This window comes from Eumetopias jubatus, unplaced genomic scaffold (assembly GCF_037043125.1).
Source record: "Eumetopias jubatus isolate StellerSeaLion01/CBP00866 unplaced genomic scaffold, mEumJub1_p1.0 scaffold_12, whole genome shotgun sequence".
NCBI lineage: Eukaryota > Metazoa > Chordata > Mammalia > Carnivora > Otariidae > Eumetopias > Eumetopias jubatus.
In genome coordinates, this window is record NW_028274818.1 from 81,371,361 (window position 1) to 81,621,049 (window position 249,689).

Consider the following 249,689-nt stretch of genomic DNA (forward strand, 5'->3'; position numbering starts at 1 on the left):
AATGGAGCACATGGTGGGTACCAGGGAACACAGATGAACCAGACAGAGAGGGTCCTGCCTTCCTGCAACTTACCTTCTAGTGAGGGAGATGGACATCCAACAGGAGCGAGGTGCGGGGGAGGAGGGGAGGGAGGCCTCCTCAACGGCAGTAAACCCGAACAAAACCCACTGACCAGCAGGATTAGCAAAAAGGAAAGCAATCTAGGTGATGAAGGGCTTCGGCTTGGAGTCAGCCTGCCTGGGTGAAAATCCCAGCTGAAGCTCTCCCTGGGTGATCCTGGGGGATCTCTGCCCCTCTGTGCACCTCAGTGTCCAGACCTGTAAGACGGAGAGAACACTGGGGCATTAACGAGACATCAGCTGTGCGGGATGGGCTTAGAACAATGCACGTGGTAGATAACGCACTGAGAAGAGTGGGTTATTATTGGCCACAGCTGAAGGGAAGAAGCTGCGAGATCAGAAGGCTGCTCAAGCCTTGCTATGGTTCTGGAAGGCCTGGGGCAGAGAGGGTGAGTGACACCCGCTGGGTCCTGCCTTCATGAAGCCGACAGTGAGCAGACACGTGAACAGGCTGCTGTGACAAAAGTTACTGTAACCTGAATGTCAGTTGGAGCCCCATTGCACATGCTTCCCCAAGGTGTCCGCACCTTCCCGGGGGCTTACGCCCCCCCACCCTGGTCACACATGAGCTGGACTGTGCCCCCACTAGCTCTGCACACCCCTCACATCCCTTCCCACAGCTGTCCCCTCCCTCCTCCCACCAAGTCCGACGTGGAACTCACCTCCTTTCCTCACTCACCACAGAAACCAAGCTGCCCGAAGCCTCGGGACAGGAAGCCAACCTTCCCGAATGTGTATGGAGGTGGATGTGGGTTCACATCACAGCCACACACACCAGTGAAGACTGACTGCTCCTATTCCCACCCGCTTTGCTACCAGCCACCAAAGGGCTCACCTCTGTCCCGGGGCCTCCTTGTGAGCAATTACCCTCCCACTTTATTGGAACAATGCAGCTCCCTCCGGCCTTCATGCTAGCCTGACTCCGGGCCCCAGGGCCCACTCTCCCCACCAAGGTTTATTTCTCTATTGATAAGGTGGCTCACTGCCCCTCCGCCCACAGGAGGGGCAGCTGCGGTGGGTTTGGGTTTTGATGAACAGTTGTGGACTTTCTGTCCCATTGGAATGGTGGTAAGCACAGAGGCCACGGGAGCGTGGGAGGGGGCAGCTACTGGACGCTGGGGTTCAGGGATGTCCCTAAAGAAGGACGCACTTCTGCAGCAAGATGCAGCACGGAGAGGAGTTGGAGGAGGTGAGGCTGGGGTGGGGACAGGAGACCACGGGAGGCTGTCAGGAACTCTCAGTGGCCCCTGCTGTCCCCCTACTCCCCCTACCCCCCATGTGGAGCTGGAGCTCTGCAGTGGGATGCTCTGGTCATAAGTAACCAAAACTGAAGCCAAAGAGGCCAAAACATCAGAGCATCTCCTGGCTCCTGGGCCGAGGTGTGGGGTACCCTTGAGTCCAGGGGTTCAAGCACTGTCACCTGGACTCCGTGGTTGTCTGCCTCTCCGCCCGCCTCCCTCCAGGGCTTTATCCTGGGCAGAGTCTCCCGGTGAGGCTCACAGCAACAGCTCCAGGCACTCGTCCTCCTCGGGGTCTCCCGGACCCCAGCACAGGGTCTGCCAGGCCTGGCCTGCGTCATGGTAAAAGATAAAGATAAACTGAGGCATATTAAAAATGTTAAGTTTAGGGGCGCCTGGGTGGCTCAGACGGTTAAGCGTCTGCCTTCAGCTTGGGTCATGATCCCCAGGTCCTGGGATCGAGACCCGCATTGGGCTCCCTGCTTGACAGGAAGCCTGTTTCTCCCTATGCCTCTGCGTGCTGCTCCCCTTGCTTGCACGCTCTCGCTCTCTAATAAATAAAATCTTTTTTAAAAATATTAAGTTTACTTGAGCAAAAATCAATTCGAATCAGGCAGTACCAGTGGAATGGAGAGGAAGGCTCTCTCACACGCAGGAGGGAGCAGGAACCGGAAGTTATACTAGGCACAGAAGCAGGTTGGCTATCACAAGGCCACCTTCCTTTAGGGGAGGACAGGGGTCTGATAGGCCCATTACCTGGCTAGTGCTGATCAGACTATTCCTGATTGATTGGTTTAGGATTCCATTTCTGGGAGCGCTGAAATTGTAGTCACGTCTTGGTGTGCTGACATGGAGCTTAGCATCAGAAATTCAATTTTGGGCCTGTTATCCTGTTTTTTAATGGTCACATGGCCAGCCCAGAATTACTGGCTGGGTCAGAGGGGGTGGTTCTCTGCTCAGCCTCCGTGGCCTCCCATTCCCATCTGGAAACCTCGGCGCTAGGACGTGGAAGATGGGTGGACCGCAAGTGGGTCTATCAGGGGCTCTTGCCGCTTTGAAACTTGACCGCTGACCCTCAGCGGGTTTAGCCCGGGACTCCTTTCCTTCCTCCCCAGTCATTCCCTCCAGGATCGTGTGGGAGCCTGTGGCTGGCTTCCACCTGATGGACATTGGCAAGGACCATGGGAAGCCGCTCCCTTGGTTCGGTTACATTCTGTGGGGCTCGCTCTCAACGGACTGGAGATTCTCCTCATGGGTTTGATGAGCTAAGCTGCCATTTTGAGGGAGGCCCATGTGGCAGGGACCTGTGGATGGCCTCCAGGATTTACAGGTGGCTTCCAGATGACGGCCAACAAAACCTGGGGCCCTCACTCAGAACAGAGGGGAGATGCGGGAGGTTGGCAGGGGTCAGGACTCAGAGTCCATGTGTAAAACCCTATTATCCTCCTCACGTAGGGCAGCGAAACAGGGATTCTACTCGAGAACGGAGAGGTCTTTCCTGATTGCGCACCCGGGCCCCACACCAGATTCAGAGGCTGCTAACACGGAGGGCGGGGGCCCTGCAGGCCCGTGGGCAGGCTTGTCTGCATTCACTGTGAGCGACATCAGAAACTCTGAGGGAGAAGGCGGGGGAAGGTGGGAGTGGGGGTTCTCCCGTGCCAGGCCCTGCAGTCTAGCCGGGAGGGCTTCCGGGCAGAGGTGGAAGCAGAGGCCTTCCCATGAGCTGCCTGCAGCGGTCGGAGATGGCGCCACTCTGCCCTTGACTGCTGCAGCAGCTCCTGGCTTCTTCACACTGTGGCAGTGGCTACTGAGCTTCCACTCACCTTCTCTGTGCTTGGAGTCCCCCATTTCCAAGTGCTTCCTTCCCAGAAAATGTGAATTCTTCTCCTCGTCTCGCTGAGGAAGGTCTTGGTCCTCTATTTCAGAGCTGAGATCTTCTAGGCTCCTGGCCCGGGGCACCTGAGAAGTGAGGGCTTCTCTCTTTGTTGCCATTTCCATAATTTGCTGACCCTGTCCCAAAGGCAAGCAGCTGCTTCCTCCTATTTCCCAGGGCTGCCTTCCTCCCAGGGAGAGACTAGAACTTTCCTGGGAAAGTATCAATGCAAACAAGCAAATGGGCTCAGTCTGTCCCCAAAGAGTGGCATGCGGTGACACCGATGCTGTTAACACAGCAGCAGCCCGGAGACTGGCCGGCTACCGCGGGAGTGTGCCGTCAGGTGGTGCAGGTCTCGCAAGGCAGTGGTGGGACCACGCCGACCGCCGGTTTATGGGGCAGTGAGTCAGGGTGCCTGCTCCTCTCGCAGTCCCAGAGCCAACATGTGACCTGTCCCAATCCACGGAGCAAGCCCATTGGTGGGGGAGGCAGCGGGGATGCTTCTGAGCCATGACTGGGTCTCTGCCCATGTGAAGCTGCTAGAAAGCAGAGGACAGACATCCCAGAGCACCATGCTCCTCATGGTGGAGGGAACAGCTAGGGTGAAGCATCAGGAGCCAGGTTCTAGATGTCGGCACCCGTCTCCTCTGCATGGACAGGTGCGCCTTCATTCAGCTGGCCATCTTCAAAGCTACCACCTCCAGACCACAAGAGAAACAGAGAGAGAAATGCGGATGCCCTGCTGCAAATCCCAGTCCAGACCTACAGAACATCCCCGTGTCGCTCAATAGGGGCTCAAGGTTTTCTGCAAAGATCTGCTAGCATGAGAGATGTTTGGAAAGGACTGCCAAAGGTTTTTAAGAGCTGTTTAGTGGTGGAATTTTAAAAATGGCACTTCATGAAGAAGCAATTCACCCCAACATTCAAGTGTCTTCTAGGTCCTTTTAGATTCTTGCAAGGGGGTGGGGGGCGGGTGTCACGGTGGTCTTAGGGGAAGGGTTTCACCGTGGAATCTGTGAAAGAAGTCTTTTCCAAATGCACTTACTGGAAAAGCATGCCAGGCAGTGACCAAAAACAAGGTAGACTGCAAAATGGATTTCTCTCATGGGGAGAGAGATCTGAGGGATTATCTCAGGTTTCTAACCAGAGGGGTTTGTGGTTACTGTATTTGCCCCACATGTGATTATACACTGGAACTCGGCTGGAAACCTCGGAGGGCCCTAACCATGAGGGGGGCAGGCAGTACAGAGAGACACCCGCTGGGGCTGCAGGCTAAGTGAGAAGGGCCCCCGAGAATGTCAGATTACTTCACTCTCCCCAACAACTGGATTTTCAGAAGGGGTGAGAAGTTGGGGGAACCCAACGTGAAAAGAGGAGAGGACTGGACTGGCTTCTCACCCCTCCCCTCAGACAAATAACACAGCACTTGGAAGACTCAAATTAGATGCTTGCTTTGTAAAGTTTATTGACAACTGTTTGGTCCCAACACACAAAACAGCACTTGAACCACAAAAAAAGTGTTCAAACAAAGTAGACAGTTAAGAAAAACATCTCTTCCCCCAAGCCCGATCCGAAACAGTGCAAGATGGGAAAGGGGGTTGTGGTGAACTTTTTTTCTTTTTCTTTAAACAGATATATCTAATCTGGTAAATCTTACCACCCAGAAATAATTTCTTTGTCTTAATTCTCATACATCATTTCATTAAGCCTCTGGATAAAAAAATAGATAGCAATCAGACTGGCCGTTGTGGAGTACATCAGGGACACAACAAGCTCACGCTGTATTTATTCTCTCATCTTCCAACAGCGACGGTTAGAGTCACACACGCATCCCACACTGGCTGGCGACTCCAGCGAACGGTTGGGTTTGACCATACTCCCACGACAGTGCACACCTGCAGGCTCTTCTTTGATGGTTGCCCAAAGAAACTGCTCTGAGACTGTTCCTCGTGACTTGTAATGGTACCTCTGACGTTTTTAAAGTCAATCCTGCCCTAGGTGAGCAAAACTAAAGTCCAAGAGTGCAAACTCAGCCTTAAGTCTCAGAATAAGGCAACTGAGGTTCTCGACACCAACTTTCTCACACTGGTTAAAAGATTCTTAAAAAAAAAAAAAAATTGGACATCTGCATTTGACTTCCTGCCGTACTATGTCTGTAGGAGAAATGCCTTCATTTGGAGAGGCTTCGCAGAGGGCCATACTGCTTGCAAGCTTTTCCAGGGTTGTTCCATCTCGACTGGGGCCATGTGTGGAGAATTGGGAACCAATGGCTTCATTTTAAAGATTTTGGGGAACAAAAACCCGACTTGTAAAAATCTCTCTGGAGCCCTTGTTTTGTGGCATTTTATCAAAATGCTGGCTATGAAATCAGAGCCCATTTTCTGGCTTTCTAGAAATTACAAAATATAAACATTTCCCCCAAAAGAAACCATCTCAGTAGTGGAAGACCTTATGCCAACAGGTTCTTTCTGCTCTATGAACGAATCCGCCTTTTTGCCCAACAAATACAACCCATTGTAAATGTCAGGTTTCTCCAAGAGGGGTGAGAGACCACCCGTCACTGGATGCCTCCGCCACCTCGAGGCGAAGGTCATTCCACAGGGCAGTGCTCCCTCAAAGGCTGGCTTTTCCCAAATGCCAACATCAGACACCACAAAAAAACCAAACATGCTTCCAACAGCGAGAAATAACAGTAAAAGCAGACACTATTAAAAGACACTGAGCCCCCCCCCCGCCACACACACACTCACACATAAAGCTTCCCAGCTACCCAAACCAGGTTTTAAAATTACAAATACAAGGTTAAGATGATCAACCTTGGCCTTCACACGTAGAGATTGAATTTCTGTCTCTTCCTAGTGGAAAGAGTATCGGTATTGCTCCTGTTAAAGCACCTCGCCCCTCAGCTCTGATTTGTAATTTATGCATTTCATGCATATTTTAGAAAATCAGACTCTCTTCCCAACATTGCCGTTCGACACACAATACTGTGTGCTGGAATTCAAATGCTGACTTTAAATTCATGACACCAAGACCATCTCCTTTTCCTTAACCTAATCCATATCACACTGGAACGTAACATAAAAGGGAAGCTTAAAACATCCTCAACTTTCTAGAAAGCTCCTACATGGCACCCCGAAGCGGAAACAGTGTTAAAAAAATTTGTGATGAAGCCACATCTGTCAACTACAGACATAGTTCAATAGAACAAACAAGGCACGCTTACAAGTCACATGGAAGCCAGGAAGCTTCATATCCAACCGGAAAATACATTCTCCCCACCTCGCCCGCCCTTCCGCTTCCATGTGGGAACGCGCAGGGACGCGGAGCCGGCTCTGCGGTATCACACACCATGCACTTGATTTGTACTGTCTGGAGACATCAGTAAGCAAAGGCTGAGAGGCTATCTTATGCTACATGTAAGATTCTACCACGGATGTGGCTTTAATGGCAGTAAAACCACTCCCTTCTAGCTGAGGTCTCACTGCTTTCTCCTTACAGAACACCATTACACTTTAGAATAATTAAGAAAAATTTGGTAAGATATATTAAGGATTCCTTAACAAATGCCAGGAAGTTTTTGGGTTTTTGTTGTTGTTGTTGTTTTGGTTTGTTTTTTCCAAATAATTAGGGGAGGAGCAAAAGAAAGAAACACTTCAGCTCTAAAGCTGTGTTCAATGTAAAAGAAACCAAACATTATGGGATACATCTGAAGATGAACTGGCTTCTAGGGGGTTTGCATTCAAACAGAAAAGGCTGTGTTTTTCGAACCCACTTTTGTGTGCAGAATCAGACAGTGTTTCCCCATCCTAATTCTATGTTCAAAACGCGAGTCAAAGCTTGGTTATAGGTGCAAAGGAAAAATTGGCTGCCAATTTTACTCTATTTTTGGGTTGCTTTTTGGCTGGGCTTTCCACGGGGTCCTTGCTGGGCAGTGACTCTGAGGTTTCTGAGGAGGGGCAGGGAGGCACTGGGACAGCTGCTGAGATGCCAGAGAAGCTGGAGTCCGAGGCTGGGCTGTTGTTCTTTACTGGTACTGGAATTTCAATGTTCTCTTCTTGGTTTAAAATCATAATTTCTGTAAACACCAAAAAGCAAACACATTCAGTTCTAGGACCTGTAAGACGTGTGGGGTTTCTCCCTTGTTATCATCTCAAAAAATATTTTTAAAAATCACCCACCAAACATCACGCCCATGCTGCAATTTACATATCAGCTATGTGGCCAACACGTCACGTGAGTCAGATATTTATAAATAAATGGCGCCTCAGCTCTCTCTCCCTGGGATTACAAAGTTTTAGAAAGCTTCACTTTGGGTTATAACTCAATGGGCAACGGTGCAGAAGCATTTTTTCCCCAGTTTGATTCTCTGCCCATTCACTGTGTCAGGTCGTTAAAGACCCATGAGCCTCATGGGATCTAAAGACTTTCCCACGAGGAGGGGCCTCAGTGTCCGGAAGCCCCGGCACGTTCCGCTCACGGAGGGCTGTGCCCTGCGTGGATCTAAGGCGGGCAGAGACAGGGAGAGAAGTGCACAGAGGCAGTGAAACACAGCCATTTTTCCTTCAGTGTTTACAGGCTGCTCTTTCTCTGGCCGAGCCCCGAGTACTGGGCCTGCTGCAGACGAAATGCACCAAAGCTGCAACCCTACGGGCGCACTGCTATCCGGCTCCCGCCGGCTCCCGCCGTGCCTCCCAGAGGGGTACACTCCTGCTTCTGTCACACGTTACATCTTCCAGTGGCAGAAGGTTTCCCTACCTCCTACTCTCCCGATAAACAGCCTCAGTTCTTTCACTGGGCAACACGAGGCTGTCCCTGGCTTCCCCCTGGAAACAGTAAGCAGAGTGGAGAAAAACCCTTGTGGCAGACGAAGGCGACAGGGAAGGTGCCTCGACAGAGCAGATGGGCCACCTCTCCGGAAGTCAGGTGATACAGCAAGACAAGGGGCCTGGGGTTCAAATCTCAGCTCGGCCACTTCCAGTCCGGCAGCCTGGGGCCAGCGTGGTCTCTGGTGGCAGGCCAAGCCGCGCCCTCCGTCGCCCGCCCTGCAGGGCTGCGGTGGGGATGAGGTGTGAGCGTGTCTGGGAGCCCAAGTTCGGGGCCAGCACCAGATCGGTGCTCGCCGCAGCTAGCTTCCAGTCCCTCCTCAGCTCCCTGTGCAGGGCCCAGAGCTCAAGTCACAGACGGCCCTCCCTCCCCCGCTCATATCCCTCACGAGGCCCCGACCTAGAGCCATCATTCACCTCTAGGCCGGACCAGAGCTGCCGTGCACGCACGCGGGGCACCGGGTATGCCCGCGAGCTGCTGCACCTTTACGCAGGCAGGCAACACAAGCCCGGGAAGCCCTCCACACATGCGTCCGTGGGCTTCACGGCCCAGCTGAGTCATCCTTCCAGACCCACTGTTGTTCCCGGGCTGGAGGCTCCCCAAGCCACCCCGGGCTGTGAACCCAGCTTTGCAGGAAAACTGACTGAAGAGAGGGTCGTGAATAATCGGCGCAGGTATACTTGTGCCTGAAAATATAGCTTCTCCCCACCTCCGTCAAACTTTTCCCTTACTGGCATTGTGCTTTAATTTTTTAACCCAGAGAAAATCCCCGCAACCACACAGTGCATCCTACCAGAAGGCTCTTGAGGGTGTTCCTCAAACTGAATGAGATCAGCAGATTGGAGGATGACAGGATCTGGTCTCAGCTGAGGGGACGGCAGGCACGAAGGGACGGGTGCACACAGAAGGTCCACAGGGGAGTCGTTGGTCAGGCGCAGAAGCTCCTGCTCTGTCTGGTGGGGCCCTGGACAGAGAAGGCAGGCCGGGGCTTGACTCAGGACAGCAGTCTATCACAAGTCTGTGCCTGAGGCTTTCTGTCTCAGCCTTCAAGATGAAAAAGGCCAGGAAGTACTCAAGAACTCAAGGTTAACAACAACAACAAAGCCATTAACAGAAAGGTCTGGATCACTCTTTGGTAAATGAAATGCCACAAGCCAGGATCTCCTGATTTGTGTTCTCAGGAACAGCAATGCCCCAAGGGGCAGAAGCCAAAAAAAAAAAAAAAAAAAAAAAAAGGTTCCACAATCAGCATCCAAAGAGAGGAAATAAGTCCTTAGAAGGGGTATAAAGTAGTTAAAATGAGTAAAAGCTCTGAATCCTAAGACATGGGCCCCAGTTCTATCACTCCCTCACTAAATGATCCTGGTTAAGCTCTTTAACCTCCTGGAACTTGGGTCCCTCATTCGGAGATGGGAGGTAACTTCCCTGCAGGCTGTGCTGACAGCTGAGGGCGGGGAGCTCCATTCCCATGCTTTATAAAATGTGAAATGTGCCCTCCACATACAGGCCACAGTAACACTTCCAATTAGTGACTTACAGAGTCTACAAAGATAAAAGTCTCATATGCAACAATGGATTCAAAAGTCTTTCAATAAAGTTACAATTGCTACAGAGCTCAAGTCAGTCGATTTCTATCTAAAAAGGAGGCTCCACATAAAATCTGAGTGGATCAATGTTGTTTTGTGTATTATTTATGCATTATTACCAAGTCTTTCCCAGGCAGGCCCTGTGACAAAGACTCTCTCGATCCAGCTTGAACCTGGCCCTTTTGTGTCCTCTTCTCCACTAGGCCTTGACCTTGGCCTTCCATGTCTGTCTGGTCCTTACCAAGCCCAGTCTTAGGCATCTTGGGAAGTCAGTTCTTCCAGAACTCCCCACCCCTGCTCTCTGACCAAGGCCCTCATTCCTCCACCTCTGATGTCTTCCCCTGGGTGATGTGCCCCCCCACCTCTCCCCTCGCTCTGCTCCTTGATGAAAACATCCCCGTTCATCCTTGTACTCAGTTGACTTCCATCTCCCTCCCCGGGTGCGGCAGAGTTGACCCTATTGCAATAGTCTTAAAATACTGCTTAACAAATGTCAGAAAAACTTTTTCCTCTGAAGTCTGAACTGGGCTGACATATTGTCATTACAGGGGTGTCAACATCCTTCAAGAACCTGAACCAGGAACCATAAAATGCTCTGAAATGCAGGCTCATTTTTCTGTTACCAACCGAACACCAGACTGCTTTGGAGAATACATGAAGGCGGCCCACTGTGGTCCTTGCCCCCACCCACTCCCAGCCCACACCCCCGCCAGTTCTTCGAGAATTTCGCAAGTTTGGCTGTCTTGTGCCTCGCTTACCATCGCTGCCTGCTCCAAGTTCGGGTTCCATGGCTGTGCGAGACTTGGGCACCTCCGGGAAGCACTCTGTGGCCGAGGGCTGGTTTTCAGGATGGGTGGGGGCGAGCCCGAGTGAACTCAAACGACCTGGAGGACCAAGAGCAGCCGTCAGAAGGAAAAGTCAGTGAGAGAACCGGGATTTCTGAAGCAGGGAGGGGACGGGTGCTTACTTACTTTTCATGTCATTTTTTAACACTACAATTCTCTTATGACCATGTCCTTTTATCCAGACCACCTGCACACAAGACATACTACTGGTTAAGCAGTGGAAAAGCAGGGGAATTAAACCCTAAATCCAGGAAGAATGGGACCTGTTGCACTGACCTAAATATATTAGAAGTTAGAAATTAATGCCAAGGAAAATTTTTCTATACTTTCTTTAGCTTTTAAAGTAATAGAAGCTGGCAGAGACACGCCCCTTACAAGAAGACGTGTAGTCTAAAAATGGTGAGACTCAGCTTTAAAAATATTCTTTAGGGCTCTCAGAAACACCATCTCCCTAACATCAGTTCTGGTCTGTTGAAGGAGACAGTTCTCACACAAGAGTCCTTCCCATTTTCTCCAGAAACTAAATATACCCTAAGAGAACTAATGGGGACCTTCCAGACCCCTCAAACTAAGCTCCTGGTCCTAATCCTGAAACAGAGTCCTCTCTTCAACTCCTCAGCCAAGCAGAGTGGGAGCGGAGGCCCCTGGCTCCCAGAACTCCGCCACATGCATTTGCACTGAGTCCCAATCTCAGCCTCCCTGGGTCCTTCACTGCCTCTTGCATTACTTTCAAGAGGGTTCGGTCCCGTTACCACTCTCACCTGGGCTCCAGCCATGGCAAGGGTCCTCGCCAAGCTCCCTCCTCCCCCCCTGCTACTCTGGACACAGCAGTGACCCGGTGCTTTTCACACACAAACCTGAGGCTCCCCACTTCTCTCCTCCAGGTCCTTCTGCTCACCCGGAGGAGCAAGGCCCTCTGTAAGTGAGCTCTCATTGCACTGGTAGGCCCGGCCTGGTTTTTAATGCCCTCAATGTTCCACGCTACTTGTCACTGCTTTGCATCTGCTTATGCAATCTCCTCTGCCCAGACTGTCCCCTCTTCATCACATGGTTCACGTCTATAAATCCCTGACATCTCGGCTCTGGAACAAACCCCGAGCCTGGGCATGGGCCCTGCCCGTGACCCTCCTCAGGGTACCCATGGAGGGCTGCGCGGACCACACTGCCTTGTCACCTGCCAGGTGCCCTGTCCATCACCTGACACCTTTCTGAGGAAGGGGCTGCAACTTACTCACCTGGCATATACGGATTTAATAAAGACTTGCACAATCAACGCTAGAATCATTCCTTTAATGCCAACAGTACGTTTTTCAAAGTGCCTGCCATTTCATTAGCCTGGCAGCATTTCATGACTGTGTTCAGGAGAGTGAGCCTGGGGCTCTCCAGGAAGACACTCTCCAAGAAGCTCCGAGAATACCCACCTGAGGGATTGCTCCCAAGAGCTCTTCCACGCTACTGTAGCCATAGGTCTTGGGTTGCAGTGTTTCTCCGACATACTTGGTATAGGCCATGGAAAACTCATGGAGAAAAAGCTGCTGGTAGTGGTAAGTATGAAGTAAAGACCGCACGTTCTTGGCAAACAAATACAGGTTCGTGAGCCTCACACATTCCTCTGTTTTATCATTAGTGAAAACCTGGTTCAAGAGAAAAACGCAGCATTAGAGACTTCCAGAGCGGGACGCCCGGGCGACTCGGTTGGTTAGGTGTCTGCCTTTGGCTTGGGTCATGATCCCAGGGTCCTGGGATCAAGCTCCATGTCTGGCTCGCTGCTCAGCGGGGAGCCTGCTTCTCCCTGTGCCTCTGCCCCTCCCCCTGCTTGTGCACACGCGCTAACAAATAAAATCTTAAAAAAGAAAAAAAGAAACTTCCAGAGTGACTGGCCTTGCCCCGCCCCCCTCCAGGGAGTCTGGGCCTTCAGCTGAGAGTGAAAAGGCACCAAGTCAAGTTGAAAATGGGCACTAAGCTTGGGAGGAGGGGGCTGTAATTCAAGGATCTCCTCACAGAAAGTGCTACCTTAGAGCAAACTTCAATTCTATCTGTGCATCTAAGATGGCAGAGGTCTGGGGAAATAGCATTGTCAGAAAGGAAGGAAACTGGCAGATATGGGGTCTCAAACAAAAGGAGGCAGTGAGGAGGGGAGACAAATTCCCAGTGAGAGGACTGCATCAGACAGCGGGGACTGAGGCCAACGAACCCCCTCGCCCAAAGTGGGGATCCAAGGAACTCTGTGCTGCAGGATGACATTAATCTTCTTTAAGGGAAGAAACCCCAAAGTTCTTCTGTCGTCAAGTAAACAAATTTCTTTACCATAAACCTTTCCAGAGTCTTTAATGTGCACTGACAATCTCCAAGGGAAGGGATATTTCCCACTCTGAGCTGGCCACGGAAAGCCTTTTGTCTGGGATCCGTTTACGCTACCTAGAACCACTGTTCACATAAAAGATAATTAACAGAGCTCTGAAAATGTTGGATGTGATATTGTGAGGACAAACCAGAGCTGGACAGTAGTTGGAGTGGGAAAAATCGTTTTTATTCAAGAACTACCGCAATAAAAGGAAAGAACCTCAGTGCAGAATTGGGCTCCATTCTGAATACAACGAAGAAAAGTGAAGATTTATAGCTAAGGAGGGAGGGGGTATTGGTGGATGGAAAATTACCAAGACATCCAAGGTTGCAGTCTAGTGTAAAAGGCGGCTCCCAAGAGCCTGGCCCGAGTTTGGCCAAGGAGAGAGCTTCTGTCCATATCTCTGATTTATTTAATTATCAATCACATGGTTATGTGGTAACAATGGGATAGCACTCTTTTTCCACCTTGCTGGACTTTACTGGTTAATACCCTATTTACAATCACTGTCTCTTGGGGGACTGTATTAGTTAGGTTTTTGGTGTTAAAGTTGCTTTGGCTTCATAAAATCAAGTGGTGAGGTTTTTTGTTTTTGTTGTCTTTTTGTTTTGTTTTTAATACGGCCTAGAATGGTTTTTAGGAAGTTGGGAGTAATTCTTTAAAGTTAGTTAAAAATCCAACTGTTAACAACCTATCTGGTCCTGGTATCTTTTTCACTGGTTAAAATTTCAATGATCTTACAGCCTCTCTTGTGGTAACTGGTCTAATTTTTTTAAAAAAGATTTTATTTATTTATTTGACAGAGAGAGACCACAAGCAGTTGGAACGGCAGGTAGAGGGGGAGAGAGAAGCAGGCTCCCCACTGAGCAAGGAGCTCGATGCAGGACTTGATCCCAGGACCCTGAGATCATGACCTAAGCCAAAGGCAGATGCTTAACTGACTGAGCCACCCAGGCACCCCAACTGGTCTAATTTTTAACTTCTTGGGTCAATTTTGATAACTTGGCCGGGGGAGGGGGGCTTATTTACATCCGTAATATTCTCCTATGATTCTTTTTAAGTGCTATTCTTAAAAGACTACTCAGGTGACCAGCCTTCCTTTCTGATCAGTGTCTGACTGATGACAGCCCCCCTCCCTGCCCCCACACCATCCATCTTGTCAGAAAGCGCTAACAGTAGTCAACTGCAGCCTGGCGTAGCACAAAAACACCCCAGCTCAGGACTCAGGAGGCCGCGGCTTCCCTCTTAGCTGGGCACTCATTTGGGCAAGGTGCCTGTAACCCTGCTCTGACTTGGTTTGTTCAAGTACAAAATGACCGACTGGTCCTTTCCCGCTCTACATCCTCTAACCCAGACCATCAGGTGCCCAGGAACAGTTCAGCAGATCTCAGTAAGATGGCTCTACAGAACCGTTAGCACTCGTACCTCCACTAAGTAGGGCAGACTCTTCAGAAGTTCAGTCAAGGTCATGAATCCATATTCACAGGGGTTGAGGGGAGCACTGTGGGTAGTTTCATAATGTCTCTTGAGCTCATCGACAGAAAGGTGGGAGGCTCCTTCCCAAGACATCAGCAACACCAGTAGCTGGGCAGTGAGGGCGCGCAGGGACTTGCGGTTGATCAGCTGAATCTGTTTGCCCGACTCCATGTCAGCAATCTGGGGGAACAAGAGTCCCAGAGTTTCCCAGCTCGAGAGCGGCACACTGGGCACGGCCACCTGGCTCAGCTACTATCCTTCGGGCTAGGGAGACCAATAGAGGGAAAACCTCTATTTCCTTCTCGTACCCATAAGTGAGTGCGTGAGTTTGTTTCCGGCTGCTGTGGGACACCAGAGTGGGAACTGTACCCTCCCTTTCTGCTGGTCCACAAGCAGACAGCCATCGATACCAGCCCTCTCTTAGGGCACTCATTCCACTCCCCTATGGAAGGAGGGAAGACTGGCGAGCCGACATCCAGGGGCCCAAGACCCCGAACTGAAGGTTTCTGTGCTCAAGGGGGTAGTGTGGACTGCAGGTGACAGTCTACAGGGTGCTCTGCAGACTGACTCACCCCACCTTTGTGTCCCAGACTAGACTGAAGGCCCACTCTTACTAAAGGCACCCGCACTCCTCTAGTCCATCATCACTAGCCAGCAAGTGGGTATTTTCCTATTTGACTACATTTTTCTCCCTTGCTTCTCGAGGAGATACAGGGTTGGAGTGATGAAGTGCACTGGAAGGGGGACCTTCTGGAAAAGACACAGGTTAGCAATGGGAGACCAAAGAGCATGTGAAGAAACAGGCATGTGCTAACCAAGAGCTGCAGGCCTTGGGCAGAGGAACAAGTCCGTGAACTGAGCCGTCACTGGACTTAAAACAGGCAGAGCTTCAGTATGCGCGTGCTTAGGTGCTGGTACGCGAACCAAGTTTACTGATACAGAACTGCCCCCTGTCTGGTTTCCCAGCCAAGACCGCAGGTCTCAGTGCCTCAGTAAGGGCTGGGTAATCACAGGCTGGTACTCCCTGGGGCTCTGGGTTCTCAGAGGCAGAGAGAGGTGAATAGCACTTGAGAAACCATCACAATCCCAGTGTGTCCCTGGTTTGGACGCTCACCCAGAGCCAAGGCAGGAGGTTAGTGCGTAGGCCCCCCACCCCACTTATCATGGTTACAGATTTGTGGAGATTTCAAGGACAGGTTTCCTCTGCAGACGCAGGGTTTAATCAATCAACAGATTCAAGCCTTGGGGAATCCGAGCCATATTCTCAGATGCCCAGACCACTGCTACAACTCCAGCCTTTCAAGGAGAAAAAAACAAAAACCTGCTCTTTTGATGCTTAGAGAAAGCTCCTGATTCTGAACCCATGCTACACAACTGAACCAACTGGGGAGCTTACAAAAAATGCCAACGCTCAGAGCGCACTGGGACTGATTACACCAGAACCTCGGAGGCAGGAGTGAAGTCCGGGCATCAGCATTTCCCAGAGGCTCCCGGGAGAGGCTGTAGAAGGCAGGGCAGCACACCAGAGCCCCCCTGATCCCTCCCCATGCTGACTGCTGATGCCCCAACTCCCCACTCACTCACCCTCGCTCATCAAAATCTCTGGTCACGGCTTAGACCTGCAATCCACTGGAGTCCACCACTGCCTTCGCACGCTGGGTGACCGAGCATCCAGGGGGCCTATCCCACCCCGTGGCCTTTCTGTTCCTCATCCACCCCATCTCCAGGCACATCCTCTCCTACTCAATTCCACTGCAGACTCCCATTCCCAGGTCACACTTGCGATTACTGGCTACCGCCCACTTCCCACGTAGCTCACGCAAACCTCCCACGCAGGCCGCACGAGAAAGGAAGCCTGGGGTAAGACGCTGGGGTGGGAAACCGGAAAGAGATTCCAACAATCAGCTCTTCTTAACCCCTTCTCCAGCTTCACCTGCACGGACTCCCATGTCATCCCAATTCAAGTCCTCTCCCTTCATTACACGTTCCTCTTTCATCCACCTTGGCGCTGATGGGCCATTAATTCATTGCCTTTCTGGTCATATTCTGGAAGCTCCCTTGTCCCTATGTCTTTTCTTTGCACCATCTGGCAAACTCCCACCTTCAGCCCACTGTCTGCTTCCCCTGCGCCTGCACCAAAGCAGCCCCGCACCACTGAGCGTCCCCACAGTAGCGCCACGGGCCCCGCCATCTCCCTGCGGAGCTCCCCCGACTCCCAGCACCCCTGCCTGAGGTCCCCAGCAGGTCCCACGCACCACGGTGGCCACTTCAATCGTGAATCCTGTCTCTTTCAGGTACCTCCCTCCTCTTCCCAGGGAGGAACATCAAACTTACTGCCTCCACCCTACACTCCCTCCCTTTGGTCACAGTACTAATATCAGGGCTGTGCCTCCTTCCGCTGAACACCGATTCCCAGGACTGCCTCCTCAGGATCCCCACCCTGCCACCCTGTCTCGCCTTTGGGTATTTATCTTCTCTTCCTCAAGCAGATCCTTCCCTGTGGCTCTCACATATGCTCAAGTCTCTCCACTGGGAGCAAAGCAGCTGCCAAAAAGCGCACTGGCCCACTCCGTCCTGCAGTCTCCTCTCACCACGCTCTCTCCTCCCTCACAAGCACACAAGCCGAAAAGCTGTCTGCATGACCGGTCACCACTGTCGTGTCCCACTCCTCCTGCCTCAACCCACTCCATGTGCCTTTCTTTGGTCCCCACACACTGGTGCTGACGCCGTCTTGGCTAGCAACCCTCAGCCCCCCCCCCCCCCCACACTTAGCTAGGCCTGCAGGTCACGCTAGTCCCTGCCTTCACCCGTCCTCCCAGGAGGCGGCACCGGGAGTGTGCCACACTCCTAGTGTCCTTCCTGCTCTCCGGCAGCTCCTTCTCAGTCTTCTGTGGAGGTTCATGTCCCTTTAACCGGACAGTACATAACTGGATTCCTTCCAGATCTGTAACTGGGGCTGCCCCCACTTCGTACATTTTCCCTTTCACTTCTCCCTCCTTATAGTGAGTTTTCTTGGTCCCGTGCAGGAGGCAGCTTGAAACGGTCCAGCTGCTCTACCTGGGACAGGGAGGGTCAGCTCAGCCCAGGGCGGGAAGAGGAAGTTAGCCTCCCCGACCTCCTATTAACAGCAACGAAGACAGCTGTGAGCCTAGCAAGCTCCTAAATCTACTCAAATCTGTCAGAATCTGGGAGGGGCAAGAGGTCTGTGATTACAGTCTCCCCACAACTTCAGAGACCACAGTCCGCTTAGACGGATACTCCTGAGAAGAAACACCCTCGGATAAAACAGAAACCTCATCGGCTCAAAGGGACGTGACTGTGGCAAGGCCTCTAAGAAACACAGAAGAGCAAGTGCAGAACTCTTACCTGCCAAACCAGAGTCATCTCCTGCTACCTAGTAACGTATTAATGGCGTACGAAGCACGTGCTGTGAAGCGGTGACTAGTGCCAGGGGTGAACGAGGAAATGCTAAGCTTAGGTAAACACCCCGGGGAAGATGCTGCCGCCATGTTTTCATCCATGAAAATAAAAATCTGCTCACCTTTACCACATGGCAGAGTTTCTGTGTTAAAGCCGAAATTGAACTGACATCGTAGTCTTGGAGACGAAATGTGTAACCAAAAGTTTTAGCATATTCTGTAAGCAGATCTGTCATCATAAGGCAGTTATCTTTTTGGGACCTAAGGAGTTTGACAAACTGGGCAGCCAAAGCTTTGAATCGTTCCACCTCCGTCAAAGTGAGGATCTTTTCTTCCCCACATTCCAATACCTTGGAAAACACACAGGAGGAGGAAGGCGAGAGTGAACAAGTTGGGATTGGTCATGGAATTCAACGGCATATAAACGTATACACTTAGTAACTAAGAAGCACTCTGGTGTTCTTTCATAGATACAGAGCTTCAGTTTTGCAAGATTTTAATACTACTGAAATGCACACTTAAAAAAGGGTTAAGTAGGTGATGTGTATTTTATCACGTACAAGAAAAATTTTAAAAGCACTTTAGGGGTCAAAAATAGTAATGCTAATAAAATTAACAACAGAAATCTGGTTCAACTTCACAGTGGCTTAACAGCTAAGCATTCGCATCACCTCATATACTCATCCCCACAGCCAACCTAAGAGATTTGAAAAGTATGGTGCTAATGGAAGAATATTCCATTTAAGAAATTGAACTATTTAATCTCTTTTTTCAATAATTACCCTGAAACAAATTTAAAGGATGATTTCTTTCTTTATTGAAGGAAAAAAACCCCACATTTACCTAAAAATACTAACTAGCTAGCCAACAACCTAGCTTCTCTGATCAAAACGTTTAAGGTTTTCCTCCTATTTCCTAAATCACTACTTCCCAGGAAAAATAGACCTGGAAAAGAACAACTCCCCCCAATATTGTTCAGAAAAATATAACTGGAATCTCTTCACTCACTTGTAAAATATCAGGTATGGCTTCAAAAAGTTCAAGTAGTTTGGTGAACCCGTAGTATGCGAGTTTGCACTGCCGGCCAAAGTGGTGGTGGTAGGAAGGGATAAATTTGTTAAAGGGCATCCGGAAGTGCGGCTGGTGCCGTAGCAAATCAACAACATCCTTGGAGAACTGTTTTGTCCTTTCTATTTCATCCTGGGTACGCTCTTACAGAAGAAAAAATAAAAAAATAAATCAGTCTTCTTCCATTCATTTGTGTTAAACCTGATTGCCGGATTAGTCCTATGCACAGATGACAAGAAATGCCATCTTTGCGTTCCAAACACCCACAACCTAAAACAAACAGGTTCATGTTCTCTCTGTGCGGAGTGGTTTTCAAACTCTCTCGAGGACACACCACCAGGAAGCTAGGAGACTATTATGGTATACTATGAAAGACACATACACACGCATGTCATCTGGCCTTGCAAGCTGGACGTTATTTTCTCTAGCTCCCCGTCGCCCACCCCGTCCCACATATATGAGCATGACACACATCCAGCTCTCCGTACTTGAAAAAGTAATCTAGACATTATTTCTATAAAACTGCATTTCTGAATAGCCACATGCTTTTTGGGTCTTCTCCTGATCTTCAGTTAAAATTGCTAGCAGAAGAGAGTACAGGCAACAAAAGTTTAACAAAAATACAGGGGAGAAAAAGATTCAACTTTAATTTTTGTTTCTATTAATTTGTAAATGAGAATCAGAAAACTGACACTACTCCAGAAGCTTTGGGGTGTTATGATTTCATGAACGTCAGCGTTCTGCAGGAACAGAGGTTAAGCAGCACTGATTAATGATACCGGGAGAACAGGACAGTAGGTAGATGTAATTTTACCTATCTCAGCTCCCAGACCTCAACCAGAATGACCGAAATGTGAAAGATAAAACATCTGCTTGTATCTTCTTCCTTCTCAAGAATGCACAGTCAAGTAGCTCAGTTAGAGAGAAGAGACAAGCACCAGCCATGGTAACTGACTCTCAGCTGGATAATTATGGTGGCAACAGCCACAGACAGGCTGAAGAAAGCATTTCAAGAAAGTGCCGCTTATGCCCTTCTTTTCCCTACAGTGAATTCTAAAAAATCAGCTTGCTTTTCTTGTTGGCAAGTTGCTGCACCTGCTCTGAAGAACCTCAGATCCACTGCACAGCGAGAGTTCTCACAATGCACTTTCCATGGAATCTTCAGGAACCATGGAGGTGGCGGAAAGGATACAGGAGTCTATGTTAAGGTAAACACTGAGATACGCAACTGTCTTCCAGCACATTTAAGTCAACATACCTCTCTTGGGGATACAAATCACCATTTCATTATCTTGTTGGGACAAGCAGATGGTTGTGTCTGGTATCTCTGATACGATGTCGATCAACTCACAAACACCGTATTCGGTGACATCCCAGTCTTTTGAGAAACACCTAGAATTTAACGAGGAAAATGGGTGAAGAATGAGAAATATCACTTGCTAAATTAACTTTTAAGTCTTCCTCAAAAATGCTAAGTAGAAAACGTTAGATGATTATTTTAAATTGGTGGGAAAAAAAGTGTTTTGAAATATTTGCTTTCCTTTTCTTCCCCCTTCTCATCAACTCACCAATGATAAGCCTGTGAGAACTCCCTTACGATGACCTGTTTGCTGGCTTGGGATTTGAGAAGTTTTAGTAAATCCTGAGTAAAGCGCTTCACCTGGGCCCTGTGGGTAAGGGTCAACAAACGTTTGGAGCCCATTCCGAGAATCTGCAAATCAAACACTTTGATTATTTATACTTGTCAGACCTTGGCACATACTGACTCTCCGGCTGATGGCATTCTCTCTCTCCGTTACTGCTCTCAGAGAACAAGTCCTTTTATACGTGGTATCTGCATTTTCAAACGCTTGAAGATCAACAGAACGTAGATGGTCAAAATGAACAACTGTTCAAGTGCCTGGGACCCCCACCCCCTTTTTGTTTGCCCTATATAGCCCTTCTCAAATAGTCATGAGTATAGAAATAAAAAGCATATTATTAATCTGGGCAACTAATTTTGTCTACAAAAGACAACCAAGGTGTTCCAGGACATTTTATAAGTGGGAAGCTGTTTTATAGGCAAGAAGCTATAGAACACTCTAAATTAATAAGGCAAAGACTCCTTAGGAACCAATGCTAGGCTCCAGCCCAGGAGCTGGTCTTTAACTCATTGATGAGAGCCAAGCCCGTGTTCAGGGCCCCTCCTCTGTAAGAGTGAACAATCCTGGAGAGGCCTGGGCTAGGAAGAGGAAAGTGGGTCTACAGAGATGAGAAGGAAAATACTCCTCAGGGCTCTAAGGGGTTCCTTCTTTATGTTTAAACTCATAGTTTTCTGGAAAAACTGAGAAGCCACCTTGAATGAGGTTACCAGCTACCCTGTTTCTTGGAAGGAGCCAAAGCCACAGAGGAACGTTCCCGTCATTAAGCAAGTAATCTTTAAGCTTTCCTTACCTGCAATACATGAGGCACGGCTTCCAATAATTCTATCAGCTTGGAATATCCATAGTCTGATACCCGACACTGCTTTGCAAAATGGTGGTGGTAGGACGGGATGAAATTACTAATGGGGATGACACAGGATGGTTGGCTCCTCAGCAGGTCAATCACTTCCCTGCTGAACTGGATCAGCTGGGGGTTGCCCACAGGACTTTTAGACCGCAGAAGCCAAGGGTCTAGACAGGGGGAGAAAAATGGAACATGCCTAAGACAGGATTTTCACCCCTGAAAGAAAGTTAACTAACGTCACCCTCCCTCACCTGAGCTCAACTATGACCAAAGAGATGAGACCGAAGGGCTGCTTTACTTCTCAGCATCTATACTCAGGTCCCATATAATCTATGGGCTAGCCCAACCTCTTTATGGGCTGGCAGATGCTTTACTACTACTTTTCAAAGTACTGTAGTCAAAGTAAAGCATAGTTCAGCAGTGTTAAAGCAGAAGTGATATTACACAGGATGTTTGCAGCTTATAAACTAGTTGTATTTCAAAGATTCATTTGTAACTTGGTCCCATGGAACATACTTTCCCACAGAAACAAAGTTATGGATGGGCAGCAAGCAGGTAGCCCAGAAAAGCCTAACAAACCTACAAGGAAGCTGAAAACATTGCTCAGGAAACCATGGAAAGCGGTTAACATAAAACTAGCTGATATAAAACTAAGAAAGAGGTTCTTGCATTTATCTTGAATATCCATGTAATTAAGAAAGTTTTAATTACAAAAGTATAATCGGATGGAAACCTTTCTACGAGACTGGCAGGCTAACGAGAAAGGAGAAAGAGCACAAGTATATGGGAGCCTGTGTGGTCTAGGACTGAGGGGAAAGGCAGGAGAAAGTGGTAAGCAGCTCTGATACAAACATTTTTCCTTCCCTGGTAATCCTTACCTTTCTTCCCATAGGGGGGAGGAGCAAAGGAGGAAGTGTTTGGGGTCAAAGAGAAGGACATATCCACAGGAAGGCAACAATTTTCAGGGCTGTTCACAGGTGGCGGGGTTAGACACCTGCAGCTCAGGGGAGGCCCAACTCAGAAACTCACCCAAAGCTAGGTTTACATTTCCTGGTCCTTTACACTGGGAGATAAATCTGTTTTCATATTTACCAAAGTCAGAAACATTGACCAAAATGAATTTCAAAGGTAAAACTGCATTTAGAGGTATTTCTTTCAAATACCTGAAACGATTTTTAAAAGGCCAGTCAACTGACAAGCCAAAAAGCTTCACAAAATTAGGTAGGGCTAAAGAGATTTGTAACTGTGAAATGTGGGTTTTTAAATTTTTTTTTACAGAATTGATGCTGGTCCTTGCAAAAAGTCTGGTTCTGCCAGACCTTCAGCACTTTAGAGAGTAGTTTCAGCTTTTAAAAGATCAAAGGAGACATTCACGGTGCTTTGCGCTTGGCAAACAGTGCTGCCGTACCAGATAAAAGCCAGCAAGCTCCTCTCACGGTAGCCAGTGGCTCAGAAAAACCGAAAGCCTGACTCCTACCCGTGTTGGGAGGCGGGGGCTTGTTGTGAATCCATTTGACCACTTTGACGCCATTCTGTGCAGTGGCGATGTTGACACCCGGAACACAGGTGATGAGGTGTTCCAAGGGAACACCCCCTTGAGTCTCCTGCACTACTTCCAGTTCACCAAACTCGGCAGCGTAACAATCTGGAAAGCTGAAGTGGGGGAAAAGAAGGCTGATTAAAATAATGGAAAAGCAAAGCACCTGCTAAAGAGAAATCTTTAACATATCCATTCATAAATCATTTCTCCTTAAATCCTCAGGATCTGGGTTTGAATGTGAAAATTCAGGTCCCAGGGAGGGGGAGGCCATCACTGCAGCATTGACCTCTTTGATGCATTGAGGATACCACAAATACCTAGACAATGTTCCAGCAGAGGGTGTGAGAAACAAGGCAACTGGGTTCCAAGCCAGTTATTTACCTGCTTTAAGGTCTCAATGGCTTTAGGGCAAACTTTGTCCCGTGCTGGCCCCTATTATTAAGTGTACTGTGTGGCCCACGGGATGATTACATGGCCTTCTGAAGAACACCTCTCTCTCAAGCTTTACGATCTACTGCTTGAGGTTGTGTAAACGCTGGCAGCGTGCATGCATACATCTAATACAGCGTTTACACTAATCTCATCTCTGTGGGGAAGAAATGTTCCTATTCGTTGCTTACGTTTCTAAAAATCAGCACACACACAAATTTTTTTGTGGAAGTACCGAGCATATGGATCCCATTTCAGATATACTTTGACTGCAAGGTGCTAAAAATGTTAGGATGAAGCATTCTACAATACTCGCTTGGGAAGAGGTGTGGGCAGAGGGCAGACTTTCTAGAAAGAGGAGAACCAAGGCATCATATCTCAATGGCTTTGACATGTTCACCTTAATAAAGGCACGGTGCCCTCGTGTGTCTGCAGAAGACTATGAACCTGGGGCGCAAATGTCTTCAAAGAGAGAATCACAAAAGGAATCTTATAGGAGTCTGGATCAAATTCATGTTCACTACAGAAAAGAGAACACAATAGTTAGCTGACGTTTCTCTGTGGTCTAAAACATTTGTAAGGTGACTGTAACAGATATTCCATCACCTTATGCAAAAGGATGATTTCTAAAGGGAGATGAGTGTTATACCTGAAGTCCTTATTGGAACAATGCTGTCTGCAGACAGGCTCATGATATTCTAACTCTTCAAATATAATTGGGCTGCAATTCGTCGAGGAGCCATCATGTGACTGGGAAGACCCCAAGGGGCTCTGCCGGGCCTGACTGCTGGGTAGGAGACACACCAGTCTGCCATTCCCTTGTTCACGGATTGCGACCGTGTCTGTTAACTTATATAAATCCGACACATTCAACTTGTGTCCAAACCTAAAAGCGAGGAAAAGGAGAGAGATGCTGATTTAGAATGTTTTTCTTTGATTATACAGCAATGCCTGTGTATCTGATGAAATAAAGGGCTAGCGCCAAGAATGGTTCCTCTGTCTCTTCAAAAGTAAAACTGGAATAATCCTACTATAAATTCATTCACTACCAAACCAGTAATGCTTGGCACTTCTTCGAGTCACCTCTGGCTCACTGCCCATTAGTCACTATGTCATTTGGTACTTATTCCTCGAACCCTGCAGTTTCTGTAAATGACCTCACCTAATTTTCTGAGATGGAAAGCTATCTGATATGACCTCTTTCAACCTGGCTCCCCCAAGCTGTAAAACCCTCTGTATTACCTACCCCTCTCACCATGTCTGCTCAACTCCTTCAGAAGAGGTGTACTTCTTCCTAGTTACTCCCTACCTCATCTATGCCTCAACCTCATGACCCACACTCCCCGAGGCTCAACTCCTCAATCATCCCCCCCGACGCAGGTCTTTCACACTTGGAGCTTAAAACCACAAAGGGTGCCTCAAAATACTAGCCAATAGGATCCAACAGTACATTAAAAGGATTATTCACCATGACCAAGTGGGATTTATCCCTGGGCTGCAAGGTTGGTTCAACATCCGCAAATCAATCAACGCAATACAATACATTAACAAAAGAAAGAACAAGAATCATATGATCCTCTCAATAGATGCAGAAAAAGCATTTGACTAAGTACAGCATCTTTTCTTGATCAAAACTCTTCAGAGTATAGGGATAGAAGGTACATACCTCAGTATCATAAAAGCCATCTATGAAAAACCTACAGCGAATATCATTCTCAATGGGGAAAAGCTCAGCTTTTCCCCTAAGGTCAGGAACGCGGCAGGGATGTCCACTATCGCCACTGCTATTCAACATAGTATTAGAAGTCCTAGCCACAGCAATCAGACAACAAAAAGAAATCAGGGCGCCTGGGTGGCTCAGTTGGTTAAGCGACTGCCTTCGGCTCAGGTCATGATCCTGGAGTCCCTGGATCGAGTCCCACATCGGGCTCCCTGCTCAGCAGGGAGTCTGCTTCTCCCTCTGACCCTTCCCCCCCTCATGTGCTTTCTCTCTCTCTCATTCTCTCTCTCTCAAATAAATAAATAAAATCTTAAAAAAAAACAAAACAAAAAGAAATCAAAGGCATCCAAATCGGCAAAGAGGAAGTCAAACTCTCACTCTTTGCAGATGATATGATACTGTATGTGGAAAACCCAAAAGACTCCACCCCAAAACTGCTAGAACTCATACAGGAATTCAGTAAAGTAGCAGGATATAAAATCAATGCCCAGAAATCAGTGGCATTCCTATACACCAACAACAAGACAGAAGAGAGACAAATCAAGGAGTCGATCCCATTTACAATTGCACCCAAAACCATAAGATACCTAGGAATAAATTTAACAAAAGAGGCAAAGGATCTGTACTCAGAAAACTATAAAATACTCATGAAAGAAACTGAAGAAGACACAAAGAAATGGAAAAACGTTCCATGCTCATGGATTGGAAGAACAAACATTGTGAAGATGTCAATGCTACCTAGAGCAATCTACACATTCAATGCAATCCCCATCAAAATACCATCCACCTTTTTCAAAGAAATGGAATAAATAATCCTAAAATTTGTATGGAACCAGAAGAAACCCCGAATAGCCAGAGGAATATTGAAGAAGAAAAGCAAAGCTGGCGGCATCACAATTCCAGACTTCCAGCTCTATTACAAAGCTGTCATCATCAAGACAGTATGGTACTGGCACAAAAACAGACACAAAGATCAATGGAACAGGACAGAGAGCCCAGAAATGGACCCTCAACTCTATGGTCAACTCATCTTTGACAAAGCAGGAAAGAATGTCCAATGGAAAAGAGACAGTCTCTTCAACAAATGGTGTTGGGAAAATTGGACAGCCACATGCAGAAGAATGAACCTGGACCATTTCCTTACACCACACACAAAAATAGACTCCAAATGGTTGAAAGACCTAAACGTGAGACAGGAGTCCATCAACATCCTAAAGGAGAACACAGGCAGCAACCTCTTCGACCTCAGCCGCAGCAACTTCTTCCTAGAAACATCGCCAAAGGCAAGGGAAGCAAGGGCAAAAATGAACTATTGGGATTTCATCAAGATAAAAAGCTTTTGCACAGCAAAAGAAACAGTCCACAAAACCAAAAGACAGCCGACAGAATGGGAAAAGATATTTGCAAATGACATACCAGATAAAGGGATGGTATCCAAAATCTATAAAGAACTTCTCAAACTCAACACCCAAAGAACAAATAATCTAATCAAGAAATGGGCAGAAGACATGAACAGACATTTTTTCAAAGAAGACATCCAAATGGCCAACAGACACATGAAAAAGTGCTCAACATCGCTCGGCATCAGGGAAATCCAAATCAAAACCTCAATGAGATACCACCTCACACCAGTCAGAACGGCTAAAATTAACAAGTCAGGAAACGACAGATGTTGGCGGGGATGTGGAGAAAGGGGAACCCTCCTACACTGTTGGTGGGAATGCAAGCTGGTGCAGCCCCTCTGGAAAACAGTATGGAGGTTCCTCAAACAGTTGAAAATAGAGCTACCATACGATCCAGCAATTGCACTACTGGGTATTTACCCCAAAGATACAAATGTAGGGATCCGAAGGGGTACGTGCAGCCCAATGTTTATAGCAGTAATGTCCACAATAGCCAAACTGTGGAAAGAGCCAAGATGTCCATCGACAGATGAATGGCTAAAGAAGAGGTGGTATATATACACAATGGAATATTATGCAGCCATCAAAAGGAATGAGATCTTGCCATTTGCAACAACGTGGATGGAACTGGAGGGTGTTATGCTGAGTGAAATGTCAATCAGAGAAAGACATGTATCATATGACCTCACTGATATGAGGAATTCTTTAATCTCAGGAAACAAACTGAGTGTTGCTGGAGTGGTGGGGGGTGGGAGGGATGGGCTGGCTGGGTGATAGGCATCGGGGAGGGTATGTGCTATGGTGAGCACTGTGAATTGTGCAAGACTGCTAAATCACAGATCTGTACCTCTGAAACAAAAAATGCAACATATGTTAAGAAAAAAGAAAAAGAAGAAGATAGCAGGAGGGGAAGAATGAAGGGGAGTAAGTCAGAGGGGGAGACGAACCATGAGAGACGATGGACTCTGAAAAACAAACTGAGAGTTCTGGGGGGGGTGGGGGGATGGGTTAGCCTGGTGATGGGTATTAAAGAGGGCACATTCTGCGTGGAGCACTGGGTGTTATGCACAAACAATGAATCATGGAACCCTACATCAAAAACTAATGATGTAATGTATGGTGATTAACATAACAATAAAAAATTAAAAAAAAATCACAGAGGGGAGGGAGGTGGGGGGATGGGTTAGCCGGTGATGGGTATTAAAGAGAGCACGTACTGAATGGAGCACTGGGTATTCTACACAAACAATGAATCATGGAACACTACATCGAAGACTAACGATGTAATGTATGGTGATTAACATCACATAATAAAAAAATTATTAAAAAAAAACAAACCACAAGGGGTGCCTGGGTGGCTCAGTCAGTTGAGTGTCTGCCTTCAGCTCAGGTCATGATCCTGGGCTCCCTGCTTAGTGGGGAACCTGGTTCTCCCTCTCCCTCTGCCTGCTGCTCCCCCTGCTCGTGCTCTTTCTCTCTCTCAAAAAAAAAAAAAAAAGACACAGGGTCAGAAGGCAGACATGTTTGAGTTCACATCCTGACTCAACCTGTGTGGCCTTAGTCACCTTCTAGAACCAATCCAGGCCTCAGCTTTCCCAAATGCAAAATGGGAAGATAATACCGACCTCACAGGGTTGATACGAGGATTCCATGTTATGTCTGGGAAGAGCTTGGCACACATTAAGCACACATTCAACATCAGCCGCTCCAGTGGTTTCTTCCCAGGGCCCTACACTGATGCTCACATGTCCCCCCGACCAAATGCGGTCTCACGCCCTCACCCTCACTCACGCTGTCTGCCCCTGCACACATACCCCGCTGGTGCATCACTCAGTCCTGTAACCTCGTCGTGCCTCTAATGGAAACAGCTGCTCTCTCTGGAGCTGCTCTGCCATTGCACCACCCAGTCTGTCAGCCTGTTCCCCCAGGATTTTATCCACAGGACTCTGTAGGGATGGCTCTCAAGTCACCAGCAGCCTCCTCCTCCCTGCCAAACCTCGCACCATCCCCACACGTCCCATGTCACCCTCACCTCTGGGTTCTCTCCCACTTCTTGTCCCTGGTGCCATCTCATCCAGTTCCGCCTTTCTCTGGGTTCCCTCGCCCTCCCTATCCGCTCCCCTGTCTTTCGTGATCCCCTTTAGGAAAATGACTGCCACCACTCTGTATCTCAAGTGTCCAAAAACCAAGGTCAAAAATTCACTCTACCTCCCAAACATGCTTTATTTCTCCATTTCTGGTTTAACCATACAACCATCCTCCCAGTAATCTGGGGCAAAAAAACTCAGAATCAAAATGACCTCTACTGTTTACCTTGCCTGCTACATAAAACTAGTCACCAAGTCCTATCTCACTGACGACTCAAACTTGGGTGTTCCAACAGCATCTGCCCAGGCCTGGGGGCTGGCGTGGCACTGCCCCTCCATTGTCTCCCTCCCTGCACTGTCCATTCCATGGCAGACGGAACCATCAGCAGGAAAGTCTTCCGGACGCGTGCTTCCGGCCACCACAGCCGCCCTCTCCCTCCTCCACGACTCAGGGCTCCCACGGTTCACAGAGGAATAGTCCCCACCCTTGTTCCTTCTATCCTCGCAGCAGTTTCTCCTCCCTGCTCCTCATTTAGGACAGTTTTCTTGGTTCTATAATCATCTGTGAGTGTTTTCTCTTCCCTTCTAGACGTAAGTCCCTCAGGGACAAGGGCTGTGTCCTTTCAGCTCCGCGTTCTCCACAGAGCCTGACATTTTCGTTCCACTAACACTTGCTGAGCACCTACTAAGCCCTGCGTACTGAAGAGACTGTCCTAAGTCCTTGTCATCCTGGAGCTTATAGTCTAGAAGGTGCTCAAAAATGTTCACTCAATGAAGAACAAAACTCATTGGTCAATTGGAGAAAAAAAATGAAAGTACAGCTTTAGGGACTGAGGTCTAAATTTAATAAAAACGAAAAGTTGTTTTAATGTTAAAATCAAAATCTGGTTCTGAATCTGCATACCATTGCTTTTATGTCTTTACCTCCACCAGGCTGGAAGTTCCTTAAGACTAGCTACCACCGTGTTATGCCAATCACTAATCAATACAGGGATTCTGGAAGCTGCCGACCAGTATTGACTGAATCAATGAGGAAAAAAAATAAACCTAACTTACTTTTTTTCATAGAGATCTGTAAATTTAAAAAGAGGCAGACAGCAGGCAGGAGCATCCTGAAGAATAGACATTGTTTCTGAACTGTAAAACAAAATTGCACTCAATCAGAGAACAGATGTCGCTGGACATCAACAGATGATTTCCAAGTTGTATTTAAAAAACTGAGCTCATAAAATTAACACAAAGTACAGCTGACCCTTGAACAACATATGTTTGAACTTCACGAGTCTGTGTACATGTGGATTTCTTTCGATCGAGGCAGTACAGTTCTGTAAATGTATGTTCTCTTCCTCATGATTTTAGTAACATTTTCTTCTTTCTTACTTTTTTGTAAAAATACGGTATATAACACATATAACATACAAAACAGGGGTTAATCCATTGTTTATGTGAACAGTAAGGCTTCTGGTGAACAGTAATTCAATTAGTAGTTAAGATTTTGGGAGCCAAAAGTTATGTGCAGATTTCTGACTGCATGGGGAGGGGGTCGGCACCTCTAACCCCTATGTTATTCAATGGTCCATGCAGCGTAAATTTACCAGTTTCTGATATGTCAAAATTACACTTGATCTTAGCCAAAAGGCCGAGAAGCAATTGTGATATGTCAAAATTAATTTTCTGGAAAAACTTAAAGAAATTACTTTAGGGACAAGGTGATTAAAGAATATAAAGTCAAGACACCCTGGAATTTTCATCAAACTCAAGCATAGGGCTTCTCACACCTGTGTATCAGAAGAACACTGACTACTCTATGAGACAAACACCTTGTCAACTCAGAGTAAAAAGCAGAACAGCTTGAATGTCTCCTGCCACGTTGTGGTTCTTGTGGTTCATGAATTCCACATGGGTGTGGAATTCCCATAGTTGAGGATGCACAACTGAATACAATATATCATCCCAACTATGGTTTTAAAAAACAAAAAGGCAGCCAAAAACACTCAAGAGGGAAAACAAAAGGCAAACTGTCGAGTGACTGGCTTTGAGCCACAGGATTATGGATTTCTCCCCCTCTTCTTTTATGTTTCTGATCTTTCTGAAGTTTCTTCAATGAGTATTACTTTTATCCTAGGGGATAAAAACCGTAATTTAAAATAATGGTGAAGTACATGTCACAGCAGAAGACCTCTGAGAATTCAGATTTTTAGGAGTGAGTTCTGTTTTACTAGTTTCCCCCAAAACAGGGAGAGCAGAAGAATCACCAAAGCGCATTAAGAATAAAATCATCACCAGATTCCTACAATTGACATAATCATAATGCAGACTTACGGAGTGTCTATTTGATGTTAAGGATCTATCTGCAGGTTGAGAGCTTGGAGCTTTGTAGATCTACCCTTTATAGACAAACCTACCTTCTCCTAAGATTTGGAGGTAGTATTTCAGACTTTCCAGGCTTATAAACTTTTATCGTAGAGGGCTATTTTTAGAACCTGTTCTGGATATGTGGTGTATTATTTTACTCCCAACTGCCTGCCAAGTTTAAGCTGTACTTCCCCTTTGAGGAATGACTTGAACAAAAGTTGAATTATTCTAACTAGCTTATTGCTGACTTCTAACTTATTTGTAAGCTCTACCAATTAAGAGTAAGCACTATTGCAGCATATGTAATCATCTAAGAGGGTTGGGACAGTGATCAAATCTATTTTCTTACTTCCAAAGTTATTTCTGGGCCAAAATGTTATTTCCTGAAATAAATGGTTTGTTTTTACCTCAGTAAAGAGAGTGATTTATTAGCAGCTCCTGTGGCAAGTGAGACCAGGATCTTCTTGCTGCCAATTTTGTATCTGTGGAGGCTATTCACCGCACTGATTGCTTCTTGTAAGTTCTCCATCTGAACAACAGCCTTGAGCTGATAATCTGTATGGGGGCTGAGCTCAACACTCTTCACCTACAGCAGTAAAAAGGAAAATGGAATGCTATGTCTACCCAGAACCCTGTCATCTTAAAACTGAAGGTGAATCATTAGGGAACACGTTTGCGGACTTCCGTGCTTCTGTGAGGGAACTTGTCCGAACTCTACACTTCTGCCAAGCAAAACCTAAGTGAACTAGAACTGGGTGACCTTCAGGAATATGAAACTGGCCCGGCCTGCCTGCATGCTCTGGCACACACAGCACTCCCATGCAGGCTCAGAAGCCAATACATGTGAGGAGTCTTTGGGGTCTTCTCCGGACCCTGCAAATACTTGGGGCATAGCCATTTTAATAATCTGGAAAAGGTGCACTTCTAGCAAACAGCACCTAAAAACTGCATCAATACAGTAAGATGTTAACAAAAACAGCCAACGTTACTTTAGAATCCTATTTCTGTATTTTAGCAGCCAGAGCTAAATAAAATCCATCTGCGTTTTATTTCCCAAAGTGCCACTTAAATCCCTGCCCATGACCACAAGTGCTTCTCCACTAGGTCTCTTGCTCTCTGGGGCTATGTCCTAAAAACTGGATGTATAGTATCACCATGAGCAGACCAAAGGAAAAAGGATGGCGTTCAAACTCATTCAGTAATCCTTATATCCTGGCTGTGGTTATGTGTGTTGAATGACATTCTCTTGAGTTGGAGTGCTAGCAAAGGGTAAAAGAAAGGCAGGAACAAGAGAGAAAAGGTTACCTTGCCGTGCCTAGAAAACGCTTCCTGCATGAGCTGCTGCAGCTCCTTCCGGGATAACCTGTAGTCGATGTTGCTGATCTGGATGTCAGCACCATTTGCAAATGGGTCTGGGCTGTCGGCACCAATGCTTGGATTTGCAATGTTGAAAGCAAGTGGGGACGCTCTGTTTAAAAGGTTTGGAGACATACTCCTGCGTAAGACATATGTATTAAATTATTTTTAAAAACTGTGATTCTATTTATTTAGTTTATATCATTTAGGCTTTGCTCAAAGCTATATATAGAAACAACTTTCCATAATTCGACCAAACTAAATATTTGATTTTCAAATGTATATTTATCTTAAATATACATGGATTTAGATTTATTGTCAAAGTACTACCTGTTGACTCCTTATTAACAACCAGTACGTGATTTAATATCAAATATTCTTTCACTGGATTATTTAGAACTAAAGAAAAAAATTATAGGTGGGCCTAATGAATTAATTTTCCACTTTGGGTATTTATTCTTGGTTAATTAGCCTGTGATACTCATGTAAGTCATTTAACCTCTCCCTGGCTCTGAAAATGCTAGATATTCTTGCTCATGTGTTGTAGTCTTTCTCCAGATCAGAAAAACTTTCATGTGAATTTTAAAATGTAACTTTACAGATCTAAAGTCACTTTCTGGAGTGAGTCTTCACCAACTCAGCAGAAAAATACAATGCTTGAAGGAGTTCACGTGATGCAACGTGGTCTTATGGCTCCTGTCCTCCAGGCCCCCAGAAGTACTCAGTATGAGTTTGGAGAGCTTAGTAAGTGTTACTTAGGTAATTACAGTGGTTCACAGAGACCCTTGCTTTTCAAACAGCTCCTGGTAATTACCCTAGGAATAAGGGTAACCAATGTGTGTCCAGTTTGGGCTTTTTCCACAACATGACAAAGTGAGGAGGACAGGGTAAGGACATGTTAACGTGCCTCCCATCCAGACCCGGGACTCCTAGACAAGTTTCTCTGACCTCTGCCAACCCAGATTCCCACGCGCAGGAGGAAGGAACGGTGAGAAGCACTGCCCCCAAACGCTAGCTAAGATTACCCGAGGAAAAGAGGGGCTGGAGGAGGAGGGATGGAAGACTCATCTTTTACTTTATGTACCCCTGTATTGCTTGCATTCTTTTAAACAGATGTTATTTCATAATCCCTCCTATTGCAGTAACTACCCCCACGACCAAAAAGCTAGACTCACCGAGAAGACCATGACTGTGCGGTGAGCAGAGGACTGACTTGCCTTGATGCGATCAACTTGCTAAAAGCCGATGGGTAACTCACTTGGAACGGGGTCTCCTCTTTATCTTTTTTCTCTACGGGAGAACTGGTGACACTTCGGGCACAGAGGTTCTCTTTTCTAATGGAGAGAAAAATTGACGGGGAAGGGTCACTGGATTTCCTTCACATCAGACAATCATCTGTGAGAAAGAGTAACTGAACCTACCTCGGATTGGTTTTGTAAGCAGACTCTGCTGTCCCCGAGTTTTTAGGCGCGGGCGCTGCAGCACTCAAGCCTCTGTGAGGAGGTGCTGCCAGCCTCGGGTTACCTTGCTGGGAGTCACTGTTTCTAGTCCCAGTCTTCGACTCCATGCGGCACAGCTCCTTCAAAGAGACAAGCGCGGCGGAGGTGAAAATATAAGTACCCAACGTGTCTTAAAGCCTGTCCAGGAAACATGGAACTCTGAGTATGGTCAAAAATGGAAATAAAAAAGGACATGCCAAAAGCAAGCGGGCATATCAAACACAGACACAAAGAAACCAAACCTACCATAAACTTCAGAAAGCAAGAGGTATCAAAGTTACCTGTAAACTTTTAACATTTGTGTTTTTTGTAGTAGATCCAGAATTTGCCTGCGACCCTTTTCCAGGCGTGGCTTTGGCACTGGAAGATTGTTCACTTGTATCTTTGATGAGGCACAATTTTGGATTCTTAAGTTTTTTGGGAGACTTCGCTTTATCGGCAATTGCACTGGAACTCTTTGTCTCACAGAGTTCTCTAGTTTTTGGAGTAAATGACACAATGATCCTATTACCAAAGACATCTTCATTTTCCATTCGCTTCTGAGCCCGTTCCGCACTATCTTGGTTTATGAAGCGGAGAATCGCACTGCAGCCTGTGATACTCAGCACTTTCCCACCACAATTATCAGACAGGCGCCTGAGCCTGTTGCTGATGCTCTTGCCATCTTTATTTGCTGGTAGGTTATAAACATAGAGCAGAGTGTGGCACTGCTGATACAGAGGAGAAGTGTTACAACAGGTTAACTCAGGGGCACACGTTCACTTACACAATTAGAACAGGGAGTGATCTCCAGACTGAAGCTAACAGCCTTAGCCTTGGAGGGGAGGTAACAATGATGTAGAGGGGAGAAGGTAAACTTACTTAGACTGAAAAACACAGAAAAAGAGAAATATACCTTAAATGATCACTCTAGTGGATAAGAATGGCAAGATTTAAAGTTCTGAATAATCAAGTCTTTTTTTCTTTTTTGACCATAAAGAATAAGGATCTCAAAAGTGGACAATCTGTTACCTAAAATACTACAACTGACTTAAAGGCCTTTAACATTAGAAAAGGGAATGCCAATTTCTTCAGGAGTCACATATAATCTCCAAATAGCTTAAAAACAGCTCAACACTGTAGTAAACATGCTTGTCCCAAATCAAGACCTTAAGAAATGCTCACCCTGCTGGAAATACGCTCACGTTCTCCTAGCACGTGGCTTAACGAGCTACAGCTGTAGCAATAACCACTACAAAATGTGCAAGTGCACGTGCATGGTGGGGAATGAAACTGTAGAAAACAGGCCTAGGGGTTTCTGGGGCTTAAGGATTAAATGCCTAAAAAGTGTACAATTAGGGGCGCCTGGGTGGCTCAGTTGATTAAGCCTCTGATTCTTAGGTTTCAGCTCAGGTCACGATCTTGGGACCATGGGATCGAGCCCCATGTCAGGCTCCACACCGAGAACGGCATCTGCTTGAGATTCTCTCTCTCCCTCTGTCCTTCCCCTTGCTCGCTTGAATGTGCACTCTCTTAAATAAATAAATCTTAAAAAAAAAGGTGTATAATTTCTCTGTTTATTTGACTGCAACCACAAGTGTGTGCAAACCATCCTTATATTCTTTACCTATGCCTGGAAGCAAAAGGAGTAATAAATGTTTCCATTACTTCCATCCACTGGACACAGAACACTGCTAGCTTTCAAGACACTGACAAGTGGCTGTTGGTAAGGTTAACCTACACATCAATTCCCTACAATACTGTGCAACAAAATAAAAGCAAAATCCATACATATCAATTCTCTGTATATTTTAAGAGAAGAACTATTTCTAAGCCTTATTTCAAAACTCTGGCCAGCCTCCTACAAAGAGCAGCCTCACTTGGTGGCCCGTTATGGGTGGTCTTCAGCCTCCATAATGTAACATCAGAATACAGCAAAAAAAGAACACAAACCCACTTACTGGCATTTTTAGTGGTAACCTGGGGGGCAGGTCAGAAATGAACTCTTCGAATCTGATCAGCTCATTGGCATGATGCAGCAGTGCTTCTGAGGCCTGGTTTTTATGGACCAAAATTATGTGGAAACCATGCCTGTGTCTCAGGTCACTGAGTTCCAATGCAAAATTGACATCAGCTGAAAGAGAAGGTACACCCCACCCCCATCCCCAAACATTAGAAGGACTGGACAGAGACACACAACTCCACTGACACCCACTGAAAAAAAAAGAAGTGGCTGGACTATAGTACTCAGAGTTGCTCCCCACCTCCTACCCCCTTCTTCTTAGAACAGGAACACATTCCGTATCAGAAGAATTAACACCACAAGACAATTTTACCACATACTTATAATGAATTCCAAGACACACGTTACTTCCCGTAGAAGAGAAGAAATATTAACATTCTGGCGAGCATCAACTTTGGAAATGATTCTTCTTAGATTTTTAAAATTTGCAATACTGGGTCCAGGGTTAAAAAAAAAAAGTTACATTTTAACTGGCCCCACAAGAATCTGTACTCATATTCTAAGGAGAAAATATACAAAACCCACACAGACTGTTTCTTCTCTATACAGCTCTCAGACATAAGCATAAATATGTCCTGTGTATTTCAGCCTCTCTGGGGGCATATTTTATTTAAACATGTTCTGGCTTCTGTAACAATTCCCATACAGTGAGTTTAGTGGAAATTAGCAGACGCTTCTGCACTTACTTGACACAAGAACCACAGTGGCCGGAGCAGTGTGCGTATTCGCGAACCTTCGGAGACTCTGGCGGAGCTTATCGTCAGCCGCATTCTTTGCTGTAGCATTGATGTGGGCAACGGTTACCTGCGTTAATTTAAAGTAAGGACAAATGAGCAAGAGCTGAGGTCAGAAAAACCACTATGCATTCTGCCTGCATCTTAACAAATGGTCCCTGAGGAAAGACACTCTTGTTATTACTGCCACTTAGGAATGGAAAAAAATTGTAAGTGGATCTCAATAATTTCAAATTTGTCTCTCCGTAAAAATGAGCTAGACCCATTATCATCCCTTCTTGCCTCTCTAATCTTCTGCTTTTGTACTTCGTCCATTCGCCTTTGAGAAAACAGGCAGAAAAGGAAGTGAAATTTCAAGTAGGTAAATTAGCTCTCACTAATAGCTTTTGCCAACAGCTGGGGAAGTAGCAGAGATTGGTATATGATGAAGGTTAAGATTCAGCGCTGTATTTGATGTCATTTGTCTCCACTATACATTGTCTGTGGCCCCAGGATCTGGGGTCAGGTGGTGGGAGAGGAGAGGCATCTGTCCCCAACAAAGCTAAAATGTGTTTATTTCTGATAAAGCCCTCAGGCTTACACAGAAGTCTCCAGAGCAAGGAAAGGTTTTGAGAGGTGCTTCAACTACGTGCAATACACAATAGGATTTATTCATTTTTTAAGGAGCACAAATATAGAATTTTAGGCAACAATATGGTGTATCAATAGAATTACTTGTCTAAGAGTCAAAAGAACTGGATTCTAGTTCCAGCTTAACAGACTTTGCAGCCAGACAATCTGGATTTAAATCCTAGCTCATCGGTTTATTGGCCATGTGATCTTTAAAAGTTGCTTAACATCCTGGTGCTTCAGTTAAATTGGTATATTTCAAATAATAAATCCTATGAGCCCTTTCCACAGAGCAGTCACAGAAGTCAAAACAAAGGATATAAATGTAACCATCATACTAGCAGAGCACTAGTCACATACAAGCAGATTATTGGAAGATCAGTTATGATTAAATGACTTCTAGTACTTTAGAAATAATCTTTTGCTAATTTCCTTTATTTGTAAACTCAGGAAAAATGTGTATTAAACTTTGAATCAAAATTCTTAAAAAAAACCAAACAAACCCACATGTGCTTATTCTTCTACCATAATAGATTAAAATTCTTTTTTTTTTTTTTTACCTGGCAGTTATTCAGCTCTTGAATAACTTCTTTGTTTTCTTTACTAATGTCGCACACACAGATGAATTCTGCTTCTCTGTGGCCTTTAAAAAACTTCTCACGGATTCTCTGTACAACAGCAGTAGCTGAACGGCCAGAGGGAACTGAACAGTTTTCAATATCCCAAAAAACTCCAATGGGGGGTAAGTTTTCCAGCACCTGTCCGGCTAGTGCAACTTCTGGTGACCCTTAGGAAATGTTAACACTTTCAATCACACATAGTGGAAAAAAAAAATGACAAACTAAAAATAAAATAATAGGTAGCTACCTATCGTTCTTAGTGGCAGAAAAACGAAATTACTGATTGATGTTAAGCTTAAGGATACCAACCTCACCGGCTGACCTAATAGCACAACCGCAAGTTCCAATAGTATTTCTAAGCGATTATTCTGCTTTTTCAGGAGAGAACAATTCTAAAGGTCAAGTTACTTCAAGCCCACAATAAATCCACTGCAACGCATGAGCCATTCTCATGCTGATCATTATGCTTCTCTGAACACTAACGCGGAGGTAAACGGACACTGCAGCTCTGGGACCTCATTGTCATGCTCTGCCCACGCTTGTCTACCTGCTCAGTATGGAAGACCAATGAAGAGGTGACAACGGGTGAACTTGTTACTGTTCTTGATTAAAAAAAAAAAATTTAACACTGCATTAACATCTGATCTAATATTTAAAAAAATGCTTTCAAAAGATAAAATATCACATTAACTACTTTTGGGGGGAAATGACATTAGGTTTTTTCGATTAGTTTTTCATCAACCATTACAAAATCTTTCTAAATATTAAGTACTTCCACGGAGTGCACAACTAACAGTGTGATTTTGAACCTAAGTTGACAAGGAGTCCCCTCTAGCACTGATTTCTCCTAATATACTCCCTGTTTTTCTATACACAGCTTCTGGTCTCAAACAGCAGCAGCTCAACATAAAAGGCAAATGGCTTGTTGGTCTCTAAGAATAAAAAGATTTTTACCAAGAGGCAGAAATGGAGACTCATTTACCCAGTAGCTTCAGAACCACAAGGAATCTTTTCTTTTCGAGGTGACTAAATGCAGTGTTAGCATCAGATACTGAAAACTACTTAAATATGCACATTTTATACCATACTGTCATTTACCAAATTTCGAAGAAGCTTTGCCTAGACTGGTCGCCAATAACAACGTGGTCTCCTTCCCTGTTCCTTTGGTTCCACAGCCATTACACAGAGGAATAGTAACAGGTGCAGTTTGAGTATTTGGAGGTGGTATATTTGGCCAGACTTTAGCAGCATCAATTATACTATTTCTTGCCGGCTGTTTTAAAAATTTTTTTAAGAAAAGGAGGAGGTTTCAGATACATCATTTTCAGAACCTAGAGTTATAAACAACAACTGAAAACACAGTCTAAGTGTTTCTTCTTTCCACCTGTTAACCTCTGATGGAATGTATTTTCAGTATTTCAGGGCATTCCCAGAACTATTAGCTATCAGGTCATAAACTCACTTCAGGAAGTGACTTGAAATGATCTGGGAAAGTAGTCACATGATCATTCTAGGGCATGTGTATCCTCCAAAGGCGACCCCAAATACACTTTACGTGAAGGTAACTGAGATTTTTAACACCAGTGTGATGGAGGCCAAGTTCCAAGTCCCTCAAATTACTACAAAGGAACAACATGGCGTGACCTACATTACATGAATGGGTCCATGTATAAGGTGTTAGTTATGACAAACTGCAATCGTGCTCTAGCCTTTAAAGACAAAACAGAACACGAAGCTTTGCCAAACTCGGTTTACATGCGGGAAACAGCCTGATTACAACAAGAGCCTCTAAAAGCATAAACTACATAAATAATGACTCAGCACTTTTTTGAATGGCCCTTCCCATTTTACCCTTTGCTTCTCTCAGGACCAAGAGAAGCTATGTTGATGGGGTGAAAGCTACCTCACAGAAGAATCTTCACCCCCGTGCACAATAAAGATTTTTCAAGAAACATCTATCTACTTTAAGAAAGTCATTCCTCAAAGGTCAGCTGCGCCCAACAGAACAATAAAAAGATACACACCTTGTTGAGACAGTCTTCGCAGTAAAGTGAGCCCTTTAAACAAACCGGAGGTACCACATTTAGGTGCAAAGAATTGGTGCACAAGTGAGGCGTTAGCTCCGACTGTGAAATGTGCTCTTCCAAATGCCCTGGAGCCCCGCTTGTGAAATCAGAACAGGGGAAATAGCCAGCAGAGGCGCAGCCCTGGAGAGCCGGGAACTGATGCAGCTTGTGCATGTTACCATGACATGATTGGAAATGAAGCTTCCCACAACAGGGCAGGTGTTTGCAGGAAGATAGATTACTTTCTAGACACATGCTGGGAAAGTCACTTGCAATGCCGGCCAAATTGTTCCTAGCTGAGGCATTCTGGAGTGAAGACGCAGACTGGAAAGCGAACCCTGACCCTACCTGACACGTGATGGTCCTGGTGCTCTGCGAGTCTAACAGTGCGCCGGGGTGAATCAAGCTACCAGTACCTCCGCTACCGCCACCACCGCCACCACCAAAATGCATTGGCGACGTGGAGGGTTCATTAGGGCAATGAGCACAGCAGCTTACTTTGGGGACAGGTGAAAGCTGTATTTTAGGTTGCTGAAGAGAATGGATATCTGGAAGTGGGACTGCTGGAAAAAGTTTAGAGCCAGCATGAAGGGGAGATGGCACATCCTTTAATTCCACAGCAACTTTCTTGTTCTCCATGTAATCTTTCTGGGAAGAGAAGATCAGAACGCCAGTTAATGTCAGGAGGCCAGTGACTTTTGGTTACTCACATCCTACTGCAATCCAAAAATGGAAACAGCATTCAGTCCTGTTTACATCACTCAACCATAACCAAACAATATGGAATGGCAGCTGAAACCAGGGGCATTCTTCAGAGAGGCCTGCAGGAGGTGAACACCAAAACAGACAACTAAAATCAAGACTGTGTCCTTCCTGAATTTTAGGAGACTGGGGGAGGGTTCTGCTTACATGTTCAGCAAAGCAGGTTAACCATCTGTGCCTCAGGGACTTCCCTTTGATAACTTCCCCTTGCCTCACAGGGTCTTCTAAAGACAAAACAGATGGTATGAAAACAACACAATCACAAACAATATTCAATAAAGATGGCTTGCCAGCCAAGTGCTTGGAGGAAAAGACTTAATAGTTCTTGCAGTCAGACCATAAAGGATTTAGGAAGGTCCTCCAGGCGATTCCAAACATTAGGGATGAGATCAGCCATCCACCCCAGGGGCCCAACCATGGAGAGGTCTTAAATGTGTTGTTGACATTATTAGGCAAACTAGGATATCATGACCTAAAGCCATAATGCCAACACTTCGTAGTCAGGGACAAGGCTCAGAGTAATTAGAAAACTATTTAGGAATAAGATTCCAGAGAAATTGTCTGTCATATGCCTCCAACACAGACACAGGTGGCCAGTATATTTACAAAGTCATAGCATGGCACCCGCGTCAGAGACCTGGGTTTGAATGTGATACTCAGGAACTGTTTTAGGACCTTGGGTAAGTTATATAATCTCTCTTTATTTGTTTCTCCTACAGTTGTTAGAAGGATAAAAGAGATAGTGCACATAAAGCACTCAGCAGAGTACCTGGCTACCGAAAGGGGATTTAACTAATCAATAGCCCCTACTGGCTGACTGCAGGAACTATTAAGAGAATGTCCTGATATAATGAGACATGCTCTTCCCTCAGAGCATAGAAAGGGCCATCTGACTGCCATGATTTCACTCCTTTGGCTGTGGTTCTACACTCATCTAGGAGAGTACACTCATTTAGGAGAAATTTGGATTTTTCACTTGGACATTTCCTAAAAGGGAGGAGATAGCAATTGACTGACTGCCAACAAGCAGTGTGTTCTGCCCTCTTGGTAATTACAGTTTAGGCTGGAAATTACTGGCATTCTGATTTATAGAGATCTGGCTCTTAAAAAAAAAAAAAAAGATCTGGCTTTTATGGTCAGGATTATCATGAGTTGGTTTTCCTGAATTTATTTACTCAATCCTGGGTGCCACTGATAAAATCAGGTTTCTGGATCTGTAAAGTTGAGTGCAATCCTGTACTGTGTGACTCCATAAGGGCCAGATCCTCCACCCCAGGAAGCCCTGTCTGAGCTGCCAACCCTGTTGCCAGGTGCCCCTAAAGTCACTGACCTCAATTACTGATGCCATGCAAAAATAGGTAACTATATAATGAAAACCTGGAGAAGATTGGGAATTTAGTTGAGTTTTTAAAAAGTTACTAATACCCTTATGTAAATTCATAGTAAAGACTCATTTAAATCCCAAGTGCAGTAGCAAAAAAAGAAAAAAAAAAGAAAGAAAAAAAGACACAGAATAGAAATGTGGTAATATGGTGCATGGAATGAAATCAGAAAAAGTCAAAATCACTATGAAAAGGCAAAGGAAGTTACAGACGCATTTAAATATTCAAGAGAAATCTGGAACAGAAAAAGACTGGCAATAAGTTCCTATCAATCTTCCCTTGATTTGAAGACTCAAAACTCAGAAGGTTAGAGTGAAATAAAATCTATTTTATACTTTCCTCTGATCTGACTCTACAATCTGGATTTCATCTTTGGAATCTGTGACTTTCATAAGAAACAAATCTTCCCCAAATGTTAACATTAAATATTTAAAGCACCTACAGTTCCTTAGAATAGGAGTGCAGGAGTTAAAAAAAATTTACGCTCTCCTCGAGTCAGGAATTATAATCATGTGCTATGAGGAAGAATAAGCAGGATACAAGGTAAAACTTAGCACAGACTCCAGGGAGAGAGAGACTGCCCCAGACCAAACAGACAGCACATCTATTTGCATAAGGAATTTGCTATGTCCTCCGTCTTGCGCATAGTTACCGTTTGGGGACTAAGTGGCAATGTCTGCTCAGGACGAGAAAAGCAATTAGAGAATTTCCAAAGCCATGGCTTAGCATCATTATTTTGTTGCAGCCATCCAGGTGTTCTACTGCAGGAGTCCTCAGTTCCGCTTCCTTCCATCATACAGCCATACAAAGTGGTTCAACATTCTTTCATCTTTCTTTTCTTTCATTCTTCCACCCTGTTAAGAATGAGATCTCAAAGTTATTTGCCTAAGTACAAATTTCACTATTAAAATGTGAGATTTGGGGCACCTGGGTGGCTCAGATGGTTAAGCGCCTGCCTTCGGCTCAGGTCATGATCTCGGGGTCCCGGGACCGAGCCCCATGTCGGGCTCCAGATCAGCAGGGAGTCTGCTTCTCCCTCTGCCTCTCCCCTTGCTTGTGTGCGTGCGCGCTCTCTCAAATGAATAAATAAAATCTTCAAAAAAAAAAAAAAAGTGAGACTGCAGGGGCGCCTGGGTGGCTCAGTCGGTTAAGTGTCTGCCTTCAGCTCAGGTCACAATCTTCAGGTCCTGGGATCAAGAGCCCCGAGCTGGGCTCCCTGCTCAGTGGGGAACCTGCTTCTCCCTCTCCCCTCCCCGCAGCTTGTGTGTGCACTCCCGCTCTCTCTCAAATAAATTTGTAAAAAAGTGAGACTGCAACTGTACTTATGGCACAACTATATTTATGGTACAATGGCTCCCAACAAGTCAGATCATAAGGAATAAAAGTAGAATTCTAGCCAGGGGCCAACCTCCTCCAGCCCTGAGCAGGCCTTTTCTATAGTTTTTTCTTAATTCTTCTCGACCATCTCTCCCTAAAGACCCTACGGGTAAGGGTGAAAAAGTTAACAAAGAGAACATATAATTTTAGTAAAAGAACAATTACATGTCTTCATAGCCAATTACGTAAGATTCTGAAATTGACTTAATAGCAACCTATCCCACTGTGTCGTTGATGTGACTGAGGAAGGTCCAAATTAAGTGAACTCTGTGGACTCTGTAAATTTGATTCTGCTACAGAACAAATCGAAGCAATTTCTTCATTTACTTATTACAAAAGTGCAATCTGATATACCACCAAAAATCTAACTGAGAAATCTCAAGTCACAGATGTGCTGTATCTACTCCAGTGCAACCACATTCTTACAAGTCTTAAACAGTACAATAAAAGCAGATCAAATCAATAAGAGCCAGTGGGCATTGAGGCAGCCTGCCAATGGTAAGGACAACTGAACCTCATTTCCAAGTCCTTGCCATCAAACCGAAACACCACCTATTCTTACCTATGGTGGCCATTTTAAGGTTATCAATTTATCAGAAATTTCTCCTGGACATAAAGAAAACATTTTCTTTTAGCTCTCTTTCTGATAAGATGCTCTTCTCAAGAGATTGTAACATCTACATAGTATGGTGAAGGGACAGATGAGTACTCAATCTAAAATATAGAACTGATCACAAAAAGCAAGGGCAGGCAAACTACAGCCTGCTAGCCAAAACGAGCCCACTGCCTGTATTTAAATGACCTTCAAACTAAGAAGGTATTTTACACTTTTTAATTCCGGGGAGGATCAAAATAATATTTATGCACTACAGCTACCTAGTCAAGTATTTGCAACAGAAACCGCAGGGCCCACAAAGCCTAAAATATTTACTATTTGGCCCTTATGTGGGAGCTACAAAAACTTCATTAAGTTTCCGTTTCTTCCTTTGCAGAGTGTGGCTAATTTCTCCCCCTCCGCAGCATTGCTGGGGGGGGGGATTAGATAAAGGACCTCACCACCCATTTTTGTCGGCAATGTAGAGCTTGTGCCAAGCACTGGGCTTGCAACATAGTGTAAACTAAGTAATTATTTGTTAAATTAAGGAATGAATATAGCAACTATTCACCTACTACGTACAGTTAGGAGTTAGTGTGGAAGCAGAAATGGAGTTAACTGCCACAATGACAATAAATTATGATTGTTGTTTTTCCTACTAAACACAGGTCTTGTATCCCCCAACAAACTCCTCTCTAGATCACAGAAATCTGGGATATTCATGACAATACACAACTTGAACATGCTCTCTCAAATCTCCTCAAGGCCAATCCTGAAAGGTGCTAACAGGTAGTGTACAAGACCAATTACAAAGCCTTTTTATTTAACATTATTTCCTCATTCAGTAATTAATATCTACCATATAACAGGCCTGTGCTTGGCACAAGACATACAGTGATGAAAACAACCAGACAATAGGATTCATTTATGTCATCTTTTCCCCCACAGTAAATCTGATAGACAAGGGAGTTAATAAGCCACAATTTTACATAGGAGTAAACAGAAGTTTAATTAAGTTTTGTAACTTGCCAAGATCACATAATTAAAGGGGGGCAGAGCCAGGCTTGTCCACCTCTTTCCACCACACCAACGTGCCTTCGGTATGGCTCAACACAATCAACAGAAAGTACAAATGTATTAGCTTATTAGTGGCCTGAACCCAGAAAATTTCCCAAGCATTCCTGGGAATACCACTAAGTAACTTAGGTAGCCAAAGCAAGTTTTCTGTTGATCTGAGTGGGATTCTTTGAACAATTCAGATAGTGCTTGAGAGCACGGACTCTGATGTCCGTCTGTGTATTAATCCCCAATTTTGCTGCTTCCTATATGTGTCGCTATGGAGAGTTCACAACCTCTCTGAACCTCAGATCCTATGTGTAAAATTTGGGCCTGATAACTGTGGCATCCTTATAGGGCTGTTGTTGGGATTTAATGAGACAATCAAAGCATAAAATCTAGAAGTAACCTTCTCTGAACACCCAAGTTAGTCGTGGAAACCCACACCACCCAGTCCTATTACTTTTTTTTCCACAGCTCTTCTATCCAAAATTGTTTATTTGCTTGCTTTTTTATTATATGTCTCCCCTACTTGACTGTAAACTCCACGACAGCAGACATCATGTTTTCTCATTCATTGCTGTATTTCCTGCACCTACCAGTGCCTGGTGCATATCAACAATTGTTGAACGAGTGAAGAGTTCAGTATCTAGGAAGACAGTTTAGGTTTTGATTTCCGTGTATGCAAAACAGCCTGTTTACCGCTCAGAGAAGTGGGGAAGTCCAAAAGATACAAATGTAATTGGAAAGCTCTTGATAATACCAGAAAGGTGCTTGAGAAACGAAAATGTGTATCACGGTGTAGAGTTACAATTAGTAGTGGGAGTGGCTCATGCCCTAAGGCAACTCAACCCTATCTGTCAAGCCAGAGACTACACCCTAGGGAGTGCTAAACTGCCGAGGAGAATGCAAAAACGCTCAGTGGGGTTGAAAAACACCCGCCCCTTTCTTCCTCTCTTAACCTTCCAACTGTGCACACTGCTCCGGAAAGGTTGCTCTCCACGCCTGGAACCCTAACAGGGAGCGGGGGGACAGGTCCGGACGGGGAGCCAAACACCCTGGAAGGGCAGCAGGGGCGCAGCAGTGACAGTCGTGAACGAACCTGAAAGGGAGACAACCCGAACCTATGGTGGGGGCCTGAGTCCCAGTCCTTCCCCTCGGAGTAGCCAACCTCCCCCACCCCCCGCCAGCAAAGGGCAGGGGAAGGGGGGGACGCTGTCCCGCCTCCAGCCGGTGGCCCCAGAGCTGTGAGCCCGTCAGGAACTAGTCCCCAGAGCTGCCAGCCAACTCACCTCAGCCGCCGGCTCCACCTCCGCTCACATTCCGGCCCCGCCGCCTTCCCCCCGCCCCCCCCAGGCCCTTTGTTTTGATTCCCGACTCCGCAGCTCCCGCCGCCGCCGCCAAGCGCACCCTCCACTTCCGCTTCCGCACCGCACCGCCCCTGTCGCAAAACCGACGCCCTTCTCTCCCCCCCTCGCTCCGCCCCTTCCTCCACCCCGCCCCCGCCGCCGCGTCCTCCTCGCGCGGGGCGTGCTGGGAACCCCGGGGGGGGCGGGGCCTCGCGGCCCTGCAGCCTCGTCAGGCTCAGTCCCCTCCCGATAAACCCCTAAATAGGGACCTTTCCTGGGGGAGACCCCGGCTTTTTTGGCGAAAACCCCGAGTTTAAGGAGGCCTTCTCCCTGGCTTATCGTGGTGGAGTGGAAAGGAATCTGAAAGCGAAGAATGAAGGGGCTTGTGAGGTGGAGCCGGGGGAAAAAACCTGCCAACCGGGATTTGATACAATTCAGCTCTTTCAGTCTTTTGAGGGAAGGCGATTTAAACGGGATTTCGATGAAAAACCCGATCGTTTTGCCGCTGTAGCTCGTGCGCGCGCGCGCGCTCCCCTCTGTCCCTCTCATCACGTGTTGGCTCTACTTTATTATTTTTTTAAATTAAATGATGCATAATTTCCACAGCATCCTTAATCTAGTGCAACCTAGTGGCGAGTGGAGAGAAAAATAACCGCCAGCCGGGCTTCCCGCGAGGTCCTTCGGGCCGGCGGGGTTTCTCTCAAGGTGGCGACCCAGCTGGCACAAAACGAAGTGTGAGCTCAGACTCGGCTGGGCACTGTCACCTACTTTTAAGGGATCCTCGTGATTTCAGTTAGCAAACGTCATTTTTTAAAAGCTCTGGTCCAGAGCCCGTTGCAAGCGCATGCAAACTTTCCAGGGACAGGGTGGGGAAAGCTCTATGAAGCCTGTGACGGCTTGTGTGTTAGGAGGATGGATGTGACATGGTTGGGGTTTGGGGGGGGTTGAGGGTTTTTTTTTCCGGGGAGGGGGTTGGTGCTTCACAATCTTTTACCTGAAGTAATTTTTTTTTTTAAAGCTCAGCACGACCGTCGTTTCTGAAAATGCTAACTGCTCGCGATTTCCTGTTGCCAATGAGAAAAATGAAACATACCTAAATCGAGACTTATTTACGATGGGCTCCTGAATACGACCTAAAAGTTCACTTCTGAAGTTTGCCGAGAAACATTAATTTTGCAGACGAATAAGTAGAAATCGCCAAGAGTTTTTTTTGTTTTGTTTTTTCCCCTGCCTGAAGTCTGCAGGGTGAGGCAATTTCATTAGGCAGTTTGCGTTAAAAGAAAAACTCCTCTAAAGAGAATTTCAGGGGAAGATGATACATCCCTGTAGACATCCTTGTAGACTCCTGTTGCGGAGGGCAAGATCAAACACGTAGCTGAAGCGCCCTTTGTGCTTGCTTTTCATTGTCCAGAAGGCAGATGACAAGCACACACATCATCTGCCTGCTTAGGTATTTATTACTGCTCAGTAAATCTTCATTGTGTGTGTGGGGGTGTATTATTTTCCAAGTGGGAATTAGAACAGATGAAAAACAACCCTGTGTCTAGTGTTGTTTTTTTTTCCCAAAGTACCAAATTATTTTTCTCTTTAAAGGAGTTTTTCTTTTTATGCCAGTTGAGTATCTCTGAAGGCACATCGAAGTAACTAAAAAATATAAAAAGGAAACAAAGTAACTGGATTTTTTATTGCCTTTTTAAAAAGGTTTTTTGTCATAAAACAATACAGAACAGACACATTTTGTTTGACTTTGCTTGGTATTCTTTCAAGTCCAGAGCTGTGCCTGATCTCAACAGGTTAAATGCAGTAAATAAAGCCGAATCAATTCTACTAAATGGAAAGTTAATGAAAATTCTGAATTACAAATAATTTTTAATGAAATGAAGTTTTAGTGTTTTCTGTAGAAAACCAGCCTAAGCAGACTACACCAGTCCTTGGAAGTAATTATGAAGTGAAATGCAATTTGATACTTGTGAAAGAGTGCTTTCACATTTTCTTAAGAGATGCTTTCTTAAATATAGTGTCTGCTAATCTTACTCCTATGTCTTTAGTGGGCAAACTTTTATCAGAGAGTAAGAGTAACTTTCAGTTTTTCCCTGTCCAAATTATAATCTTCACATTTATGGAACTAGGATGAAGTTTTATTTTTGTGCTATGTAAGTGGCCATTTTTCATTCAATTCACCTTCTAAATTAACCTAGTTGTCACTAAAGGAGTTTCTCCCCCAGCAACTTATCTTCTGCCTATGTTCAGTTTAGTGTTTTGAAATAATAAATTATAACGGAAGGATGTAAGCAAGAGAAACTGAGCTCTCTGCTAATTCATATCTAAAAGCTACAAGGAAAACACTGAATAAAGGGAGGAAAAGGTTTTAACATGCTCCAAAATCTTCTTTTCGTTCTAGGGTTTTACCCAATAACAAAGCCATTTCCTAAACTATTCCTGAGAACTTTCATGATGATCATTTCAATGTCCTCCCTGTTGTCTTTATGGAAAATGAAGGAAATTGGAAACTAGTTTAAGTGACTTTTAAGTGATCAGTGCCATTTAGGCAGGACTGGCTAACATTGATTTGTGCTTCAGTTTATCTGTAAACTGGGATGATTACTCCCTGCCCAGAAATCTCACAGAGTGGTGGGAGTCAAATAAAATTCTTTTTTTTTTAAAGATTTTATTTATTTATTTGACAGAGACAGCGAGAACAGGAACACAAGCAGGGGGAGTGGGAGAGGAAGAAGCAGGCTTGCCGCTGAGCAGGGAGCCCGATGTGGGACTCGATCCCAGGATCCTGGGATCATGACCAGAGCCGAAGGCAGACGACTGAGCCACCCAGGCGCCCTCAAATAAAATTCTGAAGATGAAAGAAAGCATCAGAGGAAAAGTGTTGAGACGAGGGTGTGAATGATTTATTAGTGTTTGTGAGCAGGATGGAAGCTTCCTGAAAGACATTTTGGTACTTAACTCTGTTGATATAGGCAGTGAGTTTCCCTTTTGCGTCTCTGAGCTTCTTTGGCAACTAGGAAGGAGTCAAAAAAGTCATTCTTATGACTTTCTCTCATGACAGAGAAAGGTCATTCTTAACCAAGGCAGGGAGGCAGGAAGGATTCTAAGAGTATGGCCAGAGGCCTCAAAATAGCTAAAAATCTCTTTGCCTCTAGGGTCGTGCTAAAGAATTCGGGTGTAGGAGTCAAACAGATCCAGGTTTGAAGCCTGGTTTGTTATTACTAATTGGGACTCCTTGGGCAATGCATTTAATTTCCTGCACCTTTGTTTTCTCATCTTTTAAAACGAGGACAATAAAAGTGCTTTTCGGTGATTCTCATCATCTGGATCTGAGCTCCATTGTCACCTCCATCGAGCAGCCTTCCCTGATCATCTGAAGTGACCCCTCCCGACCCTTTTCTCTCAAGGGACCTTGTTTATTCTGAAATCATTACTCACAAGCATCTGAAATCATTTTACTCTTTCTGTTTGCTAGTTTAGTGTCTTGCTTTCTTAGTAGCATAAGCCTTTTGAGGACTGGCAGCTTGTCTGACATTTGTTGTGTTATAAGCCTGAGTGCACAATAAATATTTGTTGGTGAACATTTGGGATTGCTGTGTGAATAAGAAAACCCATGTCAAGAAGTTAGCATTGCCTCTGACACACAACCAATGAACAAATCATGATCACTTAAGAATTGCACAGATTGTATTTAACTTTGTGCTCGGCACGGTCCTAAACGTTTTACAGACTCCAAGTCAACTCAATTTGTCTCCGCATAACCCCAAGGTAGAATCCTATTATGAGCCCCCATCTTATAGATGAGGAAACTAAGTCACAGAGTGTTCAAGTCACTTGCCCAAGATCAACCAGCTTGTAGGAATACAGCTAGAATTCAAAGCCAGGCTCGAAACCAAGCCCTTATACACGAAGTTCGCCGCCTTTGAAGATAATGATGATGACATTTTTATTTTGGGTGTAAAGAACATGGAACATTGCTTAGCCTAAGCGGACCTGGATCTTTGTCCTTCCCTGGATTTGGGGAAAATGCGATCGGTGTCTAGGGGAGGGAGTCGTATTTTCTTGAACAGCGTGGCCCTCACGTCCAAGCCCGTCCCCGGATGTCCAGGGACCCGCCTGCACACTCCGAGGCCTGCCAGGTCCCTGCCGAGCAGCGGGAGCCTCCCAGGCCCCCTCCGGCCCAGTGCCGCCGCGTGGCCACGCCGCGCCCGGGCCCTGGGAAAAAAGTTTCCAAACGGCGCTGCTAGGCGCTGATTGGCCGAGGCCGACGCGGTTCCGTGGCGCCGCAGCCAATGGTCGGCGCCCGCCGCGGGCGCGGGGGTGGGGGCGGTGGTCAGAGGCCCGGGCTGCGCCGTCCGCCGCGGTAGCCGCCCGTCCTCGCGGACAGAGCCGGGGTAAGTGCGGAGCTGCGGTGGCCGGGGCTGGGGGCCGTCCCGGGACCGCCGCCACCACCGGGAAGCTCTCTTGCCCGCCCTGGGGACCGCCAGGAGCCGCCTTGCAGGGACCCTGCCGCGCCCCTCGCTCGCGCGTTCCTTCCCGGCCGCCTGTACTCCGCCGGTCCCGGGCGCTGGGCTCAAAAATCCCGCTCTCTGCAGCCTCCCTTCCTAACTTTGTGCCTTCCCACCCTTGTGTCCTCGCGCCCAGCTCCTCGCCTTTGCCAACTTTCTTTCTCTTCTAGCGCCCTCCGCTTCCTCCATGACTTCCACGGTCCTTCGTGCCCTCCTCGTCTCCAGCCCCCCGCTGCCTGGCTCCTCTGCCCTCCTGGCTCTCTTGGTCTTTTCTCGCTCTTTTTTTCTGCCTCTTCTCAGCCCCCGCCACCCCCTTGCCTCCTGCTGCCCCAGACTTTCCCTCATTCCTCGTATCTCCTTCCCCCCCGCCCTCGTCCACTGCCCCTTGCCACTTCCACCGTCAGTTCAGGCCTCTTTTCCAAAAACCTCCCCCCTGCTTGGCATCTCCGTGCCTTCGGGAACGTGTTTGGAACAGTCTCCTTCCCTCTGCTTTTTTCAGATCTCTGCTGCAGGAAGGTTCAGATTTCCCCTGATAGCACTCTGGGGAAGGATAGGATAAAGGACGAAAACGCTTATTCTACAGTTTGAATGCAGTGCTGGGACTTACCTGCCTCCCCGAGGTCGTGGGAAATCCCGCCATCATCTTGACACGGCTTTTTGGGAAGCTACCTTATCTTCTCCAGTCATCTCAGGTTCTCCGCCTCCTGAGGGCCTGAGCTTCCCGGATTTCTTTGTCCAGGGTTGGTACCAGGTTGTGCCTCTTTCTACTTTCAGCCTCGAGGTCCCTTTTAACTTCCTTTCTAAAGAAACGGCTTTTACAGGGTGCACTGAGCAGAGATTTGTCATTTTCTATGCTAGTTTGGTTTCTGTATTCTTGGGTAGGATGGCATTTTAGGACACACATAGGGTGCTTTGAAGAGCATTTGGATCCCAGTGACTGACTCCCAGAGCCACTTACCTGACCCCACCACCACACTGGTATTTAACCAGGTTTGAAACTTAAATCTTTACTCTCACTGTGTCTTTTGTGTAGGATTAGATGCTTTAAGTCTCAGGGGCGTCCAATTGGCATATTTTATCCTCTCATTTTGGATAATAGTTTCTTAACTTGGCTTATTCTGTTAGGATGTTATTTTTGTTTCCAAAGTGTGTTCTTTTGCCTTAGAACTTGTGAGCCCAGAGAGATTACACTCCCTTTCCTTACCAGATAATTTCCTAACATGAGTGGGCCTGCATACAGAAAGTTTGTGTCAGCAGCTAGGACTGTTTTTGCACCTAGTACTGATGTAGGTGCTTTCTGTCTGCCTCTCCCAGCACTGCTTTAGCCCTTAGAAGGTGTTTGGAAATGTTCGAGAAGGGTTGGAGGAGAGGGAAATCACAGAAGGAAAAAAATCTTTGCCTAGCATCTTTTTTTTTTTAAGATTTTATTTATTTATTTGACACAAAGAGCACAAGCAGGGAGAGTGGCAGACCGAGGCCGAGGGAGAAGCAGGCTCACCGCTGAGCAGGGAGCCTGATACTGGGCTTGATCCCAGGATTCTGGGATCATGACCTGAGCCTGAGGTAGACACTTAACTGACTGAGCCACCCAGGTGCCTGAGAGATACCTTTATAAACAAAATTGGCACCCTTTCTTAACATATCATGAACTTTCTTCTATATTAGTTCATATACTTCTTAACAACTGTGTAATTTTCCAAATCAGTCCTCTGTTGACAGTTAAGTTTCTACAGTTTTCCACATCAGTGAATGATGGCATACACCCTTGAGTATATGTCCTTGCATGCCTGTCTAAGTATTTTTGTAGGAAGATCATTACAGATTTTGAAAGCACAGAGACAGAAGCCAGACTTGCTGACTCTTGACTGGTTTTGCCCCAGTGATGCCACTTCTGCAAAATGCGGAGCCTGCATCATAACCTAGAAGCTGTTGAAGCACGTGCAGACATTTGGCCGTGTCTTTCTTTCCCCTCCCTTTCCCTTCAGCTCTTCCCTTTGTTTTGATTGGGAAGGATTGAGGTTGGCGTGGAGAAGGGTGGTGAGTTAATTCTTGATAGTTTATACGTTTGTACTGCTCCTGACCAGCTATGCTGGTTTCTTCTCTCAGAGGAAAGCCAAAGGAGAGCGCTTTGTTTTCTCTAGGGTTTTGAAATCAAAGGTGGGGTGGGAGATCTAAGTCATGCAAAATAGAGAATACATACTTTTTGAACTTTGTGCTCCCAGCTTGTGCTCCCTTGCCTGCTGTAGCATATACTTTTGAGGTGCCCATTAGGTTTGTCCACAGAGCTCCTGGGGTGCGAGAGCAGAAGCATAGAGGCAGAATGCCTATAACACTTGTAGCACAAATGAAAGGCATGCAGTGCCCATTTTTAAGATCGTGGGTACAGAGTTGTATATACCGAGACCCGTGCCTGTCACAGTGCGTTTGGAAAGACTGGGGGCCAGATGAAATGAGTGAATCTGACCTCTGAACAGTCTCTTTGCAACCCCAAGGAGACCATGAACTTGAATTCAAAGACCCTCCAGTCACTCCCTCCCCGCAACTTGCACTTGGGTCTGATTTGCCTCTGCTGTCCACTTGCACCTCTGGAGATGGCCAAGGCGTGCAGTGTTTCTGCTCCAGCTTCTGCTTCTAAGAACCCAAGTGATGTCTTGCTTACTCTTAATAGCCGAATGGCTTAAAGGGGATAAAACTGAACATAAGTTATTAAACACCCAGCACGCGGTGGTTCAGTTCAATAGGGAGAGGGAGTCTTTCTTTCCGAGTCATCTTACCTGCTTTCTGTGGCAAAGAATAATGCACATTGGAACTGTGAGACGTTTTCAGATGGCAAAGGAAAAAGCGTACATTTTTAAGATTGTTTCAGAACAAAGTGAAGTTCGGCTGTTGCTTCTTCTTAGTCTATAATATATTTTTTCCTCTTCCCTAAGGATTGTTTTTAAAATGCAGGGGGGTTTTGGGTTGAAATGCCAGGCCTGTGGTTTTTGCCCTTTAGTTGGAGGAGCTACAAATGGTGCAGGCTGTGACAGGAGCTCAGGTCTCTGCTTAGCGTCTTTCCACCACCACCATCACCCCTACACCCTGGCCCTGAAGTCCAAAACCAGAACCTTCCCATCAACGCGGTTGTAATTAGAGCCTCTCGCGCAATGGAAGTGCCTCCTAAAACATCTCAAATTCGTTTCTTTCCTGAGGATTTTTAGTCTTCACTGGCCATAAGTGTTTTATTTAGGAAGCTTTTTTTCCCAAAACTCAGCTGTCATAAGAATGAGGGTGAACATTAAACCCCAAGAACAGTATCAGATGCTCCTTATCATGTACACCTGGAGAGGGGTTAGTTTCCAACAAGGTATTCTCTCCTGCCACTTTCCACTAATGAGATGCCACTCAGGTGCTGAGGGAGCGTGGGGTTTTCCCCCATCCTGCCAAGCCTCTTAGGGATGTACAGGTGTCAACCATAAACTAGTCTTCAGAGGTTTATGGCTTCTTGCTTTTCCTTAACCTCACATCCCCTTCCTACTAGTGGTCCATCTCTATCTTTCCCTTTGCTCATTCATTCCACAAGCATATATTTAGTGCCTGTTATATGCCAGGAACTGTTCTAGGCATTGGGATAAAAAAGCAAGATGGAGAAGGCCCCTGTGTTCAACAATTGACATTCCAGTGGGGAAAGATTAAAAACAAAACTCAAAATGATGAAATAAAGCAAAGGTTAATAAATAGTGAAGGGCTAGAGAGGATATTTGGTGGTGTATTCAAATAAGGTCTCTCTGGGGAAGACATTTCAGCTGAGATCTGAATGACAAGGAGGATACCTAGGCAGAGAACAGCAAGTGCAAAGGCCCTGAGGTGGGGAGCAAGTGTGTTGTGCTTAAGGAATGGAAAGAAGGGGGCGCCTGGGTGGCTCAGTCGTTAAGCGTCTGCCTTCGGCTCAGGTCATGATCCCAGGGTCCTCGGATCGGGCCCGCATCGGGCTCCCTGCTCCGCGGGAAGCCTGCTTCTCCCTCTCCCACTCCCCCTGCTTGTGTTCCCTCTCTTGCTGTGTCTCTCTCTGTCGAATAAATAAATAAAATAAAAAAAAAAACGGAAAGAAGGCCGTGTGCCTCGAACATAAGCTAATGCCTGGGGGCGGGTGGGTAGGGTTGGGGAATGTTTAGAGAAGTAGGCAGGAACTAATTACATTGAATATTAGATATATTTTCCCAAACAGCAGGAAAAACCAGTCTACATCCATTGTTCCTAGTTCCTAACTGTTTCGCCCTACTACACAGACTTGTGCCATGCAGTTGAGACTATCCTCAATAAGATAACGGTCACACAGCACTCAGCTGCACGGGCTCTGGACACTATAGGGACTGGTTTGGTGACTTCATATTAGATGAGTTCTGGGCTCATTAGAGCTTAAGACTTGAGCAGGGAGTACCGCATCTAAGTTTACCCTTACCCATTGCCATGTTAATTGATGTTATTTACACTCTAGGTGCTCTAATTCTTTTTACTTTCAGCAAACAACATCTTTCACTACTTACCTTAATTAGGACCCTCTGTGGCAGCCATCCAACCCTAACTGGTATAGTCAAGAAAGGGAGTTGGTTATCTCTCATAACCTTAAATCAGGTATGACTGGATCCAGGTGTTCAAATGAGATCATCAGGACCCAGCGTCTCCACCTCTTGGCTCTGCTTTCCTCTGTTTTGGCTTCATTCTCTGGCAGACGCCTCCCTTGTGATGGGAGGATGATCACTGGCAGCTCCACGCTTACCTCCTACCATCTTACCCTAGTGGGAAGAGTTTTTTTCTTTCTTTTTTCTCCTAGCTTTATGGAGATATAATTGACATAGAACATTGTGTAAGTTTAAGGTATATAACATGATGGTTTGATAAACGAATATATTGTGAAACCATTACCACAATAAGGTTAGTTAACACTTCCAGAGTGTCTTTCTTGATCGCTCTGCAAAAGCCCTTGACACTGATTTGCTCAGCTTGGGTTAGGGCCACCCCTGAACCAGTCATTGGTCTAGTTTGGGTTAGACCCATCCTGTTATTGGCTCAGCTTGGGTTCGGCCCTCCTCTGAGCCAGTTACTGATGCTGGAGGCATCCCTCCCGTGTTGTGCCCCCTAGATGCTGATGTCAAGTACATCTGAATCACATGGAATGAATGTAGGGTTAGTTTCCCCAAGATTGGAGTGGTGTTACAGAAAGCTGGAAGAAGAAATGCTGGACTGGAGAAAGATCAACAAATGAACAGCTTTCTACTTTTTGCAGCTTCTGTGCTTCCATTCAGCTTTCAGAGAAACTGTTCCCCAGAAGGGGATGGGTGGGGCACATCGCATGTTGTCTCTGAATGAGGGAAGGGAGAAAAATTAGGAAAGAGAGAAGATGTGAGTACAGATACTAACAAATCTAGTTATCAATAAGGGCTGTGCTTGAATATAATTGTTTGATTTTTTTTTAACCAGGGATCCAGAAGTTGCTGATTGTGTCCATGTTAACACTAACATATTTAGCTGAATGATTAATATTTGTAGTAAAAAAATATAGCTTGTTATGGTGGCTCAGTCAAGTGTCTGACTCTTGATTTTGGCTCAGGTTGTGATCTCAGGGTCGTGAGATCGAGCCCTGTGCTCTGAACTGGAGCCTGCTTAAGATGCTCTCCCTCTGTTCACCCCCCCTCCTAGCTCGCTCGCTCGCTCTCTCTCTCAAAAAAAAAAACCAAACAAAACAAAACAGTTGTTATGCCTTGCAAAGTGAGGAGTTGTGTTCATTCTTTTGTCCCTGAGGACATCCGATTGTGAGCTCCCTTGAGGGAAGGAAGGGACTTTGGAGACATCTCATTTGGATTCCTGATGAACTTTTGACAAGCTCAGAGCCTTAAATAAGGCTCTGTCAGCCAGAGTCTGTAAATGGCCCGCTGTTCATAGAGATCCCTTCCCCAGCTTCTGCTCTGGATCTCTCCAAGTCCTCAGAGCCAAGGCCCCATTCCCACCCCCTGCCCTGTAGCTACTGTCCTGTTTGTCTGCTTCTCACACCCAGCTCTCCAAAATTTCCTCTACTTCCTCTTCTTTACCTCCTCGTAACTCCTCTGCCCAATTTCCGCCCCCCCCCCCCGCACTGTGTTGAAACTGTTCTTGCTCACATCACCAGTGACCGACATTCCGTGAGGTCTCCTGGGTATTTTCCAGTCCTTCTCTTAGTTTCTCTGTTGTATCGTGGATACTGTGGACCGGTCGTTTTCCCTTGACACCATCTATCTACTGCCAGGACAGCTCACTGTCTGGTTCTCGTCTCTTCATTTGTCCCCTGTCTCCTTAGATTACTGTTTCTTTCTTTGCCTACCAGTCAAACACTGGCATTCCTCAGCGTTCCATAAATAGCACTCACTAGATTCTCCAGCAGTTCCGTCACGAGAAAGAGGGAAGAAGCAGCTACAGGCTCAGGACTCTTAAATTTGTGTCAGGCCAGAGTTCACCCCAGAGTTTCAGATCTGCTGTTGCTTCTGGATGTGTCACTGGCATGTCAAACTAGAAATATCCCAAACTCGGCTCATTATCCTCTCGCCCTAAAGTCTTTCCTTCTGTTCTTCATCTCTGGTGATGGGGATGGTGGTGGCACCTGTTGTTGAAACCAGAACCCCAGAGATGTCCTCCCCTCCTTTTTTTTTTCCTTGCGCCCCCCCCCCCACCCCCATGAAATGAATAAAATCTTGGTAGTTTTATCTATTCATGGAATGTAACGTGGGTGGGCTGTATTTTGTCTGAGTTTGGTTTCAGTTTTTGGCAATGTTTTATCATTTAATCCAACATAAAATTTAGGAGCTTCCTCTCCCCCCCCCACCACATTAAAAATAAGCTCTTTAACCAGACATGGACAGTAATTGTAAAGCTTTCTCTCCTAGACACCATGCCACAAGAAGAGTGACCTCTTGCTCTGTTTTCACCATGGAAGACTCGGGAAAGACTTTCAGCTCTGAGGAAGAAGAAGCTAACTACTGGAAAGATCTGGCTATGACTTACAAGCAGAGGTCAGTCTTCCCGAGTCCACCCTGCTTTTTCTTCCCATCCTGGTGGCAGCTACCATTCAGTGTGGGGCTTCTGAGGCGACAAGCATTACAAAGGACTTGACACACATTCTGTCCGTTACATCTCAAAACTGCCTCATGAGGAAATAGTTATCACCCCATTTTACAAATGAGGAACTGAGCCTCAGGGAAGGCAAATAACTTGCCCACCGAGGTCACACCGGCCAGTAAGCAGCTGGGCTAGAATGTGAGCATCAAAGCCTCCAGTCCTGAGCAAACTGCTGTGCTCTTTCCCATCCTATTTTCTGGAAGGGTTTTATCAGTTGGGGATGCCATATCTGGTCAGTCCCCGTGCCTGACAGTATGGGTTTTTGCAGATTTTAAATGTGGAACCAGCGGTTCAGTGTCCATATCTGGGAGTAGTGTGTGTGTGTGTGTGTGTGTGTGTATGTGTGTGTGCAGCATTGCTTTTTATTTCTCATGGACTCATATTCTCCACCTAATTTTCTTATTCTTAATTTGACTATAAGATAACTCAGGTTTAGTATTAAAAAAAAAAAAGCGTTGCTTACTTTTAAGGATCGAGGACCTGGAACTGGGTGTCTGGGGTTGGCCAGGCGCACACTGTAGTGGTGGAGTGAGCAAACATTTATATTAGATCCAATTCCTGCTTACAAGTAAATCTGCAGAGGGTACACAATCCCAAGGATACTTACTCCACGTTGAGTTCAAAAACCAAATACATTGAATGAATGAGCAGGGAGTGAATTCGTAGAGAAATAGCTTCGGAGTCAGGCAGATGTGGGTTGAGGTCTGAGCTCTACTTCTGACTCACATGACATTGAGACAAGTCACATCTTCTTTCAGCCTTACCTGTAAAATGAGGGTAAGCCTAGTTTCTGCCTCGAAAGGTGGTTGACAAACAAGCTAATCCATGCATCACCCTCCACAGCATGGCTAGGTGCTCAGTAAATGGTTGCCTAATGGCGTCTGGGACTTCTGTAGGGCAGAGAACACGCAAGAGGAGCTCCGAGAATTCCAGGAGGGAAGCCGCGAATATGAAGCTGAGTTGGAGACGCAGCTGCAACAGATTGAAACCAGGAACAGGGACCTCCTGTCGGAAAATAACCGCCTTCGCATGGAGCTGGAAACCATCAAGGTGAGAGGACATGGACAGCACGCCCAGACAGGCTTCTGGCGTGGCATGTGTGTGCCTGGGAAAGCGAGCCCGGCTGTGCAAGGGGGCCCCTGGCCAGCCCTGGGCATGCTCCCTCCTCCCTCAAGATCTGCTGGGTGGAAGTGGTGTTGGAAATCTTTTTTGCCCCCATTAGGAGGAGCTCTGTGAGAAGCAAGTCACACATGTGTCCCCACGGTCATTCCTGGCTGTCTATCACAACCCCACCAGGCATGTGAAAGGTAGACATTTTTGGAGTATGGAGTGTCACCGGATTTGCTGATCATTAGATTATACAAAGTCCAGAGTTATGCTGCCCAGTGAATTGACAGTTAAGTTCATTAAAATAAAATAAAAACGTAATTCCTTCCTTCTGCTAGCTACATTTCACCTGTTCAGCAGCCCCACATCTCTAGTGGGTATCGTTATTGGACAGAGAGGTGGAGAATATTTCCATCATTACAGAAGGTTCTGTTAGATAGTGCCGGTCTAGAGCAGGTTCCTCAACCTGAACACTGTGGACCTTTGAGGTCCGGTAACTTTCTGCAGTGAGGGCTGAGTTTTGCATTGTAGGGTGTTGAACAGCATTGCTGGTCTCCACCCACTGGATGCCAGGGGCACCCTCTCCCCCCAAGATTTATGAGTACCAGAAATACCTGTCGACATTGCCAAGTATCAGGAGCACCACCGGTCCAAAGGGTAAAGACTGCCTTTTGGACATTCTGTAGGGCTTAGCAGATAAGCACTCGCCCATGCCCTGCAGACTGCGTCTCTCAGCCCTCACAGCCAGGCAGGCTTGAACCCACCCTCGCCCTGAGATTCCTGATCTGAGTAAGTCTGGGGGGGGGGGGGTGGACCTAGGCATGTCTGCATGTCTTTTCCTTTTTAAGCTTTACTTACTTATTTTAGAGAGAGTGCGCAGTGGGGAGGGGCAGAGGGAGAGAGAGAGAATCCTGAAGCAGACTCCCTGCTGAGTGCAGAGCCCAAGATCATGACCTGAACTGAAATCAAGAGTCAGCTGCTTAGCTGACTGAGCCACGCAGTTGCCTCTTCATTTTTAAAAATAAAGCTCCCCATGTAAATTTTGATGAGCTGCTGGGGGGAAAGAACCAAGGGCGAGGTATGGTGGATACTGGAAGGGGATGTGCTCCTAGAGCTCTGGAAGCTTTGTGAAGGAAACAAACCTAACCCCAAAAGCACTTAAGGAAAAAGATGCTCAGTTACGGAGTAGTGATCGAGAGATCCTTCTGAGAGAAGGGTCTGCATGAGCTGGAGACGGCTTCCCGGGGGAGCTGGGAGGGATTTGAGCTGATTTTTGAAGGTGAAGGGAGTGTGTATGCACTTATGTGTGTGCATGTGCACACGTAGCCAGCAGGTTGGGGCTTAGGGGTTAATGAATAATTAATCTGGACCTTCCGTAGACACAGACGAGAATGGATGTCGAGCAGACTCGAGAATCCTGGCTTTAGTAGTGCATAGGAAAAAGTGGGACCCACAAATGGATTGGGGGTTGAGGGATGGGGAGGGGCAGAGGAAAGATCCCCAAAGACCTCAGAAGCTGAGCAGTGGAGTGTAAGCTTTCATGTTGTAGACCGCAAAGCCCACACTGGACGTCTACAGATCCGTCTGGCCCACTGATGTTTTTTGCTTAGTCTTCCCTGGTTTTTATTCAACATTTTATCGTGACAGTTTTTAAGCACGCCGCAAGGTTGAAAGAATTTTCCAGTGACCACCTGTATATCCACCATCTAGGCTCTACTGATAACCTTTGCCATACTTGATTTTTTTTTTGCCATACTTTTTTTTGATTACATATCTATCCATCAGTCTAGCTTTCTGATGCATTTCAAAGTGGCTTGCAGACATCTATACACTTCCCTGTAAATACTGCAGTGTGCTGTTATTAACTAGAGTTGAGGGTTTGTTTACAGTTCATTCTTTTGATAGTAAAATTTATTTATTTATTTTAAAGATTTTATTTATTTGAGAGAGAGAGAATGAGAGACAGAGAGCACGAGAGGGAAGAGGGTCAGAGGGAGAAGCAGACTCCCTGCCGAGCGGGGAGCCCAATGCGGGACTCGATCCCAGGACTCCAGGATCATGACCTGAGCCGAAGGCAGTCGCTTAACCAGCTGAGCCACCCAGGCGCCCTGATAGTAAAATTTATATCTTTAGTGTTTTTTTAAAGATTTTATTTATTCAGAGAGAGTTCACGTGTGAGTGGGGAGAGGGAGAGAGAATCTCAAGCCGACTTCACCCCGAGTACAGAACCCCACATGGGGCTCGATCTCATGACCCTGAGATCATGGCCTGAGCCAAAAGCAAGAGTTGGATGCTTAACCAGCCAAGCCACCCAGGCGCCCCTGGCGTTTTAAGTATTTAATATCAGTATTCAAAGTTGTGAGGCTTCGTATACAAGTCTGGGTTTCTGACTTCCTTTGAGAATCGGCATGCCAGGCCTGCGTTCTTCCACGCCAGTGAAACTCTAGGCGGCGGTTACTGAGACCGAGCAAGCGTTCACCAGCCCATCCCAGTCCCCACTACTGTCCCCCACCTCCATCCCTGACACTGAGGGATAAGTGTCCTTTGCTTTATCCCTACACCTGGTCCATGCCACTGATTTTGTGGGCAGCCCGACCCCTGCCCCTGGCGCTGAGGAATCGTGGTGCTTAACTTGAAGGGGACTCGGACGGAACACTGTGGAAGGGCGGCGGGCGGTGTGAGCCGTAGTCCGGAGAGGGACCAGGCCCTCCGTGGAGGCCGACTCCTGTCGAGCAATTATGAAGTAATTAACTGTTTCAAGACCGAGCCTTTGAACTTGCAGAAGACCTCTTCGTGACAACCACCGGACAGATGCCTGAGGTGCAGAGTGTAAAGCAGAAGAAGTAGAAATGCCTGGGTAAACAGAACTGCCACCGGGGCACCCGGCTGGTTCCGTTATTGGAGCATGTGACTCGGGGTCTCAGGGTCATGAGTTCGAGCCCCACGTTGGGGTACAGATTACTTTAAAAAAAAAACTGCCACCAGCAAGTATCTGTCAGTGACCCCAGAGAAATGTTTTCAACTGAGTCAGACTTCTTGACAACTGGCTTATTCACCACAAGTTGAATAAGAAGGCCTGTAGGCCTATAAGGGATCAAACAGAGAGTCTGTTGATGCCTTCATCAGCTGACAGCTTATTATAATTAGCCCCAAATGAAAGCACAATATTTAGCAACGGCTTTTCATGTCCACGAGTTCAAAGGACATCCTTTGCATCTTTATGCTGGTGGAGAAGCCCATTAACGGCATCATCTTAGAAACTGGGTTTGAATTGAGGTTAATGACGTCGGATCCTTTGCGCTCCTGTTTTGTTTGGAGATGCACCTGGATAAAGGGGGTGAGGCTGTCAGAGCCAGCCCTGGGAATTGGCCCTTGCGTGGGGCTTGGTCGGCCCCTCCTTGGCTGAGGGGAGTTGCTTCCTCTGCTCATGGCCAGGAAACAGAGTATCAGAGGGGATGGAGCAGCCTGAGGATGTGCAATGCCCTCCCTGTCCCCACCCCGTAAAGGATCTGCTTGTTCTGTGGAAGCTCTTCTCACGCTGCTCTCACCACACCTCTCTGGCCCAAGTACCATTATGTCATTCTCCTCGTGCATCCCGACTGTTTTCTAGCAACGCCTTTGTTTACTTGACTGAGGAAAGAAGAGTGTGTCTGTTTTTCAAGCTTCCTTTTTCTTTTTTTTTTTTTAAGGTTTTATTTATTTATTTGATAGAGCACAAGTAGGCAGAGCAGCAGGCAGAGGGAGAGGGAGAAGCAGGCTTCCCACTGAGCAGGGAGCCGGACGTGAGGCTCGATCCCAGGACTGGAATCATGACCTGAGCCGAAGGCAGCCGCTTAACCGACTGAGCCCCCACAGGCACCCTGTTTTTTTTGTTTTGTTTTGTTTTTTAAGATTTTATTTTTAAAGTAATCTCCACACCCAATGTGGGCCTTGAACTTACAACCCTGAGACGAAAAGTCGCGTGCTCTACCAACTGAGCCAGCCAGGCACGCCTCAAACTTTCTAATTAGACTTTGGGCCTTTCCTGTGGGACGTGTTTTCGTGTGTAGATGAAGGGAAAGCAGTAAGGGTGTTTGGTGAAGGAAGGTGATTTGAAAGAGCAGTCAAAGCAGAACGTATGTGTGCGTGTGCATGTGTGGTCGATACCTCTGTGGCCTGGAAGGAAACGTTTGAGGGCAGTTAAGCATAGTTGTTTAATGAGCACAAGCCCCAGGGGCTCACATTGGATCTTGGTTCAGTCATTTGCTACCAGTTGACTTTGGGCTAATGAAGTAGCCCCAGTTCATGTCTCTGAAGTAGCATTAAATGAGCCAACGTAAGAACTATCTTGAGCCAAGAAGCTGGCCCAGAGTAAGCATGTGATGAATGTTAGCTGCTGACATTGCGCAGCAACAGATCATGAAGTCATTTGCCTAGTTCTTGCCTTGGAAAGCACTAGTCACATCACACTAAGCTCTTTTGATAATTAATAACAGGTTGTGGGGCTTTCTTTATTTCCTTCCTTCCCTCCCTCCCTCCCTCCCTCCCTCCCTCCCTCCCTCCTTCCCCCCTTCCCCCAAAGGTCCAAAAGTCCTCTCTAACTCCCCCATGCTACAAGGGTGTGTCCTGGATCACAAAGTTAGAACAGTTGTCAGACTAAGTACATGGTTTCCTGCTCTTACGGTGAGGCACAAGCAACCAAAGTTACTGTGATTCCTGATACGCAATCCAGGGATGTCACATGAAGTGGATTGGTGTTGCCCTTGTTTGTGGATGAGGCTTGGAGAGGTTTATATGGCTTTCCATGGCTGTGGACACCTTGAGCAAAATAATTCCTTTTGAAGATTGTTGGGGGTCTTGACCCTTAGGGGCTGCAGGGACCAAGTTCAGGAGGGGGCGGGCTGCAAGATGCTTGTGGGCCAAGAGGTGGGAAGTACTTGGGACATAACAACTTTGAATGGTGGCCCCCATTCTCGCTCTGCCCTCACTTGCTTCAGAGTCCATATCTGTGGAGAGAAGGTTCTACTGGCTGAGGTTAGGCTTGTGGCCTGGCTGTGGTGGGAGGCTACGAGAATGTCTGGAGCCTCCTTAGTGTGATGTGAAGACCGGTCCCATAAAGATCCTATGATATGGGAGAGCTAAGTCCCCTAAAGAAATCAGGGTGCTGCCGAGCTGTGCACACGGGGAGGGTCGGACACTCACAAGCTAAAAGCAGTAGTGTCCACTCCAACAGGAGAGCATATGTTCCAGGAATCCCTCAGTATTTTAAGGAGATGACAGGGAAGGGAGATAAACACAGCTTATCAGAAGGTTAAATCACACACTCAGTGTCAGTTTTGTCCTCCAGGAGAAGTTTGAAACGCAGCACTCAGAAGGCTACCGGCAGATCTCAGCCTTGGAGGATGACCTTGCCCAGACCAAAGCAATTAAGGATCAACTTCAGAAATACATCAGAGAGCTAGAGCAAGCCAATGATGACTTGGAAAGAGCAAAACGGTACGTCGGGAAGGAGAGAACAGGTTTTGGAATGCATTCATTTGGCCATTGGCAGGGAAAGCATTTGGCCAAGGCAGGACTCCCAGTGGAAGCAGCATTTGGGCTAAGACCAGGGGATGCAGAGACATCATCCAGGGAAGGGTATGAGGTGAGAACCCGCCAGGCAGAAGGACGAGCATGTGCTAAATACCGCCCTGAGGTAAGCATGTCCAAAGAACAGGATTTCATTCCTTTTTTTTTTTTTTTTTTAGGATTTTATTTATTTTTTTTGAGAGAGAGTGAGCACGAGCTGGGGAGAGGGACAGAGGCAAAGGGAGAAGCAGACTCCCTGCTGAGCAGGAAGCCCAACATGGGGCTTGATCTCAGGACCGTGGGTTATGACCTGAGCCAAAGGCAGGTGCTTAACCGACTGAGCCACCCAGGCGCCCCAAGAACAGGATTTCTTAAACTGACGTTCTGTTGTTTAGCAGAATACTAACAATCATAACATTTATTGAATAACTACTCTGTACCAGGCTCCCTTTTTTCTTTGATGAAAACACTTTAAAAATTAGATATAAATTGCTTACAGTGGCACGCACAGATTTTAAGCATACAGTTCAATCATTTTGGGCAAATTGCATATACGTTCACGGGACCCATGCTCTTGTTAAGATATGGAACCTTTGTGTTGCCCCCGTAGTCCCCTGCATTATTGTTAATAATATTATTATTACTAGTTTAAGTAGGTTCCACACCTGGCGTGGAGCCCAGTGTAGGACTTGAAATCAAAACCCTGAGATCAAGACCTGAGCTGATATCAAAAGTCAAACGCCCAGTTGACTGACCCACCCAGGTGCCCCATCCCCTGCATTATTTTTTACTGGTTGCTTTAGGATCACAACACTTCATTGTACCACTGCATGTGAAGTGCAACAGCCTTGGAATCTTATAGTTTCACTTTTATCATCCTTGAACTTTATGCTATACTCATAATACTATTATGTCTACAAATGCTGTGGTTTCCACAATACATTGCTATAATTTTTGCTTTAAAAAGCCAAGTATAGGGTGCCTGGGTGGCTCAGTTGGTTAGGTGACTGCCTTTGGCTCAGGTCATGATCCTGGAGTCCCGGGATTCAAGTCCCAGGTTGGGCTCCCTGCTCAGCGCGAAGTCTGCTTCTCCCTCTGACCCTCCTCCGTCTCGTGCTCTCTCTCTCTCTCTCTCATTCTCTCTCTCAAATAAATTAATAAAAATCTTTAAAAATAAATAAATAGGGGCGCCTGGGTGGCTCAGTCATATAAGCACCTGCCTTTAGCTCAGGTCATGATCCCAGGGTCCTGAGATCGAGCCCCGCAGCATCGGGCTCCCTGCTCGGTGGGAAGCCTGCTTCTCCCTCTCCCACTCCCCCTGCTTGTGTTCCCTCTCTCACTGTGTCTCTCTCGTCAAATAAATAAATAAAATCTTTAAAAAAAAAAAAAATAAAAGCCAGGTATATTTTAAAGAAATTAAGAGAGTTAAAAAGATAAGCTTTTATATTTACCCACATATGTACTATTTCTGGTTCATTCCTTCCTGAGGACCAGGGTTTCCCTCTGGTACCCTCTCCCTTCAGCTTGAAGAACTTCCTTTAGGAATTCTTATAGGACAGGTCTGTTCACAGTGAAGTCTCCTTGTTTTAGTTTATCTGAAAGTGTCTTTTGCCTTCATTCTTGAAAGATATGTCCACTGGATGTAGGATTCTGGGTTGACAGTTGTTTTTTTGTTTTGTTTTCTTTCAGGGGATTGTTCCACTGTCTTCTGATTTTCTTGGTTCAGGTCAGAAGTTAGTGGTCATTTGAATGGTTACTTCCCAGTATGTAATATTTTTTTTTCTGGCTGCTCTCAGATTTTCTCTTGACTTTTTGTTTGTAGCAGTCTATGATGTGGCTAGATTTTATATATACCTAACTTTTTTTTTTTAATTGTTGGATTTAACCAGAATTGATTTTTTCATTTCATTAAATAATCTCTATACCCAATGTGGGGCTCGAACTCATGATCCTGAGATCGGGAGTCAGCTGCTCTACTGACTGAGCGAGCCCCTGTATGTATTTATCTTGATAGGGGTTTGCTGGGCTTCTTCAGTCTGTAAATTTCTCTTTTTGCCAAATTTAACTTTGGTCATTATTTCTCAGAGATTTGTGCTGCCCCATTTTCTCTCTCCTGTCCTTCTGGGACACCAACTACACACACATTAAGTCCTTTTGATATTGTCACACAGCCTCTTTTTTTTTTTTTTTTTTTTTTACCCCCAGTCTTTTTTTCTTTTGGTTCTTCAAATTGGTTAATTTCTATTGATCTGATTCAGGTTCACTGACTCCTCTCCAATCGGCTGATAAACGAATTCCAGTAGTGTCTTTAGAGATTGTATTTTCAGTTCTAGAATTTCCTTTAAAAAAAAAAAGATTTGTTTGACAGAGGGGGAGAGAGCACAAGAAGGGGGAGGAACAGAGGAAGAGAGAGAAGCAGGGTCTCTGCTGAGCAGGGAGCCTGATGCGGGGCTCTATCTCAGGATAGAGCCATGACCTGAGCCAAAGGCAGGTGCTTAACCGACTGAGCCACCCAGGCACCCCCCCCCCTTTTTTTTGAATTTCCTTTTTTTTTTTTTAAAGATTTATTTATTAGAGCGCATGAACAGAGAGAGAGAATACCAGGCAGACTCTCCGCTGAGCGCAGAGCCCAACATGGGGCTCGATCTCTCAACCCTGAGATCATGACCTGAGTCGAGATCAAGATTTGGACGCTTAACAGACTGAGCTCCTCTCTTTATATCCTTCAGTAGCTACTTTAAAGTCCTTTTCTTTTCTGCTAATTCTAACATCTAGGTTATCTTAGGGCCATTTCCAGTGATTGCCTTTTCTCCTGAGTTTGGGCACATTTTTTGTGCTCTTCATGTGTCATGTTGCGTAATCTTGAATTCTGGACATTATGAATGATGTGTGGCAGAAACTATGGATTTTGGTTTTGATTTTTTTTTTTTTCCTGGTCTGTTAACTAGGACGAACTAACACTCCAAACTGTTTCCGCTTCATGGGCAGTAGCTGAAATCTGTTTGATTCTTTTAGCCTTAACCAGGTTGCTTCAAGTCTGCTGAGCATTTGCATGGTCTAGAGGTTAGCCAGAGATGTGGGAAGAGTTTAGATGAGAATTTGGCACTAGTGATGGACTTCTGTCATGGAGCTGTAGGCAAAACATTAACAGAGATGCAACATTCACCCACTGCTGTTTCTTTCCTCCAAGTGGTGGCTGCTGTTATTGCCTTCAGACCATTGTTGTTTGACCCAGAGTTTGTAGTTGTAATCTACAACTACATGAGAGCTTTGGTCTGATACAAGCCACCTTATCATTATCAAAAGTGGGATCTCAGAGCTCTTTGTATATTTTTCCATTAATCTTTTATCCTACGTGGAAAATATTTTTCATAGAATAATCTGGTCTTCTGCCTGTATCTTTGGTATCATGTTCCATACAAATAATTTTCATTTTTAGGTCATCCAATTTTTGTCTCCTTTTTTAGCTTCTGTGTTTCCAGACTGCACTAGGGAAATCTCCTTGATCCTTTGATTATGCATGTCTTCTCTTAATTTTTTTTGTAAGACTTTTTTTATTATTTATTTTATACTTATACTTTTAATCTGCCTGAAATTTGTTTACCTAGTACAAGACATGGGTCCAGTTTTATTTTCAGTACATAGATAGCCAATTGTACCAGTACTATTTATTAAATACTCCTTTTTTTTCCACTGAATTTAACCCATCTCTGTCATATGTTAATCTCTAACATATCCTGGGATCTCATTCTGGATTCTTTATTTTGGTCCAGTGTACAATTTGTGAATTACTATACCAATACCATAATGACTCGATTACCATGACTTTGTAGTATGTTTGCAAGCCACTGGCATACCATTGTTTTCACCTGTATTTCATTGATCAAAGCAAGTCATGTGGTCCAGGTCAAGAGGTGGGACAGTACATTCCACTCACACTGAGGCCATAACAAGGATGTGGATGTAGGGAGGGTGAAGAATTAGGCCCAATTATGCAGTCTACCACAAAGAAATAGTACATTGACTGGTTCTAAAATAATATCCAAAGAGTAGAGGTTTTTTATGCAAATTCAAGGAAATAAAAATAGAAATTCACCATATCCCACCCCCCACAAAGGGCATTCTATACACTCTATTGTACATCTTCTTTCACATAACAGTAGATCTTGGAGATCTTTCAGGACACAGAGCATTCTTTGTTTTTTTTTCCCCAAGTGCATAATATTCTATTGTATGGTTAGTGTTGTATAGTACATAATGATTTATTTGTCCGGTCCCCTGTAGATGGATATCTGCTACATTTGCATTCTTGTGCAGTGATAAACATTGCTGTAATGAATCCTAAACATTGCTTGCACAGATATTTATCTGTAGAATAAATTTCCACAAGTGAGATTGCTGGGTCAAGGGATATATGCATATGTGATTTTGATATTATTGCCCATTTGTTCTTTATACGGTTGTATCACTTTACATTCCCGGCAGCTATGTATGTAAATCCGTCTTTCCAAGTAGCTTCACTAACAGTGGTTTTCAGACCTCGGATTTCTGCCAGTTTAGTAAGTGACCGATGGGTACACTTCTCAGTTATGAGTGATGTTGATTCCTTTTCCTAATTTAAGAACTGTTTTATTTCTTTTTCTATGAACTCTCTATCTTTGCCTATCTTTATTTTTTTTTTTTTTTAAAGATTTTATTTATTTATTTGAGAGAGAGCATGAGAGGGGGTTGGGTCAGAGGGAGAAGCAGACTCCCTCCTGAGCAGGGAGCCTGATGCGGGACTTGATCCTGGGACTCCAGGATCATGACCCGAGCCGAAGGCAGTCGCTTAACCAACTGAGCCACCCAGGCACCCTTTGCCTGTCTTTAAATTGGGTTATTGTTTTTCATTTCTAGGAGATTGTTATAGATTTGTGACACAAAAATATTTGGCATTTAGATTTGTCTTCCAGCTTTGTCTGTTGTATATGTTACTGTCAAAAGTTATTTGATTTCCCTATAGTCAGATGTATCAGTCACAGGTGGGAGGGCATTGTGCAGTCTAAGGTTTATTTTTATTTTCTTTTTTAAAGATTTTATTTATTTGAGAGAGAATGAGAGAGAGCACGAGAGGGAAGAGGGTCAGAGGGAGAAGCAGACCCCCCTGCTGACCAGGGACCCCAATGCGGGACTCGATCCCGGGACTCCAGGATCATGACCTGAGCCGAAGGCAGTCGCTTAACCAACTGAGCCATCCAGGTGCCCCAGTCTAAGGTTTATAAAGCAGTTAGTCTATGCTTGCTTTTTCTTCTTTTTCTTACATTGCTTTACATTTTTTAAAATTAAAAGCGCATTGGATTCACATTTTGGCCAAATACTGAATTGTTTGGTCTTAAAATCAGATGAGGTAGAGGGGCGCCTGGGTGGCTCAGTCGTTAAGCGACTGCCTTCGGCTCAGGTCATGATCTCGGGGTCCTGGAATCGAGCTCCGCATCGGGCTCCCTGCTCCGCGGGAGGCCTGCTTCTCCCTCTCCCACTCCCCCTGCTTGTGTTCCCTCTCTCGCTGTATCCTCTCTGTGTCAAATAAATAAATAAAATCTTTAAAAAAAAAAAATCAGATAAGGTAGAGGCGAGGCCCAGATCATCATTACAGAATGCATAAAGTTCTGGAATACTGAAGTTTTATTTTTTAAAAAAATTAAAAAACAATTTTATTGTAAAATTTTAATAGTTATATTTGGAAAATTTGACCCCCTACTTCAAGAAGAGTTAATTTCTCAGCCCTACCAGCTATTTGCTCGTTAAAGTCCTTCCACGGTATCTGTAAAATGAAATGACTTACTTTTAGGAAGGGGATAACCTTGAAAGACTCAGGGCCTCATTGGAAGTAACTAAAAATTAAATGCATTCCTTAAAGGTTATTTTTTGTGAATGCTAAGGTACAGAAAAGTTGTACAAAGATTAAAATTGATTTTATTTCATTTCACTCTTCTATGTAGTAGTGTTACATAGATGTTAAAAAAAACTTCTTGTGATAAAAACACACAACATCAAATTCACCATCTTAACCAATATTTTTTAAAGATTTTATTTATTTATGTGACAGAGAAGGGGGGAGAGAGTACGCACAAGCACAAGCCGAGGGAGAGGGAGAAGTAGGCTCCCCGCTGAGCAGGGAGCCTGATGCGGGGCTCAATCCCACTACCCTTTGCAGGGCTCAATCCCGCAACCCTGGGATCATGACCTGAGCCATAGGCAGACGCTGAACCGACTGAGCCACCCAGGTGCCCCCATCTTAACCATTTTTAAGTGTACATCTGAGTAGCATTAAGTGTGTTCACATTATTGTGCAACAGCTCTCTAGAGCTTTCGCATCCTGCAACATTGAAACTTGCACCCACTAAACACTAAATCCTCCTCCATGCTCCCTCGGACCCTTGGTAATCCCCTTTTTGCTTTCTCTGATTTTCACTACTTTGGATACCCTATAGGAGTGGAATCATACAGTATTTGTCCTCTTGTGCCTGGCTTATTTTCTTAGCATAGTGTCTTTGAGATTCACCCATGTTGTAGCGTGCAACAAGATTTCCTCTTTTTTTTTTTTTTTTTAAGGCTGCATAATATTCAAGTGTATGTACAGTTGACACGGGTTTGAACTGCGTGGGTCCACTCACATGGAATTTTTTTTTTTTCAATAAATGCAGTGTAGTACTATGAACGTATTTTCTCTTACAAATTTCCTTAATAGCATTTTTTTTAGCTTACTTTATTGTACAGTGTGTAATATATATAGCATACAAAATATGTGCTAATTGTTCATGTTGTTGATAAGGCTTTTGGTCAATAGTAGGCTATTCGTAGTTAAATTTTGGGAGTCAAAAGTTACATGCAGATTTTGGACTACGTGAGGGGTCGGCACCTCTAGCCCCCGCATTATTCAAGGGTCAACTGTTTATACCACATTCTCTTTATCCATTTATCTGTTCGTGGACATTTGGGTTGCTTCTGCTTCTTGATTTTTTTTTAAATTTTTTTTAAAGATTTTATTTATTCATTTGAGACAGAGAGAGAGAGAGCATGAGCAGGGAGAGAGGCAGAGGGAGAGGGAAAAGCAGGCTCCTCACTGAACCAGGAGCCCGATGTGGGGCTCGATCCCAGGACCCTGGGATCATGACCTGGGCCCAAGGCAGACACTTAACCATCTGAGCCACCCAGGCACCCCTGCTTCTTGATTGTTGTGAGTGCTGCTGCTATAAACATAAATGTACAAATACCTCTTTGAGCTCCTGCCTTCACTTTTAAATATATGCCCAGCAGTGTGATTGCTGGGTCATATGGTAATTCCATGGTTTGTTTCTTTTTTTTTAAGATTGATTGATTTATTTGCGAGAGAGAGCAGGCAGGAGGGGCAGATGGAGATGGAGGAGAGTCTCAAGCGGACTCCACACTAAGCACAGAGCCCCATGCGGGGCCTGATCATGACTTGAGCCGAAGGCAGTCACTTAACCAACTGAGCCACCCGGGTGCCCTGAATCAACCATCTTTTCATCAGTGATTTGCGTTGTCACTTTTATCATAAATTAAGTTCTCCTTTGTATTTGGATCTAGTTCTGAATCTCTGGTCTCCCTGGTCGGTCCTTATAACTGTTGAAGGCTGCACCACACTGTTGTTCACCATTGAGGCTTTATAATAGTGTGTTCTTTATATCTGGGGGAGCTACTTCTCTCTTTTTCAGAGTTATTCTGGACATTCTTATTTTATTATCACATGATCTTTTATTAAAAAAATTTTTTTTAAAGATTTTATTTATTTGACAGAGACACAGCGAGAGAGGGAACACAAGCGGGGGAGTGGGAGAAGGAGAAGCAGGCTTCCCGCAGAGCAGGGAGCCCGATGCGGGACTCAATCCCAGGACCCTGGGATCATGACCTGAGCCGAAGGCAGATGCTTAACTGACTGAACCACCTAGGCGCCGCCCTTCACATGATCTTTTAAATCAGACCCCTGTGCCACTGTCCCCAACGAGAAGCTATTAATATTTTTACTAGGATGTTGTTAAACTCTGAGGTAACTTATGGAGAATGGATTTCTTTGTGATGTTGGGTCTTCCTCTTCACAAACACCATATGTCTGCATTTCAACAAGCCTTCCGTGCCCTGTGGTCAAATCCTACATTATTTTTTGTTAGATGAATTCCTACGCATTTTATCTTTTTTGTATGTTTGACATGTCAAGCCTTTAGGGTGATCTTAACTGTTTCCAGTATTGTACTCCTGAATGTTATTCCTTTGTTTTTATTTAAGCACTTTTGGTAACTTTATTTTTCTCTGAAGACCCTTTGAGGGAGGGTATGAATATAATTCAGTCTAGACATAGCAGGATATATTGAATTGATGAATTCATGAATTGATCCTCACTTTGCAGGACCAGTGGTTAAGAGAGGTTAAGCAGCCTAGGAACGCTTAGGTAGTCTTATGTTGGAGAGCTAGGTTCTCCTGGGTTCTGCTCCAAACATAAACTTCTAACCACCATGAGATAACAATTAGTAGGACAAACACAGGGTCAGTAATAAAAATTGCTGGCATTTATTGAGCACTCACATGCAAAACATCTGTTGGAGGCTTAGTGTATTATTTGCCCCTTGACACCCCCACCACCATGCGGAGGTACTGTTATTACCCCTGCATTGCTTGTGAGGAAACTGTCTGGGCAAGCTTCCTGTTTTGTGCCTCAGAGTTAGACACATTTCTTTATTACCACACTTCTCAGTGCCTTAATAGCATTCCAGTGAAATGTCTATACTGGTCACAAGAGGAAGTGGTTTTTAGGAGGGCAGCTGGGCATTTTGAATTGTTTAAGGTAACTGAAAAGATGGTCTCTTCTCCCTGATTAAATGTACAATAATAAGTTCTGTATGGATTTTAGTAGGATATTCTGAATACTGATTTGCATTTTGAGTCTCCAAGAGAAGATTTGCTGCTTTTGGCATTTGGCTGGGTCCTCTGGGTCATCCTAATAAGGCGCTGGCTCATTGCTAAGTGCTATATGGACATTTCTCACTTAATCCCCAGGACAGTTTTGTGTACCCCAAGAGCTAAGACGATTCTCATTCTGCAGGTGAAGAGCCTGGGCCCTGGAAGGTTAAGATGCTTGTTCAGGTCCGTGGTGTCTAGGAAGTGCCCATGCTGGGACTCATACCCCCCTTGTGTCTGGCCTTTCTTGTCTCCCGGGTTTGTAGACACCAAATGGATGCTGCTGTTTGCTCTCTTGGACAGCTTTATTTTTCTCTTACCAGGGCCACAATCATGTCTCTGGAAGACTTTGAGCAGCGTTTGAATCAAGCCATTGAAAGAAATGCCTTCCTGGAGAGCGAACTTGATGAGAAGGAGAATCTCCTAGAATCTGTTCAGCGACTGAAGGATGAAGCCAGAGGTCAGGAGGCCTTGGCTTTGTTCTTTGTACCCTCACCAGCGTTTTCTCCTCTGCCTGCCTGAGAACAGCTTGTCCTGCAGTGTCACCCAGTGTTACCTTTGCTGGAAATCCGTGCCCTGCTCGGCACACAGACAGTCTGGTCAGAGGGTATAGAACCACACTGGGCAGGCTTCAGCCTTGGTTCCTACCCCGTGCTAAGAATTGTCAGATGTCCGACCCTGTGAAGACCCCTTGTGGATATTTAAGCCCACTGCGGGCTTTTTTTTTTTTTTTTTTTAAAGATTTTATTCATTTATTCATGAGAGAGAGAGAGAGAGAAGCAGAGGGAGAAGCAGGCTCCCAAGGAGCAGGGAGCCCGATGTGGGACTCGATCCCAGGACCCTGGGATCATGACCTGAGCTGAAGGCAGACGCTTAACCATCTGAGCCACCCAGGCGCCCCACTGCGGGCTTTTTGATCGGTAGGAGTATAAGAGTTTTGTGGAGAGAAAATTCGTGTTGATGCAGTTGCTAGCTAGCCCATTGGTTTTGTGGCTTGCTGGCTGCTAATGCATGTGGCTTAGAGCTCTGAATTCCCATTAGCATTTGCTCCATGGAAGTTCAGTTCCAGAGGTAGATCTGGGTGCAGAAGAGATTTTTTTAAACATCCCAATTAATTGTTCATAACATTAATTTAGTTCCTAACATATAGATAATAGAAGGGAGATTAAAAAGAAAACCTTTTTAAAATATACATTGGGGAGCATGTATCCCTTTATTTTTATCATTTTTTTAAGATTTTATTTTTTTATTAGACCATGAACAGGGGGAGGAGCGGAGGGAGAGGGAGAAGCAGACTCCCTGCTGAGCAGGGAGCTCAATGCGGGACTCGATCCCAGGACCCCAGGATCATGACCTGAACCAAATGCAGACGCTTAGCCAACTGAGCCACCCAGGCACCCCTAAGAAAAAACTCTTTTTTAAGTTTGAAAGGTAGTTCTATAAATGCCCAGGAGTAGTGAAGTGGTTAAATAAATTACATAAACTTATTTTCTGGAATGTTATAGATATAGTTAGAAAGATTAAGACATGCTGTCATAGACAGTAGATATATTTCTATTTATACTTAATAAGAATTATTCCTATCATATGCTTAAGAGAGATACGTAATTCTTTGAAAATACAGAAAAAAAGGATTGACAATATCTCCCCCATATTATAGTGATTATGAGTGAGGAGGGGCATTTGGGGATGGGTTGAGAAAGCATATTTTCACTTAGAATTCTATATACCCTATTGCACTGAAATTGTTTTGGAGCAAGAAAAGCATTAGTGTATCTGTCACTGCCATAGTTTTTAAAAATTTTTAAACCTTTTTGTTTTTACTAAAAAATTATGTAGTTTTACAAGCCTGCTAGGCCAGGTCCTGTGGGTTTCACTTCGTTGAGGGTTTCCACCTATGGTTTTTCGTTCTGGCACTTCTTTTCCCTGACCAGTGTCTACTGCTCACCGTCCCCGCCCCCCCTTCACCCAAAGCAGGGACCTAATCTGAGTCCTTGTCCTGTCTCAGATTTGCGGCAGGAATTGGCTGTGCAGCAGAAGCAGGAGAAGCCCAGGACCCCCATGCCCAGCTCGGTGGAGGCCGAAAGGACAGACACAGCAGTGCAGGCCACCGGCTCTGTGCCGTCCACACCCATAGCTCATCGGGGACCCAGCGCTAGCTTAAACACACCAGGGACGTTCAGACGTGGTAAGGGCATAGCCATTGTGAGGATTTTCTTCGCTTCACAAAACTTTCCCGGGGGTAGGATCCTGGGTGAGAGAGCCACTGGGCCAGGCTGTACTGCAGGGAGCAAACTGGGGTGTTCACGGTGGGGGTAGGGTGGGGAGGGGGAGGGGGAGGCAGCTTTGAGATAAGAAGAGCTTGGTTGTAAGGTAGTAGGGAGCGGTGGAATCTGTGGTGAGCGGGGAGTGGGGCAAGGAAGCTGCCACTCTGCTTCTACCCCAAGAAATGTGGGCCCAGCCTTAGCAGACATTTCCATTCTTCATCAGAAGCTGGAAATCCTTTTTTTTTTTTTAATTTTATTGATTTATTTGACAGAGAGAGACGCAGCGAGAGAGGGAGCACAAGCAGGGGGAGTGGGAGAGGGAGGAGCAGGCTTCCTGCGAGCAGGGAGCCCGATGTGGGGCTCAATCCCAGGACCCCGGGACCATGACCTGAGCCAAAGGCGGACACTTAATGACTGAGCCACCCAGGCGCCCCCAGAAATCCTCTTCTTGAACATGAAATCTCCCAAATTGCAAATTTCAATAACCAGATAAAAAAATTTTTTGAAAAGCATTTTGTGGGCCTAGCAATAAATACGTTCATCCAGAAGTGGAGCCAGTGTAACCTGGGCTGCTGGTAAAAAAAAAAAAAAAAAGAACAATTTGAGTTTTCTCCCCAGCTCCTCTGCTGATTAACTAACTGAGACTGTTACTGGGCCGCTTAATAGCAAGTAACAATGATAGACAATTACCGAGTGCTCGGTGTGTGCTAGTTAGCCACTGTGCTTTGCATGCTTTGCATATATATGACCTCACTGAATTCTCACCACAGGCCCAAGATGCAAGTGCTATCCCCATTTGATGGATGAGGAGACTGAGGCCCTGATAAAGGAGATTGCCTAAAATCATGTGGCTGGTAAATAGCAGAGTTGGGATTCAGACCCAGGCTGGCTGGCTCCAGGGCTCACACTGTTTTATCCCTTAGCCTGTCCCCTGGGATCAAGAAGCTGGTGAGACTTCCAGAATCCCAGTCTAGAGCAGGGTTTTTCCACACTTGAGTATGCCACTGAGATTCAGCAGGTGTGGGCAGGGCCTGAGATCCTGCATCCTAACCAGCATCCCAGTGATGCTGGTGCCGCTGGTCCCCGGGTCTTGCTTGGAGGAGAGAGAGGGGCTCTGGAGAGTTAAGCTTCTTACAGATGTGGTTTGCTCCAATGCTGTTCCTAACTATATGGAATTCCTAGAATTTCAAGAGGACTTATTTCACTTTTGTTTTAAAAGAATAACACATAAAGATAAACGTTTAATATAGTGGTTGTAAGGCTGCAAGAGTTTGGTCATCAAGTAGACTTTTCCTGTGTTAGTTAACTAGTGAGTGCAACAGGGTAGCATCCGGGATCAGAGGGCAGAGTTAGCTTCCCAAGTCCACCCCTGTGGTTCTGCATTTAGGGATGTTAGTGCACGGACTTAGGACTGCAGGTTGGTATTACGTGCGCTTCCTTTTGCACACCCAGGTCTGGATGACTCCACGGGTGGGACCCCCCTCACTCCTGCAGCGCGGATATCGGCTCTCAACATTGTGGGAGACTTGCTTCGGAAAGTAGGGGTAAGACCACCACCTCCCTGGGGTTTGGTGTGGCTCCTTGCCTGTGTTTCAGGTTATTGGAGAGGGGTGACCTTACCAGTTCCTTTCCCATTAGCAGAGACTCCCTGTGTTTTAGGCAAAACTCTGGTTCTGTTAGTGTCCCTGAGCATCGTTTGAGCTTCTGTGAGCATTGTTATTGACGAACATCCAGAGCCCTGACTCTGTCATCTCTTTGCCTGGGCATGTCTTTCCCTGGTCATTTTTCGTTGGAATTTGGGTAATTGGGTTGGTGTCTATGATTTTTTTCCTTAATTTGAAAAAAACTGAGAAACATTTAAAAATTGCCTCCTCTTTTTAAAATTTCTTAGGGAGTTAAAGACAGAAATCTCGAAAGTCTAGGGCAAAAAACTTGACTTTATAGGTTTTATGTTCATTACAGGGAAAGATTCTTTTGTGCTTAAGAAATAACATAGGTGGGGCACCTGGGTGGCTCAGTCGTTAAGCGTCAGCCTTCGGCTCAGGTCATGATCTCAGGGTCCTGGGATCGAGTCCTGCATCGGGCTCCCCGCTCGGCGGGGAGTCTGCTTCTCCCTCTTGCCCCCCCGCTTGTGTTCCCTCTCTAGCTCTCTCTCTCTCTCTCTGTCAAATAAATAAATAAAATCTTTTAAAAAAAATAACATAGGTATTCTTTGTGGTGGTTTCTTTTAGTTTTAAAAATGATGGCCTGGAAGATCACATAATTTAAATCCTGCCAGAATGTATGCAGAACTGCAACCTCATCATGTTTTTCCTTTTACCTTCTGGTTGTCTGGTTTTCTGTTCTGTAAACACATTTCTCTCTGTCTCTCCCTTTTTTCAAAGATTTATTCATTTTAGAGAGAGCACAAGTGGGAGGGGCAGAGGGAGAGGGAGAGAATCTGAATCAGACTCTGCACTGAGTGGAGCCTGACGCGGGGCTTGATCCCATGACCCTGAGATCATAGCCTGAGCTGAAACCAAGAGTTGGATGCTTAACCGACTGCACCACCCAGGCACCCCAACACATTTCTCTGGTAATGTTTTGGACAGTTAGAGTATAGGGAAGTGTATGGTGGTCTCAGTGCCCTCTTGGTTTTCATGGGGTCCCTTTCCAGCAAGGCACAGTGCTTCCACACAAGCCACTCTGAGCATGTTTATTGAGGTAAACAAAAGAGCAAATCATTCCAAAAGTGGATTTCCTATTTCCCATAGGCAGACCTGGATAATAGGTGGGGTTAGTGATTTTCCCGAGAAGCCCCGAAATGTCTTAGGTCAGTGGCTCTAAAAGTTGGACGTACATTGGATTCCTTCAGGGCCCCACTTTGGAATTCCAGCGTCCAACACAATTTGAGAACCCCTGTTTTCGGTTATTGTCTATGCGCAGGCTCTGGGTGAGAGGTGAGTTCTTGTCTTTAACTTGGAGGATGAAAACGTGTTTCTCTGCAGGCACTGGAGTCCAAGCTGGCGTCCTGCCGGAACTTCGTGTATGATCAGTCCCCAAACCGAACGAGTGGCCCAGCCTCGGGGCGGGGGAGCAAGCACAGAGATGGTGGTGAGAGACAGCCGAGCAGCGCCGGCGTGCCTCTGGGTGACAAAGGGTCAGTACCTTTAGCTGTCCGCTCCAGGGGGGAGCCCATAGCCGTTTGGAAAAGTTGCGGGCTTATGTCCGTGAACCTTACCCTCTACCCCCTTGAGACAGAGTTAGGTGGTGTCTTCTGGTTAAGGGCAAATGGCCAGGAAGAGGCTCATTTTCATTATTTGATTCTGGCAGCCCAGCTCCTGGTCATGCTGTGAGCATGTCCTGTATGAAACCCTTGTTTGGGACTTGGGCTTCAAACACTGCTCTGCTTCCCCCAGAGGATTTTTTTCCTGAAGGGAAAAAAAAAAATCTTTAGAAACTCAGGAAACAGGCACTACCTTCCAGCCACACTAGATTCCCAAAGCCAGTCGCCTGATGAGAAAACACAGATCTGACCTCTGACAGCTTTGGGTGTTTTCTTACTTGAGAATCGGGGCAGCTTCTAGATTCATTGATTTTTCTAAGCCGTGCCACCATCTTCCTGGCCCCCAAGCCACGTCACCCTGGTAGACCCATGGCAGACTGATGGCAGGAAATGAAGACTCGTCTTCCATGGCTTGCCCACAACTTCCAACCCTGTTGAAGAGGATGTTTTTAGCTGGTCTTCTGTGACCGGGCTTTTCATGTGGCCTTGGGAACATGCAAGCTAGCCGGCCAGTGTCTTTTTCTTCATTTCACTTCATGATACCCAGGGAGACACTGCTCCTGACTCCTGATAGTCACTCTTAGAACTTTGTGGGCCCCGATGCTAGCCAGTCTGTCACAGATGTCATGTCCGCCTAATTTGGTTTGCTCTATCTGAAGGTTGGGAAAACGCCTGGAATTTGGGAAGCCGCCTTCAAATATTTCCACACCGTCGCTGCCGTCAGCCCAGGGTGTAGTCAAGATGTTGCTTTAGGAAATCCACGGAAGCTGAAGCCCCGGTGTGTCTGTGCAAGGGTCCTACCTTTCTTTCCCTCTTTAAACTAGGTTTTTGTGTTTTTAAGTTAGTTTGAGAAATAGGAGCAGTCACATTAGCCAATGAGGCCATCGCCCGTGGCCCCTGGTAGTTGTTCTGGGGAAATGTCATGGTCCCCATCCTGCTTGCTGGTGTGGACGGGGCAACCGGGACCCTCTGGAAAGGGCTCGAAGGTGTGGACGCCGAGGCTACCCCATCATTGTGAGCTGGCCTGAGTCCTCAGTGGCTTTAAGACTGTGTTTTTTAATGTTGGGAGATGCCTCAAAAGTGGGATGTGAGCCCACCTCAGACTCAGGCCGTCTTCCAGAACAAAATCTCCCAGGGCTCTGTGGCACAGGGAGGGTCTGTGTAATGAAATCATGTCTAGGAGAGAGGAGTAGAATAGGCACATGTCTTTTTAAAAAGAAACTCTGGTGTTGTGTACCGCTGGGACTTTGTAATCTGGCTCTCACTGAGGCACTGAGAGGTGTGCTTGTGTTTCAGAGGAGATCTTGTGTGGACCAGGTCAGTGGAAAGTCTGTGTCCTCTTTAGACCAATCCTGATGGTTAGTCTTCCTCAAACTTCTGCCCTGGCCTGAGGGTGACCTCCCCTTCGGGACCCTGACAGTCTTTAGGGTGTCATGGCCTTGGGAATGCAGCCCCTGAGAGCAGGACATCATTCAAAGCCTTGATAAATAATCGGGGTGACCTCCAAATAAGATTAAACCACAGGATTGTTGTTGGAAGCTTCCTTGTCAAAGAAGAAACAAACACACGATTTCCACACAGATACTATATGTACTCAACCCTGCTTGGTGTGAGCTGCCGTCTCACACTTTTGGAGTTGAGTAAAAAGAACACACGAATTCAGGAGCATGCATGCAGCTTAACAACCTTTTGTTACTAAGTTATTTTTCCAAAAGAATAGCAAAAACGTCCTTGAGTTGAAGATAGAACTTTAGAAGTGCTACTGAAATTCAACAGAGAATTGATCTCTGGTGCCCGGCTCCTTACCCTGGGAACATTCTAACCTGTGTCGGTGAAAGACGTACTTTTATTTTTTTAAAAGAACAATAAAATCAAGAGAAACTAATTTTCACCTAGCTTGTGGTGGTGGTCAGTAAATGCCGCTTCGTTTGTGCTTTTATGTTTGCTCGTATGGTGGTGAAAAACTTGTTTTTTTAACCAAGTAACTAAATACGCAAAAAAAAAAAAAAACCCTACTTTAAAAAAATTCCCTTCAAGTCAGCTTCTTAGAAGTAAGTGTAATTGGGGTATGTTTGTATATTGCTCAGGGTATATTTGCATTTGGTCACTGGCTTGAGTTTTTCAGTTTGCCTTATTTCTTCTCTTCTCAAATCTCTTGGACCCCACGGAGTTGGTGTGTAGAATTGTGTCGAACAGAACTTTTGCAAGGGATCTCTGTCTGGAACACTCAAGCTGAGGAAGGAAAGGACCTACGACCTGGTATTGTGTGGCCCCCGCAGTAGGAATGGTTTTATATTTTTAAAGGGTTATTTAAAAAAAAATTTAGGGGCACCTGGGTGGCTCAGTCGTTAAGCGTCTGCCTTCAGCTAAGGTCATGATCCCAGGGTCCTGGGATCGAGCCTCGCATTGAGCTCCCTGCTCAGTGGGAAGCCTGCTTCTCCTCCCACTCCCCCTGCTTCTGTTCCCTCTCTCGCTGTCTGTCTCTCTGTCAAATAAACTTAAAAAAAAAAAACAAAAAAAAAAAACTTAAAAAAATTTAAAAAGGAAAGATAACCATGTGACAGAGACCATATGTAGCCTGGAATACTGACTCTCTGGCCTTCACAGAAAGTTGGTTGGCCCCTGCTGGATGAAGGTCTTGTGTTTTAACTTTAAAATGCAAGGATGTCTTGTATTCTTCCCAGTAATGTATGTATGGGTTTGAATTGATAAGGACATTCTTTCTGGTCACGTTCCTACTTCCTGGGCCTGGAGCCTCCCACCTCTGGTTTGAGAAGTCCCCTCAACACAGACTCCCGTGACATCTCTGCTTGCCTTTTTTTGTGCCAGCTGTGGGATCTCGGACAATTGATTTCACATCTCTAGGCCTCAGTTTCCCCGTTTATGAAGGAAGAATAAGCTGACTTCACAGGGTCACCATAAGGCTTCAATGAGAATGCCCTTCCCCCATTCTTTCACTCTCGAAAACGACAGAAGCGCTGAGTGCATGCCAGTGATTTATAACCTTTTATTCGTGAGGGTGTCCTTAAGTACAATCGGGGTGCATATAAAACAGTGTAACATTCCTGCTCTTATCCACTGGAGCAGTGTCTCCTTTTTAATTCCTGTGACTACCGAAGGCACTTGGTCTCCGTGAACTGTGTGCGTCTGAGGTGTGGTAACCAGGAGGGGAAAGAACTCAAAACAGGGGCCCACTCGACACATTGGAAGGGTATGGGAATGACTTGGGAGGGGGAGGCGGTGGCACCCACTTTGGTGACTTCCTGCCCCCTGTCATGTAAACTCAGTTGCCAGTGATCAGTTACGGTGGTTATATCTTTCCTAAAACCTCACAATTTCGGCACAATTCACTGATAGGGGCAGCGGGTGGGGTCTGTGTCGCCTGTTGGGTTTTTCTCGTTTGGTACATCACTCAAAAGTTCCACTGATGCCCCAGACTCAGGGCGGTGGTGTTTATAGTCATCGTGAGGGGTGTCTGTGACGTTTGGAATTTGAAGATGGATTTTGACGGTGCTAAGCAGAGTCCACTGGGTTTGGTTTTGTTCGTTTGTAGCAAGTTGTTCATTCACTGGCTTTGGTTCCGTTGAAGTCCGCGTCACGAGCGTCCACTTCTTCGTCAGAGCCGTCCGCATTTTCAATGACCCGACGCCCTCCAGACCTTCTAGCCGGAACAAAAGAGGTCTCGTTTCCTCGCCTGTGGGATTTAAGAGAAATACGTGTTTCTTGAGTACCGAAATCTCCCTCGGGAAGGGAGATTTTTCAAGGGGCAAAAGACAAATGCAGACAAACTCAAATGAGAGGCAAGTATTCAGGTTGAAGTCAAGCCCTGACCAATTTCAAAGTCTGGTAGCATTTCATCAGCTGGCATGGGGGAAAAGTAGATTTTTCAAAGCAAGGCCATCTGCTTAAAAAAAAAAAAAAACTGGCTTGGTCATCCAATGACCCGCAGGATTCTGGTCTGCTGGGGTCTTTCATTTAGAAAAGGGAAAAACAAGTTCCCATGGGTTTATTCCAAACCCAGTGGACTCTGCTTAGCATGTTCCCATGGGTTTATTTATACCCTCTGGGGCCGGTATAAAGGGGAACATGTTCAACATGCTGTACCTCCTTGCCTTCAGAAGGTAAAAAGGGGGAGGGTTTTAGGTTTTCAGTTGTAAGGAGGTGGAAATGAGCATCAAAGGCAGCCTCGAGGGAGAGAGGTCACTGCATGGATGCCAGAAGTGTGCTCTTGGTTCAGGCAACGCAGGGCCCCCTGCTTGTGTGGAGCAGAACTCTTGGCATGAGTTCTCACAGGGCGGAGATCTTGTCTGATTTTTGCTCACCATGCAGGCACCATGCATGGCCTATAATATTCAATGAATATTTGTTAGAAAAGTGAGATAGACCTGTTAATCCAAGGTGTATTTTAGCTCTAGCTGGTAGGACACCCCTTCCTCTCTGTCCTTAACAGCTCCCATCTCTGGAGTGCCAGCTGCCCTGAGTTACTGCCAGAGCCTGCCCAGGTTAACTGAAGTGAGGCTTTGCTTAGAAGGGCAGGCAGGCAGGCAGGCAAAAGGAGAAGACCGATCCACCTGCATTCGACCTCCTCTGCTTGGAAGACATGGTTGCCATCTTTCCTGCGACCACAGCAAAGAATCTGTTGGGCTCTGGCCATCCGGCCCTGTTTGACCTGAATCGGAGGACCTGTCTTAACTCATTTTAGGATGCCTGAGAGGAGTGCAGACTCTCTGTAATGAAAACGGCCCGCTTTGCCACACAAAGGCTGGACAGAAAAGCCACGAGGGAGAGAGCCCATTCCAGTTATCCATGCTTTAGTCAAAAGGGGCAACTCAGAGAGGTAAGACTGGAGGCAAAGCAAGGCCCAGAGTGTCCTGATCGCTGAGAAGGGGAGTCCCAACCTGAGCCTTTTGGGGTCTGAGGGTGGGAGAAACATGGCTGGGAAAACCCGCCTAGTTTCAGAGAATGGTACTTCCGGGGGTGCAGCAATCAGGAACGAATACGTCAGGTTGTAGCCACTCCCAGCTGAAGATTCTGGCCAGCCTCACTCACATCAGAGGGAAGCATGGAGGTGCCTAGCGCCCTTAGAACTAACTCACTTTCCATCACTCTCTCTCTTCTAGAAGTGACCTTAAAAAGTCTTGAGCACTGTGCTTTCCAAGAACCTGGGTCCCAGAGAACGCTCTCTGAGGACAGGATGAAAAAGTAGCGGCTGCTGCTTGCATGGGTCTCCTGCATCTCCCCTCCCGGTTCCAATTTGATGGGACAGCCTGGGGCTGGAAACTCTGTCTTCCCTACCATTCCAGGCTCCAAGCACTCTTTACCTCTTGGGACAGTCTGTGCAAGTGAGAAGAGTTGAAGTGAGAAATGGGCTCCCTTGATCTGAGAGGTAAATCACACCCAGGGTCACCGTAAGTCTCCCCCCTCCCTCCACCTGCTTAGCTGCCAGTCAGTCCTGTGAGTCTGTCTCCCAGTTCAGGTGCCCTTCTTGAACTGGTTTCAAATTTAAGGCAGAGGTTGGCACTGGCTGCATCTGTCACATGAAGTAAGGTAAACCCCACCCCCCCGCCCCCATAAAGATTTACTTAAAGGGTCTGATCCTGGAGCATTTGGCTTCTAGTCATGGACTCTGAGAACTTCTGCAAGGCCCTAGGGGCACACCAGGAATCAGCACAAGACTATGAGCCCTTGCTTTGCAAGGACTCGGTTTCCCATCAACTAGTGGGTCCGACGTTCCAGTCTGAGCTGGCAGGAGCCAGAAGCTCTGTCTTAGAGGCTGAAAGCTCTTCCTAAAGCTCCTGCCAATACCTCAATCAGGTTTAAGTACCTGCAGAGTGGCAGCAAAGCTGAGATTCTCCAAAAGAGCAGAAGGGGGACACCAGCCAGGGCTGGCTTGGCCTCTCGAGGGAGATGAGAGGGAAACCCGGCCCCAGTGCCTAACTTCACATGTGCTAAAGCTGTTAGACTCCTAGACAAGTCGAGGCCTCTTAACTCTTTCTCGGGAAGGGCCCTGTGTTCTTCCTCCAGTCTCGGGTGTCCACTCCCCACTCTGCGTATGTGCCCGCAAGACCTCTGGAAAAGGCTCTGCCAGGACCCCGCTTGGCTCCGAGGTGGCCAACGTGCGCCCTCGTGTGCTGGAAATGCAGCTAGCAGCCCGGCCTTCAGCCCCATGCAGCCTCAGCAACTGTACAACGCGCGGTGAGAGCTCATTTCTTTCGCAGACGTGTTTGTGAAAGCCCAGCTGCGGGGGTATCCGGTTGTTGGGCTCTGGTTACCATGAACCTGTGCCCTGTGAATTCTGATTTGTGAGCCAGACCAGCCAGCTTGAAGCCGTTCTCCGGGAATGGACCCAGACTGTGGAGCTGTCCTGCCCGCTCAGTGTGGGGTCTTAACCAGACGAGGGAGGACAGCACAACCAGGTGTCCTAACAGTGTGGGAGATGCCCTCTTAGGTAAGAACAATCCAGGTGACACACAGCCTCTGAACACCGGTCAGCACGCGGGGACAAGGACACACTCAGTGCCATGTCACATTGCCAAAGCAGAAGTAGGGAAGGAACATGGGTCACGAGGTGAAGTCTTCTTAGGTTGATCTTGGCTGTGATGAAAGAGTTTTGAACTAGGATCTCCACACCTTCCAGATTTTGCAGCAATCTCACAGAAATTGGGGGGGGCCAAAACGGGGGGCCACTGGGGATTGGGCGGGTGGGATGGCAGAAGAGAAGTGTGGAAACTGAGTGCAACACACATGAGCTGCGAAGCTGAAGGCATGATACCTGGTGTGAGTCATTGCGGAGTTTCCTGGGGGAGGGGGCCTCTGAAACAGAGAGAGAGAGTCCCTGGTGGTTATCATCCGCAAACGAGAGGGAGTCCGTTTCAGTGCGTGTTTATTCGTTAAAGGCATTCGCTTCAATTAAATCATTAAAGGCACTTAGAAGGCAACTTGGCAGTGAAGCACCTGCCACCAAGAGCTCTTAAAGAGGCTGGTACACATTAAGTCGTCGTTTCCTTTGATAAGCTCGTGTCTGAGAGGACTGGCGAGGTGGCAAAGGCTGGGCACGCTGGTCAGGCTTTAACAGGGGCTCTTGTTGAGACTTGTCGGGTCGGTAGAACTATGAAACTTGCTTTACAATTCCTGGTCCTCCGAGAGCTGGCTGGGCTTGCCAACCTCATTCAAAGCTCTAGCACCTGACTTTAGGTTTTGCACACGTACGAGACTCGGGTGTGAGACGTACTGCTCGGTCTTCACCCCGCCTTAGCGGATGCTTATGCTAGGACTGCAAGAAACGGAATGTTCAGTACTGGCCTGTTCAGCCTAAGAAGGGCCGTTTGGGGCAGAACCCACAGGGGATGTTCAGCATGTGCCAAAAGAATTGTGGGTCCTGAGAAAAGGGAGCAGTGACAGCTCAGGGTGACAGAGCCAGCGTGGCTGACGACTGCCCCACCACTCAGCCCAGCGCCGAGGAGGGGCAGGGACCAGTCACCAGCAGGGGCAGATTCCGGGGGTCTGTGTGGTGAGAACAGCAGAGATCTTGCTGACATCATCCTGGGGGTTGTTCCTAAGCCCCTGCTGGACCCGAGGGCTGACATCTGGCCTTCATCCCAGCAGTGGGGGTTTCCCTCCAGAAGCCCCTACCCTGTACTAGCCCTTCTCTTCCCCATTCTGAAAGGGGTCTGGCCTTTCCCTTCGTCATGTGCAGTGGTTCTGAGAGTCTGGAGTTGATACGGCAGGTGGTTTCACATGGTTCCTGGGCATGCCATTGGATAACTCAGTTGCACAGTGACAAAGGTATTCCCTTTCTAACTCTTTTTAAATACATCTGATTATGTCAGAGACGGTCCTTTTGGTGCTAATATCTTCTGTCTCTCCCTTGTTAACGGGGAAGTAGGCCTTCTGGTCATAGTCATCAGTTCGTAGCCACGGTGGCTAGAATTCATTATTGTTTTGTTTTCACTATTTTAATTTCGTTGTGACCTGTTAATGCTGGTGATGCTGGTTTAACAATACAGGGGTGGTAGGACTTATTTGCAAATGGATGTGCGTGTGATTAGAACAGCTAATTTCAAAGACCACGTGAAGTCAGCAATGGTACAGGTAGTAAGAGGCTGAGGCAGAAGGGCCAAGGTGATAGGACAGTGAGGTTGGGGAAATAACATCTCTGACTCAGTGACTGAAGGCTTGTGCCCAGCACTATCCCAGACACTGGGGATGAATAAACAGATAAAACCTCTGTGCTCGTGGGGCCCGAGTGAAGGCTGCAAATGACATAAGTAAAATAGGTTACATGGTGATAGGTGGCAAGGAGGAGAACAGCAAGGAATGAGGTTGAAGTTGTAGACAGGGGAACGTGGATGAGTCAGTGCCTGAAGGAAGGGAAGGAGGGATCCTGCTGTGCGGAGAGTTGGGGGAAGAGCATCCAGGCAGAAGGAACCACCAGTGCAAAGGCCCCAAGGCAGCGTGTGTAGAGGTGGAGGGCTCATTTAGGAGGCAGTGGATGGAGATCATTAGGGCCTAGTAGAACCAACCATCGTAAAGACGGTGCTTTCAGTCTGAATGAGCTGAAGCCATTGGATAGTTTCAAGCAAAGGGCGGATTGTGACTCACCTCCATTTCAACAGGCTCCCTCTGGCTACTGTGTTGAAAACAAACTATAAAAGCACAGTATGAACACAGGCCCATGAGGAGGCTGTAAAAGTTATCTAGATGGTAGGAGAGGGTGGCTTGGACCAGGATGACAAGAAATGGTTGGATTCTGGATATACAGTATTTTTAAGGAAAGTTGACCAGATTCTCTGACAGATTGGATGTGAGGTATAAGGGAGAGGGAAAAATAAAATATGACCCCAGGTTTGTGGCCTGGGTTAATGATGGCTTTATCAGTTGCTGGGCTAGAGAAGTCTATGCAGGAAGCTGGTTGGGGGGGTGAAGGGGTTCAGTCAGGGCTCAAGGTGTGAGGGTCTGGGGTTCCAGGAAGAAGTCTGGGCTAGAGATAGAAATGAGGAAGTCACTCACTGTGGGTGGAATTCAAAAGCCACCAGGCTGGTTGAGATCACTCAGGGAGTGAGCAGAGATGGAGATGGAGAGAGACCAAGATGGCAGGGCAGGCCAATGATAAGCCGGCGAGGGCTGTGGGCACGTGTGCCAGGAAGCTCGGGGCCCCAGCCTTCAGGGAACCAATGGGGGTGGGAAGGAGCCCTGAGGAGCAGGGGGCATTGCCTACCCACCTTCAGGCCCAGAGGTGCAGGGGTGTGGGGGAGAACTCATCCCCAGTTAGGGCAGAGGTTCTCAACCACAGGCCTGCACCCTCAGGTGCGTTGGGCGATGTCTGGAGACACTTTGTGTTGGGACAATCCAGTGGGGAGAGGCCGGGGATGCTGCCCAACATCCTACAGTACACAGGCCTGCTTGTGTGATCAAAAATGATCCAGCCCCAAACAGCAATGGTGATGAGACCCGGAGGTAGACCAAGGAGCCGAAGAGAGTCCAGAAAAGAGGTTCGGGAGAGAAGGGACTTGTTCTGATTCAGGGGACAGGGGTTGGCCTCTTCCTCCTCACCTGAGGATGGGATGGGAAGGGAAGCAGCCATTATAGAACGGCAGGGAGGATCCGCGCCCACGGGTTCAGCCTGGTGCACACTGGTGCTTGCACAAGTGCGGGCGAGCAGGAGGAACCCGTGGAAAGGAGCGGGGCGTTGGGCAAAGGGCGCCCTTTGCAGCGGTAAAGAAACGCACTGTGGGCGCTTCAGGCCTGCCTGGAGCCCAGCCCGCGAGCCGTACCTGAGCTTGCTCTTGAGCGCGTTCACCTCGCGGCCCATGGCCTCGTTGCTCTCCGTGGCCTCATCCAGCTCCCGCTGCAGCTTCCTGCGGTTGGCATTGATGCGCTGGGACTCCTCCTCCGCCTCCTCCAGCTGCCGCTTGAGTTGCTTGACCTTTGCGTTCCCTTTCTCTGCCTGTCAGTCAGGGAGAGGCCCAAGGGTTAGGGGAGGCCCCCCCCCCGCTTAGTAGCGTCGGCGGCGGGCCAGGAGGGGCCCGAGGAGCTGGCTTACCTGCTCCTTGTACTGCTCTGCCATCTTGCGCTCATCCTCCACCTGCAGCAGGACCTCCTTCAGCTTCTTGTCCTTCTGCTTCAGCGACTTGGCAGCCGCCTGCTTCTCTCTGCATAGACGGAGGGAGAGGGGATGGCTTCACTTGCCGTTGGCGTACAGACCCGACCCACACCGTGCCCACTGTGAGCGCTTTTCCGGAGCCCCACACCGGGGCTAGAAGAACAGGGTTCGGCCGTAAAAGGGAATGTAGTTCTGACACCTGCTCCAACATGGGTGAATGCTGAAGACACGCTCAGCAGTAGGCGGCCAGTCACAAAAGGGCCCACAGTATGTGATTCCATTTATATGAAATGTCCAGAATAGACCACAGAAACGGAAAGTCCATCAGTGGTTGCTGCGGGCTGATGGAGACTGAGGGCGAAGGGGTACAGGGTGTCTTACTGAGGGGACGAGAACGTTCCCTGGTTGACTGTGGAGAGAGTGCCCCTCTCTGCAAATATACTGCAAGCCACTGAGTTGAACACTTTAAAGTGCTGAAGTCTAGGGTATGAATGTTATCAGTAAAGCCACTACCAAAATAAAAATGGGTCAGAATCCATGTGGTCTGACGGTGACCATGGTGCTATGACCTTTCTTTCTCATTAAAATGAGAAGGGTCCCTTCTCACACTTGCTTGGGCTGCATTGGCTGCTGATTGGGACTTTCTGTGTAGCCCTTAACACAACGTCCTGCAAACACAGGCCAGGAAAAGCTGGCGTGCTACCGGGAAGGCTGGCTGACCTCACGGAGGAGGCCTGCTACGTAATGCTAGTGCTAAGGGCCTTCCCTGGGCCCGGCCCCGCCCCCCCTCCCCGACGTTCACACACCGATCTCCCAGTACAGCTGCAGCCCGGGTACCATGGGGCTTATTTCCCAGCCAGAACTGATGCCCAGAGAGCCTGAGGGCCCCCCCGGCCCCCCACCCCACCCCTCACTGGCACGCGGGCTGTCTTTGCAGCCAGGGCCCCACGTACCTGGCCTCCTGCTCAACCTGCTCCTCCAGCTGTGCGATCTTGGCCTCCAGGGCCGCGATGGTGGACTTGAACTTGGACTTGACTGCCCCCTCCATCTCCTGCAGCTTGCTCCGCAGCTCCTTGTTCTGCCGCTCGAGCTGCTGCCTTGCGCTCTCGTTCTTCTGGGCCGCGCTGCGTTCCGTGGCTAGTTCGTTGTTGAGCTGCTCAGCCTGCGGAGGACGGTGAAGGTCATGAAGTGGAGGGCACGGAAGCCCGGCGTGGTCCGTGGAGATGACGAACGTCTCCTGCTGCCCCCCCCCCCAACTTTGGCTTCAGCGTGGGTCCCTGGAGCCGGAGCCCCCAGGAGCCCTCCCTGGCTCCCCCAGCCACCAGCTCCTTCCTGGGCACAGCTCAAGGGGCAGCGTCCCAGTGCTACCCAGGCTCCCCGTTTCTGGGTCACGTGGTGGGTCCCGAGCACCTGTCCTGGAGGTGGCACTCAGTGCTGGCACTCAGTAATGGCACTGAGTGCTCACGAGGGTAAGGCCAGGGACTGGGGACAGAGCAAGAAGTACCCCGAGGCCCTTCCTCCAGGCACCCGGCATCTGCTGGAGGGAGCCAGACCTACGCTGGCCACCAGCTGAGACGCTGCAGGCTGGCAGGGTGCTGCAGGACTCTGAGAGGTGGGACTGGGTGCAGGGAGCAGGCGTGCTGGCCCCCTCCCCCCCACCCCACCGCACCCCGGCCTGGCCCACAGGAGCCTGCAGTGCATGTCACTGGGCCACGGTGGGCTTATTACAGGTGGAGCCCAGCACTGTTACCGCTCAGGTGCCCTGCCCCACTCCGGCCCCCACCTGCTGCGTGGCCTTCCGCACGCGGTCACTCATGGCCTCCATGTTGCCTTGCTCTTCCTCCAGCTCTTCCTCCAGCTGTGCAATCCGGGCCTCCAGGCGGCGCTTCTCATCCTGAAGTGTGTTCCTAAGGGAAATGCAGCTACATCTGGGGCTCCAGCCTCCCCCTGGCTTATAAGAGTCCCTCTCCTTGGAGGAGTGATGCCCAGGAGGAAACAGGCTCAGAGAGGCTGAGAGACTTGTCCAAAGTCACACAGCTGGGAAGAAGGGGGCCAGGACTATCTAGTAGGTATCAGCAGAGCTGGGGCCTGGCACAAAGATCAGCTCTCCCCTCTCTGGTGTCCCCAACCGCCCCAGCCCCACCATGCTGCTCATTCAGAATGAACAAATCTGGCCACACACTCAAATGGGGTGTGAAGACCCCTGTGACCCCTGTGACAAGCTCAGCGGACACTGTCCTTTTCAGCAGTAAAACGGGGGTCCAGGAGGTTCTCCCATGAGCTGCCTCTCCCTCATCATCTGAGTCTAGGACCCCCTCCTCCCCACGCAGCTCCATACCTTCCTGAGACACTGCTGGCCAGCTCCTCAGCCAGTTCCTCCTTCTCCAAGTCGGCCTGTTTGCGAGCCCTCTCAGCTGCGGCTAGATCCTGGACGGTGGGGGGCCAGGGAGGAAGGAAACCTGTTATCTTCCACGGAAGGGCTGAACCCCAGCAGTTTCTATGGCCACCCTTGAAAGTGGCTATGCCTTCTCTGAGCTCAGGGGAAGCCCTGCATCTATATTGGAGGAGAAAAATCCTGTCTTTCGCTGCCCTTACTCTGGGGGTCTGCCTATGTGGAATGCTGGATGAGCGAAAGAAATCACCGGGGTGCTGAGGGTGCCTACCAAGAGACCCCTGTCTGAGGCTCTCAGAGAGAAGGCGTTACCTCCTGGAGCTGCATGAGATCCGCTTCTAAACTCTTTGCTTTCTTCTCATTCTCTTTGGCGGTGGCAAAGATCTCATCTCTGGAGGCACGGGCGTCTTCTAGCTCCCTTTGGAAGTCCTTCATCTGAGCCTGCATGAGTCAACAGGAAGGACAAGCTAAGATGTCCTTACTCACCCAAGTTCTGCCCAAATTATCGTTGCATGCCAACCCCTAGGATTTTCCACGATTAACCACAGAGATGTCCCCATTGTATGAGCATAACCTACCACCTCACATATGGCTAGATTGCTGTTGAGGGGTACCGTTCTGGATGGGCTCAGCAGACCTAAAAAATGGCCATGCGGTCGGAGGGCCACAGCCAAATGCCTGGTAACCATGCCTTACCCAGGGCAAGAAACAGCCCCCAAATGCTGAACTGTGGTGGGGAAAACAGCAGCTAATAGGCACCAGTGACAGGCATGCGTCCTGCTGCTGACGTCCCCGGCCTCGGGGAAGCCATGGCCTCCCTCCACCTGCACCCTGCATCTGAGCCATCACCCACCTGCAGTTTCCGAAGCTGCTTGATGGCTTCTTCCCTGCCTTTGATGGCTGAGTCGGCCTGCAGCTCCAGGTCTTTGAGGTCCCCTTCCAGCTTCTTCTTGGCTGCGGCTGCCAGGGCACGTTGCTTTCTTTCATCTTCCAGTTCTGTCTCGTATTCATGAAGCTGAGCGAGGAGGGGAGATGTGCGCTGCTGGGCTGACCCGTCCCTTGGAGGCCCTTCTCCGCCCCCACCCCAGCCCACCCCGGCCTCAGCCAGCATTCAGCCAGCTCCCAGATGTGCACAGCCCCCTGCCAGGTGGGTCTGCTCCTCTCCAGGTTGCAGGGAAGAAAACCAAGTCTCCATCGGGCCAGGAGGTGGTGGTGGGAGGAAGGAAACTGGCCACCCCACCTCCCACTCCAGCCCCCCTTCTCCCTGACCTGCCCCAGATTACCTGCCTCTGGAGCTGCCTCCTTTTCTCTTCATTCTGCTCATCGCGGGCCTGGAGGTCCCGCTCAAACTGGCCTTTGAGGGCCTGCATGTTGACCTCGAGCCGCAGCTTGGCATCTTCCGTAGCCTGCAGCTCATCCTCCAGCTCCTCTAGCTGGGTCTTCATCTCCTCCATCTGGGTTTCCAGGGCCCGCTTGGACTTCTCCAGTTCATGGACCTTTCACGTGAGAGTTGACCTCATGTAGATGGGCAGGCAACCCACAATGACAGGAAGTTCATTCAAGTCAGAGAGAGGGCCTTTTGCCCCCCACAGGATGCATGGCCAAGGAGTCAAGACCAGAGCCTTCCTCTGGGAGCCCTGGACTCAGACCCCAACCCCAACTGCTGTTCCCAACCAATGTGTGGGTGACAGAGGGACTGCCTGCAGTCCCGATTATGGTTTCACATCAAAGAGGCACGGAGCCAGCCCCCCCTGCCTCCTGCCCAGCCCACCCCAGGGACTGATAAATAGTGGGGAGGGTGGGCTGGTGACATGTGAGTGAGCTAAGACTTACGTTCTTGCCCACGTCATCCTTAGAGCTAACCAGATCCTCCATCTCGGCCTTGAGCATTTTGTTGGTCCTCTCAAGTTCCTCTTTGGCTTCCAGAGCCTCCTCGAGGGCTCGTGCCAGGGACAAGGCCTTGGTTTCCTTTTCCCTGGCTTCTGCCTCGGCTCTGTCCCTTTCATCCGCGTATTTAGAAGAGATGCTTTTCTCCTCGGCCAACAACTACAACACAACAGAAGCCCCAGAAGTGACCCCTCAGCATACCCGAAGCTCAGCTTCATTTCATTGCAAATAAGGGCGAGAAGCCTTGTGTCCTGCTAAATGTACTCAGGGGCAGGTGTAACCAGTCAAGATATCTATGGCAAGAGTTAATAATAAGCTTGCTTCTGACTTCTAGCTCGACCTTCCGCGCAACCAGCATCTGCTGAGTCTTTGTGCTTTGAAATCACTCATGCCGCCCATGTCGGTTAGAACACACTGCTACTGAGGTCCAAGTGACATTTAATCCTGCCAGGGGCCAATAATTCTTTTTGTGTTTTTCATGGCCACTCGTCTCTTGCTCTCAAAAGTGCCCTAGGAGCCAGAGTTAGGGACATTAATCTCATCTGCAGAGAGAGCCAAACCCAGACTTCTAGAAGTCAGCAAAGGTAAGTAATAGGGGCCCCCAAATAGCACAGTCAACACAAAAACCCTACACCAAACGTGACAGGAAAATAAAAGACGTGACCTCAGGCCTTGAAACCGATAATGGGACAGCAGAGTGGAAACAGGGAAGACTGGTCAACCGCACAGAGACAAAAAAGGGAAGGGCCAGCATGTCATCTAAAAGCCTGGTGCTCTGAGCCCCCACGCCTCTGGCTCTGACCCAGTACAATCCCCAAATTGATTTTTAGGATAACCCCAAGTCACTTGCAAACCAAATGATGTTTGCTAACTCTGAGTAACAAAGTGAAAGTCGGTATTTGGGGGTCTGGGCCACACAGGTGGATGCATTTATCAGAACTCAAGAGAGAAAAAAAACAAAACAAACAAAAAAAACTCAAGAAAGTGTACACTTAAAAATTTGTGCATTTCTATGTAGGTAATTTTGCTTTGCTTATCTCACAAGAAGCAAAATCATATTTGAAATAGGAACTCTAAGTTAATACACAGAGTGTTGAGGTATGGAGGGGGAGGTCTGTAATTTGCTTTGAAATGCATCCAAAAGATAAGATACCACTGACATATACAGTTCATCCTTATCAATAAACATGTAATAAAGCAAGTTTGGTAGAACGTTCACGCTCGAATCCAGGTGGTGGGTATTCAGGTGTTCACGGTTTCATGCTTTAAGCATTGCTGGGTGCTTGAAATTGTGCGTAATGAAATGTTAGGGGAAAGTGGTTATCTAAAGGGTAGAAACATTAAATTACTTGGAATATTCAGGAGGCACTCCATAAATACTTGTTGAGTGAATAAAACAAATCTCGCTCCTTATTGGGGCTAGAAACTAAGGCATCATGAGGTCATAGGTGAGCCTCTTGGTGGGGGTACCTGGAAGTCCCGTCCGGGTGGGGCCGCTCTCCTCACTCTGACCTAGAAAGCCCTCGTGTTTCAGGGTCACCCGAGGCAAGCTAGCCTTCCATCGCGGCCAGCAAAGCAGGGGATGGGATGCAGATACACTGCAGCCCCACCTGCCCCGGCCCGTGTCCGCGCACAGAGCGGACCACCCTCCAGCCCCTACCTGATCGAACTTCTTCTGCTTCTTTTCCAGGTTGGACACGAGTTGCCGCTGGTTGTCCAAATCGACAACCAGGTCGTCCAGCTCCTGCTGAAGCCTGTTCTTGGTCTTTTCCAGTTTGTCATAAGCCGCTGCCTTCTCTTCGTACTGCTGGGTGAGGCCTTCGATTTCCTTCTGGAACTTTTTCTTGCCCTCTTCCAAGGCTTCCACGGTGCTGGCAAAGTCCTGCAACTTCTTCTTCGAATCGGAGAGCTAAAATGGCAGTGTCCGGGGTCCCGTAAGAGGAGGGCCATTGGCTGATTCCCGTCCCTGACCCCACCCTGGGAAGAGACCACTTTCTCCGCATTGCAGAAATTCAACAGCAGGGGGAGCCAGTGAGCCAAGCAAAATGGCTCCAACACACCACCACGGCCCAATCGAGCTCCTGATCTCCCTCCAAGGCTCGGTCCTAGAAAAGCAAGGACGCTTAGCGAGCACCTGGATGTTCAGAGTTGAGATGTGACGCTCCAGGTTCTGCTTGGCTTCCATCTCCTCGTCCAGCTGGTCCTGCAGGCTGTTCCTCTCATCCTCCAGCTGGCGCAACTTGGTGGACACATTGAGCTTCTGCCGGGTTTCTTCTTGAAGCAGCTCCTATGGAAGGACACATGGAAGTCCCAGGGACCCATGCCCGGGAAGTTCATACCCCGGGTCCCTCTGGATGATGTGGCCAAATACCCACCTGGGTGTCCTGGAGCTGGGACCCAAGGGATGCCACGTCCTTGGCCAGTTTTATGGCCTTCCCCTCCGCCTCGTTGAGCATCCCTGTGACACTCTCCACTTCATTCTGAGGATGCCAAGAGACTGTGGTTAGAACCTCCAGAACGGGATCCCTGTTAAGTAAGAGAGGCCCTCTCTACTCACACGATAGGTCATGTGGTATCTGCCGATTGAGAAATACCCACGAGCTATGGGGCCTGATCATGGTAGCTCCATGGCTCCCAAGGGGAGTGAATCGCTTACAGGTTGGGAACCTCTTAGAGCCCCAAACTGTATTGACTGGGTCCTAATCCCACTCAGTGGATCCTGGATCCTGGATCCTTGCCAAGGTTGGCAAATAATGAAACCGGTTTGAGAATCCAGACATCGAGCTGCTCTGGACTCTCCTGCTCCTTAAAGTTGGAGAAGAGGATACAGATGGTGCCTCCACTTCCAAGGGCCCTTTTTCCACCACCCTCTTCCTCACCCCTACTCTTGGCCCTTTCATGCGTCCTTATGGCCAAAACCAGAGATGCAGGAGCAGGTCCTTTTGGGGATATCAGCCCACTGTCCATCTTCTTCCCACTTACAACGAGGATATAAATGATCTTGACTCTGCTCCTCTAGGACATTGCTTATGTTATGAGAGCAGAACCCCTGCTCTCCCCTGCATGTGGGGGGAAAAATCGTATTTAATGCTTCCCCTGCTCCCTTGTCCCAGGCTATAAGCACATTAAATACTTATCAAAGATCTGCCTGTATCCCATGAATGGGAAGTCAGGCCAAACGTCTAGTCAAAGCTAAGTAAGACCAAAGACAAACAGACTTTGTCATCGCTCAGCTTAAAACCTATCGATGGCTTCTTGTCACTCCGAGTAAAGACGAACATACATATAATGGGACCTCGAAGGCCCTGTGTCACTCGGCCACGACCTACCTCTCTAGTCCCACGTTACACCACATTTCCCCTTCCAGCTCAGCATTCTAGCTCAACTTCTGTGATCTCTTCTAATTTCCCACCTACCCCTGGGCCCTTGCACATGCTGCTCCCTCTGTGTCCTAGCCTTCTACTTATCTCAGACTATACCTCCTTCTTAGGGAAGCCTTTCCCAACTCCTCCTCCTACAGGCCAGGCCCCTTGTTACTTACACTTACTGCATCATTTTACATCATTTATGGAATTAGAAATGCCTTTCCCTCCACTGGGTCAGAGTTCTATTGGGGCAAGCGCCGTGTCTTTCTAGCCGCTGTATCTCAGCATTAAACATGGCGCCCGGCCTACAGCAAAGACTCAAATGCTTGCTGAATGAGCAGATGAAGGTTTCTAAAGATCGAACGGAAGAGAGAGCCCATCTCCTCTCCTTGAGAAATGGAACAAGAGGAAACCAGCTTGCTTTGCAGCAAGAGAGACTTCAGTTAGCCGGGAAGAGCTTCATCCCCCTGCAGAGCTGGGACCAAGGGATGCTTGTTGCGCCGCCGCCTCACCTGCAGCTTGTGGACCTTGTCGTTGAGCTCGGCCCGGGCCCGCTCCCCATCGCTACACTTGGACTGCAGTTCCTGCAGCTGCACCTCCAGCTTCTTCTTCTTGTGCTCTACCTCCTGCTTGGCCTGGTTCAGGACCCGCAGCTCACCGGCCAGGTCGGCGTTCTCCTTCTCCAGCGTCTGCTTGTTCTTGTCTAGATTGGCCTTGGCCTGGCCAAGTAAACAGAGGGGAGGGAAGGCATTAGAGCTTGGGCCAGGAACGCATTTTAAGATCAGAACCTCTATCCCTTGGGGCATCTTCCTCTTTCCCTTTCCCTCTGCCAGTCAGGAAGGTTCTAAGGACCTGTGCTTGTTGCCTCAAGGGAGGGACGCGGTGAGGTGGGAGACACGCGGTCACTGTAAGACTTTCTGTATTCTGTTTTTCTAAAGCTCAAAGGTTGCAAACGAGCATTCCATGAGCTACATCCAACTTACTGTTATGTCCTGGTTGACCTAGTCTTAGTTGCCAACATTTTAGTAAAGAAATGTCACATAAATCTGGATTCCAGGGGCGCCTGGGTGGCTCAGTCTGTTCAGCGTCTGCCTTCGGCTCAGGTCATGATCCCAAGGTCCTGGGATGGAGCCCCACATCGGGCTCCCTGCTCAGTGGGCAGCCTGCTTCTCCCTCTGCCTCTGCCTTTCTCTGTCTCTCATGAGTAAATAAATCTTAAAATAACATTTAAAAAAATTTGGATTCCAGCTTCTTTATAAAAAAATTCTAGTGTTCTCTATCATGACAGGTGGTGGTTATACGAATGCATACATCTGTCAAAATTCATCAAACTTTACAGTTACAGGGTTTTACTTCATATACCTCAGGAATTCTGACATTTAAAAAACAAGACAAACATCATACTCAGTGGGGAGAAATGGAGAGCTTTTCCCCTAAGGTCAGGAACAAGATAAGCATGTCCACGCTCATCACTTTTATTCAACATAGTACCGCAAGGGGAAATGTACGTTGTAGTTACGATTAGCAAAATCTTATTTGTCCAACATGCACAAAGAATTGAGACAATGTCAAAAGTTAGTATTCAGATCTCACTTGACAAGAGGACACCAACAAGTGTCCTTTTATTCATCTGGAGGGGGTGGGGGGCTCAGTCTTGCACCGCGCTTTTCAGAGCGGTCCTAAGACCACCTGTATAAGGGCGGAAGATGGGGCCGGGGAGCTGCTCGTTAACAGGGCCACAGAGGAAATGAATTCGTGTTTGTAAAGCAATGGAACAGTATCTGGCTCATAGTCTGTGCGACATAAGGGGCTGGTGCCTTTATTTCCAAGTGCAGGAAAATTTGAGATTCTGATAGAAGCAGCGTGACCCAGCTCATAGGAAGGTGCTCAGTAAACCACCTCCTGAAGAATATTCACCTGGGCTGGTGACAGAAACAAATGCAAACTCCAACAAGTTTTAGGTAATGCTACCCCCACTTAGTCTAGCTTGAGGGAGATATCCAGAAAGTGCCAGGATGCTGGGAAGCCATATGGATATCCAGAAAGTGCCGGGAAGCCATATTCACTGAAGGTGAGGTATAGAATTCAGATCTTGAGGGAAACAATCCGGATGTTGCAAGCTAAAAAGCTCCCCGCTGGGAATGAAACACAGGGAAATTCTCCCAAGGGAGAGGAAGTTCACCACAGAGCATTCAGAGGAGTGCTATTTCACTGCCCCACGTCCCATACATCCCAAATAGCCAACCATGGCGGGGAAAAGAACGTTAGATCCAGTCATTCTCAAACTCTGCCAGAGAGCTGTTTCCCTCCAATCTGCAGAGAAATTATACGATGTTCTCCATCTTAAGTTATCCTCCCAGAAGTTTTGCTAAATAGTGGCTTATCTCTGGGGGGCAGTGGATTATAGACTCTACCTCCTTGGGTTCAAATCCCCAGCTCGGTCACTAGCTGTATGACCTTGGGTGAGTACCTACGTCATAGGTGGTTCTGAGGATCAACTGACATATATACAGTGAGCGCTTAATAAATGCTCTCGTGACCACTGTCATTACAATCTCGTAGGGCTGCCTATGTGTCTCAGCACAGACCCCGATCTGTAGTTATCGGAAGCTGTCGCCATATCGCTCCTTTTGCGTGTGGTCACCAAAAAGATCAGGACGTACCCTCTTGAACTGCTCCAGCTGCTCGGTGAGTTCCTCCACCACCTGTGTGTGCTTCTGCCTCATCTCCTGGACCTGGGCCTCGTGGGAGCGCGTCTCCTCATCCAGGGCCTTCTTCAGCACCGTCACCTCCTGCTCTCTCTTGGCCCTGCGCACGAAGAACGCAGAGGGTGGCCGTTGGGGGGAGACGGGGCTTCACCTCAGACAGTGCTGTGCAAAGGAATGAGAAGCTCTCCCGGGACCCAGAGCTGAGGTCCCCATCAGCGGCCCCGCCCTGGCTGGGTGACCTCAGGGAAGTCACCTAACCTCTCTGGACCTGGCAGTTCCTCGGCTGCAAAATGAGGAGCATGGTTACTTGCCCAGAGACTCTCAAGGCCAGCAAATCAATACACAAGAATACTAAGGAACATGTTGAAAGAACATCTGTGAATTGCAAAATGTTCCTCAAATATTAAGATGAGCTCTTATTTATTGAGCACTTACTATATGCCAGGCTCTGACTTAAGTTCTTTATATACATCATTGTATATACCCTTCAGAGTCACCCTCAAAGGCAGATATACTAATTCTTCCAATTTACAGATGAGAAATCTAAGGCTGAGAGAGGGTAAGCAGTTTGCCTGTGTTGGTACAACCACTGTGTGACAGAGCCAGAATCTGAACCCACATGGCCTGGCTCTGAGCCCATGCGTTCAAATACTGCACTGGGCGTTTCTGGATCATTGGCCAGGTGGGGAGGGAGCAGAATTCTGTGCTGGCTTCTACGTACAGACAAAGGATGTGGCACAGGATGCACGCAAATGCATTTGTGTGTATGTTGAATGAATAAGCGACCTACTTTTGCTAAAGTCAGCATTCTTTACCTAGCAGGTGACCTGTTTTTGTTGTTTTTTTTGTGTGTGTATATGTGTTTGTTTTGGGTTTTTTTTTTTTTTTTTTTTTTGGTGCTGGTATCTGTGATCCTCCAGCGAATCTTAAGGACCCATCCCGCAAAGGTTATTTTAAAACATGTATCACAAAACTTAAACACACACTCTTGGAGACGGGAACCTAGAGAATTATTGACACACATAGACACACACATGAGAAGACAGGAAGGAATACACAAAAACGTTCACTGTGTTGGGGCCGAGGGTGATATTTTTGGTGTCTACGTTTCTATAGCTTTCAAATTGTTCTCGAATTGAGTTAAGTCCTACTACCATGATGCAAAATAAGATGAAAAAGGATCTATTACAGATGGTAGCTGTAGGACCTGAGGAGCCCTGTGATTCAGGATGTGCCTGGGGGCTGCCCCTCTCCCCACCCCCCCCAGCCACCCCATCCGTGCAGCCGGCGACGTGGTGGGAGCCATGGGCTCCGCGGGCTGGCCTCCCACCTGAGCTCCTGCTGGGTGGCCGTGCTGTCCAGCGTGTCCTCCAGCTCTGTCTTCAGCGCTTCCAGCTCCTCTCCCAGGTCCCGCTTCTGCTTCTCGGCCTTGTTTCTCGCGGCCCGTTCTGAGTCCAGGTCCTCCTGAAGGTCTGAGATGTGACCCTCCAGCTCCCGGATCTTCTTCAGAGCATTGTTCTTCTGAGCAATTTCATCGTCGAGCCTGCCGGGGACAGATCACCAGAATGAAGACCCCGGGGGTCTCTGGCCCCTGAGATCTCCCAACATCGCCCAAGATTGTTTCCTGGAACCAGATACTCATGTTCCGTAGACATCAAACCAGGTTCCACCCACGTCCCCGAGACACATTGGACCCCTTCTTGCCAGGTAGGACTGTTTGCTGATTAGGACTTGTCTGATGTAAAAAAACAGATTGTGGTGTGTGAGTGTGTGAGTGTGTGTGTGTGAAAGCAGAGCCTGGTCCCAGACTACCCAGGTGCCTCGTTCACACCAGGAGCTTAATAGATGCTTTGTGAACACGGACAATTATTTCTCCTTAACAACTACTTGTTTTTCTTTCTTCCTTTTGCTCAAACAGTGGCTGAGTGCCTGCTCCATGCAAAGCACTTGGCCAGGTACTGCATGGGGAGATATTAAAACCAGGGCGCCCCCGTGTGGGGGACGTGGCGACCGTGGGCCAAGGTGGGATGTGAGAAGCATTGTCTGAATGGCTTGGAGTGCGTGAGGACTTTCGTGGAAGGCAGCTCCCTCCTGACGCATGGTGGGGCTGGCCTCTTGCTTTGCTGTGGTGGAAGGAAAGCGAACAACATGAAAGAGGGCCCAGAGGCAAGATTCCTCAGGGCAAGGGGAGGTGAGCACCTCGATCGTACTGAGCTTGGGAACGGTGAGCAGCAAGAGAGAAAGCTAAATGTTCGGGTTGGGGTCAGGCTGTGCAGGACAGGAGCCTGGCCTTCCCTGCAAAAACCAGCAAAGTCTTCCGTGAAGGTTCACAACCCAGGTGATGCTTCTGGCCCATCACCCTAGCACCATCCTGCAGCACACACTGGGAGCCAAAGAGCTGGCCAGGGGGACCAGTCAGAAAGTTCTGGGGCTCAGATCCCAGCTCATGGTCCCTCCTCTCGCCCCAAGCCCAGCTTATTGCTCAGTGACATGGAGATCGCAGCAGGGTCCCTGGCCCGGTGTGTGCCTGAAGTTACTGCCTGGGAAGAGCTTGGCACACGGTGAACAGAAAAATCCCCGTTAGTTGTCGCTGCATTCCCGGTGCGAGGCTGTTAGTGTGAACCCAGCCAGGAGCTGGGAGAAGGGCCAACAGGGGACGGGGCACAGACACGTTTCTGAGGACCGGCAGAATCTGAGGGCTGCTGCAGTCTGGGGGTGGGAGGAGAGCAGGGCGGGGTCGAACGGACTCCGTGGGCAACTGCAGACGAGAAGGGCCTGGACATCCGAGAGGCAGATGCGGCGGGAGGAGGGGAGATGTGGAGAGAGGATGAGTTTGGAGGAAAGAGAGGAAAGTGGGTGGCGTGGTTCTGGAGGTGCAAGCAGGACAGGGGAGGCACCCCGGAGCCTGGAGGCCTGCCTGGAGGAGGAAGAAGGACGGGGCCCACTGCGGTGCCCCGCCAGCCATACTACCTGCTCAGGGCCACCTGCAGTTCCTCCTCCTTCTTGGCCAGCTGCATCTTGAGCTCCGCAATCTGTGCCTGCAGGTCAGCTATCTGCTCGTGGAAGTCACTGGCCTCCCCCTCCAGCTTCCGCTTCAGCTTCTCCAGCTCCTGCCGACTCTTCTCCTCCTTCTTCAGCCGCACTACGACAAAGCCGGGGCCCTCAGCAGGTGCGCACTACCAGAAAGGCACCCAGAGGCCAAGTCTTTCTGCTCCCGCAATTCACGAACATGCACGTGAACACGCACGCGCGCACACACACGTTCCCACCGGTAATTGTCACGGCCCAGACCACCAGATAGTGGCAGGAAAGTTAGGGCTGATGAGAAGCACCTTTATTATTAGTGGTGTGTCAGCTGGGGGAGCCTCGAGAGGGTCGTACCTCCCCTGAAGTCATCTGCCATGCTCAGATTTGCTCTCTGATTTTATTTTTCAATTTAATTTAATTTATTTATTTGAGAGAGAGAGAGCGCAGGAGTGGGAGGGAGGAGCAGAGGGAGAGGGACAAGCAGACTCCCCGCCGAGCAGGGAGCCCGATGCAGGGCTCGATCCCAGGACCCTGGGATCATGACCCGAGCCGAACGCAGACGCTTAGCCGACTGAGCCACCCAGGCGCCCCAGGTCTCTGATCTTAAAACATCCATTTGAAACCCTCTTCGAGGGAGCCGGTTTACCTTCCAGTTCTGAAATCATAGATTCATGCTTGTTTTTTAGCTTGGTAAGGTTCTTAGCCTTCTCTTCCTCTTCTGCGAGATTTGTTGTTAAGTCACTAATCCTCTCTTCGAGGAGTTTTCGCTCCTTTTGGGGGAAAGAAAAAGAAATATCGGAAGCTTTTTTTTTTCCTCTTCTCCAGATTCCACGTTTCATTTTTAGTCATTTCCGGATAAACAGTTGGAAGGAAAATCTGCATGAACACCAAAGACAACCCCTAGCTTTAAAATGATAAAGAGAAACTCCTTAACAGTCATTCCCGGAAACCCAGCCACTTCCCATCTCATGCGACCTCTGCCCCGCACACTTTATGGTCCAGGCAATCACACCCTTATCCCCCTTCCTCCCACAGGCCAGCTCTTCCCTGCCACAGGGCCTTTGCACACACAGGACCAGCTGCTGAGCTGCTTCTCCACGCCCCTTCCAACTACTCTTCGTTCTTCAGGTTGCCTCTTAAATGTCACTTCCTCCAGGAAGCCTTCCCTGAATACCTCGCTTCCATCTCCTAATGCTCTATTTTTATACTATGGTGAACACCCTCTTCAGAAGCCTGTGAGGGTCATTAGTGGTTAGGTGTTTCCTGCCTCCCTAGAGCATGAGCCCCACCAGGGCAGGGCTCCCCTTCCCCATGCATGCTCCGCACCCCAAACCATGCATGCTCTGTACCTGCTTAGTGGTCCCTGCCTCGGGTGACCTACTCATCCCGGGTGGCACGGGGACTTTTCCAGTTTGGCCACTGAAAGTCCCACATCGCAGAAGGCCTTCAGTCCCAGGCAAACCAGGACCACGGGTCACCCTATTGCTAACCGGAAGCAGCCTGAGAGAATGCGGGAGAGGCCCCCAGTCTCAGGCACACGCGGCTGCTCTCGCACAACTCGGGGTCTCCACTGGCATGGAATTTCTGAGACCTGCTCCGTGGCAGCCCTGGTCCTGGTGGGACCGCTGGGCACCCCACCCATGGGGTCCACCTGCCTCTAGACGGCAGTCAGGAAGGCCGCCTCCAGCATCTTGTATTTGGCCAGAAAGGGAAAGCATCTGGAGTGCTTAGCCCCGGCGAGCCTGCCAGGTTAATGCAGGAACTGGCGCCACTCACTCACTTTTGACAGCTTATTGTTCTGATCGTCCATGACCAGAATATCGTCCTCCAGTTTCTTGATCTTGGCCTCGGCCGTGACCTTCTCGAGCTGTAGCTTCTGCCTCGCAGCTTCCTCCTCCTCCAGCTGTTCTTCCAGATCCTTTGCGGGTAAGGGAAAGGAATCACAAGCCTCGCTCCCAGCGGGATCCCTCTCTCGGAGCTTGGGGGCTGACCCTCGTGGAGACTGGGCCTCAGGGCTGACCCTTGCGGAGGCTGGGCCTCACGGCCCCCTGTGCTCTGTGGTCTCCTTTTACTGGAAATAAAAGGTTTGGGAAACCACTGGCTTCATGGAGCCTCAGTCTTCCCATCTGTCAAATGGGGATAGTAAATACTGTGTGGTTTTAAAATGTGTCCCCGAGTTCTCCGGTACTCTTCCCTTCACGAGGTAGAGGCTCATTCCTCTCCCCATCAGTGTGGGCTGGATTTAAGGGGAAGCCATGAGGTGTAATGTCCGCGATTAGGCTAGAAGAGGCACTGTGGCCTCCCCCCTCTGTTCCCTCTCTTGATTCGCCCCTCTTGGGGGAAGCCAGCCACCATGTAGTCCTGAGGAGATGCTCCCTCCACCCCCCTACCCCCCAGTGAGGAGCTGAGGCCTCCTGACTATAGCCACAGGAGCAAGCCATGCGGTCGTGGGTCCTCCAGCCCTGGGCTCACATCCCGACTGCAACCTCAGGACAGACTCTCAGCCAGAACCTCCCAGCTGAGCCACTCGCAGACTCCTGACCCGTTATCCCAAGCCGCTAAGTTCTGGGTGGTGTTTCGTCCTGCAACAAGGGCTAACTGACATGATTACCCCTCACACGGGGTTGCGAGGAGGAGAAAAGGGGTTTGCACACAGAGGCCAGGGCAGGAGAACAGAGCGGGCTCTCCAGGAGACCACTCTGGCTGCGTGGCCCTGCCCGGGCAGACAGCTGATCCGCTCCAAGCTTTAGTCCCCAGCAGGGGACATACCTGACCACATGCCCCTCGCAGGCCTGCAGTGAGGGCCAGATGATAAGGCAGCTGCCCCTGTGGGGCCTTACCAGCATCTGCTGGGCCATTTTCTTCTTCTCGGCCTGCAGCTGCTGGCCCCGGTCTTCCTCCTCCTCCAGGCGGGCCTCCATCTCATGCAGGATCTCCTCTAGTTCCTGCTTCTTAGCAGCCAGCCGGACGCGCATCTCCTCGGCCTCGGCGTACAGCTCTGTCTCTGCTTGCAGCTGCTCCTGCAGCAGGTTCTTCTCCTCGGTCAGCTGCAAGTGGCGAGCAGGGAGGTGGCCGTGAGTCCTGTAGGGGCGCGCCTGCCCGCCCCCCGCAGCCCCCGCCGTGCTCCGGGCCGCTACCTGTGAGTGCTTCTGCTCCAGCTCCTTGAGCTCGCTCTCGGCCTTCTGCTGCCGCTCCTTGGTCTTCTGCAGCTCGTCTTCCTTGGCCTGCATCTCCTCCTCCTGCCGTGTCACCTGCAGCAGGGGCTTCACCTGCACGCACACCATCAGCCGTCACTGGCTTCCATGGCGCAAGGAAGGTGGAAGCTCTCCTAATGCCTCAGCTCAGCGGTTCTCAACCAGGGACCGGTTTATACCATCCCACACCCCCGAGGGGACGCTTGGCAATTTCTGGGGACAGTTTGGGCTGTCCCAACTGGGGTGGGGAATCCTACCAACACCTATGGGTACGGGCCAGGGGTGCTGCTGCAGATTCTAGAAAGCACGGGACAGCCCCCACAACACGGGATTACCCATCCCAAAACACCAAGAGTGCCGAGGTTGAGAAATCATAAACTATGGGGCGCCTGGGTGGCTCAGTCTGTTAAGCATCTGCCTTTGGCTCAGGTCATGATCCCAGGGTCCTGGGATCGAGCTCCGTGTCGGGCTCCCTGCTCCGCGGGAAGCCTGCTTCTCCCTCTCCCACTCCCCCTGCTTGTGTTCCCTCTCTCGCTGTCTCTCTCTCTGTCAAATTAAAAAAAAAAAGAAAAAGAAAAGAAAGAAAGAAATCATAAACTAGAGCAACCGAAAAAGGCGCCCAGTGGAAAGGAAAAAGTCTCTCCTCCCATTTAGTCCCTTCCCAGAGAGAGAATTACTGCTGACCAACTGGCATATTTCATTCCAAGGAGAAAAGGGGAAAAGAAATCTCCTACGTTCCACCTCCCCATCAAGGTCACTACATGCACTGTTGGCTTTCCCCACCAGTCTCTTTTCTCCTACGTGTTTAAAAAATACACCCCGCAGATCATGCTGTCTGATTTTCTATGCCGCATCCTATACTTAAAACTACAAGATAATTATGACCCCATGCTGTTCTGTCACTTTTACACCTTTGTTTTTTTGATAGCTGCCATTTTTGTGGAATAGAAGCGGTGACAGAGGACATCGCTGTCTTACTCCTGGCTTCAGGGGAAAAGCTCTCAGTTTTGTCCCCCATTAAGGATGATGCTAGCTGTGGGTTTTTCATAGCAGGCCCTTACTCTGTGGAGGTAAGTTCCCTCTACACCTGCTTTGTTGGGGGTTTTCAGATAGCCATCCCCTTTAAGAGTTGCAAAGTATCCCATCGATGGATGAGTCTGTTAGGGGCTGGGTGCTGACATTCTGCTACTATAAATAAGATCCACGATGAATGCCCCCAATTCCTGATTTCCAGAGAATGGTGGTGCTTTGTGAAAGAGCCATTTGTGTAACATTCTCGAAAGGGCAAAATCACAGGGAGGACAGATGAGCGGTGTGGGGCTATTCGGGGGGAAGTGGGTGTGGCTGGAAACAAGCAACCTGAGGGATCCCTGTGGAAATGCTCTGCATCCGAGTCAGGGTCATGGATAACCCACGTGCCAAAGAAGGGGGAGGGGCGCCTTCTTGGGCTGAACTACGGACAGGCGAGGTTTGACTCTGAGCCCCCGAGTGCACGCGGGGCCCATCAACCAAACGCGACCCCACAGTGGGAGCATCTGGGGCGCAGGGCCCAGGTGGAGGGCCCCAACAGACGAGGGGTCCGCGGCACTCACTTTGGTGAACAGCCTCCACCACTGCCAGTTCCGCAGCTTGAGGTAGGCGGCGCAGTTCCTCTGAATCACCTTCATGGCTGTCAGCTGTTGCTGCCGCTTGGCAAAGGCCCTGGGGAGGGTGGAGGGGGTGCCGTGAGAAGCCCCGGGTGGGGGTTGGTGGGGGTCCAAACCCTGTCTCCCTGGATCGTCTGCAGCATCCTGCCCCGCGGCATCCCAAAAGCAAGATGCACCTGTCTGGCTTGTGATTTTGTGACTCACGTGAGGATGTTCCCCCACCCCCACTCCCCATTCTCTCCAGCTCAGATTCTTCAGGAAGCTCTGAGCATCAGCACATGCATATTATCTGGGCAACGACCACTTCAATCATCTGGAGGCCAGAGCCTTTCTGGGCAGCCGGTGGGCGGCAAGGAAAACCCCCAGCTCACGAAACACCGTGGACTCAGAGCTGTGGTCCAAACGACACCTAGGAAATCAATCTATGCTACACCATTCCTAAGGGGGATCTTACACATCTCCAGCTGCGCCTTGTCTTCCCTAAAGCTGAGTGACTGACAAACCTACTCTTTCTTCGGGTGCATCTTAGAAATCTCAAGTCTGATTCAGAACCAGTGCTCTTTGTGTCTAAGGGCTGATGGGTTTGCAAAACCACTGCCAAGGGAGCTAAATGGATCCTCTTTCCTCTGCTCGGCTGCCATCTTGAAACATGGGTGAACTTGAAGAATGATGCTGCTCCAGTTCGCAGAGGTGGGAGGGTGTATCAGAGAATTTACTTATGAAATTTAACCACTTAGGGCTGTCCCTGGACTATGAGCCCCCCAGTTCTGGCCTTCACCATCTTGGTTGTGGCCTTCACCATCTTGGTTCTGACCTTCACCCTCTTGGTTGTGTCCTTCACCATCTTGGGTCCACTTGGCAATGAATGAGCCTTCTGAATCCCTTTTGAACATGGGGGTATGGACACAGCCAAATCCTCTTTCCTCCAATCCTTACCATTTTCTCACACTTTTGAAATGACAACCTGGCCCTGTTCTTAACCCTCTTCGTGCACTTCAACTCCTCACAAACAACCCCACGGGGCAGGAATGAGTATCCTCATTCTTCAGTGGAGAGATCGGAGCCTCAGAGAGAGAAAGAAACTCGCCCAAGTTCACCAGCAAGTAAGGGGGGAGGCAGGACGAAGGCCTTTAAAACAAGGGCGCATCCCTACAGTGGTAGAGTTTCTGCCTCTATAACAAGTAGCTACCGGTTGATCAGGATGCTTCCTAAAGCAGGTGGCCTCTTAGAAGCAGGGAAGCAGAACATGAGGCCACAGAGCACCCCCGCATCCCCCGAGAAGGGCATGTTTCTGGGCTGTCTGCAGGGAGGCAACAGCACTCGGGTCCTTACTTCCTGGCCAGGTAGCCACGACACATGGCCTGGAAAGCCATGATGACATCGGTGATCTTCAAGTCCCTTTCCTCCTCCAGGTGTGCCAGGACCCCCGTCCGGAAGAAGATTTTGCTTTGCCCGATTCTGTACAAGTTGGGGTCCAGTTCTAGGGCTTTGATCTGCAGAAGGAAGGGGGACAGGTGCTCTCGTTCTCAGCTGTGACAGTGTCCATTAGGCGTGTTTAAGGAAGGGCCTACCCCAATGAGTTCCTGGCAGTGCCCCCAGGGATCCCTGGGGAGGGGCTGGGGCAGGGCTCACCATGAGAATGCAGGCCTGCTTCCCGTCCATGAAGCCTTTGGGAATGGCGTTGGCAGCCAGGATCTCGTAGCTGGAGACACGGGGCAGATGCCACTGATCAGATGCCTCTCCGGCGTCCTTCCATCCCGCCACCTGGCCTGGCTCACCCCCTGCCCCCTGCGGACCCCAACCCCCTATGCCTGGCCCCAGCAGGCTCACCGTTGGCGGAACTCCTGGAAGACGATCCTGTTGGGGAAGCCCTGACGGCAGATGCGAATGCCTTCCAACACCCCGTTGCAGCGTAGCTGCTCCAGCACCAGGAAGGCATCCAGCTTGCCAGACTGCAAGGGCAGAAAGGCCAGTGGACCGGGGGGCTGGGACTCAGGGAGCAGCAAGCCCCGAATCTCAGGCCTGGGTGACCCATCGTCAGGCCACCAAGGTTGACAGAGACACCTCACCAGGTGAGGTCTCAGCTGAGGGTTCAGTGCCACTTGTCTTGTACTTGGTGGCACCAGCATCACCTGGCTAGAAGCTGGGGCTTCCTCCCCATCACCTCTCCTTCCCTCACTTCCTCTCCATCACTGGTTCTACAGAAGCTACCTCCCAGATAACTCCCAATGGGCCCACTGCTGTCCACTGCCACCCACTCACCATCACCACCCCCTCCTACCTGCTTTCTGCTCTTGTCTTGCCTCCCTCTGCAACCTCTCATTCTGTTTCCCTAACATCAGTCTGATCATGACATACCCCTGCTTTTAAAAGCCCCAAAGGCCTCCTCTGGTCAATCCACAAGAGAGTGCCACAACCCAGTTCCTGTCAAGATATTCAGCCCCATCTCTCCCCAATCCCTGCCTCACACCATCACATGCCAACATGAAATGACCTAGTGTTTCACTGCCTAGACCTTTCATTTCTCAGCTCACATCTTTGCTTCTACTGGTCCCATTGCCTAGGATGCCTTCTCCACCCTGCCTTCCACTTCACCAAGTTGATGCCTACTCGTTCCCAAGGCAGCGTTCTCTGAGCCCTTAGGCTAGAGTGGGAGCCCCAGCTGCACGGTGTTCTTGTAATTTACCACATTACATGGTGCATATCAGCTTGTGTGTCTCTCCCCCACCGGGTCTCCCATGACATCAGCACTACTGACATCTTGGGCTGGATTATTCTCTGCTTCTCCCTCTCTGGGGGCTGCCCTGTGTGCCACAGGGCGTTTAGCAGCATCCCCGGCTTCTTCTATACACTGGATATGAACAGCAGCTCCCTCCCAGTTATGACAGCCAACGAAGTCTGCAGACATGGCCAGATGTCCCCTGGGTGAGGGGGGCATGACTGCTCCAGCTGAGCATCCCTGCCCTAGATCACCATAAGAAACCTGCAGGCAAGGACCACAATTTATCCAGCCCTGTATCCTCAACACTGGGCATAGGTGCAGCTCAGTAAATATTGACCGGAATAATGAATGTATGAGTGCTTGGATGCCCTGGACAGAAACTCCAGGGTTGAAAGTCCCTTCCATCCCTTGCCTTCCTTTGCCTCCAGGATGGGGGATGGGTCCCCAATTCAGACAAACTTCTACCCATGTCAGATGGAACCTGTGGGGTACAGAGTCAGGCTTTCCTCCTGCCCCTCTACCATGGTCTGCCTCTCCCTTTCCCAAAGCCCCCTGATGATATCCCCAAGGAGGACATTCTGACCCCTGAGGAGCCAGGCAGGTGGCCTCACCCTCTTCTCGTGGTTGGGGATGATGCACCGCACAAAGTTGGGTGTGGTATTGCGTAGTGTGGTCATCAGCTTCCCCAGCTGCTCTTTGTACAGCTGCCCCACCGTACGGAACATGCCCTTCTTGGTCTTGGAGGCGCTGGGCAGTGAGCTCTCTGTCATCTTGGCCATCTGGTCCAGGCCCACGATGCGGTCCACTGTGGGGCACATTAATGTTGGTGTCAGCCTCTGGCCCATGCCGCAGGGGCCCTCCACCCCCACAATAGGCCAGAGGACCAGGCCCAGAGGGTGGAAGACCCCAAGTCCTCTGCTCCCTTTTGGTGGGCACCGCCCCCCATTCTTTCCTCTGGGGGCCAACACCTTTCCTCTAGCAAGAGGTAAGGGGAGGTGTGCAGAGTATTGCTTTCCATGTATTGTCTATTTGGGAAATCTGAAAGCCCTTGAATGACAGAAAGAACAAATTCTCTCTCATGTTGTCACAGAGACCTGGGAATAAATCTTGATCTTGCCACTGCCTTGGCCTGTTGCCAGTTTGTGCCTCAGTTTCTCCTTCTACAAAATGGTGGTAACAACAGCATCTACTTCTTAGGGCAGGAAGAAGCAAATAAAGGCTGACCCCTCCCACCTGCCTTCAGTCCTTCATCTACCAAGAAATATTTATTGAGAGCCTACTATGTGCCAGGCCCTACAGATACAGCCATGAACAAAGACCATGTGTCTCCACACACACCCTAGGTCATATTCTATGGATATTCTAGTGGAAAGAGACCAACAATGATGACATATGTAAGTATACAATATTCCAAGTGGTGCAGCATGCTTACAAAGATAAAGCAGGGTAAAGGGGGAGAGAAAGAGTAATGGGGGTGATCTCTCTGATAAGTTGAGTGAGCTATTAGGTAGATATTCAGAGAAATAATATTCTGGACACAAAGTATAGCCAACACTCTAAGGTAGGAATCTGGCACATTAATATTCAACAAGGAATAGGTGATGGTGTTATTGGTGGTGTTGATGGTAGCATTACAACCACCAAGGCTCTTTTTCTTTCAGAACAGAATGAAAGACTCCCACCATCCCAGTGGATGCTGCACATGCTGAGCTCAAACCACTGGCATTGCTATGAATTTCCCTCAATGCACAGCTTTGGCTGCACCCTACAAATTTTGGTAAGTTGTGTTTTCCTTTTTTTTTTTTAGTTCAAAATATTTTAAAATTTCACTTGAGAAAATTAAATAACACACCAAGACACTTCTAAATAAGACACGGGGACCATGTGCCATTTAGAAGTTTAACCTCCATGTATTTTGGGATTTTCCAACTAGCTTTCTCTTATTGATTTTAGTTTAATTCCACGGTGGTCCAAGAGCAGATACTGTATGCTTTCTATTCTTTTAGATTCATTAAGGTGTGTCTTATGGCCCAGAATGTGGTCTAGCTTGGTGGAAGTTCCATGTGAGCTTGAGAAGAATGTGCCTTCTGCTGTTGCTGGATGAAGCAGTCTATAGATGACAGTTCTATCCAGTTGGCTGATGGTGGTTCAGTTTAACTTCACTGGCATTAGGATACCCTATTTCTGCTCCTTGTACTCAGTTAGGGTCCATGTAATAAAGTCTTTGCTTGTCTCTGTCTCCTGCAAGACTCTGGGCTCCTTGAGGGAAGGGCCTTGCTGAAATGGTCACAAATCCCAGGGTGAGATGCCATCACCCGATCCCATGGCCCGGAACATGGTGAGCACTCAGTAAATGTTGGCACAACAGAACTCCTCCTCCAGCATTTTCTACCATGCTTAAAACAAGGGTGTCCAGGCCTATAAGCCCAAGGTCCACAGGCTCTGTGCAAAGACACAATCCACTATGGGCACCGAGGTCCTGGAACAAAAGCAGAAAACCCCACCACACCTAACAGTCATCGCAGAAGCAGGCATGTATTGAGCCTTTACTATAGGACTGGCAGGTGCTAAGCACTTCACATGGATTATTTCTTGGCTGGTTCTCAGAGGGAACCCAAGTGTGGTCCCCAGAGCAGTGGCACCACCACCACCACCTAGGAACTTGTTAGAAATGCAAATTCTCAGGCCCCACTTGGACCTGCTGAATCAGAACCTCTGGGGGATGGCCCAGCTATCTGAGTTTTGACAAGTCCCCCAGGAGATTCTGATGCATGCTCAGGCTTGAGCCCCCGGTCTAATTCTACCCTCACAATAATCCTAGGAGAGTCGGGGACTATTCTTATCTTTTTTTTTACTAAGTTTTTACTAAGTTTTTACTACGGTTTTACTAAGGTGGACCCTCAAGCTTAATGACGTCAAGAGACTCGTCCAAGATGACACAGCTAGTGCGTGGCAGAGACAAGATCACAGTCAAGTCTTTCTGACTCCAGATGAGAAGTCACCATGCCTCCTGCACTGTTTTTTCTGTTACCACCCGCACCCTGATTTAGGGACCTTCTCCCTGGGGCCTGGGTGTGGGAATGAGGAGGCAGGGGTCACCACTCCAGAAGTGGCTGAACGTATCACCTGCACACCCTGCCCTCTTCCCACCCCCCACAGGCCCACCCTTCCTGGGAGCAGGGGTGCGAACCAGGGGCAGCTGGAAGGAGGCAGAGCACTCTGTACCCTGTCTCCCAGCTCCCACCAGCAGGCCCTTACCATCCTTCCACAGGTCGGCCACGAACTTGTCCGAGGACGCATTGAGGAGGGAAGTCACGTTGTCATTCAGCGGGTCCATGTTCTTGGTCAGCCAGGCACTGGCATTGTAGTCCACCTGCCAAGGATCACCCCACCAGTCAGGTGCTTCTGCCTCTGTTACAAATGAAGACCAGGGCCCAAGGCCTCCAGTTTCCCTCCCGGATCTTGCCAGGTCAGAGAGGAAATGGTGTTAACAGCCACTGTGATGGGACTCCTCAAACGCCCATGAAGAGGCTGACAGATCAGTACTTTAAAGGGCCTTGTGCACGCTGAAATGGAAGCATCCTGTAAAAGAGCTCTCGGGGGTTACTATGGGCTGTGGGCTGCTACGGTGATCGCCAGGCCCGATCGGAGAGGGGACTGAAAAGAGCCACTTGGAAAGCGGGAAAGAGGAAAGTGTTATTCCGTGTGCTTAAGGGAATGCATACACCCTTGAGTTTGGGTAGGTGCTGGCAAACTTTTTTTTTTTTTTTTTTTTTTTTTTGGTAAAAGGCCCAGAGAGTAAACATTTTCAGCTCTGCAGGGCACAACATCTCTGTCATGCTGGGTCACAGGCAGCCAAAGACTTTATGTAAACATAGGAGCTATGCGCCCATAGAAGTTTATTTACGGAAACAGGCTGTGGATCAGATGTGGCATGTGGGCCGTGGTTTGCCAGCCCCCCTCCCCTCCCCAACCTGGTACAGGGCATTGCCTGTTCGCATGAGGCGGGGGTTGGGGGGGGCCCTGGAGAGAAAATAAAATACTCAGATTCTGCAAGCCAGGCCAACCTGGGTCTTTTCTACATTATGCAGGACCCTCAGGAACCACAGGGGAAGCACCTGTGTATTTACAGCTCTCACATGATGATCCTTATTATCATGAAGAAGGAGGGAGGGAGGGAGGAAGAGGAGGAAGAAGAAGATAAGGAGAAGGAAGAAGACAACCGTTACGTATTTCCCTGGACGGCACAGGCGGACAGTGGTGAGCTCAAGGCTGGGATAAGGGAGAGGTTTGTTGGACCCAAAAATGTGTTTATGGGTCATCCCATCCCAGCTGGCCCTTCCTCTTGGGTTTAAATTGTAGCTGGAAGGATTCAGCGTCTATACAAGAAACAATCGCCTGGTCACCCTGGTTGGAATATGGTATAGAGGGTGGAATAGACACTCAGAACATACATAAGAAGACTTGCTTGGATTTGGCTCACACCAGAGGCCTTTCGGCTCTGCCATACCCAAACCACTCCTGCTTGGAACACCCCAGCTGGTCCCCGGGGACAGGGAGAGCCCTGGGGCCCGCGGCTGATACCTTCCCGGCATAGTGGATGATGGAGAACTCCGTTTTGTCCTTGAGCTGCTTGGGCTTCTGAAACTTGGGGTGGTTGCCCTGCTCCGTGCACAGCTTCTCCACGAACGACTTGTCTGTGGCCTTGGGGAACCAGCACTCCTCATCCAGCAGGGCCAGCACCCCGGGAGGGTTGTTCTATGGGAAACAAGGAAGGCAGGATCACAGCTAGGGTACCCGAAATTGGGGCTTGCTGGAAAGAACTGGCCACTGAAACACACCCTAGGCAGCCCCCTGGCTCTATCACCTCTTCTAAATGGATTTATATCTTCCACTCCCATAGATCGATCCTCAAATTACCCTGTGTCCAGGGGACCCGCACTGGGGAGGGACCCGCAGGCACCAACAGAACATGTTTGTTGCTGCCCCCTAGTGGACAGAGCACACGGACCAGCACGAAGATCTCACCCTTGAATTTGTTGCTTTACGTAGAAATTCACCTCAGGGTTCCTTTGAATAAAGCCCGTCTCTGTGGCCCAGACAGGCTAAGCCAAGGTGCCAGGAACACAGCCAAACTTACACACATGCCATTTACTCTGCTGGAATGGTCTGCACTTTTTAGACTCAGATCAGGGAAGTATTTCTTTTCTTTTCTTTTTTTAAGGTAAGCTCTACACTCCACACAGGGCTTGAACTCAGGACCCCGAGACCAAGAGTCACATTCTCTTCTGGCCGAGCCAGCCAGGCGCCCTGAGAAATATTTCTTCACTGCTCTGTCCAAAGCGGGACTCCCTAAATCATTCTCCACAGAGGCCTTATCAGAGGTTTTAGTTGCTTCATCTGTTTGTCGGGTTTCATTGCCTGCTCCTTCCGGAGGGCAGGGACTAAGCCCATCTGGTCCACGGTTACATCCCCAGCCCCTAAAGAGGGGGCCCGGCACAGACCAGGAGCTCAGTAAACAGTCATTCAACAATTATTGACTGTGCACCTACTATGGGCGTGGTTCTAGGAGTTAGGGATACACCAGGGAACAAAACAAAGAAAGACCCTTGCCTTTGGGGATGAATGACTGAGAGACAGAGGGGAAGAGAAGGTGGGGAGGGGAGGGGAGGGCAGGGAGGGAGAAATAAAAAAAAAAAGAAAATACCTTTGAGAGTAAAGTGTGGGTTAGGGGACAGTGTGATGGAGTTCACAAGGACTCGGTGGCGGGGGGTGGGTGGGGGGAAAGACGTGCACCCGTGGGGCGAGGGCAGGGTCCACGTGCCAGACGAGCGAGGCCACACACACAGGCGAGTGTGATGTGGGCCCTCACCGGCCGCTCGATGAGCTCGATGCAGGGCTGCAGGTCAAGCCCAAAGTCGATGAAGTTCCACTCGATGCCCTCGCGCTGGTACTCCTCCTGCTCCAGGATGAACATGGTGTGGTTGAAGAGCTGCTGCAGCTTCTCGTTGGTGTAGTTGATGCAGAGCTGCTCGAATGAATTCACCTGAGTGCACAACAGCGGGGAGGCCCGGTGAGCATCGTGGTCAGAGGACACGGGGACCAGAGAAGATCTGCCCATGGCTGGCGCCCTGTGCACAAGAGCCCCTCTGCCATTTCAGAGCCCAGAGAGGGCTGAGCCCCAGCAAAGGCTGCCTAGAGTTCATGGGGCTGGCTCTTCTCACATCACGGGGTCCCCACACACGTTGTTTTGAGGGTGCTTATCTCCTTCCCCTGTACAGTGATTTATGGGTAGAACAACTGTGTAGGGTACTTCATCACCCCCACTGTACAGATGTGGACAACGAAACTCAAAAGAGGGAGTGATTCTCTAGGAGATATGTTTTAGACGATCTGTCCATCTCTAGACCTTCCCTTTCGCTGAGAATGCCCCTCCAGTCTATGGGGGTGGGATCCAGTAGCCATGTTCCCATTACATGAAGTACATCAAGACCCTGAAAACAAGGCTTGGCCCAACTCAGGTGAGTAAGAGCCAGTGAGACTCAACTGCAAGATTTTGGTTGGAACTGTGGGGAACACTTGGAATTGGTCTGAACTTCCAGGGTTGCTGAGAGGCTGTCTAGAGCTGTGGCAGCCATCTTGCCACCATGAGGGGAAAACCAGCTTGAGAACAGAACCGACGTAGAGGGAGGGAAAGAGAGAGAGAGAGAGAGAGATGGAAGAGATCGGATCTTGCCTGCTGGACCCCGCTGTAGCTCTGGCCTTCTCGGTTTCACAAACCAATACATTTCCTACACCTTCCAGGATGTAACCTTAGCTAGACAGCCCCCCTCTGCCCATGAAATAATGACTTCTTCAAAGAGAAGTTTCATCCCAGAGAGCCAAGACCACTGCTGTCATGATTTCACCAAGCTGTACCTCAAAGATCTCAAATCCAGCAATGTCCAGGATCCCCAGGAACGAAGCCCCTTGCCGGTGGGTCTTGTCTAGGGCTTTGTTCACCCGGCTGAGTATCCAGCGGAAAAGGCGTTCATAAGTGGCCTTGGCCAGAGCCTCTATGGCAAAGTCTGCCTGTGGGGGCAAGTGAGGGAACATGGTCATCCCCAGTGGGCCACATTTTCATATGAGCCTGGCCAGCAGCTCAGACTTTTATTCCCCTCCTACCCATAATCAGTCCTTAAAAAAAAATAAACAAAAAAAGAAATTACACCATCTCTACACCCAGTCGAAAAGTGGCAATAAGGAATAGGGTGGTCAAACCTAAGGACTGACTGTGTGGCTAATTGAATATTTCCTATCAGAGGGACCTGGATCTGAGTAGGTCTGTTTCCATTACAGGGACCATTTAGAAGTGGTCAGTTCTGCCTCTAGAAAGGGTACACAATCATTTTCAAAAATGTATCTTTTAGGTCTGACCTTGTATGTACAACTAAGAGATCAAGATGAGATCATGAGTGAGGTACTGTGCTGTTCTTGTTCAGTAATGGATCTTTAAAACCTGATATGGGACTTTGAATATTCTAGTAGTGGATGGATGAGGGTTAAGGAAATGGACAGATGGCTAAAAAGATGGGTGTATGTATGGATGCATGGATGACTGGATGGATGGATAAACAGATGGATGGATGGAAGGATGGATGGATGGATGGATGGATGGATGGATGGATGGATGGACGGATGGACGGTTGAACACATGGATGGGTGAATGAGTGGATAAGCAGATGGATGGATAAATGGATGGATGGATGAAAAGAGATGAAAAGAGATGAAAAGAGATGGGTAAATGGATGGGTGAACAGGTGGATAGAAGGATGAATTGATGGATGAACAGATGTACGTGTACACGGAGGGATGGATACGTGGATGGGTAAATGTATAAATGGATGGGTGGACGGATGGATGGATGAGTGGATGGATGGATAAAGAGATGCATGCATGGATGAATGGATGGATGGGAGGATGAACAGATGGATGGATGGATGGATGGAAGGAAGATTCTGCAGAAATAAATAGCAAGTATAGAAATCATTTCACATGCAAAAATAAACAGCAAGTGCATCATTACCTGTTCTTTCGTCTGAGCTTTTTGTACTACATCCCGTCCGACTTTGATACGTGGGGTCAGGATGGACCTGGTGAAATCGGTCACATTAATTCCCATGAGGTGGCAAACTTTCTGAGCAGCTGGATGGAAGAAAAAGCATATTAAGTGTATCACAAAAGAGAAGGCTTAGGAAGGAAGGCACACCACTTGGGATATTCGTGACCTGTGCATACATTGGATATTTTTCGAGAAAAGGAGCATGATGGTAGTGAACATAGCATGAAAGAGTCCTGGAAACCACTGTCATTGGTGACCTCATCCCCAGTGTTTTGCTAAGAGGTGGGATGGAGGTATGCCCCAAGTGGGGGCTTAGGGTCAGACGGTCCTAGATTCAAGTTCTTGACCCTTTCCCACTTCCTAACCAGGTGATTTTGGAAAAGCTATTTAACTTCCTAGGGCCTTGCTTTTCTCAGCTCGTAAAAAGCGTGGGCCATCTGGTACCTTGTGGGGTTGTCAACACGATTAAATGAGGTAAGGCATGTAAAGAGTGTCCCACTGTGCCAAGATCTGTGTTGCACCATTATTTGTGGTGGAAAAATACTGGAAACGACTTAAATGTCCATTAATATGGAAACAAACAAATATATCACGGTGTTTTCACAAGATGTGCACCCAACAGCAGGTAAAGGAACGACTCTCGTTTTCTCTTTCTTTCTAGACCAGTGGTTCTCAACTGGGGATGATTTTGCCCCCACAGGACATTTGGCGATGATCGGAGACATTTTTGGTTGTCACACTAGGGGGCGCTACTGTTCAGAAACCCGGCTCCAGGCAATGGTGAGTATAGAGAAAAGTTGCAGAATGGTGCCTCCAGGGTGACATCGCTCTCGTAAATTAAAGTCACACCCACAAAGCAACACCATATATTGTTTAGATACACGTGTGTGAAAGCATAAAAATGCAATCAGAAAGGGACAGAGTAAAATATAGTTGTGGTTGCCTGGAGGCGTGAGGGGGAGAATGGGACCCCCTGGGGATCCCGCTGGGCGGAGGGGGGGATGTCACTGTCGGCTACTTGGTTTCATTTGAAAGACAAAGCAGTATCAGAACACATTCACAAATGTCAGTTCTGGACGGTGGACTCTTGTTATATTATGCACTTCCTCATTTTAAACCTTTTCTTCAAAAGAAAATAATAATCATCCACCACATGAAGGTTAGTGGTGCCTGATGGTTTGCATGTGTGTGGCAGACGATACTTGGTGTGGTTTTAGGATTTCATCCTGTCTCTTTTGTGCAAGAGGGGCTTTTTTGGTTTGTCTTTCCCTGGAGTTTTCTCCTCGGTGAGAGAAGTCCTTTCACTTGCCATATTTTGGAGTATACCACATGAGAAACAACGGGCAGGTACAACGGAGGGTAAGCTCTAGGGAGCTTTCCAAAAGCAGCACCATATACAGCCTGCACCCCTGGTGTGGAGACAGCAGCTGGACAAGCCAGGGACTTAAATTATCCTTTTGGCTCACCCACCCACAAGCATGGGGGTAACCACGCAATCTTTCCATAACACAAAACACTGCTTATTTGCAGGTAAGCCTGTCAAATTTAGAAAAAAGAAAATACAGGACGCTTAGTTAAACCTGAGTTTCACACGAATAACCAACATTTACAAGGTATAATTATGTCCCAAATATTGCATAGAACATACAATATATTATAAAATGATATATCTTGTAATAAAAACATCTGTTGTTTATCTGAAATTCAGGTTTAACTGGGCATCTTATATTTTATCTGGCAACTCTAATTGCAGAGAAACTTGAGCTCTGTCCCCCCAGCAAGACCGTATGTGCCACGAGGAATGGGGCTGTTCTTATGGGGCTTCTTGATGAACCCCAGCGCCTGGCAGATTGTACATGGTCAAAAATATTTGTCTAATAAAACAAATGATGGGGGCAGGGTTAGAGTCCTTCCTGTCTGATCTAAAACTATTATTTCTCCTCCCCCCCGGCCCACGCTCTGATTCAAGAACTTCCCACCGTAGGATCGTCCGCAGTAAAAAGTCTAAAAAAGACAAAAGTCAGTGAAAATAAGTTAGTTTAGCTCTTGTTAATACCCTCATCCAAAAAATAACAAAGGACTTCATGTGACCCTCCTTCCCATCACAGAAGTTGTCATTTTATTCAGAAAAGGCAAGAAGCACCTGTGTTATCTGGCATGGATGCCTGGTCTGTGTTTCTTTCCTTCTTGAAGACAATATTTCCAAGCTGCAGGACAGACGACACCACCTTCAGTATGGCTGGGGTGAGAAGAGAAGAGTGGGTAAGACACAGACGTCAACACCAAGATGCTCTGGAGGTTTAGAGCCTAAAGTTATTGGGGATCGTACGGCCAACCTACCTCCCTCTCCCAAAAAGACTCAGTTCTGAGCTCCTAAGTCTAGAAAAAAAGGCAAATTAACCTAATTCCCTGCTATCATGGTAGAAAACCTGGCTAGGGATAGCAGAATATGTTCAGATGGTTGCTAAAAATCATGTGTTATAAAGGAATAGTGTGCACCAGGGGTTGGACCAACCCATGGACCAAACTCCAGCCCATTGCCTGCCATTTGTAAATAAAGTTTTATCGGAACTCAGCCACAATCATTCATTTATATGTGGTCAGTAGCTGTCTGATGTTACAAGGGCAGAGTTGAACAGTTGCAACAGAGATCATATGGCCCACAAAATATTTACTATCTGACCCTTTACAGAAAATGTTTATCAACCCCTACCATACAGCAAGGAGAATGAATGATTTACAACCAAACAATAAAACTGTTATCTCACAAATGCTGAACAAAAGACGCCAAATGCAAACAAGAACATAACTACGTAAGTCTACTTACAGAAAGTTCAAGAATAGGGAAAACTATGCTATTAGAAGTCAGGACAATGGTTAACCTTGCTTGGGGGAAACCATTAGAAGGGCTATGGGAAGCTTCAGGGGGCATTAATTAATCAAACTGCATTTATGATATATACAATTTTCTAAATGTAAATTATATGTCAATAAAAGATATTTAAAGAGCAAAAAACAAAACAAAGCAAAACAACAAACCCTGTGCTTCTTAATATTGTCTGGTTGCATGTACAAGGTGCTCGTGCTAGGATCGAGAAGGAGGAATTTTTTTTCCCACTTGTTATCCAAGTGTCTTCAGATAAAACAATGTGTTCCCACACCCATGGAACCCTCTGACTCCCTACTCAGCCATGTTACTGTTAAAATGGCTCCTATGTCTGAAATCCCCACAAGACCATGAGTTGCGGGAGAGTGGGAGATTGTCCTATCATCTCTGTATTCTCAAAGCCTACTTCAGGGTCCAGTCCAGACACACATGGGGAGGGAGGGAAGATGGATGGAGGATGCAGGATGGATGGATGGATGGATGGAAGATGGATCATGGATACATGGATGGAAGGAAGAGAGGAAGATGGACGAATCAACGGATGGATCAATAGATAGATGGGTTGATCAGTGGATTGATGTATAGATGGACTAACTGATGGGTTGACAGATGGATGGATGGAGGATGGAAAGACAGATGACTAATTAATGCAAATGCTTGCCTTTAGTTTAACACAGATGTGCAAATCCCCCAGGGTTCTGGCTTCCAAGAAGAAATCACTGTGTTCTGGGAACAAAGCCTGAGATCCCAGCTTCCTCTGGTTCCTCAGGCCAGACTTGGGGTGACAGCCCTTCACAACAGCTGCCCTCACATCTCAGGGGCTCTGGCCCAGCCCAGCAGGAGGAAGGCCCCGTTACTGACCACCAGCCCATCTGCTCCCACTCACTATTGCAGAAACCCTTCCTCCCCAAATGAGTAAAGCTTCTTTTGATGGGAAACAACTAAGTCACCTTCTTTTTAACGATACCAGAGGGGCTGTGTAAACTGTTAAGTGCTATACTAATAGTTTTTAAACTCCAAGTTTAAACTAAGGATTGCTGAAATGTTTACAGAGCCCAGGGAAGCAGTCTAACTCAGGGGGGTCTCAACGGGTCAGATAAATCTTTGCGGGGGCAGGGGGTGCTGCCCCATGCATGTCTGTAGGATGCTCAGCAGCATCCCTGGTTTCTAACCACTAGGTGTCAGGAGTGTTCCCTTTCCTGAGTTGTGAGAACCAAAAATGTCCCCTGCGGGGCCACCTCCCTCCTCCACACCCACCGCCCCCCCCCACCATCTGTGTCCCTTGGGGCATCTGTCATTGCATACACTCATCTTAACGTTCACTTAGCATTCCATCCACGCTGCTATTCATTTAACATTTTTCTATACTTTCACTCATTTCTCTTTCCTGAAGCTGACTTTACTAGGAAACTGTATGGTAAGTGAAAGATCAGCTTCCCTTGCCATATAAATAGATGGCGACTATAAAAATAAATACAGGGAGAAGGAACAATATTATCAAATTCTAGCAAGATGCTGGGCTCGGGGATCTGCTCTCTATGGTGAAAGGGGGGGATAAGCAAGGACCAGAGAGGGGCTGAGGACCTAGTGGGTGCCAAGCTGCTATTTACTGTCTTCTTGAAAGTCATCAGGAGAATTGAAAAGGAGCAGAGAAAAGGACCAATATCCCGCAGTGGGATTCCATGGCACTGATAACGACACCAGTCCACGTTTTAGAATACCCTGGGCTCCTTCTAGCCTCGATTTCCATACCTTGGTTCTGACACAGACTTTGGAAAGGGTTTAAAGGACAAACACCACCTTTCTACAGACAAAAACAGAGCACAGTGAATCACACAATGGGCCTTGGGAGTCTCTGAGACCCGAGAAGGAGTCCCAGCTCCACCAGCAACATGCTGTGTCCTTGGGCAAGTTCCTTCACTTCTCTGTGCCTCAATTTTCTCAGCTGCAAATTGGGGATAACAATGGCCACATTGCTGGGTTCTTTTGATATTAAATAATGTGTATAAAGCACTTAGCATATTGCTTTGTCCCCCGATGTCTTCGCTTTAAATATATTAAAAGCATTTCCACAAGTCCATGTTGTTCTAAAACAATTTAGAAAGCCATCATTTTCTTTCTTAAGGCCAAATAATAATTGAATAAATCCTCATTGATCAACATGTTAGTTTGTTCTGGTTTTTTATTATTTAAAACTGGACACCTTGGTACCTTTTTTTTTTTTTTTAAGAGGCATTAGCAAATGCCTGGCATACAGCAAGTACTTAATCATTGTGTGAGTGTGAGTGTGTGTGTGTGTGTGTGTGTGTGTGTGTGTGTTGAAAGCAAAGATTAGAAGCAAAAATGACTCGTGTCCCAAATAAAATAAATCATTCTGGGAGAGCCCATGCCATTCAGGAAGGAATGCTGTTAACATTGGATTCTGCTGTGGGGCTCTGGCCAAAATCCACAAACACCACCCATTTGTCCACTGACCCACGGAGCCTGCTTTTTCTGGGCCCGCAGTTATCTCGAGGGAAGCTGCCCCTCCCTCTGTGCTGCATTTCAGCAACCTTAGCACTATTCTGGGGCTCCAAAGGGGTGTGGGCGTGGGAAGGAAGAAAAATTTTCCACAACCGTGTCCTGGTGTTCCCAAAAGAGATTAACCTTGAACACTGGGGCACGTCTAACCCAGAAGGACAAGTATTTCTTGAAGCACAGTGTGGAAACCCAGATTATCTCTTTGAGCTTTCTTGGTCTCAGAATCAAATGTGTTCTTGGTCATTGGTTGGTGATATTGATCAACATGGGTCTATCACCAGAAGGCAGTTTCCAGGAAGAGCCCAAGTAAACCCACTGTCTCAGTTACTCCCCCGACCCCACCCATCCTGTGCCCCTGTGTTCTTGAGGAGGCAAATGTCCTCTCTCTCCAGCTCCAAAATGGAACGGAGACCATAACATTAGCCACTCAGAGCTTTCCAAAACCCTGGATCATTGTGAATAACTCAGAAATATGCACATCAATCTAAGCCAACCAGTAAGAGTCAATGAGACTTCATTCAGGGACTCAGGCAGGGAATCCAATCTGTTTTGCTGGACATAAACCCAAAGGATGCAAGGGCTGGAGCCTCAGCAGCCATTCTGCTGCCAAGAAATGGCTGTCCACCTAAAGACGATATTGCTCAGAGACCAGGTTCTAGAGGTAACCTTTGAGACCACAGAACCCATTGTATCTGAAACCCATATCCCTGAACTTTCCAGCTCTGTGAGTGGATCATTTTCCTTTTTGCTTAAGCCAATGTCGGTTGCTTGTAACTGAAACAGCCTAACAGAATGAAGCCACTTTTCTAAAACACCAATAAGCCACCTAAGGCAATATTCATTTTCCTTCTCCTTCTTTTTTTTTTTTTTTTTTGAGGGAATGGAGGGAATCCAGCAAGCAGAAATCTGTCCTAACCCAAGAAGAGCCTCTAACTAATTCTGGTGGTCCTGAAGGCATGACTCTAGGTCCCCTCACCAGCACCCAGCCTCAAGGCATGAAGACTTACACAGCTGCTCTTCCTCATTGAAGCCCATGATCGCCATGGCCTCCAAGGTTTCTTGGAACATCTCATCATCCTGGGCGGCCGGGATGGGCACAAAGCCATTGGAGAGGAATGTGTAGTTGTTGAAGCCCTCCAAAAGCAAGTCATCTAGAAGGAGAGGAAGATGGGATGGTGGTCAGGAAGATGGAGTTTGAACATGAGAGGCATGAACCTGGTGAAGGACCTGGGCCATCCTAAGTTCGTTCCCTTTCCCGAGACTTGTACAGTTTAAAACCTTCCTTCTGCTCTAACACACAGAAGGCATCACCAGCCATCACTGGCCTCATACAGTGGTGCAGGTTGTGCACTGCCCCAAGTTACCTGGCAGCTAAAACCTAGCCTTGGCTCCACCTGCTAAGCCACGTCGCCTGACACAGGGTTGCACCTAGCTGGAGGAAGGGATGCCTTTATCTCAGTTGTCCAAAAACACCCTGCCTTTAGGAACAAAGCTGCCTGCATAGTTAGATCAGTATTTATCCATCCACTTATGAAACTTTATCACATCATTAATACACATGAATTTTAAAAATCAATTACTACCAAAAGGTTTATAATAAAAACACCATTCCCTGTTCACCCTTTTTCCAATTCCTACCTTACCCTATAGTACTGCTTTTATCTCTTTTAGCTCTTCCTCTTGTACTTAACCACTATCTCTCTATTTAACAGCTTAATAGAAATTATATATAACATAGGCTTGTATATACTATATGTCATATATTATATAGGCTTATATAAATTCTAATGTGTTTATATATCATCTATAATAAGCTGCTTCTGGATATTTCGAAATGAGATATTATCTATGGATCCCCTGCAATGGTGGATAAAGATTTAGCTCTTCTGTCAATTCTAGTCTGCTGGTTGTTTTTATAAATAAAGTTTTATTGGAACACAGCCACTCCCATTTCCTTGTCTCTTTTCTGTGGCAGCTTTCGTGCTACAGGGGCAGGCAGATTTGAGTAGCTGCCACAGAAACCATATGGTCCCCAAAGCCTAAAATATTTACTATCTGGCCCTTTATTAAAAACATTTGCCAACTCCTTGTTTATAACAGGAAACATGGTTCTCTGTAAAGCAGTATTCTCCGGTTACATTTTGCTGCTGTTCTTGTTCAGCAGCCCCCCCCCCCAACTTATAATTGCTTCTCTTTTTCTTGTACTATTTGCCTTTAGCACACCCTCCAATACATCAAGTGTCCTCTTCCAGATCAATCTTTAATTGAGGCTGGATTTCATTATGGTTTTGGAGAAAAGTCAACGAGATACTTTTCTTTTTGAACAAAGGTCTTTTATGGGTCAAGTCACTTGGAAGGTGCCTGAGGGCGGACTGACACAAGACACCTGTTAACTCCAGCCTTCGGATTAGCTGCAATGCCTGATTAAAGTCACAAGGATTTGGGTCTTGGCCAAGACTTCATTATCCAGACTCTGGGTAAATTTACAAATGTTGATCCTCTCTAGAAGCCAGATCTATCATCAAGAATAAAAATGGCCCCTAGGAATTTCAGGAGTTAGCCTTATCCTTGCCCAATTTCTGGAAGACTAGAGACAGAGCGCAAAACCGGAACCTAGATCACCAAACAAGCAAACTCTTGACTTTGGTGCCAAAGAGGGGGAGAGATATACACATTTCTCCCTGGGCCACCTCATAATGTCCCACACTGTAACTGATAACTTACCTAATTTCCAGTGTACAACATCTGTTCAGCATCTCCCCCCTGTTTTTCCAAAATCGCTTCACCTCTGACCCTATTATACGCTCCAGACCGCCAAGCATCAGGACTAAACAATGAATGAGGTCTCCCCCCTAGTGGCGGAACATTGAAATACACCTCATCACGGCAAAGGTCCCCACACACACATCCCTTTGATAAGTTTCTTAAGCAAAATAACTAACCCTGGGCCCCAAAAGTGATAGGAAGCAAAGCTTGTATTGCTCTCGTAAAATTTTAGTCTTAAAATTATTACTAGAATTTAGACTACACTATGTATATATTCCTTTTTTCAGCTATGTGATTTGTATATTCTTTAAAGAGTTACTGTATGTTCAGAACATAGAATTTCCTATTGGAATCTGGTATATACTATACTGCATTTATAGAAAAAAAAGTATTTGCCTTACCGGTGACAGATGTGAACTACACTAATGGCAGTGATCACTTTGAAATATGTACAAATACAGAATCATTATGTTGTATACCTAAAACTACTATGTTATATGTTAGTTATACCTCAATAAATTTTTTTTTCCCCCCAGGGAGCCTGGGGTGGCTCAGTCGGTTAAGCATCTGACTGTTGATTTCAGCTCAGGTTGTGACCTCAGGGCCATGCCGCGGCCGAGCTCTGCACTCAGTGGGGAGACTGCTTGAGCTTCTCTTCCTCCCTCTCCCTTTGCCCCTCCTCCCACTCGCGCATGGTCTCTCTAAATAAATAAAATCTTTTAAAAAAATATTTTTCCCTGCAACAGAGGTGAGCAAACTATAGCATACCGCCTACTTTGTAAATAAAGTTTTATTGTAACATAGCTATGCGCTGTATGATTTATATACCGCCCATGGCCGCTTTGCATTACAACGGCAGAGCTGAGTACTTGTGACAAAACCCCGTCACCTGCAAAACGCCTAAAACATTTATTATCTAGACCTGTACGGATCGCTTGTTGACCCTTGCCCTACAAAGGCCACGTAAGGTGGCTTTCAAAACAGGTATAATGAAAAGTGCTTAGCTCCCCTTCTCCTCCAAATTCCTTATGAAACTGCCTCTTATACACTTCCAAGTTTTATAAACTGGTAAATACTACAGTTGTCTTTCTCCCTTCCTGGAAGGCAGCCTGGGTCCAATTGGACTTGATTAGTTAGTATCTAACACCTAATTAGACTTACTGTCGGCCGTGTCACATAGCAGGTGCTCAGTAAATGTGACCCGAACGGAAACCACACTCACTGAACAGAGATGAGGAATCACACACCTGCCGCCCAAAGATAGTTATACCCCTGGGCAGCACCTGAGGCTCTGCTTTAATAGCCTATCTATTAACCCTGGATCATGACGAAGGTGATGGCTGAACCCCATCCCCCCGCCCCCCAGTGATGTGTCCTTGCAGGTCACTTACTTTTCATCTTGTCCTTGGCTCCAGCAATCAAGTAATAAAAGATGTGGAATGTCCTCTCGTCTCTGGCTTGGCGAATTGCCCGTGACTTCTCCAGCAGATCTGATTTGAGGTGGGAGTTAAGAATTCTGGGGGTACCACGGTGTTTCCTTTGCCAGAATCTACCCTTCCTCCCCCATCCCTGTCTCACCAACCGCAGGAGGGGAGATCTCATTTAAGCCTTACAACCTATCCGAGGAAGTAAATGCAAATTTTATTTGCATTTTCAGCATAGGGAAACAGAGGCTCGGGGAAGGAAGTCATTTTCCAAGAGCACACAGCTAGCAAGTGGCAAAGCCGCGTCTGTGGTGGCCAAAAGCACCCTGGCCGAGGGGGTGGGGTTCAACTAGCCTCGGGAAAGAGAATGTGAACACACCCCTAATTCATCTAAGGGGAAAGCCCATTCTGCTGTGGTGCGGCATGGAGACCACGGGGGTCCCGGATTGTGGGGTGGAGGGCACACGGGTGGCTGGGCTGTTGTACCAGGTGGATTTCCTCACCCCTAAGTGCGATGTTGCAGGACGTTAGGGCAGGCCCACCTGTGCCCCACAAGGTAGCAGTGCTGGCCTTCCCGGAGCTCTAAAACTGCCTAGAAGCTGCCTCACTGTTCCAGCGCACTTCCAACTGTGCGTCCTTAGAAGGCTTGTTAAAATCCAGGGGGCCGGCCCAACCCTGGAGCCCTGTGTCCACAGGGGCAGGGCCCACAGCCTGCATTTCTAACAAGCTCACAGGTGAGGCAGGTGCTGCTGCCGGGCTATGCACTTTGCCGGCCACGGATCTGAAGGGCAGAAGCTGAGGCCAGAGGGAGGGGTCTCTCCCCGAGACTTGCCGTGAACATAGGAGATGAACAGCTGAGAAGCGTGTGCAGGGCTCCAAGAACAGGCTGTAAGACAGATTTCTCCCTGGGTGGGCTGGCCATGCAGACCCAAGATCGTGGGGGGCTCAGCCCATGGCGGGCACCTGGTCTCAGAGTGGTGGGTTGACAGCCTGGGGCCTGCTTCCTCCAAAACAAACAGGAAGCTGTTCCTTTACATCTAAAGAGTCAGAATCCCGCTGGCCCACCGGTGCCCACGGCCTACTCATCGGCATCCCAGCAGAAGGTCAGGGCCCGGCTGGGTCCTCTGCAGAGACAGCATCTCTACCTCTCAGAGTTGGGCCAGAATTAAATGAGATACTATGTGCCAAGGGCCCAGGCTGGTGCCCAACGCACAGCAACCCCTGCATAAGGTTAATGATCATCAAAATGCCAGAAGTTCTACAATCTCTTTTCTCAGCCCTGGGGCCAGAAGAGGTTCAGGATTTGCTAGATTTTGGACCACTGTGGATATACGATATGAGTAACCTAGGACACTCCCAATGGCGCCGAGGGAGCCCATTAATACTCCCGCAGCAAAAGACATCACTGTTCTCCTGAGGGGAAAAGGGAGACTACAAATAGCCTCTTGTGGGCTCAGCAGGTTTTGCCATCAGCTGAGTTTCGGTTTTCAGAAGTTTCTGGATTTTAGAATTTGTGGACCTGTATCATCAGTGGCCTTGAGGGGAAAACCACCCTGTGTGGCCAGACATAGTCTAATCTGGGGGGGCACCTGGGGGGCATAGGGAGGAAATGCTCGCCCCTCTGTGCCTCAGCAGTTAGGGTTTTGCCCATTTTCCAGTCACATAAACCCGATTCTGACGTGCCAGTTTAAGGAGCTAACACTTGCTGTGGATGCTTCTCTAGATGAATGCAGACATTTCATACTGGATGGATGCTGATTTTCTCGGGAACAACGTCTGGGTGGATTAAAATAGAAAATGACAAAAGTTGGGGGCACCTGGGTGGCTCAGTCAGTTAAGCGCCTGACTCTTGATTTCAGCTCAGATCGTCATCTCAGGGTCGTGAGATCGAGCCCCACATCGGGCTCCGTGCTCGGTGGGGAGTCGGCTGGAGAGGCTCTCGCTCTCTCCCTCTCCCTCTGCCCCTCCCTGCCTACCCACATGTGTGCTCTCTCTCTCTCTCTTAAAAAAAAAAAAAATGACAAAAGTTGATGACGGCACAAGAACCACAGATGCTTGCGGTGGGCCGAGCCCTGGGCCAAGGGCCGTACCGGTCCTTCCACGGAACCACAGTTGAACTACAGCTCCACACATAGGCTGTTATCACTCCCATTTCACAGGGGCAAAAGCGAAGCTCAGAGAGGTTAAGCGACTTGCCCCAAGCCCCACAGCTGACATGGCAGAGCGGAGAATGGACAAGACTTGAGCCGCTCTGAAGTCCTCCCTCACCCAGGGCACCAAAATCCAACTACAACACTCCCCAGGGTCCCACAAGTGCCAAGCAAATGCTGTACGAGCAGCTAGAAAAATACAACGTCCTTGAGCCTCAGAGGCACCTGTCATGCTTCTGGGTTGATCAATCACTGAGCCGTAGACTTGGTCCCCGAGTCCAGAAATTTCCAAGTGGCTCACTTTGCCATCCAGAGTCTCAACAATGATGCTCTCTGGGTCCTTCACAGCCACTGCTATTCCCCTGGGCAAGCTCTGTCTTCACCAATTTCCTATCTCTGGGCTGGAAACTGGTTACAGACCAGGTCCCTAGGCAGGACAAGGGGTCCACGGGCTCAAAAAGGAGCAAGTGACGATCACACCAGAGCCAATACTCAACCAGCCTCATTCTGCCCCTGGCGTGGTTCTAATTGCTTTATGTGAGTTAATTCACTTTATTCTCACAACAGCTCTGCGAAGCATCACCCCCCCATTGCACTGATGAGGCACAGAGAGGTTGAGTAACTGGTCTGAGGTCACTCAGCTAAGGAGAGGTCAACCCAGAATCAAAGGCAGGCTGTTTGGGTTTTACGTTTGCCTGCTATCAAGAGACAACAACCCCAGGGCAGATCTGTTCTGGAAGGAACCCAAGAACGGGGTGTGGGGGGGGGGAGCGAGGGGCAGCTCGTCCACCTTTCTGGGGCCTCTCAGGCTGGGGGCAGGAGGTGGGTTGCGGGACAGGTCCCGTGTGACCCAGGCTCAGCAAAGGATACAGGTCTCAATGTTGGCTCCCACGATGTAACCAGTGACATCGAAGTTGATGCGGATGAATTTGCCCTGCCAACAGGAAAACACAGTTCACGGGGGGGAGCTCCCCAGCCTCAGGTCCTCACCCCCGCCCTGCAGGTAAGTGGAGAGAGAGACGTCAGGGAGCATTTGAGGGCTGGGGAGGGGACAGAGAGTTTCTTGCAAACCCTCAGAACCTCACGGGTCAGCATGTCGGAAGGAACCACCATCTGCTGAGCTGGGACGATTTCGGGCCTCGTAGCAACAGCGGAACTTATAAAACACATTCACAGATCAATTTCATTTGGCTCTTGCAACGCCCCTCAGCTGGGCCTGGTTATCCTCGTTTTAAAGGTGGGGAAACTGAGGCTGAGAGAGGTAGTATGACCTGCCCAATGGGCCAGTGCTCCTAAGAGGTAGAGCCACAACTACGGACAAGGCAAATTTTGTGGCTGGAGGGCTCCCTCCTTGCCCCCTGCCCAGAAGCAGGAGGGCCCCGCCATAATCCACCAGGCTCAAGTTCATCCAGCTGGGAATCAGTCCTCCTTGGGACAGGCGAACCAGGTCTTCGAGTCATTAACCACCCACTTTCAGGGTTCTCCTGCCCCTGTGAGGCTCAAGTGAGAAAGGGAGCCCCTTGGAGTCTGGGGAAGTGTACGTGAGAAGGTGGCACCTCCAGCCTCGTTGGCCGTCAGCTCCCCAACTAGGCCACAAGCCTCACAAAGGAACCGCTTCTGAACTATTTGCCACAATCCTGTGAGCTGGTTCAGCATCTGGTCTACAGCAGGTGCTTAATAAAAACTGAGCAAAGGAAAAAGCAAGAGGATGGTGCATATAACAGTGTACAAATGATTATACACAGTAGGTGCCTAATAAATACTTGCTGAAGGATGTACGTGCCTAGTACATAGTGGGTGCTCAATTCGTGTTTTGCTGAATAAATGGATGAGTATTAAATGTCTAGCACCTACAGGAGCTCGGTAACTAGTTACTGAATAAATGTCAAATGCCTAACAGGTGCCTCGTATACAAACAAAATGAATATCTGTTGAGTGAATGAATGAATGAATGAATGAATGAATGAAGGGATGTGTGGCAGGAGCCCTTGCAGCCTTGAAAGGTCACAACAGGACTGAAGGTACGAGCAAAATGCTGTTGTGAGGTACTCCTCCACCCGTTCTGTCTCAGGCTCCCTGCGCACACAGACTCTGCGTTCTCAGGCAGGTGGGGACACCACAGGAGTTTTGCTACTTACAAATCGTGAAGAGTTGTCGTTCTTGACCGTTTTGGCATTGCCAAAAGCCTCCAGAATCGGGTTTGCTTGCAGAAGCTGCTTTTCCAGCTCACCCTAAAATTTATTCACATCTAGTTAGTGGAGAAAGTAACCCAGGCATTGACAGTTCTGCCCTAGATGGTGGTTGCCCCAAAACTCTGCCCTTAACCTACAGGTTCTCTCCTATCCTATCTCCTATCCTGTTTGAGACTCCAATGCTAATGTCCAGATTTACTCCAGGGTTTCAGAAGAGAAGCAACCGGCCAGGCTTTCTGATAGCTAAGACATCTGTTCCCCAGGAAGGCCACTTTCTGAACCACTGCACAATGCTGAAGACGTCATTTACATTGTAATGAACTGTGCTCCGTGGAGTTGTGCAGGGCACAACCTGCGCTGCTGTCCATGGCAGTTCTGCTGCTGCGCACATTTAACAAGCAGCTGTCTTCAAGTTAACCACTACAATCCTCCTCCTGATGGTTTTAGTGTGATTTTTTTTTTTTTTTAAGTTGCAAGTTTTCTTTTCTCAGGACGAGTTTTCTGAAGTATTTTGTGGAAGGCAAATAAGGAATGCACAAAACCCACCGGGAATACTCTTAACCGACTGCAGAACAAAGCTTCAAAGCAGGTTGCCTGAGCTCCATTCATCAGGTTAAATGCAGCTGAGACTGTACACAGCCCATCGGCCCCCTCTGAGGGGACTCCTGTGCACAAACGCGGTCACGTGATTAATCATGGCAGGAAAGGGCCAACAAGTTAAGTCATGCCAGGAAAGCGATGAGTTGCTTTTGCCTAGCCCCAGAACATGGCGGTTGCAGACTGGCCCAGTGGCCTCCCCATCCAAGCTCTTCCTCTGGGCCTCCCCTGGGAAGTGCTGGGACCTGCGGGTTTCCTCCTTGCTCCCTCTGTGAATTCCCGGTCCCTTTCCTCAGGGCACCAGGGCGGGGCTAAAAAGAAGCTGGGAACGGTTCTAGAAGGAAGTGGGAGTGCACAGTTCTCTCCCTGTGCCTCTGTCCACCAGGAGGGCATCATGGGTAGCTGTCCCTAAAGGGGACAGGAAGCGGCTACTTTTTTCTGTGTTTATTCAAAGGTTCCCTTTCTAGAATGGGAATTCCAGCTGATGGGACCAAAAGATCCTTCTCAGGAGAGCTTTAAACATGGACATCTGGTCCCAACCGCTCATTGTATGGATGATGAGACTGTGGCTCAGAGAAGTTAAGTGACTTGGCCAGGGTCACACAGGATTAGATCCCAAATAAGAATCCTGATTCTCCTTCTGATCCATCCATGACACGGCCTCCCAGGATCTCACTAAGATGGACTGAGTGTGATCCTAGCACAAGCTAGGACCTCTGAGGATCTCTTCCAGAAGGGGACCCATACGCCAGCCCCCCAAGCTCTGCGTTAGAGATGAGTTTACATCTGCAGAGGTCCAGGTAGGACCCCGTTGGGTGTCGCATAGCTGGGGCCTTACCGTGCCACCAAAGCTAGTGCATCGCAAACTCCAAGTCTCCTGTTTCTGGAGCCCTGGGTCAAGCAACCAGCATGCAAAGACAGACACGCACTGCACACACATGCACGGGGACACATCGGTGCGCAGGGGACGGGGCTCAGGGGAGAAACGTAGGGATGATGGCAGGCAGGAGGGAGGGAGGGAGGGAGGCATGCCACAGCAGTGCCATTAACTGACTGTCAATCAAGCCAGGGAAGCTTCAGGGCCAGAGTGTCCTAAAATGCTCAACCAGAGGGGACAGATGTTTCTAGGGCGGTCCAATCAGGGGTACCGGCGGTAGATGCGTTGGTGGGAAGGGTGGGGGGCGGGATTCATTCTGAACTGGAGAATTCCATTCCAGGCTGGAGGAAAACCTGGAGAATTCCAAGGGGAGTCCCGCGGGTGGCGCCCGGGGCCCCCCACCCCACTCGTTGGCATCGGACCCCCCACTGGAGGGCACTTGGGTGAGCTGGTTGGTTTGGGCTGTGAAAACTCGGGGGTCCCCTCCCCTTCTACCATCAGCTACAGGACTTCAGTGGGTGCAACAGGAGCATGCAGGTCTAAATACACTCCGTGCCTCCCGTACACACCAGGAAAACACTCTTAGTTACTCACGTAGGCAAGAGCTGGGCCCTGCTGTAGTTGAACAATACAGTATAAAACAAATGTCAGAGTCATTCCAATCACGTGCACGTCCGGGGCTGGAGAATTAGGACTGCAATCCCGCCCTCTTCCCAGACAGCCTGGAGCCCCCGAGGTAATTGGGGGGGCAGCAACTTTTCTTTGATCCTGGTTCCTTTCTGTTTCACTCGTTCCTTGTAAGAATTTCTCAGAGACTCAGACATTTCAAAAGTTTTTGTCATTGCGGGGGCCAAGGTGGGCTCTTGAAATGTGATCAATGAGATACTGACTGAGATGGGTTTGCAGAGGCAGAGAAAAAAGTGTCTGGCATATCGTAGGCCCTTGGTAGAGATCAGTCATTTTTAAGTATTGTTATGTCTTACGTTGACTATTATAGGGAAAGAAGAGGCAGCAGGAAGCAATGTTTCATGGCCGTGTAAACTTAACCGTTAGGGTTACGTGTTCCTATACACTGTGCCAGAGATAGTTTGGAAATGCGGGATTTCCTGCATTTGTTGGAGGGAGGGGGGGGCGGTTTGAGCCACAAGCGGTGCCCGCCCCAGACAAGCTGTCTCTGTGATGGATCCAGAGCCGTCTGTGAGGTCTAGAAAGCAAGACCCCCAAGCTGTCTTCAGGCCTCCACGCTGCCATCTCCCCAGCCCCAAACCTCCAGACAGAGGCGCCGGCAAGTCCCTCAAGCAGCCCCACTGCGTGTCCCCTCCTCGGGGACAGATGAGGCAGGGGCTAAGATGGGGGAGGAAGAAGAGACGGATGGACCCCAGGAGGGATGATTCTAGAAACTTGCTCTTCTTTTCCTCAAATTGCGCCATTGTGGGTTTACCTGTAGGATTATCTGACAGCGATCCCTCTTTCCCACCCGTCTAGAAGCCCGGTGAATTGAATGACAGCATCGCTGGGACTCATGGCCGGACCCCAGCCCACGATGCCCAGCACTCAGGGGACGCGCGGTCACGGCCCTGGACCAAAGCCCATAGCTGAGTGACACTGCTACTCCCATCCCCTGGGGTCCTAGTCAGAGGGGCACGTGGAGGAGTGACAGGGGCGTCCAGTCCTAGGGAGTTTACAGAGATTCGTTTACAGGGCGGTTCTCAATCTGGGTGCCCCAGAGGACACCTGGCGATGCCAGGGGCCGTTTTCGGCCGGCACGGCTCGGTAGAGATGTTGCTACCAGCATCTTGTGGGGGAGAGGTCGGGATGCTGCTAAAAGCCCTACAGCGCCCAAGTCATGAAACAGGACCCCTCAGGATGATGATCGGGGCTGAGGCGAGGAATCGGCCAGAGCCAAAGGGCCCACCCAGCTGGAAAAAGACTCCTCCTGTGAGTTGCCGGGCAAGGGGCCCATTAAACATGGATCCAGGGCCTCTCAACGGAGCCCAGAGACCCATGTGCTGGGCCTTAGCCACTGAACAGGAGTTGTACTCACCGTGATGCTCGTATCCTTCTTGCCCTTGTGGGAGGAGGCCACCACGGCCAGGTACTGGATGACTTTCTTGGTGTTTTCCGTTTTCCCGGCTCCGGACTCCCCTCTGAAAGACATGGGAACAGTGAGCCACTGGAAATAAGCCTATTCTCGTTCTAGAGCTCTGGGCCATTTGCCAGGTAGGGCAAGGGAGGCTCCCAGAGGGGAAGCGACTTGCCCAAGGTCATGGCACCGGCACAGAGCTGGGCTGGGCCTCAAATGCTAGCCGCCACCTCAATGAACGACTCCCGAGAGGGCCCAGGAAAGGATTCGGATGCAAAGAGGAAGAAAGAAAAACTGAGTTTTCCTACCAAGGTCCAAACTTAGGTTTATCTGGAATCATCTACTTTTTGTTTAAAATATTTTATTTTTTTAGAGCATTTTCTAGGTTCGCAACAAGGTCGAGCAGAAAGTACACTGAGTTCCTCTATCCCCCTGTCCCTCGATGTGCACAGCCTCCCCCCGTGACTAACACCCCCCCGTCAGAGCGGTGCATTTGTTATAATCAATGAACTTACACTGACATATCATCACCCAAAGTCCGGAGTTTACATCAGGGTTCATGCTTTGGTGCTGGACGTTCTGTGGGTTTGGACACACGTAACGTGACATGAATCCATCATTATAGTACCACACAGAAGAGTTTCTCTGCAAATCACCTACTTTTAAGGCATCATGAGCTTCGTTGACAGATAGAAAGATCAGGCAAAGGGCAGCCTTCTGGGAAGGAAACAGGTACCTCTTAGAGTGCCAGACCCTACGGTAAAACTTTTAGAAGCTTCCCTTACAGGTTATCCCACCAATCACTGGGCAGATTTAAGTCCCTTCCTCCTCAGGAGAAGCCCACTCTGATTGTAAGATGGCTAGCTAATGATCTGAGTCAAGTATCTGAGGATAAACCTGGTTGAAATAATTCACACTAAAGTATAAATGACTGATATGTTTAGATCAGCAGAGCACTGTTTGTCTTTTCAAAAGAGCACTCCTAGAATATGGCAGATTTTTTTTCAATCAAAGGGCCTTCTTGAACCACCTGCCTCTCTTGGCCACCAAAGATCATCATGGTGGGATTGCTTCACTCTAGGTTCCTAGGTACTGACTCTAATTCCCATCCTTCCTGGTGAATTGGAAGGACAGGGCCTCAACCAAAACTTTCTTCCCTTCTCGTCCTCCCCTCCCATTTTCTTGTTTTTCCTTTAGTTGCCTAGACTCTCTCATTTTCTGAGCTCACTGAATATTCTGATATGCAAGAGATAATTTTTTTTTAAGTCTGGAAAAGAATGTGTCTACCGCGAGGTCAGCTCAAGGTTCTCCACCCTGAACCAGTACCACAGCACTAATGCAGTCCCTGCTCTTTTTCCTAATTAGGAAAGAAAGATATTAATCTGCCCTGCCAAGCACCCATTAACAACTTTGCTCATAGCTAGAAAAAGAAAGAAACACGTGCCCTGAATTTCTGGATCTAGTGCTGTGGGCCCCAATGTCCGGATATCAAGTGTCTGATCTCCGGGAACGCCGGCCTTAGACTTGCCCTCTCCCTCTTCCTAATGGTTATCCCAGTGGTCACATCATTTCATGTAGCCTCAGAGGTACTTTGTGAACCATGGAGTCAATTATCCCTATTTCTTGAGGGGAAAATAGAGTCTAAAAAAAAAAAATTTTTTTTTTTTTTAATTTTAAGGAGAGAGTTGCTTTTTTAGGGGGCGGAGAGGTCCCATGCTAATTGTTTCACATGCATTATCTCCTTTAGCCTCCCTCCCCCAATCCTGAAGATAGGATAGACCACTTCCCAGTTATTACAGAAGAGGAACTCTGGCCCAGAGTGGGTAAGCAACTTGCCCTAGGTCACACAGTGAGGCAAGGGCATGGTCAGAACTGAAAGTCAGGTCTCTGATTCCAGTGCAGTCAGGACTCGTTCTACTACATTTGCCTAGTCATTCCACGACACAGGCCCACCCCTCTCGGAACTTGCTTTCTAAGGCCAGAGGAACCAATGAACCAAGCCATTCAGTCATTTACACCACAGTATGAATTACTTCAATCAGGCTAACATCAGAATGCTTGACAGACATCACCCCAGACTGAAGGGGCAGGTTCTGGTTGGAGCAAGAGGAAGGAGAGAAGATCTGAGTGTGGGAAGCCATCTCCATAGGTGATCCTGAGCCTATACAGCTCTAAGACAGTATACGCAATGTCCAGATCCCCAGATCCTCCCCTTTCCCACAATAATCTCGTTTTCCACCTTTATTTTCAGCCTCTCCCACCTCTTCTCTTTTACAACAAAGATATTGGCATGACCATGACTGTGGCCCTGGCCTTTGACCTTACGAGGGAGGGGAAGCAAGACATATACTCTGGGAATCTGCTTCTCCCCATGTGGGCTGCTTGGCTCAACAGTTTCTAAGTTTAATTGATAAAAATAAATTGTCCTGGGAAACTGTGCCAAAGAAAACTCCAAAGCTCCAGGCCCACGGATGTCTGAAGATTGATGTGCTCAGGGCTGCTTTAGAAACATTAATATCTTTGCTTTTCTGACCCCTGAACTCCGGGGGTAAAGATGTCTTCCTGAACGACGCACCCGAAACCTCTGTCCTATTTCGTAGGGAACTTGGTGCCCAGTTCCCTCCTCATGACCGTATCAGGCCTCCTGGCTTTGTAATCCTCCCACTGCCAAGTCCTGCCCCAAAGGCAACGGGCGCTTTAACCCCAGCTGGGCTGGCTTCATGGGAGGGCCCTGTGCTTGACTTTGCGTTCTGATGTTGCCATCTTGAAATTCTTAATACTTTTTGAGTAAAGGGCTCTGCGTTTTCATTTTGCGTAATTTTACACATCATGTGGCTGGTCCCGGGTCCTAGGGTTGAACACCATTTACAAGTCCATTTCAGCCTGTGGTCAGCCCTTGGCAGCAAAGCCAAATTAGCTCTGGGTTTCAGAGCTGTTCAGTCCCTGGTCCTCATGGGACTCCTGCCCCTGTAGCCGGGGAGGTCCTCTAGCAATTGTGCTGTTCAACTCCTACACACCCTGCAAAGCCCAGATAAGCATTGCCTCTGTTCTGAATGCTGTCTCTAGACAGGAGCAATGCCTCCTTCCCCTACAGCATCAATCAGCAGAACAGCTCAAGCGGCCCCAAGGTGAGACTGTCTGAGTTCAAATCCCTGCTGGGCCAGTTACCTGTGTGACCTTGGGCAGGTCATTTAACTACTCCCTTGCCTTGGTTTCCTTACCTACAAAATAGGTATAATTAAAGCACTTACATGATTGTTGTAAGGATTTATTTTTTTTTAATTTTTTAATTTTTTTAAAGATTTTATTTATTTATTTGAGAGAGAGAGAATGAGAGATAGAGAGCACGAGAGGGAAGAGGGTCAGAGGGAGAAGCAGACTCCCTGCCGAGCAGGGAGCCCGATGCGGGACTCGATCCCGGGACTCCAGGATCGTGACCTGAGCCGAAGGCAGTCGCTTAACCAACTGAGCCACCCAGGCGCCCCTGTTGTAAGGATTTAAATAAGTGAATGTATAAAAGTGTTTAGAACAGTGCCAGATATACAAAAAGGCAAGCCATGATTACTTATAACCATTTCTTCCCTAATGCTTATATAAATACTTATATATTAATGCTTATATAATGTTTATATTCTGTTTATATCATTATCTTCAACATTCATACTATTATTAAAACATAAATCCTATTCTATTTTTCCACTGTATAAGCCAGGAGTCCGCAAACCAATTCCTGTAAAGAGCCAGATAGTAAATACTACTGTAGGCTTTGTGGGTCATGCATTCTCTGTCCCAACTACTCAGCTCTGCCGTGGTCAATAAAACTTCATTTACAAACAACAGTGAAGGGCCGCATTTGGCCCACCAGTCAGAGTTTGCCAACCCCTGGCAGTGGTCTCCCAACGCTTTCCTGTCCATTTTAGATTAAAGTTCAAAATCTTCCCCAGGGCCCAGAAGACCCCCGCCCCCAGCTCCCTCTGACCTCCTGCCCCACTACCCACTTCTCTCTTAATCCAGCCCCTTGTCACATACAGGTTACTCCCTGCACACATAGCTCTCTCTCAACCCAGGGCCTCTCCATACTCACCTAGGCCCCTGTTTGTTCACACTCTATGAACTACATGCTAGACCACAGGACTCAGCTCTAAACATTACATTTGCTCACTTTCCAGTTTCTTGATGGCATAATCGCCTATAGTAAATTGTGAGCCCCGACTGGGCTTATCTGGACCCCTAATTATTTTTTTTAATTTTTTAAAAAGATTTATTTATTTATTTGACAGAGAGAGACACAGCGAGAGAGGGAACACAAGCAGGGGGAGTGGGAGAGGGAGAGGCAGGCCTCCCGCTGAGCAGGGAGCCCGATGCGGGGTTCGATCCCAGGAACCCAGGGATCATGACCTGAGCCGAAGGCAGCCAACTTAACGACCGAGCCACCCAGGCGCCCCTGGACACCTAATTATTTTGAAAAAGCTCATATCCTGCCATCAACATGTTGGTCCTCAAGTCACTTTGGCTGATTGTGACAATAGCCCAAATGAAATTTAATAAGGAGAGTTAAGCGGATGATGGTTTGGGGGCAACTGGACACATGTGCAAATAAAAGTTGAATGGCTACAGCCAATGCCCACTCACTGGGCGCTGGCCATGTTCAGGGGCAGTATGCTAGGGGACAAGGACACTGTCCCACCCTCATTGAGCTTACGTTCCAGGAGAGGGAGACAGAAATTAGCCAAGGAAATGAGTAAGTCATTTAAATCAGGGTCATCTGAGGGTCTGTTATGGCTCTATCAGGGCGGCACGATGGGGGGCTGGGGCCAGGGGGTCTGTTGGTGGGTAGCCAGAGGGGGAGCAGAGCTCTGCAAGATGCAGGTGGTAGCCTGATGCGTGGGGTGTGTTACTAACAGTGAAATCACTAACGAAAAGCCACAAAAATGCACTGTGGTACTAAATCTAGCACGCAAAGGACACAGTCAGGGAGCTGAAACACAAAGGCAGAGCTCCCTCTGCTGGGAACGTGTGCGTCATCGGGCTCTGTGCATCTTGGTTGGGGGTTACAAATAAATTTTAGCAAGTAGGTGAATTTGCAAATATGGAATCAAGAAATAATAAGGACCGACTGTATATATATATTTATATATACTTATGTATATTTTTTAAGTCTGGAAACAGTCACAGCTACCATCCATAGAGGGGGGGTTAAATAAAACACAGCATTTCTGGGCAGCCTCAAGGAGGGAGGCTGGATTACGCATGATCAGACAGAACGCCCTCCAAGATCCACTGCTGAGTGGAAAAAGCAAGAGCAGATCAGCACATGCAGGAGGCAATCATTGTGTTTTCTAAAATCTAGAGTTCTGGATCCTCCTGGGGAGGGAAAAAAAAAAAAAAAAAAAAAACCCAACCAGCTCTGGGAACAGTTCATCAGCATTCTCCCATGGCATAAGTTTGTCTGGGGAAGGATCACAGCTGCCCCTCGAATGGGTGTGAGCTTTCCAGTTTGCCACAGTCCCCACCACTCCCTAATGTCACCCCTGACCTAATCCACCCCTTTCTGTTCCCTACCAGCCTCTCCGAGGCATTAGCATTTGTAACTTCTGGTCTGAGGACACAATGAATGTCTGTACGTGGCTAGCTATAGATCTACCAGCCAGGCCTAAATGCATTAAGATAATCATGGACATAGCTTATCATGATTATGATTCGCCACTAGTCATCATCTGTCACCCCATACGGTTCTCCTTGCTTTCGCCTGGCATGGCTGAGGGCAAAGCTGCACTTTTAAAAATAACTGACAAGTAACAGTTATGTTCGCTGAGCGTTAAATGACATCATCAGGCACTGGGCGCTGTGCTTTCCGTGAATTAACTCATATATTCCTCACAGCCGCCCTGTGAGGTGGGTGCAGCTGTCTACTTCACAGGCAAGGAAACTGAGGCGCAGACAGGGTAGGTGGCTGTCTGTGAGATTATGGCAGAGCCGAGTCCCAGACTCCCTTCTTCTCTGTCTAGCTCGCTGGCTGCCCCTAAAATGAAAATCTGGCCTGTTCTGGAGCCAAAATGGCCCTATGTTGCCTCGCTTGGGGCAGCCAAGTATAGTCACATCGCTTAGGGGCCAAAGGGACCCCAGCACCCCCTATCACTTTACTTCGCCAGCCAGCAGTGTTGGCTAACAGTCTGAGGACCCCTGTGCCAGGGTGGGCTCACTCCCAGCCTAGCCTGGGCTCCCCATGAGCTGAGACCAGGGCCCTCTCTTCAGCCCCTGCATGCGCCAAGTAACTCCAGACGGGTTTCTCCCACAAGACCCGCACCCAGGGGTCAGCAATCGGGGGGATGAACCAGACATTCTCACTGCAAAATGAGCACCATGATCTCCAGGACCCCCCAGTCCTCCCCCAGCTCATGTTTGCCGCCCCTTCTGAACTCCCCAACGGGCCACAGAGGGGAGGCGTGGGAGCCCCTTTCCTCTGTTGGCAGGGACTCCCCAGAGCCACACCACCCTCTCTCCACCCCAATGCCATTGGTGGGTGTACACAGTTTGGAGTCAGCCATGCTTTCGGCATCCCCCAGAAAGATGCCTGTGCCGGGTGTTGCCATCCCTGTGAGCTCGCTGGCTGGCCCACCTGCCTCAGAGGCGCACGTCACGCTAGATAAAAACCTGGGTGTTCCCAGCTCCACCCCAGGCCACTGAGTCAGGAGTCTCCCGGGTGAACCCAGACCGTCAGGCTCCTGAACCAGTCGCTCAGCAACTGATGTGCAGCCACATCTGGGGACAGAGTCTAGCAGGACCTGCACCCCAGGGGTACCTGAGATGGTTTTAAGCAGTCATAGTCCCCAAAATTACCTGACCAGGGAAACCACAATTGGCACACATGATGACTAAACGCAGCAGGTACAATGCGAACCAGGTGATGAGGCTTAACATCACCAGGGACAGGTCACATTAGTGTCATGTGGATGTCACATGGGTTTGACGTACCCCCTGATATGGTGGGATGAAGAAGGCAGCTCACCTCGGCGTCATTCTCCCCAAAACCCATAACCCCAGTCTAGCGACTGAGAACATCAGACAAACCCAAACTGAGGGATGTTCTGCTAAATCCCTGATCAGTCCTCAAAACTGTCAGGGTCAGGGGCGCCTGGGCGGCTCAGTCGGTTAAGCGTCTGCCTTCAGCTCGGGTCATGATCCCGGGGTCCTGGGATCGAGCCCCGTATCGGGCTCCCTGCTCAGCGGGGAGTCTGCTTCTCCCTCTCCCTCTCCCTCTGCCCCTGCTCATGTTCTGTTTCTCTCTGTCAAATAAATAAATAAAATCTTTAAAACAAACAAACAAACTACCAGGGTCATGAAAAACAAGAAAGTTTGAGAAACTGTCACAGCCAAGGAGAGACGAGGGAGACAGGACGACAAGATGTCATTCCGGATGGAATCGTGGGACAGAAGCACATTAGTAGAAAACCGTGAAACCTAAGGTCTATAGTTTAACAACGACGAACCAACATCGTTGTCTTAGTGTGATAAACGTGGTGACGTCACATGTTACTATCAGGAGAAACTGAGACTTGGCAGGTGGGATATAGGAACTCTCTACACCATCTTGGCAACTTTTTTTGTAAATCTAAAATCATTTCAAAAGTATTCTATTTTTTAAGTGATTCCACTTAAAGAATAATACTAATTTAACCATAAGGTGCACATACAGCCAAAATCCTAACCACGGTGCCAGGAAAATGAGGTCCGGGAAACATGAGTTCTTTTTCAAACCAATCTCCAGAATCAGGAGCCTTACACCACACAGACTTTGCTTTTGTGGCTCCTGCATCTGGGGTCCTACCTCCCCATCCTCAAAGAAAGAAGCTGAGGAATCACAGAGGAAGTTCTGCCCACAAAGTTGGACGTCATCATATATTTGTTTGGGAATAAAAAAATTTTTTAAGATTTTATTTATTTATTTGAGAGAGAGAGAGAGAGCACAAGCAGGGGGAGTGGCCGGCAGACGGAGAGGGAGAAGCAGACTCCCCGCTGAGCAGGGAGCCCGATGCGGGGCTCGATCCCAGGACCCTGGGATCACGACCTGAGCCGAAGGCAGACGCTTAACTGACTGAGCCACCCAGGCACCCCAAGGATAAAATTTAAAATGACCTAAGAGCTTCAAGTGTTTCACTAACTCCATGGAGGGTCAGCGGTCATCCAAAAAGGATATTTGTAAATAACATGGAAATGTGACATCAGTGGGATGTCAAGTGAAAAAAAGCAAGAGAAAAAGATGTATGCACACAATTGAGTTCGTGTTTATGTTCAAAACTGCCTAGGAAAAACAACAACAACAACAAGAAGGGGCTACACCAAGGCTTACTGGGGCCAAACTTGGCAGTGGACTGTGGGTAAAGTTTTCCTATTGTTCACTGCTGGGTATTTATCCGCTTTACTCTTACAGTTACAAAAAAATTAAATATATGGGCTCGCATGCATTTTACATTTCAATTTAATTTAAATTAAAAATTATTTATTTAGCCTTTAGGGTAGAATGGAAAAAAGAGAAAAAGCAAGTGGAGAGAAGTTTATTGATTTGCCTAAAGCTGGGAGTCAGCAAATTTTTCTATAAAGGGCCAGAGAGTAAATATTTGAGCCCCTGAGGCACACAAATGATTTCTGTTGCACGTACTCAACTCAGCCATAGTAGCGCAAACTCAGCCACGAGCCACACAGAAATGAATGGGTGTGGCCGTGTTCCAATAAAACTTTATTTATAAAAACAAACAGAGGGCCAGATTTGGCCCTTGGGTGACAGTTTGCTGACTCCTGGCATAAAATCACAGAAGTCTAACTCAGGGATCCTCGGATCTGTGAAAGCAGAGATTCACTGGAGCCAGGATTCTGATTCTTAAGCCTGGGCCTCACCCTCAAAAACCATGGTGCCTCCAGCAAGCGAAGGCTCAACAAAACTCTGGCAAAATGCCACCACTACTTCAGACAACAGCCAACAATGGTGCAGGATCTACTACGTGCCAGGACACATGCTCAGTTCTTCCCCGACATTGCCCCTTCAATCCTCCCAACCACCCTAGGATGTGGCCACAACCGACAGCCCCATTCTACAAATGAGGAGACTGAGGTTTGCAGACTTACCCAGCTTGCCCAAGCACAAACTGCTGCCATGCAGCAAGGCAGGAAGGCAGACCTAGCCCTGTGCCTCCAAGGTCCCACCTCTGAACCACAAGGGCTGCCCTCTTGAGATTATCTGTGACCCTCAGTATTGCACTGCGTTATCAAAATCCTGTAGGCTTTTACCAAGAAGCGTTTCTTCTTCAAAAACAGAGCAGAAGGGATGGGGGGAGGTGGGTCAAAGTAGGAGGCCTGCTTGGGAGGGAACTCCGGCCAGGCCATAGGTGAGGCACCCAGTGGAATCCCCTTGGAAACCCTGTCGTTTTACAAGAGTCAATGCGGGCCCCAGGGGAGAGCGGGAGAAGGGAGCTGTCGGCCTGAGTCACCTCCCCTGGGGGAGAGACTGGCCTGAGACCAGAGTCTGAGCACCCCAAGTGGGAAGTGCAAACCCAGGTGACTCATGCCCCAGACTCTGACAGCACCAGTGTGCGTCCCCAAGAAGCCCTTCTGGCCTCCTTGAATGGTCAGAAAGATCTGATCTACCTCTTTTCCATGCCTTCATCCCAGCCTGCAAGACCCTGCCTGGTTGGCTCCCTGACCACACCTTCCTATCCATCCCCTTCCCCACTCTGCCCCAGCCCATCCAACCTTCTCTGTTCCCCAAAAGGCAAATGGTCCCTACCTCAGGACCCCTCCCCTTGCTGTTCCTCACCTGAAACTCTTCTCCCAAATTCTTCTGGGGGCTGGCTCCTTGTCACAAAGGTTTCACATCATGCCTTACAAGTGGTTGAGCCAGCATGGGCAGGCTGAAAATCTTTTTCTCTAAACCAATGCACTAAATACAAAAGCCACCAGTGTGGGTCCTGGATGTCCGGGAATGGCTCTTCCCAGACAGAGGGCTCCTTCTGAGGGACACACTCTGGCCAAACTGACCTCTTAGTTTCTTAATTAGAACATGCTCCATCTGACTCCAGTGCCTTTGCACATGCTGGAACCGCTTCCCCCTTTTCCTTTGCTATTTCTGCCAAAATATCACGTCTTTGGAGAAGCCTTTCTTGTTCTGCCCAATTAGAATACTTCTTATGTGTAGATTCTTCTAGTTCCTTACGTGTTTCAGTCTTTGTAATTTTCACAGTTTGTAATTACACACTTACTTGAGTGATTTAAGAAAATGTGTATGTGGTTTTCTTTTCCAGTTTCTGAAAAGGTAAGTCAAGCAGTAAGTTCAGGTAGTCTAAAAGACAAGTGTGTGATTACCGTCCTAGTGCTGACTTCCCTCTTAAGAAGAGGGGTCCTGTTTATTTTTGGCCCATTCCCGGGTGCCTTATACCCACCAGGAGGCCTGGCCCCATTAAAGCTGCCGAGTAAGGAGCGATGGTGGGAGTGGTGTAGGGGTTAGGATCGAAGGGAAGGGTACAAGTTTCTCGTTGCTGCTATAACAAATGACTAGAAACTCAGCATCTATGATCACGCAGTTCCAGAAGTCAGACGTCTGACATGGATCTCCCTGGGCTAAAACCAAGGCGTCAGCAGGGTTGTATTTCTTTCTTTCTGGGAGCTTCAGGGGAGAGTCCAGTTCCTTGGCTTTTCCAGCTTCTAGAGGCTGTTCTCATCGCAGGCATCGTCCCTCGTCAAAGTCAGCAATCGTGGGTCAAGTTCTCACGTTGCATCTCCCTCTGACCCTCTGCTCGGCCTCCCACTTCCACTTTTAAGAACCTTGTGATGACACTGGGCCATCTGGATAATCCTGATAATCTCCCTGTTTTAAGGTCTGCTGATTAGGAACCTTAATAGCATCGGCGACCTTCATGCCCCCAGGCCACCTGACCTGACATACTCACAGCTTCCAGAAATCAGGATGTAGAGATCACTGCAGGCTCATTATTCTGCCCATGACAGGAGGGATTTTTCCTGAGAACTGAAGATTCTCTGAGTGATTCTAAATTGAGTTAATACATAGTCCTCTGACTATGTATTTGGGTCTTCGAAGACACAGTGACACCAACCACTAAATACAGCACGAATGTGCTCGCTCACTGCGACTTGTTAGGGCAGTAATTTAATACGAGCCAAGATTTCCTCACTAACAGAGACGCCCTCCACCTTCCCAGAGCTGTTATGCAGAGAGATGCAATCCTGTCTGTAAATAGCTCAGGGTCTAGCATGCAGTACGTGCTCACTAAATGCTCATTTTAGAAAGGGGGACATTGCAGAACAAGATGGCACCAGGTATCATTGACGAGTTTGGGTGTGCCTGCCTCAGCGTGAGGGCTTCTGTTCAGCCAAAGTTGAGCGCAGCTCTACTCCGTGCCAGACACGAATGAGGCGCCTGGGAAGGTCAACACAAGCTCTGCCCTCACGGACATTTCTCTTTAGCAGGTTGGATCTCGACTGTAGAAAAACAGGAAAAGGCAGCTCCACTTACGTGCACAGAATGGACTGGTCCTCTCGATCTGAGAACAGAAAGAAAAAAGGTCATGAGTTAGAATTAGCTCTGAGCAGAGGGTCTGGAGATAGCGCCTCCCCCAAGCCCCCCCCCAACCCAATCCTAAGCTCCTGCACACTGGCCCCAACAAAGGTGGTGAGGGGCCACCTGGGCTTATTGCCCAGGGCGCAGGGGACAAGAGCAGAGCCAAGAGGACAGCAAGGCTCCTTTCGGCACTCCTCCCTACCCCCCAAGTCCTGGAGGCAGCCCCAGAAAGATGCTGAAGCCTGATGAGTTCAGAAGGCAGTGGGCATTCTAGCCCCTCCAGTTCTGGGTGTGTGTGTGTGGGGGGGGTCCCAGGAGCCCACTCTGCCAGACAGAGCAGACTGGGGTCTCACTCGGCCACTTCTCAACTCCGTGGCCTTGGACGAGTAGTCTTAACCCCTCCGTGCCTCAGTTCCTGCATCTAGAATATAGGGTAGTAGAAAGTTTGGGTTTGAAAACCTAGCATGTCCTCTTCTGGGAAGAGCATCATCCTGTGTTCCTCTAGGAGATGGGCCTCCGACCCCACCCCTGCCGTCATATACAGTCTTGGTGTGGCTGCACCACTTGGTCCCCCAGCCAAGAGGATGCGGAAGCACAGTGGGTGGACAGAGCCCTGAGCCCTCACTTCCTGCCCCCAGGTCCCGAGAAGCCCATTCCTGCCATTTCTGAGCGTGGCTCTCCGGTCTTCCCACCCCATCTGTGAGCTCCCTGACAATCCTCCCCTCCATACATTCCTCTCCTAGATAAAGTGCTGAGTCGGTCTCTGTTGCTGACCACCCCAGAGAACCCCGGCAGGGAATATAGGGCATCGTGAGATTAAATGTGATTAAGCAGACATTACTGATCACCTTCTACTCTTTATTTTTTTTTTTAAGATTTTATTTATTTGAGAGAAAGAGCAAGAGAGCACAAGCAGGGGGAGGGGCAGAGGGAGAGGGAGAAGCAGGCTCCTCGCTGAGCAGGGAGCCCGATGTGGGGCTCGATCCCAGGACCCTGGGACCATGACCTGAGCTGAAGGCAGACGCTGAACCGACTGAGCCACCCAGGTGCCCAATCACCTTCTACTCTTAAAGTGGCCTCAGAGGGTAGAGCCAGGGTCTGGAACCCACTTCCTGCCCCACGAGGGATACAGGGACGGCTACCGACAATTTCAACCGTTGGCGAATTCGCCGTAACCGAAAAATCAGAGCATCTTATCTGCTGACGGGCAAAGCCAAAGTGGCAAGTGTTTCTGAAATCCATCCCCTGGCTCCATCCTTGCTGTCACGGTGCTCAGGCCCTCTTGATCCACACCGCGCCAGAGATCTCCCCGGGTCTTGTCCCGTCCGTCTCCGAACCCCTTCTCAGAGTGATCTTCCTAACACACCGAGCTGACGATCACTCTGCAACTTAACACTCTCCCACTCTGGAAGTTTCTTAAAAAGTCCAACATAAATCTACCATAGGGCCAGAATTCCAGTCCTGGGAATATACCCAAGAGAACTGAAAGCACGTGTCCCTGCAAGACTAGCTCATGAACATTCACAGCAGTGTTGGCCTAATAGCTAAAAAGTGGAAGCCACCCAAGTGCCCATCACCTGGGGAATGGATAAACAATACGAGGTAGATTCATACCAGGGAATATTATTCAGCCATAAAGGCAACGATGTCCTAGCGACACATGCTATGACGTGGATGACCCCCCAAAGACATTGTGCTAAGTAAAGGAAGTCAGATACAAAAGGCCACATATTATAGGACTGCATTTATACAAAATGTGTAGAGTAGGCAAATCCGTGAAGTCAGAAAGCAGGCGGGTGGTCACCAGGGGCTGGGCGTGGAGTGGCTGCAAATGGGCCTTTGGGGTTCTGAAACTGGATTACAGTGATGCTGACCTAAGTCTATCGATTTACTAAAGATCTTTGAAGTTCACACTTAAAATGGATGAATTTTTGGTACTCAAATTTTATCTCAATAAAGCCATCTTCATTTTTTTTAAGGTTTATTTATTTTAAAGAGAGAGAGAGCGTGAGCAGGAGGGGCAGAGGGAGAGGGAGAGAGGACCTCCAGCAGATTCCACAATGAATGTGGAGCCTGACACGGGGCTTGATCTCAGGACCCCGAGGTCACAACCTGAGCAGAGGCCAAGAGTCAGACGCTCAACTGACTGCACTACCCAGGTGCCCAATAAAGTCGTCTTTAAAAAGCTAGTGTCCAGGGCGCCTGGGTGGCTCAGTCGGTTAAGCATCTGCCTTCGGCTCAGGTCATGATCCCAGAGCCCTGGGATCGAGTCCCGCATCAGGCTCCCTGCTCAGCCGAGAGTTTGCTTCTCCTTCTCCCTCTGTCCTTCCCCCAACTTGTGCTCTCTCTCTCTCTCTCTCTCAAATAAATGGAAATCTTTAATAAAAAATGAATAAAAATAAAAAGTTAGTGCCCTTAGGTAAGGCCCGCAGTCCTGAACATGGCACCCAAGACCTCCCATAACTGGCCCAGCCCACCTCCCCAGCCTTGGCACCCCTGTGTCCTTCACTCTGGTGCCTCAGTGACCCGCCCCCCACCTCCGAGCACACTCCTGCCTTTGTTCAGGCTGCCCTCTTCTTTGTTTCCTGGCCCCTTCCTGGTCCCTCAGCCTCAAAGATGACACCTCCTCCAAGAAGCCCCCGCCACGGTGACGGAGCCGGGGGTGGCTTGGCTGTAAATCCCCTTCAACGCTGTCAAGCTATCACAAATCGCCAACCTTGGTAGAGAGAGTAAGCCCCAAGAAAAGCCCCCAGCCCCCTCCAGAATCCCACTGTTGTCTCCAAGTCCCTCCCAGATAGAAATTCAGGAGCTCTCTCACTGGTTCCTGCCCGACCCCAAGACAGGGGTGACCTTCCACACCCCTGGTCCCATAGGGACCTGTGCTTCCAGAGCGCTCTGTCCCGGGTTTGCTTTTTTCTGTTTTCTTGTGTCTGTGCCCCACAGGACCATGGAGTCCTCAGGCAGAAGCACCCAGTTCTGGACCTCGCTTCCTTCAGTTTCTGGACCCCCAGCTCCCAAGCCCTGAGCTCCGGACACAGAAAGTTTAGCTTGGTGAGCTCTGCAAAAAAAACCACCCCCAAACCTAGAAGAAGTGGGCTTCGTCATGGGGAAGCTCGATATACATGCGAAAAACTGACTCATTTATTCATTCATTCAACAAATATTTTAAGGGTATCTACCAGGTATTGGACATGACGCTGACCCTCAAAATACCACATAACCGTATGTAATACCTAGCACCTCCTCCGTGCCATGCATTGTTTTAAGCATTGACCTGTATTAACCCACATTAGACCCTCACATATCCTACGAGATAGGCTCTTTTTATCCCCGTTGTACAGATGGAGAAACTGAGACACACAGAAACTTTTAAACTTGCCCAGAGTTACACAGCAGTGGGTGAGGCAGGATTTGAACCCCAACCTCCTATTTATTGGGCCAGATAGAGCATCGGGCACTTCTCACGTGTGGCCTTTGATCCTGACCCCTTCAGGGTTGAGGAAACAGAGGTTAGGTAGCCCAAAGTCACATGGCCACTTCGGTGACTGATCAGGGTTCTGAAACACGTGCGTCAGAGTTCGGGTTCTTTCTGCCTCCCCAGGTACGACAGCACACAGGAAATGGGACATGGGTCCTGAGGGGCCACGGCCGCAGGGGACTAGGGAAGGCATTGGGGGACAAGGCAGCTTGGGGAGATCAGCATGGCCCAGCCAAGGGAAGGTGTGAGGCCTATTCCCAGGCCAGGAAGAAGCTGTGCTAAGGTCCAGGTGGGAAGAAGGAACCAGGGCATGGAGTGGCCTCTGGGATAGAAGGATCCACTTCCTAAGAATCAGATCTCAAATCCACACATCGGCCCACCACCCCTGACACACCTAGTCTAAGAACCATCACTTTAGGCCCACACTGTCTGTCTCCCCATATTAGAAAGCAAGCTTTATTGGGGAAGTAGGAAGTTATATGTTTTGTTTAACATTGTATCTCCAGGGCGCCTGGGTGGCTCAGTTGGTTAAGCGACTGCCTTCGGCTCAGGTCATGATCCTGGAGTCCCGGGATCGAGTCCCGCATCGGGCTCCCTGCTCGGCGGGGAGTCTGCTTCTCCCTCTGACCCTCCTCCCTCTCGTGCTCTCTGTCTCTCATTCTCTCTCTCGCAAATAAATAAAATCTAAAAAAAAAAAACATTGTAGCTCCAGTACCTGGCACATAGCAGGTGCTCAATTACATTTGTTAGATGGATGGACGGATGGGAAGATGAATGGCTGGCTGGCTGGATGGGAAGATGGATGGATGGATGGATGGATGGATGGATGGATGGATGGACGGATGGGTGGATGGGTGGATGGATGGACGGATGGGTGGATGGTTGGATATGGAGAAGGCCGTTCCTATGTGTCACTGGGAAACAGCGAGGACATTAATGACCATATCTAGAGGGGGGAGTTCTATCTCATAGAGAAGATCTGGCCCACCGCAGGGCAAGATGAACGAGATGATTGGGCAAGCTCCATGGACCTTGTGCCACCTCCAATCAATTCTCCTTTTCTTCTCTCAGATCACAGATGGACATTCTGGTGACCCGGTTGAGGCAAATCCTCACAATAAAAGGCAGAAGTACCAAAAGACTACTCAATTCCTCTTCCTTGCTCTCAGTTTTTCCACCTTGAGGTGGTAGCATGGACCTCAGCTGCCTACGAGCGCCATGTTCAGGGAGTGTGGAGACACTCCATTCAGGCAAGTCTGACCCCTGAGCTGAGGGCCAGGGGGACCTTGCAGGGAGAAGGGCCCCAGGAACAAGACGGAGAGACACAGCACTCTCCTTCTGCATCAGAACTCCATCCCCACATAGTCCCATCTTCCAGGTCAGCTGCACTGACTCCTACGGATACCCCCATCTTCTGCTACGATTCCTGGCTGCTCCATACCCTTCCAGAAACATCCACATCGGAAACACCCACACGTGTGTCTAACGACAGACGCCTGAGTTGGTCACTGCAACAACATCAGCAGTAGCAAAAGACCAGATGCAAACCATTTAACTGGTCTGTCCACTGAAGATGAGCTAGTCAATTTTTCAGTATTTAAATTCTGGTACGGCCATGTAAGGGCACATTAGGCAGCCAGTAAAAAGGACCAAGCAGGGCACCTGGGTGGCTCAGTTGGTTAAGTGTCCAACAAGGCTGCATGAAGGTGGTGACAGAGACTGGAGGGACAGAGACAAGCCAAGGAACGCCAAGGATGGTCAGCCACCCCCTGAAGCCAGGAGGCAGGTGTGGCCCGGATTCTCCCTCAGAGTTTCCAGAAGGAAGCAACCCTGCCCAGGCCTTGGCTTCAGGCAGAAAAACAGAAGACAAGCCTTAAAGGTCAGCAAGGCTCGGTGGGAAAAGACAGCAGTCAGTATCACCTCTCCTGTGGAGGGGAAATCTGCAGGGGCAGGTGCCCGGCTCTGGCACGACCACCAGCTCCTCGTTCTGGAATCAGGGAATATAGATATCTGTGCCTCCAACTTCCAGCCAAAGGAGAAACCCACTCAGGAACAGAGCCAGATAAGAAACCCATGAAAAACTGAGTCAGGAAGCGGGTGAGGGGCGGAGGAACCACACCCCCTGCAATCAGAGCGAGGCAGAGAGAAACATGCCCCGCAAGGGGCTGGCCCAGACAACCCCGGCTATTTTAAGGGATGATTTTGAGACTGACTGACAGATGGACAGGCTATCTTGATTCATCAGTCCAGGGAGAGGGACAGGCTTTCCCAGCAGCCTTGGGAAGCCTGGCCCAGAGCACAGGGATTTTATAGGGTCCGACAGCCCAGGAGCAGAGGTGTGTGGGGCTGGGGCCGGCATTCCAGCATCACCCAGCCCAGAGACCTGGGGTGCTCCTTACCTCACACACACCCCTAAACATGCCTCTCCCCTCCTCCCCGGACTCGGGTCCGGCCTTGGATGTGCAAGTCTGCGGGTCAGCTTTCCGAGGAGATAAAGGACTCCGGTGGTCCGCCCCCTCGAAGAAAGCCTGAAGACTCTCAGGGGACGCCCAGCTCCCCACAGACCGGCTATTTCGGCCCGATCCCAAACACAATCTCGTGGTTTATGGCTGGGGAGCCAGAGGCCTGCAGGCTGACCATAAAAGGAGAAAACCAGGCTGGGACCGAGAACAGACCCAGGCTCCCTGCTTCTCTTCCTTCCCATGCCAGACTGCTAGGGGGACCCAGTGAGAGGGAGGGGGCCAGACCTATGTCGCTGTAGGGTCACCACTCCCCACCCCAGGCCAGTAAGGAATGGAGGACACGGCCTCTCCTGCGTGGGGAAGAGCAGTTGCCTACCCAATGCCACACGTGAAGGTGAATGTCAGTGCTGGGCCTCCTCAGCTAACGCCTGTGGCACTCGCTGGGAGCAGGCCACGTGTTCCCCACCCTCTGTCCAAATTAACCCTTGCACCAACTGCGGTAGGCCCAGTTCTTTGCCTCGCGGGACAAAAGAGGAAACTGGGCACAAAGAAGTGGGGGCATTGGCAGAACAGGGATTTGAACCCAGCTCCAGGGCCCATGCCCCAACCCACTACACTCTGCAGGTCAGGGCCCTTCTCTTTCTCTGGGCCTTCCTCTCCTACCCTTGTCCTCCGGCAAAACTGGTAGGAAGAGATTCTGGGCGGGAAGAGATACTCTGAGGGTTTGTGCTGGAGCCCAGCAGGAATTTTCCAGACCCTCAGGAAGCTCTGGCGTCTTTCATAGCAGGTGACAGATGGGGTCTGGGGAGACCAGTATTTTCATGGTGGACCCTTGGGCCTCAGCTCGCACCTGCCCCCCTCTCCCTCCCTCTCTCTGCTCCAGCCCCACCAGCTTATGGATCCCACACGCACCTCCCTTGTTACACCCACTTGTCGCCCCCTACCCCCTGCCCTCCCAGACTGACAGGCCCCAGGGTCCACCTCACAGCTCCCCGGAAACTCCCTTCCTGAGCACATGTATTTGTGCGGATGATTTGATTGTATACCTGTCTTCTCCTTCACCTGGTCCCCACCAAGTAGATGGTACCCCTCCTCACCATGCCACCTCCCCCGGTGGGGTCTCAACACTGTTGAATCAAAGGGGGAGCGGGGAGCCAGATTCCCTCTGAGGTTGGGAGAGCACAGAGGGAGGAGGCTGGAGCATGCGTCTGTGGTCAAAGAGCCAGAGCTTCCCAAGTCCTTTCAGCATGCCTGCTTCTTCAACTCAACATTTACTGCTTGTTAAAAAAAAAAAAAAAAATTCTCCCCAGCTCTCTCCCCTCCGTGTAAGTAAGACACCACAGGCGCTCCGTAAAAGGGTCATCAGAATCAGATGATCCTTTACCCTTCCTCATTTCCTGGCAAAGAATGTGAACTTCTCGTGATAACTCTGAGTGCAAACCTACATGTCCCAGGGCCTCAGTGATGACCGAGCCAGGCGGACGGAGCCCCCATCTGCCCACCCCGCCATCCGGCCAGACACAGAGCTGAGGGCCACTGCAAAACCTCCAAGAGGCCGGGAGCCATGCATCTGGTCCCCCTGCGGGGACACGTTGTAGCAACACGGTTTCTAGAGCAACACCGCTTGGAATGACTTCCTGGCTCTACCTCTTAGGCCAGACCCCGTCCTTATGAGGGAAATAAGGATAAGAATCCACCCCCAGGGGCGCCCGGGGGGCTCAGCTGGTGAAGCGACTGCCTTCGGCTCAGGTCACGATCCCGGAGTCCCGGGATCGAGTCCCACATCGGGCTCCCTGCTCGGCGGGGGGTCTGCCTCTCCCTCTGACCCTCCCCCGTCTCATGCTCTCTCTCTCTCATTCTCTCTCTCAAATAAATAAATAAAATCTTAAAAAAAAAAAAAAAGGAAAAAGAATCCACCCCTTTCCAGGATATGAAAACAGCGAAGTGAGGCTGGATGCACAAAGCTTAAAATTACCCACGACATGTGGAAGACCTCAGCAATTGCTATGATCATCGCCAGGGCCATCGTCCACGTCATCCAAAATAGTGAGCTGGTGCAGTGGCTCTAGCCTGCAGCGATTCTGTCCTAAGGGGACAGGGTATTAGGCCAAGTTCAGAGCTTTCTAATGAGAAGGCCTAAGCCAGTCCCTTAGCCTCCTGGGGCCTCGGTCTCCTGGTCTGCGAAATGGGGTTAACAGCACCCCACTACCACACGGCCTCAGAGGGAAAATCAATGTTTCGAGGGCAGCAGAGGGTGACGTCTCCAGGTGGGGCATGGGGCTCTGGCGCCAACTCACTCAGTGCACTGAGGGTCGGTTTTGTCCATCGGTAAAACGGGCGGGCTCATGGTGCTGGAGAGAGCCGAGCCGTGCGGGCTTTCCAGAGCACTGAGCGGGGGCGGCAGGGGGGCGGACACATCAATGCTCTTCCTCTCTCTGCCAAGCTCACAGAGCAGCCTCTGGGGGGTTGGTGAGCCTGAGCCGCCCCCCCCCCCAGGACCTGCCAACCTCGACCTCCCTCGGACAGAGGGACGCAACTGAGTGTGGGAACTTGCAAAGCAGAGAGCTTAGAGGTTAGCTCACGCCACCTCCCAGATTTCTCTCCAGTTTGAAGAGGGTTCAGCCAAGAGCCTCGGAGCTGACAGAGGCCAGCCAGCTGTGATTTTCTTTTTTAATCCCCGAGAGTGGCCCTTTGGTGCTAATTACATGAGGACAAAACACTTGCAGCAACAAACCCTGATGGCTCCACTCAGCACATCAGGACAAAATCCTATGTGCCTTTCACACCCTTCCCCCAGCCCCGGGGACCCATGCAGGGGAGGAGGGAGATCCAAAGTGGCTTGTCGGGAAAGCCTCAGGGGTGGTGCTTTCCCCACATGCATCCTGTTAATTTACCCCCGCCAGCTAACTGTCACTTCACCAGGGCTTCAACACCCCACGTGTGTAAGAAGATAGACCTTCCGGGAGCAAATCACCTTCCACGGGACAATCGGGGGCTCCTCACAACAGCTAGCTGACCGGGCAAGCCTCAGGCTTGGGCATCCGATAAGCCAAGTTCAAATCCAGCTCTGACCCTCACCGGACCTTTGGCAAGTTCTTTGCCTCCCCGATCCTCAGTTTCCCATATAATATAGCCCCTGCCTCCAGGGTTGGATTAAGGGACAAGTCCTATAAACACAGGCCCACGTGCACACGCGCACACGGGAAGGAAGGGAGGGAAAAATAATGAGAAATTTTGAAAGGATTCGGTATTTGCTGTTTCATAAAAACCAGCAACGGAAATGTTATGGGGAAAAGTAAAAACTCTGTTGGCCTTCCTGACTTTATAATTTAGTATTGTTTTTATTCTAGAGTCCATATGTGGGCACTATAATAGTTTCAAGAATTAATTTTATTTTATTATTGTTTTTGAAGATTTTATTTATTTATTTGAGAGCAAGAGAGAGCATGAGCAAGGGGAGGAGGAGCGGGAGGAGCAGACTCCCCACTGCGTGGGGTTATATCGGGGTGCCTGGCTGGCTCAGTCAGTGGAGCATATGACTCTTGATCTCGGGGTTGTGAGTTCGAGCCCCAAGTTGGGTGCAGAGATTACTTAAAAAATAATATATTTGAGGGCGGCGCCTGGGTGGCTCAGTCGGTTGGGCGTTTGCCTTTGACTCAGGTCGTGATCCCAAGGTCCCAGGATCAAGTCCCACATCGGCTCCCTGCTCTGTGGGGGAGTCTGCTTCTCCCTCTGCCCCTCCTCCCTCTCATTCTCTCAATCTCTCTCTCTCTCTTTTTTAAAGATTTTATTTATTTATTTGACAGACAGAGACACAGTGAGAGAGGGAACACAAGCAGGGGGAGTGGGAGAGGGAGAAGCAGGCTTCCCACTGAACAGGGAGCCCAATGCAGGGCTCGATCCCAGGACCCTGGGATCATGACCTGAGCTGAAGGCAGATGCTTAACCAACTGAGCCACCCAGGCGCCCCTCTCTCTCTCTTAAATAAATAAATAAAATCTTAAAAAATATATCTTTGAAAAAAAATCCACTATTATCATTATCACTTCTTTGGAAAAGAAGTTTTGAAAGAATTTCCACTGAAAGATAGTGGGTTGAACACTTGCCGTTCATGTTCCTCCCTCCCCAAACCTGAGTAAAATGACAGTAAGGGGATTTTTCAAGTTGAAATGAAGAACTGGAAAAGAGAGAAGAGCAAGGAAGTCTTGGAGGCCAGAAAACAGAACAAATGAGGACAGTTCCGGGAAAAGAGAAGAAGTCTAATCTGGTGGTGGGGAAAGCTGAAAGCAACCTATTTCATCACAGAGTCCCCTGCCCCCAGGCCAAACCTCAGTAACTGGCCACAGCAGGGGGCTCGGGGAGACAGGGCAAGGGAGGACTTACAAACACAAGGATGGGCTGAAAGTCCGTCTGAGAAGCTGCTAGACATACCTTGCATGCTCCCTGCAGCCAAGTGACTGCCCTTCCCCCAGCCCACAGGAGAAGGCAGATTTTATTCTCTGCAGAATAAAATCCCTGGGTGGCACTAGGGACCGTAGTGAAAGGATGAAGTGCAAGTCTCATTCCACAGTTTGACACCCTTGGCCTCTTAACTAGACCCTCACAATGAAGGGAGACAGATCTTGACCTGCCAGGGAGACGGTTGCATAAGTCTTCCCTGAAAAACCTGATCAGCCCAAGGACAAAAAAGATGGAAAGATCTATCAGAAGTGCCCCAGTGGAATGGCCCAGCTCTGATCAAACTACAGCCAAGCTCATCACCAGCAAGCTCCTCCTGCAAGCCCACAGCATCCATCCACCTTGCACTGGAGTACCCCAGATGAACGGGCAGCCAGGAATCAGCAGACATCTGAAGAAAGTTACTAATACGTCAGACAGAAGTGGAAACGAATCACTAGGAAAATAAGCATCTTGGAGGAAACAGACTAGGCATGGAGAAGAATCCTCCAAGGAAAAGGACATCACATCGCATGGAAAAAGAATATATATGTGTGTGTGTGTGTGTGTGTGTGTATATATGTATATCGTATATATATGTATGATAACAAATGAAAACTTAAAAGAAGGGTTGTAAGACAAAGTTGAAGTAACTGCCCAGAAAAAAAGAATAAAAAAGAGATGAAAAAGGGACAGTCCCGGAGTTCAGTTCTGGACATGAGAAGACTTCTAGAAAAGCAGAACAGAGAACACAGAGAGAAATAAATCATCAAGGAAGTAATTCACAAAAATTTCTCAGAATATAAAGCCCTGAGTTTACAGATGAAGAGCGTCCACGAAGTCTCCAGCACAATGGGTGAAAACAGACCCAAGACAAATCCCATCAACATCATGAACATGGGGATAAAGAAGGGTCTAAAAGCTTCCAGAGAAGGAGAGAAAAAAAAAAATTTTTTTTTTTGGTCACCCTCAAAGGATTAAGAAATAGATTGGCCTTTATCTTCTCAGCAATGAAGCAAGCTAGAAGGCTGTGAAGCCATGCCTTAAAAATTCTGAAATAGGGGCGTGTGGGTGGCTCAGTCGGTTAAGCATCTGCCTTTGGCTCGGGTCATGATCTCAGGGTCCTGGGATCGAGCCCCGCATCGGCTCCCTGCTCAGCGGAGAGCCTGCTTCTCCCTCTCCCTCTGCCTGCTGCTCTGCCTACTTGTGCTCTCTCTCTCTCTCTGTCAAATAAATAAAATCTTTTTAAAAATTCTGAAAGAAAACTATTTGTTGCTTAAAATTGCAAACTCAGCTAATCTGGCCCTTACATATTAGAGACACATCAAGTCTTCAGATGAGATATGCAGGATCTCAATCTGTCTCGTATACATCCTTACTTGAGAAGGTACTAGAAAAGGTGCTCTATTTAAATAGGAGAGTAAATCAAGGAAGAGGAAGACATGGAAACCAGGAAACAAGGAATCCATCATGAGAGGGTGGAGCCAATTCCAAGCATGATAAGGAAGGTCCTGGATGTCAGCTGCATGTCATAGAGGGTAGCCAGGGCGGGTCAGAAGGCTCCAGTAGTAATCACCTTCAAGGAGAAGCTAGAAGCAGGGTCCTCAACATATATCTAGACATAGTAAAAGGAGATCGACACATTTAAAAGGAGAATTTGGGGTAGAATTAGTGATTAAGTACATTTATTCATTCATCCATTCATCAACAAATACTAACTGAGCAGTTACCATGTGCCAGGCACCAGCAGATCCGCTGGAGATACAGAGGTGAATAGGCAGACAAAGATGGAGTCTGGCTCTTATGCAGGGTATGGGTCCTCAGGAAGTTACAGGTTCACGTAACACATTCAAACATTACATTTTATATTCAGTGCATGTGTTATCCGTCTCTCCCCAACCCCACCTCTTCACACTAAAGGAACCAACAAGACAGAAAGCTCATTGTGGATCTCAGCTGAGTGACCTTACCCCCTGGGATCACGACCTTCATCAGCGGAGTCACAAACTGGGCCTACACCTTCCTTTGCAAAAACCAAACCTCCACTTTCTAGAGAAAAAGTTCTTTTTCTCAAGCTTGCATTTCCGCCCCCCCCCCCATGATTTGTTTCATTGGAGTCTATATTAGTTTTCCAGAAAGTACCAGGTAATGCCAAAATGAACCCATGTGGAGCAGCTGTTGATTCACATTTAAACTAAATAAAGTTTATCTTTTATGGAAGTGTGTGCTCACAGCTGTCACTTTCTCTTGGGGGATTAAAATGTGTCATCATTTCTAAGTAATTTTCTATTTCACTGTGTAACTTTGTGTGATAACATAGAGCCCAGAGGGAATGAAATGTATTAACACTGGGGATCCTCCTCATCCAGTATAACGCTGAAACATGATCACAACACAAAAATAGTCTTCAGAGAGTCCACCTCTTTGGAAATCAGACCCCACTGAGGCATCCTTCTCTGGCCTGCACACTGCCACCCACCAACTCAGCCGCTTTATCTTGCCGATTACTGGCTGGCAACATCCACCATCACAATACACACACAGAACGAAGCAGCAAGTCAATAAAACTGCCAACTTCCCTGAAGGTGCAATGTGTCGCAAAGTCAATGAGCTTGGAAAGGCCACACAAACAAAGTCAGGTCAATTCACGACAAAGTATCACAGAGTCATCATGAAGGACAACACGATGGGGGCTTTATGAAGCACCCCCAAAATGGAAGAGCCCTTGAGAAAACCGATGACCCCTCTCATAAGTCTGCAAAAATTATTCTCGTTAGCTCCTGCTGCAGAAATCAAACATGACATGAAGAACGTTGTGTTATGCTGTCCTGGGATTCTGTGCCCCCCCCCAAAAAAAGTTTTAAAAAATCAACCCTTAATTTTCTACTCAATCTAAGATTTAGCATCTAGTTGCAATTATAACCAAATTCCTATTATATGTAGATAAAACAGACTGACAATTTGCAATGTCATTTCCCCAGCCCAGTCAACCCTTTTTTTTCCCCCTTACAGTGAGATTTGGGTCCCTGTTTCAAGTGATTTTTTTTTTCTGGAATCACTTATTTTCAGACAATCAAAATTTCTTCCATTTCAGGATGTTCAGCTCAGTTATCACATGAAAGGTTACATACCAAAGCATTAACAGTGGTGATTTCTGGATGATAGAATTATGGGCACTGGTATATTCTCTTTAGCTTAAATACATGTTTTAATTTTTTTTAGGACGAACGTAAAATATTAAAGGTTTTTTAAAGTTACACATATGTATTTTAAGAGCACTGTGGCAGGGCTTACCTGCTACTCCCCCTTCTCCTTTGCTAAAAGAATTTCATGTCATTCTGATGTTCAGAGAAAACGTGCTTGTGGGAGCTGCTCCACAAAAGAACCAGGAATAGTCCAAGCCAATTATAAAGGTCCCAGTCCCCTTTGCCAACGATTGCTTTAGAGGTTGGCATGTGACCAAAGGTTTAGCCAATGAGACATAATTACAAACAATTACTAACATCCCAGTCCTCTGCCAACCATTGGTTTAGAGGTTGGCATGTGACCAGGTTTTAGCCAATGAGACATAAGGGGATGCCTGCTGAGGAGTTTCTGGAAAAGGTTCTTCTCCCTGATAAAAAAGAGACATAGGAAAAGAACCTAACATCCCACTTCCTTCAGGCTTTTGGACATCATAGCATGAGGACATGATGTCTGAAGCTATGGCTGCCATCTTGTGACCATGAGGAAGAAGCCAAGAAAATCCCAAAGAGGTCTGTTTTTGAGCCCCTGAATTAACTAACCCTGAAATCACCAACCTGCACTTCTTGTTATGTGAAATAATAAACTCCTATTGTTTAAGCCACTTTAATTGCTATATGGTATGCTATATTTTTGTGCAACTAAAAGCACTCCAAACAACACGAATACTATAACTTTGTGATGTTCAGCTTCCTTAAAAAGGTGTGTGAACCATCACTGTAAACTTCTCCATCAAGGGAGACCACAAATAAATTTTTTTTTTTTTTTTAAACAAAGACACATACCTAACTCCAGGAGCCATCCTTCACAACCTGAGATTTCATCTCCATGGCCCTTTCTGCAAGGCTCCATCTGCTGGTCTTTGAAGGTAATGGCAGTCCCATGTCTGCAATGATCCAGCTTGGGTCATACCCGTGGGGTTTGGGTAATTCGGTCAGTAACTTGGGGGCACTTCTACTGAGCCCATCTAGGTTGGACACACCTGGATCCCTGCCCTCAGGCACTTCCAGAACTGAGTTCTCAATTCCTGACTCAGGACACTCTTGGAGGTAGCTATTTCAGAGGTTGCAAAGTCAAACACAAGGGCCGGGCTGTTAACACAAACAAGTGCCCCAGGCCAGGTAGGGACTGGGGAACTGGAAAACTCATGCCCCTATAAAAATACATACAGTTGTTATGTATAATTTCCCAGTTGTTAAAAGTTGACAACTACTTCAAGTATCCTTAAAACTGTGTGGCCCAAACCAAACTTATCTGAAGGCTGGATGCAGCCTACCAGCTGCTGGTTCATAACCTTAGGACTATTCATACCTCATAGTCACATAAAATTATATACAGCTTTAGGACTGCCAAGTCCTTTTCCGTTGCCCTCTCCCAAGTGTAAGGATGGGAGAACTCCTATGTCTCAAGACTAGATCCATTTACAGGAAAGAAAATCCTCTCACCCTGCCCCAAAGATCAGTGACACTGTGATGGGTACTGCCCTTTTTACAATGCACCCAAAACACATGAGGAGGAAAGCAAGGGTTCAACTGTTTTGAGGCAAAGGGATTTACTGAGAGAGGACCAAGGCTGTTGAACAGGTGAAGTTTACAACTTAGAGACGCCCCAATTTCTTTTTCTTGTCTTATTACCCTGGCTAAGACTTCTAGTAAAATGTTCATTAGGGGTGGTGTGAGTGGACATCCTTACCTTGCTACTCATCTTATGGGGCAAGCTTTCAAACTGTCACTATTAAGTATGATGTTAAATGCAGGGATTTTTTGTAGATGCCTTATATCAGTTGATGAAATTCCCTCCTTCTCCTAGTTTTCTGAGCGATTTTATCATGAACAGATTTTGAATTTTGTCAAATGCTTTTCTGCATCCATTGATACGATCGTGTGGTTTTTCTTCTTTAGGCATTGTATTGACTGATTTTTGAATCTTGGACCAGCCTTGCGTTCCTGGGAGAGGCCCCACTTGGTCATGGCCTGGGTTTCCAGGCCCTTTGAGAGACTCGGCTGTCTCTCTCATAAAGTGTAGGTAGTAACAGTGACCCTATCTCACAGAATTGTGCTGATGATTAAAAAAAAGAAAATGTGGGGCGCCTGGGTGGCTCAGTTGTTAAGCGTCTGCCTTCGTCTCGGGTCGTGATCCCGGGGTCCTGGGGTTGAGCCCCGCATCGGGCTCCCTGCTCAGCGGGATGCCTGCTTCTCCCTCTCCCACTCCTCTTGCCTGTGTTCCCTCTCTTGCTGTGTGTCTCTCTGTCAAATAAATAAATAAAATCTTTAAAAAAGAAGAAGAGAAAGAAAATGTGTGTTCTTGTGAAAGGAGGCATGTGCCGTGACCCAAAGTGCTATTCAGATAGAGGCCGAGAAGAGGCCCTGCCAAGGCAAACTTCTATTGTTCAAGCTTCTGGCATACCAGGCACCACACTGAGCACAGGACATACCCTAATTCCATGTACCATAAAGCACGGTGAGGTGATTTTAGGTGCCACTAAGATTAATGATTTCAATTTTAATAGTTGTATGTTCTCTTCAATGTGCATTAGGAAAAAACATAGCAGAGGTGCCTGGGTGGCTCAGTTGGTTAAGTGTCTGACTCTTGATTTCAACTCAGGTCATGATTTCAGGGTCATGGGGTTGAGCCCTGCATCAGGCTCCATGCTCGGTGCAGAGTCTCATTGTCCCTCTCCCTCTCTGCTCCTCTCCCCACTCACTCGCTCTCTCCCCTCCCCCCTCTTTCAAATAAATAAATAAATAAATAAATAAATAAAATCTCTAAAAATAAAAACAAACAGCTGGCATGAGTAGCATCTGGTTTCGTGCATGATGATGATAATCGTTTACATTTCGTGAGTTTTGACCAAGTATCAGACACTGTTCTGAGCACTATGCAGTCGTACATTTAATCTTCACATCAGCCCTATGGGTAGGTCACAGTTATTATAATCCTCTCTTGCAGATGAGGAAGCAGAGCACAGAGAGGCTAAGTAGCGTGCTCAAGGTCACACAGCTGGTGAGTGGCAGAGCTGGGATTTAAACACAGGCACCCCTCTTCTAGAATCCATGCTCTTAACTAATCTAGTATAGTGCTCTTTTTTATTCAGTCTGAACTAGATTGTGGGGGAGAGAGCTTACGAGAAAAATATTAAGTTATATAAGGACATCATATTTATGAAGTTTAAAAACAGGCAAAACTGATGGTGACAGAAGTCAGAGTAGTTACTTCTGGGGGGGTATAGAGGAGGTATTGACTGGGAAGAGGCGTGAGGGAACTTTCTGGAAATATTTCACATCTTGGTCTGAGTGGTGGCTCTATGACTGCAGACATATGCCAAAGGTAATTTTAGGCTGGACACTAAGTTTGTGCAGTTTACGCCCTCTCCTGTAGGTATATTTTACTTCAATTAAAAGTTCATTAATAATAGTAATAACAACACTAATAATAGTAATACACAAACATGGAGGGCATATGCAAGGGTCTTGAGTTTGGACAAGGCTGCATGAGAATCTCCACAAGCTGCAAGGTGGACCCTATCACTCCCTTTTTACAGATGGGGAAACTGAGGCCGGAGAGGAGAAGACCTCTCACACCACCCCCAGGGCTGCAAATGCAGAGCTGGCAGGTTGGGACCCCGGGGCTGATGGCCACCCCTTTCCCTCGGGAGGTGAGGAGGGCACCGCACCATCCTGCAGACGGCAGGCCGGGCCCGGGGGCAGCAGAGAGGCTGGGCACCAAGCAGCCCATGCCCGTATTTGCCCAAGCCGTCTGCGCTCCCCACCCTCACCCTCCCAGCCGCACGCCCAGATGTTCGGCTGGCTTTTTCCCTTTTTCAGGCACAAGGCTCCTGGGGCCCAGCGCCGCCTGCCAAACTCCGCATTCTTGGCGAGGACTGCAGGCCAGTGGGTGGGCAGGAGGGGCCCGGACAGAACAGGCGCTCCTGGAGGCAGCCCGAGCAGCAACCCCGCGCAGCACCCTGGCCACCTGGCGGGTGGCTCACCTTGCAGCATGCTCCGGTAGGCCGTGTCGGCAATGGCGTAGATGTGGGGCGGCATCTCATGCCTCTTTTTGCCCTTGTACATATCCACAATCTTCTCCGAGTAGATGGGCAGTTGCTTGTAGGGGTTGACCACCACACAGAAGAGGCCAGAGTACGTCTGCCAAAGAGAGAACCCAAGCTTACTTGCAGCACATGGCCTCGAGGAGAGCTCAGACACCTGGTTCCCCGGGGTCTGGGCCCAGCAACGCCCAGCACCGCCTGCATTTAAACACGTACCGAGCGCCTCTGTATGCATTTTTTCACTACATCCTCAAGGCAAAACTGTTAGATGCATTCATATGGCCATTTTAGAGATGGGGAAACTGAGGCTCAGAGTCCTGATGGGAACGCTCGGGCATCACAGATAGGCTGGGTATGGGGAAAGAGGAGGAAACCCCTGGGTTTCTGGGCCACCTATGTTCTCTCTTAGAGCTGTATGCTTTCTGACAGTCGGCGTTCAGACCCCAGCCCCTCTCCTGCACGCCGCCACTCACCTCCCTGAGCCGCTGTCTACTGGGTACTTACTGTGCACCTGGCACTGAGCTCTAAGCACTTCATGGGCATCTCTTCAGTGAATCCTCTTATCTACCCTGTGACCGTCACCCTGTGATTTCCCTGCTGTCCATGTGAGGTCGTCACTGGCTCACACAGCTAGATGGCTCAGTCGGTTAAATGCCTTCGGCTCAGGTCATGATCCTGGGGTCCTGGGATTGAGCCCCGCATCGGGCTCCCTGCTCAGGGGGGAGCCTGCTTCTCCCTCTCCCTCTGCCCCTCCCCCTGCTCCTGCGCTCGCTCTCGCGCACTCTCTCTCTCTCTCAAATACATACATACATAAAATCTTAAAAAAAAAAAATTTTCCGGACCTAGATAGTGTTGCTGATTGTACACTCCTATGGACGTACTAAATGCCATCGAACTGTGCCCTTGGAACTGGCTCAGATGGTGAATTCTAGGTTATATGGATTTTACCACAATTTAAAAAAAAGAATAGTTGTCCTGCTCCCACCAAGGGCATAAGAGCATCTAGAAATAATCAGACCAGGCAAAGGGCGTGAAGGCGCTCAGCAAACCCCACCATGAGCACACGTTCGAGGCATTATCCTTGCTCCAGGTGTCCTTTCCTAGACATTGGCTCTCCCCTGGGCTGTCACAGCTCAGGGGACAGGCTCCATCCTGTCCCACAGGGATTGCATTTCCCAAACAAAAGCATCAGTGCTGCTTGGGGCCCTGGTAGCCGAGAAGCAGGCCCTCCCTCCAATCCCCCTAGAAGGGATGAAAGGAAGAGCAGATGGCCCATCTCTGGGTGACACTCAGGGCAAAGTAAACACCAGAGAGGTTAAGCAACTTGACCAAAGTCACAAAGCGAGACCTTAGTGGCACCAAGCCCAGCTCGGCCCACTGCCAAGCCTGAGCACCGCCCATGAGGCTGTCCGAACTCTGTCCGTCCTACAGAAAGAAAAACAATGCATCATTTGTTCATTCGGTCCCTCATTCATTCAGTGTGCATGTCCCAGACACCGTGCAAGGCTCTGGGGTTAAAGAAAACAAAAAGCACAACGTCCTGCTCGCAAAGGGATTTCAGCCATGCCTGCGGCTGCCCGGAGGAGGAGCGTCCCCCCAGGACTCAGTCTGCTAAGGGACAATGGTGTGTGATGGGCCTGGGTAAGAGGGGGATAGGATTGGCGGGGGGAGGAGGGAATAATCTCCCTGGTTCTCAGCATTCCCCTAAAAAGGCAGGAATGAGGTCAACACAGACCATCAGCCATTTATTGAGCACCTACTGTATACCGGGTCTGTGCTAGATGCTGGAGATAAATAAATCAGTGGTGGCCCCCTGCCCTCCAAGAACCCACAGATCAGAAAGGGGACAAGGACATTTAAAAATAATGTCCCTAGACCCAGGATGGAGTCCAGGGAATGAAGGGGAGCAAGGAAGAGAGGGCCCTAATCCACACTGGGGGGTGGTCAGGGAAACTGCCAGTGGGGAGGTGCTCCCTGCCCTGAATCGTAACAGACAAGGAGGTGTTAGCCTGCTCGGGAGGTAGCAAAGGCGCGGAAGGCAGCCGGGCAGGTGCGCGCATGCGGGTGAACGGCAAGCAGTTTGGTGCGTCTGGATCATAAAGGAGGAGACAAGCAAGGATGAAGGCGGAGGCTGCTGCAGAGGCAGGCAGGGGCCGGGACCCGCGCTCGGCCTGATGGGTCCACTGTCGGCCCTGATGCCCTCCTCCCCCATCTGATCGTCCAGCCCCCTCCTGCTGCGCCAGAGCACCCTCTTCCTCTGTACATAGGTCTTGGCATACAGCAGGTGCTCACTAAATGCTTGCCCCATGATGAATGCCTGAGGGGTACGTTAATTACAAAGATTCCCTGGAACAGGGGCCGCAATGCCTTCATCTCTGTGACCTGGGGCTTTGCACTGGGCTGGCACACAGCAGGTGCTCAGGAGAGGTTTGCTGACCTTGTGACCAAAGGCAGGGGCTCTGTGTCCCGTTCATCTGTGTCCTGGTCCCTAGCATGGGGCCTCCCAATTGAGTAAGTGCCCAGATAAGGATCAGTCGTTTGAATGGTCAGCCAAGTCCCACCTCTCCTTCAGGTTTTAACTCTACTTCCAGATGGCCCCGGGCTGTGCCCCCTGCTAACAGCCAGGCCCTTGTTAGAATGTGGGTGTCATTTACAGCCCAAACCACCCTCTCACCAAGCCCTTGACCTGGAGGCAGTAAAGGGCAGTGGTTTAGGGTAGAGAATCGAGTACTGCAGACTTGGTGTGAACCCCCATTCTGCTACTTCCTGGCTGTGTGACCCTGGGCAAGTCTCTTAACCTCTCTGAGCCTGTTTTCCTCAGCTGCAAAACAAAGATGTGTGACGGTAGGGCCTTCACAGGCTTGCTGTGAGATAATGCTTGTGAAGCATTTAACAGAGTGCGTGGTATACGGGAGGTGCTCAATAAATGTTAGGTGACTATACCCTGCTCCCTTTGCTTCATGATGACAGAAACCTTGTCAGCTTGGAACCTTCTATGTCTCCCCTCCATCCTCCCAGAGCCATTTCCATCTCTTCTTTCAGGGTTCATCCTAAATGACACCTCCTGGACTGCAAGCTGCCCACCCTGGTATCGCCAGCTCAGCACGGGGCCGCGCACAAGGCAGACACTCAGTAAATGCTTGCTGAATACAATGACTAGGAGAAGTATCACTTTGCTCCTGTCTGCCTCGGACAGCTCCTGGTGCCGAGGCCCCAAGCAAGCCCTTACTTAACCCAAGCTTCCAGGCAGATCTGAATCTCTGCTCAGTTCAGCCCATCTTTCCGAGGCACGACAACGCGAGAGGAAGAGCTGGGTCGGCAGGAGCACACCCCGCGCAGGGTGGTTGGGCTTGAGAATCTGCAGGCTTGAGGTCTGCTGTTTAACCTCGGTTCATTTCACCAGACCCAGTCCCCCCACTGCAGTTGGTGGTGTTTCTGCCCCCCTATCCCCCACACAAGCCCATCTCCAGCCGGTCAAGTTCAGAGGTTTCAATATCCCCGCCTGCTGTGTCCCAGCCAGCCTCTCAGGGCCCCATGCCATCAGCAGGTCCCAGCCACAGGCCCAGGGTTTCCCTCTTGTGACCGTATTAGGAAGTGACTCTAGCTTTTCCCTGACACTTTATATGGTCAGCCACAGAGCCCTGACTGCTCCCACGGCCTCCTCCTCTGGCAGAAACAAGAACCAGGAGGGGAAGGTGGAAGAAAGGCAGGCTTTAAGTCACACGGCCCAGGGCAGAACCTTAGCTTGGCCCTCTTCCATCACCTGCGATATTTGTATGAGTGGCCAAACCCTGGAGCCTCTTCTTCCCCATCTATAAAATGATGGAGGGGGGGCGCCTGGGTGGCTCAGGTGGGTAAGCGTCTGCCTTCAGCTCAGGTCATGATCCCGGGGTCCTGGGATCGAGCCCCGCATCGGGCTCCCTGCTCAGCGGAGAGTCTGCTTCTCCCTCCCCCTCTGCCCCTCACCCCCGGCTCGTGCTCTCTCTCGCTAATAAATAAATAAAATCTTTTTTTAAAAAAAACAGTACATTTATACATATACATACATGTATACATATACAAATATGCACATATTTGCCTGTATAGGTATAAAATATTTCTGAAAGCCTACGTAAGAAACATCCTCGAGGTTTCTCTAGGGAAGGGAACTGGAAGATGAGGAATGGGGATGAAAGGGAAAATTGTGAATATCCTGATATACTATTTAATATTTGCCTATATTACCAATTCAAAATAACATTTTAAATCTGGCCAGATAGTTTTTTCTTTTAAGATTTATTTATTTATTTATTTATTTATTTATTTCTTAGAGAGAGAGAGAGAGCACAACCGGGGTGATGGGCAGAGGGAGATGCAGTCTCCCTGCTCAGGTGGGGCTTGATCCCGAGACTCTGGAATCATGACCTGAGTCAAAAGCCGACGCTTAACTAACTGAGCCACCCAGGCGCCCCATGGCCAGATAGTTAACAATAAACATAAGAAGCCACAAGACATGACGTATGCTTCTTATTTTTAAATATTTTCTTGTGGTCTTTGCATAGCTAGCCTTGTGTTATTAGAAAGCTTCTTTGAAGCAATAACCACTTAAAAGATTTGAACAGTGAGGTCACAGGGCTCAGTAACAGGGAGCTTCCCGCTGTGTTTTCTTTCTACCTTCCAAGACCCGGGGCAGTTATGTATTTTTTTTCCACCCTCCAGGACCCTCAGGCACTCAGGAGGCCTCCGCTCATAGTCTGCTCTCAGCATCCCGGGGCAGATACTCCTTCAGGTCCCTAGGCCAAGGGCCTAAGATGAAAACAACATCACCTGCTCGAGTTTGGAAGGAAGGCCTTTCCTTAGCCCACTGGTCTTCCCAGAACAGTGAAACCAGAACCAGGAAAATATCCTTTGGGGTTCGCAGGTAGGGAATTTGGGCTGGGAATGGGAGAGTCCATCTACTTTTGCTCTGGATCATGTTCCCAACCCCAGGGCCTTGGCACAGGAGTGGAAAGTCCCACTGCTGACAGGGATCAAGCAGGTTAGAGATGAGTGAAGTGGGCCAGGTGTGAAGAAAAAGTAGGTGTAGTGATCAATAAACAACAACACTCAGCCCCAGGATCTGGTAGACAACAGGGGTAGTCAATCCCTCCAGCCCTGGAGGCAGACAAACCTTGCCTGGGTCCCAGCTCTGCCCACTTCCAACAATAGGACCGAGCACAGCTGAGCCTCAGTGCCCTGGTCTCTGAAATGGGGTAATAGCCTCTGTTCGTAGGACCGTTGGAAGGATTACATGAGTAGCAGCTCAAAGGAGTCGTCCCAGGGCCAGACTTCCCGGGTTCAAGACCCACCTATTTCTCATCAAGTTATGTAAGTTTCCTAAGCCCCCGTTTATCTGCAAACACGAGACTAAAAACAGTGTATAAAGAAAAGAACAGGAGTCGCCATAACAGTATCTTGGTACGAACGCGTAACACGGTGAATTTTAAATGAACAGCAGCTACCATCAATATTGTGGGGGTAACGAGGCTCCTTTGGGGGTCTAATGAAAGCAGAGACCCCTGCCCAGAAAAAAAAATGTACATATGCCCAAATGTCCTTAAATCTTTGGAGGCTGACAAACTCCTTAGTGCCCATTTACGGGAACTGAGTATGGAACACGTTCTAGGGGGAAAAAACTTTTTTTTTTTTTTGTAAGAACACTCAACACAACTGTGGTCCGCCCTCTTGACCAATTTTTAAGTGTACTCTATGGCATTGTTAACTTCAGCCACAATTCTCTAGAACATACTCATCTGCAGGACTGAAAACTCTGTACCTGTTGGGCAACACCTTCCCATTTCCCTCTCCCCAAGCCAGCCACCATTCCACGCTCTGATTGGAGCCTGATGACTTTCAATGCCTCCTGGGAGTGGAGCCCAGATTGTTCATCCTCCTGTGACTGCCTTATTTCCCTCAGTATCATGTCCCCCGGCTCTATCCAAGTGGTCACCAATAGCAGGATTTCCTCTCTTAAGCCTAAATGATGGACATACCACATTTTCTCCATCCGTGTTCATCATCTTAGAATCTAGGTCCTTTATTCGCATCTGGCTCAAGTGTGTCTTATCTCCCTCCCCTTCACTAGAAGGCAACCTCAGGGCAAGGGCTGGGCGTTGTAACTCTCAGCATCCCCCAGAGATGGAAGCAGGAGAGCCTAGAGCGTTCTACCGGACAGGCCAGAGTCTGACCCGGGTCCCTCCCCAGGCAAGTCACGTCAGCTCTCTCTCGGACAGGTCACGTGCGGGGTGGGAGGTCAGCTTTGCTCTCACCGGTGATGGAAAGGACAAAACAGGCCGAGAAGGACTTGGGACAATACCCACTACAGGCAAGCCTCACACTTTATTGAGCTTCCTCTGCCTGAACCCCTTGTCCCATCCCCCAGCCAAAGAGTAAGCACAGAGCCCACTGCTGAGTGGTCGTGCTAAGCTCCCGGCAGAGAGAACCCAGCGTCCAGAAGGACAGGTGAGTGTGGATGAGACTCGAAGTCACACACTTGTGCCATGAACAGGTAAGGAAAGAACCTGCATCTCGAGGATAAGGACACAGGACCCAATGGCTTCCATAGACTCTTCTAGAACCAAGAGGACAAGGGTCTTCATCCGAGGTGCACTTTGCAGAATGGAGGGGAAAGTTCTCTTCGTTAGCAAAGGCGAAGTCGGGCACCCTGGCTGCCTCAGCATCACCTGCCCCCCACCTGTGCCTCTTGCTTTCCCGTGCTCTCCTTCCCCTCCCCCAACTCCTTTATCTCCTCCATCATGGACAACGGCTTCTAGTTAAGCGATTAAACTGACCATAAAGGAACAGTTAGGAGTAGGTATGCGGTCACAAGGCTGAAAGGCTTTTCATCTCATCTGTCCAGGGAAGCATAGCAGGAATTTGAAGCTTTGATTCATTTTTTTTTTTAATCTGCTGTCAGATTAAATATTCTGGGTCTTGGGACCTTCATAAGCCCTTCATTTTTTTTTTTCCTGATTTCTATTTTGGACTCAAATGCTATGTCAGAGGACAGCAGATGAGATTTATACACAGGCCCACCGTCCTTGACCTCTCTGAGGGAGAGGACACATCTGAGGTAGGAGGCCCGGAAGAGCTCCATCCCCCACCCCCAGCTCCCTGAAGTCGGCCCTCCTTAGAAATGCCCATCCTGTACCAACAGCTCCAAGTTGATAATATTTCCATCCAAGGAGTGGCTCAGACAAAGGGGACTTTCCCTGCGTAGTTAGGGAAGTTAAGGATAGGCTTTAGCACTCTGAGATCAGCTTGCTCACCTGTAAAATGGGACAAGTATACTTATTCCGTGGGCAGAATGGATAATCAGTTATGACACATCTACGGGATAGATTACAATAGCCCCCAAGAAGGTATTTTTGGGGTTATAATGGAAATGTGGGAACGCTCAGCATCGACTCGTAGACGAAGAAAAAGAGCGAGCAGGCTAACCTATGTGCGCAGGCTTGTAAATACATAAACATGTACCATTCTCACAAAGCAAGAGCTCAAGAATGCACCGTTTTATCAGCTGTTACCTCTGGGGGAGGAATGATTTTTTGTGTTTGCTGTGCTTTCCTGAATTTGCCAAATCTTCTGTAATAAACGTGACTTATTTTCCTAATTAGGAAAAAAAATCTGCAGAGCACTTTTATAGAGGACAAGTCTTTTTTTGTTTTTTTTTTTTTTGTAATTTTCACGTGGCAACATGGAAGGGGAGAGCCAGAGGGCTTAATGATGGAAGCGGGGGGGGACCGTTTTCACAAGTTTGTAAAGGATCCGAGAAAAAAGGGCCGTAACAACGACATAACCAGTGGTAACACAGAGCATCCTGAGAGCTGACCATGTGCCCAGGGGCGTGCCAAGTGCTTTCTTTTGAGAGTAACCCACTCTGTGAGGTTGGTACTAACCTCTTGCTCATTTCACAGAGAAGGAAATGAAATTTCAGAGAAATTAGGTAACTCGCCCAAGGGATTAGCGCACCCTTTCTGAGAGGCAAATAGAGAAAGGCTGAACTGGAGGACCCCCTGCCCAGCAGCTTGATACCAGGGGGCCACCTGTGTCCCTCTTGCTCTGGGAGTTGGTCCGAACCCACAAGGAACCTGTGCTCCCTGAGTCACACCATCCCCCCATAACTTCAGTGAAGTCTGCTGAGCATCTGCCAGGCACCTTGGCGCTCTGCATAGGTGATCACATAGCATTTTTACACCTCCTTTATGTGGGGGAGGGTGGTTATTCCCATTTCACAAATAGGAACATTGAGGCTTCAGTAGGTCAAAGAGTTTGTTCGATGTCACAGAACTAGGTGTGAACCCAACACAATGATTCTACCTCACCATGTGACCCCCCCCCCCAACCTGTATCCCAAACACATCTCGAAAGCTCTTCCTTCCCTCAGGGGTGGAGGAGGCTTGGAAGAAGTGCCGGGCTGTCCCCCCAGATACTCACGTAGATGAGTCCTGAGAAGTATCTCTCCCTCAGGTTGTGTAGCACAGAGGCTTCGTTGAGGCACGTCAGCTCTGCCATGTCTTCCACCTTGGAGAATTTGGGTGGGTTCATCTTCTGGATGTCATCTTTGCCAACCGTGACCTTCTTGCCATTCTCCACCAGCTCGACAATCACCTCATCCCCTTTCTCCTCCTTGATGCTGGCTGCCTCGAAGCCTTGCTTCTCCGAAGGGACCCAAACCAGCTTCTTGGCAGCCCAGTCAGCCTGGGCCACTGGGCTGTTGACAAAGTTTTTGTCCACGAAGAGGAACTTCTCATCATCACTGAGCTGGCCTTTCTGTGCCATGGTGCCTGGTTGGTCCCCTGTGGAAAAAAGGGACAGCATCAGAATCCAGCCAGAACTGAGTCCTAAAGGCAGACGAATCCCTCACCTCCTATGCCTAGGAACGCAGTCTGCAGAAACATTCCGCAAAGTGCGAGGATGTTTCCTGCAGTATTGTTTACGTGGTCAAAGAATGGAAACAATCCAAAGCCCCTCAGAAAAAAATCTGCATCATTGCCTATCGTCCACCATTATGGCGCTGGAAACGTAAACCATGGTTTTTTCATACAACGAAATGCTATCCAGGGGTTACGAAGCAAGAGTAAGAGCTATGTGTATTGAAATAGGAAGATAGCCAAGTCTTACTCTTTACTGTAAAAATAAAAGAGGAGCGTTCTTTAAATAGTTAAACATAGAGTTATCATGTGATCCAACAATTCCACTCCTAGGCACAAACCCAAGAGAAATGAAAATACACATCTCCACAACAACTTGCAATGAATGTTCACAGAAGCCTTACTCACAATGGCTAAAATGTGGAAGTCACCAAAGCGCCCATGAACAGATGGAATGAATACATAAAATGTGGTCTATCCATACAATGGAATATTACTCAGCCTGAAAAAGGAACAAAGTACTGATACATGCTACCACGTGGATGAATCTCGATAAAATTATGCCAAATGAAAGAATCCAGTCACAAAAGGCTACATACTGTATGATCCCATTTATATAAAATGTCCAGAAGAGGCAGATCCACAGAGATTAAAGTAGATTAGTGGTTGCCAGAGGCTGAGGAGTGACAGCTGAGAAGGGTACAGGACTTCCTTTTGGGAGTAAGGGAAATGTTCTAGAATTTATTGTAGCTGTGGATACACAACTTTGTGAATATGTGAAAAATCGTTGAATGGTATGATTTAAACGAGTGAAGTGTATAGTATGTGATGTATAGGTCAATAAAGTTTTTATTTTTTTATTCTTTTAAAGAGTTTATTTATTTATTTGACAGAGAGAGACACAGCGAGAGAGGAAACACAAGCAGGGGGAGCTGGAGAGTAGAAGCAGGCTCCCTGCTGAGCAGGGAGCCCGATGTGGGGCTCGATCCCAGGACACCGGGATCACGACCTGAGCCGAAGGCAGACACTTAACGACTGAGACACCCAGGCGCCCCTAGGGATTTTTACTTTCTATCATTTTGTCCAGTTTTTTTTATCGCAGTAAAATATATGTAACATAAATTTTGCTATCAACAATTTTTAAGTCTATAATTCAACGGCATTAGGTACATTCATATTTGTGCAACTGTCACCACCATTCACCTTGAGAACTTTTTATGTCCTACAGAACTGAAACTAAGTCCCCATCAAATACTAACTTCCCACTCCCCTTCCCCCAACCCCTGGCGCCCACAATCTACTTTCTGTCTCTATGAATCTGACTACTCTAAGTACCCATACAAGCGGAATCATACCGTATTTGTCCTTTTGCGACTAGCTTGTTCACTTAGCATCATGTTCTCGAGATTCATTCATGCTGTCAAATGTGTAGAATCTCCTTCCTCTTCAAGGCTGAATAATATTCCATCGTATGTATATACCGTATTTTGCTTATGCCTTCATTTGTTGATAGATACCTGAGTTGTGTCCATGTTTTAGCTATTGCGAGTAATGCTACTGTGAACAGGGATATACTTTCAATTATCTATTTTTATCATATCTGTAGTTTTATAATTTGTATTAAATTTATGATCAACAAAAATAGTTATTTATTTTTTTATAAAGACCTTCAAATAGACAACACACATGAGAAAAAGATGCTCAACCTCACTAGTAAATGAGTTAAAGCAATGAGATACTGATTTTCCCCTATCAGCTTGGATGAGATGAAAACGATTGGTAATATCCAGTGTCATCAAGAGTTGTAGGGAGTGGGCCTCTGTACAAACCACCTTATGAACAGAAAACCTTAAAATCTATGCAAAGGCTTGACCTGCAATTGCATTTCTTTTTTCTAAGATTGTATTTATTTATTTGAGAGATATACAGAGAGATAGAGCACAAGCGGGGGGAGGGGCACAGGGAGAGGGACAAGCAGACTTCCCACTGAGCGGGGAGCCTGACACGACCCAATCCCAGGACCCTGAGATCATGACCTGAGCCAAAGGCAGATGCTTAAATGCAATTGCATTTCTAGGAATTTGGCCTAAGAAAACGGACAAGGGCTAACAGATGCACCACAAGGTGGGTTGCAACGCTCTGTGGAACAGCAAATCTGCAATCCCTCTAAATGGCCTTCAGGAATGCCTTAACTGGGACATCCATGCATTAGAATGGGGTAATTCCCCCGGAAATTCAGGGTGTGGACTTTCCTTTATGCCAAAATTTATCCCTTTCCTTTTAACATGTTTGTTAAAGGGTCATTTACATGCCATAAAATTCTCTCATCTGTAAATGTTCAATCCAATGACTTTTAGCAAATTTACCAAGTTGTGCATCTATCGCTACGATAAAATTTGGAATGTTCCCATCACCCCAAGAAAGGGTTCCCTTGTGCTGGTCTGCCATCATTCCAACCCCAACCCCTGGCACCCATTAATCTACTCCCTGTCTCTATAGGTTCCTCTTTTCTAGACATTTCATATAAATGGAATCATACCACAGGTGACCGTTGATCACACAAAGATACTTATGATGTATTTCTAAGTTAAAATTACGTATAAATAGAATACTCAGGGGAAAAAAAATAGACAAATCTCAAAAACATTATGCTGAACCAAAGAAGCCAGACCCCAAAGGCTCTATTGCTTCACTGACACGCAAGTCTAGAAAAGGCAAAACCATCATGACAGAAAGCACATCAGTAGTTAGCTGCCAGGGGCAGGGAGGGGAACTGACTGCTGAGAGGCACCAAGGAACCTCCACGGTGATGAAACATTCTATATTCTGATTATGGTGGTTACACAACTGTACACATTTGTCAAAACCCACTGGGCTGTACACTTAAAAGCCGGTGAATTTTTATTTTTATTTATTTATTTATTTTTAAAGATTTTATTTATTTATTCATGAGAGACAGAGAGAGAGAGAGAGAGAGAGAGAGAGAGAGAGAGGGAGGCAGAGGGAGAAGCAGGCTCCCAAGGAGCAGGGAGCCCGATGCGGGACTCGATCCCAGGACCCTGGGATCATGACCTGAGCCGAAGGCAGACGCTTAACCATCTGAGCCACCCAGGCGCCCGCCAGTGAATTTTTAAAATACTGGTGAGTTTTACTGTATGTAGATTATACCTCAATAAAGCTGATTGAAATGTTTATAACAGAATCTTTCTCGTAATTTTATATGAATGTATATACATTTTTAAAAGTCTAGTATATGTGCTGGCTCAGTCAGTGGAGCATGTGACTCTTGCCCTTGGGGTTGTGAGTTTGAGCCCCATGTTGGGGGTAGAGATGACTTAAAAAAAAAAAGTCTAGGACGCCTGGGTGGCTCAGTAGGTTAAGCATCTGCCTTCGGCTCAGGTCATGATCCTGGGGTAATGGGATTGAGCCCCGCATCGGGCTCCCTGCTCAGCGGGAAGCCTGCCTCTCTCTCTCTCCCACTCCCCCTGCTTGTGTTCCTTCTCTCGCTGTGTCTCTCTCTGTCAAATAAATAAATAAAATCTTTAAAAAAAAAGTCTAGAACACTATATACTAAAATATTAAGCTATGGTTCTAGCTGGTCCAATACAGGTGACTTTGAACATTGGTAAGAAAGATAACTGTAAGGGACGCCTAGGTGGCTCAGTCAGTTAAGCGTCTGTCTCCAGCTGAGGTTATGATCTCGGGGCCCTGGGATCAAGTCCTGCATCACATTGGGCTCCCTGCTCAGCAGGGAGTCTGCTTCTCCCTCTTCTTCTGCCCGTCCCCCCCACTTGTGCACTCGCGCTCTCTCTCTCTCTCTCTCATGCTCTCTCAAATAAATAAATAAAATCTTAAAAAGAAAGAAAGAAAGAAAAAGAACTATAAGAATGGAAAGAAGGGGTGCCTGGGTGGCTCAGTTGGCTAAGCATCTGACTTCGGCGCAGGTCATGATCCTGGAGTCCCGGGATCGAGTCCCACATCAGGCTCCCTGCTCAGTGGGGAGTCTGCTTCTCCCTCTGACCCTCCCCCCTGCTCCTGCTGTCTCTCTCTCTCTCATTCTCTCTCACTGAAATAAATAAATAAAATCTTAAAAAAATGGAAAGAGGAGGATGTTAAACCCATGAGGCATGATGATTAACATAAATTTCAATGGTCGTCCATGTAAGATGCTGGGCAACCCAGACATTCTCTTGAAAACTGGTCACGATGAGCGGAGGGGAAGCAAACATTGATTCAGCCTTCCCGATATAAATCGTTCCTCAAGGTCACTAAACAATTGGCAGAGAAAAGTCTTTATGTAAAATTTCAAGTCCTTAAATGTCCTCTCAACATGAGGAGCTCATCTGAGACAATCTTCATCCTACTCTCTAGATGTGTCCACGAGGCAGGTGCTGAGACACCAAGCTCTGATTCGGTCAGCCGGCTCCTCCCACCTGCCCCACGTCTCCCCCCACCCACTGCTGCTACGTCCCCAGGAACTGAGGCGCAGGCTGAGTTAGGATGGATGGCCACCAGGACATCCTGTGTGGTTGTTACCCCTACTTCAGCAGAGAAGAATTCACAACTCCTTTGAATTCACCAAGGTAATGCTCACACTTGGACCCCAAGTCCCATGGAGATGGGGTAACCGCACATCCCGTGAATGGGCAGCCAACTCCTGAGATGCAGACTTTACAAGGCCAAATACAGCCACTTTTCTCTTTCAGGTGTGAAAATAGCAATAAGAAAAGCCAGAAACTGATATGCTCAGAGCGGGCAGTTATTTCTTCCAAGAGTCCTGATCTAGTAGCTCACTTTTTTTTAAAGATTTATTTATTTATTTGAGAGAGAGAGCGCGAGCACAAGCAGGGGAAGCAGCAGAGGAGATGGAGAGAATCGCAAGCAGGCCCCAACTCCCCACTGAGTACAGAGGCGGACTCGGGGCTCGATTAGACCACGACCTGAGCCGAAATCAAGAGTTGCCTGCTTAACCGACCGTGCCACCCAGGTCCCCCTCTAATAGCCCATTAAAAAAAAAAAAGGTTTTATTTATTTATTTGAGAGATTGAGAACATGAGCAGAGGAAAGGGGCCGAGCGAGAGAGAGAAGCAGGCTCCCCGCTGAGCAAGGAGGCCAACGTGGGGCTCTATCCAAGGACCTCAATCCAAGGACCCTGGGATCATGACCTGAGTGAAGGCAGACACTTAACTGACTGAGCCACCCAGATGCCCCTAATAGCGCATTTTTAAGAAGGTGGAGAAATGAGCAAGTTATTCCCTAAACCTGAATAATCACTTCATCACTCAAAGAAGCGAAATAAGGAACTGCCCATGAACTTGAGTTTAACAACCCCATTTCCTACAGTTTTAAACTCTTATGGGTTTTGCGTAGGACATTATCCCAGGAGCATCCCTCTCACAACCTCACTTAACTGTTGTGAAAGAACACTCCCTCTACTTGGAAGAATTTCAGTTAACAAATGTAGAAGAAACGACAAAACTAGAATGTAGCAATTTTGGAACCCCTAATAAAATAATGGACCCTGACAATGACCATCGGTAATTGCTAAAACCATGAGACCAGCGGCTTGCACACATCCCTGGGCACCAGCCTCCCCTGGGAGGTTGTGAAATCACAGATGGCCTGGTCCGCCCCCAAAGCTCCGGAATCAGCAGGGCTGGGATGAGCCCCAGGATCTGCATTTCTAACAAGTTCCCAGGTGATGCTGAGGATGTGGGTCTGGGGTCCACACTTCCGGACCCATGGTGTTAGATGAGAACGGGATGGAGAGCTTTATCACGCGTGCATCAGGATGGTGTCACCTAAATGTGCTCATTAACCTTAATAACACAATAAAGTGTCAATCAGGTGGCAGATGGGGAGCCATGAAAAGTACCACTAACATCAAGGAAATATTCTTCCAGAAAGGAGAAGGGGAAGGGGTGGGGGGTCAAACCTGACAAAGCCTCTGGGTCTAACACCCAGGAAATGCAGGGCACAGAGAACACACTGAACACTGTTGTGGGGGATGGTCGGGAGGATGCAACGACGTCCACAGGTGGGAAGGTATAGGACAAATGACTCCGTTGCTTTAGTAAAGCACAGAAAAAGGAGAGGAACCTATAAACTAGAAAGGGGCCTTGAGACCCGGAGGAAAAATGGGAGGTGAAGACAAATGAAGACCGCCTCCAGTCTGGTCATTACCAAAGGGGAGTGGCAGGTGCCTGCGGGGTCGGGGGGGGGGTGTCCTAGCATTCTCTCTACTTGTGCATACATTGGAACATTTTCACAATGAAAAAGTCCAACAGGGATAAGAAAACACAAACGCGGAGGGAGGGAGGGAGGAAAAGAACCCTCTCCCCCCCCCAACATACACATACGAGTGCAAATCAGAAATAAGGGCACATTTCGCCTTTTTAAAAAGCCACCTCTCACGTGGAAAGCTTTTGCAAAATTGAGTGCAATTGTGAGAAAAAACAAAATTCCGAAAACCCCTCCCAAAAAGGTGGGAGATGATCAAGAAAATCTTGAACATCAACTCGATAATCCTTTATATTAGGGAATTTGTTAAATTTCTCGGAGTGACCATGGTACTATGATTTCATCTATTTGGAGTCCTTTCCTGGGTCGCCTGGCTGACTTGGTGGGAGGAGCATGCGACTCTTGATCTCGGGGTCATGAGTTCGAGCCCCACGTTAGGTGCAGAGAGGACTTTAAACAAATAAACCTTAAAAAAGTATTTAGAGTCCCTTCCTTTCTGAGACAATGAGAAGCAGTTGTAGCAGAACTGACAAGCCTGGGGTTCAGGGGTGGGTGCCTGCAGATGGGTTACACTCTTCTGTTTGACATTTGTCCTTAAAAGGAAAAATATTACTGCATAAAATTTGTATGATTCTCGTGTCGATACCACACCATCTCCCATTGGCCTGTACATCATCCCCAGGGCCAAGTTTTCTGAATACCCACAGTGTTGGTCTGAGAATTATTCTCAGACACCTGCCCCCCCCACCCTGTACAGGTGCTGGGCTGAGTGGCTCACGTGTAGGACCATCAAGGAAGAACAGCACAGCCTTAGGAATTGTGTGTTACCATCAGCACCTTCTTACAGATAGGGAAACAGAGGTTCAGAGAGGCGAAGCAATCTGCCTGAGGTCACACAGCAGAGCCAGGGTCCGAGCCTGTGTCTGATTCTAGAACCTGTGCCCCTCTGCCCCCCACCCCCCACCACGAGCCTGATGGGCTTGTCCCAAGTTCAACGGAGAATTTGCAATAAATGAACTGACCCTTGAAAGTACCTAACGCAGTGCCTGGCACATTATCAACATTCAAAATGGGACCCCAATCAAACGAAGGGAACTTCAGCTCCACACCACAGGAAGAAAAGAATCTCACACACACACTTGAATGAAGAAAGGAGACACAAAAAGGATGCACTGTGGGATTGTGTTTATCGGCGGTTCCAAACCAGGTAAAACTATCCCGTGGTGATAAAAGTTGGATGTCTTAATCTGTGTGCCGGTGACAGGGATGTGTTCACTTTGTGACAATTCATTAAGCTACATATCCATGGAATGTGTACTTTTCCGATACAAAGTATACACTTCCATGAAAAATTGTGGTTTCCTTTTCTCTTTTTGATCCTCATGATGAAACACACATAACATAAAATTGACTGCCTTAACCAGTCAAGTGCACAGCTCAAGAGTGTTAAGTACACTTATGTTAGTATGTGTAATGCAAAGTGTTTAAAAATACCTAAATATACTCAAGAGGGCCAGGGAAGTGTTTGGTTTATTCCGAGCAGCGTGACAGCTAAGTGGGCACTTTCAGGTTGTGATGTTGGTCACAGCTGTCTTAAAAGTCAGAAAACCAGCAAAAATAATACAACAGAAAAATAAAAGGACATAGGAATCCCCATCACCAGGAACCCTATCTGATCCAGGACTCAGAAGCACAAACAAGATCAAGTGCAGAGAGTCTGTCTCTATCCAAAAAAGGAGAGAGAGAAGCTAGCCTGTTTCTCACGGCTTTGATGCTTCTGACAGTTACAAAGTACAACATCTGCTTTGGTCAAAGGAAAGAGGAGCCTGGCTTCATCCTGGAATGGCCTTTCCCAGAATGTGTTCCTTGGAACCCTAATCCCTTGAAATAGTAGGGGTGGGGATTGGGTGGGATTCAGGGAAGTTGAGATACTAAAAAAAAAAAAAAAAGATTCTGTGGCTAAATCCACTTGAAAAGGGCTACCTTTTTCCACCCCATTCCCACTCTCCAAAGCTCCCACCCCCCACCTCTGCATGGAGAGACATAGCATGTATCAGGACATCCAAGACCTCGGCAGGTCCTGAATCCCAAAAGCGATTTTATGCCTTTGGACCCAGGGCTCCCCAAAACATTTGGCCACAGACCTCTTTTCCCACCAAACACGGATGAAATCCTACAGATTTGCCCTTGAGAAAATTTGGTGAGCCTAGCAAATTAATAATACTAATATTAGTAATCATAGCTGTTAAATCTTTTTTGGGTACCAGCTATTATCTCAATCCCCTCATTAACACTGAGGTACACCATTAACTCTGGCTTACAGATGAGGAAACGGGCACAGAGAGGTTGAGTAACTTCCCCATCGCGGCACAGCTAGTTATGGTGGACCCTGAAAGAAGGTGTATTTCCAAGGTGATCTTTTCTGCTTTGTTTGCCTTCTTTGAAACGGGCAGAGCACTTGAGGACTGTGGGAAATACAGATGTGCCTGAGAGACATCCCGGATCAGTGTCAAAGTCTCCCGATAAGTCAGTTTCGTCGTTACAAGGACATGCCCCAGCATGCACCCAGAGCCTTGGGTCTTCAAAATCTGGCAACTAGGCAAAAAGTCTCAGGTCAGGCATTAGGGGAGACACAGGGAGGAATAAAAAGTAGCTAGCAAAATTGCAGGAGTGATCAGGGAGCATCATCCCAGGGAGAGGATTCTCCGTGTGCTATGTGGAAGCAAAACCTGGTCCCCTGCTCCCTGCTGTGGTCCTTCATTTCAAGCAGGGGTTTTCGGCCTTGGCACTGTGGACATGCAGCGCTGATCAGTCTTTGGTGGCGGAGGGGGCTGTCTTGTGTGCTGGAGGATGTCTACAGCATCCCCGTTCTTTACCTACTAGGTGTCAGCGACCACTCCTCCTACCAGTTGTGACAACCAAAGGGCCTCTTCAAAGGATTGAAATTGGACCCATTAAGACTGTTCAGCTACTCTCGTGTGTTTTCACATCGGCTTTATGTTCCCCAGAGGAATGCGGAGGTAAAAGATCTTGCCCTTTCGCTTCTGCACTAATGAAAAATGAATAAAATACCCCAGGGCCCAAACAGTATAGGATTTGCACATCACCATGCCTGCTCGACAGCTTCCCTGTAGATTTCATTGCCAAGCTGCCAGCTCAAGAGCTGGAACCAGACACACAAACCTAAATAAACATCCCCGGAGTCAGAGGTACAATGTAGAGTGACCCAGGCTTGAGGCAGCTGGCCAGAGCCCTCTCACTCTGCCTAGAGATGGCAGTAACACCTTCCCTCCAGCTGTGGTCAGCCGGTGAGAATGTGGGCCCTGTATTGCCAGGTGGTCAACAGACCCACAAGTCTGAATTTAGGTACAAGAGAGCCACCCCCTCAAGTTAAAGCACTGCCCATTTCACGCAGACAAAACTGAACGCCCTCTGAGCCTGATCTAGGACACAACCCACCTGCTGGAAGGACCTCTGCATCAGTGAAACAAAGTCAAGGCCTGGCCCAGGTGTGGGAGGAGCCAAATGTGTGGAAGGAAGAAGGAGGGGGACCAGCCTCCCTCAGCGCACCGGCTCTCCCAGCCCCAACCTGTCCCCACGAGGCCACCAGACTCTACCTCTGTTACTAATAATAGCCACCATCATTACTGAGCCCCTTCTATTCATGGGGTATTGGGTCAGGCCATTTGTTATTTTTTTTTTTAGAAAGTTTTTTTTTTTAAGATTTTATTTATTTGACAGAGAGAGGGAGACAGAGAGAGAGTGAGCAAGCACAAGCAGAGGGAGAAGCAGGCACCCCACTGAGCAGGGAGCCTGACACAGGGCTCGATCCCAGGACCCTGAGATCATGACCTGAGCCGAAGGCAGATGCTTCACCGACTGAGCCACCCAGGCACCCCCGGGTGGGGCTATTTATTAAATACACCAGCTCACTATGTGCCCTAAATGTTCAGCAAGGTGAGCATCATTATTCCTTAAAGATTACAGAGATCCTGGAAAGTAAAGTACATTAAAAGCCTTCACTGGTAAAAGTTGGAGCCAGGATTTAAACCCAGATCTGTCTGACACCCCATCTACTCTTAGCAGAAAAGCTCTTCCTTGCCACACCGCCTGAGCCTCTCACCATGCCCCCAACAGATCACACCCCCCACCTCCTGAGGGTTCCGAGGGAGCCTGACCTCACCGTAACAGGAGAAAGGTGGGTGGTGAAATTGTCATTTCAGTGTTACTTTTGACATCTGTCTAACTCATTTAAATACTGTGTTTTTTTTTTTTAAAGATTTTATTTATTTATTTGACAGAGAGAGACAGCAAGAGAGGGAACACAAGCAGGGGGAGTGGGAGAGGGAGAAGCAGGCCTCGCATGGATCAGGGAGCCCGATGGGGGACTCGATCCCAGGACCCCGGGATCATGACCTAAGCCAAAGGCAGACGCTTGACAACTGAGCCACCCAGGTGCCCCTAAATACTGTGTTTAAAGTAACTCCGGCCTCAGCCCGAGCCACCCCGACAGGGTAAAAGGCCAGGATCGCAGGCGGGGAGGGAGGGGCGGGTGACAGACACTGGGTAGGGTATGTGCTATGGTGAGCGCTGTGAATTGTGTAAGACTGTTGAATCACAGATCTGTACCTCCGAAACAAATAATACATTACATGTTAAAAAAAAAAAAAAAAGAAGATGATAGCAGGAGGGGAAGAATGAAGGGGGGGAAATAGGAGGGGGAGATGAACCATGAGAGACTATGGACTCTGAGAAACAAACTGAGGGTTCTAGAGGGAGGGGGGTGGGAGCATGGGTTAGCCTGGTGATGGGTATTAAAGAGGGCACATTCTGCGTGGAGCACCGGGTGTTAGGCACAAACAATGAATCATGGAACACTACATCAAAAACTAATGATGTAATGTATGGTGATTAACAAAACATAATAAAAAATAAAAAATAAAGAAATTAAAATAGAAAAAAAAATAAAGTAACTCCAGAAGAGTGTTTTTAGTTCGTAGAGCGAAATTCTTTTTCCTCTCCTACCGAGAGAACTGGGTTAGCAAGAGACATCGTAGCTCCTATGGAGAACAATTTTGGGATCGAGAGAACTGGTCATTTCTGGCCCTAAAAGCCCCATTGTACTTTGTCGCTTACAACCCTGGCATAACACAGCTTACAATAAATGTATAGTCTTGAATGTGACAGACATTTCTCAATATCTATCTATTTTAAATGTGCATGCCGGGGCGCCTGGATGGCTCAGTCACTGAAGCATCCGGCTCTTGATTTCGGCTTTAGGTCATGATCCTGGGGTCGTGAGATCGAGCCCTATGTTGGGCTCCGTGCTGGGCATGGAGCCTACTTAAGATTCTTTCTCCCTCTCCTTCCTCCCCTCCCCTGCTCTCTCCTTCTCGCCCTCTGCCCCTCCCCCACCATGCTCACTCTCACTCTCAAAAAAATAAAGAATAAAAATAAATGTGCATGCGGGGCGCCTGGGTGGCTCAGATGGTTAAGCGTCTGCCTTCGGCTCAGGTCATGATCCCAGGGTGCTGGGATCGAGCCCCGCATCAGGCTCCCTGCTCAGCGGGAAGCCTGCTTCTCCCTCTGCCTCTGCCTCCCTCTCTCTCTCTCTCTTTCATGAATAAATAAATAAAACATTTAAAAAATAAAAAAATAAATGTGCATGCCCTTTGACTTAGCCATTGCATTGCTGGGAATTTATCTGACAGATAATCTCATGTAATTAGACAAAAATAGATACAAGGATGGTCCCTGAAGCACTCTTTATAAATGATGGTATGTTTCCATGAGGGGATGTTTCAGTAAAAAGCTAGACTTTCAAATAATAGAGTATTACACAGCTGATTTTTAAAAATGCCAAAACATGCTGGTACGGAAAGATGCCAAAGATCTATGATTAAGTGGAAAAAAAAATCCTAATTTCCAGACTGCCAATATTTGTGTAAAAAAAGGAAATTCGACATAGAAAGGTTTTGGAAAGATACACAAGAATACACTGGGGTTACTTCCAGGGAGGATGGGGAACAGGGAGGAGAAGGGGATCAGGGAGAAGGGCATTCTACCTTGGCAATTGTGACCCCAGGGGTCTCAGAGGTTGGCCCCTTTTGAGATTCTGCTGCACGCTTGGCTGCTCCAGGGTAAGGAAAGAATGGGTCTAGTGATATGGCAAGTTCAAGCCTGTGTTAGTGAACAAGGGATGAGTCCTGTGGCCCTTTCTTGGGGACTTTTGATGAGGGCTGTTCCTTCCAAGCTGCTGAAAAACTGATTCAAGTCCAAGGTATGGGCGGGACTCCCCATGGCAAGAATGATGGGCACCAAGAGCAATTTCCTCCATCATCTGACCCTTACAAAATTTCCTTCCAATTCCTGCTTGGCCCTCTCCAAACTCAGCCTTTCCTCCAACGTGTGGTCATGGTTAAATTCTTTACAGGTCAGGAGTGGAGGGCGGACACCCCAAGGAGCAAAAGAGCTGCTATAAAAGCCAGACAGGTTTCCGTTCACAGGTGAGTGCTTCAAGGATGCCATCGCGACCCTACATTAATCACAAACGGGCCAAGAGCACTGGAATTTGTGATGTTCCTGGCACAGGTAAAGAAGTGCGGCCATATGAAAGCAGAAGAACATTCTAGCAACCACCTTCAGGGCAAACAGGAATTGGGTTTATGAAGACATTATCCAAAAAGAAAATTAGGGACCAGTTTCTCCTTTACAGAAAGGCCACACCATAGATAGGCGTTCTGGTTCTGCCAAGTACCCGCTCTGCCACATTAAGCAAAATCCTTAAGGTCTCTGGTCAGGTGCATTATCAGTAACTGTCCACTGAAGGTGACCAGGGTCCAGGCACTGTGTTAAAGCCTTCATGGGCATTATCCCACTTAATCTTCCCAACGGGGTGATCCATTTGGCTCTAGAGTTAGAAAGAGCTAGATGTGCAGAAACTATTCCTTCTCATCAGCCAGGCAAGCTCTCTTGAGCAAGTTATTCAGAGAACAATAGTAAAAAGGGGGCAGTAATAATATCTACTCCAAAGGGTTGTTGTAAAGATGGTAAAATGATGCCAATGAAGGGCTTAGCATGTCAGTTGGCAAAAGTGCTCATTAGCTCTTCTCCACCCCATTTTTCAGATGGCAAAACCGAGGTTTGCCAAGTCCAACACGGGTGATGTCTAAATTTGCCCGTGACATTCTAGAATTCCAGGGGATTTAACTCTGGACTTGGTTTTCCAAGTCCAGATGCCTATCTGATTTCAGAATTACGTGATTGTGCCTACAACAGAAAATCCACCTGCTGGGATCCAATGTCCTGCAGAAAAAAAGAGACAACTTCCCCCCCTCAAAAAAATAAAACTGCCAGGAGAGGCCATGTGAGCCCACAGTGAGAAGGCACCCTTCTTCAAACCTGGGAGAGGGTCCTCACTGAGGACGGAATCTGCCAGCGCCTTGACATTGGACATCACAGCCTCCAGAACTGTGGCTCTTCCCTTCCTTTAAGATGACAGGTCTTCACTTGGCTAACTGATTTAGTCAATAATGAGGGCCAAGTGCTGAGGAAGGCACTCGGGTCATCGGCAGTTGACGAATAGGCAGGATTCTGATGAGCTGGTTTGGGCAAACCTTCTGGGTGCCAGAGCTCTGGGAAGGGGGAAGGCAGAGGAGAAAGTGCCGGAGGCGGATGGTGGAAGAGGGAGACAGCGGGGAATCTGCACATGAATGCAGGGACCTGACTGTGGAGTGATGCAGAAATTCATCAACGGACTGGAAAGGACTCCTCGTGGTCTGTGAAGCCTTGGAGTTACTAACCCCCGGTGCAACAGGTCTCACAAAGATAATTACCTTTTTACAGAACCAGAAGTTCTGTTTTCTATTCCCACCTTGGAAAGCAGTAGCTTAATAAACCTGAGTGGTCAAAAAATTTTTAAAAATAAATAAAACCTCCAAATAAGAAAGGAGCAGGCAAAAGTCATCCCACTTGCCTCCCCAAGGCCTTCTCCTCCAGGCTCCCCCACTTGTTCCCAAAGGGGAAGAACAAGGGCCAAGAAATCCCCAGAGTCACGACCAACAAAGCTGCAATAGAACGCTAATTTGTGAGCAAGCTGGGGATGGCCTCGTGGAAAACGCTACCATACATGGGCATGTTTGCCTCAATCTCGGCCCCCGGACAGAAAAGTAATGATAACAAACCCATAACAAATACCTTGTACGGAATAACACGTCTATTTCAGATGTGAAAATAAAAAAACATGGTGGGTACCAGGCAAACCCCAGAAGCTTCTTGCGGGAGGGCCCGGCTAGTTCATGGGTTGGACCCTCGGGATGGCCGCCCCGACGGCCCACCACCCCCACCACCGGGGGACAAACAATGCATTTTATTTTGAATTCGCAAAAGGTCAGTTTGTTGTTTTCTTCAAAGAGAAGAGGATAAACACTTGCCTTCCTGGAAGCATCTGGTCGCCCCCAGAAACCTGACTCAAGAGAGTTGTTGTAAAGACAAAAGGTGGTGGGGTCAGGGTTATAACCTTGGCATCAGACAGACCCAGGAATGGGTTCTACCACTTGGCAGCTGTGTGACGCTGGGCAAGTTACTGAACCTCTCTGAGCCACAGCTGCCTTTTTACATGATGCCTCTTTTAAAAGGATGTTGCGGTGTTCAATGAGATAAATTACATCAAACATTGCTACAGTGCCTGGTACATACATATCCCACCAGCGGTGGCTATCTCCCTGGGAAAGCTCGGAAGGAAAACACCCTCCCACAGAGATTCAACATCCTCTATTACACACTGCCATCCAATGCCTTTCAGTCCAGCATCTTCAAGAAAAGGAAACCAATCGAGAAAGACCAAACAGAACACAACTATGCACATCGGCTTACTCACAGTCTGCCCTGCTTTCCCTTTGCCAAACCCTGGCCACTTCGCAATTTCGTCCATCCGTTCTTAATACTGGTACTGAACACTCTCTGTCTTGGGCTTCTAAATATTTTCTCTGACTTCTTGATCAGCATGGCTTCGAATGGTGCCTTTCCTCAAGCAGCGAAACCCCCACCCACTCTCTGTGCAGGGAGAACACTGCAACAGGCACGCATTTTCTCCCTTTGCCCACTTTGGGCAACGAGAGCTACATTTGTAGCACCTGCTGTGCAGGCATGCCCGGCCCCTTCCTACCTAATCTACCTGCGGGTCAGGGATGCAAATTGAGCCTCAGGCATCTGTCTGGGTATCTGAAGCCCCTGGGGTCAACCTGCATAAGATTTTTTTTTTCACACTTTGGCGGGAGGTGGGGGCCGGGGGGGGGGTGCGGTCTGGAAGAAAACTGGGCTGTAAGAAATAAACTGGATCATAACCAGCCTTACCTCTGCAGGGATATCAACAAGCACATCCTCTAAACTGATGCAAAACACTCCTCTTTCTGCAGAGCATCTGCCCATGTGTTTGTAATTGATTTAACACATCATCAGCAGAATTAAGCCAGGCTTCCAAATACACCTGGAGCGTTACTTTGCTCGCCTCTGTGACTGGAAATGACTTTTCAATGAAGTTCAGGTGCACTTTATCTGTGCCTAAGATAAAAGTTAGAAGCTGAGGGAAGTTGGTCCTCTGAGATTTTAAGGGATCACATCTCCCAGATTTGCCTTATAAGAATAGTATGGGACTCCTCTTTTTTTTTTTTTTTTTTTTTCCCCTGGAGATTCTAGTGTAACTGGAGGTGGGCCCGGGCATCTGTCTTTAGTAAGTACCCATCATTGACAGCCTTGGGAGAGGCTGGTTTGGGGAAAAACCTAGGCTTGCCGGGGCAGAGAAATGAAAATTGTGAATTCCCACCTCCTCACCATAGTCCTTGAGAGGATGAAAACCAGAACATCTCGCGACTCGCCAGCCCCTTTAGGATGCCCCATGGGACCGTCAAACCCCCTACCCAATTGCGCCCACCCCCACCCCAGGACCACGCTACTTACAGATCTCCCAACTGGGGGGACAGCGGAGAAGAAACTGGGTGGAGAGCTCAGATCTGGCACACCTCCCAGGCAGGGGAGTCCAAATCTCCCAGTTCGCTCGGGACGCCTCGCTTTATAGACCCGGAGCTGCCCGCGGGTGGGAAAGGGGAGGCGGCCCGGGGGGGGGGCGCAATGCGGGGGGAGGGGGTCCCATGCTGCTCCCTCCGCAGCTCCCCCTGCAGGGCCCTGAAAGCGCAGCGTCTGTGCGGGCCCTAGGGCGCACCTGCGGCCGCGCGGGAAGGGGGGGGGCGCACAATGGGCGGGAGCGCAGGGGGCTGCGGAGCCTTGGGGACAAGTGTGTCACCCCCCTCCTCCGCTCTGGGACAGTTACCGAGACTCTGATTCCCACAGAAAGGGGTCAAGCGGCCAGCGTCTAGAGGGGATGCTTGAGAATGGCTTCGCTGGGTCAGTGCAGTGCACGGATTTTAACCGCTTCCTCCCCACGGGCGGGCGGGGGGTGGCGGTGTGAGGGGGTCTGAATTGTCACCTCCCCGCCCCACTCTTCATTTTATTCGCCTCCCACTGGCTGGACACGGGGCCAGCCGTGCCGCATGAAGGGTTGAGAAAGGGGATTTTTTGAACTTTGCAAAGTGCGAGGCAGGAGCCCTTGACTGCTGGGAATTATTCGTGAAAGGGAACTTTTTATTTTTCCCAAATTGCCATCCCCACCTCCACCCCCAAGCAAAAGAAGAAAGGAAAAGAAAAAGAAAAAAAAAAAAAAAACCTCTGCTGTGACTTAAGGCCTGGCTGTGCCTTCCGCTGCCTGCCTGACCTCAGGCAAGTCATATCCTTGCTCTGAGCCTCAGTGTCCGCAGCTGAAAAATGGGTGCGTGCGTTGGGGCGGGTACCTTTATGTAATTTGCAAGGTGCGTGTCAGGATCCAAAGAGAAAGTGGGTGCGATCCCGCCCTTGCAAGTTCCCAACCGTTCCTCTCCCGCCCAAGAAATTCTTGCAAATGAAGAAGCTGCTTAAAACTTCACTTAAAACTTAGGACCTCTCTCCCCTCCTCCCTCCGCGTTCGTCTGTCTATCCCTCCTGTATATCTGACACAGATCCATCATGCATTTTGTCTTGCGGTCACTCTGTATGTCACTGTGTCCATCACTGTCTCTCACTTTGTCCTAAGTCTCCCTGTGTCTCAAGCCCGGTGTCTCTCCCGCACATCTCCCTGTGTCTCGAGCCCGGTGTCTCTGGCTCCAGATCTCTCTGGCTGGCTCTCTCCCTGGCTCTCCGGCTTCTCCCGCACGCGCACAGGCCATAAAAGGAAGCTGAGGCGGTGGGCTGGCCCCGTGCCAGGCCGCGGGGGCCGGGGGGGGGGGGGATGACCCGCGCGCCCAGCTCCCCGCCCCGGTCCCCGCCCCGCACGGGCTCCGGCTTCCCGGGCCGGTCCTCCTTCCCGGGGCGCGGCGGGGGGCGCAGGGCGGGCGACAACCCAAAAAGGGCAGGCGCGGGCTCCTTCCTGCAGGAATTCCCAGCGCCGCATACCAGCCCGGGGCTGCCCGCTCCCCCTGACTAAATATGGTGCCGAGCGGCGTCCCGGCGCGGCGGGCGGGGGGGAGGGGGCCCTGCCTCTCGTGGCTGCGACAGCGGCGCGCGGGGACAGCCCCCCGGACCCGCGCGGGCTCCAGCTACTCCCAGCGGCCAGAGGGTTTGGGGAGAGGGTCAGAGGCGGTGGGAAGACCTCTGCCAGGCTCTGTGCCCTTGGTCCACAACCCCTCCCCTGGTAACCAGATCAGGTGGGGGGGGCGGCTGTATCAATACCCCCATTTTGCAGGTGAGAAAACTGAGGTCCTAGAGGTGTGCTGAGATCTGCCCAGGCTCTCGCTGGGACTGGAGCCCACCGTTGCCAGGATTCACTTCCAGGGAGATTTTAAAGCGAAATGCCTTCCCAGGGTGAATTGGCTTATGGGCTAAAGACAGGTCTCTGAGGTTAGTGGCCAGTGCCACTTTCTAGCTGTTCCAGCATGGACCAGTCCCTTAAAGGCTCCGTGACTCAGTTTCCCTACCTGGCTGTTGGTAAACAGCCCTTGAGATGATCCATGCAAAATGAACATAATTGTGCTGTTTCCTGGTAGCTGTTATTATTCTCAACCAACTTGAAACCAAGTAGGGTGGCACAGGCCTTGGGCGCGTGATGGTGAGTGAGAGCCTGTCCCTCCTGCAGGGTCCCCGCCACAGGGCTCAGCATCTCAGACCCTCTTGGTCACTTCCTCATGCTTCCAACGTCCGGCTCTCTTCCTTTCTCACCCCTGAAAACACACGAGGGACCGAAATCAGAGTCAAGAACGGCCAGAGTTCTGCTGACTGCACAGCTAGGGGTAAAGATCTTCAGAAAATGATGGATAAGTTGCTCCTCCACATGCCTTTTAGTGTCTGCACTGTAAAAGGAGTGGAAATTGTCCCTGCGTTGGCTGGTACGGACAGGGTGCAGGGCAGAGGGTGATGGAAAGGGAAGAGTGAAGTTGACCCCCACCTTCCCGTCCTGGAAAGAACCCAGAGCAGGCTGTCAGAATCGAACTTGTTGGCCTCAGAGTAAGAGCAGGTACCTTGACTGGAGGACTTAACACTGGTACTTCAAAGGGGTTTTGCATTTGACTCCTTAAAGAACTTGTTCGTAAAATTTAAAAAAGAATCCTTATAAGCAATTATTAATAAATGGAGGGTTTTTTTATTAATAAATAAAAAAACACTGAATTTTACTGCATTCTCTTTCCTCTTCCTTATAACAACCCTATGAAGTAGGTACTTTATTTTTTCCAAGATTTTATTTATTTGACAGAGAGAGCACAAGCAGAAGGAGAGAGAGGGAGAAGCAGGCTCCCTGCTGAGCAAGGAGCCTGATGTGGGACTTGATCCCAGGACCCTGGGATCATAACCCCGGGCCGAAGGCAGCCACTTTAACCGACTGAGCCACCCAGGCGTCCCTGAAGTAGTAAAAAAGATTTTTTTTCTTCCCATTTTGCTGTTGACAAACCAGGTTGGTGAATTAAGTAACAAGCCAAGGTAGCATAGCTATCTAGTGCTGGAGCAAGAATTCCAACGCCATATGTCTGATCAAGTCCAGGTTAAGTAGACGGGAGGTTTACACATGATCTGCGAGGCACCAGACCGGAAGCCACAGGACAGTCAGTGAACTGGGACTGGTTCTTCTCAAGGAGGGGGGCAGATGAACAGAATCTTTGCCTCAACTACTTTACTGGGTTGTTAAATATGATGATGCACGTGAGGGCCTTATATAAAGTATTTCATACCTTTCTGGTACATTCTATGAGTGCTCAGGGACAGTATGTGTACATAACAGTCATTCATTCAATATCTGTCCAACGCAGAAGTTCAGATGTTTGAATCTTCAAAAGCGCATTGTAACAATAATGAAGTCAAATGCCTGTTTTATTTCTCATGGCTCAAAAAGCCAGCTATTTTAAGATCAAGGGGGAAAAATACTTTTAAAAAAGTGTTACTTTGAGAGCTGTCCAGTAAATTTCCTTGGCTTGTCTTCTTTGTGAGGTGCTGTGTAATGGGAATTTCCATGAACTCATGAAACAAGATGGCAAAGGGGAAATTTCTCTCTTGGAGTCTTTCCCTCTTTATCAAATAGCTTTGTATTCGCTTTTGGCTTCAAAAAGCTCCAAAATGTGATTCCCTCCAGTTTTTAATAATATCAAAGATTGGGTCCAAGCATGGTTCACTCCTGTGTGTGCTTCACAATCTAATTATTTAAAAGTGTACCAACATTCAAGTCCTCCAGCCCAAGATTTGCGCAGTGCTGTGCCTTCTTGTGAATGAAGGGACATCATTCCTGGCCACAAGCCCAGCTCAGCTCTATCTCTTGCACAAAGGCACTTCTGTTTCACTCATGATGGCTCCACACTTCTCCAGGACAAGACTGCATGGGAGACGGACTGGCAATGCTCTTTCCTTCATCAATTTCCGACTCTGGTGTCTTGGTAACTCCAGATTCTCTACCCTCCATTAGGAAGGGTCCTAAAATTCTCAAAAGTAGTTTTACAGTGTCTTACAAAACGAAACATATTCTAAACATACGAACCAGCAAATCATACTCCTCAGGATTTACCCAAATGAGTTAAAAGCTTACATCCATGCTAAAGCCTGCACTTGGGATGTTTAAAGCAGCTTTATCCATAATTGCCAAATCTTGGGAGCAACCAAGCGGCTATTCAGCAGGTAAATGCACAATCTGTGGTACACTGAGGTGATGGAATATTCTTTGGTGCTAAAAACAAACAAGCTCTCAAGCCGCGAAAAGACAAGGAGGAATCGTAGGTGCGTATTAACCAAGTGAAAGAAGCCAGGCTGAAAAGACCACATCCCGTAGGATTCCAACTATATGACATTCTGGGAAAGGCAAAACTAAGAAGATAGTTAAAAGATCTGTCGTTGCCAGGGGTTGGGGGGCTGGAGGGATGAATGGGCAGAAGTTTTTTAGGGCAGTGAAAGTACTCTGTGTGGTACTACAATGGTGGATACCTGTCATTATACATTTGTTCAAATGCATAGAATGGACAGCAGCAAATATGAACCCTGATGTAAACTATGGACTGTGAGTGATAATGATGTGTCCGCGTAGGTCCACCCATTGGAACAAATGTGCCACTCCTTGGGGGGGGGGTGCCATGAATTGGGGGAGTGGATAGGAGGTGTATAGAAACTCTGTACACTACACTCAACTGCTGTGAACCTAAGGTTGTTCTCAAAAATAAAGTATATTTTGGGGGGGGGCGTATGGGTGGCTCAATCAGTTAAACGTTTGCCTTCGGCTCAGGTCATGATCCCGGGGTCCTGGTATCGAGTCCCGCATCAGACTCCCTGCTCGGTGGGAAGCCTGCTTTTCCCTCTGCCTGCCACTCCCCCCTGCTTGTGCTCTGTCCAATGAATAAATGAAATCTTTTAAAAAATTAAAAATAAAAAAAATGAACAAAGACCATACAATCTTTGCAGAATGGTTAACAAAAATCAAATACCAAGTGGCTGGGAAGCATTGTCCCAAATGCCTTTAAAGGCATATTCTCACAATGTTAATCCTTCATGTACACTTGGCTTTAGGTTGAAAGAACATATCAAATTTTATATAATCATACAGGCATGTGAGTCATATACAATTGCATTCTTGCACATAATTATAAAGCTATCAGTTTACTCTGTGCAAACATATATGCTAAGCTAAATTTATCATCTTCAAACACCACCTCTGCTCCTGCTGGGTTTTTAGACTGCCCAGGTTTTATATTTCCACTTTTCCTAAACCCCTCTTCAGTCTCAATTCACATCCTATTTTTCTGTAAATCCAAATCTTCTCCTGAAACTTCTCCCTATTTCTGGAGGAGAACTTCTCCCAACAACCCCATGAAAACCACCAGCAATGATGTACTGATGTAGTTTATGGGGTATGCGAATAGTTCAATGGGTCCTCTGTATTTCTATTTGTCTTGTCTTTCCCTCAGTTTTTTTTTAAATGTCTCAGCCCGTGCACCTTTTTCAACAACTGGCTTATAAATTAATTGACACCGTTCAAAAATCCTGAGTATAAAAATTTCTAGAGCAGATTTTTCAACCGAAGGTCCTTTGAGGAAATCACAAAAATCTCAGAGTTTTGAAAATAGGTGGTTCTTCTCTTTTGCAAATAGAAAAACATACTAGTAAATATGCTTTTTCGAACCCCTAAATGGCCCCCCAGGTTACAATACTGTCCCCCTGGAGACTGACACCATCAGCCTCCTGGATGAAGACTAAGTGTTGCAGGGTGATGTGGCTGATGCCAGGGGCCCACACACGAGGAAATTTCCCCTCCCTCCACCTCACACTATACCCTCCAACAACTAGGCCGCTGGAGATCCTGAAGGCCAGCCTGGGGAACCACCTCCAACATTCTTCCTGTCCTGGTGCCCACCCCTTGGTGACAGAAGAGTCACAGGAACACCCTTTGCACAAAGGCGAGTTGATTGTTTTTTATTAATACATTGAAAGTATAAAAGTTGCCTAGGTACAAACAAGTTATAGAATAATGCATACAAATGCGCTATGGACTACACGTGACAATTCTGTTTAGCAGTAACCAAAATTATAAACTCCAGCATTTCTTCTTAATCTAGTCCTGCATGATTGTAATTTCTGAGGTACACTTAGCATCCACTGCCAACATCCTTGGATGTAAACCAAGTCCTCTGAGAAGAATACAGATACTTATATTCCCACATACAATACAGTGGAATTTGTAATTGTTATCAGATACTACAGATTTGATTTGAAAAATGGAAATGAGCCCTTATAGTACTTCTACGCCTCTTCTGTAATCCTAGCTCATCAACAGGGCCTCTCAAACTCCTCTCACTTGTAAAGTATGGCTTAAGGGGATTTCTTTAATAATTTTCTGCATTCAGATAAAAATTCTTCGTTCATCTGTAAGGACTGAACACTGACCAACACCAAATATACACTCAAAAGTTTCAAAAGACAGAACAGAATCGACACTCTGAAGAGAATGCCAATTCTGCCACCTACAGCCCTTCTCACTTGCCCTGTGGAAAACATTCAAGTTAAATGCTGTCGGTATGTGGGCGCCTGGGCAGTTTTGCCGAATACACTTTCTGACTTCTGCCGATCACATGCTATTATCATGGCGGCTGTCAGTGCCATCTGTCTGGAGACTCCACTTATAAAAATGTCTTAGTAAATATCAAAATAGCATTTTAGAGATAGCACAGGAAGAGCTCTTACCATTTTTCTATCCCAAGAATAAAAAACTGACATACAGTGAGTCCAGAAAAGTAGGGACTGGCTCTTTTAGAGCTCACCTTGTGATTGCACAACTGAAGGCCACATGGAGGTTAAACAATGCCATCTTTTAAGAGGTGCTTTCTGGTATTTCTCCTAAAGCCTGTCTCTTCATGCTTATTCCACATTCTTTATATAATAAAATAAACTCTTTGTTTTACTTACAGCAAAATTAAAAGAATTATTTCCCCCTCTACCTTTTAATTAAATCTTCCAGTAGAAGCCAAAACGGTCTAAGGAAAGAAAAACCACTTGTTACCTAGTTTAAAAGTTCAAATTTAGATAGAAATTCAGATATTCAAACTGAATTATAAACGGTTATCTGAAAAACCGCTATCATAAACAAAAAACCAAACTTCACAGGAATTTTTTCTGGCTTTAATGTTCTTTTAAGTGTTTTTTAGAAACGTAAATGAATTTTTCTACAAATCCACATAATTCCAGCCTGAAGGAAATTTAATTACTGTAGCCTTGTTAAAGAGCAGAGCATATGGCTATAAAGACCTGAATTTTCTTTTTTTTTTCCAAGAATAACGGGGTACTAAAAAATCCTTCCAGTTCTCACAAATTTAAAAACCTTTCAAATACTTTCTAAAAACAATGTATTTTCTTTCGAGTCAAATCCAGGAAGCTAGACGACAGAGTTAGCCTTTATTCACAATTGTAGCCAAACAGGAGGGGCTAAATGTTTTGCAGAAACTCAAATTTCTACAAAGGACAAATATTAGTGATGTATGTTGGTTATGTTGAGAGAATAAATATGTCAATTTTAAGACTAAAGATGCCCCAAATGGAAATGTCATCTCTTCACCGCTTGAGAAACAAGAGGCTCTTCAATGTTAGCACTATTCCCCTTCTCCGTTCTTAGGTGGTCATCTGAAATGAACAGAAACCAATGTCAGTACTTATCCCAAGTCAAAGTAGGCAGTGTGAAGACATATCCACACATATTTTTGGATGTTATGTATTTAATATTGTAGGAGTTCTTTAGATGGCTTAGAACAATGAAATAAACTCACCATTTTAAAAACATTATTGAAGTCAGAAACATTTAGTACTAAAGACTCACTGTCAAGTGTTTTTAAGGGAACAGAGAGCACTGTGGAGTAAACCCATGTGTAAGGAGCAGTTACAAACTTCTCTTACATGATATGTAAGGAATGGAATGAGAGAAAGGACAGGGTATTCAATTAACATTTTGAGGGATGCCAAAGTTCTTCAACTAAAAACAAAAAACAAACCACCTTCAAACAGACATGCCTCTCAGCAGCACCCTCTTGTGGCAAGAAAAAACTAGCAGAGTTTACATTTTCCTACCCACATCAGAAAATATCCAAGAAGTTGTAGAAAATGTTCTTCAGCCGAAGACACAACAATAAAGCTCCGTGAGAGTTCAGAAGAGCCCAGAGCCCCTGTGACCACCCTCTGTGCTCTGGTAATAGAAGGGGTCCTGTCACTTCTGTTGAATTTTTGTCATGGGGAGAAAGGGCTGGAAGGCAGAAGTGCCTTGGATTAAAAGAACCTGAAGAGACTTAATATCCAAATGCAACAAAAATGCAAGGCGAAGACTAAATTCTGAGAAACCGTGAAAAACGGAAAATATTCCCTAGACACTTTTACACTGGAAAAACCCATTTTTGTGATTTTGATGACAGGAGAAAAAGAATACAAATTTAGACAGTTGTTAGAAACATGCAATTTTAGCACCAAAAACACACCCTGGATTTTCTAATTCTAAAGACAATCTGATTCTAACCCAGGCCTGCTAGTCCCTGGCAGCTGATCGTCCTCATAAAGACTAGAGACTGCAGGTCTGGATCACGGAGGACTATCTCCCTCGTTTTTAGGCAGCTTTGCTGGACAGAACAAAATTAACAATATCCTAAGGCCACAGACATTTTAGGTTTTCTAGAAAAGCATTACTAAGAAGTATGTGATGCATGCACTTCACAGATGTGTAATAAAGTTACACCGCTAATGATTTTCTGTTAAAAAATATCTGGTCTTTTACTTATAGCTAGAACCTACTTTGCCTGCAGTCTCTCAAGCACTGACCTCAGCAGCCCTAATGAACTGGTTACCATCCCAGAGGCAAGTGTGTCTACAACCGTTCATTTTTTCCAGCTCTTTGGGAGCTGTGATAAAAGTGCTTTGGTGTTGGCATGCTTTAGACTCATGTTCACACACATGACAATTTCATCTTAGTGTGTTATATCTCAGTTAGATGAGCTTCTGTAGAGATCAGGTACTGTAACATAATATTTTACTATTTTCATAACCTTTCCATGTTGTCAAAACAAAACATGTTTCTATCAAACAGTAAGCTAGGACTGAGAAAGATGCTGAAAGTAAATGCTGATGTGTGTTACTGGGACAAAATGCCATTTGTGGCTACTAATTCTTCGCAAATCATTGCACAAAGAGTTCACCATTATCAAGAAAAGTTTTGATGGTCAAGAAAAACAGTTTGCAAAATCCCGGTTCTTCTATTAGTTCAGCCGTCCTCCTCACCTCTGAGCCTGCCAGGGAACTTCCCACAGAACACACACCCAAAGCTCTACTGACTTGAACTGGATTCTCTGATGTCTCTGGAGGCCCCAAACCAACTAGTACACCCTCTCTCTCTCTCTCTCCCATGCACACACACACCCACGCTCCAGCCCTCCCACCTCCATGGTATAAAGCTACCACTAGCTATTCTACCCACATCTCAAAAAAGAACAGAACTGGGTTAAGAAATACTCTGTTACTTGTAACTTGGTTATTAGTCATTAGCCATGAATGAGATGGATTATAAAAAGCTTACAAGCCATGCAATGACATGGATGGAGCTAGAGAGTATCATGCCAAGAGAAATAAGTCAGAGAAAGACAAACACCAATGACGTCACTCATATGGGGAATTTAAGAAACAAAACAAATGAACAAAGGAAGAAAAAGACAAACCAAAAAAACACTCTTAACTCTAGAGAACACACTAATGGATTACCAGGCGATAGGGATTAAGGAGGGCACTTGTGATGAGCACTGGGGTGTTGTATGGAGGTGCTGAATTGCTATATTGTACACCTGAAAATAAATAAATAAAAATAAAAGGTTTGTAAGCCAGAAAAGTGATTTCTCAAGAAGTTATTTTTGCTTATGGGACTGAAACTACCCATGTCATTGGTTTGCTGTGTTACCAGGTGTCCACGTGTACAATATCCCCTGGTGGCAATTAAATAGAGAAACTGGTATTAGCATATATTCTTGGTAGGTAAAGCCTTTTTGGAGGGGAATTAGACAATATCTACTACATTTTTTTATATGCGTATGCTTTGAACCAGCAACTGTACTTCTAGGCATCCACATAAGAGAAATACTTATGTGGACAAAGAAGTAATTCTATATTGCAATACGGTAAACTTAAAAACATAAAAGTTCATCAGTAAGGGATGATTAGCAATACTATGCAATACTACACAAAGTTAAGAATGAGGTCGAAGTAGATCTACACATATTGACAAGACAAGGGAAAACAAAGCACATGTCAGGATAACATGTCGAATAGCAGTACATATAAATTTACATGCACAGAAATGAGTCCGGACGGAGACTCCCCCCAAGCTGCTAATAGGGACCTTCCACGGAAGGGAGGGAGATTGGGGAGTTAGGGAGAGACAAGGGGGAAGAGATTCAAGAGGATTTTATGTTGTATTATATGAATGCTTAGAGATTTGTCTACTTGTGTGTTTTGTTTTGCTTTTAAAGTACTTGTCAAATAGTAGCCACTAATGACAGTTCCTTACCAAGCCCTGAAAAGGGAACTAGGAAAACTTCTTCACATTCTTTAAGTGTAAAAGTGTACAGGAATGGCACTTGCAGATGCTGATTCTGCTAAAAATGATCAGCTGTAGGCTTTAGAGGAGTCACTTAACCTCTCAGTACTGGTTTTCTCAACTGTAAGGTAAGGAGGTGGGGGTGATTTCTTTTTCAATGGTCCATTAGCTCAGCGTTCTAAGATACACAGATGAGTAACTCTTAGCGAAATCAGAAATAACCCACAAAAGAAGTAACCTTGCTTCACAAATACTTCGTTTTCAGATCTTAGGAGACACAGCAAATATTTAACGGAATCAATACTGCTCATAGCAGTTTATGAAAACTACGAAAGACAATTTGTATTTTAGATGTTTCCTAGAAGTTTATTTCAACATTCAAGATTTAGATTTGTTCTGCTTATCTGCTGCCTGAGCCCCATCTCTGACTGTCCTTAGAAAGGGATCAACTCTACCAAGGTTGGAAAGAAGGAGCTATAAACCATTCAGTTCAGATTATCAAATTGAGATCCTATTGCTGATGTGATCACAGCAACTGAAAGCTCATTTAAAGAGTGAACATTCTGAAAGAAATAGGGGCTATTCTCCTAGGAATATGTTATCTGTAGGTAACTATCAGTCTTCCACCAACAGTATCCAAAAAATGCAAAGAATATAGACACCTGTGACTTCTCTATCTGTATTCAGCAATCTTGCCTTTCTTCAGTCTTGGGGGGGAAAAAAGTGATGATTTGATAAAAATCTCTTTACCGAGTATGCCAATGATCTAAGCTGTCCCAAAGAATACAAATCTATGTGAAAATCAGGTTTTTCCATACTTTGGCATAGAAACAATATCTAAGAATTTTGTCCAGTCATTCCCCCATCCCCTCAAAATTCTCTTTCCAAAAACCATTTTGTTTTTTGGAGGATAAGTAACACAGACTCAAACTATATTAGATGTAAGTAGAATTAAACTGTGACTCAAAAGCCCAGGAAAAACTATTCCTGAGAGAAAAAAAAATTTTTTTTTAAAGAATTTATTTGAGAGAGAGCACAAGCAGGGGGAGAAGCAAACAGAGGCAGAGGGAGAAGCAGGCTCCCAGCTGAGCAGAGAGACCCACATGGGGCTCAATCCCAGCACCCTGAGATCATGATCTGAGCCAAACGCACTCACTTAACCGACTGAGCCACCCAAGTGACCTGAGAGAAAAATATTTAAGAAGAAAAAAATACTCGGAGCACCTGGCTGGCTCAGTCAGTGGAGCACGTGACTCTTGCCCTTCGGGTTGTGACTTTTATTTTTAAAAATAAAATCTTTAAAAAAAATTAAAAAAACAAAAGAAGAAAAAATACTTGTTGACAGCTAAATGGTGAATCCCAGGAAATTCATACCCCTTTGCTTTCTTCTGCTAGGTTGTTCGCCAAGATTTGGGTTTGGAGGCTGAAGTGAAGACCGTCTCAGAAATGGATTTTGGAGGTCATCCTTAGTTCCATGCAAGAAATGAGCTAAAATTCCATATAAAAGAGGTCTGTAGCAGGAAGAAAAGCAAAATCAATTAAAATTGCAGATAGAGGAAAAGCTTAAAATCTCTCTTCTTTAAGGCAGCCTCTGCCACCAAAAGGGCCAGGTAATTCTCCAGACTTAAAAGAAAGAAGATGCACAGTTACTATCCAAATTGCAAACTATTCATGCTTTTCTAAATCGAAGAGTACCATTTAACTCGAAAGACAATTTAAAAACCCAGAGAACCCATGTTAACAACTTAAACATCATCTAAACTGAAATACAAGGTCCATCCATCAATACACAGGAATTCCGCCTTTCAAGTCCAGTTGAGATTTCCCAGTGCCTAGCACTGTCTGATATATAGTATTCAGTAAACACTTACTGGGTGAATAAATCCTTACCTAAAGAAGGTCATACGGCTTGAAAGCCAGACTGCCTGGGTTCAAATCCTGGCTTCACCACTTGACCTCAACAAGATTCTTAATGTCCCTACCCTGATATATGTTTCTTCCTCTATAAATGAAGGTAAGTGTAGCCCTTACCTCCTAGGGTTGCTGTGGACTAAATGAGTTAATAAATATCAAGTGTTTAGAACTGTGCCTGGCACATATTAAATGGTATATAAATGTTAGCTATTCAGGAGTTGAGTAAGAATTAACATTTAATAAGCTATTTTTAGGGAGGGAGGGCAGGTTAAAAAAAGGCTATTTTTACAGTTTACAAAACACTCTAACCTCTTTCCTTTTTTTTTTTTTTTTAAGATTTTACTTATTTATTTGACAGAGAGAGACACAGCGAGAGAGGGAACACAAGCAGGGGGAGAGGGAGAGGGAGAAGCAGGCTTCCCGTGGAGCAGGGAGCCCGATGTGGGGCTCGATTCCAGGACCCTGGGATCATGACCTGAGCCGAAGGCAGATGTTTAACAACTGAGCCACCCAGGCGCCCCAAACCTCTCTCCATTTTATCCTCTCCTTGTGAATGTCCTAATCATCATCCCACCACAGCTCAGGGAAGATTTGCTGGAGACTCCTCTGTAAGTAAACAAACTTTCTACTTGAATTCCAAGTCCCATACTCTTTTCATGACAATAATCTGCCTGGTGATTTCTATTAGTATCCCAGCACAAAGGGAAGCTACTTGCTGACAATGAAGAGAGGTCCAACAGAAATGTTTTCTTCGGGGCGCCTGGGTGGCTCAGTTGGTTAAGCGACTGCCTTCGGCTCAGGTCATGATCCTGGAGTCCCGGGATCGAGTCCCGCATTGGGCTCCCTGCTCAGCGGGGAGTCTGCTTCTCTCTTGGACCCTCTTCCCTCTCGTGCTCTCTATCTCTCATTCTCTCTCTCTCTCAAATAAATAAATAAAATCTTAAAAAAAAAATGTTTTCTTCGTTTCTAATCTCATCATTGAAAATACTATTTCACTGATTTTTTGAGCTATTTATTAGCTAATGTGATAGTTTAAAGTATGATATTCCTTTCCCTTCAAAAGGTGGAGCCTAGGGGCGCCTGGGTGGCTCAGTTGGTTAAGCGACTGCCTTCGGCTCAGGTCATGATCCTGGAGTCCCGGGATCGAGTCCCACATCGGGCTCCCTGCTTGGCGGGGAGTCTGCTTCTCCCTCTGACCCTCTTCCCTCTCGTGCTTTCTCTCTCTCATTCTCTCTCTCTCTGAAATAAATAAATAAAATTAAAAAAAAAAAAAAAGATGTTTAAAAAAAAAAAAAAAAGGTGGAGCCTAACTGCCCTCCCCTGGAGTGTGGGCTCAAGTCACTTCTATGGACCAAGTAAGGTATTAAGTGACAGCACTGTGCAACTTCCAAGACTAGGTCATAAAGCACTGTGTACCATGGCCGCCTCCGTGCCTTCTCTCTGGCCACTCTCTCTGGGGGAAGTCAGCTGCCACGTCATGAGGACACTCGAGTTGTCCAAGGGAAAGGTAGCCATGGAAGGAATGGGGGCCTGTTGCAAGCGGCCATGTGAGCGAGCCACACAGAAGGGGATCCTGCAGCCCCAGGGAAGCCCTTCAGATGAGGACCTCCCTGGCTCCATTGTAGCTGGAATCTCCAGCTCTCTGCTGAGCACCAGAACTGCCCATAGATTCCTGACCAACCACAGATAATAAATGATTGTTGTTTCAAGCCACCAAATCCTGGGGTGCTCAGTTATGCAGCAGTAATTAACTGCTTGCATACCAACTTCTTTAGACCATGACAAGAGCAGGAAAGTAAGTTTCTCTATTTAAGGTGCCTCAACTCTTAGGAAAGCAATATATCTTTTATTGTAACTCTTAGATCCAGGAATGTAAGATCCATCTTTTGTTTAATTTTAAACCCATGTTTCCCAAAGAGCTAACTGGTTCAAGATTTTGTTTTTAAAGATTTTATTTACTTATTTGAGAGAGAGAGTGAGAGAGAGAGAGCCCAAGAGGGTGTAGGGTCAGAGGGAGAAGCAGACTCCCTGCTGAGCAGGGAGCCCGATGTGGGACTCGATCCCAGGACTCCGGGATCATGACCTGAGCCGTCTCTTAACCAACTGAGCCACCCAGGTGCCCTGGTTCAAGCTTTTTAAGTTTGAACAATTTTGTTCTTAAATTAACATCAATGAAGTTTTAAGATTTAAAATTTTTAAGATTCAGATATTTTTAAATGTTATTAGAAAATTTAAAGCTTGCATATTTAATCCACAAATTCATGGATGTTAAGATTTTTTTTAAATAAAAGTTAAAAAAAAATTTTTTTTAAGTTCAGCCTTACCATAACCTTATTTGCAATGGTGAAACACAAAAACTCTGAAAACTAGTTTTCTTTATAAATTTGGCACAAACTCATTTGGTGTCACGGCTTGACCTAACTAAGGCTGTTCTAGACTTTATCCTACTTTGTGTGAAAATTCTTGTTTTCCTGAAAAATAATGTATTTATGGAGAGGCACATTATGTTCACACTGCCACATGTATCTAGTATTTGCTTTACTTGCTGTATTACTTCTTTCCCCCCAGCTTTATTGAGGTGTAATTGAGAAATAAAATTGTAAGGTATTTAAAGTGTACAACATGATTTGATACACACACACACACTGCGAAGGGATTCCCCTCATCGAGTTAAGTAACATACCCATCACCTCACCCATTTACTTTGTGTTACTTTCATGGGTGAGAAAACATTTAAGTTCTACTCTCTTAGCAAATTTCAAATATACAATCCATATTATTTTTTAAAATCTGAAAACTTCACAATGGAGATGTTTTGTTTTGTTGTTTTTATGGATGTGGAGCCCAACATGGGCCTTGAACTCAAGACCTGAGCTGACATTAAGAGTCCGAGTCTTAACCGACTAACCAGCCCAGGCAGCCCTACAATGGAAATGTTTCAAACAAAGCAGTAATTGTCTTTTAGAAAGCCCGCTGCTGGCAGTATGAAGGTAAGTTGGGAAAGAAAGTGACTAGAGACAGAAGAGCAGACAGATGGCTTCTGAACAGTGCAGAGGCAGAAGTCACGGAGCCCGCAGAGTGGCGGGCAGAGAGAGGGAAGGAGCCACAACTGTACATGGACTCTGAGTTTAAGACCCAAATGGCTATATGAGGAACCTACAAGGGGGGTTTAAGGAGGTGAAAATAACACATTTAATTTTTGGACACACTGAGTTTGAGATGCCAGCAGAAATGTGGGTCCGTAATTCAGAGGATCTGTCAGATTTAAAGTAGAGTCACCAGCATGGAGGCATCGTTAAAGACTCAGGCATACTTAGAAAAGCGGGTAAGGGGACAGGAAGAAAAGTTTTGTTAAGGACAAAACTTGGAGAGTGCTCATGATTTAAAGGAACCCTAAAGGAGCCAATGAAGAAACTGAGAACACTATTACGGATAGAAAAACCTAGACAGTAAAGGTTCATAAAAGACAAATGACAAAAAATGTTTTAAGGGAGAATAGTCACTATTACAAAATGCTACAGAAACTCAAGTAAAACTGAGCTTCTCAAATTGGAAATACAGATATACAACCACTCTTGGTGCCGGGGACTTGGGACAAAGTACAGGATAAAAGTGGCATATGATCCTGGAACATTAATTGTACAAAGATTTGTGGGAGAGTTCAATGTAATTGCTGTATCAGTTATAACATTTTTATGGTAAAACAGACAATTATACCATGAAGCAGAAAGAAAAAAATTCAAGAAATTTTTAGAAAGGGAAAACGCTCAAGACTTCAAAGAAATTTCTTGCCCGGGGGGGGAAGGGGAGGCCCTGCTTTGAGTGTCCTAGGTACATTTTTTTTTTTTTTTGCCATTCAGGGATCCTCTGGAAAAAGTTTAAGCAACTTCAAGGTAGGAATAGAACTAAGAAACTACTAGAAAGTGGTCACCCTTCTTTTCAAAAGCATAGTTTCAGTATAAATGGTGAAGGAAGAATTTAATATGCAAAGAAGGCAAAAGAGGGGAGAGTAACAAAATGAATGCAGATGGTTGGTTTTCACTAAGTTCGGTGGTAAAAACAAGTTCACTGGTTTTTTTTGGAGATCTGAGTATATTCCTAAGTTGAAGTGAAGGAAACAATCAGAAGGAAGAGTTCATCATGAGGAAGAAAACAACTGATAGATTAAAGCCTCAGAAGAAAAAAAAGGGATGCATCAAGAAGCCAAGAAGAGTGACCCTTAGTGAGACAGATGCTCAGTTCTCTGAAACCACAGGAATTTTAGCTCCAGAGAGCAGAGGCCTTGTCCTGTTTATTGCTACACACCTTGGATTTGGTGCAGAGTCAGACGCATACTCGAACCAAATAAATACCTGCTTAATTAAAATGAAATAAAACCACTATGTGATTACAATTCCAATACAATATCCAAAAACTTACTTTTAAGTTTTTATTTTTAAAAAACTTTACTTAAAAAAACTTCTTACATTGTATTATCCTTTGATTCTTCAAATGCATTTAGTTCACGGATGAGAAACTGTCTGTCCAATGGAACTACAGGTTGACCAGATTCTAGAGGAAAAATCATGAGTCTTTATTCACCTAAAAAGCACATCTGATTTTGGTAAGAACCACTTACCAGTTATACAGACTTTTCAGATTTTGGAAGAGTGATGATGGCACATACCAAGGCAGATCCAACTGTATGTGACTTTATGATTTTCAAAATATCATTTTATGTGTAACTTAACAGAGCTTAACATAAATTCATTTTTTAAATCCCCCAATTTTTGCTTGGGAACATATGTTCCTGCATACTGGACTTCAGAAGTCTTTTTTTGAAGAAGCCTACAAATTAAACACAGGACAGTAACAATATCCATTTGGTGGCAATAACTCTATAAGTAAAATTAACCCAAATATCAAGTGCTGGCAAGGATAAAGGGCAACTGTATACTCTCATCCTTTGCTTTGCTAGTAGGAGAGCAAAATGGTACAACCACTTTGGAAAACAGTTGAGCCATTTCTTATAAAGGTAAGCATGTACTTATTAGCACACATAACCTAAAATCCCACTCTTAGTTCTTTACCCAAGAGAAGTGAAAGCTTACATTCACACAAAAACTTGTGGTGAATGTTTATGGTAGCTTGATTGATAATTGCCAAAAAATATACACAACTGGCCTTCAAATGATAATAGATAAATTGGCACAGCAATACAAAGGAATGCTGATATTCGGGGCGGGGGGGGGGGGAACCAACACAGCTGAATGTGAAATGCATTATGCTAAGTGAAAGGAAACAGACTCAAAAGGCTACATCCTGAATAGGCTCATTTATATGACATTCTGGAAAAGGCAAATGACAGGTACAGAAAAAAACAGATCAGTGGTTGTTAGGGGTTGGGGTAGGTGAAGAAGTTGACTAAAACAGGGCACAGAGAATGTTTTGAGGTGATAAAAATATTCTCTGTAGTGATTGTAACTGAGGTGGTAGTTACACAACTGTATGCATTTGGCAAAATCCATAGAACTGTACACTAAAAAAGGTATATTGCATTGTTAATTATACCTCAGTTTTTTAAAAAAGCCAAGACACTTAACATGAAATTTGACTATTGTGACTACATTTCATTCTAGGGAAGCCCAGGTCCAAGACTTAATTCATTATATTTTCATAATTTTCTTCTTTTCTGAGTGTTAATAGTATTATATAGCCATCTATAACAGACTGAGGAAAGTGGAGGCTGATTCTGAAGATCCTTAAACCACTAAAACTCACCAGTCTTATTCAGTTAAGGTATGTGCTTAACATTAAATACAAGATATAGAATGTTAATTTAAAAAAATCTATTAAATGGAAAAGTTCCAACATCACCAAGAATTCATTCTTTCTTCCAAAATCTACTTCATGGTCTCTTTTTTTTTGATGAGGCATGAAATAGTCTTAAAGCACAGATTAAACCTTAAACAAAGCAATCCTTCCAATCTCATTTCTCCCCCAAGCCCAGAGGAAAGTCTATCCTGATTAATGTGCATTCTTTTCAGTTACTTACTTACTTTCTTCAGAAATAAAATATGAGATAAATATCTCTTTAACGGCCCACCTCCTCCCCCCAACACCACTTCTCTCCCTTCTATCATTATAGTGAGTTTGGAGTTTACCTTCCCAATCCTTTTTAAGTGGGTTCCGGGCCAAGCGCAGAGCCCAACTCGGGGCTCAAATCTGAGGCCCTGAGATCAAGACCTGAGCTGAGATCAAGAGTCGTATGCTTAACTGACTGAGCCTCTGAAACTGTATTTTTAAAGCATCTACACAGAAAAAGGCTGTCAGCAAACAAAATGTAAACAACTTTTTATTTAGTATCAGGAAACACAGATGACTTTTCAAAGTATGCACCTAGTTTAAGTGTTTAGGTATTTATTTTCCCCTACAATACAATAAGCCCCATGAGAACGTATTCAAGCTATGGAAAAAGCCCAGGAGATTTTTATGTCCCAGTCACCTGGATGACACCGTGTGGTAATGGAATTAGATTTTCAGCCCAAATATTTTCTGAGGAGTGAGGGAAGGGAAAAAGCAGATTTTGTTTCAGGCAAGTAGTAATAACCTCTTACCTGATATGAGGACAGATGCTGTGTACTTATATTTGTTGAATTCCAGATACTCCCGAATTAGTTCATTAATTAGAAGGTTTTCATGAGACAATGATGGTCGGGGTTCGCTTTCATCATCTAGGGCATTGAAAACTTCAGCTCGGATCCTTGCTTTTAAATGCCCTAATACTCCCCTTTTCTCCAACGTGTCCTTTAAAACTGTTAAACATAAAACATTAATGCTTCAATTACAGATTAAATTTGGTCATTCTTAGGCATACTTTGAAGAAAACTGTTTAAAAGGTAAATGGCCTAGTAGCCATTGTTTTGATCTAAACAATGTGCTGAATGGAAGTTATCCGATTGGCATCATGTTTGTAATAAAAAATAAAGTTCTCAAGTTGCAATGATTTGCTGTTTTAATATATTTAAGCAAATTCAAGTTTCTCTTTCCAGCATCATCATCGTGGGAAGCTATAGTCTGGTATGCATCTTCAGGGAGGGAGGAAAAGGGAGCACAGAATTATCCTTGGCTTACTGCGGCCTGAAATTTCCCCTGTCTCCTGTATTTTCAAGAGCATTTATCACTGCAGACAGGTCTGTGTCACTAAAAACCTCTGGTCTAGAAAGATGGTTAAAGATAACAAGTACATCCCATAAAAGGAAGGAATTTGTTGTCTTTTGATAAAAACCTGATACCCAGATAACCCTTGGGGAATGGCCCATTCTGAACAAAAAGGTGCTTCTTTGGGTTTTGTTTTTTTAAAGACACTTATGAGTTAACTTCCTAAAAAAAAATCAGGATTTTGAAATTGTAAGCCTAGACAGAAATCTAACACGTAGCTATATCATTGCCATCTTAAAGAATCAGGGATATATATGCTGAATGTAATCTAACTTGTTCTTGATGAGCAAAGGTCCTATTACAATATCGGTTGTGATAATGAGATTTAGCCATAAATACCAGTATGGACACTGAGGGGCACAGAGCTGAATTGGCATCATTCCTTGCAGTGGTCTGGAACCTCTTTTTTCACATTGTCCCTAGTGGCTAAATAACAAACCCAGACAATCAACACATCTCACCCACAGCGCCTAGAACATAGTAAGAGCTCAATAAATGCTACCTGGGAGCATTATAATACAGTGCTGAATACTATTGGTATAATAAACATAGTTTAATACTGTACTGTGCCCTGCCAAAGGCACCAAATAACTACACCAAAATAAAGAAAAATTAATAAATGGAGCCCAAGGAGCTTATCCATGTAGGCATAAACATAAAATCCCTTTAAGCTTTAAGATACACCAACAAAAACCTGGGTGATATGATTACAGAGACACAGTGTAGACTAAACTTTAACCTTTCTCGCCCCTTGTTTTTAAATCATCCCCTCAACCTTTTTGGCGGGTATGCAAGTACAGTTATCACCCAATCAGACTTTGTAACAGGCCCATAAAAGGAAGGTCCAGCCTTATCATATTCTTGGGATCATAACCAAACCCCGGTTCTCTAACTCCATCTTTGGAAATTAGATGGAAGAGATTTGTTTCCCTGGCCAGGATCCTGTCCCAAATACTCTGAATTAGCACACAGCACAGCCTCAAACTCAGCAGAGAAGTGAGAATTAATGAAGCTGGAGTTAGGAAGCCTATCCTTTCTCATCACCAGCTCACGCCTCAGCTGCCCTCTCCAACATAATGAGTTCTACCTCTTAAAGGCAGAACCAAGTGAGGTGGAAAAATGTGAAAATGTTTTAATAAGGTAAAACCCCAGGGGCACCTGGATGGCTCTGTGGGTTAAGGACTGACTCCTGATTTTGGCTCAGCACTAGGCTCCAAAGTGGGCATGGAGCTAACTCAAGATTCTCTTTCTCCCTCCACCCCTCCCCAATTATCCCAAGGTGTGTGCAGGGGGGTAAAAGCCCATACAATGTAGGATAATTGAGCGGGAAATACATTTTCTCTGAACACAAAGCATATTCAGAACTGGGAAATGCAGAAAAAACAAAGGGATACATCTGCGTAGGACATTCCTAATCCCCAGTTCTATTTTCTTTTCAGGTTCCATACCATTTTGCCCTTCCTTTAATTATGCTTAAAAATCTGTACCGTAAAAAAGAAAAAAAAAATACCTAATAATTTCTTCAGAAAGAAGTTCTTAACCTGGCCTAATATCCCAAAGTATCTTTAAATCCTCTGAGGCTGATGCAGTATTACATGTATTCTGTATTTCATGCAGGGAGGGTGCTCAGATTCACCTGAAAGTCTGTTCTTGTGGATAAAGGCATGCCTTTTTTATGACTGTTCATCATCAGCCCAGTGCCCCAAATACACATTTGTATCAATGTTTACTGAATCCTATTCTCAAAGGGATTCAACCCTTCTCTGTCAGATCTTTAAGAACTACTGATTTAGAGTGCAAGGTCCCTGAAAACTGGAACTGGTTTCATTAAGCAGGTAGCAGTATCACCCTGCGATTAAGACCCGGGGTTCAGGTGCAGCATATCCAGGTTCTCACGCACTGCCTCCTTCTAGCTAAGTTACTTTGGGCGAGCTATTTCACCTCTCTGCATCTCAATTTCCCAATCTATGAAATGGGGCATAAAGTTGTCACACAGACTATTAGGTGACACAGGGGCTGGGCAGTGTCTGACATTTAAGGCTCACTTGCAACTATGAACACTATTATTTGCCTGGATATCTCCGTCAAAACCACCGGGCACAAGCGTTACCCGTCTGACTCGCACCTTTTGTGGAGCTGAGTGAAAAACACAGGAGAATGGCCAAGCCAGGAAAACTTTTCTACCTCCAGGTTTTCCCAATGGAGATCGGGACCTACCCTACAGGTTACAAGGATTCCGTAAAACAAGTAAGCAAATGGTTTAGGGGTTGCACCTAACCCCAATAATGGATGTGGGTACAGTAATCATCAGTCCCAAACGAAAGCTGCGGCCCAAAGCCTCGGCTCGAGCGGGGTCCGACAAATGCGCCAGAGGCCCAAAGTGCAGGACTATAGACCTCTCAGGACCCTGCGGGTCCTGCAGCTCCTCTTCCAGCTCACAGCTGATTCCCCAAAACTGCCCCTGCGCGACCGCTTCCCTCACCCAGGGCCCCGGCGAAGCGGCCGCCACACCAGCCGGACGCTCTGCAAGCCCTGACGCCTCAGAACGACCCCGAAAAAGGCTGGTTCTGTGTTCCGCGCGCCCTCTTTTCGTTGCATCCTTTTCACAGGCGGAAGGCCAAACGCCTCTCACCCGGAAAACTTCCCACTCGCACTCACCAGCCTTCAGCTCGGCGACAGTCGCCATTTTTCAACCGCCGTCAGGGGCGCGCCTCGCCTTGCGCACGCGCAACCCCGCCCCGCTATGCGGCGTGGTCTATAGCCAATAGGCGTGCCTCTCTCGCGGTGCTGGGTCCCGCCCCTTTCAGTTTTCGCTCTCCCGGGTTGGGTGGGTGGTGACTGTCCGGAGGGACCTCACCAATCAGCGAGCTCTCTAGGTGCTGAGGGAGGAGGGGGGAGGAACCGGGACTGAAACAGGTTAGAGCCCTCACCTGTGGGTGCTGCCGTCAAGTTAGTGCTGAACTTTAGCTTATTAATCCTTCCATGATCTGCCCACTGCTCATCTCTGCAGCCTCAGGGACTAATTGTCAATGGTTACCATTTATTAAGCCTGTGGTTCTCAAACTTGAGCGTGCCTGGAAGACTTGTTAAAACAGATCGCGGAGCCTCACCGCTGGGGTTTCCGATTTAGTCCATCCAGGGTGCGATCCGAGAACTACATTTCTAACAAGTTCTCGGGGGATGCTGGAGCTGCTGTTCTGGGGATCACACCTTGACGCTGTCAAGTGACACTGGCTCATTGATTTCTCTATTATGTCTCCCATGTTACAGAGGAGGAAACTGAGTCTTTGATGACTGATGAGGCTTAACCAAGATCATCAACAGATGGTGGAAGCGAGATTTGAATCCAGGCAGGCCTCTTAATAATGGGTAGTCTAATGGCACTTAATAATGGGTAGTGCACCTAAGGAGTCCAAAAGCTATTTGTGAATAATTGAGGAACGAATAAACTCTACCATTCCAAGGAAATGAAGAAGAAAGAACATGGGAATAATCTAACCAAAGCTGAGTGTGAGATTCTGTGCTTCCAATCAGGAATCCAGTTCGGTGATTCCTTCCATTGCCAGGAAGACCAACACCTGTGACCTAGATGCTAGAACAGTGCCCTTTAAACTGCTAATCTTAACCCATAGTAGGTTTTGAACTCTATTTATCAGTGGCTCCCAATGAACGTATTTTCAATGAAATGGGATGGAACAAATAGAAAACAAGTACTGGGGTTTGGAGGGGAACTTTTGTTTTGGGTATGAATGTGTGTCCTGATTCTTGGTGTATTTCTCAAAGTGGGTAGCAGTGAAAAGAAAGTTTGAAAGCCATTGTAACCTAGAGGAGTCCATTCCCATTCCAAAGTAGATTAATTTTGACCTTGTGGAACACAGATCTGTTCTGTAAACTTGGAAAGGCCCTATTCTGTCCCACTTCCTTATTCTGTAAAACCCACAGAGCCTGAATTCCTGACCAACATCTGAAGAGATTTATAAGGATTAACCAAATTCCATAGGTAAAATGTTTGAGCTCCTCAGAGAAAAGCACTCCTGGATATATTGATGAGGAACTAAGAGAGAGAGAGAGAGAGAGAGAGAGAGGCAAATAATAATGTGATTGATTGATTAATCGTGGTAATCATACAATAACATCCTTTAGCACTCTGTGTGATAGGCATGGCTCTAACGCTTTACTTCAAGTCCTCACCAACAACTCACACAGCAATCACGTAATAACACTGTGTTGGTGAGGATGTGGGGAAACAGGCATTACCATTCCCAGCTGGTATGTGTGTATATTGGCCCCACCTTCTCAGAAGGCTTTTTGGCAATATCTAATCAACCTTTCACACCCTACGATCCACCAATTCTAGTTCTAAGAATGTATCTAATGGATACACTCACATCTAATCACCAAGGATATATACATAAGAATATTCACTGTAGCACTGTTTATAGTAGACAAAATCTATATGTGCCTGTCAGAATGGCCGAAAGAAAAACAAGTGACAATGACAATATCAGAGGCTGGTGAGTATACATTCATTGCTGGTAGGAAAACAAAGAAATCAGTTTGGCTAGTGCTGATTAAGCCAAGCATATACTCACCGTACAACTCAGTAATCCACTCCTAGGTGTTTACCCAGGAGAAATAAAAACTTATCTCTACACAAAGCCAGTATGAAATAGTAGCGGATTTATTCATAACTGTCCCACCTGGAAATGACCTAATGTTTTCCAACTGGTGAATGGATATAAATTAGCTGTGGTGTATGTCTGTACCATGGCATAATAAAGGCTCAATAATAAAAAGGAGTTGGCCACTGATACATGCAACAACGTGGATGAATCTCAAATGCATTGTGCTTGGTGAAAGAAACAAGACTCAAAAAGCTACATCCTGTAGGATTCCACTTATGCAATATTTTGGAAAAGGTATGGAAAGCTCATCAGTGGTTGCCAGGGGCCGGGATAATGAAGGGGACTGTCCATAAGGATGCACTAGGATGATTTTTGGAGTCATGGAACTGTCTACATCTTGGTTGTGACTACACAATTGTATGCATGGATCAAAATTCATAGAGCTGTCCAGTTGGAAGAATGAACTTTATTGCATGGATACCTCAATCAACTTGACTTTTTCAAAGTTCCCGGAAATACCAATATCATCAGTAGAGAAACTGGTTAGTAAATTAAGGTACAGTCATAAATGAAACACAATCATTTGAAAGAAGAGTGAGTTCTAAACATATACATATGTAATTATCAGCAATATGCATAGACAGAAATTTTTAAAAGCGTAGTCCAGTAGACAGTATGCAGTGTGTCACCAATGGTTCAGAGAAAGTAAAAATACTAAGTATTTGTTTGCCTACACATGGGATGCCTCTGGAAAGATACACAAAAAAGCAAAGCAAAAATTGTCCGAGAAGGAGGACTGGATGACTAGAGGGTGATGGTCAGAGAGAGACTTCTGTCTTAATCCACAGACTAATTTTGATTTAAATTTTGATTTAATTATGTGTATGCATTACTGTGCATAACCAGGTATGTGCAGGGGTAACCTGTTCAAGCCTCCTCTTGACTGCATTAAGTACCTTAACATGCTCAGTTCTGGAAAATGTAAGGGATTTAATACTTCCTTTGACCAAGGGGAGCAAGTGGATAATCCACATCTCGGGTGGACATTCCTTATTCATTCATTCATTCATTCATTCATTCATTCATAGCACAAGCAGGGGGAGGGGCAGAGAGAGAGGGAGAATCTCAAGTGGACTCTGTGCTGAGTGTGGAGCCGACACAGGGCTCGATCTCACGACCCTGAGATCATGACCTGAGCTGAAAGCAAGAGTGGAACGCTTAACCAACTGAGCCACCCAGGTGCTGCTTGGGTGGACATTTCTGAGACATCTTCTACATAGTTCCTTAGGGGATCTCTATTGGGATAGCCCAGGGCAGTAAACATCCCCATAACCCACTCCTGCATTGGCTTCTCCCCCTTCACTATCCCCACTCCAGTTTCCCGGAATTCTTCCCAAAATAAACTATTTGCAAATCAGCCCTCGGCTCAGATTCTGCTTTTTGGGGTTAAACCAAGCTAGGGCAATGACCTTCCTATATATATATTCATACATAGAAAGTCCATGCAGAGTCCCTGCATGATGCCTCATTACTGCAGTCAGTTTTCTGACACAAGATCATGGCAACTGATCATTTCAAGTGGAGTAAATGGCTGCTTATGAGCTTCATGGAATCTGAATCATGAGGTCTTATGATGACAAGATGAGAATTTTATCGTTGTGTCTCACTTTTTATTTCATTGTTAGGTGATATCGTAAGCCGATGCAGATACATGGAACTGGTATGTACACAGAGCATTCTGAGCAAGGCAGGGAAAGACACCCGAAATGTCTCCTTCAACCACAGAAACTTGTTTTGATGTTTTAATAATATAGGTTCAGCTATTGGCATATGGGACTGCTGCCTGTTTCTGGAAATGGAAGTCTTACCAGAACGCAGCCCCGCCTGTTTTCTATGCATAGGCTGTGCTTGTTTTCATGCTGTAAGAGCTGAGTAGTTCCAACAGAGACCACATGTCCACAAGCTTAAAAATACTGAATCTGGCTCTTCAAGAAAAGGTTTGCTGACTCCTGACTCCTTGTTCTATAATTTTTCCAGGAAAGGGGTATGCAATTAACAGATAAACCATTACTGGGGGCACCTGGGTGGCTCAGTCGGTTGAGCGTCCACCTCCTGATCTCAGCTCTAGGTCTTGATCTAAGGGTCCTGAGTTCGAGCCCCGTGTTGGGCTCTGTGCTGGGGGTGAGGCCTACTTAAAAAAAAAAAAAGCAATAAATAAATAAAAAAAAAACAGATCAACCATTATGATTCTCTGAGCAATAGCCAATAATAAGAAATGTGACACCTAACACTTAGGAAACCCTTACTATGTGTGTGTTATTTCTTGTCATCCTAAAAACAACTGAGAGGCAAGTTGTATCAATCATCCTTGTTTATACAGAGAAACTGGTGTTTGGAGAGTTTAAGTAACTTCCGAGCACTTGGCAAAGTCAGAACTGGACCCCAAGTCCAGTGATCTCTACGTAGCTATTTTTGGTTACCCTGAAGTGAGAAACACCTCTCCCTCCTCCTCCCCCCTCTCCCTCCTTCTCTTGCTGCTGGGCCTTGGCACATGTCCATCCCTCAGCCCAGAAATTTCCTCCTCTTCCTCCCTAGTTGATTCCTGCTCCTTTGTGAGGTCTCAGTTTATACTTTGGCTCTTCCTAAAACTTCCCTGGCTAGATTAGGCTCCTTTTCTCAGATCTATTTTGGGAGGTGGGAGGGGCTGAGAAAAGGGATGGGTATGGAGACAAGAGAAAGCTTCCAAGTGGAGATGCACCACACCCATGCCCCCGGCACCCCCCCAAACCCAGGGTCATAATCCCTCCTTGGGGGCAGACCACTTCCGGTGCCCGAGCCGTGTTAGGGTCTAAAGGTCCAGCCTCCTTACCCCAGATTGGGACAATTCTTTGGGATCTCCTCGACTTCAGAGCTTCCTGAGGGGGGGTAGGTTGAGGACTTTTTTTCCAACTTCTTCCTCCCCTCCCCTAAGACCCTTCTCTAGATGTTGACCCCAGTGGCCCTCTCTAACACAGTCAGCTTCCCAAGGAACTGTGACTTGATCCCGGAAAACAGTGATAAGTCTGGTGGCCTCTGGTCCCCTGCCTGCTCCACTCCCCCAGGTTCCCGAGGGTGACTCATCACTCAGCAATTCCAGAGCAGAGGGTGTTCCCCATACTGCACCTGGAGGGCGGCAGGAACGTTGAGCAAAGTCATCCTTACACAGTTCCAGAACTCCCCCACCCTCCACCACCGCCATGACAATGCTGCCCACATGCACTGGGCTGCAATTCTATTTCACGCCTGGTGCCCACACGGATCGCTTTGCAGGACAGAGACCTTGCTTATTGTGATCATCTCTGACACACATATCTGTAGAATGACCAAATGAATGAAGGGCTGCCAGGCAGCTCATCTCACAGATGAAACGGACATTCAGAGAAGTAACCGGCCCCAAGCAAGTAGACAGTGTGGTGGAGCTGGGATTATAACCTCGTCTTGCTCTCCAGTGACTGAGAAAATGCAACCCATGGGAATTACAGGTTCCAGCTTTTTTTTTTTTTAAGATTTTATTTATTTATTTGAGAGAGAGAGTGAGAGAGAGAGAGAGAGAGAGCACATGAGAGGAGGGAGGGTCAGAGGGAGAAGCAGACTCCCTGCTGAGCAGGGAGCCCGATGTGGGACTCGATCCCGGGACTCCAGGATCATGACCTGAGCCGAAGGCAGTCGCTTAACCAACTGAGCCACCCAGGCGCCCACAGGTTCCAGCTTCTGAACTGTGGCATAGACATGGTTCTCACATTGGAACGTTGATGCGTGGGAGGTTTTAATGTGGAATTTTTTGTGTGTGGTGGGGAGTTGGGGAAGGCAGTGGATAGTAATGTCAGCCCTTTGGAGGAAGTAAAATGGATTTGCCGGGTAAAATGAGAATGCCACTTTCTAAAGGTCTTTTTCAGAGGGATGAGCTGTACATTTATTCAATGCCTTATTTACAAAAAGAATTAGGAATTAAGCAATTCTTGAGGTAACTCTTGCTGAAATATGTTTTATTAGAGGAACCCAGCTGGACAAAGTTCAGTTCAAATGAGTCAAGTGTCTTACTGAGACTTAGTCACCTCCCTCCTAGTAGGCATTCCTTTTCTTAGGACCTGCAGCAAGAGGTTGTAGAGATTAGGAAGAAAAAAGATCTGTAGATGGAATTTTACAAATTGGAGACAACTACATTATAGAAACAGTATCTCCTCGTCAGATAAGTCAAGGCATCTTTTGAAAATATGACATGCCTCCACATTGGCCACATGGCCCCTAAGACTATGGCAACCAAATCCAAACCGTTGATTCAAAGGGATGGGTCGGAATCCCAGGGGAATTCAAATTCTTTCTGCATTTGTTAAGGGAGAAATAGCTTCTGTCTTTATGTGCAATATCGTTGCACTGAGCACATTCCAAAAAATAGGAGTGGCTGTTGTTTTTCACACATCCCTATCCTAGGTACTGTGTGAAGCATTTTGCATGCACCATTTAACTTATTCCCAAGAGGTAGTTGCTATTGTTATCCTGGTTTAAGGGTGAGAAGGGGAACGGAAGGCTCAGGGGGGCAAAGTGACCTGCCCAAGTTCAGACAGCTGGGCGGAGACTTGGCACCTTCACAGTCTGATGCCACCTCCAAGGTTTTCCATTTCATTTGCCCAGCAAGTGGACAGATTATTTGATATTCCACTTGAACTGGGCAAATCTATAATGTGTGGTTGGTTCAGTGAACTCACAGATCCACACAATAAGGACTTTTTCATGCTGGAAAAGAATGTAGGATAATATTGATGCCCTCCCCCAAAATCTCCTCCAATTTTCCAAATTTTTGTCGCAGGTAAGACTTCTCTTTCCTCTTCGACCTCCAATCGTTATGATAATATACACGCTAAACCCGAAGGAGAGAAGGGTCAAGCACTTGGCTCAAGGTCACATAGGGGATGGGTGGCAGAGCCAGTCTTGAACCCAGCCAGGGAAGGTTATGTCTGGGTGGGTCACCGCTGCTGCCCTGGCTCTTGATGACATTCTTACAAACACATCCTTGGCCCCTTGCGCTCTGACTTTCCTACCTATGACACCACTGCAGGGTCCTGGTTATCTGCTCAGCTTCACTGTCACTCAGAAGTGGGTGTGAATGCTGACAAGTTATGTGTGCCTCAAGCATGAAGCCGAAGGAAGGCAGAAAAGATCTGTACCAGCCCCTGCTTCATCTTGGCTAGCTCTTACCTTGTGGGCTCCTCATTCTGAAGACTCTTCTTGTTCCCAAGCAGGGTGATGTGTGTGTCGGGAAAGAAATGCTTGACTTCCAGAGTCTATTATTCTCAGATTTTTTTCTAAACTATCGAGACTGTCAATGGAGAAATACGTCAGTAGAACGTGAGTGTCCAGGAAGGAGAGGAGCCCTCCGGTGATCCTAATCTTCCTGCCCAGCTGTGTCCCACAAAGCCAACTCCACCTGCTTTCCCTCTACTTCGACATCAGCCACATGGTTCTTGAACACTGCGGGTACATACACCTTTGGGGACTGGTTCTTGCTAAAGACACTGCACAGAGCTTACTGAGGAAGACAGAATTAGTCAAATATTTCATTACACACTGCGATAGGAACTATAATAAATACAGAGATAACAGGGACCCTGCCCTACACTGAGGAGGAGGCTGGGGGAAAGCTTCCATATCAGCATCAGCATCCATTCTTCTGTAACAAAACTATCCTCAACCTTAGTGACTTAAAACAGCGGCATTTATTTTTGTCCACAAAGCTGCAGTTTGGGCAGAAATGTGCCCGGACAGCGAGTCTATGTTCCTCATGTCGTCAGCCAGGGCAGTTTGACTAGGACTGCTGGGTCTGCTTTCTTAAAGATATAATTTCCACACCATCAAATTCACCATTTGACACGGCACAACTCAGTGGTTTTGAGTAGATCCACGAGGTTGTGTCATCCTCTTCACGATCTAATTCCAGGACATTTTCATTCCCTTAAAAGGAAATCCTGTACCCATTAAAAGTCACTCCCCATGCTTTCCTCTCCCCAGCCCCTGGCAACCACTACTCTACTTTCTGTTCCTATAGATATTAACATTCTGGGCATTTCATAGAAATAGAAGCATACGATATGTGGCCTTTTATGTCTGGCTTCTGTCACTTGATGTTGTCAAGATTCTGGAGGATCCACTTTTAAGATGGTTCATCACAGGGCTGGCTGGCAAGTCAGTGCTGGTTATCACCTGGCTGTCACCCAGGGATACGAACCAGGAATCCCAGTTCCCCTCTGTGGGGGCCCTGCCATTGCTACTTGGGCTTCCATACAGCATGGTGGCTGGGTTCCAAGAGTGAGCCTCCCAAGAGAGCCAGGCAGAAGCTTTTCACCTTTTATGAAAGTCACATAATGCCACTCCTTCCAAAGTCACGCAGTGGCACTCTGATGGGAGTCTCAAGCTCACCTGGATTCAAGGCAAGGAAACACAGACCACACATCTCATGGGCAGAGTGTCAAAGTCACCCTATAAGAACAGCATGGGCTATGGGAGTTACAGTTGTATATATAAAATGGCCACAGCTCCCCCAGGGAAGTGATGTTTGAGCTGAGAGCTAAAGGATAAGTAGGTGTCGGCCAGGCACGGTGGTGGAAGAGCATTCCAGGAACATGGAACAGCGTGTGGAAGGGCCCTGAGGTGAAACAATGAGCACATCTGAGAAACTGAAAGCAGGCTCAAGTGACAGGGTCAGAGAGACAGAGAGGCACAAAGGGAATATGAAAGGGCAGATTGCATAGAGCTTCGTCTGTCATGTGCTTTAAACATTTGTTACTTCTTGGGGCACCTGGGTGGCTCAGTCGGTTAAGCAACCGACTCTTGATTTCTGTTCAGGTCACGATCTCAGGGCTATGAGATGGGGCTCCGTGCTGGGCGGGGAGACTGCTTAAGATTCTCTCTCTCCCTCTGCTCCTCTCCCTCCCTCTCTAAAAACAAACAAACAAACAAAATCCCCTAAATACCTGTTGTCTCCACTCAGCTTCCATTGTCCATTCTTCTAAGGACGGCACCCTAAAGTTCCATTGGGAAACTGTTAACTCCCTGCTCCCCAATCCTTTTAGTGGGGCCGTAGGAGTGGGCATAAGACCCAGGTTTAGCCTGAATCTACTAGATTCTACTCACACCCACCTCAGCGATTGGCCCAGGAATGGACATGTGCCTTCGGCAGGGCCAATGAGATTCAAACCCAAGACATCAGCTGGAGTTTTGGACAAGGGATGTAGACTTTCTTTGGGGCTTAGTAGGAATAATACAGCTGAAAGTGCTGGGTGTCATCTCTGACCATGAGTTGAGAACCAGGCTGACAATGTCACCAACAAAGAGAAAAGCAGAACCAAGTAATAGAGGCTCTTGAGCTCCTGGACCATGATTGAAGCCAAATTTACCACTGGACATTTTATTTTATTTTGTTTTATTTTTATTGTTTTTAAGACTTTATTTATTTATTTGAGAGAGTGTGTACGAGCAGGCGGAGGGGCAGAGGGACGAGCAGACTCCCTGCTGAGTGAGAAGCCTGAAGCAGGGAGGCGGGGCTTCATCCCAGGACCCTGAGATCACGACCAGAGCTGAAGTCAGACGCTTAACTGACTAGCCACCCAGGTGCCCCTTATTTTATTTTAGTCATCTCTACACCCAAGGTGGGGTTCAAACTCACAACTCGAAGATCAAGAGTCTCATGCTCCTCCGACTGAGCCAGCCAGGCGCCCTACCACTGGACATTTTAGATACGAGAGTCAAAAGATTTTGGTTTAGGGAGATTAGACTTTTTATGCAAATCAATTCTCCCTATTGGTAGGAAAAATTAATGTTAAACACAGCTAGACGTACAGATTCTTAGCAGGTTTAAAACCTGACTTGTGCCTGGGTCCCTGGCCCTCTTTCTTTATATTTTATGGATTGCTCTAGGCTGCTGCTGGTGTATATATGGTGGCCTTAAGCAAATTAGTGGAAGGACCCCTCCAGGCAACTTTTTAAAAAAACATCTCCTTCCTTGAGAAGACTCAACCACATCCCAAGAAGAGCACAGGCTGAAAACTGCAATCTCCAACTGCCTACTCGGTGGGGAGCATTTATTTAGGGCACAGTGCCAAACTGCATGCCAGTGAATACCCTCATGCCCTCCCCATAGATGGACACCATTTTTTAAAGGGTTGATGAGATGACCCAAGTTGTTTCAAGGATCCCATTCAAGTACCACAAAGGCCAGAGGAGAAAACAACTTCCAGAATCTCTCCCAGAGATCCAGAACTTGCCCAGAAACACTTAGCAAAACTCTCCTCATATCCCATTCATCTAAGTTGGGTCTCGTTTCTATTCATCTCTTAACTGATTGGGGTAAAATTCACATAACATAAAAATCACCATTTTAAAGGATACAAGTCAGTGGCCTTTAACACCTTGACCATGTTGTGCAACCACCACCACTATTTCAGAGAATTTACATCACCCCAAGGGGAAACCCCATCCCCATTAAGCAGCCATTCCCCACTCTCTGCTTCCCCACCCCCTGGCTTGCCAACCACTAACCTACTTTCAGTCTCTATGGATTCACTTGTTCTGGATATTTCATATAAATAGATGAATCTAATATGTGGCTTTCTATGCATGGGTTCTTTCACTTAGCATGTTTTCAAGATTCATCCACCATGTCGTGCATATCAGTACCTCACTGCCTTTTGTGGCTGAGAAGTAGTCCATTGTTTGACTAGACTAGACATTATTTATCCAGTCAACCATTGATGGACACTTAGGTCATTTCTACTTTTGGACTGTTATGAATAAAGAGGCTGGGAGCATTTGTGTACAAGTTAATATTTGAACACTTCTTTTCCATTCTGAGGTATACGCCTAGGCATAGAAGGGCTGGATCATATGGCAGGTTTGGTTTTTCTCATTTTGTTTGTTTGTTTGTTTTTTGTCTGTTTACCTTTTTGAGGAGCTGCCAGACTATTTTCCACAGAGAATACACTATTACATTCCTATCATGTAAGCCTCCCAGTTTCTCCACATCCTCACCAAAAATTGTTATTTCTTTTTTGTTTTTTCTATAGTCATCTTAGTGTCTGTGAAGTGGCATCTCATCGTGGTTTTATGTGCATTTGCCCAGTAACTAATGATGTTGAGCCTTTTGTCATCTGCTTGTTGGCCATTTAAATATATTCTTTTTTTTTTTTAAGGTTTTATTTATTTATTTATTTGAGAGAGCGAGTACGAGCTGGAGGGAGGGATAGAGGGAGACGGAGATGCAGACTCCCCACTGAGCAAGGAGCCCGATGGGGGGCTCGATCCCAGGATCCCAGGACGGTGACCTGAGCTGAAGGCAGACCTTAACCGACTGAGCCACCCAAGCACCCCATGTGAGTATCTTCTTTGAAGAAATGTCTTTTTGAACGCTTGGCCCGTTTTAAAATGGAGTTATTCATTTTTCTTGCTCTTGAAAGAGTTGTAATTGTTTTAGGGTTTTGTTGTTTGTTTGTTTGTTTGTTTGCATATTCTGGATACCAGAGACTTATCAAATGTATGATTTGCAAACATTTTCTCCTATCCTGTGGGTTGTCTTTTTACTCTCCTGACAGTGTGCTTTGGTGCACAAATGTTTTCAATTTTGATAAGCTGGAAATTATTATTTATTGTTATTATCATCAATCTATTATTGTGGTTGCTGCTGCTTGGGTTGTTGGTGTCACATTTAAGAAACCATTGCCAAATCCAAGATCGTGAAGATTTGCCTCTAGGTTTTCTTCAAAGTATTTTATAGTTTCAACTCTCATATTTAGGTTGTTGATCCATTCTGAGCTAATTTTTCTAAATGTGAGTTCAAGATCTGAGTCCCGTCTTTTGCATGTGGCTATCCAGTTGTTCCATGACCATCTGTTGAAGAGATTATTCTTTTCCCCAATGAACGGTCTTGGCACTCTTGTGAAAATCCATTAACAATGGATATATGGGCTTATTTCCAAAATCTCGGCTCTATTGCATTCACTTATATTGTCTATAATTTATGCCAGTGGCAAACTGTTCAGGTATTGTAGCTTCGTAGTAAGTTTTAAATCATGAAGTGTGAGTCTTCCAACTTTGTTCTTTCCCCAGATCCTTTTGGCTTTTCAGGGTCCCTTAAAATACCATATAAATTTTAGATTTGGCTTTTCCATGTCTGCTAAAAAGGACGATGGGATTTAAAAAAAAAAGGATTTATTTATTTACTTGAGAGAGAGAGCAGGGTTGGGGGGAGGTGGGGAGGGGAAAGCAGAGGCAGAGAAAGTCTTAAACAAATTCTGTGCTGAGTGTGGAGCCTGACAGGGGGCTTGATCTCATGACCCTGACATCATGACCTGAACCAAACCAAGAGTTGGAGTCTTAACTGACTGAGCCACCCAGGCACCCCTTATAAAGTACCTTTTCAATGGTAGTCATCTCCTGATCTGTTAGACTCACCATACCCGAATAATTATAAATCCTATATTGTAAAACATTCAAGTATAGTATTGAATAGGATTAGCAAAAGTAGAAATTTTTGTCTCGTTCCCAATCTTAGACAGGGAAGCTTTAAGTCTTCCATTACTGCATGTAAAGAGGGTTTTTCTTGTATGCCCCTTATCATGTTGATGTAGTTCCTTTCCAGTCCTTCTTATGGAGTATTTTGATCATGAAAGGGTGTTGGATTTTGCCAAATGTTTTTTTTTCTGCCTCATTTGGGATGTTCATGTGATTTTTCTCCCTCTTCATTCTGTTACCATGGTGTTTTTGAGTGGAATGTTGTATATAAGTCTGTTAGGTGTAATTGCTTTATGGTGTCAAGTCGTCTCTCTCCTTGTTGATTTTTTATCTAGTAGTTCTACCGATTGTTGAAAGTAGGGTGTTGTAGTCTCCCAACTATTATTGTTGGATTATTTGTCCTTCAACTCTGGTAGTTGTTATTTCATGTATTATAGGGCTCTGCTTTAGGCACATATAGATTAATCATTGTCATATCTTCTTAATGGATTTCCCTTTTTATCATTACATAATGTCCTTCTTTGTCTCTTGTAACAGTTCCTTTTTTTTTTTTCCAGCGTTTTGTCCTTTTATTGAAGCTTACAGTTTCACTGAACTTTTGGCCCCGAAAGAAAAAAAAAAGCACAAATAAAAAAAGAACCTTGGCAGTGGGAGGTGCCAACTGTCCCCTGGGGATTAAAGCCAAGCAGAGAATGGCAGGCAAGGGAGGGTTCCAAGCTGCAGAGGGGGAGCCTAACCAAGGATGCCCAGAGAGCAGCCTGTCTGAGCTCCCTGAGCAGGGATGGCACCCAGGCAGTGAGAAGTCAACACGCGCAGATTTGGGGCATGGGGCTGGTGGAACCCAAGCCACTTGGTCCCGCGGACAAACCTCTCTCATGCTTGGTTAGCTTCCACTTTGCAGAAACTGGGTTCATCGGACAAGACAGTATGGGTGAAGGGGCTCAGTTGCTAATGGCAAGAGGCTGATGAACACTCACTGCTGGTGTCAGGGTGCAGAAGGGACAGCTAGAGGCTGGAGTCCAACTGACTGACGTTACTCACTCCACTGCAGTGACTAACATCTCCTGCTCCTGGCGCAAGGCTGGGCCATTCAAATGCTCGGGGCTCTAAGGACATTCAACTTCCAGGCCTCTCTAAGGTCAGGCCGCTATCTGTGTGGCCTCAGCCCAGGTCCCCACGGTTTGGTGACAGGGAGACTCCTGGCCCTCTTTGGAAACAGTGCTGCATCAGGCAAGGGAGAATCTTTTTCTAGGAGGGGCAGGAAAAGAGGAGAGGTCCACACGCCTCTCCCACTCTCAAGAGCCAGGAAAAGTCCCTGGTACACTCCGTTCTCTCCAGAGGGACTGGCTTAGAGCATCCGAGAAGCTGTCATGGTGACGAAGTCCTCGAAGCTGAGTCGAATGTTGCCCTGCATGGTTGTGTCCTTCTCCCGGGAGGCCTCGGTCAGCACCTGTAGCTGGGTGCACACCTGGATGAAGTGGTCTAGCTGCATGGCAGGGTTGGCGGAGCTCGGGCAATAGCGGAAGACCAGGAGTTGGGTGAACTGGGGGCTCAGGTTGTAGCCCATCTGGGACAGAACTTTCTGCAGCTCCATGTAGCTGATGGAGCCGGAGTGGTCCCGGTCATATGCTGGAAGAGGTTCTTCCACTGCTGGATGAACTTCCACAGGGCTGAGAAACCATAGACGTCGATGCGGCCTGACTTCATCTTGTCAAATATGTTTATCATCATGAGGATTGTCTCGTCATTGGAAGAGGACCAGTTGGAGTTGACCAGAGCCTGCTTCAGCTCCTTGAAGGAGATGTAGCCACTGTGATCGGCATCCACTGACTGGAACCAGGAGTAAGCCTCAGGATCCACATTGGGAGGAACGCCACCTGGAGGAGGTCCCTGTCCATAAGGCCCAGGATGCTGGGCACCGTAGGAATTCAGAGGCGGCTGACCATAGGGGCCCCCTGGGGCCGCTCCACCATATAGTCCTCCTGGAGTTCCAGAGGGGAGTCCCCCAGGGTTGGGGTGTCCATAGGGTCCCCCACGAGCTGGCTGTCCATAAGGCCTTCTGGGGGCAGGACCCCCTCTATAACCGCCACCGGGGGTACCCCACTGCCATACTGCCCTCCACCATGGGGGGTGTCCAGGGTAGTAGCTGCCCGGAGGGGCTCCAGGAGCTTGTCCTCCAGCTCCTGGGCAGCCCTGCCCATACAGGTAGCTGGCCATGGCAACTCGACGTCACCACAGTTCCTTTTTTTTAAAGATTTATTATTTATTTTACAGAGTGGGGAGGGGCAGAGGGAGAGAGAACCTCAAACAGATTCTGTCACACTGAGCACAGAGCCTGACTTGGGGCTTGATCCCTGAGATCATGACCTGAGCTGAGACCAAGAGTCTGACGCTCAACTGACTGAGCCACCCAAGCACCCCTGTCTCTTATAACAGTTTCTTATTTAAGGTTTATTTTTCTGATATCACTATAACCATTGCAGCTCACTTGACCACTATTTGCATGGAATACCTTTTTCTATCCTTTGTCTTTCAGCCTATTTGTGTCTTTGGATCTCTAGTGAGCGTAATATTGGTTCATGTTATTTGATTATTCTGTCAACCTGCTCTTTAATTGGAGAATTTAATCCACTTACATTGAATGTGATTGCTGGTAAGTAAAGACTTACTTCTGCTGTTTTGCTATTTGTTTTCTCTGTGTCATATCTTTTTGTTCCTCAATTCCCCCATTACTGCCTACTTTTTTTGTTGTTAGATAGATGTTTTCTAGTGTACCATTTTGATTCCCTTATCTCTTGTACTATATATGTTCCAGTTGTTTTCTTAGTGGTTGCCCCGGGAATTACAATTAACTTCTTAATTTATAACAAGCTGGTTAGAATTAATACCAACTTAGCTTCAGTAATATACAAAAATTTTACTCCCTCCCAGGCCTCAGTTTCCTCACTGGACAATGAGGGTCAGATCAGAAGAGGAGGTACATCTAGCACTCGGGGGACATGGTAATCAATCAGTGGCAGTTGAGTATTGTGGTTATTACTATTATTATTGGTGGTGCCACAAATGGGCAATTTAGCAACCTATCTTTGCCTCTGCTTCCTCAGAGAGTTGGAATATTAATATACTTTCTTACAGGATCAGACAGAGTAGAAAATGTTTTGAATGCTGCCGTGCACATATAAGTGCACAATGGATGTTAGTTATTACTGTTATTTATTCTTTCCTTTGTCACTATGCTTTGGACGAAAGGAACTACTTAGAACAGCTTGAATATGCTCCACTGTCAGCAGCTTCCATGTGTTTCCTTAACTGTGCCTTCTGCCTAGGACACCATCCCCCATTTCCCTGTGTCAAAAGCCCAACTCTGTCTTCTCTGGTCCCACCAGCAGTGTCGTTGGTGTGAGCAAGGCCTTTTCTCATCCCTGCATTGGGACTTTATTGATCTGTCTCGGGATACTTATTTCAGGCTTTGTGTAAAAATCCAGCTTGTCTCTTCTCCCCTTGAAGGAGCTGCTTTCTCTACGTCAGATAACATGTAAAGCAAAGCAGACCCCATTAGATACTTGTTACTCTAAAGGGGCCAGAGCCAATTTTAGAAGGAACCAGATAGGGTCTGCTTGGAGTCAGAGGAAGCAAGCAATTGATCCCTTTGGTACCACCCCTCTGTTGCCAAGTCACAGAATAAATGTATTGATAGGGACCAACTCCTGTGGTCTAAGGACCTGCTGACTAGTGACCTCCTGTGCGGGGGAGAGATTTTACCACACCAGTGGCTTCATCATTGCCTAATGGAGGAGGCCCTGTGGGCCTTTATCAAGGACAAAGGGAGCCGAGGAGCCTCCCCAGACAGTTAAACTGATGGAAACACAATGGGCCGATTGCTACAAAGGAAGGCAGGGAAACAGGATGCACAGGCAGGACCTTTCCCTCCAATGAGATGTTTCAATTCCCTTCTTGGAAGCAGATAAGACAGTCACCAGAGCCCAAGGCCTCCCACTCTTGGTTTGCAAACTGGAATGTTTTTAGGCATCTTCCTGAGATAAGAGCTCTGTGAGCTCTTTTTAATTTCAGGATTAAAACGAACAATAGTCCTTCCAAGGCCTGCTGGATGCCAGGCCCATCAAAGGGGTTATCTCGGCAAATTTCCCCTTAGGATGAAGGAAAGGGGCACCTGGCTGACTCAGTGGTTAGAGCATCGACCCTTGATCACGGGGTTGTGAGTTCAAACCCCACATTGGGCCAGGAGCCTACTTAAAAACAAAACAAAACCTTGAAAAAAAATTTTTAAAAAGAATGTCAGGAAGGGGCAGGTGTCCCACTGAACTTCAGGTCTTTCTCAGGTGTCACCTTCTCAATGAGGCCTACCCCAGCCACCCTACTTAAAATTGCACCCTGCCCCCACCTCCACCCCACATTCCCAAGTTCCCAACGCAGCCCCCACGAATCTCTAACTGTGCTGCATGATTTAACTTATTAAAGATGTTTGTTAATTGTCTGATGCCCTCCCACCCCCCCTAAGGGCGATATCCTCAAGGGTCTTCATCACTCACAATATATCAATCCTATATCATCCAGTTAATCTGTTCTCTGATACACACATAGGTTGTTGCCAATCTTTTGCAATTATAAGCATACTGTGGCAGACACCCTTGGGCGAATGCTTTTGCTCATCTATGTGCTTATATTGTAGGACAGATTCCTCCATATAGAATTGCTAAGTCAAAGGTACGAACAGTCTAAATATTAACAGATACTGCCAACAGGTCTTCCAAAGAGTCTATCCCTTCAGGCTCCCACCCATGGTATATGAGAGGACTCAATAAGGATTCGTGAGACTGGGGTATGGGTAGGGAGGATCCCACCTACCCTATACTGATGAACTGCTCATATTTACAACTGTGGACTCTTCACGTCCAAGGGACATGAAAGTTCAACTCTTTCTCATCCGAATCTCCTCCCAAGGCAGCAAACCTCTCCAGCAGAGCCTTGTTTTGAATTCTTTTCTTGTCAGCGGCTGGGGTCACATGCCTCTTCTTTGGTCTTCAGGAGAAATTGTCACTGCCAGGGATCTTGTTAGTCCCAGTAAATTCAGTATCTCACTGGATCGTAATCTACTTTCTGGCAACCTCACTCCACCTATGCTAACTCAGTTCTCAGGAACAATTCAAAACCGGGCTAATCTCTTTCCATGTGACAGCCCTTAAGATATTTGAAGACTGCATGAAATCTCTTCTAACTCTTCTCCTTCTGGCATAAACCTCCCCAGCTCCAGCCAGACACGTGCCCTGGATAAGAAAGTGCTGAGCTGGAGGTCCTTTAGCTTGGTGGCCACGCAGGGTCCTCCAGGCCTGGGTTCAAGTCCCTGTTGCTACACTTGTCCAGCCATCTGACCTTGGCCAAGGCACTTGAGTTTCCTCCCTTGGATAATTTGTATAACAGTAGTACCCACCTGGTAGGGTTGCTGGTGGGGCTGCATTCCTCCATAAAAAACAATGTAAAACTATATTTTATGATTGCATTGTTATAAAGACAAATATAATAAAGGCCGGGTTGTATTTATCGTTTTCTTCTGATTTGAAAAGAATTAAAGTATTTTTCATGGGGTCCCAAAAGTAAGTATCATGGCCTTAGGCACTGTGCCTTCTGTAACTGGATGGGTACGTGGGCTCTGGTCGCTGGTGAAGATGAGAAAACAGGTCGAGTATATAAAGTGCTCAGCAGAGCACAGGGCCTGGCTCTTTGTAACTCAATAAATGATATTCAAAAATTTAAAAAGGCTGTTCAGAGAACAGAGTGTAACAGTGGGGAACGCCTCTCCAGGGATCCCTTTATCAGAACTTCTTGGGATTTGCACACTCAGCTTCTTCTGAATGCAGCCACCAGTCCCTTGTGGTTTTGCCTTGCCTGCGAGATTTTGTCAGAAAGATACATCATCTACGGCATTTGTTTTGAGAAGAGAGGTGTCTTAGTCCACCCAAGCTGCCATAACAAATACCACGGACTGGGTGGTTTATAAAAAGTAACAATTTATTTTTCACAGTTTTGGAGGCTGAAGTCCAAGATCAAGGTGCCACCAGCAGGGTTGAGTGAGGACCCTTTTCTTGGTCCATAGTGCTCACGATGTGGAAGGTTACAAGGGAGCTCTCTGGGGTCACTTTCGTAAGGGTTATCAGTCTCATTTATGGGGGTTCCCCTCTCATGACCTAATCACTTTCCAAAGGCCCTACCTACTAATGTCATCACATTGGGTGTGGATTTCAATATATGAATTTGGAGGGTACCACAAACATTCAGACCATACCAAGAGGAAATATAGATTTATGGGTGTGTGTATGAAGGATTCTGGAAGGGGTGCCTGGGTGGCTCAGTTGGTTGAGTGTCCAACTCTTGATTTCAGTTCAGGTCATGATCTCAGGGTCATGGGATCAAGCCCATGTTGGGCTCCCCGCTCAGTGAGAAGTCTGCTGCTTCTCCTTCTCCCTCTCCCTCTGCCCCCTCCCCCTGCTTGTTGGCATGTGCTCACTCTCTCTCTCTCAAATAAATAAATAAATAAATAAATAAATATTTTTTGAAAAAGAATTCTGGAAGGATAGACAAGAGACTAAAAATAACAGTTACCTCTTGGAAAGAGTTGGGGATATGTAAATGGATACAGGAGTGGGAGAGAGACTTCCTAATGTGTACCTCTTTAGAGTTTCAATTTTCAAGCAATGATGATATAGCACGGATTTAAAATCTAAATAATTTATTCTGAAAAATATATGCATATGGTAAAAAAAAATTTCACACAGTTCAAAAGAGTGAAAAGCAAGCCTTCCTCTTATACCCAAGGAGTACCTAATAAAAAGATCCAACATCTCACAAAAGATGTACAAAACCTCTTTGAAATACTGTAAAAGATTTTTGAGGGACATTAAAGTAGACCTAAGTAAATGAAGAGTAATACCATGTTAATTGACTAGGAGATTCACGATTGAAAAGCATCAATTCCCCTTACAACGATTTATAGATCAAATGCAATCCCAATCAAAATCTCAGCTTTTTTTTTTCCCCAAGAACTTGATGATCTGATTCCAAAATTTATATGGGAATGGAAGAGGCAAAAAATAGCCAGACGCTCTTGGGAGGGGGGAAACCAAATGAAAGATTTGCTTTACTGGATATCAAGACTTACCATGAGACTTAAATAAAACACACAGAGCACTAGCAATAACGAAATACATTAAGGGTGTAATGAGCCCTGGGTGTTATATGCAATTGATGACTCATTAAATTCTACCGCTGAGACTAAAAAAAAAAAAAAAAAAAAAGGAAATACATTGAGGGGCGCCTGGTGGCTCAGTCAGAGGAGCCAGAGGACTCTTGGGGTCATGAGTTCAAGCCCCGCGTTGGGTGTAGAGGTTACTTAAATAAATAAATCAAACTTAAAAAAACAAAAGAAAGAAAGAAATTGATAAATTCAACTGAACTAAATTTAGAAACTCTCTTCATCAAAAGAAGGTTAAACACACACACACAGAGGAGTAGAAGATATTTGCTATCTATATAAATGACAAAGAATTTATACCTAGACTGAACAAAGAACTCCTTCAAATCATTAAGAAAAAGACGGACAATTGGGAGAAAAATGGCAAAAGACTTTAACATGCCCTTACAAATAGTAAGAAATCCACAGGGCCAATAACATAGAAAGAAGTCCTCAGCTTCATTTGTAATCTGGGAGATGCAAATTAAAATCACAATGGGATACCACTACACAGGCTACATATATTACGTGCTTTTTCTGTATGCATGTTGTATTTTATCAAGAACATGTGTTTGAAAAATGTATACATGCACAAGGTAAAAAAAAATGCAAACAAACAAATGCGTGCAAAGTAAGTCTCCCTACCCCTGGACCCCCTGGCCCCTCCCTCCAAACATCCTACCGTTACTACTGGCTGGAAGAGTCTTTCAGAGATGTCCCATGTGTGCAGTACCATTGAGGAATACATGGCCGCCTTTCCTTGGGTAATTAGTACCAACCTTACATCAATTAGGGTTGGATCAGAGAAGTAGAATCAGTGTGAGTGGGATGTGTTATTGAGATTAAACTTTACACAATTGTGGCAGCTGGTGGAGAATTCAGTGGACAGCTGCTACCTCTCTATTGGATGGAGGACGTCAAGTTGCTGTAGGATCTGCAACATCAGCAGTTGGGGGAACAAAGAGCTAGACATGGAGTTGGGGAAAAGGAAGACAAACTAAAACCCACATCTGTTTTTGTTGCTTTTTATACAACCGTTCTAGAACACACAATGTGGTATCTTGGTGTGGTTTGCTGAAATATTTTAAGATAAATTTACAGAGGTCATGATTCACCTTAAATACTCCAGTACTGGGGCACCTGGGCAGTTCAGTCAGTTAGGTGTCCGACTCTTGATCTTGGCTTAGGTCTTGATCTCAGGGTTGTGAGTTCAAGCCTACTTAAAAAAATAAAAATAAAAGGTGCCCTGTTCTTGTTTTAGGAATGATATATCATCTGTTATCTCTCCACAATATTTACAGTAGCCTTTGGGGACTTATTACCCTCATTGTCATTGTTTCTCCAAATCCCTTTTTGCTAATTGTTTTGGACTTGTCTTTCATAATAAAAGCTTTTCTCGGGTATCTGGAGTCTTTGGCTACCTGTTCATGTTTTGGAGTGAGGAGCTAAAAGCTTCTGGAAAGTTCTGCCATGAAGAGAGTTTTGTAGACTAGCAAGCTTCATTATAGGGAGATGTGAGGGACCCCCACCTATCATGGAGAGCTCCAAATATCAGTATCTGAGGCTCTTTCTCTTGAGTTACTTAGTTTCCTCGAGAAGAATTCCACAGTCTCTCCCATGAAGACTGTGGTAGTAATTGGTTTCTTTTACCATGTATTTTTAGTCTCCTTCCTTTGAACTATACCTAATCCCTTGAGGTTGGCCTGGACCATGTGGACAGTTCGAACCATTGGCCAAGTGATTTTGATAAGGGTGCCAAGATCATTCATTGGGGGAAAGAATAGTCTTTTCAATGAATGGTCCTGGGACAACCAGATATGCACATGCAAAAGAATGAAGCTGGACCCTTACCTCACACCATAAACAAGAATTAATTCAAAATTCATCAGTGACCTAAATATAAGAGCTAAAACTATAACATTTTTAGAAGAAAACATTGAGGTGAATCCTCATGATCTTGGATTTGCCAATGGATTCTTTAAAAGAAAAAAGATTTATTTTAGAGAGAGAGAGAGAGAAAAAAAGAGAACGTTTGTGGGGGAGGGGCAGCGAGGAAGGGGGAGGGAGAGAATCTCAATCAACTCGTCACCGAGCATGGAGCCCAACATGGTGCTCGATCTCATGACCCTAAGATCATGACCTGAGCTGAAACCAAGAGTCAGATGCTTAACTGACTGAGCCACCCAGGCACCCTACCAATGGATTCTTAGAACACCAAAAGCACAGCAACAGAAGAAAAATAGTCAAATTGGACTTTAACAAATTAAAAACTCCTGTGCATCAAAGGATATTATCTAGACAGTGAAAAGACAACCAACAGAAAGGGAGAAAATATTTGCAAATCATGTATCTGATAAAGGCCTGGTATCCAGAATATATGAAGAACACTACAACTCAACAACGAGGAAGCAAACACCCCAATGAAAACATAAACAACAGATTTGAATAGATACTTCTCCAAAGAAGACATGCAAATAGTCAACAAGTACAAAACAAAATGCTCTGCATCATTAATCATTAGGGAAATGCAAATCCACCCACAAAGATAGCTGCAATGAACAAACCAAACAGAGAATAACCAGTGTTGGTGAGGATGTGGGGAAATTGGAACCCTCATACATTGCCAGTGGGAATGTAAAATGGTGCTACTGATGTGGAAAACACCCATTCCTCAAAAAGTTAAACACGGAGTCGCCATATGACTCAGCAATTCCACTCCTAGGTAGATATCGAAAATAATAAAAACAGGTGCTCAGGGCACCTGGGTGGCTCAGTGGGTTAAGCGTCTGCCTTTGGCTCAACTCATGATCTCAGGGTCCTGGGATCGAGCCCCACATCGGGCTCCCTGCTCAGTGGCTAGTCTGCTTCTCTTTCTCCCTCTGTGATCTCTCTCGCTTTCGCTCTCTCTCAAATAAATAAATAAAATCTAAAAAAAAAAAAAAAAGAGGAAAAAAACCCAGGTACTCAAACAAATGCCTGTAGACACATGTGAATAGCAGCACTATTCACAATAGCCCAAAGATGGAAACAGTTCAGATTTCCCTCAACTGTTGCATGACTAAATAAATTGTGGTATATTCACACAATGCACTGTCATCCAGCCATTGAAATGATGAAATTCTGACACATGTTGCACATATTACAGCATGGATGAACCTCAAAAACATTATGCTAAGTGAAAGGAGCCAGACCAAAGGTCACATAGTATGTAATTCCATTTATAGTTGAACCTCATTATTCATGGTAGTAATGTTCAGAAAAGGCACTGGGAACACCGAATTAGTGCATACTGAATTGTTTCTAGGGGAAATACAGGTCCCATGAGCCACTGACTACAACGTTTTTTATGAACTCATCAATACCTAACCCCTTGGGGCTCCTGGGTGGCTCAACCAGTTAAGCGACTGCCTTCAGCTCAGGTCATGATCCTGGGATGGAGCCCTGTGTTGGGCACTCTGCTCAGCAGGGAGTCTGCTTCTCCCTCTCCTTCTGCCCCTCCCCTCTGCTCATGTGCACACACTCTCTCTCTCTCTCTCAAATAAATTTAAAAATCTTTAAAGTCGTTTTTTTAAGATTTTATTTATTTATTTGACAGAGACAGACACAGCGAGAGAGGGAACACAAGCAGGGGGAGTGGGAGACGGAGAAGCAGGCTTCCTGCTGAGCAGGGAGCCCGATGCAGGGCTCGATCCCAGGACCCCGGGATCATGACCTGAGCCAAAGGCAGATGTTTAATGACTGAGCCACCCAGGCGCCCCCAATTTAAAAATCTTTAAAAAAATACACAACCTCTTGATTTATGTGTGTTTCTTCTTAAAGAAACCATGTTGGATATATATTGTTCCTTCATTAACATTGAACTCACAGCCCACGGCGTTATAACCCATGCTTGAACAAAGCTTATCTAACACGTGTGCTTTCGTAGCACATGAAACAACACCCCAGCATTATACTTTGGACCATTTTAAAAGTGAAATCACCGACAAAAATGCAAAATACATGGCACCAAATATACTGCAGAAAAGATACTTGTTGAGAGTCTGAGAGTTGGAACAAGAAGAGTGTTGCCTTGTTTGACCTTGGTTGGGAACACTCTAAGCAACTCAAATTTTTTGCTACTCTGTGCATTTCCACGAATGACCCTGAAAGCAGCCACAAGTATTGATTGTGAGGTTTCAAGTACATTTTGGAGAGTAGGCAAATTCAGAAATATGGAATCCACAAGTAATGAGGATTCATGTATATGAAATACCTGGACGAGGTCAATCCATTGAGACATAATGCAGACGGATGTCTGCTACAGGCGGGGGGAGAGGGGTCTGCGGAACAATTGTTTATGGGCACAGGTTTCTTTCTGGGGTGATCACAATGTTTTGAACTGAATGGAGGTGGTGATTATAGAACATTGTGAAGGTACTAAATAGCCCTGAATAGTTCATTTTTTAAAAAGATTTTTAAATTTTAAGTAATCTCTACACCCTTGTGGGGCTTGAACTCACCCCCCCCAGATCAAGAGTCACATGCTCTTCCAGCTGAACCAGCCAGGCACCCCAAGAATTGTTCATTTTCAAACGGTGAGTTTTATACTATGTGAATTTTATCTAAAAAAATGGTGTGTTGCTCCAAGTGGAGCATTTGATGACCAATGCGGGAGCCTCTGAACCTCTCTTTTCCCTTCGGCATGGCGATCATCCACCTCTGAGATCATGACTGCTCTAACAGACTGAGGACATGAGGACACGAAGCTTGAGCAAAGAATAGACCTTAGTCATTCTGAACTACTGAGGTTCAGGTGTTTTGGGTTACCACAGCATGACTTAGCCAATCTTGACTTTTCATAGGTCTTAGCCTAACTGTCATCATTTTGGGAGCAGATTGGGGATGGGAGCTTGGGGGTCTCACCTTTCCTAGGTACCCTCTCCCTTAATCCTCCTGTCTTCAGTCCTGAGACCCACTCCTTCCCACGCTGGGCCCCTTCCCACATCCAGTTCCGCTAACACTTCTTGTCTTATGCTGTGGCTGGGGAAGATGTAGTCACCTGCTCTGTGGGGTGGGAGGAATCGAGACTTTCCTTCTACTGACTTCTGCTTTCCATGGCAACTCACGCAGCCTCCACACGTAACTGGTTTCTCAGACTCCTCTGGCCTCGACCGCGGGGATTGGCTTTGTTCCTGCTGGCCTCCATCTCTGTGTTCTGCTAACTCACTTACCACTTGTTTTCCATCTGCTAAAATTGTGTCCACCTTCCTCATCTGATGTTTCCTCTCCTGTTCTCCTTGTCCTCGTTAACTTAAATCTTTCTTATTCCTCGATGGTCATTTCAGAGGTTATGGGGAGGGAGCAGAGATAAAATGTGTTCAGTCTGCCATGACTCACTGGGGTCATGAGTGTTTTCCTGCTCATCAGCTGATCAAGTGTAGACCAGCATCACCATTTCTGGGGGCTTTGTAGTATCCCTTTATAGGGATATGTGCACCTAGAGGCTATTTGGCAATGTTTGGAGACATTTATGGTTGTCACAACAAGGAGTGAGGTGGGCTGCTACTGGCATTTAGTGAGTAGAGGACAGGGATGCTGCCAAACATCCTACAATGCTCAGGACAGTCTCCCACAACAAAGACTTACCTGGACCAAATGTCAATAGGGTGAAGGTTGAGAAACTCTGTTCTAAAGGATTTCAATTGTCTTGGGAATAAAATTCAGATGGTATAGCACAGTTTACAAGTCCCCTGCCTAAGTTTTCTATACTCCCTCTGGGTCACCATACTCCAGCTACAGGCATCTTCTTTTCATTCCTGCCACAGGGCCTTTGTACTTGCTGTTTCTTAAGCTCTCTTCCCCAGATTTTTCTGGTTCCTGACACCTTTGTCATTCAGGTCTCAGCTCAAATGTCTTCCCCCCTCCTCCCCCCGCCCCCGTGAGACTTACCTTGACCAACTCATCTGCCCCTCTCCCCTCAACCCTCCCCCCTCCCCCGCTCAAGGAACTGGTACATTTATAGCTGACCCTTGAACAACAGGGGTTTGAACTGTGCAGGTCCGCTTTTATGCGGACTTTTTTCTTTAAATCCAGTACAGTACTGTAGTTGTATTTTCTGTTCCTTATAATTTTCTTAATAACATTTTCTTTTCTCTAGCTTACTTTATTGTAAGAATACAGTATATAATACATATACAGAATCTATTTTAATCGACTGTTCATGTTATTGATAAGGCTTCTGGTCAACAGTAGGTTCTTAGTGGTTACATTTTTGGGGAATCAAAAGTCATTGGCAGATTTTCAACTGTTCGGGGTGGGGGATGGGTTGGCGCCTCTAATCCCTGTGTTTTTCAAGGGTCACCTGTATTATGTTTCCCAAAGTATCAATTCCTGAGACTGGGTTGTTTTCTCCTTTGTTTTCATTTGTTTATTACTTACTAGATGTTAGCTCCATGGGAGCAGGGACCCTGTCAGTCTTGATTTTGAGTATTTTGCCTGGTACACGGGTACTGCTCAGCAGGTGGACCGAGGTCTTGTTTAGTGATCTTCAAGTATTTTCCTTATGTTTCTCCTGTAAGAACTTCTAAGAACTATGTGCCCCTTGCACATTTTTAAGTCAACAATTTGCTCATCATAAGTTTATTTTTTTTAAGATTTTTTATTCATTTATTTGAGAGAGAGAGAGACGGAGAGGAAGAGAGGGAGCGCACAAGCCGGGGGAGCGGCAGGCTGAGGGAGAAGCAGATTCCCCACTGAGCAAGGAGCCCCACCCGGGACTTGATCCCAGGACTCTGGGATCATGCCCTGAGCTCAGGGCAAACATTTAACCGACAGAGCCACCCAGGTGCCCCTCTACTTCACACTTTTGAATATACCTGCCATCATTCATAAAAGACAAAAAAAAAAAAAAATCCATGAGCAGAAGCCGCTGGTCTGGTGCCACCAGCCTCGCCCAGCCATGGTCAAGGCAGCCCCTGATGGCCAGCCCTTGGGCCACGTCTCCTCGGAGCTGTCTGCGGACAAAGTTCCAAAGACCACAGAACACTTTTGTACTCTGCGTGCTGGGGCGGAAGGATTTGGTTCTCGGGTGCCCCAGCGTTCACAGGATCATTCCGGGATTTGTGCGCCAGGGTGGTGACGTCACATGCCACCACGGCCTTGGCTGCAAGGCCCTCTACCGAGAGAAATTTGAGGATGCGAATTTCATCCTGAAGCACACGGGTCCTGGCATCCGGTCCACGGCAAATACTGGACTCGACGACAAGCGCGTTCCCAGCTTTTCACTGACGCTGCCAAGACTGGTTGGATGGCAAGGTTGTGGTCTCTGGCAAGGTGTGAGAGGCCCTGAATATTGTGGGAGCCCTGGAGAGCTGTGGGTCCAGAAAGGACAAGAGCAGCAAGAAGATCGCCATTGCTGCCTGGGTCCCTTTTCCTTACTCCCCCCCAAGTCTAGATTGCAGAGGGAAGTTTATGATTATGAAATAAAAACTAGACAAAACAAAACAAAACAAAAATCCATAAGCAGAATCACACAACATCATGAAAACAAATGGAAAACTTTGTAGCGGGAAAAAAAAAAAAAAGAACAGGCTCTGAACAGTGAACACTTTATTTCCCTCTTTTTTTCCCTCCTTGAACTCCTATTTCCATTTGTCTCCCCCAACAGATTTCTATCTTAAGGTAATATACTCGAAAGGCTTTTTTTTTTATTATTAATCCCCTGATCATACTTCTCTGCAACAAAAATGCTTATGTGTAGTGACATTTATTTATTTATTTTTAAAGTCCTGTTTCCCCAGGGGTCTAATTTTGAAAACTGTCCTGTGTTCTTAAGGCTGTAAGTGCTAAAATTTTTCTCTGAATTGTCACTACAATTATTATCTGAATATAATTGATCAGAACAATATAACCATACTACATTGTGATAAGTAATTGTTATTATATTAAAACGTTTTATTCTTGGGGCGCCTGGGTGGCTCAGTCATTAAACGTCTGCCTTCAGCTCAGGTCATGATCCCGGGGTCCTGGGATCGAGCCCCGAGCCCCCTATCGGGCTCCCTGCTCCGCGGGAAGCCTGCTTCTCCCTCTCCCACTCCCCCGGCTTGTGTTCCCTCTCTCATTATGTCTCTCTCTGTCAAATAAATAAATAAAATCTTTAAAAAAAGTGTTTTATTCTTTTGTTTTGTTTTATACTTTAAAAAAAAGTTTTAATTTAAATTCCAGTTAGTTAACGTACAGTGTCCAATATATAAAATGTTCCATTCTAAATAAGTCTTTTAATGAGGTGAATGGGGCTGGCTATTTTTATATATATTTTTTTCAGGTTCATCTACCTGTGGATGCATATTATTCATGGCTAGAATGGGGCAGAGTTTAGAATAAGTGCTAGTCCAATGTTTTGTTTTTATAGAAGTAAATACTGAGAAATGTTTTTCACATAAACAGGAGACTAGAATGGAAATTTTGTCATTGCTAAGTGACTCAAGGTCACACTGTTTGAACTCCTATGCAATTTGCCACATATCACATTATAATTCATTGTCAGAAATTATTTGTAGGGGCGCCTGGGTGGCTCAGTCAGTTGAATGTCTGACTCTTGGTTTCAGCTCAAGTCATGATCTCAGGGTTGTGGGATCAAGTCCCACATCCAGCTCCACGCTCGGTGCAGAGTCTGCTTGAGATCTCTCCCTTTCCCTTTGCCCCTCTCCCTGCTTGTGCTCCCTCTCTCTCTAAAATAAATAAAATCTTAAAAAATAAATTATTTATAGTCACCTATGCTCAACAAGCCATGCTTACCCCATGGGGATTGAAAGCAAACAGGAAACCATCTGAATTGCAAAAGGATTTGTCATCTGGTCCTTGGATCATTCTCTTTCCTAGCCACATACTATGATTTCACACAATGCCTTTGTTTGGCATCCAGGTTTTTATATTGCAGCACTACCAAGTTCTCAGTAAGTTCTGAAATGAGTGAGAAGTATTGCCTTACTTTTGTGAGATGGAGGAAGAACAATTGTAAAGGAAGGAAAACCTTGGACCTCAGACACTTTCTCAGGGATATTAGTTTTAGGAGAGAGAACACACAGAAACAGAGACCTAAACAGCTTTCCTTTTCCTCCTCCACCGAGATGTAATTTATACACAATAAAACACGCCCGTTTAAAGTAGCCACTGTGATGAGTTCTGACAAATGTATATGTCTGTGTCATCTCCACTGTATGCAAGATACAGAAAGGAAATGTCCATTATTCCAGAAAGTTCTCTCATGCTCCTTTGCAGTCAATTCCTCCTTTCCTAGGTTCCAGGCAGTTAGTGCTCTGCTTTTTGTGACTATGTACAGCAGGTGGCCCTTCTCGGCTGGTTCCTTTCACTCAGCCCAATGATTCAGAGAGGGATCTAAGGTGTACTTCCTTTTCCTTGCAGAGCGGTTATTACTGGATGGATATATTGCAAATTGTCTCTCATTCACCTGTTGATGGAGATTTGGCTTGTTTCCTGTTTGGGGGCTATTATGAATAATGCCCATCCAAGTACAAGTCTTTGTGTGGACATCCATTTTCATTTCTCTTGCTTGACTATCTAGGAGAGGGCTGGGTGCTCAGCCTACGTGGAAGACAGATCCTCTTAAAATTGTCCTTGCCAAGCCGTACCCATTTCAGAAAGTGTGTTTACTAACCTGGATCCAATGAAGCTTTCAGATCCAAAGTTCACAGAATAGGGGCACCCAGATGGCTCAATGGGTTGAACACCCAACTTTTGATTTCGGCTCAGGTCATGATCTCAGGGTCGTGAGATTGAGCCCCGAGTTGGGCTCCACACTCAACAGGGAATTTGCTTGAGATTCTCTCTCTCTGTCTGTCCCTCCCCAACTCCCACGCCCACTTGTGCGTGCACACGCTCTAAGTAAACAAATAAGAACAATTTAAAAAAAAGCAAAGTTCACAGAGTATATAAGAGACAGAGGAACAAATCAAACCACTCCAAGGAAGAAATAGAAAGAGAAATCCGGAACGTGTGACATTCGGTATAATTGGCTTGTTCTCTTCAGCAACAAAATATTATTTAAAAAAAAAGTGGAGGACTATCCTAGGTGGAAATACATTTAAGGGACAAAACAACGAATGCAGTGAATGATCCTTGGTTGTGAGCAAGCGAAAATTAGACCGAGAGAGGAAAATCTCAGCCTGGCCATTCTTCTGGCTGGGATAACAGACCCAATAAAATTAATTGATTGCAAAGGTAATAAGAGGCAGTATTTCTCCCGAGGATACACTCCACCTTTAAGATGCCAAAGTGACCTCCTTCTTTGAGCAACCGTTCCTTTCTTACTTGCTGAGACATTTTGTTCTCTAACATTGTAGAAAATTTGCAGTTTGAAATTCTATCAGTACCAAGGAAATACCTTTCTCTCTCCTCGAAGATCTGTCACCTGGACGCGGAGAAGCTGCTTCATTTCCAACCTTGGTACAGAGCCTCAGATAATGAAGGGCTTTCTGAACACAACAGTCCACGGTAAATTCACTTTGTTGTTTCAGGGAAACAGGACCCTGGGTCCACTTTGCAGTCAAGGCTGATATTGGCCCCATTATTCACAGACCTGTTTTGCTTTGATCTTATCACACCCTGTTTCTACTGCCGCTCTGGCTGCCAAGCCCACCCTCAGTCTGTTCTCCACGCAGCAGCCAGAGTGACCTGTTAAGACCTAATCCAAGTCACACTGCTCCTCCACTCAGTTCCCTCCCATGACTTCCCGCCTCACTCCAAGAAGAAGCCAAGTCCTACTTCCCCTCTTTGGTCTGAGAGGCCCTACCTGATCTGGCCTCATTTCCCCACTCCCTCCCTCCTTCCACTCCAACCCTGCTGGGTTCTCTGCTGTTCCCCAAAGTTGGCTATCCCTGTTGCAACTACTCAGCTCTGAGGCTGTAGGGCTGAAGCAGCCATAAAAAAATGCATGAAGCAGGGGCATCTGGGTGACTCAGTCAGTTAAGCATCTGCCTTTGGCTTGGGTCATGATCCCACAGTCCTGGGATCAAGTCCTCGCATCGGGCTCCTTGCTCAGCAGGGAGTCTGCTTCTCCTTCTGCCTGCTGGTCCCCCTGCTTGTACTCCCTCCCTCTGACAAATAGGTAAATAAAATCTTTTTTAAAAAATGAACAAAGCAATGTACATAAAGCAATGTATGGGACTGTATTCCAATAAGACTTTATTTACAAAAAAACAACGGGCTAGTAGTAGTTTCCCAGCTCCTGCCTAGGACACCGCCTGATGCTCAATAAATATCTGTTGGCTGAGTTCCTGAAGGGAAACAAGGTCATGTCCTTATCCTAGAAGGAGAGAAGAGCCTCTTCTTGTAGGGGCGCCTGGGTGGCTCAGTCAGTTGAGTGTCTGACTCTTGAAAATTAAAACATTAAACATTTTCAGGGAGTGTTAAATGCTATGAAGAAAATAAAGCAGGTGATGAGCTAGAGGGGATGCGGTTACTCGGGGTAAGTTCTTTTTTTTTTTTTAAAGATTTTATTTATTGGACACAGAGAGACAGAGAGCGCACAAGCAGGGGGAGCAGCAGCCTGCTGAGCAAGGAGCCAGTCGCAGGGCTCCATCCCAGGACCCTGGGATCACCACCTGAGCCTCCTGGGATGCCCAGGTGCCTCTACTCAGGGTAAGTCCTTTAGGGAAGGCTTTTCTGAGGAGGTGACACTGGAGAGACCTGAGTGAGGAGAACCATGGGCCACTTGAAGATCTGGAGGAAGAGGGCTCCAGGCAGAGGGATCAGCTGGGATAAAGTCTGGAGGTGGGAATGAGCTTGGTGTGTTCAAGGAACAGAAAGCCCTCCGTGTGGCTGCCACCCAGGGGCCTGAGGACAAAGGTGTGCAAGACGACTGCTGGAGATGGACAGGAGCCTGGTCACAGAAGGCCCTGTCGGATTTTTTTTTTTTAAGCCACTCTACTTGTTTTATTGTTATTTCTTTGATGGTGGCAAAAATATACGTAATATAATATTCACCATCTTGAGCATTTTTGAAGGGGACGGTTCTGTGGCATTAAGCACATTCACACTGTTGTGATGTGTGATGTTGTCAATGTGCTCTTACACATCCCTCCCCAGAGTGCTTTCCTTCTGCAGAGAACTGGAGCTCCACATCCATTGAACACCACCTCCCCGCCTCTCCTCTCCCTGCAGCCCCTGCCAACCACCATTCTCCTCTCTGTCCCCGTGAAACTTGACTACTCTGGGAACCTCACGTAAGTGAACTGTCGCAGTGTTTGCCCATCTTTGACCGCCTTCTCTCACTTCGCAGAGTGTCTTCAAGGCTTGGAGTTTGTACCACGCCTTGAAATTTCCTTTTTAAGGCTGAATAATTTTTCCATTGTGTGTATCTACCACATTCTGTTTATTCATCTGTCTGTGGACGCTTTGGGGTCGCTTGCATTTCTTGGCTCTCGTGAATAATGCTGCTAGGAACATGGGGGTGCAAATATCTGTTGGAGTCCCTGCTTTTTGAATCTTGTGGGTGCATACCCAGAATCGCTGCCTCCTATCTGGTCGGGTCTTGTACAAAGCACAGTGCGAGGCTGTGGCAGGCTTTAGGCAGGGGGTAGCACTCTTGCTAGGGCCCCTCTGGCTTGCTTTAGGACCCCTTTCTTGCTTTCAGGACCCCTCTGGCTGCTGTGTAGAGCTCTGATTGCAGTGGGGAGGGACAGGCGCAGGGCACCAGGAAGGAGGCTGGTGTAGCAGTTCACGTGAGGGATGGCAGTAGCTAGTACCTTCCAGGACTGTGCCTGAGGAAGCCTCTATGGAGCAAATAATTAGATGACTGCAAATAGTGATAAGTAAACAGGAACAGGATGCTAGGATTCAGGGAGAGCCCAAAAGGATCTCCCTACCCTTCTTGTCTGCTGGGTCTGCTGGATTCACTCAATCACCGTCTACCCAGGCGGCCGGTGCTTAAAATCTAGATCCTGCATTTTCATCAACAGCTATTTTGTTGGTTGTCAGTCAGGTGGATTTGGCCCAGGGCCCAGAACCGCTGGTCTCGGGTGTTTCTCCTTGTACAGGAGCCGAAGATGGGGAGGAAGGGGAGGGAGAGAAGAAGGGAGGGCCTTCCGGGGTCCCCGGGTCTGCTGCGGTGGTGGGAGGAGCTTGGGGAGCAGGGGAGGGCTGGGCCTCTCTAGGCCACATCCGAGCTGTGGGAACTTTCAGGTTACATCATGTCACTTAACCCTCAGTTTCTGTTCTTGGAAAATGGTACACTCGTTATTTATTTATTTTCTGGTTTAAATGTTTATGTAAGGTGTATCTCTTATAGAGCCAAGTACAACCACCTTGAATGTCCAGCTCAATGAATTTTATTTTACTTTTGTTTAAAAGATTTTATTTATTTATTTGAGAAAAAGAGAGAGAGAGAGAGCACAAGCAGGGGAGAGGGGCTGAGGGAGAGGGAGAAGCGACTTAGGGCTCCATCCCAGGACCCTGGGATCATGACCTGAGCCGAAAACAGATGTTTAACAGACTGAGCCACCCGGGCGCCCACCAGCTCAATGAATTTAAAATGTGTGTTGGGGGGCGCCTGGGTGGCTCAGTCGTTAAGCGTCTGCCTTCGGCTCAGGTCATGATCCCAGGGTCCTGGGATCGAGTCCCGCATTCTCCCTCTACTTCTCTCTCTGTCTCTCATATAAATAAATAATATCTTAAAAAAAAAGTGTGTGTGTGTGTGTGTGTGTGTGTGTGTGTGTGTGTGTGTGTGTGTGTATAAACCATGTAACTACCACCAGATCCAGTTATGGGACATTTCCAGCTCCCTAGCAGGTTCTCTTGTATCCACTGCTAATGAATATCCCCTCAAACATACCCATTGTTCTCAGATCAACGTCTACTAGTTATGCCTTGCTTGAACTTCTAACAGATGGCATCCTGAAAAAATGTACTCGTTTGTGTCTGGCTTCGTTTGTTCCTTACTATGTTCGGTGACATTCCAGTCTTTTATATTGTTACATGTGTTAGTAGTTTGATTTTTTTTTTTTTTTTGAGAGATTGGGAGAGAGAGAGAGAGACTCTAGCAGACTCCTGGCTGAGCATGGGATCTGACATGGGGCTCGATCTCATGACCCTGAAATCACAGCCTGAGCCCAAATCACAAGTCCGATGCTTAACCAACTGAGCCACCCGGGTGCCCCTGATTCTTTTTTTTTTTCCTTTTTTTTTTTTTTAGAGAGAGAGAGAGCACAAGCAGGGGAAGCAGCAGAGGAAGAGGAAGAAGCAGACTCCCTGCTGAGCACGGAGCCCGATGCGGGACTCGATCCCAGGACCCTGGGATCATGACCCGAGCCGAAGGCAGACGCTTAACCATCTGAGCCACCCAGGCGCCCGGTTCCCCTGATTCTTAAAAAAAAAATGTTTCGGCTGTGTAGTGATCTACTGGGTGGGATGCCACAATTCTCATCTTTTTTGACTACTGATGGGCTATTCCCATTACTTCTAGTTTTTAGCTATATGAATAAAACTTATGGACATTTCTCATAGATATTTTTCGATGCACATCAGTGCTCCTCCCCCCATCCCCCAGCCCCAGGAAGGAGCGAAGTTGCTGTGTCACCACGAAGTCGTGTGTTTAGCTTTGGCAGAAAGTACCTAGCAGTTTTCCAAAGTGGTTGAACCAATTTACACTCCCACTAACGGAGTAGGAGAGTTTTCCTCCTTCTGCATCTTGGTGGAAACTCTGTATTTTCAATTCAGTCACTCCAGTAGGTTGTCATGGCTGGGGCTTTATTTGCATTTCGCTGGTGACTAATGATGTTAAGAACCTTTTCATATGTTTGCTCAATCATTACTTGTTGAAAGAATGAATGAACAAAATGTGTGGATGAAAACGGAAACATATCTGGCCCTGTCTTGCCCTGTTGAAAACCTACCGGTGGCTCCCCATGGCTCTCAGGGCCGAGCTGAAAGCCCTCCCTTGGCCAACAAGATCCTGCAAGTTCTGGCCCTTTCTGATGCCTCAATGCCCCAGATGGGTCCCTTCTGCTTCTGTCTCTGGATTCCTGCCACCCAGACCATCTTGCGGTTCTTCTGAGGAACTGCTCTGTCCTGTTCTGTTTTCTGCAGGCCCAAGATCCGACTCCTCACTTGTATCTCAGCTCAAAAGCTCCATCCTCCCAGAAGTCTTCCTTGACCTCCACTGCCAGCAAGCCAGGACCCTTGTTGGCTCTCTCCCACTTTTCTGCCTAGCTTCTACCACGGTTGTAAATGGCCTTTCTTTATGTGATAATTTAATTACCCTGTTCCCCTACCATTAAAAAAAATACTTGAAAAAAACCTCAACACTGGGGCACCTGGCTGGCTCAGTCAGTGGAGCGTCCGACTCTTGATCTCGGGGCTGTGAGTTCAAGCCTCATGGTGGGCATAAAGATTACTTAAAAAAACCCACCACCAACAATAAAAACAACCCTCTTTCTGCTCCATAGGAACAGCAGCTTTCTCTCGTTCCTACCAAGACCTGGCCTATAATAGATGTTCAATAAGTATTTGTTGAACGTTAAATCTCAAAGCAACTACCCAAGGAGCATTATCACTTGAAAGTACTTATCCCTTAAAAACTCACTCTCAGAGGAACCTGGGCCAATTAAAAAAAAAAAAATCACAGAGGGGCGCCTGGGTGGTGCAGTCGGTTAAGCGTTGGACTCTTGGTTTTAGCTCAGGTGGTGATCTTATGGTCATGAAACCGAGCCCTGCGTCGGGCTCAGCAGGGAGTCTGTTTGCAATTCTCTCTCTCCCTCTCCATCTGCCCCTCCCACTCATGCTCTTTCTCACCCACTCTAAAATAAATAAATGGATCTTTAAAAAAAAAAATCATAGAAACCAATCCTATCTCCCTCCCTAGGTCCGTGGGGGTCTCATATTCAATCACTCTTTTTGTTTTATTTGGTGCCCCTGATGTGTGTGTGTGTGTGATGGAAACTATACATCTGGCAGGGGATTAAGGAGTGGAGGGAAGAAAGGTGTTGCAAGTATCCACAGTGAAAACTCCCAGGCCCCAGCCCCAGCTCCTGTGTCACTGACTGCCTAGACATTAACCGGTTCTGAGGCGATATGGCAAAATGGTCAGTGTTACAGATTCCTCTCTTCCCAACCAGTCTGCCCGAGTTCAAAGTGTGATTTAGCTACCTACTGTCTACATAATCCCTGACAAATTACTCTGCCTCTTTGGGGCTCAGTCTCCTCAACTGCAAAATGGGGATAATCATAATACTAACCTCATGGGGTTGTTGTATTTAAGTTAATTCATGTTCATTGCTAAGAACACAGCCTTAGGAAGTTCCATGACTCTAAATGCCTGTTAATTATGCCTACAGATGGTCCCAGACTTAAATGATGGTTTGACTTAGTTTTCGATTTCACGGTGGTGTGAAAGCTGTACACATTCTGTAGAGACCGGACTTCGATTTTTGAATTTGGATGTTGTCCCGGGCTAGTGAGATGCCCTATGATACTTTATCACCATATGCAACAAGCTGCAGCCCCCAGTCAGTCACACAATCAAGAGCCCCTCTGATACACAGACAAATATTCTTTCACTTTCAGTATGGTATTCAGTAAATTACAGGATGTATTCGACACTTTATTATGAAGTAGGCTTTTGTGTTAGATGATTTTGCCAACTGTAGGCTAATGTACGTGTTCTGAGTCCATTTAAAGTCGCCTAAGCTAAGCCATGATGTTTGGTAGTTTAGGTACATCAAATGCATTTTCAACTTAGGATATTTTCAACTTCCATGGGTTTATCCCATGTAACCCCCACATGAGTTGAGAAAGGTTTATATGTCTCCAGGCCTCAGTTTCTTTACCTCTAGGGTGATGATCAATAACATGCCTGTTTGTTGAGTGCTGCTCAAAGATGATGGAGAAAATGCCAAGGTGCTTTGTACACACGTGGGGGTGACAACTGTTTGGGAGGTTGGGAGTCTTCCAGCCAGGAGTGCTGGGAGTCCAAAAGGTCGTGGGTTCAAATCCCACTTCTGTTATGGCAGCTGTGTGGTCTTGAGCAAGTCATTTCACCTCTCTGAGCCTCAGGTGCTTTGTACACATGTGGGGGGCGACCACTGTTTGGGATGGAGATTGGAGTTTTGGGGGCCTTGAGTGCTCTGGCGTCAGATGGGTCATGGGTTCCAAATCCCGCTTCTGCTATTGGCAGCTGTGTGACCCTGGGCAAGCCACTTCACCTCTCTGGGCCTCAGTTTCTCCATCTGTGAAGGGTTGACTCCGAAGTGTATCCACCTCCTACTGTCTCCGTGTCAGCTCTGGGTATCAGCGGGCTGCGTTGGCCCGGTGGCCCTGGAAAAGCCACTCAAGCTCCGTGCCGCTAGCGAGGATCCAGTGCTAAGCCGTTTGGCACTCTCCCTGGCCCAGGGCTCAGTACCTGGTTTCTCCTGGTGTTACTATTACTGTTGCTGTTGTCGCCGCCACCGCGGGACTGGAAAACGGGTGGCAGGGTGTCGCCGCTCCCGGAAGGCACGCTCCTCCGCCCGGGCCCCCGCCGGGCTGTGGAGCCGGAGGAGGGGGGCGGCGGGCAGGGCGGCGA

General features: G+C 47.1%; 4 protein-coding genes and 1 pseudogene across 17 annotated transcripts; 1 reads left to right on the plus strand and 4 right to left on the minus strand.

Moving 5' to 3' along the window:
* Window positions 1-4,671: 4,671 nt before the first annotated feature.
* Window positions 4,672-46,232, minus strand: MARF1 (meiosis regulator and mRNA stability factor 1). 4 transcript variants are annotated; one of them, XM_028117466.2, is made up of 27 exons: window positions 46,168-46,232; window positions 42,500-42,701; window positions 40,202-40,351; window positions 38,736-38,910; window positions 37,578-37,804; window positions 36,361-36,478; window positions 35,613-35,785; window positions 33,954-34,382; window positions 33,595-33,752; window positions 33,349-33,507; window positions 32,123-32,312; window positions 31,225-31,403; window positions 29,519-29,599; window positions 23,902-24,138; window positions 23,653-23,772; window positions 22,761-22,936; window positions 21,230-21,450; window positions 20,365-20,507; window positions 20,055-20,188; window positions 18,737-18,939; window positions 17,851-18,078; window positions 14,259-14,489; window positions 11,911-12,123; window positions 10,616-10,676; window positions 10,403-10,528; window positions 8,852-9,022; window positions 4,672-7,309 (listed from the first exon to the last, which is right to left on the minus strand). In XM_028117466.2, exons 2-27 carry the CDS (start codon window positions 42,641-42,643, stop codon window positions 7,065-7,067), a joined length of 4,692 nt encoding a protein of 1,563 aa, XP_027973267.1. In that variant the 5' UTR covers window positions 42,644-42,701; window positions 46,168-46,232; the 3' UTR covers window positions 4,672-7,064. The 4 variants fall into 4 exon arrangements, with proteins under 4 accessions (XP_027973267.1, XP_027973264.1, XP_027973263.1 ...); XM_028117463.2 differs by having other exon boundaries at window positions 33,954-34,379; window positions 39,662-40,351; XM_028117462.2 differs by having other exon boundaries at window positions 39,662-40,351.
* Window positions 46,233-50,540: 4,308 nt separating this feature from the next.
* On the plus strand, window positions 50,541-97,980 carry NDE1 (nudE neurodevelopment protein 1). 10 transcript variants are annotated; one of them, XR_015766576.1, is made up of 12 exons: window positions 50,543-50,618; window positions 57,629-57,754; window positions 58,757-58,910; window positions 64,294-64,442; window positions 73,790-73,926; window positions 75,475-75,654; window positions 77,186-77,277; window positions 78,721-78,872; window positions 83,701-84,384; window positions 85,023-85,446; window positions 90,947-91,165; window positions 95,070-97,980. XR_015766576.1 is itself a non-coding variant. In XM_028117445.2 (10 exons), exons 3-10 carry the CDS (start codon window positions 57,672-57,674, stop codon window positions 79,749-79,751), a joined length of 1,041 nt encoding a protein of 346 aa, XP_027973246.1. In that variant the 5' UTR covers window positions 50,541-50,618; window positions 51,232-51,472; window positions 57,629-57,671; the 3' UTR covers window positions 79,752-80,883. The 10 variants fall into 10 exon arrangements, 4 of the variants coding, with proteins under 4 accessions (XP_027973246.1, XP_087873511.1, XP_027973247.1 ...); XR_015766574.1 differs by lacking the exon at window positions 95,070-97,980 and having other exon boundaries at window positions 83,701-83,835; window positions 84,119-84,384; window positions 90,947-93,974; XR_015766577.1 differs by lacking the exon at window positions 95,070-97,980 and having other exon boundaries at window positions 83,701-83,835; window positions 84,302-84,384; window positions 90,947-93,974.
* On the minus strand, window positions 82,465-173,674 carry MYH11 (myosin heavy chain 11). 2 transcript variants are annotated; one of them, XM_028117443.2, is made up of 41 exons: window positions 173,330-173,674; window positions 164,816-164,972; window positions 147,163-147,190; window positions 135,600-135,702; window positions 134,150-134,170; window positions 132,028-132,120; window positions 130,760-130,823; window positions 127,707-127,805; window positions 124,557-124,700; window positions 120,286-120,381; window positions 118,107-118,225; window positions 116,960-117,112; window positions 115,914-116,087; window positions 114,626-114,799; window positions 113,300-113,414; window positions 110,653-110,846; window positions 109,150-109,271; window positions 108,952-109,021; window positions 108,652-108,812; window positions 107,266-107,374; window positions 105,617-105,748; window positions 105,320-105,526; window positions 104,260-104,397; window positions 103,126-103,249; window positions 102,423-102,594; window positions 100,783-100,995; window positions 99,408-99,552; window positions 97,257-97,463; window positions 95,755-95,859; window positions 95,514-95,666; window positions 95,040-95,288; window positions 93,326-93,538; window positions 92,776-92,988; window positions 92,346-92,507; window positions 91,805-91,933; window positions 91,439-91,527; window positions 90,884-91,007; window positions 90,054-90,262; window positions 89,041-89,149; window positions 88,772-88,944; window positions 82,465-82,692 (listed from the first exon to the last, which is right to left on the minus strand). In XM_028117443.2, exons 1-41 carry the CDS (start codon window positions 173,672-173,674, stop codon window positions 82,560-82,562), a joined length of 5,940 nt encoding a protein of 1,979 aa, XP_027973244.1. In that variant the 3' UTR covers window positions 82,465-82,559. The 2 variants fall into 2 exon arrangements, with proteins under 2 accessions (XP_027973244.1, XP_027973242.1); XM_028117441.2 differs by lacking the exon at window positions 134,150-134,170.
* Window positions 173,675-195,953: 22,279 nt separating this feature from the next.
* CEP20 (centrosomal protein 20) lies at window positions 195,954-212,443 on the minus strand. Its single transcript, XM_028117642.1, has 5 exons — window positions 212,384-212,443; window positions 209,122-209,319; window positions 206,992-207,076; window positions 201,986-202,122; window positions 195,954-197,670 (listed from the first exon to the last, which is right to left on the minus strand). The coding sequence occupies exons 1-5, from the start codon at window positions 212,409-212,411 to the stop codon at window positions 197,594-197,596; spliced, it is 525 nt and encodes a 174-aa protein (XP_027973443.1). The 5' UTR covers window positions 212,412-212,443; the 3' UTR covers window positions 195,954-197,593.
* A 13,794-nt stretch (window positions 212,444-226,237) lies between these two features.
* Window positions 226,238-227,106, minus strand: LOC114219958 (peflin pseudogene; annotated as a pseudogene).
* Window positions 227,107-249,689: the final 22,583 nt, after the last annotated feature.

Coding starts and splice junctions, on each gene's coding strand:
- CEP20 (XM_028117642.1), bottom strand. CDS start 212,411: ATGGCGACTGTCGCCGAGCTGAAGGCTG. Junction 207,077..209,121: donor AGCATCTGTCCTCATATCAG/GTAAGAGGTTAT, acceptor TTTTTCCTCTAG/AATCTGGTCAACCTGTAGTT. Junction 202,123..206,991: donor GAATCAAAGGATAATACAAT/GTAAGAAGTTTT, acceptor TTCCTGCTACAG/ACCTCTTTTATATGGAATTT.
- MARF1 (XM_028117462.2), bottom strand. CDS start 42,643: ATGATGGAAGGAAGCGGAACTGAGGACTCCTGCAGTAGAACACCTGGA. Junction 33,508..33,594: donor GCTTACAAAACCAATCCGAG/GTAGGTTCAGTT, acceptor TCTCTCCATTAG/AAAAGAGAACCTCTGTGCCC. Junction 32,313..33,348: donor GCACAGTCATGGTCTTCTCG/GTGAGTCTAGCT, acceptor TGTCTTACGCAG/GAGTATGTCTCCAAACCTTT.
- MYH11 (XM_028117443.2), bottom strand. CDS start 173,674: ATGGCACAGAAAGGCCAGCTCAGTGATGATGAGAAGTTCCTCTTCGTG. Junction 102,595..103,125: donor TATGATTTCAGAACTGGAAG/GTAAACCGGCTC, acceptor GCTTTGTCGTAG/TGCGGCTGAAGAAGGAGGAG. Junction 99,553..100,782: donor GCCACCCAGCAGGAGCTCAG/GTGGGAGGCCAG, acceptor CTTCGTGCGCAG/GGCCAAGAGAGAGCAGGAGG.
- NDE1 (XM_028117445.2), top strand. CDS start 57,672: ATGGAAGACTCGGGAAAGACTTTCAGCTCTGAGGAAGAAGAAGCTAAC. Junction 57,755..58,756: donor GCTATGACTTACAAGCAGAG/GTCAGTCTTCCC, acceptor GGACTTCTGTAG/GGCAGAGAACACGCAAGAGG. Junction 78,873..79,657: donor GTGCCTCTGGGTGACAAAGG/GTCAGTACCTTT, acceptor CTCTATCTGAAG/GTTGGGAAAACGCCTGGAAT.